The sequence below is a fragment of the Aythya marila genome (assembly GCF_965140915.1).
Source record: "Aythya marila genome assembly, chromosome: 3".
NCBI classification, from domain to species: domain Eukaryota; kingdom Metazoa; phylum Chordata; class Aves; order Anseriformes; family Anatidae; genus Aythya; species Aythya marila.
Window position 1 is genome coordinate 69363861 of NC_139044.1, and position 268424 is coordinate 69632284.

A 268424-nucleotide genomic window follows, 5' to 3' on the forward strand; every position below is an offset into this window, starting at 1 on the left:
TGATCAATCTCTGCTAAATACAATGCATTTTTTTTTTCTATTTGTATAAACATCTGTGTGAAGGGTTACCATCTCATTCTAGCATTCTCTACTCTTCCAGTTGCATAAAACCTCATTTGCATTTTCTTTTTCTCTCTAATGTGTGGCCTCAGTAAGAATGAGTTATGAACTTGTTCCTCCTCATCCACCTCAACTTGTAGCCTGTTATTCACATTACTTTTTCTGGAAAGGGCAAGATGCGACTCTGAAGCTACAATCTGCTGCCACGATGCTGCTGACCTCCAGGACACCAGCAGGTTGCTCTGCACTTGTTTCTGCAAACGCTGCCAATTGCATGACTGCAGAGTGGCTGCCACTGAGCCTGCACACAGCTGCTGATGCTCTGTTAATATGCAGCTGGTCAATTTTTGCTTTCTGGCTGTACAATATTTAGCCCCAGGTATTATTTGTGCTGTACAGCTCTTAGCCTAGATATTCGGGGCTGGAGCAGCCAAAAGGTTCATAAACCAGATGAACTGGTGTCGTTACTGCCATTGTACCAACCAAAAAAAGGTGGACAAGGTGAAAACAGTAACAAGGACTGAGCTTAGATATCCAGCTTTAGGCGCTTACAACCCCTTTTATTTTTTCAACTAAGTAATCAAAAATTCAAGGCCAGGAAGTATCAGTAGTCTGTGCAGTTTGACCTGCTGCATGTCAGACATTAAGTTCAGGGCAGTTACTGTTGTATTGAATTTTAGCACTCAGCTTCAACTGCTGCCTTGCTTGCTTGGCGGTTTTAAGCGTATTTACCGGTTGGGCTTCAGATCAGGCCTGAACACTCTTGAGAAAAAAGAAATGCTCCGCTCTGACAGCCTGTTTTAATCACCTCACTGTTAGCAAGTAGTGTCTAATTTCCATTTCCTCTGGCTTCAACTTCCAGCTAGCTGTCTTTTCCCACCAGGGTAGAAAGCCTGCACTACTAAGAAAATGCAAATACTGTTTTATTTTTTTATTTTTATTTTTATAGAGGACAAAAAAGACCCAATATCTTATATATATATAAAAAAAAAAAAAAAAGTGGTGTTGCCTCACCCTTATCATCATTTTCAGAAGCTTTCTACTCTCCTCCTCAGCCCTGGCTTTAAAAACAACCAAAATATGGTTAAAATGCTGGGTTACCCAAAGCAGTACCTGGCCAAACTGAATACAGTCCTACTAGCCATGGAGGACAAAAGCAAAGAGCCTGGTCCATAAACCTGGACGTTTTTAGTAGTGAAGCTATGAACCAACAGAACAATCCCCACCAAGGCACAGGGCTGATCAACATGGACTGCAATTTCTTTCCTTTGACTTCTTCAAGACCATCTAAAGGTGGCTGGTTGCTGGAAAAGAATTGATGGACTCATCTTGGTCACTACAAAGTATATCTGTACTGGCAGTATTATGCTGAATTCACATTTTTCAGTCATTCCAGACTTACTACACAAATTTACATGGTGGGTGATTGCACTGACACACTACCAGTCTTTGATATTCTAGAAAATGAGTTCATTTCTTTTTCAGAAGTGTGCTAGATTGTCATGTCCTAGGTTGTCTAGTTTAAGGAGCAGAATAAAAGAAACCTTAGTTGGAGCATCCAGAATACTTGAGGCAATTAAACTAACTGAACACTGAGAAATACTGCCCAACAGTTACCAGGGTAGGAAAATAAGTTGAATTTGGGAGTAGTTTTGGAAACTGCCCGTGAAACAAAGCAGAAATGCTCTTTCTTCCCCAAGGTAGCACAGCAAGGGCAGAGGCTTCAAGCGCAGCAAGTTCCCTTCAGTCCAGCCCACATTTTTGTGTATCCTTGACCTATGCTGACAGCCGTGACAAAAAGTCACAGTCAAGCCTGCTGAACCAAAACTTCTGGGGAGTTTCAAGCCTGATTGATAGTTTCCAAAAATGTAGTTGCCTCACAAAATGCTGTGCGGAGAGGAGCGGAGGCTCCTGCTACAGAGATCCTCTGTCAGTAAGTAGAGCCACCCCAGCAGTTCCCAAGCCCTAGGATCTGTTTCTGTGTTACAGCAGAGAAAAATTAAAGCAGAAGAACTACAGGAACAAGTGTCTAGTTCCATTCTCTCCCCCACGTGCAATTTCCTTCTCCACTTCCCTGTACCACTTCCAATCACTTCCTTGGGTGCTTGAAAGCTTTTTGTGTCGCACCTACCTTCAAGCACACACTGCAGCTGTTCCCCAGGACACTGTGTGGCTGGGTGTTACTTTGCACCTCTGATGTATGTTTAAAGGTGGATGTATGCAGATAAAGGTGGGCACCCAGGCAGCTGGTAAGCTTCAGGGGCTGGGAAGGGCAGCAGTCTGACCTCTCTCTGATTCTTAAACAGAGATTTTTTTTCTACAGGCACCAAAAATTCCTCAAATCAGAGGTACTGAGGGTGCTTCCCAAGGAGCAGGCATCAGGACTGATTTCCAGCTGTCTCCAGAACCAGGATTTCGGAAGCTGCACCCACTCTTGATGCTAGCAGTTCAATAATGCCAGCTAACCTGCCATCTTATCCCTCTTTGCTGTGTTCTTGAGATACCCTAGAAAACAAAATATTGGAGTTTGGATACTGTGAGCCTTACAGTTAGTCAGTATAGGTGTGTTTAAAGAGAGTGGCTTGCTGCACTTCATTTAAATCCTAAATCTAATGCACAGAAAAAAGCCTACCTGCCTCTTTTTACACGGGGAACAGGTGAGCAGGTAGATGGGGGGCACAACAGCTACAGTGAAGGGAACGGATGGAAATACACTGCTCAGCACAGGCCCTGAGCCCCTGCATAACCTGAGGTACATTTTATTCAGCTAACAGCCACAAGTGGTTACCAGAAGCAACCTTGTGAGTCACATGAGGGCACACTGGGCTGGTTCAAAACAAAAACAAAATCACCCATTTTCTGGCACACCACCACCACCACAAAGAGCCAGCTAGAAAAGTGAAGTGACAGGATACGAGAAGGCCTGGTGGGAGGACAGAGAAGGCTGGGAGCCTCCTCCAGCTGGTTTCCTCCGCCCGCAGAGAGGTGCCGGCAGGACATGAGGGCCCTCACAGAGTCCCGAGTCCTGCCATCAGCACCCTCCTCATCCAGCACCTCCAAAGCCTGCACCCAAGCTGCTCTATACGGGTTGGGCACGCTCTGTTGCCCTAAGCTTCGTTTTGCCCCCATTGAGTCAATGTGGGAAGGATTTGGGTCACCGTGAGTTTTTGTCGGAAGGGTTCCCTAAATTAGCTCCTCTGCTTGAGATGAAAGGAAGAAGGAGGTCTGTCTTTGTTCTCCCCCCATAACAACCCTGTCCCATCCCTGTCTCCATTCACCAGCTCGCAGCAAGGCCCTGGCAGCCAGGTCACAGGTCAGCATGGACGGCAAGCCTCTGTGCCCCTAAAAGGGCTGGAAAGCTCTTCATTGCAACTTCAGCAGCCTCCACAAAGCACCCAGCCTTTCCAAAAAATCAGGCTCACAGAGTTGTGCTGCCAGGAGCCCAGAGGCCAGGAGATGTTCTCCTGCATTTCATCCTCAGGACACCGCCTGCGTTGTCCAAGGTCCCTGGAGGACATCTAATGTACCCCTGAATTACTGTGCATTGCCTCATTCCTCCAGATTGCGTAGCAAGGCCTCTGCCACGTGAATTTTCAGATCCACTCATCTGCCTCCTCTATATCTTCAATTGTTTTTAATTTAAAGCATAATTAACACCAACATTCCAGCTGCTCGTTGCCATTTCCAGGCAATGCTCACGCCTGCCCCTCCACCTGCACTGCCTCCAAGCATCAGCTCTAGCAGCTGCCGATGCCCTTCTGGAGACCTAGGATGCCACACAGTCCAACCCCTGGCATGCACATACCTCAGCCAGCATTTTCTGACACTCTGCTGAATTTATTTTACATGATGTTTATCTCCCTGTGCAGGGATGCTCATTTTGGAGGTGTGCCACCCAACAGCAGGATCCCCTGAGCAAAGAATGCCCACGTGCATCAGGCAGCCCATTCAGAAGCTACCTGAAGACACAACACCACAGGGTCACTGCTACAAGCATCATGTAGTGCAGGAGAACAGCCTGAAGGGGCACGCGTTGCTTACACAAGGAATGCTCCCTAAAAAGAAGCAAAACTATGAAAAATGTGAAAATCTTATGATTTTTAGCTCAAGTAGAAGCAGGATCATAGGGGTTATATATAGGTAGGCTGTTGTTTTGCAATTATTTTTAACCACCCCTCCCCAGCCTGTGAGCTGGTCTTATGATTCCCAGGGGCCAAAGTCAGTTTTTGTCTGACGGATAACTTGCCAGTGCCCATCTCCTTAATGCACTTGGCTCTCCTCTTGCCAGACAGAAGGAGCTGGCGCCTGATGCACCAAGGTCTCTGCTGCTGTTCTTGTTGACAGCTGAAACAAGAAAAGCCCAGATTCCCCAAGGGAGAGATCTGCAAGGAGGAGAAGGGTTTGAGGAGCTTTTCCAGCTACCCTGATGACACAGCATCACTGTGCCAGAAGGGCACAACCACTGTTTTCGGACCCACAGTCCCTGGGGCACAGCAGACCCACGGCTCATGTCCCTGCAGAGTGAGCCTTTGGCTTTCACTTCCACAGTTTACCTGTATGCCAACACAACCAGCTTTCCCTCTGAGGGAAATGCAAAAATTGCAGGTGGCATGAAGCTAAAAGGGATGACTGCAGGGTTGGGAGAGAGCACACGGTTTGTGGGGTGGATTTCAGCAGTGCCAAGCAGAGCACAGTGTATTTACAGAGGCCACAGTGCACCTAAAGATCACTTGGCAGCACTGGAAGAAAAATATAAAAACTGTGCTGGAGCAGCTGCTGAATATGTATCGACAACAGGCAACTGTTGCTGAAAGAAGTTTGAGAGTGTATGCCCCGAAACGTTGTATAAGCAAACATTTGAGGGAATTTGCTATTCTGGCATCGCTGCGGAGGAGCCAGCTGGAGTAGCTTTCTAGCTGAAGGTATTACACCAGAAGGTGACAGCTTCTGGTGTGAGTAATAAATGCAAGAAGGATGCCAGCTATAAGGATGGGCTAAAAGAAGCAAATGTGTTTGCCTCTCTTTCAGCAGCCTCCTATTACAAAGAAGGCTGACTCAAAGGGACTAGTGAACAGTCCAAAGACTAGCACCAAATCCAAAGCCAAAGAAAAAAGGGGCCACTAGAAGCTGCTTCTTTCTGCAGCAGTTTTGCACAGGTTAGCTGTATGCAAGCCCAGGACTCCCACCCATCAGTCCTCATATGAACAGGGCATTCCCCAAAAGCCATGCTGCAGATACCAAAGTGCCTTTAGTAACAACTCAGCTGATGTCATCTTTTTCTCTCCACAGCACAACCCAGAGCTGGGCTTGAATATCAGTGTGTTAAAGTTAACGTACACAATATTTGGTTTACAGAGCTGGTAAAGAAAACAGAGTGTAAGAAAGCAGGTAGAGGGCTTGATTTTCAAAACTGACATTTAGCTTAGAGCTGGAGAGTGCCAAATGACAGTGGAAATTCTCCAGAAACATTTCCCTCTCTGGAAAATCTCTGGAAAAGAGAAATCATTTCTCCCCACACTTCACAAGCTGTTAAAATATTTCCTGTACTGTTTACATGCATCATCTTCTTTTTCAGCTCGGCTCTGCTGGGGATTTCCATTACTTTCAGCAGTCAGCACTTTTCGCTGCTTCTAAATGCACCATGCACTGTGATGGATGCGATGTTGGAGGAGAGCAGTGCTCAGACCAACTGCTCCATGACACAAATAGCTCAGTGATCATTCCCTCCAGGACGTGATTAAGTTGCTGACTGCACAATTGATTTTCCTGTGTCTTTCTTCCGTGCACTGTATTGCATTTAACTCAGAGATGGAGAAGGCATCTCTAAGTGGAAGACAGGAATCAGGAAGAGAGATGTGAGATGTAAGCAGTGTTGTCACCCATGGTACACTTGTAGCTTTGTCCATCTTTGATGGGAACAGCCATGTGGTGAAGTTATCGCTGGGATAGCTACAGATCTACCAACATCAGTGTAATTCTGCTTGTTTTTGTAGTTCCCCCTCTTCCCACAAAAATCCGTGGTCGTAACTACACTTGATACTTACCCAAACCTAAATAAATGTTCCCTCCATCACTTCCTTTGGGCTCTGTGAGGCACACTCTGAGTTCATCTAGCTCATCACCAAGCCTGAAGGCTGCATGCGCTTCCACAGCCTTCCCCAAATCAATGTCTTTCTAATTAACTGGTATTTGTGGTGTCCCCAGTCATACTGACAGCATCTGCAAAAAGCATGCAAGTTTCATCCCCAGCAGAGGCTGCTGTTTATCTGCATTTCCATCTTTTGACGCGAGAAGTTTTTAGATTCCTCCTCTGCTGAGCAAAGCAGCACAGATTTCAGGGAGCCTGCGTACACAGCTAGTTTCTGTCAAATAGAGCTCAGCCTTAGTTGTGCCATCAGACTGCACTGGAAGAAATGCATTTGTGCTGGATGAGTGCAGTCTGGAAGCAGTTTAGGGACAGACTTGAACACAATCCCTAACATGAGATGCTGCCTCCAGCTCCACCTTCCTGAGACTGACAAGGTACATGTGGCAGAGTTATTAATTCAGTCCTCTCACTGCTTCCATCTTCAAGGTAACATTTGCAAAGCAGTACATCTTTAGAGATGTTTATGATGAGTGGAGATAAAAACTAAAAGCTCGCAGTGTCCACACATTAAGACAGTCAATGCAGAAAAAATAAACTGATCTGAAATTTATATATTGTTAGCAATTTACAGACAAACTGTAATTAGCTCAGATTGACCTATTTAGATGGACAGAAATACAGATAGAAAAAATACAACCAAAAAACCAACCACATATCCATGGATCTAGAAAAAATACAACCAAAACACCAACCACATATCCATAGATCCTCTAGGAAATTAACTAAGTACATCTGTTCTGTGAGGAAAAAATGTGAAAAACAAAATGGCAAAACAGGGTTCTCATCCTGCTAAGACAAAAGCAAAATTAAAGGCAAGCAAACCTTATTATAACAAGGTTTGCTTACAGACTATGATGCTCTAAGAAGTTTCTTAGGGCTCTTTATTTGTCTGTTTGCTTCTCACCCGCAAAGGCTCAGACCTCCTATTTCTAGAAGGCAGCTGAAGTAGCAGATATTGGCTATGGAGTCTTGAGAAAGTCCTAATTGCACCATGAAACACACATTAGAAATATCTTTTCTTGGTCTTTTACTTCCCTTGCCCTCCTCAAAAAGAGCTTGTAGTACCAGATTTATTGTAATTGAAGGATACTGAAGGCAAACAATAGGGGAATAACTCCTTAAAAAACTTTTTTTTTTTCCTCTAATTGAGTGACATGATTTTTCCCTTTGACATTTAGGCAATTATATGTATTTCTTCCACATTCTGTAGGGCATTTTACAACACACCCTCTGCATGAAAAGAAAAAGGTTTTATGTTCAACACACTCTAAGTCATCAGAAGCAGTAATTTATTAGATGGATGGCTTTCAAATATATTGCTAGCTGATGTCCACGTGAGTTTTTCCAGGGACTCTGATCAAAGTTGCTGTTGCTAATTATATAGGCTACAAATGAATATATCAAAATCCACAAATAAGCATAAAGTTTCCTTCGATAACTCTCCCTACTGCCAGATTTTGCTGAAAGAAGGAGGAAGGGAAGGGAACAGGAAAGAGACAGCCAGCCAGGCACCCCAACAACATGTGTATGAGCTTCAGAGGGTTTCCAGAAGAGGAACTCAATTTTACAGTCCTCATAACAGAGCTTTTCATTATAGACAAAACTGAATCATTGCAATTCATCCTCACACTTGCAAAAATGAAACACCAGCTAGCACATAGGAGTAAGTCTGGCCTTACAGAATCACTGAATCATTAAGGCTAGAAAGACCTCCAAGATCATTTGATACAACTATCTCCCCACCACCAATGTTACTCACTAAACCACACCCCTAAGCACCAGGTCCAAACTTTCCTTGAACACCCCCAGGGACAGCAACTCCACCACCTCCCTGAGCAACCCGTCCCAGTGCCTGACTGCTCTTTCTGAGAAATGTCTCCTCATTTCCAACCTGAAAATTTCCAGCCTTATTTCTAAGGACAGGACTACATGAATATATAAGCCTCAGGCGATACACAGACCCTTTATGCTGCACTTGGGCTCACCTGCATCTCCACAACCTGCAGATAAGAGCACACAGACAGGCACCACAGCAGTAGCCACGGTTTAAGTACAACTTCACAGGGTTTCCCCAAGCATACAGGGAAGCCACAGGAGATGACACAACTTAACTCTGAGAAGACACACCCACACATTGACTTGCTTTTGCTGTCTCCATTCACTCTTCTCACACCCAGCCAAATGAGTAACCCATCTCCACCTGGGCTTGCCTGTTGCTGCTGGTACTAGTGCAGTCCCTGTGCTGAAGGGAAAAAAAAAAAAAGAACAAAAACCTGTTTTCCCCACCTAACTCTCAGCTTGCTCCCAGCTGTGCTTTGGCACAGGCCAATGGTTGTGTGCTCCAGGAAAGGGAAATGGTGGTGGAGGTGTGATGGGAAAATATGAACAGAGTGATAATGCTGTGTTTTTAAGACATTTCACTAATGCCTAACAAGAGCTCTTCAGAGCCCTGCCTCTGAGCAGAAGGAAGGAGCAAGTTCCCACCTCACTCCCTTGGAAGTGACTGCATGCATTATGCCCCCACGCTCATTGCAAAGCCTTTAGATATCAGGACAATGCCACGGTCGTGTCCCACTTAGTGAGGAACAGGTGTGATACATGTCCTTTCTAGGTCCAAACCAGCAGCCTAGATGAAGAGCAGCATCACCTGCAGCTTTCCTGAGTACCCCTGTGTGGAATAATTGGAGGTCATCCATTTTTTTTTTTTTTTTAAAAAGGTTTAGTTTGTGTTTAGCAACACATATTATAACCGTTTCTCAGCCTTTTCCCATTTACCTGGGCTCCTGCAGTTTATGAACCTTCCCAGTCTGGACAAATGCAATCAGATAGCTGCCTGGGTTTTATTTTATTTCTATCTAGACACATCTGTCACCATAAGTCACCTCCACATGAATGGAATAAGAACAGAAATCTATTTTCATTCTGTTAGAGCATTTAACATACTATCATTTTTGTTTCTTCCCTTCATCGTAAATCATTTTGCCTTCTGCTTGTGAGTTTCACCTCATATGGAGGGAAGTCCACGTATGCTGAACAATAAGAAAAAGCACAAATTGCAGAGGGTGGTGTCATTAGGAAAATTATTTCTAAGAAACTGAAGGAGAGCGTGCTTTCTTCCGCATTTAGGAGTGTAAAAGATTCATAACACTTCACAGCATTTTTGGCAGGCCATGTCTATACCATTATTAAACTCCTCAGTTTTCTGGAACAGAATAAAGCACTGAGTACCAGTGAACAAAACAGTATTGATGCAATAGCATACAAGTGGATGCATTTCGAGAGGCATTGCTTTTGATCTGCTTTTGCTACAAAGGATGATGGGGAATTGTTATCCCAAAAGCACTTTGCACAGGAAACCAGGATGTGGCCATAACAGATATTAATCCCCAAGGAGAAAGTTAAGGAGGAACGTGAGTAAGGTAAATTGCAAGGGCTGAGCAGTGTTCATTTGCAGCATCTGATAGCTGAAGTAGGTGGCTGGAGACTGCAGCCCAGCTTACGTCCATCCCTGTGCAAAGCCCTAATTTCTACTCAGGTTATGGCTTGTGGGCCTTAAAGAGGTTTCTGAAAAAGAAAACAGGTGTTCTCAGGCTTCCAGAGTTATTTAGCAAACACATACCCATGCCACGGCTGTGACTTAGATTTGTAACACACATATTTTATATTCATTAAGTGTTCAAATAAGTGTTCTTGTGAACTTAAAATTCAGCTAACTCTTCAGCTTGCTGAAAATGCTTTATTCTAAATGACTTTATCAGCTGAAGTAATCTGTTCTGTTAAACAAGAGCCCATCAGCTTTTGCCACCTTGTTGAGGCAGTCAGTCTGCAGTGCTCTCCTTTTTAGAAGTATATGGATAGGTTTCCAGTCGATACTGAACAATCCTGCAACTTTTGCTTTGGTATTGCCTCTCTGTAATCTCTAATGACCCTCATATTATCATCATCATGCTCTCAGGAAGCTTAAATGTCAGGACTAATTAATTAAGATGGTTTGTCTTCTTTTATTAATCCCATAAGTACTGAGAACCCATTCCCCTTTAATCAGAAGCAGCTGTGACCAGCATTGCACAAGAGACAGAAAAACATTTTATTCAGAGGTACTTCCTATGACCACATTTCTGAAACAATAATTAAAGTAACTGTTGCTGTTATTCCAGTAACAACATTAAAACGTGTCACGATGATTTCACTTCCCAAAACTCCATCAAAATGATTCACCAATCTATCTGTACCAAGCCCAATCTAATCTACATCAAGCCCAATGCTGCTTATGAAATTGCTGCCTTCCACATATGAAGATATGAGACTTTACCTTTGCAATAGGCTCTACCTAGGTGCTAGAAATTTACTGAAGAGCTGAGCCCTTGCCAATGCGTCAGCATTCCCACTCTTCAATATATTTACTGAAGTGCCTATTTTGTAATATTTTTGCTTTATAATGCATCTATCAAATGAACTAGCCCATTTTCCACAAGGAGATTATAACTGATTTGTGCTTATTTCTTAAATGGAAATACTATAGGAAAGAAAATAAGGTATTTAGTACTTTCATACCAGTTCATCACTTTATTTTTAAAGATTAAATATATATATAAACTCTACCATAAAACAAATGAAGAACAGGGTTATCTGAACTACTTAGATATTGTTGAAACACTTTTGATCACTAATCATTTTGATCAGTTCTAAGCGTACTATTTCCTGCAAGCACCAGCCATGGACAAGAACCTGGGGGCTGTTTCCCAAGCTGCAGCAATGAAATGTGGGCAGCACGTAGCACCCTTCATTACTGCTCACCAGGCGCTTTGGGCTCTCCAGCTGGAGCACGCTTCCACCTGCCCGTCTACTTTCTGAATCCGCCCTAAAATGCCCAAGGTATCTTTTCCAATCTTTAGACAACTCCTTCAATGCAGATGTATTTGCTGGGGTAGGAGTATGCATGCTCTTACGTGTAGGAGTCACAGCTGAGGAGCTGCTGAGTTAACTCCTCATGAAGTTCATGCCACACAATTTCAGCACAAGACACACAGCACTTGACTGGTGAGAGCAGGACGGGCTCTGAAATGGTTCCTTAAGATGGCTATTGATACAGCTGATGAACACTTCTTGCCCCTGAGGAACACCACATTTAATGTACGTTTTACTACAAGCACCAAAATCCAAGAATTCTCAAAAAAATATAAAAATACATTGTGATGAAGTACTTTTTTTTTTTTTTCTTTTTTTTTTTCTCCTTTCTTTCCCCACAGGCATTCTGCTTAGTAAAATGAACTATTCGCCCATATAATTCACATCTGCTGCACAGTGAAAGTTCTGACCAACCCGACATGATGTTATGATTTAAAAGTACACGTTGTTTTATGTTTGATTTACCAGCCACACCTCAGAATGAGCCTGCAATGGGTTTACAGCCTGTCCTCTGCCCATGCACACAAACACACCTTTAAATCTGAATTATTACAGGATGCATTTACTTACCTTCTGCAGCAGCAATGGAAAGGGGTGCCTCATTAAATACAGAAAAGCAGGCTATAGCCTACTTTAACCTCTCTGTTGCCTCGGAAACGTCTCCATTTGAAACAACAGGAAGAAAGGTAAATAGACTTCGCAAGTTGTGTACATCAAGCAAGCATTCGCTATTCATTTTACCCCTTCACCGGGAATTTTAAAATATCCAGCCATATATTTTTACGTATATAATGTACTGCTTCCTGTAGTCTAACACCGCTATTTGCCATTATTTGCAGCGTTATTGCTGTAGTGTCACTAGCATATGTGATGCTTTGTAGGCACAGAGATGGCCTGGTTCCTACCCCCAGCTCCTGGTGCTGAGGCCGGGACACGCAGCCTGTGTGCAGAGCCCTGCTCCTGCAGAGCCTCTCTGATCCTTAAAACAAATTCTGCTCTGGAGATGCAATCTCTCCTGGCATTGAATTTGTAACAATACGTAAGAAATGAGTGTGCTGCAGAGGGAAGAAGAGGAAAAGAAGTGATTATTTTTTATATCAGCCAGTCTGGGTTTCCTGCTTATTCGCTTATTAAGCTATATGAGGTCTATTCCAGTAGCTTAATTTCCTCCTTAAAGGAGTTTGAAAACTGGCAGAATTTAGAGAAAATTATACCGGGACAAGGACACGGCTCCGTGCATCTTCTCCCTAGTAAGTAAAATAGTTTCTGTTTTCTCTCTTGCCCTCCCTGTAGCTAAGAGGCAACCTCTTTCTGACCTCTTTCTGAGCCACGCTCTTTCTGACCTTCAACTGATGCTGCACTTGCTTCTTGTGTGTGTAGATCTACTGGTTTTAATCCAGAAAGATGGGATTTGGTTTTTGCTTGTTTGTTCTTTTCATATTTTTACCATGGTCAAATGACCTTGTTATGTGATTTTATTTACGTATTTATGTATTTATTTTTTTATTTATTATTCCTAATCATTAAAAATCACGCATCAACTTCTTCCAACTGGTGTGTGCTATTCATTTGGATTATTTTATCTGGAATGGGAGTAAAACATCCCTTCTTATGCAGAGCTTGAAGCTGGTGCATGGAGCAAAGAAGCATGCCCCTAACCAAGCCATGAATCTCACACCATTTTGTTACTGACACAGCTTTTTAATTGACTACTTGCAAGTAAAACCTGAAAATATATGCAGAATTGTTTTATTTATGAAGTCTGTCTGTGTTGTAATCCAAAGGAACGTAAGTGTTTTAGGCATGCGATACTCACAAGCAGTCAGGTTCCTGTAACAGCACCTGTTGATGGTTTTATCTCCCTCATTCCACCATTTCCACCCACGTTGAATTTGAGCCTGCTTCGGGCAGGAGGCTGGATCAGATGATGTGCAGGGGTCCCAGCCTAACTAACCCGCTCACTCCATTATTCATCCCACAGACTTGTTTTATAATTGCTATTGTTTATATTAAAAGAAATGGGATATCACAAAACTCAAAACAGACCTCCAGCATCTGCTGGAGTTATGAGGACAAGTATTTCTCCTTTACTATGCACTTTATTGTATAGAGAATACTTCATATTTCTTTCTGCTGTATTCAGTTTTCTTGTCTATTGTATGTTTGGTCATGGTATAATTTGTTTCATTGCTAGTATTTAACAGTTAGCCACTAAAAACATGGTACGCTTGACTTACTATACTATAAAGATATTTTACATCTATTTACACAAAGTAGTAACCATGTCTCGCCTCAGTGGGTCATTTTTAATAATGTAGAACTGAGCAAGCGACAATACACATTGATGTACTGTTGAACACTGGATTTAAACTCACAGAAACAAGAACATTGACAATGCAGGTCAAATTTCCAGTTGTGTAAGCATGCATTTTGATGCTGCAGGAGTTTTTGGAACAAATGGCTTACATAACTCAGATGCAGGATGATTCAAGGATGCCTTGCCAGGATAAACTTTAGAATTAAAACGAAGTGACAGAAAACAGAGCAGAAACAGACGCTTAACACCTTGGACTGCTTGCAGATATACACTGAACTTCTATTATTGTATCTAGTGGATTTTTGTGCAACATGCTAAATGAAATACTATCTGTATTCTGCTTAGTTAAAATATACTACTTGTTAAACAACAAATTGCAAAGCACAGAATGACAGCTACCATTTATGCATCCCCACTTATTACAGGCAGGGCTGCTACAAGTGCCTCCGACAAAGCCTTCCCAATGCCACCCACTACGACACTGTGCTTCCCTTTACTTGCAGCAGGCTCATTTGGACAGTTGGAGCTGAATTTCCTGCACCAACCGTCATCTATACCTCATGTACTGTTGTGTGCAAAGATTAATCCAGAACAAATCAATCATCCTGCAGATAAGACTAAGGAAAAGCGTGTATTTTTGCCCATCTTAAAAAAGCAAATCCAGGAAGTCCCTTCCTGGAGAGGCACTAGAACCGACACAGCTTTGTAAAAGAGAGGCATGTTTGGCACAGATGGGCTGATGTGACTTCATTAGACTTTTTTAAACAGACTTTCTTCTGTGAAAAAAAAAAAAGTGGTTGCCCAACTGAGACTTCAGTATTACAATACACTTACCTAAAGAAGAAAAAGTTAAGGTTGGAAACATTACATTTAACATTAAATCTAAGTATTTGGCCAAAAGAAGAAAAAAAAAAAAGAAAAAAAGAAAAAAAGAAGTCATTATTACAACTCTGGAGTCAAGCAGTCAGGTTAGGAAATGCCAGAATTTGAGGCAAATACCTACCAATATAAGCAGAATAGTATGTCTATTGTTTCACAGGAGACTCACAACGATGAGTTAAAAACAACACAGCTTTAGAAACATAATTTTAAAATCTCCCACAGTATTTTTCAGCGCTAAAATACAAGCTTCTAAGAATCTTATGGAAAAAAAACTTTGGATATTCTGCACCAAGTTAGTCTCTAGAAATTTCAGGCTAGTCAGCCACTGTATACTAAATTAATAACAGCAAGAGCCAAAGTAAAAACAAAGCAAATACTCATGTCCAGAAAACAAAAATAAAACCCATATGAGATTGTTTTTATTTTTATTTAGAAGTAAAATAAAAGCATGGCACTTCTGTCTAGAAGCCACTGACATGCTGTGGTAAATTCAATTGTGGGAAGATGTTTTTAGCTTCCAGACTCCTTCCCATTTAAGCTTCTTCCTCTTGCTCTGGAGCTTAGTACAAGCTCTTGCACTTCCGAAGACATATCTGTTTAAGGCAGCCGCTGGACTTCAAGCTTATCAGCTGATGGTGCTTCAAAGACATCATCTTCAACGCTTTCTTCTATTGGCTTCATCTTTGCCGAAGTTCTCAGGTAGGGAGATGTCCGGCCTGGGCCTGCCATAGTTCCAAAGAAATTTTTGATTAATTTCACAATTTACACCTTCTATTTATACCCATTTGTGACAAAGAGTACAGAATCTGATGATCCAATACTAATTCCCTCCTAAGGGGATTTTATTTCTGAAAGTTTCTTTATTATTCAGCTACAGGCATCAGGAAATCCTGACATGCACCAGTAATACCTTCAGAGTTCAAATTCTACAGCCAGTTCAGTCACAGATCTCTCCCCAACTTCAGTGCAAATCCTGAGACTGCATGAGAAGCACACTACTGTGGCCTTGACATCTGTTTTCTCATTTGTTAGACTCACCCACGAATTATTCTCCAAAAGGACACTATGACTGGTTACCTTATGAACAGACAGCATGTACATCTGCATACTTGCCTTCACTGGGAAACAACTCTTACATTTACTGGGAAAACCTGAGGTGTGTATGTTATCATAGTCCCAACTGCCTTAAAAACATGATAATGTAAAACTTAAAGAATATACAATATCCCCATAAACAATCATAAAGAGAACAAGACAGATTAGGATATGAAGGCCATACAACGTTTGACTGACAGAGATGTCATTGCTCTAAGACAATCTGCTAGGAAAGCAGCAACTCATAAAGCCTGCCAGAGCAGAGCATGCACAAAAGCCATTGCTGGCAAGACATTAAATGGAGCTTTTGTGCAAGTTGCCACTGCAAACTACATCTGTTTTAGTTAACCTTTCAGCTTGAGCGTTTCACCATAGAACTCCTTTAACATTAGTCTAACAGGTTTATTTCCCATCGTTCAAAGAAATGATATCTGGAGCTGCACAGTTCTTTCTCTGTGAAGAGTTAACCACAAAGGTACAAGGTTGTAAACAGTTAGCATATGATGACCAAAAAGAGCAGGGAAATCTCTGAAACACCACTTCAGAAGAGAAGAGCAAGAGGTAGTGGTTCTGTCTGACAGGTCATCTGTATACAACCTGAAAGTTTTCTTGAAAAAAAAATACTGGTAGCCATCACATACTGCTTCAGGACTATTCTTACTACTTCTTTAAATAAAGTTTGTCAGACACACAGTAAGTGCTCTGCTAAGGAAGCCTTCTTATGAAGAAGGACTCCTTTCTGAGGAGATTGGATATTAGGAGGAAATTTTTTGCTAGAGGCTGGTGAGGTACTGGAACAGGTTGCCCAGAGAAGCTGTGGATTCCCCATCCCTGGAAGTGTTCAAGACCAGGCTGGATGGGGCCCTGGCAAACCTGATCTAGTGGGTGGCACCCCTGCCTATGGCAGGGGGGTTGGAACTAGATAATCTTTAAGGTCCCTTCCAACCCAGGCCATTCCATGATTCTATGATTCTGCTGCGTATTTTACACACAGAGAACAAAACACTTGCTACACGCAAGACCAGCAGGTGTTACATCACTGCACTTTTAAGTCACATTCACACAAACATGGTTTGGAATTAGCTGTTTAGAACTTTTTGTGTTAAAGATGTATTAGTATTTTATTCTAGCATTCAAAAAAAAATTAACTTGTGATAAAGGGACACTCACATGCATTTTTAAACACTGGAAATGTTAAGCACTTCTTTCCACACATGAGCTTTTACAACCTCTGTGAGTGATGACTGCTTTTAATCATCAAAATCCAAGGTTTAGATATAAAACAGACTTTGTTGGAAGACATTAACAAATTACACTCAAAGGTGAAAGGATATCTGAAAATGTTGGATTACAGTTTCATTTTTTTACATTTTTTTTGATTTCTATATTAGAATACTTTGGGTTTAGAATGTTTTTCTTTTGTTTAAATGTGCTTACTCTTCTGTCCAGAAATCTGAAATAAGAATCCATAACTCTGCTGAACAGGATCCAATATTAGGTCTAATACTGTTAAGTTGTTCGGTTCAAAGCCATGCCCTTATTTCCTCCAAATACAAAAAACTTTTCTATTCATGCCTCCACCCAGCATTGGACAGATGTTTGAGACTCAACCAGGTCTTGAACGCAGGCCTTCCATACACTGCTCTTATATTTTCTTTATGTCCTAAACTAAGATGCCTATTAAAATGGTATTTCCTCTGAAACCCAATCTTTCTGTTACCCACAAGCTGGGTGTAACAGCCAGCACACACAGTGAGATAATGCTGATAAAAGCATTACCAAAACAAAGCCTTTCTACATTCCTGCTTAGCTCAGAAGTTCACAAATTCAGATTCATAGCAAATCTCAGTGATCTAAACCAAGTACCATGGAAAAGACCCGTATCATTAGTAAGTATAACTATCAAGCAATAGAATTATTGAATAGAAATTAATATTGAAATGTTTCTTAAAGGACTTAAAGTTCTGATTGCATTGAACTATTTCTGCTTATCTCATATTTTGGGAAAAGAGATACAAAAATTTCATCTACTAATAAACTACACCTGAATGGATAATGTACATAAAGCACACGTACCACAACACACAAATTCCACTTTATACCTTTTTTGAGGATGCTTGCTGAGTTAATGTGATGTTATCAACACAAAGCATCATGCTGCAAACGACCCACTCCGTAAGCATTACAGAACTCTTGTTGGTTATTTCCTTAACATAAAAGCAAACAGTTAGTTGGGTTTCTTAGTTAATTCATTTCAAAACACAGTTTTGTTAGCAATTGTAGTTTGGGGCCTACTAATTCAAAATTTTCACACTTCCACAGCAAAACACTTTGAAAAAAGCCTTTTATCAGTTTCTTTAGAAAATGAGTTAAAGCTGATAAGGTATAGAACAGCTAAATGCATAATGTAAAAGTTTTATTAAAAAATAATAAATGCTTATTATTTCAAGAACATGGAAATTAGGAAAATAAGGTTTGTTTTTATTGTGGCAGACAAATACCATATCTGTATTGGGAAGGTTTTTGTCCACACAACTGATCACCTAACAATGACAAGACAGAAGTCCTCCAGAATTCCTGCACAGGTAAGTTTCTCATTTCTTCTTCTTCTAAAAAAAAATATATATATATAGGTGTTGGTTCCATATGCTCTTCACTATATCTTCTGTTTGATTTTGTTTGTTCATAATAAACTAACGCGTGACTAAGAGGATCCAGGGGAACACAGCTCTGGGACAGTATGCCTCAGCACATTCCTCATACTGCAACTTAAAAGCAGTGGGAAGGTAAATGGCAGCTTTTTTTTTCTTTTTTTTTTTTTCTGTGATCCAAGAAAAAGTGTGTACATGGCCACAATCTGAATTCAATGCAAATCTTTAGACAGAGCTCACCTTGGTAGAAAAACCGTCACTGGCAATGGCATTACATAGGACAAACAAGTTGGCAAGATATTTTGGCAAAAAGACAGACTGAAGTGTTATAGTTTAGTTAGACAAATCACCTTTTATCAACTACAGAGGTCAGAAATTTCATATTAATCAAAATGCAAAGAAATAAATGATAGCATTTCTTGAGGTGTCTTACACACTGCTCTAGGGGCAACCTCCCCACCTCTACAAAAGAGAAATACTGGACTCCAGGGGCTGCCACCACACCTAGCAATGGTAATGCTACCAATGGCATGGTGGTACTACCAACTACACCAACCGTTGTCAGAACATAAAAGACATTTAAACCTCCCTCTCCTCTCTCCTGGGGAAAGTACACACCATACACCAGAAAACACGGTACATAAACCAGGAAACGTACAGCAGAGAACAGTGTTTTTAACAAGTATATACTGAGAATAGATGCATCTTAGGGATTAATGTAATTACAGCTGAAAATGTCAAGCATTTAGATTACTTTCTCCCAAAGCTGAAATACTGGTGTTAGTGTTCTGATGCTAGGCCTTGGAGAGAATTTTAATTTTAGCTAATTGCACAAACACAGTTTTACAATTTCTTTCAGGCTTCTGAGTGTGCCAATTTGTACAAGTGCCCTCTATGCAGAGGAGTGGCTTCAGTGCATGGAGCTTTGCCTTGGAACAGGTGAAAAGCCAGTTGAGAGCTTATGGGTAAAGATCGGAGAACAGACCAACATGGGAGACTTCACAGCAAGTATTTGCTACAGGCTGCCTGATCAAGAAGAGCAAGTAGTTGGAAGCCTTCTTTAGACAGCTGGATGAAGCCTCATGATGGCAGGCCTGGGTGCTCATGGGGAGCTCTAACCACCCCCGTAGCTGGTGGTAACAGGGCTGGGTTCAAGCAGTCCAGGAGGTTTCTGGAGGCTGTAGAGGACAATTTCTTCACACGAGCAGTCGATGAGCCGGCTAGGGGAGGTGTTCTGCTGGACCTGTCACTGACGAACAAGGAAGAACTCATCAGGGAGGTGAAGGCTGATGGTAACCTTGGCTGTAGTATCCAAGGGCTGGTGGAGTTTAAGAAACTGAGAGAAGAGTGCAAGACAAATAGAAGAGTTACAACCCTGGGCTTGAGGACCGTGGACTGTGGCTTGCTCAGGGATCTACTTGGCAGGAACCCCAGGGTCATGGCCCACAAGGGCAGAGAGACCCAAGGACAGCTGGTTGATCTTCAAGGACACCTTCCTCTAAACAGAAGGACAGTCCATTCCAATGTGCAGAAAGTCAAGCAAGCGTGGCAGAAGGCTGGCATAGATGAACAGAGAAGTCCTGAAGAAGCTCAAACACATACACATAGTGAAAGCAGGGATGAGCTGCTTGGGAGGAATACAGAAACATGGCCCACGCATGCAGGGATGGAAATGGGAAAGCCAAAGCTCGGCTGGACTTGGATCTGGTAAAGGGCAACAAGAAGGGCTATTACAAATACACAGCCAACAAAAGGAAGACCAGGGAAACTGTGAGGCTACGGCTCAGTGGGGCACAGGACCTAGGCAGAAAGCAGATGGAAATGTCTGAGGTACTGCATACCTTTTTTGCCTCAGTTTTTACTGGTAAGGTTTGTCCCCAGGCCTCCCAGATCAGTAACTCTAGCGGCAGAGACTGGGAGAGTGATCCTTTACTTACAGGAAAGGTGGACTGAGTTAGGGACCACTAAGGCCTACAGGGCATACACAAGACTGTGGAACCACCGGGGCTGCATCCAAGGGTGCTGAGGGCCGGCTGAAGCAGTTGCAAGACCCTTCTCTGTTGTCTTTGCAAGGTGATGGCAGTCAGGGGAGAGGCAAATGCCATGCTTGTTTACAAGAAGGGCAAGGAGGAGGATCTGGGGAACTACTGTTCCATCAGCCTCACCTTAGTCCCCAGAAAGATTACAGAGCCTATCTTCCTGGAAGCTGTGTGCAAGCACATAAAGGACAGCAGGATTACTGGGAATAGCCAGCATGGATTTACCATGGTCAGACTGTGCCTAATCAGCCTGACCATGTTCTGTGGAGAGATGACTGGCCCCTGTGAACAAAGGGAGTGGAGTAAATATTGTTTACCTGGATTGTAGCAAGGCCCTGAACAGCCTGCCATTAAATCCTTCCAGCCAAACTGGTGAGAAATGGACAGGATACATGGACTACAGTGAGTTGGAAACTGGCTGGATTGCTGAGTTCACAGGATGGTGAACAGCAGTACAAAATACAGCTGGCAGCTGGTTACTAGCAGGGTCCCCTGAGGCCTATAATGTTCAGTATATCTTTATTAATGACCTGGAAGATAGGACAAAGTGCACTCTTGCCAAATTCATAGACAACACTCAAGTAATGAAGGAAACTGCTGACAGGCCACAGGGTGGGGCTGCCAGTCAGAATGGGCCTTCGGAGGCTGGAGAAAAGAACTGATAGAAATGACATGAAGTTCCACAGAGTCAAATTCCTGCACCTGGGACACTATAAGCCTATACAGCAGTAAAGGCCAGGCAGTGACTGGTTGGAAAACAACTTTTCAGAAACAGACCTGGGAGCCCTGGTGGACACCAAATTGAGTATGACTCAGCAGTGTGCCCTGGCAGTGAAGAAGGCCATCCATATATTGGACCATATTAGCAAAAGCATAGACAGAAGATCGAAGGAAGTGGTTATTCTCATCTACTTGGTAATTGTGAGGCAAGATCTGGTTTGGGCTCCCCAGTACAAGAAAGACATGGACATATTGGAGTGAGTGCAGTGGAGAACAACCAAGGTGGTCAGGAGCTGGAGCATATGGCATACATGGAGAGGCTGTGAGAACTGGTTGTGTTCAGCCTTATGAACAGAAGACTCACAGAAGATCTTACTGTTGTTTTCAGCTACCTAACAGAAGGCTACAAAGAAGACAGAGCCAGACTCTTCTCAGAGGCATGCATTAAAGAACAAGGGACAACACTCATGAGTTGCAGTAAGGGAGAATTTTTTCACTGTGAGAGCGATAAGGCACTGGAGGGGGTTGCACAGAGAAGGTGTGGAAACTTAAACCTTGGCAATACTCAAAGCTTGACTGGATATGGCCCTCAGCAACCTGCTGTAGCTGATCTTGCTTTGAGCATGGGGTTGGACTAGATGATCTCCAGAGGTCCCTTGCAACCCTCAACTGTACTGTGATTATAAATGTTCTTTCAGGAAACAGAGGATAAATTAATAAAGTAGCACTGGAAATTTCACCAGCCTTTAACAACTATGTCCCAGCTGTCACCCTAGAATTCTAGAAGGGTGAAATATTATCAGGGCTTTTGCTTCCATCTCTCAGGAGATAGAACATTAAGGAGTGAAAACAGACAGGCCCTCCCAGCCTGAAGGAGTCCATGGATGAGAACTGTGAGGAACACAATGGAACACAGTAAATAGTAGAGTGCAAATACTTTAAATCACTTCTTCACCTTAGCAGTGTGTTTAACCACAATAAATAACTGGCTGTGATTTTTTTTCATCATAGATTTAAATTCTAACTACCAAAGAATAATATTTCCCAAATCAAAATAAATAATTCTATGTGACCCTTTTAAATTGCTAAATTGTTAAATTGTTTAAATTTTAAATTGTTAAACAGCTTATGCCAAAGGAGACAATTGAGCATCTTCTGGTTTTTGTGCTGTTGTTCAAAAGTGGGTTTCAGAGTTCAGACTACTGTTGAAACACAGATTCAGGGAAATTGGAAGTAAACAACAGAAAGCCTAGAAAGTATTGTTTAAAAGGCTTCTATAAAGGAATAAATTCCAAGAGCAAAAGGTCAGATATGGCTTCACTAACTTGATCTGTTCTGTACTACTCCCATCATAAAAGCACAAGGAAGGAAATTCTGACAGGATATTTGGAGATTTTCCAGGGGGCATCAAAAAATTAGTTACACACCATATCTTTCCACTCCCTCCCAACGCAAACTACCTTCGGAGGAAATGCAGAGCTCCCAGTTGATGAGAGGAGGAAACGTTTTGCTTTGTTTTTTTAAGTTCTACAAGCTCTAGTCACAGACCAAAGGAGATACTACTGTGACAAGCACTGTGGATTCACGCTGTTTTGCCCCTTTGCTATAAACATTCCATATTATGTCTACATATTCAGATTATATCACAAATTATTACTATATATGCTACTTTTTCTAGTGCCTACTTGAAGTAGTTTCAGTTAGCATAGAAATCCTTAAAGCAAATCTATAAGATTCTGTACACTTAGTTAATTTACAGCAGCAACCCAAAAGCTACACTTTGCTCCTACTGAGGACTATACGAGTTCTACAATCATCTTTAGTTATCAACTAAATTGTGTCCAAAATTGGTATGAACTATTTTGAGCACTCACGTAGAGAGGATGCAGAGGAAGTCCCACGAAGAAACATCTGCAAGCCATCCTCACTGTCGCTGGTACTGGCCATACTGTTTCTCATCTGCATCACAGATAGCTGTGAGCAAAGACTAGGCTGACGATCAATCTTTTTGGAGGCCTAAAATATATATATATTATTTTAAAAGAGGTATCAAGTGAATTTGAAACAAAAATTGAGACTTTTTTTCTCTGTAGTTGACACTCTGGTCTCAGCTGTGACTATTTATGAATCAAGAAAGAGCAGAAGATTCTGTGTAGTGTAAATTGATTTAAATGCAAATATAAGATGCCAGTAATATATTGGAATTAGAAAATCAACAAGCATGAATTATTAAATTTTTCTTCTGTGCTGTACTGGAATTTGCAGGTATTTTCCTACAGGCAGATTTATTTTTATTATATGGTAATCCATTACTCAAGTATGATGCTTGGTAATCACATACAGGCTTCATGACAGCGTGGTCCTCCTTGCTAAGAACTGGTTCCTGATTATACTGAGGACAAATTAAATGCATCATATGTACAATATTCTCCGTCCAATGATTTTAGGGTCTTCTATTTGCTTGCAGGACTTTTTCTGAGATGTCTTTGTACTATCATATTTACTTGAAACAATGCATTTTATCTTATTAAATATTACTGAAAATCAGAAAGATATTGCAGGTTTATGTGAAAGGTGGTAATCAATGGCATATGCATAACGAATAACTCCATTTTACTGAACTTTAACAGTCAGGAATTACCACTCTGTTTCATGTAGAGAGGAACAACTATTTTCCCAAGAGTAGTGAAAATCTCCTTATATAGAAGTCATAAAGTTCCTTACAATTAAAATGGTATTTTTCCTGTTTTCCAACATACAACAAATAGACACTCTTCTTAGCTACTATCATCTTGATAATGAATAATCTACACTGGATTTGTTTTGTCTGCTCTCCTGTATGTCCCCTGTGTACAGAAAGTCTACTACAAAGTTTTCTGTTGAGATTGTTACCAGATTAAAAGTACTAAGGACACCAGGAATATGTACATTTGACAGTGAAGCTTGTGAGAAGTGACATATGCATAGGGTTCTGACAATAAGGAAATTAAGGTGGTTTTACTTAACAGAGCGTTTCTGTCACGCATTATATAGGAAGGGCTTGTGAAGAATTTCATTTGAGGAAGAATAAAAAGGTACTACAAATTTTCCAAATGCTCACTCTTGCTGTTTATAACATATATTTTCCAAAACTGTTGAGATGCGAAAGTTACAATGATTTTGATTTCAAATGACTACTTTCACTAAAAATAAGGACTTGGTACAAACACAAGCGAAAATGAAAATGTAATTAAGAAATATACATAAAACTGTGAAGCCAAATATATATGTATATGACGTTAACATTTTAAATGACTTTTGAGTAAAATATATACTCAGTGCATATAACTCAAAAGTGTTACTAGCTGTAGTTAAATGGGCCTTTTCTGTTCATACTGACACATCTGTATATTATAAAGCTATACCTTTATAGTTTACTAGTAGCTCTACTATATTTACCAAATACCTCTATTTAGCATACAGCAGTAAATACAGACAGGGTAAATACAGAACTAGAAACTACTTTCAGCCTTGATCTCATCTAGCTCAACAGGCTCAACAGGTTGGGTATCCATTGGATTTTCCAAGCTCTGCATACCAAAATAAACATTTCAAACAGCAAGGACTGCCATTTGATGACAGCAATACCCATGGCTGCAACCCAGCAGGATTAAAAGGGAGGAGGCAGAAGCTGTTCTCACAAGGAAACCTGAAAGGAATATGCTGATGACAAATCCTTGCACTACTGTTTTCATAAAATGTGCAGATGTTGTGTTAGTCAAAGCATGAAGGAAATCAAATGAATAGGAAGGACACAGAGAATGGGATAAAAATGACCTAAGCTAAGACAGTATGAGGGAAAAAAAAAGGATAAAGAGGAAAAGATAAAATAAGAGACAGAGAAAGAGAAGGGATTTCTTCTGGCAATGAATATATTCAGATATTCAAACTGCATCTGTTTCAGACTTTTTGGAGGATAGCATGAACTCCTTATGAGGTGAAGTTGCAGCGTCCCAGCAAATCAATTTTCTAACATATTTAATTCAGCAATTGTCTTCTGCCAGATTTTGGTAGCTGGACTCTGTTAAAGTCTATCCACCTTCCTGTTGTTGTTTTTAACATTTTGAAGGTATGATAAGGACTTTTTACTTAAAAAAAACAAACCAACAATTTAGACCTTACAACAGTGAGTATTCCATGTGGTATTACCAGAGAATACTGACACTAGTGCTGAAGTTCTACTGTGCAGCACAAGTCAGCAGCATAAGTGTGTTGCAGATGAGTTTGTATGCTATGCACAATAAAAATACCTCAATGTGCCTAGAGTCACCCACATGTAAGAAAATAAAAGAAGGGAATGAAAGAAAGAAGGAAGACAAGAAGAGAGAAAATTAAAATAAAATAAAATAAAATAAAATAAAATAAAATAAAATAAAATAAAATAAAATAAAATAAAATAAAATAAAACAAAACAAAACAGAACAGAACAGAACAGAACAGGAAGAAAGCAGAAAAGAGGAAAAAGTCAAGAAAAAAAATAAAAGAAGAGGAAAAAAAGAGGGAAAAAATAAAGGAATGTAGAAAACAACTGTCCCCCAGGAGATGCCTGCTGAATGCAATTCTTAGCACATAAAGAAGGCATGCTGCTAGGTGTTCCCTCCAGATGCCATAGTTCAGAAATGACTTACTGTCTATAGTTTTTTTGTTTTGTTTTGTTTTTAATACAGTACATCTCTGTACTCTGTAATTCTTACCCTTTTTTTTTTTTTAAAAAGAAGAAAAGTATTAACCACATATGTTGTAAGATGTACTTCATAGATGGCATATTCCTGCTATATCACTTTTAGTTTATTGCACCAGTAAGACTCACAACCTCAGATGATCAATAAAAACAGTGATCTGAAATAGTTTTGATGATCTAATTGCAAGACAGGGTAATCCTCAGTGTCACTGACCACTGTAATCCCCTATGTCATTGACCAGAGGGCAGAATAAGCAGTGTTTTACTGCCATAAAATTGTTTCTCCGACAATTCTTTTTTTCCTCTCCTTATAACCAGTAGAAAATTGGGAAAACTTACAATGTCTAATTAACCATAAATACCTTACAAGTGAAGCATACTATGTAATTTGTATGGTAGCAGTGGCAGTCATTCTTTTTGGATCTTTTTCCAGTAAATTCACGACTTTGAAGAATTAACTATTTAACCTCTATGTATTTATGGGCAATCTGACAAAAAGGATTTTTGCTCTCGGTTAGTGTGAGTTAAGTCAACAAAGACAGAATATGAAAATACTGTATTATAAATATCCTAAGCTTTTCATAAATGATGGTGAAAGTTCTTCAAATAAATTACATGAGAACCCTAGCCACTATATAAAGAATAGAAAAATCACTACTAGCAGCTGAGTGGCATACCTTCCAAATCTTGAAAAGCCCTGTAACTAAGGAAGGAGACAAAATGAAAGTAAAACAAGATAATCAATATATCCATGGCTATGTCCAGACCACTTACCATGACACCTAAAGCATACTCCCTCTACACGCAAAGAACATAATTACAGCTGAAAATGTCACACAGAATGAATTATTTTCAGACTTCTTAGCAAAGGTATTTATATGGATTTCATGCCTTCTTCCACTGATTATACTGTATCAATTCAACACTGCCTTTTTTTCTCATATTGGCAACACTCAAGCACATGTTGAAATTACTCATTTTGGCAATCAGTGTTACCCAGCAGTCTGTCACAACAAGTGAACTCTTCTAAAATACCCTGAAGCTTCTTTGTACAAAGGTACACATTCATTAGTTAGAAATGATATCCTAGAAGAAGCACCTTTTTAGCTACTGCTCACCACGTCTGCCAGTTGGCAGTAGCCAATCAGCTGAGAATCTGTTATTCATCTTTCTTGCACATTGCTGTGCTAACATCAACCTCAGTATTGATGCTGACAAAAATGTTGCACTGACTCATATTTTGGCACTAAAAGGCAATATGAGTATGAATTCAACAGCTGATAGCAGCAGATAGAAAAAAGGTGCTTTAAGATGATTTAAACTTGAAGTAACAATACATTTGTGTAAGGCAGGAAAATTCCTAAATGAAACTTCAGTTGCTTACCTTGTCATTTAAGGTTGGGTCATTCAATGAATACAGTTTATTTGTAATATCTTTGCCAATAAGATACTTAAAGATCTCATAAAGAAATGGTTCAGATTCCAGAAAATAAGTCAGCCTTTCTCTGGACCAGCACAGGAACTTGCAATTATCATCTGCGACAATGGTGACCTGAGAAAACACATACTCAGAATTAGCCCTTCTCTTTTGCCTGCAAGTAAGTGTTACCATTTTATTTGTGCCTCTATTTAAAATAATTCTTAAATCCATTACACTTTTTGTTGTCCCTTAGAACATGATATTTACAAATTTAAAACAGCTCACATGTTTATTATCATCATATTTTTAACATATAAGCACGACCAGTTTGATTTGCTGAAAGTCTGGTGGGAAATAATATGAAGGGGAAATCTCTGCTACGTTCTAAAACTTTAAGTATTTATGTTACAGGAGATTTACATGCAAAGTCAGTCCTGTGTTGATGACACTTCTCACATCCCAACAGGCCTACACATTTCTTGGTTTTAGTTCACATCACTGTGACCAAGCAGGAAGAATTGGTGTAATCCAAAAGTTTCAATGAAAGAGTTTTAAAAAGGAGATTAAAAAAAAAAAAAAAAAAAAAGTAAAAAAAAAAGAAGTTTAATCTCTCTTTCTTCCTTGTCAGACCTTTTGATCTTACAAGCACTACCTTCTAGCACGTGATCCAGGGACCTCTTTGCTTAGTTATTGACAATTTTGCTGTTGATAGCTGCAGTCTAGTTTACACCCTCTCTAGGCAGGCTGTAGCATTTATAAACAACTCATCAGATTTGTACAGTTGTGCCAGTGGAGGGCAGTGCCACACAGAAATAAGCCCTGTGATACTGCAGCATGTTTTACAAGATGAAGTCAGTCATCTAGGAAGAAAAGAGGTGCACTGTACTATCACAGACTAACTTTGCCTCCTTAAAACAAATAAAAAATATATAAAGCCTAAGAGAAAATAGAAAGTCTAAGGAAAACTGTCAGATATACTCAGGTTTTAACTTAACTGTCTGATAACAGTAAACAGGCAGAGAAATACAAGCTTGGGAGGAACTTGTCAGCATTGCCAGCAGATGGAGTCCCTAAGACGAAATTCACATCCTACTTCGATGGCACTCCCGAAAACATTTATATTGCAGCACGCCGAAATGGCAAACAGCTAGCAAATCTCACGAGTGAAGGATGTGTACTGCACTAGACTGCAATAATTTTTCAGGCAGGCACAGCTTTGAGTTTTTTCCCTTTGGCAGAACTGATTCATATCTAGCCATTTATGAGAGAAATAGATTGTACCAAGTGGTCTGCAGCCCTGCAGGATGCCTTGCTGCCGTGAAATGAATACATCTCGACAAGTATCTCCCTCTGGCATTAAGCCTAATATTTGACTGGAACATGTTACATCAGTCACTGACTTTACATTCCGCATTACTCTTCTCCCTCCCTTTCTGCCATGGTATCAGCGGGGATGTATCCTGTCCAGCCACAGTCCAGTAATTACTACATAGACACTGTTAAAGAATATAAAGTAAGAGGCAGCAAAACAGTGATTTCAATAGTATGTGAAAAAAAACACCTTCTCTAGTAATAGTATTTTTTACTACAAGCTATAAGATATTCATTAATGTACTAGCATAATTAAACCACTAAAGATATATATCCTTACTGCTCCCATATGAATATTTTAATTCTAAGCAGTATGATCACCTTCAGTTAATGCTGCTTTAACAATTTTCAAGATGATAGAAGCATTTAACACCTTTAGATAAATACCAATTTCAAACTATTAGTTCCTGCATTTTACAAATCTTTCATTTTAGTAACACCAAACTTTACTGTAATTAATTTTCTTTTTCTGGTTTTTGAACTAGTGAAGGGACTGCTTGCATCATCTTTTTCTCCAGTAAAGCTCTCTCTTAAATAATTTCTCCTGAATGATATTTTAATACAAAATAAACTTGCGAACAGTAAAAAGGGAGAACAGAATATCAAAGGACAAACTATTCAGTAAACACCATCATAATACTGTTTTGCAGCATTTCATTCAAAAAAGTTTTTCTTGATATGGGCCATCACTAAACACCAGTACTAGAAAGGCAGCATATGACTTAAACCAAAGTGTACCTGGAATTTCTCACCCCGGTTCATCTGAGTTGATCGAAATTCAGGTGAATCTATAAAGGCACAGGGGTAAATATTATGCAGAAAATGCCCTCGATAAGAGACCTTCATTCTGGAAATAAAAATGTACAAAATATCACTTTAAAATCACAGAGGTCAATTTATTTGATATCATTTGAATATGATTATTGACAATGGTAATGCGGAAAGTAACAGGCTAAAATATATATTTATTCTGGAGTTTCAGCCAAAGAACCAACCTGTTTTCTGCCTGAATCTCCTCTGATTCCAATTCTGGTTGCCTGATGCGGTATGTAGCCTCAAAACACTGATTTTCAAAAGGGAAAAGGTCTGAAGGGTAATGACTCCACAGTCACACCAGAATCAGGCTTCCTTTAGATAACTAGCTTCACAGTGATGAGCAGCTTTGACTTCAGAGTCAAAGAAAACCATGAAACCTGATGTCACTGTTGCCATCTACAAAGACTGTTTAAAATATTGGCCAGAACTTAGCAAGACCTTCAAGATTACAGCCTGGCCACGGGGATTTTTACCTTCTCATCTGGGTTTGTGAGCCAGGTCTGGGCAGTGCACTTGACCCAATTTCAATAGGCCTCTTGGTTTACAGTCAGCTGGAGGGTTAGTCTTCCCCTCCCTCATGAACAATATTCTTTAACGTTAAACCCAGAGAATGCACTGAGGATAAGATTAAGGATAACGAAAATATCCAAAACCGGAACAAACTTCTTGCTTGTTCTGGAAGACACTTTCTGTGGTATTGTATGAATATAATTTCCATTAAAATCAATATGGCTGTACACACACATTGATGCACAATGTATTTTCAGTAGGACACATCACTGTCATTTGAAAATAGTGTCAGAAAATAGCCTATGGCTAGAGGCTATGTGGCTATAGACCATAGCATGCAAGAAACAGTAACATTTACAAAACTAGCAAGCAACCAAACAACTTTTTAATGAATTCAACCACCACACAATACATAAGACCATTCCCAAGCTTTATAGCACCTACTTCCCCTTCAGCAGGATGCTCAGCCTATCATCAACTGATGTTTTATCCTCTGCAGCATAAGCTTGACCTGTCTTTAAAGTCTGAATGTTGCAAAATTGCCCAGTTAATCTCTGGAACAGCTCTGGAGGCACATGGAGTGGTTCGAACATTCTCTTGTAGAGGCTACTGAGCTCCTTCTCTATCTTGATCTAGAATGCAAACACAAATAAACATAAATACAGAGACAGACTGGTTAAAAAAGACTGCATGCATGCTTTAGCTGTTAAATCTGAGTAATATCTTTGTCTTTCATATGTTTAAACAAGAAAAGAAGAAGCCAATGTGTGACATCTATCCACAATGATGCCTTTGGCAGGGTGGCCAAAGCCTTAGCTAGAGCCAGCCAGGCTGGCAATGTGGTGCTTTAGAATGCTGTTCTCCGCAAGTGGCATGGTAAATCAGACACAAGGAGTCTTTTGAGACTTCTTTACATCTAACAGGGAATAGAACTTGGATGAGAATTACACAGAAAAAAAAATGAGGTTGCCTGCATTTTTCACACCATATCCACAACACATTCTGGCCATCTCTCAGACTCTCCTGGGAGCCTCTCATCCCTTAGCTTCTTGGCTGACTTGCAGTAGAAAAGCAGGACTATGAGTCCTGAAAAACAAACCCATCATATTGAAACCACGTGTGATGAGGGAGGAAAAAAGCAATGCCAGCTGAACATCCCACATCTAGGAGCCCACCCAAACTCAGGCAGCAGCAATGAGGGAAAGGAAGCTGGCTGAAATCCCAAGCCTGGAGATCTTTCCTGAATGAAGGCAGCAGGGAATGAGACAGAGTCCTTGCCTCCCCTAAAGCAGAGGCAGCTTGAACAAACAAATTAGAAGAATGAGCAACAGATCATGAAAAAATAATGTATACATAGAAAAGAAAAATGGAAAAGCAACAAAGAAAAAAGGTAGAAAAAGAAGAAAATGTCACCACTTCAACAAATGAGAATATTCCAAGTTTATGCATTTTTCTATTTATTTATTTTTTTAATATTAGAAAAAGGGAAAGATAGAATAAAGCAGCACAGGAGTCCAGGAGTCACTTTTCAGCTGATGGTAGCCAACAGTGCCAACTGAGAAGCTTCTGAGCACCCTGTGGTTGGAGGTGGAAGGGGTCCAAAATGATCGTGGGAGGCCCTGGTTTGACTGAGGCCCATGAGAGCTTCCAACTGTCAAGTATATACTATTTCCTCCCCAGAAGACTATTTTAGGGTTAAAATAATAGTCTTTAACCCCTACAAAACCTACGTATTTCATACCAAAAATCCTCCCTGCGCTGCTCTTCAAAGAATGACGTATGAGTGCTGAATAGTGAATCAAGCATAACAGAGGTTTTTGGAAAATTCATTAAGGTTTATATGTTTTTTATTTAAATCTAGAACAAACTGAGCTGAAACAGAAACCTTCCAGACTTATGGAACCATATTTGAAGCTTATCACCCACAAGCTCAATCACTGGATGCCATCCATCCCACAGATGGGCCACTGAACTCCATGGGAATCACTTTGGAACTGACAATCAAGAAGAGATGGTGGGTTAATCCCTGAGAAACAGGATACAGCTACTTATTAAATTTCTTCACAGGAAGAGATAAGGCTGCTTATGTGACCTTGACATTATAATTTCATAACCTTTCAGGATGGTCTTTGCAGCCTTTATTTTTCTATAAAAGCTCAACAAGAGCATCCCAAACCTGCAGTCTTCACTTTTCACCCAAACATCCTCAAAATATGGAAAGTGGAAGCAAGTTTATAAACTGCAGAGATTTCTATGTGGCCTTGAAAAACAGACACCAATACCTATTTCCAAGGACTTAATACAAAAAATTCTTCTGAGAGCTCCTGAGAACTTTCTTTTGCTTATACATAGCTGAACTTACTGTTAACTTTGTGTACATTTGCCACCCACAACAATGTTAAAATATTCTATTTTTGTTTAACTTTTTTGATCTGTCTATACATATACCTCCATCAACTGTGACTTACTGTCTCCTCAAAACATTTAAATGGATCATTCTATTACATTGCTTTGGCAGGATTTTGTTACATGTCTCCCTTCTCCTATAATATCATCTCTGCCACAGGACTGAGAAGAGGAGGGCTGGAATGCAAATGTTCAGACAAGATGATCAATAAAGTCACAGAATAACTGAGCTTGGAAGGGACCTCTGGAGGTCATCGTGTCCAAGCCTCTGCTCAAGCAGGGCCACGAAGAGTAACATTGCCCAGTATCTTGTGCAGACAGATTCCGAACATTGCCAAGGATGAAGACCCCACCACCTTTCTGGGCAACCTGTGCTAGTGCTCCATCATCTGCACAATAAAAAGTGTTTCCTTATGTTCAGGTTTCAGTATGTGCCTGTTGCCTTTTGTTCCATCACTGGGCACCACTGAAAAGAGCCTGGCATTGTCATCTTTGCATGTCTGCAACCTCCCTTTAGGTATTTATACACATTGACACGATCCCACTTGACCTTCCTCTTCTCTAGGCTGAACAGTCCCAGCTCTCTCAGCCTCATAGGAGAGATGTTCTGGTCCCTTCATGATCGTGGCCCTTTGTTGGGCTCCCTCCACTATGTCTATGTCTCTTGTGTTGGGGATTGCCCTGAATTGTTTGATTTCAAAATATGTTCCATATACATGTGAAGTTGGGCAACTTGTTTGGTCCATAGCTTTTCCAGGAACTCACTCATTTTTAGGACCCATACCAATTTAACTTGTACCTCTTTCTATCCATGAGCACTGCAAGTCGAAGAGAGAGAAATTCCTTTCCCTGATAAACATACAGGTAGCTCCCAAGACTCCTGAATTCAAAACAATAAGGACATGAGGAGATAACTTGGCCCTAGAGTGCTAATTCACTCCCTTAACTAGCACATAATTCAGATTTCATGATCTCCCTTGTGTGTTTAATACTTAGGAAAGAAAACAGCCGCAACTACTTTCCTAAAGACCGATCAGGTTGGACACTGTAGATACACTTTGGATAGCCCTCCTTGTAACAGACTATTCACCCTCTGCAAGCACAGTTGACTCTTTCTCCAGTCATGCCTGTGGGTCATATTCCAAATGAGCCATATGGGTAGGTGTAATGTTTTGTTCAGCAATGGTTGAAATATTTTGGGATCCTGCCAAAGCTCCGAGTCAGAGCTCTGTAGAGACACTGATTAGACTCTTTCAGCTTCCACTCAGACTGGAAAAGCCAAATCTGTAAAGCTCCAAGGAGTCAAAACTGCAGAAATAATCTTTTGGTCAGAAAAGAAATTCACTGTTACTTAGCATGCCATGTTTAATAAAATAAATATTTAACTGAAAATATCAATTATTCATTTTGTAATATGGCTAACTTGTAATTATCTTCCATTCTTTTATTTCCTTAAAAATGTGATTTGTGAGGATGACTAAATAAAATTGATTTTGTGATGGGCAGTATAATAGATGCAGACAGAAAATCTAATTCAAAATCTGTTTCTAACTTTTTTTTTTTTTTTTTTTTTTTTTGGCATCCTCTAGCTTTTTATAGAAAAACACTAAAAAAACAGCCTGAAAGTTCGTAGTAAACAGAATCTGTATGAGAGCTAAAAAGACATATGTGACTACCAGGCATCATTTCTTCCAGTAATCTTGCTGTTCATAGCCTGTAAAAAGGCAATTTATACATTGCTTGGGATACTACCCTGCTTCCATGTACTTTCCACTATTTAAATTCACACAATTTACTAAGAATTTAGAGCCTAGTTTTCAGAGATGCTGAGGACCCAGACCACTCTTACAGTGGCAGGAATAAAAATATTTCGAAAACCAGACTCTGGACTCCAGTTCTCCTTTGTGGTACAATTTAGATTAGCATGAAGTGAATTTTTTTCCTCATACTGCTAGAAAGCCGCAATGAAATGCATCTCACCTAACTGTGAGTATATAAAGGTAGGTTAGTAGTTAGCAATGGTTGTGCATGCTTGTTCTCTAGTCACTGGAGACAGATGGCAATATCACACCTTCAACAGGTACTAGGTAGGTGGCTTGAATGACACCGGACAAACTAGTTTAAACCAGATGTATAACCCTGGGACTGGTACTGTTTAATATCCTTATCAACAACATAGACAGTGGGCTTGAGTGTACCCTCAGCAAGTTTGCATATGACACCAAGCTGAGTGGTGTGGTTGATGTGACAGAAGGAAGGGATGCCATCCAGACAGACCTGGACAAACTGAAGCAGTGGGCCCATGTGAACCTAATAAGGCTCAACAAGTCCAAGTGCAAGGTGCTGTACTTGGATTGGGGCAATCCCAGACATGAGCACTGAATGGGAGAAGAACTCATTGAGAGTCTTGGAGAGAAAGACTTGGGGGTTCTGGCGGACAAAAAGCTTGCCATGAGCCAGCAGTGCATGCTTGCAGCCCAGAAGGCCAACTGCATCCTGGGCTGCATCAACAGAGGAGTGGCCAGCAAGCTGAGAGACATGATTGTCCCCTTCTGCTCAGCCCTTCTGAGGCCCCACTTGGAGTCCTGTGTCCAGGTCTGGGGCCCCCAGCACAAGAAGGATGTGAGTCTGTTAGAGCAGGTCCGGGGGAGGAAAGCAAAGATGATCAGAGGGCCAGAGCACCTCTCCTATGGAAGAAGGGCTGAGAGAGCTGGAGATGTTCAGCGTGGAGAAGACTCTGGGGTGACCTTACTGCAGTTTTTCAGTACTTGAAGGAGGCTTATAAAAAAGATGGAGAGCAATTTTTTGTTCGGTCAACGGCAAGACAAAGGGGAATAATTTTAAACTAAAAGAGGTGAGATTTAGATTAGAGGTTAGGAGGAAATTCTTCACTCCGAGGGTGGTGAGGCCTCTCTGAGTCCACATCCACAACCTCTCTGGCACAGGTTGCCCAGAGAGGTTGTGGATGCCCCATCCCTGGAGGTGTTCAAGGCCAGGTTGGATGAGGCCCTGAGCAACCTGGTCTAGTGTGTGGCATCCCTGCCTATGGCAGGAGGGTTGGAATTAGACGATCTTTGAGGTCCCTTCCAACCTGAGCCATTCTATGACTCTGTCAAAGCGAGACAAGATGACTCCAGTTCTTCATTCCTCTTTCATAAGGTAAACTTACTGTCTCAGAAGTAGAAGCCACAACACATTATTTGTACTCTTTGAAAGTGCTCTTAATTGTTAGACTCAAGTGTAATCTGCTTCCTCTCAGAGGCCTTTCATTTCTGGAAGTGCTTATGTCCTGAACTATGTAATATTTCAGTGTCAGTATGTGACAGAGACTACATAAGAACGCAGCTGATGCCTGTGTAGAGCACTTCCCAGTTACGAGTAGTTGATATTCCTCCTACATTTTAACATTTTTGTTGCCTGAACATTTCTGTCTTTAGAAAGCAGTTTAATATTGAATAAGATTGAGGGAAAGAGAGATTTAGTAAAGGCATCAGTGGTGGTGGTTTCAAGATTTTAATTTGTTCTCTGTCCAGGATTATAGAGAATGTCAAGATGTAGTCATTCATTCTTAAAGTCAACAGAACTGACATTTGTTTTAAGAATGCTCTTCCTGTAGTAATTCCAGTCCCAGCAGAAAGAGCAGCTAGAAAGTTTTCATAGGGAAGACCGTTTCTTCAAGCTCCCCACTTATGTTCCCTGGATCTGGTTGAGATCTGGAGTATGCAACTGTATAGGCATCTATCTTAACTAAGTGTTGCAAGCTTCACCACTACAAGAAGTATTTTGAAAGATGAGTGTACACATCTACAAAGATCAGGGTTAAATGATTTCCTACGACATACATATATAGACATGCCAGAAGGGTTTTACGTGTCCAAACAAGAAAGAGCAAACTTAAAATTCCACCATGTCACTTTCTTTGGTCATGGAATTGGTGGAAAACCACATTTGGATCATGGTGGAATGTGTAGAGTTTGCATACACATGCAGGAAACCATTTTAAATACAGCTGATTTCAACTACTTACTATCTGTCACTTGTTAACACAACTTTAAAAACTCTCACTGTCCAAGACAGAATTTAATCTTTAGCCTCTTTTCAAATGGTGTGGTTGCCTAAGTCTGCAAGTACCTGTGGACTGTCAAAGTTTGTTCTGCAGCTGTTTTTAGCCATACTGGTAAAGATTTCAGCCTTTCTACCATCTCTCATTTTTTGTCATTTTCTTTAATTCTTCTACTGACAACTTGTTCTACTTATTGAAATCCTTAACTTGCACAGCATTTTTTGAAGATGTACACAAAAGTCTATCTGTCTGTTTCTCCCAATGTTCTCTGACAAGAATTATGGTTTATTCTGTATAAGAACAGATGTGGTCTTGCACCACATTTGTACGGTATACAGTCTGAGTTCTGAGCACCTTCATTCTGTTTTAGTTCCACAGCTACTGGGAAAGGTGTACAGAAATGGAGAGGAAAGTTACAGCCACGACCTACAGTCCTTTCTCTTTTAGTGTTACTTTGTGTGGTGCACTGGACAGCATGGTGATGGCTGAGTAGCAGAAATACAGTGCAGTTTCGTCATCTATCTTGATGATGACATATAAACGTAATGAAAATTGTTCTAAATACGAACAAAAGAGGACCTCACTCTTTAACTGGGAAGATTATTCTCCGAGATAGAAAAATTTAAATGACTATGCACACTCGTTTATGGGTGGGAGGGTGGGGAAAACGAGAAAAAGACTGAAACACATACAGAACCCAAGCCGGTCTCTGCAAAGAAATCCCATAACCCTTTCCTTACTACCAAAACTACAGACAAAACCAGTAACTTCTAAAGTCAAATCACTTTTCAGGAATATGGATTTCAGGAAAATATTTATGTACTGAATCTGACTGAGCTAAGAGCATACTCATGGTCTGCATCCTTACTGAAGTAGCTGGCTTAGTTCAAAATAACCCCTGTGGAATTTATTGATAGGTTTGTACAGCAAGCATGGTAGGAACGTCCTTTTTCTTGCATCTTACCAGAGTGCTCATGCAATTTCGCTGTTATACATACCGGTCTTCTCTTATACACTAGGTATATGAAATGTAAAAGGTTGACAACCAAAAATACAGAATTCCAGATCATTATGTCCAAGGCACAACGGTACAGGGTAGCCCAAATGATGAACAATGCACATCCTGCAAAAATAAAAAAAGGAAGTTAACTTTCACTGACCAATAAACACATTCTTATAAAGCCATCAAGATTTTGTCCACTGCGTGCAATTACACTCAGAAGCAATATATTCTACAAGCTTTATTACACCTAGGCTCTGTGGATCAATGCATGCAAAGGTAGCAGGAGCTAATCACTGCAATGCTACCAACAGGCACTAGGAACAGACTGACAGCCGACTGCAGTCCTGTTGCACAGGACTACAATACCGGAGCAACACGAATTCAGGTCAGGACTAGGGAAAGCAGGAAGGCGCTGCCCATGATGGTCTGTTACTAAAATGCTGTAGAAATGATAGCTCACAAAACTTGATTACTTGTATTGCATTAATTAGACAAACAGCAGCATAGAAACAAATACTCGTTGTCCATATCAGTGACAATCATATCTACCTAGTGAGCAGTAGTTGTACAAAAACCTCCTGAAGTTATACATGGATATTTTTGACAATTTAAAGGAAGCATGTCATGAGTGCATTTTGACAAAGTTACAGCAGGAACCAGAATTCTCTTCAAAGAGAAAATTTCAAATGCTTACTCTTTTTTAGTTACTTTACTTTGAATTGTGACAACTGCTTTACAAGATAAATTATGCTGTATGATTAGGGATATTATTTTTAGCCTACAAAGACAGTACTTATCAAATGATAGGTTATGCATCAGTGAGTCCCTCTCAGATAAATGTAAACCAACTGGCCAAATTCAGCCATGTCCAATAAAGGTGCCTGTAGATGTCACAGATACATTTTCCCTTTCCTCTTTTCTCCCTGAAGACAATGCTGAATATGAGCTCAATATTCTGTCTTTGTCTGACAGGTGAGGCAGCACGTACATATGGATCAGAAAAATCAACATGTGATCACTCTTGATCTGCTGCTAATTTAGCCTAAGATGAATAGGAGGACACTGGACCTGGAGGTACTGAAGAGGAGTAACACTGTGTGGTTATCAATGCAAAAGACACAGATCCATCAGAACCAGACCTCCTGCTGCCCACAGAGTACATTTGCTTCCAGCTTCCACCTCAGTTTGACGAATTCTGATTCCCTATTTGCTCAAAATGCAAGATGACCTACAGTCCAAATTGGCATGCTCAGATTGTGCAGAAGTCCCATTGATTTTAAATGAGAGCTACACAGACAAAAGGTTTTACAATACTGAGACCCTTGGTCATTACTGCAGTCTGTTTTGATAAACTATCCTATAATTGCTATAAAAAGGGCAAAATGAACGGGTAAACTCAACCATCAAAGTTTTATCATAAAATAGATTCCTGCTATTATACAAAGCATTCTCATGTAGAAAATACTCAAGCATGCTCACCTACCTATGGTGAGCAGGCCCCGCAGGAAAATCATATGAAAATTCAGAGTAGTTGGAATAACAAGTCCAACCGCAAAGCAAATATTTGCCACATGGAAAACAAGATGATGAATCTCTTTCCAGTTTTCACATGCAGTCTCATTGAAAGGCACAAGGGTGGCATTTTTTAGGTCTGGAATAAAACCTAGTGGAGTAACAGTGAGTGGGCTAATCGCTGTAGTGTTCATCTTGAAGACCCCTGCAAGGAGACAGAGAGAAGAAAAAGAAGACCACGCGTTAAACCAAAATGTATTAGACACAGGCATGGATTTATTTTTTTTTCTCTCTCTTTCTATAACTTATTTTTCATTATCATTCAGGCAAAAATCTTCAAATGCTTCAAGAGGGCAAGCTAGACCTAGTTCAGTAATACTTTACTGTCTCTTTTTCGCCTAAATGTTAGGCTTGAAGCATTCTATACTTCAAAATTTGGACTGTATGCAAACAGCAAACAACAACGTTTGAATGCTAGTTACTATAACTTTGGTTGCTCAGTAAAACATCCAGAGTATTCCTCCTAGTTCTACACAAATAACAACCATATTTTGGTTTCCCACTTATTGAATGAGCCCGTGGTCTTAGGCTAAGTAAGTAAGTAAGTAAGAGAACTTAACAACCTACGTAAGAACTGAAAGTAAAAAAAAAAAAAAAAAAAGAAAGGCTTTTGTAGCGTAAGCCTCCGTTAGGACACACAAAGCTGTTCTTCTAAATAAGGAGTGGAAGGTCCTCAAGGAGGAACAATGCTGTCTGGTTGATTAAAAAAGCCAACCACACAAGCGAAAAGGAAGCAAACAAAAAACCACCACCACCCAGCAAATCTCTTTTGAGAACGGTAAATAAATATTACTCTTTCTCCTCCCAGTTGATCAGATGCTACCAAATCAGAAGCGGAGACAGCCAGAGTGCTAAGTTTTGATGAAGTTGCTAGTTTTTCAGGGAAAGCACTTGGTCTACCTAGCATAAGCAAGCTTGCAAAACCTCTGGTTGTTTGTGGAAATCCTGGAGAAAATGAGAGTTAAAAAACTCTGATTCCCAATCTGAAAATACATAGGCTTTGTTTTAATAGCAATGATTATTACAGCGTATTTTCTTTTTGCACCAATTAAAAGACGATTTCTGTGGGCAAACATCTTCCCCGAAGAAAGCAAAAAACACCCTATTAAACTGCAAAGAGAATGGGGGAGGATTCAGGACACTACCTTTAGTATCTTAGAAGCCAGTCCCCGTAAGGAACTCGGTGTTACAAGTAGTCCAGGGGGTCTTCTGAACATGGACCAGTTTCCAGCTGGAATAATACTACCACCTCTAGATAGGCTGCTTCCAGCAAAGTACGTGTGATCCCCTGCTGCTGCAGCAGGAGAGCTGATACGGAGCCGTGCTTGACTCTCACTAAGGAAACACATGCCTGTATCACTGAGCAGATAGACTCTATAATGCCTAACATGGTGGGATTTGTGTTCAAATAAATTCTGTAGAGACGGTGCCTGTCCCCACCTTGTGTGCTTGCTAACTGCCACGTAACTCAGCTGCTGAGCAGACTTGCAGGACACGGTCAATGCACCCCACGCTTCCTGCCGACGGGAACACACTCAGCATCTTTCTGACACTTGCGAGTGCTTGTGTTGCCTCAGCTCCATCCGCTCTTTTTATTATTTCCCCCCAATCAACTTGTGTACAGGGCTCATGCAAGCTGGACAATTCCTGAAATTAACCAGAAATTAACCATGAAATTAACTGCTTGAAATCCCTTTTGAAAGCAGTGGGAAGAAAGAAATCAGGGAGATTTCTGATCAGGCTGAAAGAACTCAGCCCTCTTGCAGCTCCTCTCAGAAGCCCAGAGCCTGTCACAGATAAGGCACATGACAGAGTACACAGAGACATTTTGCAGGATCAAACACTAGCAAGGACATAGTGTACAGTCCCTGGAGTGAAATGGTTTTCAAAGAAAAATAATATCTAATTTTTAACCAAAAAAACCATAATTTTATTATTTCTGAAGAGCTTGTTTTCCTCCTTTGATTCCTACGTTAGTCATTCAAAAAGGTGTAAACAAATTTAACACCAAATTGCTACCCATACCCTGGATGCCCAAGCAAATTCACAGTGCAGTTATTAAACACACACCATCCACACCTGCTCCTACCCCTCTTCAGCTCCTGCACATGAAGTTTAGCAACAGGTCATGAGAGCAGCTCTGCCGTCGGACCCCAACCGTTCACACTGCCAGTGCAAGAGTGCGCCAGGAGGAATTTCAGCTGCATCTGATTACGAATCCACAAAGCTTTCCAGATGCTCGCTTTTTTCCCAGCCAAATTTTGTAGTGAGTCCATGAGAACAGAGGCTACCTTACTCTTCTAACACCTGGCCATAAAGCGTCACACATTTGAAGACTGGAAACCCAACCAGACCTGCCAACTGTATGGCACGTGGCAATCGCTCTTCTCCCAGTCAACCCGAAACTCCCCGTAAACCACAGGTGCTGATCCCGCTGGCCAAGAATTGGCATAAGGAAAGGTGTTTCTCCAACACATGTTGACCTATCACTTAGCAGCTTTGACAATATAGCATCCATAGTCGCAACAACAGGATGGTCGGTACTCTCCAAAATCTGTGCCACCTGCTTAGTTGCCCAAATTATAACCTAGGAAGCTAAATCTACACACATCCAATTTTTATAAGCTTTAATACCTTCAAGTCTTCATATAATTACATTTGATGTTAACTTACTACTTAGAGACATCGCAGCACCCCTGCCACACTGGGGAATGTCGGAAAGCTGCAGAACTTCGCGGTGGAATTTTAAAGCCGGCAGAAATAGACTTATCCTATCTGCAGGACAACACGAGGACAGACTGTGACACTGGCTCTTCCGGAGGAATTTCAATTAGTGAGCTTGTTTGAGAATCAACAAAAATCCAGCACACACAGCTACAAGCTCTACCCTAAAATGCTATCCACAGATAACACCAGGAAATCAAATATCCAACTCTGGAGCTTTTGGATCCAATTCTTTAGCCTTAACTTTTACTGTTGTCAACTAATATTGAAGTATTAGCAAAAAATCTGCTGTTCAACAGGTGAACTGCAGAATACCAAAATTTAATATTGGAAATACAGAATCACACCTTTAAAACTTTTATGTAGGGTTACTTCTGCTAAGAATACAGTGTAGGATTTTAAAGGGGCATATATTTTAACATGTCAGTTCAAAATACAAATAGTACAGTCAAATCATTTGGAAAAATAGTGGAAATAGCATCAAGTGAAATGTAAGCTTTATGGACCATATGACAAATAATTAAAGGAATACCTTAAATATCCTGTAAATTTTCCTCCATGTGGATTTAGATTTACTAAAGTAAGAGTTTGAAAATTCAGCTGACTCAAGCAATCTGGTTGTCCGGAAAAAAAAAAAAAAAAGAATATTGAAAACATGCAGTGACTGCGTAGTATTAAATTAGTATTAAATCCACAGAAGTTAGTACAGTTAGCAAGAAAGCCTATTAACAACTTCTTGTGTGCATGTTAAGGTGTGTAAGACATTGTGCTTTTAGGTCTAAAAATCCAAATTCTCAGAACATAAAGGAACACCTGAGGTGGGTTTACTCTAGGATTTTCCTTTGCTCAGGACATCTTCACATGAGACCAAACTTTTGAAAGCCATTCCCAGAAGTATTTAGTCCCCGGACGGTCACACACACAGATGCCTTCAAAATAAGGGTGGTTTGTGGATACGTGCACAACGTTCACAAATCGTAGACGTAACAGAAAAGATTTAAGCACTGTGTTGCACTATGAGAACAGGCTTGCCAAGCTGATATGGGACAGCGCAGAGCATCCAACTCATATTGTCACTCACTTTCTTGAGAGTATTTGTATCCCACAACTTTACTGATCAGCATTATTAAAGTCAGCTTCTTAGAGCTTTGTGCAAGTATGTTTGTCCACGTTTACAGTCATTGCAAGCTCATTTACGTAGATGGGCTTTATGAGTCTAAAGAAATAGCCAAGCTCAACATTTTTTTTATCATACCTGCAGCTCTTGAACTACTTTTCTATGGTCTCCTAGCACAAAAACTGCATAGAGAGTCTCGACAATCAATAATGATTTCTGTGCCTTTGTGAGCTGAAGACAACTAAAAGTGCTAGCACAATTAAGTTAATTACAGGGTAAGTTACCAGTTTCCTTTTTATAATTAAGTGGATGGGAAAGTGATATAAGAAAAGGTGGATTTCAGTACGCTCTTTGGGGAGAGTTCATTTCTATTAAACGTGTCGGCGATAACACAAATTTGTCACCCTCATGTTACCCAAAATTTAGCAGTGTTTTTGTCCTGCTTAGTTAACAAAAATACCCATCCAGTGACAACCACTCTTGCGTAGGCTCCAGGTGGTAACACCGGGGACGCGGGATGGAGCTGGGAACGTGTTGGCTGCGTTTGCTCGCGCCCTGCTTGGGTTGCGCCGCGCACAAAGAGCCCGCCGAGGGCTGCGACCGCAGCTGTCGCCCTGCAGCCCTGCTTCTTATAACCCTTGCCTACGAAGCCGGGTTTTAACCCACCATTAAAAATTGGAATAGTAAAAAAAAATAAATCACGCAAGCCGTCCCTTTCACCCCAAAAAGGGACATCTCCAAGGCGGTGTCCCCAGCGAATGCGCCACCACACCAGCACAGCTTGGAAGACGAAAAATATATATATAATATAAATATATTTGTTTTGTTTTTTATTTATAAGCACTACAAGAGGGCTTTTTGGTGTCAATTTCAGTACTACCAAGCCACCGAGCGACCCGACCCGAGGGGGACACGCGGTGCCCGGGGCAGGCGGGCGCGGAGCCGCTCCCCAACCCGACCCCGGACCCGGTGCCGGTGCCGGTGCCGGTGCCGGTGCCCAGTGCCCGCTGCCCGGCCCCTTACCTGTCCCCGTGCCCCCTGCCGGGCGCCCTCGGCAAAGTCTCGCGGCCGGTTCGGGACGGGCCAGACGGGGCGGCCAGAGGGGGGTCTCTCCCCGCAGCCCCCGGCGGCAGGCGCCGTCCCGGCCGATCCGATCCGATCCGATCCGATCCGATCCGGTCCCGTCCCGGCCCCCGGCCCCCGGCCCCGCGGCGGCCCCGTCCCGGCGCTGTGACTAAAATAGGCAGCGGCCGCCGCCGGGCTGCGGGCGGCGCCAGGCGCGGGGCCGGCAGCGAGCGGCCGCAGCGCGCAGGCGCCTCCCGGCGGGCCCGGGGGGCTGCGGGGTCCCCCCGCCGAGGGGCTCCCGGCTGCGGGCACGGGGGGCGCTGGGGGACGGGCTGAAGGGACGGGGCGGCAGCGAGCGGCAGGGAGGGAGGCGGTGGGGCCGGCCGGCGGCGGGGCGGATAAAATTAGCAGCGCCCCGTTCCCCCCGAAACGCGCGGCCGGCGGCGATTCCCCTACATGGCGAGCCCGGGGCCAGCTTGGCACCTGCCGCGGCCGCCTGGTCGCCGGCGGCTGTGGCAGGCAGCGGGACGGGGCACGGCACGCTCCGTCTGTCGGCGGGTGGACGGCGAGACTGTCCCACCGCACCGCCGCTACGGCAGGGCAGGGTCTTCGTTTGCAGGGTGTTGGCCATGGGCATCCCAAGCCCGTCTCCATGGGGACCCGACAAAGTGACCAAAATGAGGGGCTGCAGTGCCTTCCGATGCCTCCCAAAACAGCCCCGAGCAGCCCGTCAGAGAGCTGCTCTACAAACCTACATAAGCATTTTCTGTCACGTTACTGGGTGATACGCATCGGAGATGCATTTTGCTGTGCTGGTTGTGCCTTTTATAGCATCTTCAGGCTTCTCGCACTTCCCAACAGGGTTTGGGGGGGGCACGGTGATGAGCGGTGGCTGTTCGGGGATATCCATAACGTGGATCTCTATATGGGTATCTACATAGTTACATACGGATCTCTATATGACTGTCAGTATGGTTATAGAGATAGCATAGATAACATTCTTTGAGCAGAATGAGCTCTTCCAAGTTTATTCTCAAGCCAAGGTCTCACATGCCGTAGGAGAATGTGGTTTAAATCTCTTCAATGTTCAACTGTTAAACCAGTGTGAAGGCATAAAGAGTTGTTTTAACCTCCTGTCTATGTCAATAAAGCACATCTTCATCAAAGTCTGCAAATATAAATTAACCTGACAGAGGCCAGACATAAAAACTATGTGCTCCCCACGTATGAGGGGTTGCCTTCACACAGCCAGATCGATTTTTAGGTGTGTGTTGGATTGATGCATTGAATTAGTAGAGATGGGTCTAAGCGCTGGCATTACAGCTGCTCAGTGATGCAAACTTTCCCTCTGTTGTTTTTCTCTCTTTTGCTGTTAGCTTGATAGCTTATGTACTTTCTCCAGTTGTTTAGTTATCTTCCCCAGTAATGGCCCACAGCAGACAATGTCAAATGGGGGTTGCAAGTTACCCTGTTTTGTGCCTTATCTCCATTGCTCTGCTTTGTGATCTGCAACAGTGTAAGTGAACCTTGGGGTTTGGCTGTTTCTTACACATTGTAAGGAGACCAAGATGTGCTTATACACAGGGCAATGCAGCTCAGCAGAGGTCCTGCGTGAGGCCAGGAGCAGAGGTGGGAGCCGAAATTCCCACTTCTGTGCCTAGGCTCAGTGCAGCGAGGTTTTTTACTACACAGGCTGTTGAGTAGCTTCTTCGAAGATCGCAAGAGCTCTGCCTCTTCTGAATGAGTGCCTCTGATTCCACAGCCTTTTTTAGGCAAAGTTTTTTCACTAAAGAGAACAAATGCTTTGTATACCTAGCTGCTGTAGCTCTGGATCCCAGATGTGCCAAGCTGACACAGCTATTTTGAGACAATGGCAAGATCTATGAAACGTTTCCATTTATAGTTTCAGGAAACGTCCCCAGCATCTGCAAACCCAGAGATCTCTGCTCTAAACTAATTTTTTAAGTCACAGAATCACAGAAGGGCTGAGGTGGGCAGGGACTTCTGGAGGTCATCTGCTCCAACCCCCCCCCTGCTCAAGCAGGGACACCCAGAGCTGCTCGCCCAGGCCCACGTGGTGGCTGGTGAGGATCTCCAAGGGGGAAACCCCACAGCCTCTGTGGGCAACCCGTGCCTGTGCTCCATCACCGCACAGCACATAAGTGCTGCCTGGTGTTTAGATGGAAAAAATTCCCCCTACAGAGCATGCAGGGGGGCTCACTCAGGAAATAATTAATCCTGTATGTGTATGTTTGACAACTGTCTGAAGGGGGGTGAAATACGCTGGCCGTGTGTGGTGGCTGGAGGAAGCCTGGATGTGTAGTTCAGAACTACCACATTTCAGTGAGACAAATCCCATTACAGATGCTGAAATTACATGCCATGTGACTGAAATATTGCACACATTTTCACAGAAAAATTATTGATTTGGGTTTTCTCTGAAAGCATCCTTGAGAATTACATTTTATTACAGGGAAGTTTATATTGAAGGGATTTTGAATGATAAATACTCTCTCAACTCTTCAATATTCTGGAGGGCTTCTTATATAATATATAGGAGGAGCAAACACATTCTGGCACATCTTTACCCCATCCCCTCTGACAGTCACTTTCTGATGCATCGCAGCATAGTCTGGCCGTGGTTCCCATGGCACGCCTGCAGCGAGGGTGTCTCCTCTTTCCACAACAAGGGCTTTCTTTCTGTGAGCCGTGGGCTTTCGAGTGTCTGACTGACAGTACAGTAATCGATAGCTGCAAACCTGTCAGCCAGGATCTAAGTGTCTTCTAAAACCATCTGTCAAAGTATCCAAGTTTTAGCAGATGCACAGGTTGTCGTCGACATTTATCCAAAGGGTACACGGTCATGAGGTACAAAGGCAGAGTGAAACTGTTTGCTCTCGAGGTTATCCAAACTATGCACTGTAAACAATTTATTTAGTCACGTTTAGCAGTTATCCCTGTTCCTCAATTATGTGTGATGTGGACAGTTTAATTTGTATTTAAGTTGCTCAGGGAACAATTTCAGTGAATGTAGACAAGCCTATGGTCTGCTCAGAAGTGCATTTTCTCAGCCTGATGACTGCAGAGCCTGCTATGCTACACTTTGGCTGCCTGAATCACACGATGACCAAAAAAATAAAAGGAGACCTGCTATAAAAACTTATCATGTATCACAGTGCACCTGTCACTGCTCAGGGCAGCGGGGAAGGGCAGGGGGTCCATCCCAAAGGGATCTCCCTGGTTCTGGAAATAGAGGGATACTGGGAATACTGGGACTACTAGGTCCGAGCACATCGTGTGTCCAGGAGGCAAGCTGCTACTGCTATTTACCACAAGGCATCCGTGAAGCACTGCAGCAGTTCCCGAGCTGGGCACCCAGTCCTGAGGGACGTGACAATGCAGAGGTGTCTGTGCAAATCCTCAGGTACAGCCGTCTTTGCCACAGATCACAGCGGAGGTGTGTGGGAATGTGTTATCCTGTCTGGCTGCCCGAATAAACCAAAGGAATTGCAAACGTTGGTGGGGCATAACTGCAAGCATACTTTTTGGTGTTGGTACAATTGCAATTAATGTTTTGTTGCAATATTAGTCCTTTTTAGCTGTGCCAGTGGCTGGTTTTGAGAAATGAAGGCTAGGTTTGAATTTCCAGGACTTCGTAGCTATGCATCATTAAAAACTAGTTTTCTAGGATCTTTTTAATTATCATTATTGGTAAGTATTTACAATTTTATTTCAAGACAAAAAAAAATTAGATGAGAAGTGCTTAACATGTCCAGAAGGATTGACAGAAATCAAAAAAAGTAAAAAGAAAAAGGAAAGAAAAATATTTAAAAAGTTTACAAGTACTCAAGGAAGAAGGAAAAAGAGGAAGTGAGGGGAGACAGAAGATGAGTCTACTGCTTTATTTAAACAAATGACAGAGAAAGTATGTAGGATTTGAGAATGAAAATACTCCACGCTCTGAGGGGGAAGAAAAAGTAAATAGATTAGCTCAGAAGAACTGAGAATGGGCATGAGATAGCTTTTTTAAGGTTACATTTATCTTTACAAAAAGATATGATGAGATGAGAGCAAGAGTGGGGACAAAATGCATAATCACTGATACTTGGGAAGAAAGTAAGCTAAAATAAATACTAGGAACGAAAGATCAAAAGCACAAAGCAAACCTGGAATGCACAGGTTTGGTCCAACTGCACAGAAACACGTTGCTGTAGCTCAAATATCAGGCAGGAGCATTTGATGCACTTGTTCAGACTAGCAGTCCTAAACAGGAGTCTTCAAAATGCATCCTGTTTTGAGCATAAACCTCAAAAGATAATAAACACCCAATTTCTTGACTGAGTTAGCTGCTTCCTCTGCTATTTCAGTCAGCATTGAGCAGCTGCTGAGGAGGGTCTGGTCTGCATTTACTGAACTCCTCGGCTGCAGGTCCAGATGCTGGACCTCAGTTCTGCATCTTGTAAATGACTACCAAAAAGTGTGCCATGGTATGTCACACTGCAGCTTCTTCTTGCTACTGTTTGAATGATCTTCAAGAGTAAAGGCAAACACAGAATTATAAAAGAAAACACTCTAATTTCAATGAATAAATAAGACCAGTCTTCTGATTAATGTTTATTATATTTTTTGTTCTGTAAGGAAAAAAAGCAACAAACAGAACCCTATTACATAGGGTTAAAAACAGGGATACATACTGCAGTAAACAAACATAATATATATATATATATGGTTATTGCTTTTGCATGTAATATTAGCTTAAATACGCAGACCACCGTATAAAGCAGTTTCAGAACTAAAATTGCAATGTCTATGGTAAAAGTAGTAATAATTTATAACAAAAAAAAATATAAAAAATGTTTTATATTCCATATCTCATTTTAAAATATCCATATATATTGTGTGTTTTTTTTTCCTACTAATAATTATTCATTAATTCTTTAACACATGAACATATATATTTAAAGGATACTGCATGTTTTGAAAAGCCATAACCAAACAAAAAAAAAATGTAGACCTAGTAAAATTCAGAGGATGGAACAGTATGACTGGTGTTTAAGAAGTCCCCATTCACTTCACTTGGGAGAGCTGCTTAAAAAGTCATCTGAGAGAGCCCTACCTTTCTATCAAGGAAAACAGGACACTTTTGCTTCATATTCAAAATAAGTATTCAAAATATTTTTTATTTCTAAGCTAAATCTTGTACTAAAATAGAGCATCTGCTACTGCTGCATTCACTAAAAATTGTAGAGATTTTAACATGAAGGTAACAAACCAAGCATGGCACAGATTTCCAGCACAACAGCTATGTCGCACTAACTGCTGATAGCCATACTCATGTACCCTAGCAGACATGGACTAGACCACCTCACTTTTTTTAGGGGATGTTATTTCATGTTTACCGCGGTGTACAAGAATGCACACAAGCAGATACAGGGATTACCTGATGGGTTTTCATCCCATCTCACAGTGTACCTGCCAGCACCCCACCACGCAACCATGTCCTATAGCTGGGCCCCGCCATCCCAAACCCGCAGCTTGGTATCTAGATATTCCCGTGTGCATCCTGTGGTTCACTAAAACCCTCAGGTGGGAAATGCTCAGCATGTGTGATGTCCATCTCAGCCCTGCAAGCCCAGGCACCAGGCAGATCTCCATCCACTTGGGGTCACAAAGCCCAAAACCCTTCCCAAAGGCAGGTGCCCGCACACATCCCTTCACAGAGTGGCCTACACAAACGCCCCCATATAAAACATGGTTGCTGGAGAAGATGGTGGGGCTGCCCACTCCTATACAGCCAAGTCAGAGCACTGAGCCATGAAATGGGACTGCTGGCCTTCTCAGCCTAAAGGGCCTTCACACCTTACTCCTGGATTTAGACAAGTTCAAACCCACCTCAAAGGGAGAGTGCAGGGAGAAGGTATGACAGGAAAGAAAAAGGCTCAACGAGAGACATTCAGCCACATCCCAAGAAGCAGGGCCTCGATACACGTAGCAGTTGTTTAAGTGGACAGACATCTTCAAAATGAGACTCCCCCCTCTGGACATCTTCAAAATGAGAGCCTCCCCTGTCCTGCCCCTTTCCCAGCTTTTATTGCTGACTGTGACACCACAAGGTATGTCATATCCCTTTGGTCCCTTTAGGTCAGCTGCCCTGGTGATGTCCCTTCCCCACCTCTTGCCCACCCCAGCCTGCTGGCTCTGGGGGTTTGGAGACAGCCCTGATGCTGTGCCAGCACTGCTCAGCAATAGACACAACACTGGTGTGATAACAGCGCTGTTCTAGCTCAAGTGCAGAGCACAGCACTATATGGGTTGCTGCAGGGCAAGGTAACTCCATCCCAGCCAGACCCAGGACAAATAGTTATTTACCACCATTATTTTATTGCAGTTGTTCATTCCTTTGACACCAGTGAATTCTTAGTCTTTTCTGCAAAGACAAAGAAGTAACAGTGCTATCCCCACAACACACCAACAGCGTGGTGGAAGAGACAACTGAATAAAATTGTTTGGGAATCCACAGCAGGACAACTGCTGTAAAATCCCGCTCTGACAGGCTTTTGGGAACATCCCACCTTCTCCCCAGTCCATGACAATGTTTAACAATGTTTGTGGCTTGCAGAATGACGACTTGGGTCAAACCCCTCTGCTGGTAGAACCACCTGCAAAGCTGCTCAGCAGAAGGGCTCTGCCAGCCCTGGCTTTGGAGGTGGCTCCAAATCTTGCACACCATCCCTGTGCCAGCGTTCCCTGCAGTTCCAGCTGCTCACAGAGCCTCCAGCAGTGGCCGGGTGCCTCACATGATGTGCTCCTGACGCTGCTCCTACACACTGGTGCTTACAGAGCTCCACCTACACCGCTTGATTCACCACGAGGAGGTGGCATTATTTCCAGGCTAAGTTCAATTAACTCCCTTGACTCACACAGAGCACGCGGTGCAGACTGCAAATGTTAGAGCAGTACAGTGAGAGAGCAAACAGTCCTTCAGCACGTCTGTATGTATGAATTTCTGGCATTAATAATCTGGATTATTACAAACTATTTGCTCACTCTACTCTTAATACACGATGTGCTCAAACCCGTAATCCAGATTATTAATACCAGAGCATCCAAGCACTACTCAGCTGTCTTTCTCTTTTTTAACCAATTCTGACAACTTCAACAGAAGGCACGCTGCAGCTCGTACTGCCTCTGCCTTCTGCCCCAGGAGATTAAGTGGAAACTGCAGAGCCACAAAAATCTACCAGACAGAAAAATTAATGTGATTTGGACAAAGAGTGAAAAAAATGAAATGGCTGCTTTCCCTTGGAAAACCCAAACCTATTATATTTTTATGCATATTAATGTAAGCACAATAAGTATTTTCAAGAGAGATTAATAAATCAGCTTTATAAAGTATTTACTTTGTTGTATTGTAAAAAAAATCTGTGATGCCGTAACACTTTGGGGCAGAAGAATATGCACTCAAATATTAAGAGGAATGGAGAGGAAGAAAAAAAATTAATCTGTTAATGTGAATTCAGCAAATATATATTTATTTCCATTTCTTCTGTTTAAATAGTTTTATCTAAATAGCTTATGGATTCATTTAATTTTTAACAGATGGTTTGCAAGACCTGTTTATGTGAGCAGTACAACACTGTATTTTATTTTTTTTCATGTATATTGAGCCCAAATATGTATTATATTTATCATTTAAGATATTTAAACACCATAAACACCATAGAGTGCTTTTTTTTTTTTTTTTTTCTTTCTAGAAATTATCATCAACATATTATTTAATTACTGCAAGCATCTGCCTTTTTTTGAGGTGTGGTAAAACTATACATCATCCAAGCATGTATCCAGTTTTCCCAGCATTATCCTAGCAGATGTCATATAGATGTGTATAGTTTGACACAATTATTTCCATTCCATGACTGAGTTCCCTTTGAACCCTCTGCCACATCTGCTGGTTTGTTGCAGGGCAATTAATTCTCGAAAATGTAGGACTGGGATGGACCTCCTCAGCCACCATGTCCAGCCTCCATTAGTACAGGCAACCACATCAAATAATCTTTTTCATTAAGCATTTACAATTTGCCTTGCATAGCACTATTAGTTAAAACAGTACATAAGGATACATCCTCTCTGGTATTTTGGAGTTCTGAGTGGACTTATATGTTCGAGCAAAAACATTTCTGAGGTTCTGTTACCTGTATTTACGCTACTGCTTGTTCATCAAGTAGTACCTAACAAAAGAACTGCTGGGTCAGTCCTATGCTTATTTAAGGCATTTATCAGACATGCATTGCTCTGCCAAAGGAGTGCAGGCAACCAGCCACTGGGGCGCCCCCAGGTAGGGAGGACTCACTTTGAAGATCTCACAATATATTGCTGTATCCAATAAATTGATTTGCCATGATCCAAATTTTATAAAAGCCTCTCATGGATAACTTTTTTTGGCTTCTTGGACTGTCCTGGGCCATGTATTTTTTTGGCTTGTGCAGTAATATGAAATTTGAACCCTTCTGCAGGCTGAAAGGGCAATTCAAGCACAACGTTCACAATCCTAAAAACTCTGGAGGATGAACTGCTGCAGACAAATGAGCAAACAGCCATGTGCAGCAGATTCTGACATTCTTACCTATAAAAACATTCACATCTGGACATAACCCCATAGAAGATTATGGAACTGTTAAAAACATAAAATGTTTTTGGGAGATCTACTGATCAGAAAAGGATTCACGATAGTGTCTTCAATTCGCAAGGCAGCACTGATGCAATTATCCTTTCACTTAAACCGATTACTAGGGAGCCTGATCACCTCTCTGACAGCTACTCCTGAGTAATAACATGGACATAACTGGGATGATGTTTGAGTCGAAACTTCATCTTGCTCCAGATGTTTACAAACCTACAAGTGGGTTCATATGACATCATAAAAGATTGTATTATTTCACAGACATCATTTGAGTACTTCTTTACTGAGGTAAATTAGATAGATCTCCCAAAATACTGTTTTATGAATCACATACCAGCGTGTATTCTCTATAGTACATTTTAGGAACACTGTCAAAATAAAAAACAGGGATGGAGAGGGCTTGGTGTCTCACTTCCCGTCCTTTGTGTGCACATATTTTATTGTAGATATGTGCCCTGAATTCTACAGCTGAAATGTTCTGCCAGTCGTGACTCAAACAGATGCTGAAAAACTGGAGATGATTTTAAAAAAGTGACTCAAAGCCCAAAAAGCAGAGTATCAAAAGCTAAACAAGATTACTTAAGAGTATGTTCAGATATTGACTCAGTCATGTCCTAGTAGATATTTCTGACAGTAACTGATTCAACCAGAGAAAAGCATCACAAAGAGCAAACTGTGGCTGGAAAGAATGCTGAAACTAAGGCACACACTAGTCATGAGGAAGGCAAAAATTACCTAAGGATGTAATGAAGCACCCATCACTGCAGAACAGGTCCCTCTCTATGCAGTAAGCTATAGCTTAAATGGAATACATACACTTGATACAGAACTTGGGCGGGCACGATTCCTTGGTCTTATTTTGAAGGTGACAGTGATCATAGCAGTTTATTAAATACTGGCCCTATTTAAGTTAAGGCAAGCTTTCCAATGGACATATACAGGACAAGTCCATATATTCAAGAATACTGAGAAGAGCATTAGTTAGTGCTTTATACTCTGCCTTAGTCCTGAATACCAATTTTTATGTTTCTAGACTATAACCTTTATATGCTTGTAGGCTGATAACACATAAAATGGCAAGTATAAACTTCATCTTGGTCCAACGCATTTTATAGCAAAAGAACGTTATAAATTCTTGCCATTTTATCAGGAGAGGTTGGGGGGGGTGTCTATTTTTGAATCATCTGTTAAAAAGGACCGTAAAAGCTCCTCAGCGTGTGGAATGGTCACCAGCAAGAGCTCGGCTGGTTGAAGCAGAGGCTGGATGTGCAGCACAGAGCACGGGTGGCCGCATCCATGGGAAGGGATGTGCTCTTCATCCACTGTAGGCGGTGAGCTCCGCCGACAGGTAGGCCACGATACTAATCGCAGTGCTGAAGTGATGTGAGAATACCGCTCCTGAGTAACACCAAAGGGTCACACAGCCTGCTGTCCTGTCTCTTCTCTGCCACCTAAGGAAAAGTGTCAGACTGGGGTGCACAGCTCTGACCCCTAACACCGTCTCCCAAATTCTGGTACTTTGTGCCTTAGGTATTTCCTGAGCCAGTCTTCAATAACTGTCAATGAATTCTTCTTTCACATTTTACCAATTCTCTCTTGACCAAGACAAAGTCAGGGACTTCACACAATTGGTAACAACCATGGAATACATAATGTGGAAGGGCTATTAGCAGGATTTAGGGATTACCACGTTACATGCTGTACTAACGTCTGGCAGATTACTAACATCTCTGAGAAAGGGATATAAAGATGAAAGCAAAGCTTAGGAAACACTGTTCTACATCGAAGGCCATTCAAACAGGGCTGTTTCAGATCACTTCTAATAGTGTTGTTAAATGTCCACTGCCTGATTACCTTTCAAGAATGAGGTTTTAGCATTGTTTTACGCCCTCCAGCACCAGCACTCAAGATTTGAACTCATATATGCACCTGCACACACACAAGCACGCGGCAGCTGTCCTACCAAACAGTCCAGCAATTTTGGATTTTAAATATTAAAAATGTGATCTATCTCAAGATCTATCAAGCAGCAATATGGTCTCATAAAATAGTAATGCTTCTTATTTTCTGATTACTGGCATGCATCTGGAAGGTGAGTTAGAAAAGACATTCAAACACTTCTCCCCAAAGGCACAGTGACCTCAAGGTTCAAAACCAGCTTTCTCCCACTAAAGCTTGAGCTGGTGCTCCCTTATGTTATTAAAACACCACAGATTTTCAGAAAGAATACATTTTAAATGAAGAATTTCATAGGCACAGAGAAGTGACTCTGGAAGCTTAACAAGAATGCTTCAGCTAAAGATGGTATTTGTAGCTGCAGCTGTTTCTTAATTAATTTTTACCTGACAAACCTGGCTAAAAAAGGATATTGTAAAACAAACTCCAATGGTTTGGCAGTTGATTGATTAACAATATTTATTGTACATGTTACGAATGGCACTTACACCTTGGAAGTCCAGGTTCTGTAGCATTACATTCTGTTAGAAACACTGCACAATCATTTCCCTAGCATGTATTTGCAGCAATTATAACTGCAATACTTCTCCAGTGCCAGCAATTACACTGACGTTTGTTTTCACACAATGTCCTTTTAGGACAGCCTGAGAGAAAGCAATCACTCGTGGGACAGGACTTGTTGTTGTCTCTTGTTTATTTGCTTTAGGAACCTTGCTGTGCATTTCAAAATTACTTCTTCAAAAAGAAGAACAATACAATTAGTCTCTTCCTGTAATATTCTTCATGTTAATTGAGACAAGGTTCACATGGCATAAGTTGAATGTTACAAGCAGGTTGCTGTGCTTTGAAGACAGCTTACTTGTTTGCATTAAGGTAGAACTGTGTATTTCATTAATGGCAAATATTTTTGAGAAAGTATAATCACAGATACTGTGTTGTTTTGTCTTTGTTTTTAACACAGCACAGAGGCCGCCACAATTACAATAAAACTTCAGCCTATTGTAATTTGTTTTCCTCCCAAAGTAACAAGGTCAACAGAAGAACCAACAGAAACTAAACATATTGCACAAGTAGTCAGAATGCACAAGCCAACCAGCTGGCTCTACAGGGGGAATCCAAGCTACTTCAGCTAAAGTAAATGGCACTTCTCAGTCAGTTTTGGCGTCGCTACGTCTCATTCTGCTTCATCCTCCCGCTCCACCACGTCCCCTCTTTGTGCTTGGGGTACTTTGGGAATGATTAGGGGAGCAGGTTCCTCCCCGCTATTGCTTCCTGGAGGAGTTGCAGTTTGGGACCACTGGCCGCAGCCGCCTGGGGGACCTCCTCTGCAGGCGGCGTGGGGGTGGCACCGGGGGCGTCTCGGAGAGCGAAACGTGGTAGAAGTTTGGCAAGCGAATGTCGTACCTAAACCCCTTTCCCACATGCACCCTGTCGTTCAGAGCATACAGTTTTTCGGCAATGTCGCTCCCGATTAAAATTGAGAAGAGGCGTGAGATGAAACGGTGCTTAGCAAACAGCAAGTACAGCTTCTTTCTCCTCCAGGCCACATACCGACAATCTGTCTCTGCTGTAAGCGTTACCTACAGAACAGAAAATTAAAATTAGCTAATTCTGATGTTTCGTTGCATCTCCTGCAGCTAAAGCCAGTTTAATCCAGCTAGCGAGCTGTGTGAGGTTGCAAATGGCAAGCCAAAGGGATGACTGGGAGGGGATGCCCCCAGTGAGGCCTCGCTGGCTGTGGTGTGGAGGATGATCAAGCCTCACTGTACTGCGGGCACAAGGCTCCCTGCCGGCATGCTCTGAATTTCACCTCCCGTGGGTGTGGGTAAAGCATCTCCTGCGGACGTGCGTGGTTTCTTAGGTATTTTAGCTATCTTTGCACAGCAAACAAGAGTCTACCTCTCGGATTAGCTTGTAGGAAAAGCTCGTTTGTCGTAACAACGAGATGCAAACAGAAAGAGGATGCAAACAGCATGACCAGTCCAATGGGTAGAGGACATCCCTCCCCAAAACAGCGGAGTGCCAGATATTTGATTTCAAAAACAGCACCCACAAGCAAAGAAAGTTATTTCCAGATTTTTTTTTTCTAGTACTCAAAAAAAACCCTCCACTTTTACCTGGAAAATTCCCTCTTCTGTGGGCCTCAGTGAATCCCATTCAGGAGAATCCAGAAATTGAAGAGGAAAAATATAATGCAGAAACTCCCCATCAACTGTCACTCTGATCCTACCGAGATAAGACGTGTTAATTTGTTAGTACTGTGTGTACAGCAGCAACGACTGCAACAAGAATGTGTCAATACTACTAGGGGAGGAGTTTAAATAGGAGTTTGATAGCATGAAGAAACAACCGCTGGCCAACACTAATTATATTTTTTGAACCAAGCTGGATCAGACTAGTGGGGTGAGAATACAAGGCAATCGTGCAGCTGAAATTCAAACCTTTTCAGGTCACGTTATCCTCTCTGGGGCAGGTTGGTGCAGCAACATGCAAGCTTGGTCATGAAAAGGCTAGCGTGTGCTTGCGAGGTGAGAGATCAATGCGCAGAGCACCGGTTGCCTCCTCCGCTTGAAAGCCACAGGATATACTCCCAGGTACAGCAAACATGCGTTTTGGAGGGAACAAAGGCAGGGAGTGTGGTGTAGTTCCCCATGCCATGTGTTATGCAGAGCTCGGTGTCGAAGAGGAATTAAATTGCCACATAACAACTGTCTCTGGAGCCAGGAGCCAGGATGGACATGTGGCATCTCTGTGTGGCCTTCTGCAGATGCCAAAGAAAAATTTTCTTTGAACTTTTTCTAAGACCATATTAAAGTTTGAGGGCCACAAGCAGGAAATGTTTGTTTGAATCTCAAAGCAAGCTGTAGGTGTCCCCTTTTTACATCTGCTCTACACCAAGATCAGCATTTCTTGCAAAAGCACAAGCAGCAGCCCTACACTGCATGCAGGAGCCTAACAGGAATTCCCCGCATGGTGACTGAGCAGCTGGGCATGTAGAAGGCTGAACACCTCCCCTTCACTATGACCATGACCAAAAGCAACAAAAGCAACATGGTGCCTTCTAGGCAGCTCCCAAGAATGCTCCAAACTCGGGTTCCAGCAAAGCTAACTACTTAGGATCCATGTTGTTCACTGCCAGTCGTACTAAATCAGCTGAGCTTCAAGCTGCTTGCAGATTCCTTCTGTTTATGCAAGCAGGCTGCCAAAATGCACCTACAAAGTGTCCCATCAAGCCCAGACCACAGCCATCAGTTCTGGGTATCTCATATAGTGCTGGGTATCTCATATGGTGCTGGGTATCCCGTCTACCCTCGTGGTGGCCCTGAACCACTCTGCATGCAGTATGTCAGCGACTATTTCCCCTCAGGAAGGCATCAGCAAGGTCGCTAGGAGGGTCCCTGGTAAGCAGGGATAGAAGCAGGTGGATTTACTGCCTCAGGGTCTAATGAAGGGTCGCAGCACACAGTAACTGTAGAGTTATGCATGTCTGGATGGGGCCCAACTAGGTCCCACTGCCCTGGCAGGGTGCTATCAGACCTCCTCTCCCTTGCTCTCTCCCTTCTCCCAGCCCCCGGAAAGAAGCCAAGAACAATCTAATAACAAAGTCAATACACTCTATTAAACTGTGTTTACCTCAGTATATTCAGTTTCATAACTACATTTTAGTCCTGCTTCAGATGATATTAGCAGAAAAAAAACAAACAAAGGAAGATGCTTTGTTCATCGGCAAGGTGATAGATGGCAAAATGTAGCCTGAATACTACATTTGGTTCCTTTACCTGCCTAACATGTTAAGTGCTATGATACTGTGCTCTGACTAAGGATGACTTTAGATGCTTTTCTTTAAGCTATTACAGATTTTATGCTTAGTGTTTCTATGTTAGTGCTGCCCTAGACGAGTGTATTTAGCCCATTAATATTTATATTACTTGCATTAATATTTAATCTACTGTACTGGAAAATGAACAAACAATACACAAATGAAGCATTTTTGCTTTCATTTTCAAGAAGGGGTGGGGAAGACATTTGCAGTAAGTAGGTCCAAACAAACTGATACCAACCTGCCTGATACAAGCAAGGAGAGTTTATCAATAGGTGTTTTGCCTTGCATAGCGTAACAGTGCTCCTTCTCCAGGGTAACCACTTCTGCATCACAGCACAAGACAATCTTCCTATAAACAGTTAAGGAAATTCCTAGAGGCTGGAAGAGAGCACTGTAGAGTTCCTGGAATTCTTTGTCAAAGGAAACACTCCGAACTTGATAGGTAACATAAATGAACTGTACGAAGCATATAGCAAACAGTATAAAATTCCAGGAGAATATATCAGCAGCACAGACATCCAGCCAAGCCCAAACAGAAGAGCAGAGAAAGCCCAATCCAAGCAAACTGAAGACATAGAGAAGCCCAAAGAATCCACTTCCACCCATGAAGCCAACAACAAAGAGAATACTAGCTAGGTGGTAGATAGATCCCTCTGCCTCTTGCTTCCAGGTGGTGCATGTAGGGTGTGCATATATCAAGCTCTCCCAAAAACTTGCATTTTCTCCCATGGCTGGACTAATTTTTCGATTCAGCTGAATCTCTGAAATTGTTATTTATGTGATACAGCCAGAGGGGTCCTTTGCTTTTCCATTCTTGCGAACTCTGCTCAATGATCACATAGTGCCAGGGTCTCTTTTGGTAGTAAAGTTGCACTTAGGATCTCCAGCAACTAGGAAGCTAATGTTCTCAGAAGGCAATGTTGTTTCTCATCAGTTCATGCGTTGTCTTGACTTTGGACGTGTCATCTGTAGTTTTGTCTGATCTGGACAAGTGAAGAAAAGATGAATTACTTATAAAATGATTTCCATCAATTAAACTTGATCAAAGCTTTTATTGTCTAAAACCGCAGACTGCATTACAATCATTCAATTTCCCCTGTAACCCTACGATTCCAGGATCAAACCTTAATAATCACTCTAGTAGTGAAGATCATATTTTTGTACACACGAAGCCTGCAGAAGCTGTCAAATTGCCACTGAATCCATGTAACCCTGTACATAACATCCAGGGCATCCCGGGACAAGTCTGTCTGCAGCCTAACTGCTGAGAAAGTGGTTGCATTTTCTGGTCCTGAACCTGCTGCCTGCAAGCCCCATCTAATGCCCTACCTCCTTTGGGAAAAAGAGACAATGAACTTTTGTCCCTTGCTCACTTCCTTCATGTCATTCTGGATCTCTGTCAAACCATTCCCTTCCCCTCTTTGCCTTTCTGTTATTGTTCATGAGCTCAGCAAAGCTGTCCCTGGAGATGGCAAGCTACATCCCCAAACATCCCAGTAAGAGAAACCCAAGCATCATGGGGGATGCTCTTTTCTACTCCAAGGATGGACAGCAAAAAGCTGTCATGTATAAGGAAGACTATGAAATTTAAAGGCAGCTTTACACAGATTGTGCTATTGGAATGTGAAGCAAGTCATCCAGCAAAATACTTCTCACAAGGCATTTATAGAGCTGTTTTACAACAGTCCAAAGTTCTACTTTATGTAATTTCATGCTAAGGGCTACAATTTTATTGTTCAACACTGTAAAATGTTTAAAATGCTACTTTTTACCATATTACAATGTATTCTTAAGAGTTTAATAAAACCTAAGATACACAACTGAAAAACATGAAAAAAAGAAAAAACACAAAAGCAAAACAAATAAATAAAATCAAGCCCAGCTTTCTTTGTCTCTCTTTTAAAGCAAAAATAAATATTTCACTGTAAAATTAGAAGCAGTAGAAAGTGCAAAGCCAGCACCTAAACCTTTCAGTAATGTAACCAGAGCTGAAACCCACCAAGGTCTTCACTGTCTGTTTCTTTTCCTGGAAGAACCGCAGGGAAGCTAGCATAATCTTGCTATCTAAATTATTGGATTTTCTAGAATATCAAAGGCAGCTACTTTTTTTTTTTCCAAGAGCCACTGACATCAACATGTAAAAGAAGTACTACTGCTGCAGTGAAGCATCCAGTATTGTTCAGCAAGGCTTTCAGTGCTTTTCTTCTTTTCTTTTACAGTGAACAGATCTAAGAAATTCATAGAGCAAAGCCGTATCAGGAGTCGGACTCGATGATCCTTGTGGGTCCCTTCCAACCTGGTTATTCTACGATATTACATTTCCTAGCTGCTACAGCTTTACTTCTTCTAAGTTTATTCAAAATTCAACACTAACTCCATAATTCACAAACATTAATGCTGGGAAAAGACACAAAATCCCAAACAACCAGGAAGCAGTTTAGAAGAGAAAGTTAGGAGGAGACCTCTCCTGCTTTGGGAGTAGGACAGGGTGTCCCTGATCCATCAAAATGTCACAGCTAGAGAGAAAGGGACCTTTCCAAGCCCAAGGTGCTCTATATCCTACTTTGGTGGAAGAAGCAGATTCCCAGGAATGAGGTACTTTGTAGCTATAAGCTTTGGTGCTTGTCTCTTTACCCAAACACCCTTCTCCGCCAACACAATCGATACAGGATTCCCCCTGGGTGCAGGATTTAGCCCTTGGAGGATGGGAGTTCAGAACCAACTGGCCTCAAAGCAGGTACCTAGGCGTGGTAAGAGTGCTGGGAATTTTAGGTAGCACTTCTGTGACCAGGGGGTAAGATTTCTGAATGAAAAGTAAGTGCAGAACACGCAGTGGCAGGCCTCCAATTCTGAATCCACTCGGCCTTTCCATTGCACAAGTTTTTGTTCTTTTGAAATACCATCACTGGTAACAGTGATTTCAGGTTACTGTTAATACTTCTCTATTGCCAACATTTTGCTTCAACCAGTTGTCATCAAGATCCTACTTTCTACACAAAATTCAGTGTTTTGAATGGGATCGTGACTGAGATATTGCATGGGAGCTGTGTGCATGACACAAAGATAAACACCGTGGGTATGTACTGCAGTCTACCTTCCATTTCCAACATCTTTTTTCATGAAAAGTTGCATGACATTGCAATAATTTCACAAAATTTATGTCCAATTTCCAATCCACTCACAGCATTCGCAGCCTGCCGGCACTACAGCTCAGAGCACTGCTGTAAAACATCTGCTCGTGACAAGATGGGTCAAAAAGAAATCCAGGAGAACAGTGTACCACTGGGACACAGACAGGGGGTCGCTATACACAAAACCAAAGCCCCCCCCAAAACGTCCTGTATTTATAACTGTTTATTTTATTAGTAGTTTATAAGCTGTCCCAGCTATGTGGCAACCACTTTCAGAATAACACAAACATGGTAGCTGCAGGCTGCTGGAGACAGAGAAGCCTGGATAAGATCTCCCAGCCCAGAAAGAAGCCATACCCCGTGAGCACAGGTGGGATTGCTGAAAGGTTTCTGGGTGTTTTACCCCACCACAAGTCTTTCCTTCTCAAATGTGGAGAAAAATCAGCCCTGACTGGAGACGGGCGCAACATTCAGCAGCAAGGACTTGCAACAACCAACAGCTTCAAGGACTAAGCTGTCCTCAGACAGAGATAAAATTAAGGGGTTTGCTACAGCTTCAAGGCAGTAAATGGAGCGTCTCAAGTATATTCTCTAAGATAAGTGCTAGCCAGCAACTGAAAACTTTGTATGAACAGAATATTAAAATAGACAAAGCAGAATGAATTTATGTTGGAATTTGCAGGCACATTGTATGATCTCCTGAAATGGGCATTTCCCCCATTCACTGCAGCATTCCCACAGAGAAACACCAGTTATGTAAACTGCAATTTACTTGAGAACCACATACTTCACCCTGTATTTGCCATCAACGACTCAAAGTCAATTCTGAGAAGCTCTGAGTGTTAGTTACTGTGTGTTGAGTCACAACCATTTCTGAAACAAAAACCAAGCAGACCCAAACCACCTGAGGCCACAAGCAAGTCTTCTCTTTGGTCTCTTTAATTAAGTCGAAAGTGAAGCTGTTCGGAGCTGGAACACCCTGCTCCTTTGCTGCCTTACCCTCCGTACTCAGGCAGGAAGCCCTCAGGATGCACGCTGTATGAGCTGGCCAGAGGTGGAGCCGCACGTGCTGACCCTGCAACCAGCCCGGCTGATCCACATTGCTGGCTACAGCCTCGCCACCAAAAGGGAAGATGTTCCAGCATACACGCTTCTATGTTTACATACATAAAAGGGAGATATGCTGCGTTTAGCAGGCTTTGTCTCACCTATTTTAGCCATCTAGAGCACAGACTGGCTCAGCAGTCACAGCACCTGCCCCAGCCATACAGACAGGAGCTGGGGTCACTCCGAGCTGGGGCAGGAGCATCCATGGCCCCGGCTTCAAGAGGGCCGAGCCCTGAGCATGCCAGCCGGGCTGAAACATCTCATCCCGTCTGGCCATCTTTTATGCGTATGAAGAGAAGCTGCTCTTTAATTTTAGCAAGTGCTTCCTCCAACATAGCGCAGTAGCTCTGTTCAGCAGCTCTATTAACATATCGCTTTCTTCCAGTTCCATTAGGCTTCTGGAAACCACTCTCTGCTCCGCTACTGCCACGCATTTCTCTTGATGGTTGTTTAAGTAGCACGCTTCCCCTGGCTATTTTCCTTCAGCAGTTGCTCACCTAGGGTTAGATGCCCAAAGGGACTGAGATGACCAAACTTTGCATCGCACCGCAGTGTCTAACTTGTACAGTGCACTGAGGAGCCAGGCACCTAAAGACAGGCATGGCTGTGCACCCACAGGCAAGTATGGGCAGACAAACACACTGCTTTCAGTGATAAACAGCCCCTGAAGCATGCATATAGCAATTAGGACAGCAACTAACACCGCAAGCTCACATCTCAGCTTACCTTACGCTTTGTGGGTGTCTCTATCCTAGAGAAAGCAGCAACTATAATACTGGAAAACACTGTTTTCCCAAGAAAATGCAGCCTCCGCAATGCAGAGAAGGCTACAGTAACTTCATCACAACTGATAACATCTATTTGGGAGGTAGAAAGGGGAGGAAGAAGGATGAGGAAGAAAAGGACTACCTGATCTGAAAGACAAAGGTACCAAGATAACCAGTCACTATAAAACTAGATATATTCAGATGACAAAAATATGCAAGTACAGGTAGCAAACTTCATCATTGAAATGACTTTGAAAATTCCCTTTTCTTATGAAAAGAATTTATGAAATTAAAGAAATCAGGATTCTGACTGACACCTAAAATAAATCTGGATGTGCTGTTAGTAAAAAAAGGAACTGATTTACTCTAATTCCATTTTTTATTCTACTGAAAGTCAGACCAGATGATTGCAATGATGTGGAAATGATGATTGCAAAGCTGTGTAGCTGGTCTTGCTAGTGAAATCTTGAAGCCTACCTTATATACCAACTACGTAACTACCTTAGACAATCGAAAGCACTGAGCACAGGTAGGTCTCTGAAATTATTCCTCATGTAGACCTTCTAGCAGAAACTTTCATCCATGAGGAGCCAGAATCCCTCCCTGTAGCTATGTTTCTTCAAGAACGGGACCTTTTACCACTAAATGCTTTAACATGATACATGCACCTGGCATCCAAGCCCCAAGATCCTCCTTTCCAGGTGAGCACCCTCATCACGGCACAAAATGCGCCTGCAGCATGGTTCTCCCTGTCTCAGTCCCTTTTCTGCACACCACCACAGCTCCAGCAGGACAGGCAGGGAGTGCACCACCCGTGTGAGCTGCTCTACATCCCTCAGGGCTCCCCATGGGAGCAGGGATGATGGATTTTGCACTCCCTTGAGCTGAGGAAGGCATCCTATGTCTCATCCCTGCCTGGCCTGCCGGAGCCAAACAAGCAGCTGGGGCACTTCCAAGCATTTCAGTGCCTTCTGAGAAACAAGCACCAGCCACGTGGGGCTTTTTTGGGCCCAAACCCTGCTCTAGCCTGGCAGAATTTAGGTTCCCACAGGCATAGCTGTCAACCAAAAGTGACCATCATCCGGCTTCCACCTCGCTATGGCACCCAGGGGCTCAGGTGGATGCTTGAGGCCGGCGGCTGCGGGCCCCCGGCACCTTGGCCTGGTCGCTGTGGGGCTGAGCAAGAAGGAGCTCTCCCTCAGCAGCCCTTCGGTGGGGCTCGGGGTTCATTCAGCTGCTTCGGCTGGGCTGGCAAGGCCTGCTTCTGCTTACAGTTGGCTCAAATAAATCCTCACTAGTCCTTTATAGAAGTGGAAAAAAGCTGGGGGGGGGGGGGCGAGGAGGGAGGGCAGCGAGAGAGAAAGAAAACCCACAGCAACACAGAGTAGTTTAAAGTTCATTAGGAGCACTGCACACAGTGAAGCCACTATTATTTAGTCTTTAAATATTTAAAGGCCAGCCTACTATACACAGATTACAGTACTTGAACGATCGCTCATTTATCACTGTAAAATACACAATGCAATCCTCTGTGGCTGCTGAGCCAGTACCGAGGATGCTATCTATTTTTTGCTCCAGACGGTATCTGACGTGGAAGAAATGACACATTTTCTTCCAATCTGAATCAGAACTGATGAAAAGTAAGCACATGTGGTATTCATGACAAATAATTTCCCCTCCTTTCTCTCTCTCTCTCTTTTTTTTTTTTTTTCCTAAGTTCTTCAACTCCTAGGAAACATGAATATGGAAGGGCAGTTGGAAAAATTTTACATTTTAACTATAGATTGCTGGCACTTGCATAGGTTTGTGCAAGACTTGTCTGCTGTTGAGCAGCACTGGACAAGCAATAATTCAGTGGTTCTCTTTTATTGCGTTTTATAATGAATACACCCAAGTGAAGCACAAGTTTAAGATTTTCTACGGTTCAACTTTTAAATTAATAATAGAGGAAGCAACCACAACGCGTATTTCACAAGTGCTTTAAAACTGTGCTAATGAACTGCAGTTGAACCCTGCAGACCTCAGCATGACTGAGTTTGTGCAGCAGTGCCCTTGGCCGGGAATGCATTCCCCTGTAACCAGCCACGTGGCATGGACCTCGTTTCCCAAAAAAGAAATAAACACAGGGGCTCGCTCCGTCACACTACACCTGGGCGTAAAACCGGGTTACGGAGTAGTGCCATCAACCACGCATTGAAACGGATACACAGCCTGCTAAGTCATGAAACTGTACATAAAACAGAGTGAAATGGTCCAAGGTAGCAGAGCTGCTGACATTATTTATCCCTACTGGAGGGCTCAGGGTCACGAGTGACCAGTCCAGTTTGTGCTTTACTGGGGCAAGCATCACGTGGCTTTACAAGCAAAGCAGCGCCGCAAAACAGCAGCGTGCCCAGAGCTCTGGCTTAGCACCACTTTCATCGTTCTTCCACCTAGGTGAGTCCGAATGCTCTCAGTCTCACAGAGCAACCTCACCACAAGCTGAGGCTGTGCCCCCCACACAAGAGCAGGCTGTGTTCAAGCAGCAGAGGTGTCCCCAATTACATGCACTACGTGATCACCCAGCAGCACTGATCTGAGTTCACTTTTGCAAGGCTGTGTAACGCGCTCCTAGGGTAAAATAAAATCTCATCTCTGAAGAGCCTGCACACTTCATGCAATGATTAAATGCAGTTTCATCTAATAAGAGTTTTCCTGAATCCTTAGGAAACTTTGCTCTCAACTTTAATCATAAAACACTTTCCTGCAACAAAATCTGCCTTCAAAATTAACCGGTATCATACTTCATTCTGTTTTAACACCTATTCTCCTTATTACAGCATACTTGCTATTTTGCAAGCTAGACATTTTCTTAAAAACACGCACTTGGAATTTATCGAGTTTGTTAACTGACTCTGTGCAGAACTTTGTGCAAAGCCCGAACAGCAACAGTTCTGCAGACACGGAGACCATTTCTTACCTCGCTGTGGTCAGTGCAGACATTTTTACTCATGCATACACAATCATTTTGCTATTAATCAACAGAGCAGCACGCAGCCTGATTTCTGGAAGCCAGATTTCATCAATGACATCTTTGTAACACTACCAGGTGGTCCATGATTGAATACTACACAAGATCAGCTACATCAAATGTTTGCCCATAAAATGATTGACAGCCTAAACGCACGCAAAGCTTTACGGAGCAGCTGAAGAAACTGTGGTAAAACATGATGGTTTGGGAAAAATATGTTTGGAAAAAAATATTATAGGTTGGGGGGAAAAAAAGTGTTTTGTAGGTTTTGTAGCTGTTTCTTTGCGAAGAAACTACTGCAAATACAAAACAGACCTTAATTTCAGGGCTCATCTCTTCTTGCCATTTGGTGACGGGGAGCGAGCAGCAGCAAGTAGCTGCAGGCAAGGAGGCAAAGCAAAAGCTGAAGAAGTCTCCGGCCCCCGAGCTGGTTTAGTGGAAGTCCGGACAGTTCCCGAGCTGGCCGCTGCCCGAGCCGGCTGCAGCCGCACCCCGAGGAAACCAGAAACCACGCTTTGTAAGGAATACCCCCCAAACCCGGTATACGACGAGGAGCCTTATTTCGGGCAGACCCCTCGGGAGACGACGAGCTCTGCACACCGCCCTCCCAAAGCGGGGACGGGGACGGGGACCGGGGACGCGACCCCCGGCGGCAGCGCCGCGGCTGCCGCCCGCCCCGACGGCTCGCCCGAGGGCAGCGCCCGCTGCGCCCGGTGCCCGGTGCCGGTGCCCGGTGCCCGGCCCCTTACCTGTCCCCGTGCCCCCTGCCGGGCGCCCTCGGCAAAGTCTCGCGGCCGGTTCGGGACGGGCCAGACGGGGCGGCCAGAGGGGGGTCTCTCCCCGCAGCCCCCGGCGGCAGGCGCCGTCCCGGCCGATCCGATCCGATCCGATCCGATCCGATCCGATCCGATCCGATCCGGTCCCGTCCCGGCCCCCGGCCCCCGGCCCCGCGGCGGCCCCGTCCCGGCGCTGTGACTAAAATAGGCAGCGGCCGCCGCCGGGCTGCGGGCGGCGCCAGGCGCGGGGCCGGCAGCGAGCGGCCGCAGCGCGCAGGCGCCTCCCGGCGGGCCCGGGGGGCTGCGGGGTCCCCCCGCCGAGGGGCTCCCGGCTGCGGCTCCGGGGTTCCCCCGCGGGGGGCTCCGAGGGGCTGCGAGGGGCTCCGGGAGCCGCTGGTGGCGGTGTCCCCACGGGGAGGGGAGGGGAGGGCAGGCTGTGCATCTGTTTGTCCACAATCTGCAGTTATTTCACTTAAAAAGAAGCCCATGTCTGCAGTTATTTCACTTAAAAAGAAGCCCATGTCTCACCGAGAACACGGTTACGCGTGTCGGTGCGGTGTCAGGACGTAACCCCCCCCGGTGCTCCGGCCATAAATTCGTTCTGGCCATCGCCTTGTGGCTCGGGGAGATAGAGCTTGTTGATTGAATGAGACCGACTTACCCAGTCGGTAATGCACGTAACATCACAGCCCGTCCATCGCATGTGCCGCTCCCGGTGTTGCAGAAGCTGTCCGTCAATAGCTGCAGCTGGAGCAGTGCGTGTGTTTTAATAAGAAGCCTGGAGGACCCGGTGCGCTTGCTGGTGGCCAGCTCTGAGGTCCCCGGTAGCTCGGAGCAGTGCTCCGACATGAACCTCTCCAGGACTAAAGGGATGGAGCAACCTGTTGTGCTCCAGACAGAAGGCTTAGGGTCCTCCTTAACACCTTGGCGAGACTGCTTTCCCAGGAAAGCTTTGTATTTACAGTTTATGGATCTGTGTTTTCCATGGAAGAAGATGCATCAGCTTTTGGGACAATTAATTCTCCTGAAACTTGAGAAAACAAACAGCCAGAACAGTTTAACCCAATGCTATCCCAAGTTTCATATATTCAAAACTTCATTATCTGGTTGCAGCACTTATTTTTATATTCTCTATTACTCTCTATTACTTCAGAGAGAAAAATCTTTTTATAAATCTGATCAAGTACATATGAAGGTTCTTGTAGTTAATTAAACATGTAAAGGTTTTTTTTTTTGCAGTGACACTCCAAATAATTACCTTTCAGACGTGCTCTGCATAGGGTGTTTTACAACTTGTCTAATTTTAGCTCTATCTTTTGAGAGATGTCTTTACTGGCAAAACTAAGGCAATGCTGATTCACATTTTCTTCTCTTTTTGCTTTTTGTACTTAGGCAGAGCTGACAGTGCCCAACCACTTCTTACTCAGATTCATCCCCAATTTCCTTAGGCATAAATTAGCCCACAATGTTTACTCTGCGTTGGGACAGAGAAATATAAATAAAAGAAAAGAAGAATTGCTAAAGTTTTGTATTTGATCTATTTATCTGTCAAGATTACATGATTCTAATAAATCAATATTAGATCATTTAAAACAGGTTCCCCCTGATCTTCATCATAAAAGATGGAAGAAAGTGAGTACATTTTGATGGCATGTCTCTGAGATACTTTTTGAGTTGTACTAAGTTACAAGCCACAGTCAAGTCATCGTAATTCTCCACAACATACAGGTCACCGAGGAACAGTTCTGGTAGCATATTTTTTATTTTAATTCAATAAAATCTACATCAAATATTCTCTAGCATCGTGAGACTGAGACTACAAATGACCTTCTAAATCTGCATTATGAATGTATTTAGTGCTGCACTTTACAGAAGTATATATTTGAAGCATGGCATAAAAAGGTGAAATAGTCAAAACTAAGACCCCGATCCACTGAGAGAAGCAGCCTGGCTTTGAAATCCTTTTTAATAAGCCTTAGAAAAGCCTTAGTGTAGGGAATGACTTAGGTAAAGATTCTTAAGTTGAAGGCAATTTTGTTAGCCTTAATTTTTAGCTTGCCACATGGCAACTACACAGACTGTAGTCTCATTTCTAAAAATGGTTGGCATTCCTCTTTCAAAATCAGGCCTGGATGAGAGATTGAAGTGAGACAACACTAAAATGACTAAACCACTGCATGTTGAGGGGAGGCAAGTGCTGGCTTGCATGTTTTGAATCAGCCACTTGAGCGATCAGACCACTCCAATATATTTAAAATGATCCGTGGTATCTATATAAAACAACTATTTGTAAAAGGTCAAATGACATAACAGATGCAAACCCAGATTTTAATGACAAAGACATAATGACAAGATATAAAGGTCAGACTTAAAGGTGAGCTCATGAAAGAGCCAGCGGCGAGGCTCAGAAATCCGGCACCAGACCTGAAGAGCTGCAGGAGGCTTCGTGGCCCTGGGCCTGGGAAGGGGACAGTGCTCTGCCACGGTGCCTGGCCACACAACCAGCAATGGCCAGCTGAGAGCGAGCAGCACAAGTGCAGGGTTTGCTCCGGCCGAGCAGGGCAGGAAGCTGCATGCACGCCTTGGCCAGCATCTCTGGGCTTGACCCAACGCTCAGCTGCAAAACTGGGCAGCATGAGCTTCTGGCTGGGTGTAAATAACCCTCTTATGCACACTGCTAGATTTATGGGGCCACCTTATATGCACCTATCTCGGGGCATGATCCATCTCACAAGAAGTCTGACAACTCCATAAAACCTGCAGATTGCTTTGCTGCCTGCCTCTCAACAGCCCGCTCTCCGAACACTGCTCGCAGCTACCACTGCCATCCTGGAGTCCCAGGAGTGCCTCAGGACTGCGGGCAGCTGACCTTCCCTGGGTGTGCAGGTGATAGCCCCCAGACAGAGGAAGAAGAAAGCTCCTGTATTGTCACATTGTCTAGGAAACAGCCCCTTCCATTTCCTCAGCAACCGCTTGAGGAGGGACTTGCAGCATCAGATGGTTGCCTTCTCCCTCGTCTCTGAAGTGAAGTGATGGCATTTCTTACCATCATGCTGTACTCTAGAAGTTATCAATAATTATGCTTAAAGGGGAGATTTTTTATACTTTCTTAGACTTTTAAAATGCTTAATAAATCTCTACTGCATTTTTTTTTCTTTACCTGCATTGTCCTTGGTCAATAAAAATAACTTATGGAGCAGGGGGATATGGTAGCAGGTGACATGATAAATTATCTCTTTAGGAAGTGATGTACTTTTTCTCTATGGATGTGATATTGTACTTGCCAGGTAGTCACAAGAGGGCAATATGTAGGAGCTCTTAGTCATTTTGGAATGAGAATTAAAATCTTTATGTACTTTGAAAAGGTTTTAGCAGACTTTTTTATAGCCGAATTCTTCTACAGACCCCCTGTGCTCTTTTTTTTTTTTTTTTTTTTTTTTTTTTTTTTTTTGTGGGTACAGCTGAAGCAAGAAGAAACAGCATTTCATTTGGGTGGTAAACTAGTTTTTAATACCGCCTTTTACAAGCAAGACATCAGACAAGTCATGTCATAATATAATATAATCCTGTAGTTCGTATCATATGCATCCTGCAAGGACTGAGCAAAATTCAAATTGGAAACATTTTTCAAAATGTCATTCAATTAACAGCATTGCCCATCAGGTACAGATAATATAGTTTTAATTTAAGCAAAGGGCTTTTTCAGCCAAATAACATGCTAAATAGAACATTGAAGTTTTTATCTTTTCTCTTTTAAAGACTTACAGATAATAGAATTAGAATCAAGTGTCCCCAGCTGCAGTTAAGGTGGTGAGCCTCTTCTGCATCCAGGTTTTCATAAACAAGAGTGTGAGGAATATAATTGCCTGACTTAGTGACTTCACACCCTTGAGACAGATGACCATGGAGAAGAAAGGGGACTTCTCCTGGAAACTGGTTCTTCTCAAGCTGAGCTCTTTTCAGACACCAGCACCTAGAAGAGGTGGAAGAAGTGTTTAACACAGGATTTAGCTGTACTAACATGCAAATCCCAGTTTGTGGCTGCTGTGAGTGTTTAAATTCACTCAGTGAGTTCTTTCTTGGCTTTAGGTTTGTAGAGGGATCCCCTCTATGGACTGGGGCAGAGACAAGGAAAGGGTCAGAGCCTGACTTACCCATCCTCAGAGATCTGAGCACTGCGAATATATCACCTGTTGTAAATGTAGAAACCAGACGTTTCTACAAGAAACAAGATGTCTTTCGACCAAGAAGAGGAGTGCCAAAACCATGCAGGTTGAAAGCCCAGCGCTTAGGGCACTCACATGGGAGAGGAAAGAGCCACATTTTTGATCTTGTTCTCAAGACTGTTTCCATACTGCAGCTAAATACAGTTTAATGCCAAGCACAGAAACAATTCTGAGAGTTAGCACTGAAGCTGGACCACGTGCTATAACCACTCCACCAGGGAGTTTCTGCCTTGCTCAGATACACCCCGTGGATGCTGAGCATCTCCAGGTATTCAGAAGCTGGGAAGTACAGCAAGGCAAATGCTTGCATTGCAAAAAGAGATTTTGATTTCAGTTGTTCCTGACCTCCAGCTTCTTGGATGGGTGCTTTCACCACGAGGCTGGTACGAGAGGAGGGATGTGGCTGACCTGTGGCTCTGTCACACGGGGTGCCTCATGGGGCTGGTGGCTGTGTCACTGCAGAGCTGTAGGGCGCTCCATCCCTGCAGTAAGGTGTCTGCTTAAGTGAGAATATAAAGTTAAAAAGAAGGAGTGTAAATCCAAAGACTCCTCAAAACATTATGTAACCATGATAGACATCAACTGTGAAAAAATTTAAAGGGTGTATTATAGTCAGGCAAAGAAAGCAGATGCTTTCCATCACAAATGTTTAAAGACTTCAGGCAAGGAGATAGTTTCTGTTATTGGTATCTGATCCTCTCTCTTGCTGAAGTTCTGAGTTGTCATCAGCCTCCTACTAGATGTTGTCAGAAAAAGGAAGGAAACCCACAATTTCCAGCCTAAGTTTTCATGTCAAATATCTCAGTAGTTATATAATGCTTTTAATAGTTCTTAGATTTGCACTCCTAACTTTTAGCCCTATGTATTCTCACTGTTCATTTTGCTTTTTCACCTCCTTCCAGCTCTCTTAATCTCCTCCCAGAAGCCTGCTCTCTCAGTCCCCACCAATCAAGCTATTTTCACAAGCATTTTTATTAAGAACAGATAAAGATCTTTTAAATAGATTATTATTGCTGCTCAGGGAGATCCAGATGACCGGTGTACCCACCAGTGCAAGAATTCTGCCCTGCTGGGGAAGTCCATATTGTTGTTACAACAAGTTTGGACTGACTCAAAGCTACACCAATTCCAGCTGACACACACTCGCTATCATTTAATGCATTTCACCTACTGTAGCTCTCATTCTCAGTGTTCAGAAGATGTATCTACATCTTATTACATTAATTGCAGTTGGAAACTATGGATAATGTATGTCATCAAGCACTAGCAGTGTACAGAACCAAGGCAAGCCTTAGTGGACAGACTTACCATAAAGCATTAAGTAGCTTAAAAAATACTGCTCAAATATTTTATTAAAAAAGTCTCTTTTTCAAAACAAACTTCAAAGGGGTAAAAATCACAAAGCACATGAAAATCCTGCAATATATATATATATATATATATATATACACATATATACTAATAAATAAAAATCATCGCAAATACCTGTCCTTACCTATTGTACTTTTTTAGTTCTCGACTTATCTAACAAGTTTGTTATCAGCAATACTATAGTGTGGGGCTGATTTTCACCATCCATATCATATTTCTGGTTTGAGTTGGGGTTAGCAATGCAAAAAGGACTTCAGTCCTGTAAATGCAGGTTCCCAGTATCACCAACTATATACACCACAATTGCTCTTCTTGCGTTTTGCTTTAGGCACAAAGCTTTGCAAAGAGCTGCAGATAGCAAGGATGTTGTTATATTTAATTCAAAGGTATAAAAATAGGAAATGGATTCCTTTGAGTGTTCACTTTATTATGTTGCTAATGAATTATAAAACGTATATCATCAAAATAAATATTCTTGAAATTGCTTCCTAATGAATCACTTAGACAATGTGCCTATTCAGTTGTGTCAATGATTAATTATATTCTTGCCTCCTTCCTGGAATACAAATGCTTTTATTAAAGCAATCCAAAGACAGTAAGACAACAGACTCATTCTTATGGTCATTCATTCATTTGTGGATTGATGGAGTATTCCTTTCAACATTTTTAGAGTGTATCTGAACAGCTGCAAGTGGCAATGACATAAATGAAAGTTCATGTCACCTTAAGCAGAATGAGATAGAAGACGTTCTATTCATCCAGTTTTAGCTTATCAGTGCACAGTCATTAAATACTAATATTATCTGAAGCACTGTGATAAATGCAGAGCGAACTGTGCCAGCTACAGGCGTCATCAGATGGGAGCCTTTTTACAACATTCTGATGCATGGAGGTGAATTATTCCAGAATATTAAACATTTCATTAGTTTTCTGCTTTGAGATATGGCTTTAAAAGTGGCTAGCCTCACAGCAAAAAAGAAAAAAGAAAAAAAAAAAAAACACACACAACAAAACATTACCACTAAACGCAATACTTACAAATTGGTATTTATGAAGTTCAGCAACTGTCACTATTAAATAGCCTCAGAAATCTTTGTTTAGGTGTCATCGTTTCTGCAGGTCTGAAAAGCCACTGCTCATTTGCATAATGGCATTCACATCGTTGTTGAAAGCTTAGGATTGATTTAATGAAAGTGGCAATGAGCAGAGAAAAATGTTTTTGCACTGAATTTAAATAAGCAAATCCCGAGTTTAGGTATTCCTTCCTGGTTTCCTAGCACAAGACACACAGAAAATGTTGACTGCCACCTGTCCTTGGCACCAAGGGGCTTCACTTTAGTGAAGACAGTTAATGGTGTCTGCTCATGTACCCAACTATTCAGGTGTCAGTAAGCAGATTACTTGAATCTACTAACTCAACGTGCATTTACATGGAAAGAAAGAAGCACTGGAAAATTGGTTTAGTATGATTTGTCTTGCATAATGGGAAGCAGCCTGTTTGCAATGATGGGGAATGAGGAGGAGTAAAAGTAAGTAGGGAACTACCACACCTGGCTGTCACATGCAATGCCTTCAGAATGTGTGGTTTAGCTGAAATCAATGAAAGTTAAAAGAAAGGCCAAAATGTGATTCATCAACTGTGAAGATCATCCAGACATAAAGGATTCATCCTTTATATATTCTCTGTATTAAAAATATTTGATTCAAGGGAAAGTTTAGTAAAAAGAGATATTTGGAGATACCTTGCACATAGGCTGTAGGAAAACAGTCAGTAACCTACAGAAGAGGACAGAAAGAGTTTTTAAAGTTTGAATATTTTGTAAACATTCTGAATGACAAAGAAAAGGTAAGGAGTGCCCAAAGCAAAGCTGACTGAATTTGATAGTGCTCTTTTACTTCAAAGTGAAACGTGATATGTGCAAAAACAAACACTTTAAAAAACAGAACAGCAAAGAGAATGTTTTACTGTGAGGCAGGGCAGGGGTGGGCAGCTGCAGGTGGTGCCCTGATCTGGTGCCAGCTCCCTGCGAGGAGCAGATCTTGTGTGAGCTGCTCACACACTTCCTGCAGAATTCAGTTCCCCCTGTGCTTGCTAAGAAGCCTCTGGCTGGCCAGGCTCGCAAGCCTGAGGGAGTAGCTCTGACCTGCTTACTGAAACATGAATTTGCTTGAGCCTTGCTTATTCATTCAGGTGCAGATGGAAAATGATCTAAGCAAAGAAGAGCAAGTGCACTGGCTGTGTGGTGCGGCAGCAGGACAGCTCAGCTGTCTTGTCCTCCAAAGTTTCCGAGCTGGGCTTCCTGAGCACCAGGGAGCTTCTGGCTTCTAGACCCTCTGCACAGGTCGTTCCCTCCTCCCCACCTCCAGATGTTTGCCCAGGCTCAGGACCAGACCAACTGAGTGCAACAGCCATCAAGGTGGTAATTACTGGGTTAATGAGCTCCGTGGTGACTACGAAACCATATTTCTATGCCATTGAAGTCAGCAGGAGGGTGCAAATGCAACAGAATATGAAAGACTTGCAAGCATTGCTACTTCGGGGCTTGCAGGGCTCTTTTCCCCAAACAGGATACACGATGCTGTTCTCACTGAACTGAGGCAGCTTTTCTACATGTTACTGTATATTACCAAACAAGCATTGGGGGAAAGAAAATGAATAAAATGGGGGTGGCATTCAGAATACATATACTTATATAGGGCACACATGTACAAGCATAGAAAAGTAAATGAGCAACAATCAAAATTCATTTTGGAGACTTCACAAATGGCTTATTCTGGGAAGTGTCATCCACTACAACATATTCTTTTATCTTGTCCCTTAATGAGAATATTGTCTTTCAATTGAGTTAACTTTCCTTCTTGCTTAATGACTCTGGAAAGGTATCTCAATTACTCCTTTCATAATCTGTTTTCAGGCAAATAAGTCTTCACTTATTTATAGCATCTGAGAATATATTTTTTCTTTAGTCTTTTCTGGCATTATCCTTACAATTTGCAGTGTATGTTTTGGCTAAACACACTCAGCCAAAAGAATAACACAGAGAAATCTAATTGCAGACAGGCTAAAATACCACACTAGTTTACTCTCAGAAATTAAGCCATCCAGAAGTATTTAAGAAAATGATAACTGAGCTGTGCTCTAGAAGACCAGACATTTTGGAAGGTCATTCTACTTGTTATGGTAAATCACCTGCCATAACGCCAATAGGCTATTACACATATGTACCACTGCACACAGAAAGAATAGACGCTACTAGAAATTTAATGCTTTTGCATTAATTATATACACAGAAAATTATGTCAAGAGTGTCTGAACACGGATAACATAATCAGGTACCACAGTGATGGACTGCATGTAGAAATCAAAGTGTAGTAAATAAATAGTATCTTGTGGGTTTTTTGTTTTGTTTTGTTTTGTTTAAGAAAGATACCTTTCTAAATAAATACGTGTGGACAGATGTGTAACAGAATATCCTGAGTTGGAAGGGAAACACAAAAAACATTGAATCCACACAGGACCATGCAAAAACCAGACCATGCGTCTGAGAGCATTTTCCAAACGCTTCTTGAACTCCATCAGGCTCGGTGCCGTGACCACTGCCCTGGGGAGCCTGTCCCAGTGCCCAACCACCCTCTGGGTGCAGACCCTTTCCCTAATCCCCAGCCTGACCCTTCCCTGTCCCTGCTCCATGCCATTCCCTTGAGGACATAGCTTTAGTTAGTGTGAAGCTAACTCAGTACCATCTGCATTAGCTTGGTCCTAAAGGCATGCAGATGTAATAGAAATCATAACTGGATATTTTAGAGAAGCAATGTGGAAAATATAGGGTTAATATTTTACCTTTTGTTATTATTTGCACTGGATACAAGATATTACATAGAAAAAAAAAAAGTGAAAACATCATTTAACATACTGCCTTTTACCACATAGGCTGTGGAGTAAAGAAACCAACAATAAATAAATAATAATAATAATAAAGCAACACAAAGCAACAGAAGAGTGTTATGTCTGCAGAGCACCAAAATATTTCCCAATCTGCCAATCAGCTTTTATGCTTATCATTAAGAAATGCGGTAGAGAGTCTGCAATATATTAAATATCACAAGATCCAGCTTGAATAGTGTGAGAATCTCATCCTACTGCAAATAGCTGGGAAAAGAAGGGAAGGGAAGGAGAACAAACATATATGAGAAACATACCAAACATAAACATTAGCCTGGGCTTAGGAGTACTACCGGTTTAATGAGGCTTATAGATAGGATATTTTGTCATTTAAATTAAGATTTTTGAGGTCTCCGTTTATATTATAATGTACCTGTCAGCATTTAAAATGAAGATCAATAAATTGTCGAAAAGCTTCACTGATAACTTAGTCTTAATCTTTATTCTCATTTGCAGTCAAAGCAAGTGAAATGCTGATCTTTACAAGTCCAGCTATTTCTCCAGTGCTTTTTGTAAAAAAAAAATCCAATATGAATATTCATCACTTCTATAGCTTAGGAGGGCCCTGTCTGCCACTTGAAGGAAAAGAGAAAGAGAAAGAGAAACAAAGAAAAAGAAAAAAGGAAAAAGAAAAAAAGGAGAAGAAAAAGGAAAAGAGAAAGAGAAAGAAAGAAAAAGAAAGAAGAAAAAGAAAAAGAAAAAGAAAAAGAAAAAGAAAAAGAAAAAGAAAAAGAAAAAGAAAAAGAAAAAGAAAAAGAAAAAGAAAAAGAAAAAGAAAAAGAAAAAGAAAAAAGATGCTGTCAGTTTATTTTCTGGACCAAAGTAAATTAATTGTGTGAGCTCTGGAAAACTTCAGAAAATGCTGAGGTCTGTCTGTGGTGCTGTAGCTTGGTGGTCATCAGGACAGCAGTTCTTCTGACCATCTTGCTAGGCTGCAGTCCTGTGCCTGATGAATGACTGATTCGCCTCCTAACATTTCAGTGTTATGCTTCTTTTTGTCAGATCAGGTTCAAATGAAGGAGTATTCAGAAAAATAAGGGGATCATCTACTAAGCTTCATTAGTTTTCTTCCTGATCTTTTATATTGAGGCAATCATTTAAGTCCTGATTTATGAGTTTCAATATCCCTTCCTCTATCAGTGGAAAACAAGCCAGGAGAGCTCTGAATGTAGTTGCCCAACATTCATCTGAAAACTGCTGCCTTCTTGGCCTCAGCAGTTTTCTCCAGAAATGAGCTCTGGTTTATATGTCGAATGAGAAATATTCATTTTGTTGGTGTTGGATTCCCTGCACTGTCATTTCCCTGAGAAGGTTTTCCTGGCTGGAGTAACGGCAATCCTGTTTGCTAGGGAATAATTGTTATAGCTTTTATAGATGAATATCCCCTTCTCAGTCATTCAGGTCCTTGAAAATGCCAACAGCAATCGAATAGGATAAAACTCCTATGCTGCCTACTCAAATTTCCAGAAGGCTTTCAGCAAGGTCCTTCACCAAAGCTTTTAAGGAAGCAAAGTATCCATGTGGCAAGAGGGAAGGTTCTTGCATGGATAATAATTTATGAAAAGAAAGGAACGAGAGGCCGTGAGCAAGTGGTCTTCATGGTGAAGAGAGATTGTAAGAGGAGTTCTGCAAGAAAATCTGTCCTAGGACTCTTGCTATTCAACACAGTCATATATGACAAAAAGAGGGGTGAGGAGTGAGGCTTGCTGATGATATGAATTTAGTCATTCATTTAGGATAGTAAAGATAATGGTGCAAAGCTGCAGAACAAGCTTGAATGAGCAATAAAACGACAGATGAAATTTGATGTAGACAAATATGAAGGTTGGAGAAAAACAATTCTAATTTCATATATAAAAAGATGGGCTGCAAAAAGGCCAAAAAACCATCAGAAAAGGCCAACAAAGATGATCAAAAGCATGAAACTGCTTCTGCATGAGGAAAAAGAGCAGGGATGAAACAATCTGCAAAAGAAACAGCTGAGCAGAGGGGCTTCACAGACATTTAGGAAATCATGAGAGGCATATTGGAAGAGTGCAGCACTGCAGTCCCTTCACCACTTGACTGTGGTACAATGCAATGCTACTAAAGCATTGGGTTCTTTAGTAAACATGGGACTCCTTTGGCCAAAAAGCCTACATTAAACATGAGACTGGTTAGAGTTAGGGGCTATGAAAATACATGTATCCCAAGGGACTGTCAAAGTGTCCCAATCATTTTCATCACTCCTACCCAGCTCACCTCATGGCACTATCTATCCTTTAAAAATGGTCAAGTAGAACACAGTTATTCATTAAACAAACAAATAAACAAAACAAAACAAAAACAAACAAACAAAAAAACCACCACCATTTCAAACTGCATAAGAAAATAGATAACGCTATGATTTGGAGCAAAGCCAAAGCTTTCACTTAGTACTAAAAGCAACCTAAGGCTAACCCAGAGCTGGTTACACTAAGTGCTACCACTGTGTTTTAGCTGACGTGTGTTGCCCCAGTACCCTTCCTTTGTGAAGATTGGCTCTGGTCTGATCAACCCATGGCTGTTCATGATGGGTGAGGGATTTTAGAAACCATCCCCGGGATACAGACAACGTCACTGATTTGTTTTCCTTCCTCTCTGAGTTTTCTTGTGGAAGGGTACAATAGAATTCTTTGTCTTCAGCAGTTAATTTGCATCTGTTGCCATTTCTCATCAGTTGTTTCTTATCCCACATTCCTGAGAATATCATACGCTGTCCCTGGCATAATGGCTTTCAGTGAGTGTGTCTGATGTCACGAGGGGGATTATTAGCTTCTAAGTTATTACAAGCAAGAGCAGATGAAGTCTTCAAGCAAAAGATCTTATTTCCTTGAAAAATGAAATTAAATCAGAGAAGGAATTAAAAAGTAAGGAATATGAGGTACAGACAGAATTGTTTGTGATTAGCTTGTTGTTGGGTAGTTTTTTTGTCAGTATAGACCAGATGCTTTTTACACTATTTGTTAAACAGACCCACCATTCCTCTGTGCAATAATCTTTTAGAAAAGAGCCAAAAAGCCTTCTTGTAGGTCACTACTGTATGAAGCGGCACCAGAATAACCATACAGGGCAGCAACCTCAAATAGCAAACTGATGACACCTCTGACTTCTCAGCACCTTCTCAGGCTGGGGTCAACCCTGTGGGTTCACAGAATCACAGACTGGTTTGGGTTGGAAGAGGCCTTAAAGATCCAGTTCCACCCCCTGTCATGGGCAGGGACACCTCCCCCCAGCCCAGGCTGCCCAAAGCCCCATCCCGCCTGGCCTTGAGCACCTCCAGGGATGGGGCACCCACAGCTTCTCTGGGCAGCCTGTGCCAGGGCCTCACCACCCTCTAAGTGAAAAATTTCTTCCTAATATCTAATCTAAATCTCCCATCTCTTAGCTTAAAAAGCATTCCCCTCGTCCTATCCCTACACTCCCTGACAGAGTCCCTCCCCAGCTTTCTTGTAGGCCCCCTTTAGGTACTGGAAGGCCACTGTAAGGCCTCCCTGGAGCCATCTCTTCTCCAGGCTGAAAAACCCCAATTCAAGTTCTTCACGCTCTGCCCAGGCATCAAAGCTGTCTGGAAACCCACGGGTGGGCAACCACCTGCCCCCTGCTGACAGATCAGCAGCCACCCACTGGCTTGGCTGACACAGGGCAGTGGGGGAGACAGCAGGTTATTTTCCTTAAGGTCTTCTAAAAATGTGCCTTTATTGTTTTCTGTGTGACATAGAGCTATAAAATGCACACATTTCCTAGCTGAATTACATCTAACAGGGCTCCCTGGTAGACTTCAGGTAGCCTCCATTCTCTAGTTTGTTTATCCATAACTCTATATGTTTGTTTGTGTTGTGTTTTTTTTTCCTCTTCTTCACACAATTTATGAAATAAATTGCACTTAAAACACTCCAGAGAAGTGCAAATCATTGTAGCTTGCTTGAATTTCATGAAGTTAGGAGAATTTATATCAGGGCAGGATTTTATCTTTTCCTCTTCAGCTGTCAGGGACTCATCCAGCTCTCTTTGCTGCAATGCCCCAGGGGTACAAAACTATGTGTTGAAGCAGTATCATGTAGTTTATTAGACAGCTAAGAATTATCTGTTTATTATAACCCACAAAATTCAGTTCAGAATTTATTAGGTTTAAAGATTTTGATTTAAAAAAATGTATTTTCTTATATTGTGGTATTTTGATTGATTGTGATGTGATAGGAAAGTCATTGCGTGTCTTCCAGAGAACACATTCTTGTATGATGTGAATGAAAAACTCGGAGGGAGGTAATGTAAATGCTGTCTGAAAGTAACTGCTCTGGTGTGGAAAAAATATGCTTCATGTAATCAGCACTGCAGCCTTTAAGGCATCATTTTTGGGGGATGCAAAATACAAGATCACTCTTCCCTTTCAATATAATGGATTCCTGTCAGGAATTATGAATGACAATTTTTCTTTTTCTATTTTAGGTTTTAGCACACTTCTAAAGAAATGGAATTTTGTGCTTTTGACAGAATGCAATAGCTAATACTTTACTATTCATGAAAATAACACTGACTAAGTTTGGACAAATTTGCAAAAGACATTATCAACAGAGCTGTTAATGTTAGCATTTTTTCTGCTGCTGGCAATCTACAAGCCTTTTTCCATTTCCTTCTGAGTTTGTGTCCATGAGATTCATTGTAACACCACGGTAAACGATCAAGAATATACTAAAAATGGGATGGTGAAGCCTTCCTTGGCCAAAAGGCTCCACACAATCCTCCAGTTTCTTGAAAACTCCTTCTTGAAGATCAGAGCTTTACCTGCTGCCTCTGCCTCTGACCACAGGGGAAAGGGAAATCAAAACATGCAGAAGGGAGAGAGGAAGAAGGCGTGTTGCTCTTGCGATAGAGACCCATTGCACAAAATATCTGGAGAGGGGTCAAAGCCAGTTTTCATCCACCAGGCAGAAGCATTTGAAGAGGAGAGTCACAATGGGGCAGAAACTTGCAGACAAATATGAATTTAGGAAAACTGAAATTAAACCGCTGGAAATTCAGCAGAGGACACATGGGTAAGTCTCATGATCCAGCAAAACTGTCACTGCAGCAAAAATAATAAGCAAGAGGTCACTGATTATGAATGGAGGCTAAGAAATATTTCCCCAAGTGCTACTCTGAGATACTGGCAAGAATTTTGTGTGTGACACTGATAAATGATACTGTGCTCTAGCTCCTGTTGAAGGTTTTATTTTTTTTTTAGCTGCATTGTTACAGGAAAAATCAGAGGAACAGAAGCAGACCTGCTCTTTGAGGAAGCTTTATAAAAGTGAAGGTGGAAACGTACCAAAAACCTCTCACACTCTCACACATGCTTTAGAAAAAGCTTGGAAGTGTTCTGGTAATGCAGGATTGTTCAGTGCATGAAGGACTGTGGAGGGCAACAATAGGAGCAAATAGAACCACACAGTGATGTGTTCATGACAAATTCAGTGAATTGTTGGAAAAGAATCTCACAAAATGTTGGCAAAGACAAATAATTTCATTTTTCAAATTGCTTCTCTTTTGGGATAGAAATCATTTTATTTTATTTTATTTTTTTCCTGGATGAATGAGGCATTTTCTTCAACTTAAAATGAATTTTAGGGCATGTATTTCAGTGAGAGAAAAGAAAAAAAAAAAAAGACACCGAACTCATTACTTCTATTTTTTTTCCAGAAAAGTTAAAGCCACATTTTGCACAACTCTAGCAGGGATGGGAGATGGAAATTAAAAGGCACAGACCAATACTGCACTGGCATCAGTGTTCGTATATATAGTGCAGTCAGTTAAGTTAGAAGAAAGAAGAAAAGTAAAGGGAGGAAATCACATTAGTTAGATGTCAACTGTCAAATGAGCTTACAATTAAGTGCAAGTAGAGCACAAGATGTGTAGGTGTTTAAAGGCATTTCCAGTAACAAGAGCTGGCTTCAGAAGCTTAGCTGTCTTGTTCAGAAAACAAAGAGCTCAGGAAACTTCTTGACAGACCCTGCATAAATGCAAGTGGTGAGATAAGAGTAATGTGCAGGGATTTACATAGCCCTGTGCATGAAAACATCTCTGAGCATTTCACCTGTTCCTGCTTTTCACAACACTGATTTTCTTAATCTTCCCAAGTGCCTGCAAAGCTTCCACGGGCAATGAAGGAACACAAGGACTGAGCATAGAGGTGCAGGTCCTTTGGCTGACAAGTCTGATTGGTGAAGGGACATAACATTCAATGCAAAACTGGGGCTTACTCCTTACAATCTTAAACGTTAAGTGGCTTCAGTTGTGTTCTGTGATGGCCCTTTTATCCAGGAGAGATTACAAGGGCTAAAAATGGGTTTTCAAAATCAAGCAAAACATTTCCCTCCTTTTCATAACCTCCTCACTTTTCTCACACCGTCTCTCCAACCTCACAATGCCTCATGGAGACTTGAGAAAGCTCCTGTGTTTTTTCTTTTTCAACAGTAAATCAAAATAATCAAACAGCTCAGGGAATTCCCTGTGGTTACTTCCATGGATCCACGCAATGTGCCCTGCCTCCTGGGCTTTTCCTACAAAATCTGCAGATTTTTTCCCTAAGTTTCAGCTGTTACAAATTATTGTATATTTTTATTAGCATGTAACGTGTCTATTATTATTATTATTATTTTAATCCTGCACTCAACCCCAATAACATTTCTGTGGCAGTGAGGGCTGCAGATTATGCACACATTACATACTCTTTATCAAATTTCTGCCTCTTTAGCTTCTTTTAATGTCTTTTTGTTTCTACAGAAAGCCCAGTGAGGATGAGCAACAGGGAGCCAGCCTCCAGGTTTCCAACTCTGGGCCCTCCCTGTGCAGGGCCGGGGGAGCCGCTCTTTTGGGAAAGCCCATGGGACAAGTCACCATCTCGCCATCCTCCTCCCCAGGGCGCAGACCCTGCTCCTTCATCCCCAGTGACATTTGTATGAAAATTTCCCTGATATTTTTGGGTCCAATCTGGATGTTCATTGCCTGAAAGGGAAGACTGGTGCTGGTTGTTGTGTTTTGTGTGAGGACTGCAGATAGTTTTTGGTTTCCAGTACTGAAAACCTGTGGTGGAGGGATAGCAGTGTGCTTTTGTTCTGCAGGGTTTTATTTCATTTAGACCTGTGTGGATTTGATTACTTGAAATGAGAACAGGGAAACATAAAACCAGACAAACATATTCTCTATGACAACACAAAGGATGGAATAATGAAGACTGCGTGGCGTTTATAGAAGACCAAACTGTCTCCGGGGTCTGCGCATCCGAAACAATTACAGTGACAAGGATCTGCTGTGGAGGCGAAACCACTGCTGGAGCTGAAGCCCAGCGAGCTGCACGCTTGCCAGCCGGAGGAGCGAGTCATGCAAAGTGCTTTTGTTGGCAGCCCCAAGGAGTGAGAGGAAGGAGGTGATGCACAAGAGGAGGCTGCAGTCTGTAGGGGCAGCTTGCCCTGGTGCAATGAGGGAGGAGGGTGCAGCACGCCCCAGTGAGAGGAGCTGGTGAGAAAGGGACGCTGCTCAGAGTGGTGCTGCCAAGTGCTTGCTAACCAGAGACAGGCATTGCTCACAGAAACACCTGGGGAGAAGGTCTGCCAGAGCCAGGGCAGCTCAGAAAGTGCTCCTGCAAAAGATGACTGCTGGAATTAGCAGCAGATGGTGATGGTGAGATGAAAGCAGGGATGAAAACCAGAGGGCTGAAGGGGGACCATAAGGCTGGTACCAAACGTTCCCGATGGGTGAGAGCCAGTCATTCATGGAAAACGAGCACGCTGCCTGGAGTCCCCGTTGTGTCCCAGAAATGAGATATAAGTGAAGCACAGCTCTTTGGAGGACCACGTATGTGGGCGCCATATGTCACCCAATGGGAACAGCCAGTCTTTGGAAACTGGCTCGAGGGATCTCTGAATTTCTAACGAGTGATCAGGAACAGAGTAGAGAGAAAATTAAGCAAAGCCCCAAGGAAAGGTCTCTGGATGTGTGTGAGATCCTACAGCATGTTTGTTTTTGCCAAAAGCTTTATAGTAACTCCTGCGTGCTGAAGCTTGATATAATTCAAGGAGTAGACAAGGCAAGACAGCAAGGAGGGTGGAGAATGAAAAATGAGCAGGCATAGAGTAATTAGGAATGATGAGAGCACCTTGTGGAGTTCAGAGGAGGTAAGGAAAACAAGGTATTCCTGCAATGTATGCAGTGCAGAGAGAAGGGGATGGGAGAATGAGGAGGAGGACGAGGCTGCTGTCGAATACAGGCTCAGAGTCAACAGGAGGATTTATGAACCTGAAGCTGTGAGGCAGGCACTAGGTATTTAAGCCTGAACCTGTGATTCTGAAAGCCCTGGCAATTTACTGCTTCTCCCCCATGATGACTTCTGGGCAGGCCATGAAGCTCCAGAGCTCTCCATTGCATGCAAGCCCTGGCCTGAGCTAGGCTGTGTAACTAAAGAGATGGACTGAACACCTGGCTGTGTTTATTCAGTGGCAGAGTCAGGCTCTACTCACCTTGTCTCCTGCTGCCCTTACTGTGCGGGTGACAGAGCACAGCCATGGGTTGCCCAGAGAGGCTGTGGGGTCTTCCCCTTTGGAGATCCTCAAAAGCCCCCTGGACTTGGTTGAAGTGGCATTTCCAACAAAATTCATGCTAGAGAGAAGGATGACATGAGCTCCCAAAAGGCTTGCACAGCCTTCTAGGGCTTGAACATGTGAGTGATTAGCTACTCTAGACATCTGTTGCCATTCGGAATAGTGGAGAAAACCCACAAATGAGATGAGTACATTTGGAAAAAAAAACAGCTTTGAGTGCAGGAGATGTTTATACTTAAAGGGAGAAAAAGGTTGCCCCTGCAATTTGGCAGCACTCAGGCCTTCTGCTGAGGAAGAGCAGGTGGTCCAAGAGACCTCATGCTCCAAACACATTTCCTGAGTTTCTGAAGAAGCTGAGACCACCGTCAAGCATTGGCACTGCTCTGGCACAGGCACAGAGCATGAAACACGCTGCCGGCAGCAGCAGCTCTCCTGCCAGCCCTGGCAGAGGGGCCGTGGTGCTGGCAGCGTTCCTCCCAGGAGTCCTTCTCCCAGGGCTCTGCGTCTGGGGGTCGGTGCGAGCCTCACACAGCGTTTTGCCCACCCAGGGCTTTGCTCACATGGTGCCACCACACTCTTGTGGGGCTGGGCACCTCTGGCCCTGCAAGACCCTCCTCAGTTTTACAGCATCAGCCAAGCAAAAATGATTACCACCCGACTTCTGCCTCAGGGCTGGCGTCAGCTGGAAGAATATCACATTTGGGGACACATGAGAGGAAGATTTTTTTATTTTTCCGCCAAGATGATTTATCACCAGCTGTTTGAATCTGACCAGATGTCTGCAGCGCTGAAAGCTGTCTTGAGGAAGAGGGATTTATTTATTTAAAGGGGTACAGAACGTTTCATGACAGGCCACATCAGGTAAAGATGGGCTCAAGGCAGGAGCTACAAACCACAACCTTCGTCCGCCTGGCTGGATGAGCAGAGCTATGTGTGTAGCAGATCCCCCTCCTTAACTGTCCTCAAGAAGCCTCTGGCCTGAGTGACCCTCGACTTTGCATTGGTTATTCACCTGGAAATGAGAGATCCCTGGAGTTTGCCTTAGCCCATGTTGGCATTTTGTATTTATATCATGGGATAAACAAGAGACACAGTTTTGGGTGCTGGTGCTGGAGCCTAGGACATGGCTGTGATCCCTGCAGCTGTACTCTTGTCTGTCCCTTGTCAACCAGGGAGGAGGCTCTGTACCACTCAGCTCCCTCCTCATCTGCAGCTGGGGACATGGCCCTCGCCAGGGGCCACTGCTGTGCTTGTGAAGGAAGGGAGGGGAAAGCTGTGTTTTGCAAGAGCTCTGCCCTGCTGGACTGTTTGGTAAATGTGCTCTGAAAGTGTCTGCTGAATCACATCACCCAGACACTAAGGCAGAGCAAATACCTCACACCTCAGCCACATGAGGTACAGTTACCTCAGCTGAGTCTACTGAGCCCGGGCAGAGGCTTCACTAAAAGCCTTCAAAGGATTTGAAAGTCAAGTGGAGATGCCTTGGGCTAACCAGCCCTTGGGTGCTGACTCCATGTTGAATGTGAGCCTGTGTGCTCCACTGCCTTTCTGCACCCATGCTGGGCACAACCTGTGGAAGATGGCAGCACACAGGACAGTAGGGGCTCCAGTGGTGATGTGCCTCCCTTCAGACAGCTGAGGCCTCTGCTCACTGCCACGCAGGAAAGCTGGGCTGCCCTGAGGGAATCAGGGTCCCTGAGGGGAGACCACACCGCCTGGCATAGGTGAGCAGCTGCCAGGTAGGGCAGGCACAGAGCTGAGCTGCTTGTGCCTGGCCATTTGCAGCACTTAGAGCTGTAAGGTTTTTGAGATGAGGAAAAAACAGCTTCTCCGGAGCCAGTGAGCTCTTCTGGGGCCTCCCTCCCACAGGAAGGGTGAGATGTCCTGACCAAAACTTGACCTCAGTGCTAATGCAGGCTGCCCCATGACAGCCCAGCCCCTGCATCCAGGCCACAGAGCAGGGTTAAGAGGCTGAGCAGTGAAATGATTCAGGCTAGCACATCCACCCCTCAAGTCACTTGTACTCAGCTCCCAGAATAACAGCCCAATAGAGGACGTTCACGGTTCAGCGACCACAGCTAAGCACCAGTGCGATGGCTGGTGTGGGAGCTTGGGACGAGCTACAGCCAACACGTCCCAAGGCCAGCCTCTGACTGCTGGGAGAACAGCTTTTCCTTCAGCTCCAGAAGTATGAACTCCATAAGGCCGAAAACAAAGATATGCAGTTCTTGTCCCGGTCCCCACTGAGACGTGGCAATTTTAGATTTGGCTGGTGATTGTTCCCTGTGTTTCTGACAGGTCTTGCCGCAGTAACTCTTGCCCCGCGCCAGGGGTATGGCCGCTCTGAGGGGCTGAACAGGGTACAACACCCCTCCGCAGTTAATATTAAGGCTATTCCCTTGAAAAGAACCTGATTAGACAAGTACAGCAGAAATCAGTACAGTTTGTTGTTAAACCCTAGTGCACAGAAAGCATCTTTTCCAGAGTGCCTCTCCAGGTGATGCGTCCCATCACAGTCATTCTTCCTCTGACCCAACTTTGCTGGCCCCACTTGGCAGGACTGGCCACCTGATTCTCACCAAAGGGAATCAGCATCAAAAACAACAAATGCTGTTCAAAACCTCTAATGAAATGGTCTCAACAGGGTTTCCAATTCATTAGCTGGAAGCAATTTTGCAGCTCTGATACCCCTCCCCCTCAATCTACTTCCTCTGGCAAGCGCGAAGGCTTTGGACTGCTCCACCAGGCAGGAAGAATGGGCAGCTGGCCCACGGCAGCAAACTGTTTAATGACTGGGTTGTTGTTGCAAGTGACTGTCATCTGTGAGAGGAGGATGTTTTCCAGTTTGTCCTTGGCAGCCAATGCTCTGCAAGCTAGTGCTGGAGGGTAATGACATTGCAAATGCAGGGAATTGCAAGAACGCTTATTTTGCTTTTAAGCGTTTTGAGCGATGGATGGTATTGCGAAGATCAGATGTGGATCAGCACTTACTGGAAGTTCAAGGCCTGAGCATCTCTGATGAGGAAAAGTCATCCCTTTACTTTCAAAGTATAGCTGGAGGTTTTTTTATAGTCAACAATAGAGGCTTCCCAAATACTGCAATTTGCAGGCAGTGATCATGAAGTTTTATTACACTTTTTTGCAGTAATGCAAAGTTTTACTAATACCCATGCCTATGTAGTGAAATGCAAGACGAAAGGTAAACAATACATGAGGTGAAGCTTGGGTCCCTACGAGCGATTTTAGGTCTCCACTCTTATGTCGGTTGTAAAGAACTACATTAACTGGTGTGTAACTAATGAATAAATTCATCTGTTATTTACTGTGCTCACAGTTGTTCAATGGCTGCTAGACAGCAAAGCAAACATCAATTTTTTAGCTATTGCTCTTATCTTCTGATGCTTTTAAGGTCCCACAGAAGAAGAGAATATATTTGATAGCATCACTAAAATGCAATATATCTTAATGTTCATCTGTTCTTCTACCGAGGAAATGTTAGAGGTTAAGTACTCCTTTTCACAGGGAAAGAAAAGCAGTGTGAAAATGATGGTGTTAAGAACTAAATAGAATTACCGCCTACGAGTCCAGGTGCCCTGATGAATTAAGGTATTTTGTACAGCTCAACCTATTGCTGGTGTGTAGCTTCGTGGTATGTGATCTTACATTTCTACTATAACCTTGTTTCCTAAAATCAGGAAATTCCCCTCCCTTTCTGGGGGAACACTGCAAACCAGGATGTTTATTTAGAACCCATAAAGTTAATGTCTGTCTAATCTCCTGAAGCATCAAAAGGATCAAAACAATATGGACACTAGAAGATTAAGACCTTTCTATTGCTTTTCATCTGATTACTTCCTCTATATTTTGACAGCAATGCTAAGATGAGAATTATAGATAATATTTTGGGCCTAATAGTGTACCGCTTATAGACAAATGTCTACTTTATTCTTCCATTTAGCACTATGAGATGCCTACCTAACATGCACGCTATTTAAAATAGCTTGCAACACCATCCCACACGCGTTTGAAGCAGTTCAAGAAGAACATCTCCTTCCTTCTTGTACATAGATGCCTGATACGCATTGAAAGTAGTAATGCACAAATGGTTATCTTCTGAACAGTCTGCACCAGGCTAGAAACATCACATTTGCAGACATTGATCCATTGACTCTAGCTCTCATGTTGCATTTGCTGTGGAAGCTCAAAATCTTTAGTGGAAATCACCATGAAATGATTGACCCTTGCTCTTCAGACCTTCAGCACTAAACTTACCTTGCTGTGGGTAAGGATGCAGGCACCATGTTTGTTCCTTGACTCTGTTACTCCTGCTGTCAATGTAGAGGGCTGTCTGCAGAGCAGAGATTCTTACTGATACGTTACCACTTAGCTTTGGTTTTAAATGTTAAATTTTCAGTTAGTCTTCCTATGAAAAACAAAGAGAAATGGCCAAATCACAGTTCGTCTCCTAGTCCAGAATTTCAGTTTATTTCTGCAGATGCCAGTAGCTACTCTAGCTTCCACTCAGGGACTCCATCACTGAGATCTCTCTGCCATGAATAAACTGAAGACATGAGATTATTCAGAAACTGAGTGGAATTATTCAGGAATAACGTTATCTGAGAACACACCTTGGCTATCTTCACAGACACAAGTACTGGAAGACCTCCTCTTCCTTCAAGGGTAAAAAAAAATAATAAATCAGAGGAATGCTTTTTCTTTTCCTGGCAAGCAATAATAGTAAGGCAGAAATAATTAAAAGAACACATGGAGAAATGAAAAAAGTTGCCAAACCTGGTTGTTCAAACAGCATGGACTATCCAAACCCTGAGAGGTCTGCACAAAGAGGCAATTTCACAAAAGCTGTCTACTAAAGACTTTAAAAGTAGGAGAGCTTGGCAGAAAATTGGGTGGTTGTTAATTAGCCAGGCTTCCAAGTGCCTCCCTTGGCCCTTCCCCCTAAATTCTACTCAGCTTGGAAAAGCCCTTTCACAGGAGAGGCTGTCAGGAAGAGTCTATAAGCAGATCTTTAGGCAACTCTGAGGGGCTACCTCAGGCTAAAAATAAATAAACGACCTGACATAACCTTTCAAACAGAGATGTTTGAAAGCTGTTGCTTGCCGTATCGAATCCAAAGTACTGCTGCTCATATTTCTGCCTTCCCACAGACAGACGGCAAAGCAGAGCCAAGTCAAGAAATCCTGGTGAAACAGGAGAAGCTCTGGGTGCCAGGAACAGCTGTCTCCAAAATCTATCTTGAGCGTCCCTTATTCTTGTATATCCATCAGTCAGCTGCCCTTCTTCTGCCCTTAAATGTTGGCAGTTATATGGCTGGGGAGGGTGCAGCACCTATCTAAATTCAGGATTTTTTATTTTTTTTCCAGACACCAAAATTTAAATCAACTCAAATATGAAGGAATTCAATTGTCTTTTTCTGTGAAGAATATGAAGACTAAACTTTTTAAAAACTTCCAACCCTTTTCACATATATTAACACTGATGCAAATGTATTCTCGTGGGGGCAAAGATGACTACAATATCTTTACATTAGCTGTGAAGAATATCAGAAGGGAACGGCATACAAAAAGTTCATTTATTTCCACTTAAAATCAGATTTTGGTTTATGTAATATAAGCCTCTTACAGGACTTTAAAGATTTTTCTAGTTTTGATCTTGGAGCAAAATGTTGGTATCTGTTTTTCTAAGAAACGAGACTTTGAAAATGTATTTAGTTGTGATGAGGTTACCACGCACTGCACCCATCTAGTGAATTTTGCTTCATGCACTGGAAATTAAAGGCACAGAATACGGAGCCCCTCCATGAAATAGCATTTCCACTGCATAGAGAAGCTACCCTTGAAAGCAGATTAACTGAGATTTCGTTATCGTTTTATACACCAGAAATGGTTTGGTTCCAGGTCTATTTAATCCAGATCTTAAAGGCTTAAATCCCACTGTATTACAAGCGTATTACTTGCTCAGAGTTAATTATGGATTGCATTTGGGGCCATAATCCTTTCTGTACTGAAAGAAGCAATGCAGCCAATAGGACACCCCTGCAACATCACTTTCTGGCACCTGAATCCTGTACTTGGCATACCTGATTAAGATCAATTAAAATATTGAAATTAAGACCTTATTAGGGAAACAAAGTGCCTCACTAATAGAGATACCAGCATTCTACAGCGGGTACTCTTGAACATTTATTTTTTGAGTGGTGTCTCCAGCAAGCTAAATCCACTTTCAATACTATTGATTGCTACTCAAAGAGCAATGATTTTTCCACCACCCCCATTACTGGTCATCTGGCGTGATACGGAGCCATTCAGGGAACTAAGCTTCAGCAGAAAGCTTTGGCAGGAAAATGAATGATTTTTATCCTGTGCCAGAAGTTTCGTGTTTGAGCAGCTGAGTAAAACAAAGACCCGAAGAGACGATTGAGGTAGCTGTGCCCAAGGCATTGCAATTCAAGGCACCAATACAATTCACCTCAATGTCCAAGGAATGTGCTTTTCTACACACCCTGTCCTGAAAAGTTCTTGTCTTGGAGAGAAAGTTCTGTCCTCTTAACGGTACTGTAACATTCAATAAGAGGCCAGATGCTGCAGCCCTTGGGCGTTACCACCAGAGATGGCACTGCTCATGTCCTTTGTTCCTGCCACTACAGTGCAGCTGTTAGAAATTCCACAATGATCTTAGAAAATAGTTCCTGTGCCTATGGGAAAAGGGTGGGGAAGAGGGGCTGAGCTGAACCTGAAGCCTCTTTTCACAACCTGGATGGAAAAAAAAATCCCTGACTGTTTGTCTGATTGTTTAATACAGTGCTGTGATCACAATACATCAGTCCACAATATATCTGGCAAAACTGTAATACCCACAAACAGGCCCCAGATGACATACAGGGTTTTGCAGTATGGTATTTCATAGGAGAGCAGACTTCTTTTTTTTTTCCCCCTCCATAAAATCAGATTATGTATTATAAAGGCCTTGGAGGCATGATCCTTCCCGGACTGCAGGGGGAATCAGGAGAATTCTGAGAGCGTGAGAGAAACAGCGTGAACCTGGTGCGAATAAACGGCAGCCTACTCCACTTTTAAATACCACTCCCTCTTCTTCCTGGGCTGAGACATCATTTGCTTAGAGATAAAACTCTTCAGTCCAGAGTTAAAGTACCTGCCTTAGGGTCCAAGCACGAATATGACAACAAGCATGATCCTGGAAGAGTATATTAGTTTATCCAAAACTGGAAAGTGGCAGTATTTTCTGGAGGGGCAACAAGACTAGTAATTGGTAGAATTCCTTTTTGCTCCCCCAGATCAAAACCTAATTTGCTGCAGTGCATCAGAATTTAGACAGCTAGCAGGAAACATCTACTTACATCTACTTAATCGCTCTACAGCCCAAATCAAAGTCAGGAAATGGCAGCTCAAATACTGTGTGTGTCAAACCATTAAGGCGTCTGCCTACGTGCTTTTGTTGTTCTGCAGCCAGGACTAGATTATATACGTATCTTCAGATTTTGGCTCCTTAGAAAATATTCTGTCAGATGCATCTGGAATACTTAAATTTGAACAATCTGAACAAATGAGTGTCTGGTCTACTGTTAAGAAATAGTTAAAGAGCTAACAGCTGACAGGGAACATTGTTAAGTGTGTACGCATACCTGGACTGAGTTTAGAATGAGAATCTAAGAATTCTTCAAGTTTTTCTCTTCTATGAGGAAATAAATGACAGAAGAGAAAATCAGTGACAGTTTGAAGTCTTTTTAGAAAGAAAAAACAATTTAGCAACACTGTTATCACAGACTGTAACACAGTTACAAAGAGCATGAAATATAAGGTTTTTAATAATATTTGGGTAATTAATTACCCAGATTACCATCTCTTCAGTATTTCATGATTATCAAAGAACACTTTCAATTTCCATTCTTAAATAAGTTACTGTGTAAATAAAGTATGCTCAGAGTTCTTGTATGTGGACAGTACTTACATTTAATTACAGTTGACCTGGATATGCTTATTGGTGCAAAATACATTGAAATTGTTTACATGAAATCAGCTCAGCTAGCACTAACTCTGGAATCTAAATGCTCACAATAGCACTGACAGTAGCTCAGCTATTTATCTGAACATGCTACTTAAAACGTACTCCGAAACGCAGTAGAAAAGAAATTCAAAGAAACTCTAAAAAAAAAAAAAACAAAAAGGGAAGCACAGAAGATCAAAATTCCATAGCAGGTTGGATCAATAAAATATTAAACTGCAGTTCTTAAATGTAAGTACTACACCAAGTAGTAGTCTGGTTGGTCTTAAATGGTGTTAAAGCCCTTTTTTCTAAAGGAGACAGTAATAAACATTTTGCCTATTCAATCCAATCAAGATTTAGGCATCGTGCTATAAAAGCAAACATATCGGACACTTCTTCTATAACTTTAGCAGTGGGCTTTCCTGCTCCATGCCCAGCTTTGGTGTCAACGTGGATGAGAAGTGGATTGGTTTGTTTACGGCTTCGGCCCACAACGTATTGCAGAGTAGCAATAAACTTCAGCGAATGTAGAGGGACCACACGATCATCGTGGTCTGCTGTGAGGAGCAGCGTGGAGGGATACTGGATGCCATCTTCTTCTGGTAGTTTGACATTGTGAAGCGGAGAATACCTGAAAAAAGCACACAAAATATTCAGGTATTTTTTCCTCAAGACCCAACAAGTAGGTCCTCTCCTACTGAAATTGTCACAGCGCTCATAATACTACAGTTCTCAGTTGCAAAGGTCAGAATTACACCCCTGGCAAACGATATGTCATAGATCTCTGGCTCGCAAATGTAAAGCAAGTACATTTCTTTAAATTCAATGAGGCATATGCATACACCGTACAGAAATATCAAAACATCACAAATGGGCAACAGGGAAACTTGAGCAAAAGCTGTAAAGTTCATTGCAGGATCCATCCTACTGGGAAACAAGAAAATCAAGACTTTTCCCCAGCACACGTGTAGTCCAGGTCTGTATGTGAATAGCTTTTTTCCATGCAAATTTGGAGACAGTTTCTGATAGTAAGCCACAAGTGCTGTAGGCTTATTAAATTTGCTTCCTCTAATATTTACACCACTTTTGAACATGCATTAGGGAATACTATGCAGGAAACTGAAAGGAAACTGTAGGTTTTCCTGCTTTCTATGGAAGACTGATTCCTATTTTTTGATCAAGGAATAATCCGACTTACAAAAACTTGTTTTCATTGCAGGAGAATTTACTTTTTTTTTTAAAAAAAAAAAAAAAAACAAAAAAACTACTGCAGCATAACATTAAAAATATATCTGCATATATCAACACAAGATACTCTCAGATGTTAGAAATGAAATGTAATAGTAAGTCACAAAGTATTCCACCTAACCATTTCACACTTCATTTAGACAAATCTACAGCTAGAAATAGCGTTACATTTCTTAAATCAAGAGTAGGGTAGTAGTTTTCTTTTTTTCCCCTATTTCATCACAGGAAATACAAAGATAATTTTGCTTTACTTTTGAATCAATTTCACATGTGGATAAGTATTCGTACAGTAAACCCAAATTATTTTTAAGAACACATGACAACACTTGAACATCTAACCCAACAGATTCCTAGTTTTATTTTTTAAGTGGAAACGAAGAAATCAGAGAATTTGGAGATGATTTGTTTTGAAAAAAAAAAAAAAAAAAAAGCTAAATAATGGTCAGCACATAGCAGTCTATTTGCCTTAAATACTTTGACAGTTGAATGCGAAACAAAGCAGCTGAAGTTTTCCCATCAAGAAATAAGTATTTAATGTATTGTCATGGAAGATGTTTTTAAAATTATGCATTTAAATTTTGTGAGTTAAGTATAATGAATACAAGTAGGTACAGAATGACCTGCTTTCTACGTATGTGTTCCTCCTAATCACAGAATGAATTTAAAAACTTTGCTTCCACTTTACCTCTTCAGAGTATCTGAATTCACACATATTCAGGTGAATTTTATTCTTCAAAATAATGAAGAGTATCTGGATCATTTTAAATCTTGTTTTGAAAGCTACTAATAAGATGAATTATGAGACTTGTTAATTGCTTTGTGCACTATATTTACAAAAAAAGTGTTTGCCACTGAAGCCTTAAATGGAACAGCAGGAGGCCTTGAAACAAACTAATTACAATGGGCCCAACAGACTCTAGCATTTGGATATGCCTTTTTTTTTTTTTTTTTCTAAACTAAAAAACGTATCTAAACACTATTGCATTTCAGACAAGCCAAATTGTTTAGTATGTCTGAGGCACTCTCCAGTAATGTCAATCTTCATTACTAAAGGTATACAAATACAATAACAGGAGATGAGGTGCCAGAAAAATATTTTAAAATGATGGCACTCTCGGTCATTATTTGCCATATAAATACGTAAACCATTTCTGTTCGCACACAGTGTCTCTTTGATTTTTTTTTCTTCTAAATAATCTTTCCAGACCTTCTCAGCAAGAGGCTGAGAACTGAATTAATATCCTGTTGTGGTCTACTGCCATTCAATTCCTACAAATAAACCCTATCCACACAGTATAATATAATTCATAATGGTGATAGTCTATCCCCCATCATAAAAATACAATTTATGTAGTGGTTCACTTGAGTAAATTCTGTTGTTACAGCCTACAGTAGTCATTATTCAGAAAGAGTATCTTATAAATCATTAAAGCTGATAGTAGAATATGGTCTTTGAAACTATGGCCAGTTGAATCAACAGGATTTTGAAGACAGTTGTTCAAGCAAAGCTGACTTGTAAGGCAATTCTGAACTCCCTAAAACCAGTGTGGGAAAGGAGGAAATAATTCTGTGCAAGGATGAAATAATTCTTCAAATAGCTATTGATCACGACAACCTGAAACTGTTGATCAGAGTCTGCATTTTCAAAAGCACAGAAATATTTAAAAGACACTTACTTGCACAGCCATTCAAACTGCTCTTTGCAGTCAGAGCAACCATAGTCAGTAGTCCAAGCGTGGCCAATGGTGTACTTGTGGAACTTGAGCATATCCATCACTCCCACTTGGGCAATAACACAACCAAAGAGGTCGGGGCGCTGATTAGCACAGGCAGCTTTGACAGGAAAACAACTCTGTTAGTATTCTTATCTTAAAGAATTAGACTGAGCAGTGAAAGGTCCACTGCCAACAAGTTCACATCAGAACAACTTCTGCAGAGCTGTCTTTTATAAATGTGCAGTTTCTTTTCAAAAGAAAATATAAAACATAGAACTGTTAAGTCAAAACAAGAAAAGAAATATAGGTTCCCATACAGTATCTGAAGCCAAAGAACTTGAATACAATATAAAATCAATTACATAGAGAAGCCTGCCAGTGTCTATGCAATCAAATAGTCTTTTAAGCAAAACAGAAAGCAAATATACAAATGGGTAAATACCTCCCAAAGATGGCATTTTCAAAAGCTACTTCCCTCCTCCAAACATACTGTTCTTAGAAAATTGCCTTCCAAAGACAACACGTACTTTTTAAATAAGTGAGCTTTCAGATTACTGAAATTGAAGTTTAGTAAACCATTCACTTTCTAAACTTCTAATAATAGTGTCAATAAAGAAAAGGACATTAAAGAGAAAAAACTCCATTTACTGATGAAAGTTTTCCTCTGTAATTACTATGTAAATCCATGTGAAAAGAGTTCTAATAAAAGCAAACTATTAAAAAGCAGAGGAACAACCTCATTTTAATAAAGCAAATTAGTTTTTTTTTTTTTAAATTATTTCCATCTTCCTGCTACTGGAATGGTAATTTCTTTAAGAATAATGCTTGCCTCATATTATAAAAATAACCAGAGTACTTTTCCATCTAGCTTAGCATTCAATTTACAAGAGTGGCAACTGGCAGATGCTGTAGGAAAAGCTGTAAGAAATAAAGCAAATACTGAGAGATTTCCCTGTACATTACCAGCTTTTGCAATTAGTTGGTTAGGTTTACCCTCAGTTAAGAGATTATCTGCAAGCATCAAAACAAATATTCTCCATAAATACAACTTTTTCCTTTCTGAATGTTTATTTATCTAGTGTTGTGATAACCTGTAGGAATGAGTTCTTCAATCCAACTTCTGCTGCTTGATTTAAATCTATTGCCTGAGGATTTTACATATTCCCCTACTTATTTGTAGCATAAGAAATAATATCACTGAGATTTTCACCAAACTACAATGGATCTCAGAATACCTTTCTTAATTCAGAGCTAATCACCGTGCATCCACATCTAGGCACAGTCATTCCCAAATTCTTTATCTTCTCATTTTTGTCCATTGTGAAAATGGATCGACTCCCATTCTTTGCTTTCTGCTAAGCAGGCTATTGCCTGCTTGTATCATGACCTTCCTTCCAGCTCAACAAGAACCTTCTTGCATAGCCTTGTGCAAGGGACCTTGTCAAAAGCTTTTGAAAATCCAGTAACTAGAACACTGTTATAAGCACCACGTGCTCCCTGACTCCTTCAAGTAGCTTTAAGATTTGCAAGCTGCAACTTCAGCCTCAAAAATTCTTCCCTAGGCATGTCAACTATTATTTATTGCTTTTAATTAGCTTGCCTGTTACAGAAGTCAGATTTACCGATCTGCAGTTTGTAGACTGCCACTTTAAAAACTGGCATTACACTCATCCCCTTCTGTTCCTCAGATATTCAGACTTAGTAGTCTGCAATTTCACACTGGAGTTCACTTCAGATCTTGTGTGCGCACCATCTGGTCCTGGCAAGACGCTGCTTTTCAGTTGATTGATTTATTCCAAAACCTCTTCTGCTGATGCTTCAGCTTGAGTCAGCTCCTCAGAGTATTCCCCACAAAGACAGACTCTGGTGCAGGGAACTCCCCGTGCTCCCCAGGAGGGAACATCAACATAAATGGAGCATTTAGTTGTGCTGCTCTGCCATTATCTTTCTTTAGTGCTCCTTTTATAGATCATGACCCCGCAGATTCTCTGGCCAGCCTCTTGCTTTGATCTGCACAGAAAGTTTTTATTGCCAATCTTTTTGTTGTTAGCAATTTGCTCATCAATCTCCTGTGCTCCATCAGTCCCTGTCAGTTCACCTCTATCCAATTTTCTTCATTTCCATGTGATTTCTGCTTTATGGAAGATGTTATTCTACTTCTGGTCATCTCTGACATAACCACATGACTCTTCCTGGGTCCTTTCTGAGCCTTTTCCATAAGGCATATATGGTGTCTTAAATAATTGCTGCCTAAGAGGTCTTCATCCTTTTATCTCAATCTACTGATCAAATCCCTCCTTTTAATGTTATTTCCTTTCTTGAACAGAAATGCTGTTATAATAGGGAAAAAAAAAAGCTGAAACACCTATCATAAGAATGAATTTTAGTACCCTTCATTGCAGAGTCTCTTGAAGCACCATGTGTTGCTTGGGACTGGATCAAAACTCCTGCTCCTAGCTCTCTGAATTGTTACTTCAGTAAGAAAACACTTCCGGAGACTCATCGGTTCCCACTGCACCCCTTTAATTAGCCATAATTACATGCATTGATGAACTGTTACCTCGAACCAGAATTTATTCATGAGTTTTACCCCGCTACACATTGAGCTTTAAAATTTGGTACTAAAATAAGATTTCAGAACCTCAGAACTGTTTGTCCAAGCAAACACGAGAGGTCGAACACTGCATTTGCATGAAGGAGGTTTGCAGCTCACAGCTGTGCTGTTCTGCTAAGCTTTGGGATGCCACTCTGCAGGACAAGGAAGTTTTGTTTTGCAGCTGAATGAGGCTGCACTCCTCAGAGGCATCTCTTGTTAGTTAAGCCTAAAAAGGAAACAGTATTTTGGAAGAATGACAGTACTCTTCCTTGTCATTTTTTTCCTCAATAAATGAAAATTAAGAAAATCTAGCACTGTGTCCTTGCACCTAAAATATCTGTTATGTTCTCTAGTGTTGCAGGAACAGCTACTGCAAAATTTAGGTTTGCTTTGATGAAAAAACACTTCCGAGTATTTCCTAAATTCATCTAATTTTACCCAGTCAAGAAAAATCCCCATCTAGCTCTGTAATAGCAAGAAAACTCAGCTAGATTGTAATCTGCCTGCAATTGCAACTGAAGGTTTCTAACGCTAGACTTTTCACAGCAGAGAGGTTTAGAGTCACAGCACCTGTCTCACACTGGCATGCTGTGCACTCTGCAGATGTCACTTGCTTCCCCTAACCAAAACAAGGAGCCCAGCTGACTTGTTCAGGCAAAAACACAGATTTTTTGATGACTAAAGCTGGGTAGGATGAATCCCATCCTGAGTGAAACTAAAGTCCAAGTAAGCTTCCGAAAATACTGTTTTAAACAACATGTTGCATAGCATAACTGAATTTTCAGATATTTGTGCTCACAAATATCTGTTAGAGAGGATACTAGTTTACTCAAAAACAAACAAAAAATCAACAGAGCCAGTATTGAGCAGCAGCAGATAAATAGGAAGGAGTATAAAAAGCAGAGCATGCAAAGGGTGGTCCTAATAAATCTGCTCATTTCCTACAAACCAGATGTTTATGAACTTGAAATATGCTTTTTTTCCTTCTTATGAGTAGCTTATCTTTGTCATACTGTCACATGTATTTCATGTTGTTTAAAGAAATCCAAACAAACCTCAACATTATTCCTTTGCACTTCCTTCTCCTTTCAAGACTGAATAAAAACATTTCTTTTTCTTCTGCCACTTTTAGACACCGGGATATATTCAGAAATAAATTCTGTAGCTCTTCAAATACTAGTTAGACTATGAGATTTTTGTGAAAGCTTTTCTGAGAAGGCTATTAATTTCCTTGAATTTAAGAACACGGTAGTAAATTATATGTGAACAAGATGCCTTTGTAACAATGGTATTACGTTTACATAGTTTGTCAAAAGATCTTGTCTTTTTCAAGTAACCGTACTTGTATTTTGCATTTCATTTTGCATGGTTTTATTTGTGGTCCTGTTTTAAATCTACACAATTAAAGTGCAGTCAACGTTTTTCTGTACAGAGACCATAAATGCAGAACTGTCATGTTTTCATTTTCCCTCTAAGAATTGGAATGCATGACCACAGAAGACTGAATGAGAAATTGATGAAGGACTGCAGAACATGGGATTCTGGTTTATGCAACGTACAAAGTTTCCTGATCCTACGTAACAGATTTTCTGTTTGTTCTGTTATTGATTTATACTAATTAGCCTTAAGAAATAAATTAAAATAACTAAGCTTTTTTTTTTAAAGCATTCTTACTCTCTGATTTTACCATAGGGTTAGCTCTAGCACAGAAGTAATCATAAGCTTGGCTTTTTAACAGTCAGCATTTGTTAGAGACTGCAGAATCCTAATGTTCTTTGGGAATGTCAAATGAAGTGGAACTGAAGTGGAATTTAATGCTTGGTATATGTCATTGCGCTGACATTCTGGCAATCCTTGAAGAAGAGGATCTGATACGTTTTAGTCTGATTACTTTGATAAAGCCCAGGAAAGTACCAAACCCAGGAAATATACAAGCAGTCCTTACCAACTAATAGGCCTCCATTTGAGCCTCCATTAATAGTCAACTTCTTTGGAGATGTGTAGCCTTCTTTGATGAGGTATTTGGCAGCACACTGAAAGTCATCAAAGCAATTTTGTTTGTTGGCCAAGATACCACCTAGCACACAAATAAAACAAATCAGTTGAATCCAATTCCATAAAATCCATTTAATACCATCTATTCAGAAAACATGTGTGCAAAAATACCTGGGAACAGTTCCAGTTTCATGAACATTTTAATAATTGATACAGGTCAGAAAGACAGCAAAAACGAAAGATTCTATCAACACAGAGTATAAAATGGTTCTGTCGATAACTCTAATGCTTTCAGAAACTCTGAATAATACATACCTATACTGTGGAGTGAGTGCCAGGTAACGTTTCAAACCAGAAAAATTAAAGCTAAAAGCTTTGTGTTGCAAAATATAAACAAAATGACCACATACAATCCACCTGAGGTTTGATTTAATGGGACTTTAACAGCATTAAACACAGTGGCAGTTTCTTAAGGGAATAAAACTTCCAATTTGCTCCTATATAATATAAGGACTTCTAATTTCCTGGGCATAGAATATGTGGCTGGCAATTTACCTTTTTTTTCTATTATGCTTTCAAATCAGATGATATATGGCTGTGGTCAAATAAGGACTTCACTCTAAAGTAAGTGGAACGAGCTATCATCTGGAGGTGTCTCTATCTCCATAGTCCATCCAATGATCCCACACACTCGGCTTACCCTGGATGCTTCATTTCTCTGTTGCAAAAAGTCAGGTAAGAAAACTCTAGCCTTTAGTCATAGAGATCTCCTTGTAGGATTGGAACCAGCAATTTATTTTCTTAAAACAAACATCATTCTCACATTAACATGACTGTTGAAGAGAGACATGTTGGGACAATGAAAAATTCTTCAAAAGTGTGGCAACGCGAGAGAAATAAATCTTACTACTCTGCTTGAAGTTCTGATCTGGTGTAAGGTCAGAAGCCTGTCTATACAGTTAAACAGTCTTCTGTAATTGCTTTTAGAGTTAACAAAGAACAGATGCATATCTAATTTCGCAACTGCAATAAAAGACTTGGGTCAAAATTAAGCAGGAAATAGGTGGACTAAAAAAAGCATTATCATATTAAGATAAATTTTATTAAAACCTATTACAAATCAATTGGCAAATTAAAATTAATGAAGGATACTTCACCTTTAGCAATAATATCCTGCATCTGCAAGCTTATATAGCTTCTATTTATAAAACCATTACATCTTTAACTCAATTGTGAGGAAATGACCCAGACAAAAAGTTACCACAGATGAAAGGAAAAGTGACAGATGTAATGATCTGGGAATACCATTTTGTTTGATACAAAGTTATTATGGATTACTCCCAGTGCAAACTGTTGCATCATAAATATCACTGTTTTGGTCCATTTGCCTGACAACATCTCCAGCAACTTATCCATCAAATTCTTGGGATATTAATAAGGCATCATCGCTGAATAATGACTGCGTATGTTATGCAGCTGAGTGGGACTTCCTTCAGCTTCTTCCTCTAGTGAAGGGATGCAGAAAATTGTCAACAATCAGACAAGTTGACAAAGGCAATAAAAGGATTTAAAACTGTACTGCAAAAACATTGAGTAATACATCAAAGGTACTAAGAAAAAGGGAAAGAGATTGACAGAGTTCTGTAGCGAGTGACCTGGCTTCCCTGCAGCACTGAAGGCAGCTTAAAAAATGCCTGTCTACAAGAAGCTGGACCTCCTAAGAGTACAGAGTGTGTGATATGCCACTGCACTTGTGGAGCTGACTGAAGTTTGTATGAAAACAATCTCATTCTGTAAATAAAAAATGAAACCTGGCCTATTCATAAATTGTGCAAAACCAATCTGGTGATGTCTGTTTTCTAACATGCAAAGCTGGAATAGATGCATTTTGAACTCCAAAGTTCACACCTTCTGTAGGGTTCTGCAAATGGCTAGCTTCTTTCTGTGATACCAAGAAAGACAAAGTAGCCAGCTGGTGCTGCCTTGGGGATCTAGAACATGTCATGTGCATCTACACATAATATAAGAGGTAGGTGAAAGTGAGGCAGATCTCTTGCAAAACGGACAGACATTTTTGGAAGATATTTTAAGATAAATAGCTGGATTTCCAAATGCTATAAGTTTAGGAAATTAATCTTACTTTAAAAAAATTAAGATTTTTTTCAGAAAATATTGTTTTTGTACAAAAATATTGTAATGTAGGTTGCAAAAATTCACTGAAAATACACTGGAAATACTGTACAGATATATATATATATATATAAGAAAAAGTTTCTTTTATATATATATATATATAAGAAAAAAAAAATACTTTTTGATGGAATAATTACAAGCCAAAAGGAGATATGAGTATGGAAGAGGGAAAGAAAGAATGCTGTCATCTTCACAGCTAAGCCTGCAGTTTTGTTTCCAGGCTTGGACTGATTTACCTTTGTGCCAGGTCTCTCCATATTCACCACCGCCCCTGATGTTTGCCACTGCTAGAACACCTCCTAGGTGTCGCACAAAAATAAGTCTTGACACACTGAAAAAGCAAACAAAGGATTATTTTCAGGCTTCCAACTGCTTACGTTCCTAACACTTTTACAAAAATACTTTTAGGAAAGGATCTCTCCCAAGATCAATGATGAAATCATGAGCAAAGTCCTGCCCTGGCAGCAAATCTGAGTAGGCAGGCTTTCTTCAATGGTTTTATATGGAAATGAAACACTCGGCAGCCTCTCAAAAGGAACCCGCACCGTTCCTTTATTTCTGCACTCTGGAGGAGAGCAGCCAGTGGTTCTGCTTCGAAGACAACCCTCCAAGACATGTCACCATTTTTTGATCATCTTTGAAGCCTTCAGTGTGGGGACAAAAACTGTCCAGTACCACCGGACCCCTGTGGCTTTCTACCTGTTCCTCCACGGTGGGCCCTTTGCTTTTTCAGGGTTTAGCCCAAATGAAGAAAGCAAACAATTAAGAGTTATGATCAGCATGTGAACTTTGCTTAAGGGCTGGTATTTTCAGCTTCTGCTTAACACTTTTTCTTTCACCTTTTTAAAATTGTGTTTGCAAATAAAAGTTCTGCTTCTGCCCTTGTTTTGTACCAGGTTCTGCAGTCGAGTTCTGGTTAATCCCCTTCCCTCATTATTTTCTACTTGCATTGTTAAATACATAACGAATAGTAAAAACTGAAATTACAAGTTCTGCCTTCCCTAATATCTTTCAAACCTGTTTATTTTTTAAAACAAATATTTATTTTTTTAATTTTTTTTTAATGTTAAATTGCAAAAGTACCAAAGTTACTACTATATTTTTACAAGGGATTGAAGTAATTTAGATTATGTTCAACAATTAAGAAGAAAAATAGATCTCTGATCTGTTGAAGCAGTAGCTTAACATAGCAAAAGCTCCAGATGGCAAACCATGCATATGCCAAGGGGAACAGTAATATATTCAAACTTAATCCCAACAAATCATTTTTTTTTTTTTCTAGTAGGTTAAAATTTATTATCTTCTTGAAATTTTTGCTCATGCAAGAAACCATTCCTGCAAAAATTAATCCTATTCAACAAGAGCAAGGGTTGGGCCTTCTTATTTTTAAGTCCCCCTAATGCTCATCAGAAATGTCCGGAAAGACAGTAGTCTTACAGCATCTCACACATGGATGTAGTATCAAAATAAGTAAATATTTCAAAGCAATTATCTATGTACTGGCATTGGTCTTGACAGTATATACTAAGGATTAAGAAAAAAAGAAAAGCAAAAGGATGACTGGTAAGAGATTTTTGTATTTCCATAACCCAAAGGAAAAATTTTCATCCTGGGCAGGTTATCTGTGGCCATCAGATGGCTCAGGAGGCATGAATTCTCTCTGCTTCTGTAAAGACCAATTCTTAAATCCATCACTGTGAATCATATTTTTCCTTACATCACTGGGACATGCTGATCAGATGTAAGATTTATATTCTTTAAGCATATTGTGCATAGGTCAGAGAGAATTATTCTGTCAAACTCCAGCATGCCTGATTTTTACAAGTTGATACATTGCTAATGTGGACGTGGAGTAGCCTGACGACAGTAGCCTAATCCATGAGATGATGGCTTCTTAATTTTTGGTATGTTAAACCTTCCAGAATATTCTGCACTGTTTTTCCTTGTTTCTGTCCCAAACAAAATTAATAGAAATTTTGGTCCAACTTACTTATCTTCTAGTAACTGAAATAATAGTAATTGAAGGTAAGCTATGAATTTACTACCCAAATATATTGCCTGAGAATATCTGAAAAACAAAACATGCCAGAACAGAGTCCATCCTTTCCCGTCTTCTGAAAGAAACCGTGCCTATCTGAGGAATCAGCACATTTATCCAACAGAGTCTGAGCAACGCAAAACTAAATTCTTGAGTGCATCCCATCCACAGAGACTCCTCTAGCAGAGATGCTAACTTGAAGGTAGTTTGCAGAGGGGCCTCAGTGACTTGTGATCTCATAAGATACTTAATTTCAGAAGAGCTCCTAATGAAGCCAGTCAGTCTTATTATAGGAACGTAGTCCCCATTTCCCTGAGCAAATGCTCCTTCTATCACACAGATCCTCAGTGGGATGAGTTCCAGGGTTTGGGAACAATTGTTATATTGCCAAAGTAAGGCTTAGTACATCTGTGTTCAATCTCAGCAATACTACTGAGATTTAGGCACTTCTGATATTACTGCCATACCCCCCAACATACATATCTGCTAACATCATTGCAAATAACAATTAATACCCCCTTGGGGATAGTTAGTGGTAAAGTGAGTTGGGAGTCTTAACTTGACCAATACTTTGAGGTGGGTGTGCCTAGAGTTTATAATAAGCTTTCTCAAAGCAGCTTTTAAATTCAAGGAATCAGGTTTTATTAGTATATAATCTGGACTCATTAACTTTTAAGAAAGTGAAAATCCAAAACAATCAGCACAAAATAATTTTGAACCTAACCCTGCTATTGCCTCCTAGGTTATTCCAGGTAGGTTCTTGCTTCCAGATACAATTTCAAGTGAACTTGCTGCTTGAGTCGCAGCAAACTGCCCAGTAGCCCTGGATGTCCAGAAAATGCCTCGTTACATGGCTCCCTGTCCTTCCTAACAGCCTCTATAGCCTTCTTCTCATCAGCCCTGTTTGTCTTCTCCTGGAAGCAGGGTAAAGAAAAAGTGAAGGAAAGATTGACAAGGTCAGTGGAGGGAGGAGAGGGTAGTTCTTTCTCTGGAGAGTTCTTTCCTATGCCTATTACTCTTTTTTAAAAAGCCTAACAAAAAAAATACTTTTTGCAGTACAGAACAACATGAGGAGCTGTGCTTCAAGGAACAGGAATGCTTTCCCAGAATTAATGATGTGCTGTTGGGTATTGCAGCTGATTGCTGCAGATTTCTTCTTTGGAGGAATGCAGGCTGATGCATTGGTGGTAGGGAAAATATCCTGTGTCACTTGACTTTGTTGCTTTCTTGGCTTTTGTGAAGCTGGAGGGAGTGGTAACAGAGGAGTTATCTTGCACTCTGCACTGGTCTATGCTGTGTTGCTTGACCTTTTTGTGGGCTTACGGACTTGCCCTGCACTCTTTCCTTAAAAGCTTGCTCAAATCTGGCCCTGTAGCAGTGAAATAAAATTTCAGTCGGCTTCATGATCAGTTGTATTTCTGGATGTATTAGAAATTGCTACTGCACCTACAGAGGTACACAGAACAACACAGCAAAACATGTTGATTCCTGCAGTGTAATTAGCAGAACCTGTGGCATTATTGGTGGGCTTGCAACACCATTTCCACAGCAGCTCTGCGAAGCCACAGGTGCCGACTCCATCAGTTTTAAATTGCGCTTGCCGTGCAAGCTGTATAATTAATGACAGTGCTCTAGTGTGCACCGTATTAGAAATGCTACCAAATACAGCTCTTCAGTCCAGAGGAACATAAAAGATGCATGCTTGTATTCAAAAATAAAACACTGCGTAACTGACTTAATGACTTTAGCCTCATAGTTATTTCTGGATCCTCTAACTTGTTGATTTGTTTCTCTTACTTTCAGGGGAAAAAAAATGTGTGTGTGTGTGTTAGAGAATAAGTGAAAAGCAGTATCTGCTTCTGAATAGAGCAAAAATGAGTTTTCCAAGCTCAAGAGCTGGCTGATGTTAATGGGTGTGTTTTGTAAAAAGTTACAAGAAGCCTTAAGTTCAAATAAAAATCAGGAATATTTACCCAGAAACAGTGTTTTATTGTTGGTGGTGTCTGACAAGCAAGCTGTTATTCAGTTGCATTTCCATAACTATCTTGGCTCAGCATCAGATGAACTCTGTGGCAGGCCTTGGCCTTGACCATATTGTGGCTTTTTTCTAGCACTTGTGCCTGAGTTCATCTACAAAAAAAGACTGTGGGGCTGTGGTGGGAACAGCTCTTCAGACTGGGAACTACTCCTGAATAGTGCAGTATATAGAAACATGGACATAGTCACGTTACTTGAATCCCCCAAGTAAATGGGGAGCTAGAAAGAAGTCTGACCTTTCCAGCATAGGTTCTCTATTACAATTTCTTTTTCTGATCTTGTCTGCTTAGTTTTGGAACATGCTTCCTCATCAAGTATGCAATTCTGAGTTTATTAAAGGTAAAGATGCATTCCAAGGCTTTGGCTTATTTTTCTTTTAGAAAGAGAAATGTTGAGAAGGGATGTGTTGCTGTTACAGGGGAGAGAATGAGGAGGGAGGTGCAGCACACCTGTGTTTCCTTTACAGTGTTAGTGGAATAATGGATGTTGATCTGGAGGTGACTGATAGTTCACTGTGCGTTTACTTTTAAGGAACTGTTACAGGTTCATATTCTTATTTAATCAACCGTATAATAGGAGCATAGTTTCATGGGGCTCAGGAAGATCTAGATCACTGCTCCCTTCTCTCCCTTCCTCCTCTCTTCTGTCAGCTACAGCCTCCTGCTGCCTGCTCATGTTTGCTGGACTCCTGTAAGTCAATTCTTAACTTGCCATTTGGCGGAAAACCACCCATTCTTTTTGCTAGGAGTGTTTTCTGCCATCCTTGTGAGGGAAACGAGCAAAGGTTCCAGCAAGCATCAGGGCTAACGGGAGACAGAGCAAGGTAGTTTGAGATACTTCCTCCTGCTTTTCCCAGCAACCAGCTCATGTCTGCTCTGCAGTATGTGAAATTGTAACCCAGATCAATAAATACATTATATTTACTTTAGAAAAGAAAACATGGTAGGTTTTATCACAGTTTTCAGCATCTACAATAAACTGTAATAAATCAATGCTCCAGTCTAATCTAAAAAGGAATTGAAAACCTATTCTGGTTATATAATTGTGTCTCACAAGAACTACAGGAAATTAAAAATGTAGTTTTACAAGGCATATAAAAAACTTTCAAACAATCACAGACTACAGGATGTGAGGTCCATTCTTAGACAAGGTATTTGCTATAGAGGACCAGAATTTGTAAATGCTGTTCAGAAATACAGTCACAGTGACCTGGAAGAGCAAGCAGTACACAGGATTTCTTGAAATGTGCTGACTCTAAAGCAAGACTGGTAGCACACAAATTTAATAGGACAGTTTAATAATACATTACTTTTGTGTTAGTGAGATGCTCTTCTGCTGTCTGAAAAACTGCTCTCCATTCAGTCCTTTGCATTTCTGTTTGCCTCTTACCTTGGAACACTTGTTATGTATTAAAGCCCTAAGACAATCAGTGCCACTTTTACTAAATCTATTCAAATTCTCTAACTGAGGAAACACGAATTTTCTTTAAAGAGATGATCTATTCAATAAAGCTTATGGCTTTTGAGGGCTACAAATCCTGTTTTGCAAACAGCATTTTTGGTTTACAATGCATTGCTTTGCACATGCAGAGCCTGTATCATACAAGCCTCAAGAAAGAACCATCTTCTCTCTTTCCTGATTACAAAGGAACACAGTATGATTTTGCTTCTGACAACTTCATTGAAAGTATAATAGGAAAATACAACTATTTTCATGATTTACATTAAATACATTTTCTTTAATATTTAGTCGTGATTGTATAAATTGATAAAAAGGAAAAATCCTATGTTATTAGTTCAGCAGAAGCTCCATTCTTGTGACAATTAAACAAAAAACTTGTTTAATTCATTATGTCCATATGCTTTTCCGTTAGTGACAAAGCAGGAAGAGGTTAAGCTATAATCGAAAGAGTAGGGTGCCCACTGTAAACCTCTGAAAAGCATGGCACTTCTCTAGTCTGACACAAATTTCTTCTGTGACCCTGAGCAATTCCCTTGAATTCAGAACCAGCAAAGCAGATAAACGCTGCCTGTACAGTCCTTGTGGCCCCATCTTACTTCTCAAGGACCTGAAATCCTTAACTCTATCAGATCCGTAATCCATCCACAGACCTGTCTGACAGTCGTTAACATCAGATACTTTAGAAGAAGGCATAAATTATCCTGCTTACCTGTAGCTTGGTGTAATTGATATGTTGAAGCCTCCGTAACCGTACAAGAAGGCAGGATGAGAACCATCCAATTTAATTCCTTTCTTGTGAATAATAAACATTGGGATCTTAGTACCATCTTTACTAGGGTAGAAAACCTAAAACAAGAGAAGAAGAAATGTGAAATGCTGTTATTGTTCTAACTCTATGTAACTACTGTAAATGAGAAGTAGAGGTTATCCCTTCCATGCTGCACATTGGGTAAAACTTCCTCAGCAATCTGCACCAATTGCTACAGCCTTTTCCTTATACTCAGCCTGGTCAGGTCAAATAATGGCCATCACCAGCTTGGTTGTTTAATAGCTCTAAAAAACATCAAAATGAGACAATGCAAGGGGTACGGCTGTATCATTTTTACACGTCCTATACCCTGACTGAGCTGGCAAGGAGAATGAACAGAATTAAAATGAGATTTTTAACCTAAAATTTTAATTTCTAAATTTTTTTCATTTTTAAAAATTCAAAATTTCTGACACTAGAGAATAGCGTACAGAGAAGAAACAGCTCATGGTAGGGCAGTGACTCAGTGAGGCCCAACTAAACATTACACTGCTTTGGATAACAAAGAGCTAGAGAATTATTTTATTGCAGTCGATGCAGTGGTCCTTGCTTGTAAAAATATAAATTTAATCACAAGCAGAAGGCGATCCAGCAAACATGGATCAAGCACTGGCCAGTCTTTCCAAGCTGTCTCAACAACCACTTTACCTCATCACGGTGGTAGCACAACCCATGGCAGATACTTCTGTAATATTTGGTGTATTTTCAGGCATTTCCCAGCAGCTAGAACCAGGAGTGCTAGCTCTGCAGAGCCCCCAAAACCACACAGCGAGGCAACACAGCTATCTGCTGGTTTTCAGGAAACCAGCTCCCCAAATACCAAGCATCCACACACAGCATATGCTTTCACATATGCCTTTCTACTACTGTCACAGCACTGTAGTAAGATAAAAGCTCAATTCCACGTACAGAAATATCCACTGCAATTGCTTAGCATAATTCCCATGTCTTGTTGTTTTGATGCACGTATCTGCGTGCATGTTCTAATTTAGGATCCAGCACATCTCATTTTGACAGTCAACAAAATGTGGGTGTGAATGGAGCTCACTGCTCATCCTCAAGTTCTGGTTGACTTCTTCTCATTGCTTTCGTTTTGGTATCAGTATTTGCAGCTTCTAGTTTAAGAACTAGAAGTAACAGAGGATTACATTCTTTCTTCATTGCAAATTTACAACCTCTGTGCTTTTAAAGGAAATAGACCTATCGTATTTTATAAAGCATACATGATCAACGGGATCTATTTTCGTAACTAACAAACCCCAACAGTAATATGATAGTAATATGATCCTGTGCAACACGTTTATTCTGAGCACTGCCTGTAATGTGAAACACGGAAATCCACATGGCTTGGCCAAAAAAAAAAAAAGCACATTTGACTTTAATTTGATCGTGGCTAAGGAAATGTGAGAAATTTCAAATGAAACTATTTCTATGTCTGAAGGCTTCACCAAATCATGTAGGATTATTCTAAGTAAAATTCAGTATTTTAGTCCTCATTAGATGGAAACGTTTAGAACAAAAGGCTGAAGGCATTTTCACACAGATTTCCAGCTACTGCCACAAACATATCTTTCCTAAAGTGGTCACCAGAACTCACTACAGGAGAATTCAAGTATTTAGCTGGATGCTACAAACAAACTGAACACTATAACCAAATAAAACAGCTGACGGACAAGAGAACTGCTGAGGCAGAGATGAGGCATCCCGGAAAGACTCCTCTCTGAAATGCTATCCATCAGCTCCAGTCCTTGCTGGCAATTTACACAAAGTGAGCACCTGGCCCTCCTGTGTTTCCAGTAACGCTCACTGTTGCTGGCCAGTCATTGCCTGATGATTAAAGGATACCACTAATTTTCCTGTTTCTCTCTGACCAAGAGACTTTTTTTTTTCCTTTAAACAACTCTGAAAACTGACTTCAGTAGGGCTTTTATCATCAGCAGCTAAGGTTAAATAACATACCATTAAATGAAAACTCAACAAAAAAGATGCATGTCAAGGTGACATTTGCAATTGAAGAGTTTTCATTCCTATCTTTGCTAAAATAATGATTACCTCTCTCGCCAAGATGAACAAATGGGAGGGGGAAAAAATCAATTCAGTGAGACACCGAGATATACGAAGCTATTTAAGCTTCTCCGAATAGACTATTTTCAACAACTGATTCAATCTCACCTTTAAATTAGGTGTTATCTCTGAAGCAAGTCCAATGGTTTATTCATGTAGCCAATAAAGGGACGTGCTGCTATCTCAAAGATTAAGGTAAACTGGAAAGGGCAAGCCCTGAAGAATTTCCCATGATGACATTTCATGCCTAATTTTAGAAGATGACAGCTTTTACAAGAGTAAATGCTCATAAAAGGGTACTAGTGTTTTCTGCTTTATCACAGTTAGAAGTGATCCACTTGTGCTAGCCATGTTATATTACTCATTGCTCACATATTTTTAAATAAAGACTCTCATTTCACTACAGCTATTAGCACATATAGAAAGCAAAGTGATGTACCTATCTGTCACATGGCAGAGGGGTCTCTGTGCCAGAAAGAATCACTCTCAATTCAGCCACTGGAACCAGAAGCATTAATTTAGAGCCCTTGTTCTTATTAGTATGATCCAGAGAGAAAGCAACGCTGCTTGCACAGCTACATCACTACAGAGTAAGTGAGGATTAAACTACAAACAAAAATCCTTGTCATTCTTCTTTAGTACATACATACATACATACATACATATATATATATATAAAGATTTAAATAAACAAGCTTTAGCATTTGAAAACAATGTACGCACAATTTCCATCTAACAAAGACACTGGAAGTTTAGCTCTGCAGAGTAAGGTCTACAAGTAAATGCAGTTAACAGCTGTGTGATACGATTTGTAACTTTACTTGCTCGTTAAAGTAAGATAAAAAATGTTCTGAACCTTTACTCCTGTGAAGGTCTTTGCCCTCCTAACTATTGCTTGTTTTAAAATGCAGATTTTGTTATATGATCTTTACTTAGGAAATAGAAAAACCACCACCTAGCATCACAGTCACAGACCTAAATTCAGAAAGATGCTAAGATTATCAATTTCTGCTTCTGTATTGACAAGTGTCCTCTCCTTCACATAGCAGTTTTGCTTCTGAAAAGGTAGCAGGGTTTGAAAGAGACAGTTTGAAAACAAAGTTTTTCCTTTTATTTGTCTATTAAGATAATATAGCTAGCTATTGAGACTTACACACTGAATTAAAAATATTTTGGCAGCCATCCACTATGTGCTTATCCTGTGAGTAAATATGAAATCAGTAGCTTTTTACACTAAAGGAAGTGATATGATCATCACAACAAACAAAATGAATCTGTCCAAATACTCACACTGCATCACACAGCTAAAAGTACTTTAAGCTGCTGAAAATAAATACAAACTTCCACTTTTAAAAATAGAGTCAGCAATTTGCAAATATTCAGTTTCACTTCTCACTTTTAAAAATCTTTTCTCCATTTACAGAATAGAGAGATGGAAGGATGAATGTAATCACAGTTGTCCAAGGAAAAAAGGGCATGTACATCTGAAATCCCTTTGCTTTTATAAAACTGAAAATCATCCTAAGCAAAAAACATGCCCCTCAAACTTGTACAGATTTTAAATTAACCTTATAAAGGTAAGATTCAACACAGGTTTTGAAATATTGCTGTGAAATGCAAAATAATTAAAAAAAAATTATCCAAATAGGTCTAATGTGTATATTTTTAAACTGCAAACAATATCTGAATGTCTAGAAACATTTTAATTTTTTCTGACTCACTCATTAATAGCGAAGAGAATTAAAATCCAATTAAGAAGTGATTAGTTCGGCTATTCAGAAAGAATTATTCCTTGCATATACATGAATTTTACATATGAAAAGAAACTTTGACTTCTGGGATTTGCAAACACCCTTTAAATCACAGTAGGCCAATCATTCTTAGAAAGACACTAGTGATTCTAAAAACGTCTCTCCCAATCTCTCCTTCAAGATTAGTTGCCACATACCACAGATATCAATTCTTTCCACGTCTGTGTGTGCTTGATCCAAACCAGGTAAGATTTGTCACTGCACTGACATTCATTGTGCTAAAAGGCCAAAGAATTTTATAAAAACTAAGGCGGCATACAAATCATGAGTGAACAGTCCTTATTAAAAAAGCGTGCTCAGTAACTTAAATATGGGAATAACAAGATAAGACCTTCAAAATGACTTTTTTCCCATGTTTTCTACTACAGTTTTACTGAGATCATTCCTTTTCTTTTGAAACAAATACAGCACGTAGCAGTCTTGTGAAATTTAGCTGTTTTGTGCTGCTAGATAGGAACGTCTGCCCTTTCAGAGGGCTGCTGTGACTCCACTTGTGGCCACCACGAAGATGCACGCAGTGCTAGGGAATCCCAGGACTACACAGATGGTGGCATCAGGGTGTTTGAACCTGTATTTAGGTACACAGCACCCAAGGCTGAGTGATGCTGTGTAGCAACACCTCCCACTGGCAAACCCTAAGAGCTGCTACTCAGCCTTCAGGGAGGCAAGTCACAAAGACCCTGCATTCACATCAGCAGGTCTGAAAACATCAGCACTGGCAGGCAGGGTAAATCCTTTCCTCGCCTGAGATGTCAGGGCAGGAATCTCAGATTGTCACAGAACCAGTCTGCACCCCAGTCTGGACCCACACTTGAAGTCCAGTGGCCCAATGGACAGCTCTGGCAGCCAGCCAGCAGCAATCTGTACGAGAAGCTATTGCTAGCCACCATTTTGTGTTCTCACATAATCAGGATGAGCTAGAAGACAGGAGAATGAACAGGGAACTACTACCACTACACAGCAAATCCACAGCATCTGAGGCTTCCCTTCTTCAGAGGGGAATCCTCATCAATCTTCTTTAAGTCCCTTAAATTAGCTTTGAAGCAATTCTCTGTGCTGGTTGCAAAACTTGCTTAATACAGTACTGGACAGGGGCCAAAGTAACTCAGTACAGCCAGAATTAATGCAGGTAAAACCCAGGAAGAAGAGCACTCGCTGAAGACATTTGCAAAAGCACTATGAAAATAATCAAGAAACCTTTTAGGAGAAATTGTTTCACTACCCACCCGCTGGGACAAGAAGCAGCCCCATGCTGACAGAGGCGAAGTGCCAGGAGATGGTCTTTTAGAAGAAATGCCTTCTTGCTAAGTTCAGCTGCCTAGCTGCAAATGGCTGCAGGGAGGTAGCTCACAGGGTGGCGGTGGGGAAAGGCAAGAGAAAAATGCAGTCAAAAGTTCAGAAATCCTGCAGGGCAGGCATGGCAGAAAATATTTTTAAATCTCATTTTTCTTGATTAGTTCAGAGACAACATTCCTATTACATAAACACTTAGTGGTAAATTGGTTTCAAGGAATCCCCTCTACTCCACTTCTGCAACCTGACCGACTTGTTGGCTTCTCTTTCAATGTTAATCTTGCTCCTTTCACAGTGATCTCAGAGCTCCCTACAACAGAACAATTAGCATCTGCTACGTACAGCTATTCCTTTTCTTTCTCAATTTGCTGTAAAGAAAAATGAGCGTACAGTGTAGAGACATATCGGGTCAATACACTTTACCTTTTGAGTTAAATATATATGGCAGTCTCATTAAATAGAAAATCTTCCTACAGGCCTACGAAAATTATGGTATCTTTCCTTCATTACCTCTGTACTTAGGTATTCAAGAAATGTATTACTGTGTGAAGTAGTACAGCATGAAGTAAGTAAAAGGATGTCTCAATGGAAGTAACACATAAATGTGTAAGCAACAAGCTGCAGGCTAGTGCAGTTTCTTTTATTAAATCAAGATTTATTTCATTGAGAAATCTGCTCTGACAGTAGACAATTCACTGTAACACTGTATAGGCATTTGAAAGCAAACATCATTTGTCTGTACCATGCTGGAAATTCAGGTTGTAATGATAAATACTTTTATTCTTCAAGTGTAGAGGCAACTTACCCTAGGGTAAGCAAAGGAGATAACTTACGTTATGTAGGCTACTCCACAATAACTGTTCTGATTTATGGTTTTACACCTTGATAGAAACACACATCTAATTGGATGTGCTGAGAAAGAGGTACATGCACTCAAACAGTAACCAGCTAATTCAGCTTCTCCTATTTCTATTTTGTTCAGAACTTGCTTGGTTCTCTCAAACACAGCTCTGCTGTTGATCTCTTGAAGGCTTCAAAAAGATAACCCAAACCTTGTTGTTTCTTCTTCCTAATGCAAAGGCATCTGGAGTATTCAAAGTATTCAAATTTTACCCATAAACTTGTTTACAGATGCTCTAGCACAGAACAAATTCAATCTTGACACTGGTGATGTCAAGTACCCAGCTTGTGTCAAAGCCCCCCAGAGGACCCTCACTTAAACTGGCAAGAAGCTTGATTTATGACTTCCAATAGCTGGACAATTTCAGTGATCTGCTCTTTCTTCCTTAGAAAATAATACCCTGTTTAGAGATGTCACTGGCTACCCAAAAGCAGAGGCACTGTAAATCACCACACACCTACAGAAGCTCTGCATGTGGCTAGTGCAGTACTGAAAAAATAGGTGATACTCTTCATTTCTACTCTTTAGTTTGAACAGGGAACACCTACACTGAACAATGCATGCTACAGAATCCTCAAGAACTTACAGAAAAACAGGTCACTTAAAAGTACAGTGAAACACTTCTATGTGAGGTTTCTCAAAGTATAGCTAAAAATTTAGTATCTGAGATTTAAGCTTGAATTTAAAGTTCCCAGTTCATATTCCTACATGCTCAAATCAAACAAAAGGGCAGCAGAATGAAAAAACACCAACACTTGAAAATGGTCAAGGATAAATTAAAGTCCTAGAAAATACCTAGGACTTTAATTTATCCTTATAAATTAATTTATAAAATGTATAAATTATAATTAATGCCTGTTTAGAAGAAAATAATTCTAAGGATCAGATCCTGTTGATTTTAACAGTTGTGTGTTGGTGCCTGCATCCTCACTTGTGGAGATGGCAGGCTTCAGGCTCATCTATTGTTTTCAGATTTACAATACTCATTCTATGATGAAGAAAAAAATCACCCAGTGAGTAGCAGGAAGCAGAAAAGAATGATGAGAATGAGTTTGGGATATTGCTGTAACAACAGCAATAAAAAATAAAAAAAAAATACACTAAAATTAGTATAACACAACCATGCAAAAATTTGACTTCATGATGCAACTTCCAGACAGACATCATAACAAGACTTTATGGTACTTCATAACAGGAACACTAAGAAGTCTGTTGATAGATCCCTATAATAACATTGGCACAAGGAGCAGAAATATGAGGAGAAAAGAGGAACACTTTTTTTATTTAAAGCCATAAAACAACTTCCAGCAATCTTTTCTTTCTTGGGCAAAATGTGAACAAAATGGTAAAATTCAACAAACTTGTATCAGTCGTAAAGAATTCGACTATTAGTAATCACACAGAACAGACCAAATGTTTAACCACTGCTGTGGTTAGTTAGTTGACTAACTTCAGTGAGTGCTAATAGTTCAAAAACACCAACAAATGGAAGGAAAGTGTTATGGATATTCCTACTGGTAAAAGATTCTCTGATTTCAGGTACTGTACTATTACATATTTTGAATCTTTTCTGTATGTTGTCTATTTTCAGGCATTATCTGTGATCACTGTGCATTAGTACTTTCAAAAGTAATTGATAAACTGGCTGAGAAAAGCAAGCAGGTATCATTCATCTGTACAGTTTGAAAACTAGTTGTTATGAATAATGATGATGCTTCTTCCCTTGTCCCATAAATTCTGGGACATGTCTCAAGGACAGAGCAGAAATAATTAATCTACGGAAAGATGATACTCTATTGGTACCTCCGGGCAGTGTTGATAAAATCAAATCAACTGCTAAATGAAGAGGCAAACTAGATTACCCTTAATAAAATCGTGCACTGATGAATTCGCACCGGATCATATGCAGACAAATACCCAAAGAAAAAAAACTCGTAACTAGTGACTGAGCTGTTTCTGGTTGGAAAGCAAAGTGCTACCTTCCTTCCCTTTCTTTGGGAAAAGCATTCTTTCAGAATATACCAAGATACTGTCATCTAAAGATTTTTCATGTGTCTGATCTTACACTGAGGATGGGTAAGAGAGAAGTCTCCTGAACAATCCCACGCAATATGAGTGCTCCACATACAGAAGCTGACAACTGCCTCAGATACTTATCAAAGCACTTTAATTTTGTCCCATCTTTTCATTAGCAAATGATAATTTAAGGAAAAAGAAAACCAACCAGCAGACCTCTCCAGATTGAAGAAAAAAACACACAGTATTGATGAAGAAGCTTTTTTAGCTCTGCCTTGCCTACAAGCACAAATTTTTTCTGTGCTTAGTAAAAAAAATGAAGACTATATTGTTGAAAGAGTCTAGGAACACCGACATAATATTAAGAGGCTTGATTGTGCCATTTTGATCTCTGCCAAAGAAAACACTGACAGAAGATAAACCCTGAAGTGGTTCTCCAAAAACTTCTCACTTCTATTTAGTAAGAATTGTTTTCTCAGCACAAACTGAACTGCTCATAACTATTATATGGCCATCTTCCTTAAATTGCATCCCTTACTAAGGTAATCACATACACAGTGGAAGCAAGAGTCATTGCTTCAGTTTACAAATATGCTACTATTTACTTCCCTTTTTCCTTTCAATTGCCAAGTCTGCTTTGAGCAGTAGTCGCAAAGCTGTGTTTACTTTCCAGAGGACTCCCTGGTTATGAACAACTTAGTTACACTGTTTGAAGCACGTCTATTTAAGATCTCTCCAACATTTGAAATTGTTATATTCACCATTCAGCTCTATCCATCTATCTTCTACCATGGTGATGAATTAACAACAATCACCTTAATCCACCATGCAGCTTCGGGCCTATGTTAAGAGCACAAGTAGAACTCTATCAGGCTGTTGTTATACATATATATAAAGTTTATGGGTATTTTTCATTACTTTTACATATTGCTAATTATAATTTTTGACACCTCTATGCAGTTAATACATAGTTAGCATATTAATCTTCCAGACACAACTTATTGCTCTGCCTTGCTTTCAAGCTGTGGTTGGTAAGGGCCCTGCTATGACCTATGTTCATATAGCTCTTCAGCATGCTGCTAAACATGGTCCATGACTAAACCTCGAAAGTGCTACAATAAAACAAGTTGATAAAGAAGCAATAACCTCCTGGTTTGTTCTCTGTAGGCTGCTGTACTATGTTAAATGTCTTTGCATCAGTTGCGTCATGTCAAGCTTAATATATGACTGCATAAACTAGCTACTAACTTGTGTGTACTTAGAGGCCTGGAGCACTGAAACATAAACCTCCGAGCTCTGCCAGAGCCATTTCTGTTCTGAAAACACCCCAGTTCCTTGGTAGCCTGCAGGGACGTCATTCAGAAAGAGATTCATTCACTATGAGGTATCTAAACAGAATATGAAACTGCAGGGAAGCTTCACTGCTAACAGAAAGCACCATGACTGCACCAAAGAGGGGACAAGGGAGTGCTTTTTGGATGGAGAAACAAACGTAAGACAAAATTACATGAAAAAATAAAATGCAATCCAGTAAAGCCATAAACGCAATACATTATGCTTTGACAGGTGCGATCACCTATAGGGTGGGGAACAACTGACAAAAAGCAATTCAGAGAAGCGTCTTGGAAATATTAAAACATACTAAACCGAACCTGAACAAACAATGATTTTTGAGAGAAGAGAGAAAACCCTCTACTGGCACACACAGGCAGAAGTCTCACCTGCAATATGAGTATGACATATGAAGCAATCCCTTCTGCTGTATTCAGCATTTACAAAGCCTCAGCTATAGTACGGTGGTTCAATTTAAAACGTGGCATGTCACAAGCTGGCCATTTAAAGAGATTCTAGGGAAGGAAGAAGAGTGGTAAGAGTGATAGGAGGCCAGAAGACAATCCACTAGAAAAACTGAACAGACTGCAGTTTTTTCCTAGTCTAAAGAAAAAAATTGAAGGGACACATGGTGACAGTCTCTAAACATACAGAAGTTTGCTGTAACTAAGAAGAAAATTGCCTGTCTCCCATCTCTGTGAGGGACGCAAAGCAATGCATTCCAAGTGTAGTAAGGGAATTTAGGTGAGACCTACTGGTGGACACCTCACTTCCCTGTAACAGAAGCTTTTTTATAATAAATAGTGAGATGCTGGGACAGATTGTCTAGGGAAGCTTAAGTTTTTTATCCAAAAGTAGATAAAAGCCAGTCTATAATGGTACAGGCAGAAGTGACCTGCCACAGATTCCAGCACACTAGCCTTGGAAGCCACGATGGCTAGCTCCAGTACATGGGTATATGACCATGTCGCTACCACGTGCCACGACACATTCAGGCATCGCAGGTTCTTCTCTTTCCCAGTTTTAATGTCCAATAGTTATTACAGCAGCTCTGCCACAGGCTTTTCTCTTCACAGCTGCAATATCACTTGTCAGGCAGTAACAGACGGCTCTTGCAGGAAAAGCCAGTATCTTACCTCTTGAACTTCAATGGATTCAATGATTTCTTGAGGTAATTGTTACTAACACTTTATATAATTTGAAGAAGCAAACTAGAGAATAGAACTAGAACAGAAGTGGAGAAAACAAGGCAATTGAAAGAGAGTAAGTGTCTACCTTCTGCTTTTCACAGAGCCATGATATAATAGTATCTTCAGGAAAAGTTGGTGAGAATATAAGTTTAAAAATCCACCAACAGCATTGAAAATTAGTATTAGCTACATTACAGAGAGTCTTTTAAATAATTAAATGAAAATTGTAATGTTGTAAAACATCCCTATTCTTATTTTGCAGTTGCATAGACACCTATAAAAATGGAGTGCTCAATATTTTATTCACAAGTATCATGAGCTTCCCTTACAAGTAAACAACTGCAATTACCATCGTTCAGCAAATCTGCTCCAATTTCAAAATCATCCTGTGGCAGAAACAGATAAATATCTGTCCATACAACTTATTAAATATGAGTCCTCTTCTTTGGAAACCCAATGACTATTCAACAGACCTACGTGACACTACTAGTGCACTTAAAAAAAAATAAATAATAAAAAAATAGTATTTAACTTGCCAGCAGCCCTCTAAAGAGTCTAGCTGCCTCAGTGGCCTAGTAATGGAATTCAGTGTATTTCCCTGCTAGATCAATGGCCTGAATGCTCGCCCACATCAGTGAGGGCTGACAACTGCAATCATTTAATGACCTTCTGCCAGCTAAGTGAATAAAACCAGTAATTGTAGTCCCAGAGAGAACTGTCTTCAATGTAGCACTATCATCACCATTTAACACCCTACTGGGTAGGCTCAAGTAAGGCAAAGTACTGGGTGGGCAGGATGGATAAAAAAAATCCCACATTTGCAGAGGAGCGCTCTCGTTATGAACAATGTTGGCATGTCAACAATGTCCAACTTTTAGCCCCAAGAAAGGGATAGAGAAAGAAAACTGGCAGTTACCGCTACTTTCTTTCAGAGGCGGACTATACATGCAATCCCTAGTGTGGTAAAATTTTCCAGTTTTATGACTACTTGCATCCAAACAAGAACTGAAGAACAACAAACAAGCTTTGGGTGCAGTTTTTTTGTGGAAGTATCCCATGTGTTTGACCCTCCACCACATATGGAACATGACTCTTCAATCTGTACTATATACAACAAATACTACAGTAATCAAAAGATTTATTTTTTTTTTGTCATGATATAATACTGTTGGAGATATTGGGAGTTGTTTTTTGTTGTTGTTTTTAGTTGGTGTTAAAGGTCTCTGAACTGTTGTTTAAGACTAAAAACTTAACAGTTTTCTAACAAGATCTGAAAGGCCAGCTCAGGATCAGCAAAAAAGAGTAGCAGTGAACCACTGCCACTAGAATAGCAGACTGTACCCAAACATATCCCTAGCGCAACACCTCATCAGTGTGTAACCACGGACAAGTCTCATTCTGAACGCTTCTGCTCCTGTAAAATGAAGTTAATAATGCTCACTGCCTTTGAGAAATAACACTGATAGGCTTATACAAAGGGGAGAATAAAAGCTGAGAGAATATACCCACTGAGAATCATTAAAGAGAATTCTTTCTTATCTTGTAAGGAAGTTAATTAAAATAGTAATGTGTTCATGGTTAATTACTGGAGGTGAGATCAATCACAGCAGTGAATATGAAAGCTGGAAAAAAAGCGAAGGGAAAAATCTTCAGTGATTTGTTTACAAAGACGACAAGAAATGAGCATTTTCCCTGCAACAGCATTCTCATTTTAATCTCCTTGTATTGGCAACGAATCTACCTACCTGAGGGCTTAAACAGACATGTTCTTTTAAGGTGCTCAAATAAACAAATGTTTTCTATCTTTTTTTTCTTGATGGCAAAATGTATTTAGCCACTTACTGGGGAGATCTAAACTGTTTTTATTCACCAGTAATGATACAGTAATTTAAGACATGGGAGGCTGTAAAACAATTCCTGAAGTTCCCTTACACTTGTTTAAAGCTCCTGTATTTAAAAAGGGATTATGTACACCAGATTCAATGATTATGGCTGTGTTTTAATCCATGTTATTCCACCTTGTGTTTTAAGAAATTCTGAGAAAGAAATGGAGCACAGCATGCAGCTCAGGATCAAGCATGCCAGCTAACATCTCTACTCATTATAAAAGTTGGAAACAAAACCACTGCAAATTCAATCAGAAGTTCTACTTAATAAGGCACAGGAAGAACATTTTGAAAAGAATTTTAGTTAAGCTACTAAGCAATCACTTCTCTTGTATACTTAAAGCAAACTAACACTTTTATAACGCTTTGAGTATGAAGGTTCTACAGACTAACTTTTTAAAGAAGTTCTTCAATTCCCTGTGCATTCAGCAGAAAAAGAAACAATCTCATATTAAAAAGTTTGGAAATAGTGAATCACAAAGCATATAAGATGATCCAACTGAAGAAGGAGAATGGTATTTTAGTATTATCCCCCCCCCCCCATGGTCTGGTATAGTGATAAATCTTCCAAAGAGCAGTGAGCAGTTCTGTACTCCTCCATCCCAAACCACATTTCCATTGTTCTGTATTCTGCTGAACAAAAGCTCCCAACATCCTAAACTCTGCAGCAATCCTCTGTGGTATGTAAGAAGGGGACAGAGCGACCTTGGACATTTAGACTTTAAATCAGAATTTGAACTGGATTTACAAAGAAAGCAATGCAGTCTCCTATCTCTTCATCCTCTTACTTGGAATAGGGATCCCTTGTTCCTACTCCTCCTACACCTCCAGACACTTAGGGAATATCATGCTTCACCAGAACTACTGGTGTGAATTATCTGAAGTGCATTGGATGGGGCTGCTTAAATATGCTGGGTGTAAAGCGAACTGCTACTCCTCTACCTAGGTAGGACTTCAAAGCTGAAGAGCATGCAAGGTCCTTATGGGAAATCCTTCACTTGATGCTTTTCTAGACATAATATCCTTCATATTGATAATTTTCACCTTAAATGGAGTGCACTACAGCTGCAAATATAAATAATTTTTAATATGCAATCTCTGGGCTTTAAAGAAATACAGAGCCTAAAAGCTAGAAGACTGTTTTCAGGTAGTGTTTCTTCACTGACCTGGGATTAGGAAAGGTAATGGCAAATTAGAGTGGTGTTTGTAACAATCACATGCCAAGGGTGTAAGAAGCTAAATTCACACAGGCATCCTGCCAATACTGCCACAGTTGTCACTGTGATTTTGTTGATGTCCTCCAGAGTAAGACTGTTGCCTTGGTGCCAACACCACAGCTATTACCAAAACACCGGCAGAGCTCAGAGCTGAAGACTTCAGCCTTCTTCCCGGGAATCCTGATAGAAAGTGAAGCAGCTCAAAGCTCCTTTTCTCCCTGGAAGAGGGCAGGTGTCTGTTACACTGTGGCAAGCATTAAAACCGATATGCTTCTTCACATTCCCTCCTCCACCACAGTATTACTTCATTTCCTTCCCCACTGCAACACAAAACCACAAGGAAATAAAATCCAAACAAGCAACAACAAGCAACTTGTTTCTCCCAAGTATTAACTCCATTCTCCCACCCCATCCCATGAGGAAAAGGCAGGAGGCAAATTCCAAATAATGTTAAAAACAAGAATGTCCAGCTCCTCAAAAATCAATCAGTTCTCAGGAGGGGATGGAAAAGGATGCCAAAACAACTTTTTTTCCCTAAAGCAAAGGGAAGAATTGTCTCTGCATAGATTCAGTGTTAAAAAGTACATGCCCTTCTCTGCTAGGGGAATGCTTTTTCTTAACACAGGTGCCAGAGCTACTGAATTTCTTTCCAAACTCCACTGATCTCTTCATACCTATTAGACAAGTGACAGAAACAATATTAAGACCATCTCTTTATCAACACTGAAAAAAACAGTAATAATGTCAGCTCTTGTATTGATAAGCAGGTTGAGCTTACTACAGCTTTCATAGGACACTGCTTTCTTCTGCTGCAGTCTCTTCTCTTACTCGTTATTTCAATGAGCGCATTTAATGCTTAGGGAATGACACTAACGGCGAGGGCAAGATCCAGGAATAGCGTGGGCAGGTGCCGAGCACAAGTTTCTCCCACAGCTCTGCCAATCAACCTCAGGCCTGACTCATCTTCCCGGTGTTTTATTTTCCTGAAACAGAGATTAACAACTGTGCCAAACTGTACGGTGTAAAGTTCCTCCAGGAATTGGAATGACTGGAGGTTAATTTTCCCTACCAGTGACTCATAACTTGAGATCAGCGCTTCAACAGGTTGAAGATGGGAGTGAAAGGAGGAGCAACAGAACAAACTTTTTACGAAAATCACTTCACCTATAAAAATGATTTTTGCAAAAGAGGAAATGATTCATCCCAGCCACAAGAAAACAAATGTCCTTTTAAAGACTTGTCCTAACCACCAGCTGCTTTCAAACCAAACTAAGTAGTACTACAAATTTCACAGTTCTTCTGCAAGGCCTAACACAAAGTGCATCTGTCAATAGCAACAACTATTTTTGGTTCATCTCAGACTATTTTAAGGGCAGTACTGGAAGGTATTCAAAGAATGGCAAACGGAGCCAAACAACATTTCAATTGTTGCAGTTTCAACACTGACAATCACACGTATCAGCCTAAAAGTAGGTGAGTCCTGAGCCAGGACAGAGCACTGCTTATCCACGCCTCGGTGTCACAGTGAGGTGTTAATAGGGAGGCGCAGAGTGAGGTGTTAATAGGGAGGCGCAGAAGTGTTTAGTTTGTAAAAATAAAATTAAGGCCTTTTATTTAAAGCAGCAGTTATTTATGCAGTGAACTACTAATGCCAACTGCCATTTGTAAGCTCCTGCAGAAGTGTTTCTCCTCTCCCGTAAAACCCACTCATGGATTTCAGCTGCTTCCTGAAAACGTCTGTCACGGTGACGGATGAAAGCATTTTGGGATGCAAAGACAAATTTTGCAAAGCATCTGGTAGAAAAAAGTTATTAACACTACTCAATATGTCATTTAACAAACACAGTCAGGATACAACTTTGATGTGTGACAAGCATTTCTCACAGCCTGATCCGTAATGAAGGTCACACACGAGTCTTTCAAGGTAAGTTACACTAAGTACTTGCAGTGTGTCCCACAGAGCCAACAACCTGTGGGCACGCTCATACCCTGGCGTAAATGTCAGGTATGGTGGAACAGCTCTTGCTTCGGTGCAAGATGAGTTGGCTAATTTCTTCTTTGGGCTGCCAAAGAGTGATAACATAACCTCAGGTACTACAAAGCAGCTGCTCTGCCATAAATTACGTACTGTAGTAAACTTTACTGCTGGTCCATACTTTCACAGTCTGCAAGGAGTCTGTGAAATGCTTTAAAATTGATCCAAAAAAAATAAAAAAGCACTGTGGCATTTTCCAACTGCCAATAATTCACATTTCATACACACAGAATCACAGAATGATTTGGGTTGCAAGGGACCTTAAAGCCCACATAGTCCTAATCCTCTGCCATGGGCAGGGAGGGACACCTCCCACCAGCCCAGGTTGCCCAAAGCCCCATCCAGCCTGGCCTTGAGCACCTCCAGGGTTGGGGCATCCACAGCTTCTCTGGGCAGCCTGTGACAGGGCCTCACCACTCTCATAGTAAAGAATTTCCTCCCAACACCTGATCTAAGTCTGTCCTCGTTAAGTTTAAAACCATTCCCCCCTGTCCTGTCTCTATCTGCCTGTGTAAAAAGTCAGTCTCTACTTTACAATGATACCTCTACCACTACGACACCTTACCACTTCAGTTCAAGTCTTCTTAACTCAATCATGTTCAAAGACTGCTAAAGAACAACTTGTTAAAATTTCAGATATGCTACACAAACGAAACTAGGGAGATTGCTAAGCTTAATGGATATTTCTTCAGGTATATGAGAATAAAGGAAGAACCTTTGCAGGGGAACTGCCTTTCATTAAGGGCATGGATCTGAACAGGGCCAACATTTTCCTTTACTACTTTAACAATTCAGCTGGAAATTAAAATTCTGAAATACATACCACAGTGTTATTTATACTTCCGTAATTAACAATCTTTGCCTATCCTCATCATTTTTCTTTTATTCTTAATTTTGAATTTCTTTCACAACTCCCTGAACTGTTGCCTGAGTTTTCAAATGACTATACAAGGCTGAGAGGAATTTGTAAATTGCTTTGATTCAGCTACTACATCTCCTTCCCTCCTCCAACGCCCATTTAGCAGAAAAAACGTCAAACTACATGGGACCCCATAAATGGGGATGAGGACTGGGGTCTTGCTGAAGCATGGAAACCACGTGGTTCCAGCCCTGGCCTTGACAAACAGCTTCCTCCATGGCTCATCTGAGAGCTCCCCATGGATCCAAACGATGTGGAAAACTATTTTCCAACGTGTTGCCACCCTGAAATCATTTGTTGATAAAAGGCAAAACAGAAACAGTGGTGATCCAAGAGTGCTCTTTATGAACACAGATCCCAGCGTAACTGCACAGGTCACATTTACCTAGAGCTGACACTGAGAAGGAATAAGGAGAAAACTACTAACAATAATACTGACTTTATCTCCTCACAACTTAGCAGTGAACCTCTGCTAGTGATTCCCACAGTAAAAGTTTCCAAGGGCATAGCACAGAATGCTTCCTCCTTGAAACGAGGTGTATTACTACTCTGCTTTGCCCTAATTTAGCATGTAATTGATTTAAATGTAAAATGAGATTTTATTTTTCCAGATATTTATTTTATTAAATGTGAAAAAATGCATTATTTCTAGTTTATTGCAACCCTAAATCTCTCACTCTCTCTCTCTCTTTTTTTTTAATTATAAGGGTATTTGTGTTCCATTATTATCCTTGAGTTTGATGGCAGTATTATTATGGTACCAAGCTCTTCCCTAAAGAGAATGCTCTTTTCTTTCTCTTTTTCAGCTCACTATGCCCTGAAGTTATTTTGTGGAAGTCTCTGTCATGAATTTGAGTGAAACACACACTGTGAGTACATTTTCAGCAAACTGTCATCTGCAAAACGCTTATTTCTGTCTGCAGATGCATGGACAAACAGATGGGGTTGTTTACAACAGCCTTAGGCACGCACACTACTGTCATTCTGCTTTTACAGAATCTGTCCTGTATACATAGCAGGGGCAAAATTAGAAGTAAGAAATTAAGAAAAATACCAAATCTCCTTTCAAAGATTCCAAGCCACGGTGTCACACTGTTGCTTAACTATACTATTTCTATACATCTGTAAGATATACACTCTATAAGATATATATCTTATAGATGTATTGAGTATATTTTCTATCTATAAGATATCTATATATCTATCTTAACTCTACGATCTATACTAGGTAATTTCCCCTTTTTCTGTACTAGGTATATTTAAATTCTGCTTTCGGGCGTTGGTTCTTACACCTTCGTCCATAGAAATTAAAATCCTCTATTCCACTCTGACTCCGTTGCAAAATCTTACATATAAAGTAACTAAACCACTCTCCAAATTTTCTTCCATAAGTATGCTACACCTCATAATGTAATGACTGTAATGTAATGTAATGACTATTCTAATTCTTTAACAAATTTATATGAGCGCTCTCTAGAAGTATTATTACATAATCTTTTTAGCCACAATATTTGTTATGAGCTCAAAGCCCATGTCTACAAAGAGCTCTGCATTTTCCTCGGCCTGTTACATCTCATCCATAGCTTGCTGTTTTCATAGGAGTAATTTCACTTAACTTTATAAGCCTTAAACTTAGCTAAGTCTTAGAGAAACAGGCACCTCCAACAAAGTTTCTGTTACTCAACTGAGGTACCAGTCTGAGCCTTTAGAGACTATTTTGTGAACCTACCATAACACTTCAGTTCAACACAGGTGTGGTTTTAAGTAAGTCTCCCCACCTCTCTTCTCGTGCCTTGGCTCACACAGCAGAGAGGTTTCAGTGCATGCAGACTGGATTCCTTCTGGATGAAACTCAAATAGCAGATACACTGCGTGAGTGCATCAGAAGCGCTTCAATCAGTTCTCAAGACAGGTCTAAAGCTAGCCTTAAGTAAAACTCACAAAAATGGGCACTGAACCCTCAGCACAAGCTGCTTGACTCTACAGATCTGCTCCTGTTATGCCATGCTGCTTATTATTATAGACGTAGCTTATGGCCTTCCAGGGATTGTAAAGAGACCTCTGGATAACCAACTGACACAATGCATATGATTTCAGATTGTGAAGTGCAATAAATCCCTCTGGTGTCCAGATATCTTACCTTCACTTGGCTATATATACACACTGAGTGACAGATTGTCATAATGGGACCATTTAGTAAAAGTTTACATCATTCTAAATCAGAAACCTGTTGTCCTTGTCATTGCTACCTGCCAATCTTTGTTGATGCCAAATACTTCATCAGCAAAGATTTTATTCTCTAGATTTCTGGGAAATTTACTGAATGGCATTAGACCTTGCTAGGGAAGACCTCACTCATCTCTCCCTGTGGAGAAATGGTTTGTCGACCATCCACATAAATCATTTTGACACTATCTGTGCAAACTTTTAAATCCAGAGGCCTTTTTTTTTTTTTTTTTTAATCAAGGCAGAAAGTCTTCTAAGAAATTTAATCCTTTGATAGCTTTATAAAGCACCCATACAACCTTCCCCTTCCAAAAGGCAGCAGGCACGTTTGCCATGAAACAATTCCACAAAGGACAACTATATTTGCCTTTTAATTCTTTATTCCTGGAGTCCCAGTGAATCATTACAATGTTAGGAAATAATTAAAACAGAATTATGCAGTTCTACCCTACTACTTACTAAGTGCTGCAGCAACATCCCATGGTCCCAGTCCCCTTTGGTAGCAGGCAGCATACAGATAGAATAAAAAGATCCCTGTCCAAAATCATTTAAACTTCTAATATCAAAAGATGTTAGATCTGTACAGTAATTGCTTCATGGTGTATTACATTAAGAAAATTACTTACATGTAAGTATACGTGTATTTTAAATTACTCTCATCTTTTGCTCCTTGTTCTAGTTGTACCAGCACTGCAAGCAAAGGGTCTAATCCTGCTTTTACAGAAATCAAAGTGAAGTGTTCCAAGTGTAACTGCACCAATATGTTAAACATAATATACTATGCCACTTCTTGGAAAGGTGGACAGAGTAGGAAATTCTTATATAACACGAATGAAAGTGATTTTTCTGTTCACATCACTAGATATATTCCTGCTCTTGTCCCAAATCACCATGGTTAAGATATTTCATACTTCTATGGCAGACTTCACATATTTGATGCTAGCTCTGAATGAATCAGTGCATTTCCTTCTTTCCTCCCAATGTCTTCTTCATGTCTTTTTCCCACAGCAGGAAACTGTAGCAAAAGCCATCACTATTTTTATATAAGAATGGTGGGAGGAGAGAGGGTTTTATCTATTATTGCTACTTCCCACTGTGGGCTCTGGCATACTGTGGAAATGCTGGGAAGAAGAATGGCTATTCAGCTTTCTTCTATTTCTTCACTGTCTCTTAAACCTTGCCCTATTACACACTTACTGGAGGCATGGCAAGTTGCCCTGCTGGAAGAAATAAAAAACATATGGAAAAGAAAGAGCCTGATGTTAAAACAAATATCAAAGAATACCATAACACAAGAAAAGATTATAGAACACAGTGCCTTGTACCAATAGACAACTAAGAATTAAGCCTGCTTGGTTGCTTGTGGTATCATCTTCCAATCTCTAACAAAACTTAATGCAATGCCTTCAGTGTGCTATGCTTCCCACACAGACCTGCAATCCAGCAGCTAATAAGGGCACTCTCACCCTCAGCCAAGAACAATTTTGTTAAACTCTCATGTAAGTGATTAAAAGAAGACAGAAAGAGTCACATTTATTACCTGAATTGTCTGGTAAACTGAAGGATCAAATCCTTTCACAGTCACCTCGCGGAAAACTCTTGGCTCCAGTTCCTCTTTGGTCAGATCACAGTGATAAATAATACCTATAACAGAGCGCAGCTTTGTCAGCTTAGTGTATGGGCATCATTAAAAGGATGCTGGTTTAGGCACTGAGATGGAGTAATGAAAGCAAAGATAACTCAGCAGGGTGAAAAACAATAGCTCCTGATACGTTCTTTCAGTTGATATACATTAACATATACATATATGCACTTCATCTAAGAGGGCTGCAAAGGCTTTCCATAAAGACAGAATGAATAATTCTGGCTGCCCATACGAAGTCTGTGTTCAAAGAGGGTTAAACCGAAAAACAAGTTTTAATGAAGTTACATAACCTTTCTTGAAAATGATAAAATTGGAAGAAAGAATTATAAAGTCCACTTTAAATCATCTCCTCCATAGCCAACAGCCTAAGAATAAATACACCAAGAATTTTATTCAAATCTACATTTTTTTCTCTCTATAATACAGTGTTTTTAAATTACAATTGAAACAGAACCCTAGATAATGGAAAGAGCTGGGCATCCCCTTGAAATTGTGGCAGAGTAGCAGGTTACCTATGTGACTGAACAGAATTTGGGTCTACAACAATTTATGCTACATCCTGATCCTGAAGGCTTGAAGGCAACTTCGTTTGCTTGAGCTGCACCTATGATTTCCAAATGATTGTGCACATGAGAAAATTTCTCTCTCTGAGCAGTACAAAACTGCTAGGCTTCAAGGTATTTTTTCAGATTGCAACAGAGGCAGAATCACAGACACTGTAGCAGTCTAGACACTACACAGATGTGTAACTGGCCAAGAATAATTTTGTGTTTAGAGCAAGCCACCTATTCTGTCAATTAATCCTGGTACCACTTGAACATGTGCCATACAGGGTAAGACCTTTAGGAAAGGGGCTCAGGCTACTGTTGTGTTTGCACCCTAGTTCACATACTACAAAATCCTATGATTCATGCATACAGTGCAGACACATACAATATACCCGCAATGTTAATTGTTCTGGTTTTCTGCTTTAAAACCAGATGGTCTCTGCAGAATTTTAAATGTGCATTAAGGAAAAGAACACTAAAAGTTGAAGGCAACAGGCCTTCTCTATAGAAATTCTCACTGTAATAAAATTAACCAAGGTGGACAAGACTTGATTGAAATAATGCTATATTGCGTATCTTTTAGATAATTACTTCTGTTTTCCTGAAAGTATTACAGAGGTTATGGCTATAAAAATTATATTGAAAAATGAAATAGCGAGGACACATCTAATACAAGTTAATTGCCTCATTAAATCATTTTTATGGACTGTGGAAAATCAAAGATACAGATTGGCAAAGAAACACAGACAAAAAGCAATACTTCTAATAACTGATACAGCCTTTTTCCATAATGGTCAATTAATAGGGGAATAAAAAGGAGGACTGCTCTGAACTGCTAGGAATACTTTTCCTTCATTTTCCTTCACAAAGTGACTAGCAAACTTAACTAATGCGGGGTGACAGATACAAATAGGCATTAAAGCAGCATTTCCCTTATGTATAAGGATCCAGCAAGTGATGTGAAAATGGAAAATACACCAGCTGGTCACAGGCAGGGCAGTTTTACTGCTGCCCGGAGTAGGCAGAATGGCTAACAATGGGAATTGTTAGGGACAATGGGAATTGCCAGGGAATAGCAAAGAGATTTTGACACCATAAAAATCATAAGGTTTTGAAAGTCCTTTATTCATTATTTCAAATATTTCACTATTATTATAAGCATTAAGCATCAGTATGTTAGATTTGTTTCTCATTAGAAAAAAACATTAACTTTACGCAAGTGTAAATAATACTGCATTCTAGCAGAAACGTAGGAAGATTTAGGTTAACCAAGGACCAGTCCTATACCTTTCATCTGATTGTTCTACTGATAAAGGTTTTAGGCAATTAAAAAAATATATATCTATATCTCTCCGCACGCTTACCTAAAAATTACCTCCCTGGTCTGCTTTCCTCACCCTTTCATTATTCCCATACATTTTACCTCCATTTTTTCCCTTCCTTTTTCTTCAAGATTCTAGGTCCCTCTGCCACATAAAGCAAAGCTACTCCATGGTGAATTTTCTGTACATGGTAAGCACTTGGGGAAAAGGAGAAAAAAAAATTGCCAAACTGATCAGTGAGAGCAGCCATTGCTGGCTGGCTGGCAAGCCAGGAGCTAAACTGGATCTTGGGGCTCTTCCCCTCCACGTGTTTAGCAGCTGCAGAGACTAGTAAGATGAATGGCACAGACTTGTAAGACCAGCAACTTCTGTCCCACAGAGTGGGATGTGAATAAGTGAACTATCTAAACCATCAAGTTGGGATGAAGTTAGGTGTAAAAGCAAGAGTAAGAGTGTCCTCGAGCTCCTCTCCAACTGATTGCAATGATCTGAATGCTGTTCAAAAGTATTTATTTTTCTTTTTAAGGAACGGGAAACATCTTATTTCTGGTTGTGCAAACAATGAGATAATAGGAAAGTCACCACACTTCTTTTCTGCTATGTTTGGTACATAAATTAGATAATTTGACACAATCCTTTCTAGCAAAACCACCAAATCTATGAAAACTAGTGTACAGCCATTTTGTAATGCAGCTGTACTCTAACTACTGACACAGAGCAAAACTATACATCAGATGCTGTAAGAACATTTCTGATCATCTTATCATTCATGATTACTAATAACTCTGGATGAGGCTAAAGATTCTCCTCTCCCCATGTGAATCCTGTCCTTTATTAACTATTGACTGTTTGGAGGACAGAGAAAAAAGAAAAAAAATATTAAAACCCACCAAACAAAACAAAACCCAGAATCAAATACATTTTTCTTATCATATACTGACTTCATGATTGTAACTTGACAATTGCGTAGGAAGCCCTTTTGTTTTTCAGAATCCAGCAATATCAGTTTTAGCTGGAAAAATTGGACTTGAAAACTTTCCTAGTGTTAGCAGACTTTGGCTTTGTCTCCTCCACTCCAGAGAAATGAGTTTTCATAGCTTATAGCTCTGATGTATACCCACTCCAATGGGTGGGCACCCAGGTATTTCGGCAAAAAAAAGGTATTAATCCAATGCTTTGTCATTAATGCTGGTATTAATTTATGAGAACTAGAAAAGTTTCCCCATTCTTCCTCCACGTCAAGTTGAAGAGAAAAAGGAAAAAATAAAGCTGTTTTTCCTCTTGAAATCTTTTACAAAACAGATTCCATAAAAGATCAAGGCATCTTCTTTTTTCCAGAAAACACACTTCTGAGACAACAATCATAACTGTCCTAGTGTCTTAATTAAAAGTGACATGATACACGCTCTCTGATCTTACGTGAAGTATTTCCTACGTCAAATGAATCATCTGATGCATTACCTCCAAACCTGAAAACTGAAATTAATACTCAAAAGTCATTATAAGACACTCACCTTAGTCTTTTATCAAACCACAGAATTTGTACAACAACATTTAGGTTCTTTTAAAAATTACGAAGGCTGGATTTCAAAATAACTTATCAGTAGTATGGAATTATACAAGCAGCAGCAAGTGAGCATTGCTATGAAGCTTTACTATCTCGTTTACCTGACTGTTACTGTTAAGAATGTATATTAGGTTCAAAGTAAGAGATCATTCAGAAAGCCCAAGCAGATTCCAAAATAACACAGCACATGGGGTTTAGTTTTGTATTTCTTGTTAATGCAGTGACATCATTACATGACTGGGAATCCCAGCATTAAATCCCCATGTTTGCTCTGAAGATGGCCCTTTTAAAGTTCAAAGCATTACACTAGGGATACCGGCCTTTTTTCTTCAAATCATTTATATCTGACTGCAGCAACAGAAGGACTTCTCTGCTGGGAATAAACACCACTTGGTAACGTGGCTTTCCTGAACAGTACACAATCAATACTGCTCTTAGAAGATAAAGTATTTTTTCACTGTTATTGTTAAACACAGTACAAGGAACATTACAAGAAAACTTTATTTTAGTTATCTCTAATGTAAGTTTTAATTTCAATTCCAGCATTGTATGGTAACTACTGGATTCTGAATATGGATGGTGCAAGAGATCTAAAGTTGATTCCATCTTGCAACTGACACTACCACATTTCATGCTTTGCTCTGTACTCAGGTCAAACATTACAATCATGCCAAACCTACAGATTTCTATACTCAGTGAGCAGAATGATATCACTCTGGAAAAATGAAATGTAATGCTAGGGGAACAAACACCACTTCGATGAGGGAAACTCTCAATACAGGTCAATGCTAGCTTAATGAAGACGGCCTTCAGGATATATTCCTATTTGCAATGGACTTTAACTCTCCTCCTTCCCTCTCTGTAATTAGAATACATGTATTAACCTCAACAAAACAATACCTATCTAGCTATATTATATTACGCTATTTTGAAGACTTTAAGCTTTTAATTAGTTTTGCTTTGACCTCTTTACACCCTCATTTTTCTCTTTAAATGATAGAAATCATGTGAGAATCTCTGAAAACATGAGCTACGAAATAGTGAGAAATATGCCTGAAAATTGTTTTTAGAAAGCATCCTTTCCAGTCGGTTGCTCATTTCCATTACTAAGATGCAACCCAAATTGCCATCCTTAAAGCGAGTGGGAGCTTAAACGAGTAGAAGAACAAGTAGAAGAAACAAGGATATAGACAAAATTGGGAAGTTTGTAAGTTTCCTCAGATTCAACTAAAGCTGTTGTTCAATTTAACATATATTTTCTGGAAGAAGAAAGAGGAACCTTTGGTTTGGGACATGAAATAGCTTTAAAAAGGATTCACTGTCTGCACAATTAACTTGCTTTTTCAGGTGAGGAGTGCTTCTGTGGCAGCAGTCACACTAAGCATACACTGCAACACCATTTGTAGACTTCGATTTTACTGTATGAAGCAATGCAAATGCTAGAACTTCATCTCTAGCACAAGTCAGTCTTTTGTAGTTTCTGAATACAGATCTCAAACGTTAGCAGGCACATTGTTATATAGATCATGGACTTCTCCACTGGTACATGCTATGGTTGCCCATTGGGTGAGAGAAAGCAATTTTATCTGCATCTTAGATGTACCTAATACATACTAAATAACAGAAAGCAGATCCCCAGGAAAAGGAACAATACACAAGGGAAAAAAACATCTTACCTGGAGATAAAAAGGAAGTAAACTGATAGAATATTTCACTATCCTTCTTTTGACCACTATATCCCACAATACTGCCAACCTCTAGTGGGAAAGTCTTGAGATGTGCACCAGTAGCTAGATCATGAAGTTGCAGCACATTCTTCACATCATGCAGATAGCACAAAACCAGGAAGTTGGACCTCACGCAGGCAACCCATTCTGCACAGAAAATAAAAAGTCAAAAACAGTCGAAAAGAAAAACAAAGACATAATAAATACAGATAAATTACACAAAAGAAAACAAATCAGGTTAAGAGCTGACTCAAATTCTTTAGCATACCTAAAAAAAAAAAAAAAAAGCACTAACCCTTCTGACATTGACCAAATTTAACTCTTAAAGCCTTTAAAGTCACCTGCCTTCTGAACCCAAAAAAATGAATCCAAACGTAAAAGCTGACATCCTTTGGACATGCACTAACCATGTAGATTTACATTTATGCAGACACAGATAAAAAGAATTGTTTAACCCAGAGTTTTCTGCATTTTGAGTTTATACATCAGTATTGTTCTTAAATATCACATATTTTAATGAAAAAAAGACCAAACAAAATGGCCATCAAAAATTGTTTTAATTTTCATGTATTTCCATAGGTATTGCTGGCAGAATTCAAATCAGTATGATTTAGACTTACGCTAAATTAATAGCGGAAGAGAGACATGTTATCCTGTATTGCACAGTAAGTATAGAGCCTAGAGGTTACTATTCATCCTGGTTTTACTGTCAGTATTCAGAAGACTATTCTTGTAATCAAGCTTTACTCAGTATATGAAAAAGGCTGTTCTGAGCCCTGTGAAGTTCTCAAACATGCCATTTTCAAAAAGCAAACAAAATAATGACCCTCCCCCAAAAAAACAAACAAACAAACAACTAAATCAGAACAGCAAACCACCACCTGCTTATTCAAGAAATTCATGTTTTTAAACAGCGTTTTTGAGACTATATAGTTGGAGGGACAGGATAGAGTATAGTGACCTCAGCCTGGCATACAGTCCCAGGACCAAATGACACTGCAGAACTTCCTTTCCTTTATGCCTCTCCTGACAGCCCCAAGCCCCTGCAGAGCTGTGGACCTCAGGTGTGCAGCTGTGCAGGAATGAGAGCTGCTGCTGCACCTAACTTTTCACGTGCTGATTTTTCCCCCAAAAGAATTACAGGGAAAAAAAAAAAAAACACAACCATAGAAATGCGAACTTTTTCATGGAATGCCTTTTTTTTTTTTTTTTTTTTTTTTTTAATTCTACTTTGGAAAATCTACTTTGGAAAATCAAATACAAATAAGGCTAAAAGTCATGAACAAAAAAGGATGGAAGGAGGGACTTTTTGTTTGTTTGTAGTCATTGCCTTCTTCCAACCACATATATGCTACTTTTGCCCTGACAAGTGTGACCAGAGACCCAAATCATAGACAGGGTAGCAGCATTAGACAACTTCTTATCTACTGGAAGCAAAACCAAAAAAGATGGACTCAAACAAGCAAGAAAAATGATGCAGGACTGACTGGACCACACTGCAGTGTCAAAGTATCACTGCAAGGTGGGGACTTCAAAATACCAACACAGGAAGAAAAGACAAAATAAAATGGAAGCAAGAAAAAATTGACTCATTTTCTGTCTTACACTATATTATTCACATTTAACAGTTCTTTCAATTTTTCTCAAAGCCTTATAGAACACAGTGATTTGAGTTCACAGAGTTGTACTGACCACAGCCTTATTAAAAGCATCTTGGAGCATTCAGGTTTCAGAACAAAGTTCAAAGACATATCCTGTGCCCTTTCCTTCAAGGATAACAAGCTCTTTCTGAATTGTAGGTCGAAACTCATTACTCTGCAAAGCACAGCATCTTCAACAGTCTCTGCTTTTATATACAGTTCAGGTCTGTCACGATCCCCAAGAGTTCGAAGACCTTCAAATCCTAATAGGTCCAGGGAGTCTGCTTTCCTCTCAGCTCGTTCCTAAAGAACCAGCAAAATTTAACTATTCTGACTTTCTAGCCATAAGAATTTGTGAAAAACAATACTCCCAAAAGACTACCAATGAAATTACTTTTTTTTTTTTTCCTAGGCTTTCAACTCCCTCACGAGCTTGTAGCCTAAATCTGTAATTTTTTGAGCCAAAGCCCCAGAGTACAACACTAATTGAAATTTCAGCCACGAAGCCATGACCTGAAATAATACGATACAGCACAATGTAAGATAGTCTATAAATTTAATTGCTGTGTAATTTTTGCTCTGGAGTGACTTAAACCTCTTAAATGAGACTGGAGACGAGAATAAACTTCATAACTTTGTTATATCCAATTACAGATTTTGAAATATAGAACCATTCCTGGCTGAACACACAAGGAGAATATGCAGTCATTTCAAATATTTATTACGTTGTCGTTGCACAAATCTGCCAACAGTCACATGTATAACTGGTTTATTAATAAAAAGCTGAATTAAAAAAATAACATTCCTACAGTAACATCGTGCAGTAAGAATCTGCTCTTGTGAAATTTTTAGTACTAACAGGAACGTCTGTGACTAAAATGTCCAGTTTTACACTGGAAATCTCCTGATAAAGTTTCACAAAAAGGATTGAGATACTGTCAGATCTGCCTCAAATGTATATAATATGTAGCTCTGATTCAGCAAAAAAAACCTTCGGGCAGTCTTTATTTTAGAATTAAATTGTGATGAACCTTAATTCCTCACTATTACTTAACAAAGCATTGCAGTTTAGTGGATGTTTTCATTAAGCTGAAGTACATGAGGTATTACTTTTTTCTTAAAAACGATTCACATGCTCAGGGGTAAGGCTGCTGGCTTACACGAAGATTTCTGCTATGGAACTTGCCTAGGAAGCAGCAATATTACCTTCATCACTGCCCCTTTCATTTACAAATTAGATGCTTTCAGCACGGTGAAAATAGCAGATGAGAAGACAATGGGAAATGTTTTTCAAATTGTCTATGAGATTTCGGAACACAGCTTCTTTGGCATGCCCGTGTTAGAACTGGTTTGGTGCCTTGCTAACTACCTCCAAAACTTACAGTAAGGAATGCTGAAATGTGTAAATCAAAACATAAAACAACTGAGGCAAACATAAGAGCAGAAGAAAATAAGACACCTTAAGAACCAACATTTATATACATAGCAAGCAAAAACAATGCTAAATTATTAACAAGAGCTATTTCTGACTGCAAGCCGAGTCTGTTACTCCCGTGATCAGCACTGAGAACTGAAAACACCCTTGAGTTTGTTTTGCTAGTTAGCCTTCCCAGTTCTGCTCATGCTCTGAGAAAAGCATCCTGCATGCCTCTGCACTTTCTTGAAGCTTTTAAGATTGTGCGCATGCAGCTTCACATGTCTAGAAGTTAAGGCTGACATCATTGCTGTAGGCTCCCTTTACAGACAATGGGCAGAAATAAGCACCTTTAGGATGCAATTCACCCAACTATATTGCCTACCCTGTTCCTGGACACTGTGAATTGCTTACTGAATTTCTCTGTGGACTCACAAGATTTTTTTTTTTTTAATTTCATTTAATTTTTATTTTTACCATCAGAGGCCTCTTCAACACATAGGGTCAGTTTATTTTCAGTTAATACCAATGGACAGAGTAGTTCTCACATGTTTTTTCAAGCTCAGGTACACTTAAATTCATTAGTTGTTCTCCAGCATACTTACAATCCACATCAGGCAAGGGATTTACTTTACTGAGTAACAAACAAGTGGATGGTTGCCTTTTCCAACCTGACCCTTTTGGCTTCAGCATCAGAGACGGATGGACACATTTAGAAACACTGATCAGTGCTAAAAGCAGGTGTAAAGGATTATTGTTGTACTACCCTAAAAGACGATGATGTCCACGTTGATGACTACTTTATGTTCCACAAAATTCTTCAATTGCTAAATCTGGGCTAGAGAAGTTGTCAATGCTCTGAGCTCAACCATCTATCTTTAATAGAAGTGGTCTAGGTTCAACTTCTCAGAAATCCATACACTGATACCTTCCAAAAGCTTGTTTACTTTGGCAGCTTTCACAGCAACACTGTGAGAGCCAAAATAGTGCCATGTGTATTAAAAACATATGAAATAGTTTTAGGAAAAAATATGTTGAATCCTTACAGAAATGTTGAGCCCTTTGTGCCACTAACCTTAATTACTTACACCAGTAATATATACCTTATACCTTTCATTTCTGCAGCAGTAGCTCCAGCATGCTAAGTGTCCCTGTGTACAACTGTGTTTTGACAGATGCAAGTTGAAATGTTGATGATGGAGGATATGCCAGGCTAGAACTATGTAGTCATAAGAAGAAACAGTTGAGTTAGTTTCTGTACAATATGCTTATCCATCCACTTAATAAATAAGAACACATTTGAATGGACTGCCAAAGCTTTAGCTGGAAAATAGACCTGCAAGGCCATTTTTGGTTTCTTTGATCATCACAGACAGCAACCATAAGTTTCAGCGCCCTGCAGATCAACAGGTATGCATGTTGATCTCCCATAAAGTGACCCATAACTGCCACTGAAGCTTATCTACGGGCAGACTTGAAAGTAAATCATTAGCAATTTGCAGAATAAAGCATGAATCATTCTGAAACCTGTGAGTAAAAGCTCATGAGCCCTCACAGAATATGCCTTTTCTCTAAGACACCATCCTCTGCCCACCATGTTTAAGTTAAGGACAAGGCTCCAACCAACTTTAACACAACAAGGATTTTATAATCCACCTTCTCTCAGTATGAGACAAACAAGAAGGAGCAGGAAGACACAGCTCTTCTGAAGGTCTTTCGAAAGCTTCTTCAAGTAACTGGCAGACTTCAGTCATCTGTGACTGATTGAGGTTTTTCCATGCTAAACTGAATTAATCAGAGCCACAAAGAGGAGCAGAATAAAACTCTCAGTGGGACACACATCTGGACTTCATCCTCTCCCCATGTCCCATAGTGACTGAGGGACTGTATCTAGCCTGGCCAGATCTTAGAGGGTAGTTTTAGTTGCTAGGAAACATGGGAGCTAACCCATTTTTTAATTAAAAAAATAAAACACACACAAAAAACACATTTCACAGTAGAATCTTATCAACCTGGTCCTTTGCACTGCAGCAGATTTCTTCCTCTCTGCCATACCTCTGTGCTAGCTGTCCCCACAGTGTACTTCCTCAAGGCCCTAAGACGGAAGTTCATATACGTGCTCCTCAGAATACCCATGCAAACCTTCATTTGCTTTAGTTTGAACACAAAAATCCCCAGTGTGGAATATGGGTATTTTAGGAGACTACACAGGGTAATGGAATGCACAAGTCTCCCAACAGAGATAAACACAAGGGACTGATCACACCTATACACATCTTTGTCATTCAGGATTAGTTAGCAATTTTGTGACTACTTGGTTCAGACTTTCTCTCCTGATTTTGCTACAGCACCAAACGACAGTTATCTCTAAATACATTTGATGATTCTGGGTGCTTACCATCTTCCAGTAAAACCTATATGCAGAAGAATCAAATATAATCTGAAAGACTGCCTGTTGTACACAATGCCGTGCTTTGGATTGCTTTGGATTTGTGATGACAATAGGGGTGATAACAGGGGGATGTTCCAGCTGGTGCAGAGCAGTGCTCGCACAGAGATGAGGCCTCTCCTGCTCCTGGTGCTGCCCGGCCAGTGAGGAGGCTGGTGGTGCCCCAGGAGCTGGGAGGGGACACGGCCAGGACAGCTGGCCCAGGCTGCCCAAAGAGATGTCCCACACCATGTGGTGCTGTGCTCAGCGACAGCAGCTGGGGGAAAGGAGGAGGCAGGGGGGATGTTGGGGTGATGGTGTTTGTCTTCCCAAGGAGCCGTGCTGCAGGGTGAGCCCTGTCCTCCTGGAGATGGCTGAGCCCCTGCCTGCTGGTGGGAAGCAGCAAATGGATTCCTTGTTCTGCTGCATTTGTGTGTGGCTTTTGCTTTGCCTAGTGAGCTGTCTTGGTTTCAGCCCATGAGGTCTGGCACTCTTACCTCTCCAGTTATTTCCCCCATCCCACCCTGGGGTAGTGAGTGAGCGGCTGTGTGGGGCCGAGCAGCCTGCTGGAGTTAAACCACAATAGAAGAAAGCATCTTGCATGGACCATGTTTTAGGTATGCAGATATCTGCAAGGTACAGGAGTACTGCTAGCTCTGCCCATGCTTGTTAAATGGCTGAGATTCCAGGAAATGAATGAGGTCACTTACCTGATCTATGACACATTCCAGAATACTTAGTATTTCTTAGCACTTCCTACTCAGGAGATCTACTGTATTTTTTAATTGTCACAGCTACATATATATATGGATATAATTGGATAAAGCTGTGCGTTGCTACTACTTTCAAGATGCCCTGCTCCACAGGTACTGGGAACTTTTGAGGAACTGGGAACTTTCTCAAAAAAAAACAAAAAACAAAAAACAAACAACTTTCTAAAGAACACAGGTTTGTCCAATACCTGAGGACCTGGGTCCAAGTGCCCATAATGATCATGATGCAGTCACAGCTTGATAGCTGCCTTTTAACTAATCGAGCACACCCAGTTGCAGCTCTGTGGTCATTTAAATCACTAACTCAACATTAGACATGAACCTCACCTATGGGTCAGTTTTAGACTCCTTGAAAATTAAAACACTTTATAAACAAACTCCAAAGGTGGGGGGAAAATGAGCCAAGACGTCCTCAGGCTCTTCTTTAAATTTCATTTTAAAATAGATATCATTTATTTCTTCCCCTCAACTCTCAGAGTAGAGATCTAAATTTACCTCAACTCTGTGTGAAGTCCCTGCTGAGAGTTGTAAAATGATCAGCCTCATTGTAGGAAAATGCTTCCCCCTCCCTGTATTTCCCAAATTACCTCATTTCTAAACAGTCCTAAAAACAAAACTGTCAAAGTCAATATAAAAATATATATATATTTAGAAGAGTATGTTGATGAAACCAAACAACATTCACATGGTTTCGCAAGCAAGTATATTTATTTATTGGTTAAATCACATTAGCTATAGCATGTTCCCTAAGAATGCATTTTAACACTTTGTGGAATTTATTTTCACCATTAATGGAAACTAGAAGAATTTTATCACTCGTAGTTTCTAATTTATTAATCATAAATAGAATTTATTTCTGTATGTGCATGGTGCTGCTTTTCTGAAACTGAATCCGTTAACACACAGAAACGAAGATCATGCTAGAATAGGAGGCTTTGAGCAGAGTAACTATATATTCCAGTAAAAGTACGAAGATACATTTGTGACCTAGAGGATCACTGACTACAACGTTTAGAATGAAATTCTAATACAGCTAAGGACATTTGGGTAAACAATCGTCCCCACATATGGAAAACTGGACAAGAAGCATTTACCCTTTGAATCGCTGCTGTCCTAGCTTTTGCAGAAGGATCTTCATTACAGTCATCTCTGGATCACACAAAATCAAATTCCCTTGACTGCAAGGCTTTCAAGACAATGAATTATTAACTGCCTTCTGCTATAATTATGTCTTTCCAAACCAAATCTTGGAAAGATTAAAACAAAATGACAGAGACTGGTTTGCTTGTTGACTTTGAGTGTGAACACACATTTTTTGTTGGTGGTGGTTTTTGTGTGTTCTAATTTATTCAGGCGATAACCTCCTGAAAATGATAAAACTCCCTTACCTTGGAGCAGAGAATACAACATTGATTTGCAACTGTGAGCCACAAAAAAGTAAGCAAACAGATCAAATTTACTGTAGCACTAACTCTGAGATTTACTTATAATGCATCTTCCTATAAAGATGTTTTCATTTGCTCATTTAACACAACTCCTTTATGTGCCACCCCAAAACGCTGAAGAGAAACACGTGCATATGATTGCCTACTCTGGCTCCAAATTCAAATACAGTAGAAGCCTGATGATAACATAATGGACTCCTGAAAGTCACTGGGATGTTTTCATGTGACAGATTATATTTGCCTTCAAGTATGTAAGAACTGAATGACCCTTGTGTTTATAGTCTGAAGGCCAGTGCCCTCAGAAAATCCATTTATCTGAACTTTTGATTCTCTAACTGCAGCACTTGTTATGTTTATACAAGTCAAGACTGCCACGTATAATCCATTACAGGAGCGTTGCATACATTCTGTACATATACATACATATGTGCACAAACACGAACTTTGTCGTTAGAATGAAAACAAAATGGAGTTTGAGCTAAATATCACATTGTAGTTAAGAACAGATATGTTTCTAGGAAGGAACATATAGCTAGTGCCTATATAACCACTGCTCAGTGCTCCTAGGCTGCCCTAGACCACATCTCAGGTAAATCCATAGCCAGTAAACATTTCATGCCAATCACATTTCTTTCCCATTTTATTTGGAAGTGCCATCCCCAAGTCAATTTTTCAACTTTGTCCCTTTTTATAAATCGCTGTATAAACCTAAAAATGGCTTTATGGACTGTCAGCAAATTTGCATGCAATCAGAAACTAGACTTGAAAGTAATTTTTCGCTTTTACTTATTCTTTATGATCTGCCTACGGCTTCAAAGGTACTTCATTTAAAATCCAGATTGTTCCTGATTCAGAGTTCACAATCTTAAGAAGATTTGTTTTTCATTAAGTTCTGTTTGCTACTTTTGTGTTTAGCAAAAAGTTGGCTGCACTCAAAACCCCAGCTGTTTGCAACATCACTACAGTTCTGGATGTAGAATAGAATAACAGAATATCCAGAGTTGGAAGGGACCCACGAGGATCATTGAGTCCAAACCCCTGGCTCTACACAGGACCACCCAAAAACCAGACCAAGTGTAAGAGACTGTTGTTCAAACACTTCTTGAACTCCATCAGGCTCGGTGCCGTGCCCACTGCCCTGGGGAGCCTGTCCCAGTGCCCAACCACCTCTGGGTGCAGACCTTTTCCCTAACCCCCAGCCTAACCCTCCCCTGTCCCAGCTCCATGCCGTCCCCTCGGGTCCTGTCACTGTCCCCAGAGAGCAGAGCTCAGCGCCTGCCCCTCCGCTCCCCTCGTGAGGGAGCTGCAGGCCGCCATGAGGCCTCCCCTCAGCCTGCTCTGCTTGGGGCTAAGCACACCAAGGCACCTCAGCCACTCCTCATATGTCTTGCTCTTTAGACCCTTCACCATCTTTGTTACCCTCCTCTGGATGCACTCCAATAGTTTTTATATCCTCCTTATATTGTGGCGCCCCAAACTGCACTCAGTACTCGAGGTGAGGCTGCCCCAGAGCAGAGTAGAGTAGGACATGCTCTATAGGTGCCTCATTTTCCCTCACAAATCTCTTATATGAGACAGATGGCACAGGGGCTAGCCAGACAGCTTTTGATTATCTAAGAACCTACCAAACATTGTGTTATAATAGCTTTAGTCTCCATTTATATCATACTGGAGATGCAGCCTGCCTAGTCTGTGGCAGAAATCAGAGGACACATTGCAGAAAATGAGATTATTTTTAGAGGTCCTGGAAAGATCTTGAGAGGAATTTGAAATAGTAGCCAAATAGATTTGTCTTAGTGAGAAAAGACAGAAGTTACTGCATATACACTTATCAATCATATACACAGAGAATTCTGCTCATTCTAAAAAACAGCTCTTCACTGGAGAAGTAACAGACAATGAATGAGTGGAGCTGTATAAAGAAGGATTAATAAAAAATAAACGCTGAGTCTTTTTGCATAGCTGTAATTATGCTACTCAGATAAATCATAGTTATATCTTGCACTGTCTGGAGAATAGACTACATAAATGTACACAAAGCATTTGTTAAAAAAATAGCTCAAGGGAGATTTTTCTGTATTATCTGAAACTAATTCAAGTACTAAGTTTTAATATAATTTTCCCCCAAATGATGAGATTAAGAAAAACCCTAATGCTGAAACTTCTTTCAGAACATTTATCATAATACATCCTTTATTTTATCAAAATCTTTTATGTTTTGAATGTTTTGAACTCGTTTTTACAGTCAGAAAATTCTTTTTTCAAGTGGTGCCTACTCCTCTTATCCTAGGAACAACAGATAAACCTGTTTCTGACCAGTTCTGTTCAACGTGCTACACTTCTACGCTTGCTGTTTTCCTTCTTTCTGATTACAAAGCACCCCTTGCTGTAATTCTTGGCTGTCTAGTAAACATTTACTACATTGACACAAAGCAGGAAAATACTTTCCCCTCATTTCCTACAAACACAAGGACAGATGAAGTGACTTCACTATGGCCACACAGGATGTTAGAGAGCAAGAAACAGAATTTGGATCTCTCATGTCTCAGGCAAGCCTTAATTGCAAGCAAACATGTCAAATCCTAAACAGAATTTAAACACAATAAAAAAAGTAACAAGGTCTGTACAAGATCATTCAAGAGACTAATGACTGAATTAGTTTGAAGAGTCTTACTTGACATAAACTCTTACCTAGAACATCTCTTTCATGTTCAGGGATGAGAACTTTCCATGTGGATTCCTCTGGGTCACTGAAGTCAATGTTGATTAACCGGTAATTTGGAGAATGACGATTTGTCTTGAAGGTGAAAACTGTTCCTTCATTGGTGACATACTCATACTCAGCCTCGAAGTTATCTATCAGCTTCACCCAATGAAGAATTCCTGCAAGATCAAACACATGGAGCAAATTCTTCACCTACTGAAACAAATATTTTTATTTTATTTTTTAACACCTGAGAGCAAAGTCTTCCCAACAATTGCTGTAGGCTCTTCCTCCAGCAAGAGCACTGACCAGAAGGGGCACAGCTATGAGAAGGGCTGAATATGTACTAAAGCTTATGAAGAATTGGCCAGTTTAATAGGTTGCAGAGGAAAAATGCCAGATCATGGACATGTTAACACATTGGTTTTGAGGAATTTCTAGTTAAACTCATGCATAGTACTGACAGAACCATGGCCGACTTTTCATCAGCTTTCTTATGGGGCTGCTGGAAAGCTCAGATATTCACTGTGCAGACACTTCTACCACACTGTCTGCCCTGGAGCCAACAATGCTGAGTGCATGAGGGTCTTGGCAACAGAGCTCACCAGCCCCCACTTACATGGATTTCTTGGAATTGAGAGTTACGGCTGAGCCAAAGAACTCTGCAATACGCTTTCAAGCTCGATTCTACTAAATAGCTTTTTTTTTTTTTTTTTAAATAGTACTTAACCATAAAAGAAGTTCTTTGTTTTCTTTCTGAAAAGTTATTTTTTCTTGAAGCACAAAGTTTTCCATCTTCCCTGAAAGCACCGAATTTTCCACAGAATAGAAATGACGATAATTGAATTGAGTATAATAAATTTAAGAATAAAGCCTTTCCCTGTCAATTCAGAGATGATGTTTCTGGAATGTTATTCTACAAATGCTTGTCACCACCACCAAGAAGGACAACACACAGTTAGCTAAACTGTTAACTAGGTTTGTCGAGAATGATATTGCATTTCCCCCTATCAACCTTCTAGAGTATCATACCCATTAATATACATGCATACTGCTTAAATATGAATTGCTTCAGCTTATTTGTGCTCTCTTTCGCAGTCTTAGTATTGACAAAACCAAGAGTTAGGAGTGAAAGACTACACTATTTATTCACATTTTACTGTTTTGAAATAGGTTTAGAGGGTCGCAGAAAGAAAAAGAAGCAAGGCTATATCAGGTATTTAATATGCCTGCTATAGCTACAACGCAAGCCATCAGCCAAATGTATTATCATAAGAACTGTGCATTAGCTATGCAAAAAACAAACAAACAACAAAAAAAAACAAACAAAAAAACAAGCCAGTCCTTACTGATGAGAGAAACTGAAGCCTTACCATCTGAAAACAGTTGCCCACTCCCTGCCTCACCCCTAAAGCTAAAGGTTGGGTCCTTGCTTTTTAAGTCGAAACAAACAAACTGTGCATAAACCTGTTGTTGAAAGTCCACAATATAATGTTTGCTTCCATAAAACAACATGATTACTTTATAATATTAAAAAATGAGCAAAAAAATAGAATTAGACCATAGCTGAGCTATAACTGCTCTAAGGAATAATTGAGGAAGGAGTGGGATGGCATTTTAAACCCATTAAATGCAATAAGGTCTAGTACATTCATGAAGTTCAGATCTCTTAATTGCTGTTTCAGTTTAAGGAAAATTTCCCTGCCTCTTCATGTAAACTAAGGCATTAGCCAATTAAATTCTCCTTTTTAATACTACTGCAATACAAACTTTCCAGATAATCCTGTCAACGTAGTATTCTGTCTGAGTGGACCAATTTCATGTGAAATTTTGTTTTTGCACTGAGGTCCAAAGCTTCATTCTTCTCAAGAGATTTCATGCTGAAGAAAAATCCTGCTAAAGAAAGTCCCTCAAGTTCCATAGAAAATATGTGCTTTGATGCCCATGAAACAGAAAATCCAGACTATATCCAAGTCTGATGTACACCTGCAAAACTGTTCAAAGATCTCAAATCAATGCACAAGTGTTTTGGTAAATAAAAAGTTAATTGCAGAGTAACACTATAAAAATATTATTATATTTTAGTATCCGACAGAATGAAACCATTCTACTAAGGAAGAATAAACCTTCATAAAAAGGAATCCCAAGACCGTTGAAAAAAATCATTTTTTTTATGGTAAATACACAGAGTAGCTGCAGTCCGCACAGTCACAACAAAAATTATATCCCATAGAGAAAAAGGACAACACTGTTACATTAGTGATTTACATCGCTGCCTTGCAACTCATTCATCCACTCCCAAGTGAACAGTCAGCACACGGCGAGAGGGTTGATATTCTACAGGGAGACACTAAAATGTTATTACAAAAATCAAGAGCATTCATCTTGTTAAAGTGGATGTTATATAGTCCTTGGAAGACAAATGCTGCAGATGAATTACCTCTAAACCATTGTCTCACTGAAGTGGTTAATTACATCAGTATCTGCTCTGAGTTAAGAGCCAGTAACAGGGCAACTACAAGAAGCTGAAAGGGAAAGTTACATCCATTTCTTTGGCTACTGTACAGATTAGTACTTCTTGTACTTTCTCGGTGAGAGGAAGAAACCCTTTGCATTGAGATGTGTCAGCCATAGAAGTGTATCCTTATGGCTGGCTGCAGCTGATCCAGATGTGGCGTACAACTGAAATGCACATCCTAGGATTGCCTGGGATTGCTCCGTCTTGCTCTCCTTTGAGCGAGGACTAACAGCTTGCTGACCAGCACGGGGAGTTTACTGGGCTGAAAAATGACTTGGGGTGGGGGAACATTTATTAGGTGGCTGAGCTCCTCCTGGCTGCTGATACCCAGATCTCACCAATGCCAGCACGAGGGAGGGGGCAGCTGTAGTCGCATGGTCTGCAGCACGGCACCACACCATTGGGAGCAGCCCGACCATGCAGCTGAGTTCATCTAGCATCTCTTCAGTACCTGAGAGGAGCTGTCCTTCACCCCACTGCTGTTCACTCATCTGCCCTAGTAGGGAGCTGCTTCAAATCATTAAGTGACCAAAACCACCTGTGCTACAAAATAAAGTTTTCTCTTTTGTTGCCTGCACCAGCTCACTGCTAGAGCAGAGGAGCACGAGCATTTACAAGGCAGCCAGTATGCATGAGGCAGCAACAAAGAGGCAGAGGATCACAAACATTTTTCATTACCAATGAGTGATAAGATAAGCTTGACTGCAGAATGCTGCCCCTGCCCATTTCGCCCTCCTCCTCCATCAGCATGTCTCCACTTTCACGCTTGGTTCGGCATTTGCCTGAGTGAATAGTAAAGCTCATTAAATTAGTTAACCTAGAAGAAAATTAATTTCTCTGTTCTACAGGAGACAGTTGTTTGTTTGTTTTTTTTGTTTTGTTTTTTTTTCCCCTGACAGATTAGCAAATGCAATCACCCGCTCATAGGGTGAGACAGAAGATGCTGATTGACTTGAATGGAGGGGACAGCAGCAGGTAATGCCCGTGCATGTGAAGACAGATGGGACATCTCTCTTTCAGGGCAGCAACTGCTTAGGCTGGCTCTGTCTCAAACCTCTCTCTGTACTGTCTCTCCAGTACCCAAAGCACCCAGGCGATCAGACAAAATACATTGTTATTGAAGACAGGATGCTACACCAGGAGGTGAGTCTGTTTGAATGAACATAAAGTGTGAAGCATTCCTTGTCAAAGATTTTTTTTTTTTGTTATTGTCAGGAATGATTCTGTGTGAATAAGTCTACAGGTCTGCCTAGACAGGGAGACATGCATTCCTGATTTAAACTCAGTGCAAGCAAATTAAGTGTAACTCTTTTTTTTTTTTTTAATGTATTTTGTTGTAGTGGGTTTACGTGGCAAGGTTTTGGTAGCAGGGGGCTATAGGGGTGGTTTCTGTGAGAAAGATCTAGAAGCTGCCCCATGTTTGGGAAGGGCCCCATTGTTTTCCAGATCCGAGCCAATAAGCGATGTTGTTTTGCGCCTCTGTGAGAGCATATTTAAGACAGGGAAAAAAACGCTGTGCCAGACAGCAGCCGGGAGAGTCAAGGGAGTGAGAAACAGCCTTGCACCAAGGTCAGTGTAGAAGGAGGGGGAGAGGTGCTCCAGGCGCCGGAGCAGAAGTCCCCTGCGGCCTGTGGTGAGGACCATGGTGAAGCAGGATGTCCCCCTGCAGCCCATGGAGTACCACGGTGGAGCAGGGTTCCACGCTGCAGCCCGTGGAGGAGACCACGGTGGAGCAGGTGGCCCTGCACCGACGGAGGCTGCCGCCTGTGGAAGACCCCTGCCGGAGCAGATTCCGGGCCAGACCTGTAGCCCGTGGAGAGGAGCCCACGCAGGAGCAGGTGACCTGGCAGGAGCTGCTGCCCGTAGGGGAGCCAGGTTGGAGCAGTTTTCTCCTGAGGGATGGACCCCGTGGTACGGACCCATATCTGGAGCAGTTCTGGAAGAGCTGCTGCCTGTGGGAAGCTCACGCCGGATCAGTTCATCAAGGACTGCATCCCGTGGGTGGGACCCCACAGCACAGGGGACGAGAGTGACCGAGAAGGAGCGGCAGAGAAGAAGTGCTGTAGACTGACCATAACCCCCATTCCCCCGTGCCGCTCGGGGGGAGGAGGTGGAAGAGGGTGGATGGGGGGAAGGTGCTTTTGTTTTTTTTTTTCCTTTGTTTTCTCACTTCTCTCGCTTGGCAATAAATCTTACTATCTCCTTATGCCGAGTCTGTTTTGCCCGTTACAATAATTATTGCGTGATTTTCTCGTCCTTATCTCAATCCTTGAGCCCTTTTCACATATTTTCTCCCCATTCCTCTTTGAGGAGGGGGAGTGAGAGAGCAGCTGTGGTGGAGCTCGGCTGCCCACTCGAGCGGAACCACGACATTTGTTTACACATGTGACTGATTACATGTGACTATGGAAAGCATCTGCATGCAGCTTTTACCTGGCTTGAATTCAAGATGATTCTGCAGCAACTGGTCAAACACTCAAAGGTGTGGCCAAATTTGTACTGCAGACCTTAGGCAGCACTCATTTCCTTACAGCATATTCACTATCCACAGGTAATAACAGAGCACACTGTTACAGGAGCTGAACAAGCAGGGCTGATAGCTGTTATCCAAAGCACCATCAGAAGGGGATGTTCCAGTGATCAGAGGTAACCAGAAAAGCAGTTTCGCATGCCGTGCAGATATAGGAAAGCGAGCTTGGCCATGGAGGACCCACATTATAACTATTGCTGGAAGAAGAACAAAGATGACTACACCAGAAGAGATGGGAAACAAAGCCTCCCCAGTCACTTGTTGCAGCACAAAGTCACATGTATTGATTTCCAAGGGACCTGAGAAAGTCAATGAAGATATCAATGAACACGCAGCAGTAGACAAAGAAGTGTATGCCTTACTGAGGGGCATAAAGCTGAAGATACAGGGACATGAACTACATAGTTTCTCTAAGACAAGGCAACCTGGTCTAGAGGCAGCTGAAATATCCTTGTTTCAGATTCAAACCCAGAACAAAGAGCCTTTAAGCAAGAGAAAGAGAAGCACATATATAAATTATGAGTTTAAAAAGCCCTCCAAAAGCAACTTTTATCAAAACCTGTAATTAAAAAACAAGTTCTTGATAAAGATTTGCTCTTTTAATTAGCAACCTTCTGAGAACATGCCTTTGAGAAGAGCCATTGAAAAGTGGCATTTGTAGTCCAGGCTCCCTTATCCTTAACACCAAATCCATTGAAGACTCAAGATCTTAATCTACATGAGCATGCAGTGGAGACAGATTTATTATGTATGGAAAAAGCATAAGGCTGAAGCCCTTCCTAGTTCTTTGTATACTGCTGCTATAACCTAATCCTCTTCTCTGCCAGTCCTTCCAGTAAAACACATTGCTGAAGAGCTATAGATGCTTTTGCATACATATTTTACCAGACTGCTATCCATGATGAGTAACTGCATCACAATAGGAACTGAGGGGGGACACAGGATTTATAACCTTTAGTTGATGGTCAGTAAAAGATGTGCCACGTTGCAGAAAGTCATAATCCTACAGAGCTGAGCCCTCTTCAGCAATATTTAGAACGATAACAACCTAGAGTGTACAGGCAGGATTTTTAAACAAAATTTTCAGATCAATGAAAACAAAAGGGAAACAATATCAGTAAGCAGCACGGATTCAATCCTCAGCAAGCCTCTGAACACAGCAAAACGTTCAGTGGTCTGCTAAGGGCTCTCTGTATGATGAAGCAGTTTTGTGGCCGACTGATGAAAACTACAGTGGAAGGAAAAACTAATTTGAACAAACTGTGATTATAACAGCAAGAATGATCACAGAGAGCCTGCTGTCAACCCTCTTTGAAAAAGACAGAGAGCTTGAGAGTCACTGTTCATCAGTTAGCAAATGTTCTCAATAATTCCTTCTGTATTTCATGGTTCATGGAAAGGCCAAACAATCCATTTGCAGCAAATAACCTCCTGACTGTGCTGGCTGCAGACAAGGTTTACTGATCAGCTAATGGTAGTTTTTCATCTGACATTACAAAAATCCCTCTCATTCAGCCCTTTTCACGTACGCTAGCAGTCAAAGTTATCAGGTAAAGATATAAATGCTAATTTCCATTAAATTATAATCCATCCCACATTATGTCAATTACATTTTTTGTAAGATGGATAGTTTTTCTGGAAACAGGGGAGTGCTGAGAATGAATGATTAGGGAACCAGGTGAACCACGAGCTTTGGTTTGGAATGAAGGGATAGGCATTTTATCTGAAAGAGTTATGCCAAATTTCGTTACGACATATGCACTATGTAGGCAAACTTCTACTCAAGGAAAGATCATGATTTTTCAACTCTTAGATTTTATTCTTAGTTGAAATAATCAAACAACTTTTGAAAGGAGTTGGTGAAAGGTGAAATGCATTCCAAACAACTGGTAAATGCTATCAAAATTATTTCAGTTTAGAAATTAGACCTGTAGCTAAGTTGGAGGCTCTGTTTTAAAGGCTGAAGATAACCGTTTGTTGTTGTTGTTGTAAAACCCAAGCCACCATACCGATGTCAATCTCCTGCTTCCTGCTTCTTATGTCAGCAGCTGGGATCAACTATGCATCTTCACTGGATTTGTACTTTCCAACTGCTGGAGACTTCTGTTCAGAAACACTCTGAAATGATAAGTTAGCTCCCTAGCTCTATTGTGGTTCTGAGACATCAGGCTTTGCTCTACCAGTAACTTTCTTACAGAAAGAAAACAATTAAAATAACCACAACCCATCAACTATAAAACCTAAGAGGATGGCAGATTATGCTTGTGTGTACCCAGAGTACTGTGTTGTTTTGGGCCCCTTGCTACAAGAAGGACATGGAGGTGCTCGAGTGGGTGCAGAGAAGGGCGATGAAGCTGGTGAGGGGTCTGGAGAACAAGTCTTATGAGGAGTGGCTGAGGGAGCTGGGCTTGTTCAGCCTGGAGAAAAGGAGGCTTAGGGGCGACCTTATCGCTCTCTACAGGTACCTTAAGGGAGGCTGTAGCGAGGTGGGGGTTGGTTTGTTCTCCCACGTGCCTGGTGACAGGACAAGGGGGAATGGGCTAAAGTTGCACCAGGGGTGTTTTAGGTTAGATGTTAGGAAGAACTTCTTTACTGAGAGGGTTGTGAGGCATTGGAATGGGCTGCCCAGGGAAGTGGTGGAGTCACCATCCCTGGAGGTCTTTAAAAGACGTTTAGATATTGAACTTAGTGATATGGCTTAGTGGAGGACTTGTTAGTGGTAGGTCAGTTGTTGGACTCAATCTTGAGGTCTCTTCCAACCTAAACAATTCTGTAATTCTGTGATTCTGTAACTAGCTATTCCTATTTACCAAGTACAAAGAATAAAATGTATCTAATGGAGAATATCTAATGATTAACTAATTCAGTAATGTACCACACAGGTTTTTAAGAAAAACACCGTATTGTTTCTGATGTTTTCAATGTAAAAAACACCCTTGTTATCTCAATTTCTGAACTTGTTACTGTCGGTGCCAAAGAAAGGTGAATTTCTTTTAAAAATAATACAACAAGTTTCATCCCTATTATAAAATTTCAAGCCATTTGTCACCAGAGAAGACATCTGTGAAGACAAAAACCACACGATGCTTAGGATGATAGTTTATATAGCCACTATCCTTTTCCGGTGTTCAACATATGAACAAAAACCAAACCAAACCAACAAAAAAATGGTGCTAGTGAATATGTTGCATGGAAAAGTAATCACGTTGAATAGCAGATGAAGTTTATCTTTTAATTTTCACTATAGCCACTCATACCAGCCAACAGCTTAACTGCACAAAGCCAGCATGGTTTAGGATACAGTCACCATATAAGAAGTATCTGAGTTTTCATGCAGAAGCACATTTTCATTGCAGAATACCAGCAAATCAGATCCATCAGGTTTTTAAGACAGTTTTCAGACCCTGAAAATACACATATTTAGAGGCATCTAAATTTCAAGTACCCTCTGTGAGAGGAGATTTTGAAAACCAGCCATTTACTCCAGTATTTGTCACAGTATTAATATACATAAATTATGTTCAACCTATGATAGATAATCTCATGGTGCATACTACGGTTCAAACTGGAAATGACTGCGTCATGGTGGTATGACCACAACACATCCTGGAAAATGAATGACAGCATGCAGCCCTTCACTCGGACATCAAAATGTAATTGCATTTTGAATCATGCTTGTTTTTAAGCTCTCACTCAGAGCTAGGCAGCTACAGAAAGGACCTTAGGATCGGTGGTGTTTTTATTTTTTTTTTCCCCCTCTTTCTTCTTCACTGCCACAAGCCTTTAATTGTGTCATTCCAGTCTCCAAAGGTAAGAGAGAGTCCAAGAAACTTGGACTCTCGGACTATTAACATCTCAATCTCTTGGGACTAGACTTCACTTAGGAACATGTGAGGGAGAGGAGGTGTTAAGGGTTCCTGAAAGCAATGCAACTTTGTTGTGTTTGTACTGAGAGGGCTCTCAGTACCACTCATGCGGTGGATGATGGCTACCCACTCATCAAAATATAATGCATTATTCCTCTGAGTCAAAAAGTTCAGACATGTCGAGATATATCAAATACTAGCCCAGATGAAAGAAATCAAGCACTTTTATGAGCAGAGATTTCTCCATCAGTTTCAAGGCTTCTACTTTACTTCCATTTGGATGATTACTCAAAGGACAGGAGAGAATATATATGCTTTGTTTTGAGAGTTATAGCTTACATCCTCGTGCAGCAAAACAGAACAACAGAAAAACAGGAACCAAAGGTGACCTCTTTCATACCTTGCCTTCTCTAATGCACGAATTATACATAGTCTAAAAAATAACCTTACTGTGAGTGCTACTTATAAACGTTGTGCCCAGTCAGGCTGAAGCCTCACAGCCCCATGTTGTTTGAGTAAAGCTAAGAAAGCAATCTGCCTCTGGACTAAACTTTAGCCTCACCCCTTCCTCCTCTTTTCTTCTTGACCAAACCACACAGCGAGCCTTGCTGAGAGCCAATCGGCACATGATTAATGTCTCAGTCCTACCTCACCAGAAGGGTAAGTCTGGTATTCAGAAACCTGTTTTGCGGATGAGAACTCCAACTATTGGACAGGTTGATGGGCCTGGACCTCTTTCATTCCCAAGCAGGACACCTCTTTGGTAAGATGCTTGCCTCCAACTCTGTCTGATGTTACCTGGGAAAATATTGATGACTAAAGCACTGAACTATTAACTCGAGCTCAATCATTGCAGTAAGTGAATTTATCAACGACAGTTCTGAATCTGCTATATTTGTCGCCTTAGTAAGTGACCCAGCTTTTCAACTTTGCCAAACTGTCTCAGTGAAAGCCCTTGGCAGGGCTCTGAAAAAGGCAGAAGCTGACTCTAATAAGGGGCTGTATACATAACCCTTTGGACATAAACCAGTGAGCAAGTCTGGGACCAGGACTGGATCCAGCCACACTTAGGCTGCCCTCTGAGAAGGGGTTTGGAAAGCAGGAGGACCCTTTCTGAACCTTGTGACTCAACAGGAGGGCCTCCCTCAGCCACATACCCTTAACACGACATGAGGCATCCACATATTTTCCAAGACTCAATTGTTTCTTTTCCCTCTGTTTGCTAGATAACTAGGATGTAGTGGCCTAGTTTCAATATTGATTTTAGAATATATGTTTTTTCTTAAGTTACTTGAATCACAGAAAAGTCTTTCAAAAAAGAGTATGTTCCCCACCACCATGTTGAGCTTTCTGGCTGATGACTACTGTCTCCTTCCTCACTGTTCTTTCTCTTGTTCATTATCATTATAAAAGTTTTGATCCACATTTTCAGGCTACACAGCAATCACATACTGACTCATCCTTTTGATGTTACTGTATAGCACTGTTCATTCTTATTTATTTATTTTAAAGATGATCTTATAAACTGCAAGGCTGAACTAAAACACAAAAGGTCACAAATGCATTTTCAACAGGAAGTTGGGAAACATCACCTTTGTTTTTCTACCTGCCCTCAAAGCACATAAACACTTTCTTCAGTGTGCCTAGGAAAAATAGAACACCCTTCCAAAATAATTCTTATAGCTGATAACCCTGCTTTTAAAATTCCTTCTTGCAACCTGTCCCTACCAGCCGAGTACAGAGCAATTCCATCTGACGACTAAGCAACTAGCAAACTCAACTTCAGCTTTTGCTCAATTTTTCTTGCCTCTTCCAAGCCAGTAGTTTTCAAGTATTTCAGACTAGCTTCTCTTCCCGTTCCCATGTCCTCCTCCTACCTCCCCCTGTTCCCACCAGACAAACTACCAGGCTCCAAGCAGCCCGAAGTCTCCAGTTCCCATTACCCAAGCACAAGACCTCTCGTCACCGTGTCCTTCCTTTCTCACTCTGTTCTCTTCCTTTAGCTCCCCCCAGGAAAAGGAAGATCCATCCAGAGCTCTTGAGGCAGTGACTCGTAAATCAGCTCTGTGGTGCTCTAACCAGAGGATCCCATTTCTTTACTAGGCTTCCTAACTGCCACAATACAAAATAAAGAAAAAGGTCAGTATTAAGAACTTGAAAAGACCAATTGGCCACGTCACATTGGTTTAAGTTTTTAACCAAGGATGATTAAAGAGCTTTCATTTGCTTCTCTTTGCACGCCTACAGATGTGCTAAATCCCCTTCTACCTTCACCAAGCCACACGTTCAAAAGAATAAATAATCAAGGCTGACAACTTAATCAAAAAACATTTTCTAGAAGGGAAAAAAGTTATTACCTGACACAGAAACAATAAGAGACATGTCAGGAGAAAAAAATTGTTACTTTCTTTTTTTGTAAGGTGTACAACAAGGTTTGCTAATATATAAGTGCTTGATTGCTATGTATTCAGCTGTTTGGCTAAAATGATGTAGGCATACTGAGAACAGCAATTAAGCAAGGTGACGAATGAGAAAAGTTTTTTTGTTTGACTGGTTCAATATGCAGACTCCAGAATGTTGCCAGCATTGCAGAAGACAAGTTTGATAAAACAGCTATTAAAAATTGTGCCTTACAGTGCTCAGCTACTGGGCAACTGTTGTTTTTAAAATAAATATTCACCATTAAATCATTTTAAAAAGTGTTATAGAAGTCTGTGCTTGAGAAACCTATGTTCAGTTTGGCAAGACAAGTAAAGAAATGGGGAGTCTTGAATGAGGGATAACCTCTGGGACATGAGCCCACAGTGCTACCCTTCCTGATAAAAGGTGCAGCTGCTATACCTCTGCTACTGAAATCTCGTAAAACAAAATCAAACCTCATTAGTCTGTTCAGTGGCTGACAAATGGGAGTGAAAAACCAGCAAGAATTCTGACACTTTAGTTTTCCCTGATCTTTCTAAACCCAATCCCATAAGCACCCAAAGAGGCATACCTCCTTCAAGTTGAGTACAACAATAAAGTTTCTCCACAAGCTTAAATAACAGCCCAGCTGTCTTCTTCCACTGGTGTCTAAGACTTCTCATAGTATTGTGAATTAAGAGCACAAGTGTCTAGTCTTGAAGAACGAAGCATTTGCAGAACACATTAGAATTAAATAATATAAAGCTTTTTTTTTTTTTTTTTTTTTAAGGCGCATTTGATTAAATTGGTTGCAAATATCAAACTGCGGTTAACAAGCCTGGCCATTCCTAACATGAAGAGTTCTGTGGTAAAAACGAAGCCATGAACAGGGTTAACTTGGTGGGATTTGTGAGGTACATGTGGTAAAGGCGGGGGAGGGAAAACAATATTCCCCCAAATCTCTTGTCTCTGCAGCCTAAATCACAACTCTCATTAAAAAGTAGCACTGCATTTGTCAGAAGTTACTTACACAGTGATTTTCTATTCTAAAAAGGAGCATTCGTGGCACAAATAGATCACAGTGGCCCAGTTAAAACCCTAGCAAACAAACTGAATATTTGAAGAGCAAGATGACTCAGTCTGTATACAGTATGAGGGATTGTGAAGGAGGGAAGGGAAGCGTGAAGAACATTTTACTGAACCTGAGATGCAGAAAAGATGCTTCCTTTAGTGTTAGTAAAAGGAAACAGAAGCACTGTTTTACAGGTTATCTTGGATAACCTGTCAATGGAAAGCACATTGACAAGGATTATTATAGAAGATTGCACTGCAAATTCAATTAACCCATGGCTGTTGACAAAGTGTCATGAGTACTCCCATGCAGAAAAGGGCTAGATGACACTTAAATTTTCAAATGCAGAAATAAGCAAATGAAATCTATTGTGTTTCTTAAATGTTTAGAAGTAGCCCATTCTTGTTTGTTAGATGTGATCTCTACTCAGAGTCAAGAGCATTTCCTAACCAACACAAAGCAAGTTGACTTCCATGGGTCCACATCCACTGAAATAAAGAATCAGTGAATACGCAAGACAACTACACTCACAGCAGCAAAACTAATACAATGTCATGCTTGCACAGTCTTTAATGATATCATTATCTCCTCGCTTGTAAATTAAATGGAGTACCTACAAAGAGAAGCCACAACTCATACTGTGCTGGAAGTTAATGAAAGGCATTAACTCAAGATTACTACAGCAATAATGAAGTGTAAAATATTGGGCAAACCATGTTTCATAAAAGGATGACTTGTGAGACAGTTAAGCCAGAGGTTCCCTCTACATCAGTGTGGTTTAGTTGGACTTGCTGACATCTAGGATGCTGCACTGAAACATACAGCAGATGATTTCCACAAGTAACATATTTTCCCCATAGTATTTAAAATAGCAATTTTCAGATTTTGACTCGATGAAAATGCATATAGCATTTAAGTTAAGAGGCTAAGTTGAAGACAAAGTATGGCTTGAATACAGAATCTCTTCTCAAAAAGCATCTGCAGTCACAGCAAAGACCATAGTATGCGTTCACCATACTATGCCCATACTGCAAGGACTACATTTTTGTTGAGCTACATGGTTGTAAGCTTTTTGGAAATCCAATGTAACTGTACAAGTTCACATTACCTACATTCAAAAGTCTGTTGTTCCCTTCAAAGAACATCAACTGGTTTATAAGATGTTTAGATGTAGAGCTTGGTGATATGGTTTAGTGGAGGACTGGTTAGTGTTAGGTCAGAGGTTGGACTGGGTGATCTTGGAGGTCTCTTCCAACCTAGATGATTCTGTGATAAGATTTTCCTTCACAGAACCCACGTAGACTTATTCCTATTCAGGTGCCTCCTAATTCTATTCCTATACTTCCTACTGGTTTATCTTGTACAGACATCAGACTTCCTAGAAGTCCTTTACAGATTTTGCATTCCTTTCCTACCTTTCACTTGCTACCCTGCACACTACCTCAACAGTTGGGCTATTTTACCTCGAGTTCTTCTAGAACTCATGGGTGAGTTCCTGTAGATTTATCTATCTGTTCTGGTAAACGGATTGCTCTTTTGTCAATTTCTTTTCCAAAACCTCTTCTGTAACCCACCAGCAAACTCAGACCATGCTCACTTGAATTTTAGATAGATCTTCTGATAAGTTCCCCCCAAAAAAAGTAATTCCAGCATTGCATTAGCCCCATTTCCATCAGTAGTGCCCCCGCACAGTGATCAAAGAAACACTTCAGACATACATTGTTTAATTCTTATCTACAAGCAATTCATGAACTAGCTTTGGATGTTGTAAAGACTAGCTTGTTTTACCATATGTCAAGTGAATCTCGCTTGGTATTCCCAAGAAGGTAGCTATCCTGCTACATAAACATTAGTCCTGCCAAGCCATGATGGATAATTTACCTGAGATTAAAAAAACGAGACTGTTCTACAGAAAAAGTATGATGCAAAAGAATTCATTGCTCAGTAGTTTGAGCAAGATCCCCTCTCTAGACTTAAAAGATACATGTATTTTATATATATATATATATATATTTTTTTTTACAGGAAGGATATAACATGCATCCGTGTTAATGGTATTTGAGAACTATTTAAGACTAGCAAAGAGACAGGACAAAGTTCACAAATCAAAAGTCCTGTTCTGAAATTTGGTAACTAACTGCAAGTGTATTTGGTTCTTACATAATATGACTGTTTATCGCCACCACGCTGTATTTTGGAATGCATTTAACAGAGAATTCTTCTGGCCTGAAGAAACAGCATAAACACAAACAATGCTATGCCCACTGAAAGAAAAACAGATGGATTCCATTTTACAGGATTACACTGCTAACAAACAAAGTCAGCTCCTTCAAGGTACAAATGATAGGTAAGAGAAATTTTGTTCCTAGCAAAATACTTATCTGGCAAGAACACCTGTACAGAGTTCTATTTTAAAACCAGGACTGCACACTGAAAAGGTATATTCTAACTTCTAAACCAAAACTAACACAGAAGTTAGTAAGATGCTTAAACTACACAGTCACACCAGCCATTTTGAACCTCTATTAACCATTAAAAACTTATTTCATAATAAGGAAGAGGGGTAGTAAAGAACACATCCATTCAATACAGGACAAAACGTGGAATTATACTTTACGTTCCATATTTGTAATTCTTCTTCATGAGCAAGATTACCTAAGATGATGCCCACTCTTGTAAGTGAAAGCATCGCATTCTATAGGAAAAAGATGGAAATTATTCTAACTAAAGACAGCTAAAGATGAGTGAGCTATGTCAGGCAACTTGAGACAACAAAGCACTTAAACTGTGTCACTGCCCACCAGATTCCCTTAGGAAAAGAGGTGAGTGGAGTAAAGAAAAGCTTAAAGGAGCTGAAAAATAGTAAAACAAAATCACTGTCAGGAATAAGAGACAAAAGAACAGCTAGAATACTGTTCTTCTGCTTTGGAAAGTAAGCCATTGTTCCTACTACTAATAGATTGTTAACAAAAAAGGGGTGACCTTTTTATTCAATTGTTCCATTCCTGCTGATTCTCGCGGGACGATCGTGATCTTCCATTTCAGTCTCTAATATGGAAAAGCTGATGATTCACTTATTTGTATTGTCTAGATACCCAATGAAAAACAGGATGAGCATGTAATTGACCATAAAAGAGTTTGTAATTTAAGGAAGCAAAAAAGGTTTTAGAGCTTTACTTTTCAATTGGATATGCTTATCGTGTGGTATTCATCTTCTCAAAACAAATTAATTCAATTTGCAGTTAAAAATGAAATCCTTTTCTTGTTATAAAAACACGCTATATGTAAACAAAGGTAAAAAGGGAAGGACTACACATTCCTTCCATCTACTGGGGAAAGAAATACCTGAACTCCTGTAAGCCTGCTATGGGTTATATTGTGTTGCACAGTTAAGTAATTCCCACAGTAGCTGACTCATTCTTGAATTCACAATCATCTTGAGTTCTCTCAGGCAGATTTCTGGAAAGTGTTTCTCATTTCCACATATGAAACAAACTGTTTCATCATTTTGCATTTCTATTTCTTTTTCTCTTCCCAAGATATATTTTTTTACCCACTTCTTCAATCTCTCCTGCAAATGTAAGCCACATAATTCAACTGGATACTGTATTGTTGAAAGGACAATGATTTATTATTTTTTCTTTTTGTCTTTCAGACTAAAAATAAAACTTTACTCTGAGCTTTCTTAATAGATAGCTCATGCGTTTTTTCTTAATAGCACATTTCTAACATGATAAGTCAGAAACACAAATACCAAGAATGAAACACCTTAACTATCCAACAGTAATTTTAGGATCCCTTCATAAATAGTGTATTTACTGCTGCAACATAGCTTTCTAAACTTTAAACTTATATTTTAAAGTTCTGAACTATGTGAAAGTAGTTGATACCAGACTTGAAATATTCGAAGAGTGTAACTCCTGTATCTGTGCACTGAGTTAAGACTAGGACAGCTAAAACCAACAGAGACAGATTACTAGTGGAAGACACTATCTAAACATGACAGAGATGACCAAGTTTCATACACGTGTATGAAGTCTGCCACCTACCAACCTCCAAGTAGTGCTGTCATACTGCATGATCCCCCCCCTCTTTTCTGAAGGCCTTTTTAAAATCAGAAAAAGAAATAGCAATTGCTTTAAACTTTAAGTTGCACAGTGCAATATCACAGGGATCCAAGCCACAAACCTGTTCATGGCAACACAAATGTCTTTCACTAAATAGAAGAGCATCATACTAAACACCACAACGTTGACAGCCCTTCTCTTACAGCATAGCAACATGTGACATGCCTACAAAATATCTGGGATGAATAAATGGCCTTAGTTTATTAACATGATCCCTCTGTAGTTAAGAGAAGCCCTACATTTGTTTTGCCCTGTCTAGACACGAGTAGTAAGATCTGCCTCCGTTTATCTTTCCGCCTTGCTGCTACAGCCATTACGCTGCTGTGGAGAGACATGATCAGCACAATCAGCACATGAGCTTCTATAATGGAAGTGTACCTTTAGTCATTAGGTATACTCACAGAATCACAGAATCATCTAGGTTGGAAGAGACCTCCAAGATCACCTAGTCCAACCTCTGACCTAAAACTAACAAGTCATGTACTTCCTATTTTGACCTGCTGCTCAAAACAATATTTAAATTCTGATGCATCTGAAAGGAATTAAACAGGATGAAGGACACTCCTATAACTTATGAGAATTCTGGCCCTATAAGACATTAAAGTACATGCCCAAACACTGTAGGGAACAGGGATGTCAAGAGCCTCTAACAGAACAAGGAAGGAGAAGAAAAAAAGATAACCGAAGCAATGAATTCCTACAGAACCATTTATACTACCAGAAACCTAGTCACAATCATTCAGTTTTGAGGTACAATCCATGTATTAGATCCTTTCTTTTAAATTATCAGCAGTTCTTTCCTCATTACAAAACCAGAGTACTATCTCTGGCATATATGACAGAAGCTTTCTTTAGTCAATTAGCCTTCCACAATCCAATACCTAGTTTAATTGATTTCACCTTAGCATGGTGTTTAAAAAAAAAAAAAAGTGTTATCTTAGCTTCCAGTTGCAAAGTCAGACTATTGGTACATGTCTTTCCACAGCAAGCTTCTACAGGATGTAAAGGTATTTTGATTGAAGTAACCAAAGCCCCTCCTATTTCTAATTTGATGCTACTTCATCTCTTCTGTAAGGTCTCTAAATTGGAGTTACACTGTCAAAGCACTTTGTCCTTACAACATGTAGGAGGCACTTATATCATGTGTTATCTGGTACATCTGGGACTGTCCTGATTTTGGCTGGGATAGAGTTAATACCTGTAATATCCTGACATTTTCTTTCATTTTTCAATATCCCTCGTTCCCTCTTTGCCTGTCTGTACAATTTCTGAAATAACTAATGCTCATTTAAATAGTCCTGCAACTAGTTCTCTGAGATCTTTGTGAACAGCTGCATCTTAATTGCCTCATTTTCTCTCTCACTTCTGCTGTGTACTTTTTTCAAATACCACAGGAGGAATTTTTGCCTTTTACTTTCTGAGAGTGGTCTTTAGTTTTGTGGTCTGGCCCATTTCTTTCCCTCCCTTTAATTTTATGAGCATGGAAGATAACAGCCTCACTGCCATGGGTACCCTTTGCATTCAGCACAGAAGCCTAGGTTCATCCAGAGGCTACCTGTAATTATCCTGATGACTTGGATTTCACAGGGACTCTTTCTCCCTAATAGCTACAGGGAAAAGGCAGGAATGCAGGAGCCTCAGCAAATGGCCTACACAGGTCAACTTAGTCCACCATTCCCTCCTTGAAGACTTCTAGGGTCTAGAAGTGACTCTCCCATTACCTCTTATGCAGAACTCAGCAGTAACTGCATTTTTGCAGTACAGCATAATGTAACAAAGTTCATTACCCATCCTAGCCAAATGGGATCTCACTGCAGTGAATAATGCAACTAGCTGTAGGATTAGCTTAATGAACACTTGAAATCAGAAGAGACTTAGAACAACTTAGGCCCGTTATTACATACACAACCTACATCTCAGTTATTAGCCAGTTCAAGAAAAAGGACACACAAATTTAAAACCAACCACTACCTCATATCTGTTCACCATATATGTCCTTAAAATAACATACCACATTGTCTAACCTTCCTTCACAACGGTATTCTGGTACATTTTACCAGTTATAACAGTTAAACTTTATTTTGACTCTGAGAATACAGTTATAAAACACTATGAATTGATTTCTGACTTAGTTGTCATCTCTAGGAACAGTCAGAAAACAACTTAAGGAGTTCCCTAGAAACACAGCTGCTTCTTACTGCTTCTTCCAGTTCTGAAACTGTACCATCTCAGGCCACAATGATAGTAGTGATGAGGTAGCCCTGATGAAGATGACAATAATTCAAGTAAACAAATAGACTGGAAGGGGTGTCATTCTGTATCTACTTTCTACTTGAGGACTTGTATTAAAATACCAAGTGGCATCCTCCAGGTAAGTATGCAAGTTCTGTAGAAAACAAATCTATACAAGAAGTGCATCAAGCCCATGCAGTATTTTAGTCATGAGATCAATCATCCCCTCAAGGACAGGAGCCACTGCAATTTTCCAACATCTTTTCATTCCTTTCCTCTCATTATTTCGCGATAGTGAAAGAAATTTTTAATCTAAGTCACATATTCTGAAACTTGGTGTACAGACTTGCAGGAAGTCATTTGCTGACATTTTAACTCAATTTGTATTAAGATTCAGCATAAGCAAGATGCCATCTTACTATTCATCAGAGAATTCACAGAGAAGAGCACTGTTATTAATGTCACAACTGAAGGACAAACTTCATTGATTTTTGTGTCTCAGGTAATCCATAGGGGATAAAACCTGAACTTAAAGTGTCTCAAGTCAACTAAGGCAAAAAAAATATCTTCTGAAGCTTTCTCCATACTTCAGGCACCCGTAATGGTACTCATCTGAGTGAATCTTCATGGTATAACAAGATCTAGTTCATGTTGCAGCCTCTCATGTAACAGGCTCTTGCTTCTCCCTGGATACTTGACCTTCCATGCAGTATCGTGAAGGCTGCAGCCTATTTGGACCTATAAGCATTACATGTAGATTGAACGTAGGAGCAAATGGTTCACAATGTAAAGTGGGATTAAGTACCTCTTATTTCCATAAAAAAAAAAACAACAAAAAAAAAACAAGTTAAGGAATAGAAAACATCCATCCATACAAATCCATTAGAAAAACTAAGGATACAGCAGCTATTATATCTCACTCTGTGCTACTATACTGTTATCCACCTGACTAAGCAGGGCAAAAAGTATCCTTGCAACTGGCTGGCCAACCTAATAAGGAGAGCTTTAAACTAAAAATGACAGGGGAAAGTAGAGAAGTTGTGGTTGGGTAGGCAAGCCAAGGGCCTGGGTGACAGGAAAGGAAGGGACACAGCAGTCAACACAGCAGAACTGAAGTGGAATCACTCCAAGTGTAAGCACATGAAGGAGAAAGTGCCTGCTGAACAGCCTCATTGGGAGGTTCTCAAACCTGCACGGGGAATCAGCTTGGTTGGGTGCCTCTCTGAAATGCCTTCTCATTAACACACACAACATGGGGAACGAACATGAGGAATCAGAAGTCTCTGTGCCGTTACAGGGCTATGAAGCTCACTGGGATCATGGAGTCGTGGTGGGTTTGGGATGTATCAGGAGCCTGTCAAAAGCAATGGGTCAAGATGAGCAGACAAACCAACATGGGGGCGACAGTAGTGGGTATCTACTGCAGACCTTCCTGATCAGGAAGAATAAGAAGAGGTGGTCTTCAGATAACTGGGAGAAGCCTTATCTTTACTTTTTCTTATGGGGAACTTTAACCTGTTCTCGCTGACCCTATTAGAACAGGCAGAATCAGGATCAGCCTAAACAATTCTGTATGCGACAAATTAGCGCTTGGACAAGTATAACAGACATGCGTATAGAGAAAGAAGAAGATGGAGATCATCTCTTAAGGAAACAGAGGTTTCTGTAAGTCAGCTTTCTTGTAGAAGTGATCTATTACAGTCATTACCATCATTTACCATCCCTGTTTTGTGACAATTGCTCCTTAAAGGCATGTAACTTTCCTTCAGGCAGACTGCAACTGTATTGCTTCCTTTCCTCGCTTCTGTCATCCGATGCTGCCATCTCCTCAGCTCTAGAATAGCTCAGCTGGAAACATGCCACCTAGATAAAAGTCTATGCTCAATGCCAGGTAATTCACAACTCCAGCTGCAGAAGAAATCAACACAAAACAGGCTGCTGTGTCAAATCAACCAGGTATACACATGAGTATGCGAGAGAGCTGGGGCATGGGCTTGAGGCACTGCTCCATGACTTCTGTGCTGTTTAACTGTTAGCATGACCCCTTGTCACATTTTTGGTCTGTGCCAATTAGCAGACAATATGTAGTCACAGTATGGGGGACAGTGTTTGCCAAAAACATTCTCTGTAGACAACTTGGACACAGTCACAATGCCTGGGAGTGAAGGGAGCTCTGGCACATGGGGAAGGCTGGCCTGTGCCTCTTGGCTTCAGTGTAATGGCACAAGTTAGTTTAGTGTAGGAGCATAAGCATAACTCAAGTTACACACCCACCCCATCCCATCCCAAAGATAGAGCAGTGGGAAGCCTCAACACATGCTTCAATCAGCCAGAAGACCTGAAGGGCTCAGGACTTCCAACATGAGGGTAGTACTGAGAAGAACACAAAACCTATGGATGCATCACTGCTTCCCCTATTGGTTGTAAATTCTGCTCAAGGTCTCTGTTTCAGCAAAAAGGGCAGTAGAGGGTATGTTGACAGGGACCATCATGAAGGGGTGCCAAAATATCTCAGACTTGTCTTCTCCTTTTCAGGAAATACAATAAAAAAAGGTACTGATTATACACTGATAGATGGGAACTGCCTTTTAGCTGCCTTCAGTTCATTCTTGAACCTGTGAGGACAGTAATAATTAATTATACTGCTTCATTGTAAAATTTTATCTAGATAATCAGTTAATTGCATTTAGAAGTGTTATTAGGATAATTAGAGCCCAGCTGCCTTGGAAACTGGATTTTTGTCAGTTTTGGAGACTGCTACTGATTAAGAGGTGCACTATGAAAATGCAGCATGATTTTTTTGAAGAGGCCAAATATATTTTATGTTCTCTCACTTCTCCCTAAGGTGAGGTTTTTCAGCCTTTATTTTCATCCCCTATAAAACAAAAGTGAAAAGACTTTGTCACTGGAGAAAGTTAAATTATAAATACAAGCTTTCAGAAGACTATAGTCTGGAAAAGTAGATCATTTGAATATACCTTTGGAAGACACTAATTACTGCTTTTTTCACTGTGTTAATGAATGACACTACTGGATAAAGTATGAAATAAAGAATACTAATAAGTTCTATCACTATACATACTACACAACTAATAACCATCCAGGCTCAAGAGAAGGAAAAAAAAATCTAATTTCATTCAGGGAATGGTGTTGATGACGTGTTATTGCTAAGAGAAATTTCTTTGTGCAGCCTCCACCGAATAGAGCAACTTGGTTCTTTTGGGGGTAAGACTGGATTGTTTTCAAGAAATTACCTTTTTCAATTTATCATACTTCTACTGACTTATTCAAGGCTACAGCAGATCCTGATGCTGTGAAATCTCTGGAGTATTTGTTCAGTACCACTGAAGCAAGTTTTAATCTTGATGACTGAGGTGTAAGACAACCCAAGTTAAAACAACAAAAACAATACTACTCCTGTTACCCTTAGACATTAACTGTCTAGAAATCAAGATAGCCACTGGTAGAGTAACAGATGAATGCTAAAATGTGACATTAAATATGACAACTGAAAAGCTGTGAAACATGCCCCACCATATAAACATAAGCAGGAAAGAAGTTAACCATTTGTGGTTTCAATAACATCAGCAAAGGAGACTAACAGGTGTTACTACTATCACCAGAAAAACATTCAGTAATTAAAAGATCTGATGCATATTAGATAATAAACTACCAATTTTTCAATAAGAACACACCAAACCTAGGTCTGATGCAACTTTTAGGTTGTACGTTATCTTGTCCTCACATCCTTCCTACTGAAAAAGACATTACACAGAATATTCTAATACAGACTGCCACAGGTATAAAAGAAGAGAAGGCTGTAAAAGGAACATGCATGCACACACACTCTTTTAATACAACCTGCCATTTTCAACCCTCTCTCTAAGAATCTACCCTACAGATATGGGAGCTTTCTCTTCTCCCTCTAGATTTTGGCTATTTTAATTCTTAACAAGAAAGACACTTTCTTAGCTCCCATCATCCAAGACATTCTTTCTAACTTTCCAGAAGCAGAAAGTGTTAATAACAGTATTTATGCTGGGGTTTCAGAACTCATCATCTTTCCTTTCGAATCACCAAAAATGTTCCTACAAATAAACAATTGCATTATTTAGAAAACAAAACTATCACATTTTTCTTGAAACAAAGTATGGATTTTATCTCCCAGTAAAAAGATAAGTTTCCATGTCTTGGGAATAAACTACTGGTCTTGAACCACAATTAATCTAATTTCACAGACACCTTGGCAATTTTCCAACAACCTGACATTTTTGACATTCAGTACTGAGGTCGCAACACTGAACTTCGTGACTTCTTCACAACCATTTGTGAGCAAGTGGGCCAAACAAGTGACCTTTTTCATTGCAACCATCATCTCAGAGAAACAGTAACAGAACTACAATTAACTCCACGAGGCCCTCAGTACATCAGAAGGAAAAGAAATTCAATCTTCAGTGGTCATATTTCTTGACTCTGAAAACACCTTTTTAAAGAAAACTCTTTAAACAACTAAGAAATTTGATTACCTCCTGTCAAAAGAAAAGATTGCACTGCTAGCAATCAAAAGCAAGAAAGGTGTGCCTAAGTTAGTTAACTTGACATTTGAAAATAGGTTTTTCAGGTAATAAATCACAGATCAGAATCAGCTCTGTATATTTTTGTGCAATTCTAAGTGACAGAAAATTCTTTAACTCATCACTTTACACACGAGCATTTCAAATTATGCAGTGGTACGTTGACCTTGGGAAAAAGCATTTTAAAAAGAAATTTGTGATTATATAATTGAAATGGTATTTATAACCAATATTGGCTACAGAGTAGCTTTAAAAACAACCTGTTGAAATCTGTCGTTCTATAACTAGGGTTTTGTTACAGGCTTCATAGGAATTCGAATCTCATCCATTACCTTCTGATTAGCAGCTGCTTTTATTTCCTTACCAAAAAAACCCCCACAACTAACTTGTTACCTTCTAAAAAGACTTCACTGCCTCTGATGTTCAACACCATCTGAATAAGTCTAAAGAAGTATAATACTTGAAAAACTTAAAGCATAAAGAAAAAAGAGAATGACAGCATCCTTGGACAACCTGGATTAAAAGAGCAAGGAAGGAAGAGAAATGTCTGAGAAACTGTATTTTTTTCCTCAATTTCAAGTACCACCTAGGGCACTGGAAATACACTAACTGTCCTGGTTTTCTTTCCACATCGCACAGATTAAACTGTCAATGAGAAAGGAAAATCATAAGTAGTATCTTAGATGTAACCAAAAGTATGAATTCTTCTCATTATAAATAAATTCTATTCTTAAAAATAGAAGGATAATGTAATATTTTTTAAAGTACAGATATTTTTAAAGTAAGACGTGATTCCCCTAGTTTTGTCTTCAAGGTTATCCGGTGTATCTATAAATGAGAGGGTGAATAGAGGAGGAGAGCTACACTTTTTATGCATTCTATCTCTAGCTGGAAAATGTCATCTTGAATGACAATACAATTTATCATTTACAAAACCCCCTCGCTATACTAAACAGTTTTACCTACTCAGTTATGATGTTCCATGGAAATGTAACATGTAATGATGTTCCATGGGAAGCATCTGCGATAAGTTACATTAGGTCTGCTACATTTTCTACATTCAAGTGGACATTAAACAACTACTTAAGTTGCCTGAGACAAATTTAGAAGTAATTAAGAAATATTTTAAAAGGGCAGAGTTACATGCCTACAAATAAAAAAAACAATCTCCCTGGAAAAGAATTTAAAAGTATATTATCTTCACTAACACTTAACTCACCAAAATTCAAACCATTGTATTAAGTCTTATTGATCAACTATTGATCTAATTGAGAGACAACCATGCAACCCTGCAGTATAATAAAGGCACTGACAGGGAGAAAAAAAATACACCCCCTACTGCAGAGCTGCTATCAGTTCTAATCACTCTCATACGCCTTGAATATTCTGTTTATGGCTAAGAGAACAAGTTTCTTAAGATCCAATATTTAACAAGGAGGTACTGCATTATTTATTGTCCCTGAAGTTTTTGAAAATAGAAGCAGCAAAGAATCAAAAAGAACTAAGTTGTTTTCTTCTGTGTAAAGCATATATTAAGGAAGAGATTTCAACAATGCAATAATCTGACAGTACAAAAAACACCAATCGTCAGAAAAATGCCAACCATCAACCACAGCACCTTACTTTTTACCCATAGTACTGAAGCTAATACAACAAATCTACACAAGCCAAATGGAACTCAACTATCCAAGCAAGTAAACGACAGTTCATAAATGTGTGTTTGAATCCTTAGTAGATGTTTCTACTGTAAGAATAACAGTGCTACAAAGCAAAGTTTTTAGTAATAAAACATTATAGTATTTTGTTCATGTCCTGGTACTATGCAAACAAAAAAAAAAGCATAGAAATCTTTTTTTTGTGGGGTTTATGTTTTTGTTTTGTTTTCATAGGGCTGAGCAGTTCTTTAAGAGAAACAAGCATTTTTGAACCATGAAAAAAATTGAACAAAATACTACTGGTGTAGAAAAATCTAAAAAAAAGTCTAAGACTGCCTATATTATTTCAATTTTCCCTTGTGACCTTTTAACATACTACAAAACTAAGAATGGATTTATCCATCTACCGTTACATAACAAAGAAAAGCAAGTTCTAAAACTTATCTTCTCATACTCTTAGAAAAAAGAGATTAAGCAATACCTATTTCAATATATATGTTCAAACATAAATATTTAAAACTGTCTTAAAATACAGAAAAAGCTGCAAAGCAAGAAAATACGTACCTGATATACCCTGAGATTCTTTCTGTAGGTCGCAGTACCACAGTCTGTTCACTGGATCACACCCTTCCCGAATGGACAGCAGGACATATCGACCATCATCTGATACCTAGAAATTACAGAAAATCAAAGCCAATTCATCCTCTGGAAAAAAAGATCTAATTTGAAAAATTAGTCCCTAAAACCCTACCAAAAAATGAGTTGATGCTACATTTAGTTGAATTAAGAGATGTATATGGAATATGAGAACTCACCAAGAACCCTCATTCACCACTTGTATCAACAAATAACATCAGTATAATCTGCCGACATTTCAGGAGATCAAAACCAAACAGCTTTATCTGTTTATTCTCAGATTTAATTAAAAAAAAAATATTAAAAGTATTTGAACAAAAGGAGTCTGTGTGTGAAACAAACATCCTTGCTACACCAACTTATTTTTACTAGAAAAAGCTGCACACTTCCCTACGTAATACTGTTATTCATAGTGCCATGCACAACACAGTGATTTAACCAGGTGGTAGAGGATAGCTTTGGATTTTTTGGTTTGCCTCATTACAATGAGTTTCCAATGTACCTGCTAGAAGTCCCTTGCTGCTTTGGAGGTGCAAGGAGGTCAGCAGCTTTGTCTCCCAGTGACTGTCTGAATGACAGTCACTTTACTCACAGCAATGTGATTCACAACAATTTCACAATTCAATTTCACCCTCAATTTTTCAAGTGACAATTAATTAGGTATGGTTTATGTCACAAAGCAGTACACAATGTCCTAGAAGTCATCCAAGATGCTAGTTTTAAGCATATATGCACTTCCCGTGGCAAGTTAAACAACGCTTACAGAATTTTCATTTTTGTCATTTTCATTAAGTTTACATGCTGCTGTTAAGTTAATATCATAAACTACAAACACATCATGAATTTTCAGATGAAGCTTCTGGTTTTTGTCTTTTGAGAAACACATACACTTGATAAAATTTCCAGAATGGAATCTGCTGCTACATAAACTCATCAACAAAGCCTTCTTCCTACTCAAGCTTTGCAAACATACCCTGCTTCCTTGCAAAGCTTTTGAAAGTGCAAGTTCATGAATGGAAGGCAGGAAGTAACAGGAAGTCATCAATTTAACGTTTCCCTCTCCTTGCGGAGCTGTTCTGGGCATGTTCCAAAATTACCAGGTTTAGATGTGTTATTAACAGCTGATGTAGGATGCTGGTTCCTGTCCATGTTCTTACATAACAGCGTGCAATGGAAAAATCAAATCTTTAGTCACAAAGTATGAGTCCAAATTCTGGAAGCTTTCCATTTGGCCCTAAGCATCTTCAAAAATTTTTTTACTCATAGATTGCAATAACCTCTTAGACTTCCTTGGGTTAATATTCCTAACTTTAGCTGTGCACTTTATTTTTTTATTTTTTATTTTATTTTATGTGCTCTTCAAACACATCCATGGTTTTGAAGGACACAGAGGAACTTAAAATACAGCATCAAATCTCAGAATAAGGAAGCTGACTAAAAAACAAAACAAAACAACAAAACCCAACAAATGAGTGTTTCCAAGTTATCTTTTTGACAAGCATTCTTATCAACAATGAATTACACCACTAAAGATGTCCATACATCTGAAAGTTTACGAGATGAACAGAACTGAACACCTAGGATTCCTCCTGGGACAAGAAAAACAGCTATGACAGGTTCAAGAGGCAGTCTGAAAAATTCAGACGATTTGCCTCCTCCTTCCAAGATGGATTATATCCAGAAATGAAAACCAAGATCAGGTGACCTCTTTTGAGAGAAGCATCTTTAGTGTTTTTACACAAAAATTAAACAGTTTTAATTAAACTAGTCACTGCTTAATATGCTGCTTAAACAACTGTTCATGCTTGCAAAAGCACCATTTTTCTTTATTTTCCTCACTAAGTCATAAAACATGCTAAGAAATAGCAAGTGTCATACACAAATATAAATTTCAGTTTAGCTCAACAGTATGATGAACAAAAGTCTTTCAGTCACAGCCAGAACCCACACAAATCTGTTCTTTGATGCTGTGAGTTAACAGTTAACAGAAGACTGCTCACTTTACCCAGGAAAGAAAACTTATTTGCAAGTTTCAGATGTTGTTGTAGTGAGGGCAATTCAGAACCTCTGACGACGGCAAATTTGAGCACATCTAATGAGTTTTTCCTTCCACATTCCCAGCTGGACAAGTGAAGAGTTGATAGCAGTTTATGTTTAATTTGAAGCAGGAATTCCCAAAGCATATTGCTGGTGGGATGCCAATTAGGTCTGTCCCTATCACTGAGGCTGTTCTTACATCAGTGAGCTCTGTAATCCAAAGGAATGTGACAGAAACAGGACAAGGCACTGTTGACTGCAGCATGCTCAAGTGTTCAGTATTACAGCACAAATTTAGACACTGGCATTCCAAAGTTACAGCTTGATGAGCAAATCTGGGCAGCAGTACCAGCTTATGCAGTCTCCACCTCTAGCTCCTCTTTCTGCTATTGTTGCTTGTATCCATACAAGTTCATTCCCCTAGTCATACCATTGCAGGCATTTACCATTTGGGTAGCAAACCAGACTGGGGAACTGATCCAGCTGTAAAATTATCATGTACAAAACCAGTCCTCACTGCCCCTTGCAAGGAAAGAAAAACCGAGGGGGAAGGAAAAAAGGAAAATCCAGAAGAAAAAAAAGGAAAAAAAGAATAAAAGGGAAAGCCCCTCTGCCCAAGTAGTATCTCAGTCAGTTCACTGTGCAGCTGCTCAAATGGCTGAGCTAACAGCACACCGAGCAACTGGAAACATGAGTAATAGGGGCAGAGATTGCTTTGAAGGCAGCTCAGATGGTAGTACTGATGAATGTGTAATCACGGCCTGAATGCCCCTGACTTCTTTATACCATAAACAGACAAGAGTCTTGCTTTCAAAGTGACAGAAGGAAACAGGATTTCCCAACTATCGTTTGGTTATCCTTGCACAAATACATCTTCGTGAGGTCAACTGCAATCCTTGCTCCTGGCCCACAAACTTACGAACTGAAATCCCATACCAGCATTTCACTCAAACCTTAGCATGCACTCATGGCTCAGCATAAGGGCAACAGCTGTAATGTCAGAACTGACAGCCTGAAGCAGAAGTAAGTTCTTCTGTTTTCCCACATCCAAGCTGAAAGAGAAACATATCTCAAGAATTTCTATGAGGAGAGATTCACAACATTCAGTTCATATTTCTGTAATATACTTTTCACTGTAAAACCCCATATTTCAGTAATATACTTTCTACCATTTCAGGCAACACCTGATAAAAGGTAAGGAGGTTATAAAGCAAGTAAACATCTTAAGGTGACACTGGCAAAGTAGGCCAGAAGTAGTTCTTGTAGCCTTCCAACTGGAGCTGAGCTAGTGAGCCTGCTCAATGCTTAGAAGAAAGTGCTCAGCTTAACAATGACTTTACTGGCATAACACAGCAAGAAGCCCTAACTCAGCACTGCTAAAGGAAGGATTATTTCAAAGAGCAGCTGCTGGTGTATAGCTTGCAGTTTTGCTGTTGCTGTTCAGTCAAATGACAGTATGGAATGGATTAGATCTGCTATTTCTGGCATATTTTTCTAACTACCTTTACTTCTTTGTGTCTATACGGTGTATCACTACGATAGAGTTGCTCACAAGTAATGCTCTATTTAAACTCTCAGCGACCACACCTTCTAAATCAAACCTCCTCTACATTTTATTTTATAGGGGGATGTTTTTTATCTTTACTAGCAATGTTGTTTCAGTGTTACCTGTTCTCTCCATTTCCATTTATAGTAAGCACTGCTTAGAAAAATATTGAGAGGAAGCAGTTTACCTGTGGCCTGGATAAGTTAACAGATGTAAGTTTCTTTATTTAAAGCCTAAGTAGTGCATACATGTAAAAAGTTTTCCAACTACTTACATTTTTCTTTCTTTTACAAAACGTAGTTAATACAAGTCATGTAAGGAACTCAAAGAGTCGTATCTTCTGCATTTAAAATAGCAGTAACAGTCTATGAGGATCCACAGCAAAAGCGAAGTTAACTATTCAGGCTGGATATCAGGAAACAGTTCTGCACCCAGAGGGTGGTCAGGCACTGGGACAGGATCCCCATGGCAGTGGTCACAGCACCGAGCCTGCTGGAGGAGTTCAAGAAGTGTTTGGACAATGCTCGGGCACATGGTCAGATATTTTTTTTTTGGGGGGTGGTCATTTGGGGACCCAGGAGCTGGACTCGATGATCTTTGTTGGTCCCTTCCAACTTGGATATTCTGTGATTCTATTTTGTCCAACAGCAACACATTTCAGACCAGCAAGTCATACATAATTAAACAAACAAACAAGAACAAGCAGAAGGCTGTAAGGTTTTCAGACTTCCTGGCTTTATGCATTGCTGCTCAACTAAAAAGTCAATAGGAGAGACATTAAAGTGCTTTGCTTCCAAGTAAAGTGGCTTGACAGCAACCCCAGTGAATATTAATGCTAGTTCTTTGAGTACTATCTGGGTAGTCACCACTGCAAGATTTAGGATAGGAAAGAGCCTTCTATTTTTAGTTCACAAATACAATCCCTCCAAATGCATATTATTATATCAAGGCCATTTTAAGCTAATCAATTAGTTTTTACCACTTTTGCCCTTTTTATTATCAAGGTGGAAAATTGGGATGGGGTAAAGAATAAAATAAATCAATCACAGGTTGAGATAGAGACAGATAATCTCAGAGAAGGAAGGGAAAATAATAATAATAAATAATAATAAAAGAATATAGAAGACAAGTAATGCACGATGGAATTGCTCACCACCTGCTGATCGATGCCCAGCCCATCCCTGATCAGTGACTGACACCCCCAGCTGCTATCGCTGCGCACGGTGCCACACGGTGTGGGACATCCCTTTGGGCAGCCTGGGCCAGCCGTCCTGGCCGTGTCCCCTCCCAGCTCCTAGGGCACCCCCAGCCTCCTCGCTGGCCGGGCAGCACCAGGAGCAGGAGAGGCCTCAGCTCTGTGCGAGCACTGCTCTGCACCAGCTGGAACATCCCCACGTTATCAGCATTATTCTCATCCTAAATCCAAAACACAGCACTGCAGCAGCTACTACAACTGCTTGTTTTGTTTTCTATTTGTATCACACTGGTTTAATCAACTACATTTCAGAAGAAATGATAGCGGGTGATCACAGCAATGGTTGATTTCAGGATCAGGTCTAACACAATCCCACTTTTTACATCCAGGAGGAGGCTGGATATACTCTAGGCAGCACATAGCCTTATTATATGTAAACATATCAGTGTGCTCTCCCACCATCCATTCCCTAGCCTAGAAAAACTGCTTTGGGCATTAACTCAATTTCCCTATTCCTTCAATTTCCTACACGAGACAGCCTTGTTCCAAAGGGCACATGGGTATTTACAGGCATTCTCCTTAAATCTAGCACAGAGTAAGATTAGTAGCCTTCTGAGGTAACAGACTAACACTGAAACTGTTTTTTTCTGAGGTCATTAACTTGCTTTTGAGTGCAATGAAAGCGCCATAGCATCAGGAACTTGGCTCTGTAAGAGATTACCGTCCCTGTTTGCAGCCAGAAAGTTTGCCTGGCTGTTTCACTTGAGCAAACTGACAATGTTTTGAGCCTTCCCTGTTTATTTCTGTTCATTCTTCCCCTGTGGATGCTGCACTTTCACTTTCTTGCAGTGAAAACGTGCCCTCGCCAGCACACACCTGGCAGAGGTTGTTCCTCTGCACTCTGAATTTCATTTGCAAGTTCACCTCCCTGGCTGGGAACCACTGATGTAAACTGACAGCTCTGAACCTCAAAAAAATATATATATATTTTCGTCAGGTTATGGATTGCACACAGTGTGTGTCAGACAACAAACCGTACTTGTTTACTTCTGGCAGAATTAGGACAGGAGGGTTCCCCAGCCCTCTCCTTTCCCTCCTGTTTACATTCCTGCCTCTACAGCAGTGACTTTTAACACCACCAACTGTGAAATGCTCTTATATAATTTACTGTTTAACTTTGAGAATAACAGTCTGGCTGTGAAAGACAGCTATGATACATGAGTCTGGAGAAGAAACAAGAACACGCCGCGGAGATAGAAGCCTGGGAAGCTCCTCTACTTTCAGAGAGTACCGATGACATTGCAAAGGTTTTAAAAATCATACCAGACTGCCATCTACTGGGATGTTACTCGAGCTCTCTCTCTGCTTCTTCCCAACTCCTCTACCATCCTAGAATCTGTACCAGAAAAGTTAAGTGTTTTCTCAACTAACGAAAAGATTTGATAGCATCTTCTTCAAAACTGACCTAGATACCGAGTATGACTAGCAATACAGAGGTTTTTCTCGAAAGCAATCCATTCAAGTGAGGAGATGGAAATGCATCTGTCTTTCTATCTCAACACCGGTTTCAGCACCAGACTAAGCATGCTTAGTGCTGGAGTTGAATGAGTAACAAGTTAAAAAGCTGAAGGTATTTTCTTACCTGTTGCCTTGTAAATACAATAAGCTGACAAAGTTTTACTCAACCCTCTTCTGTCCTAATCAGTCACCTAGCTTCTTCTCTCCACTGAAGCTAAAACCGCTCCAACTCCCTACAATGTACCCAAGATTACTTATTTTTTTCAAGTATGATGGCAACATTAGAGCTTTTGCAGTCTCTGAAAGATCTCCTTGTCAGGTACTTTTCGCTGGCAAGTAAGGTATTATTCTCCATCTACCCTATGGTTTCAACACCTGCAATTTCTGCTCAAAACTTAAGTACAAAACTTCAAGTTCCATCCCTGATATAAAGAAAGGTTGAGTGAGTTGATACTTAAACCACCCATGCCATAATCCAACCATCTTCCCTGGAGCTTGTATACAACAGAAGAGAATCCAACTGTCTCTGCCTATTTGGCCAGCAAGGCCCTCTAATAAACAAATGTTTTTATTTTAATCTGACAGGAATGCAAGTAAGCAGACTTTCATAAAATGCTGAGCTGTGCAAAGCTGTATTCTAAAATCTCTGGCAGCATATTAGTACCAGGTAAGAATATTTATATGTAGGGTAGTGCCAATAAGCTGTATCATTTGATTTTTACTAAGGCTACTTTAATTTTTCCCTATTATTTTGTGGTCTTCCACTTTCTCAAGGACACGCTTTAAAAAAACTGACCAGAAAACTTGTTTGGATGGTCTGAAAAGGAGATTTTTGACCTATACCACAAAGATGAAACCACATTTTGCAGTCACACTGGTATCCTCTAATTGCAGAATATTTGTTTCCTCCTGACCATTAAAAACCATCTTTCATTAATATCACGAAAACAGAGCCACATTTAACAGCTAGAGCTCACAGCACAACCCTAGAAAATCAGCTGTTTTATACAGTAACGTCACTCAGATAACCTCATGGTTATTTACTGAGGCAGATCTCTGCTTTGCCACACCTTAAAATAGCATTTCTTCTTAAATATCAGTATCTCCAGAAGATTACGCCTCCTACGAATTAGGAGAAGTTTTAAGCAGCCACATTCATTTATTAAACAAGAATGCACAATAGCGATGTGTGTTCTCTATTCACTACTTTTCCCTTTATCCCAATATTCAGGGGGACGTTTCAATCCCAGTGATTTCAGAACCAGCACCTGCAATAGATTCTATTACTCTCGTGTTCTATAGCAAGAACTACTACTACCAGTACACTCTTCCTATCCCTTATATTAAATGCTCAGAAGTGTGTGGGGTATATTTTCATTTATCACAAATATTACCCAAGCATTTGGCATCAGAGAAAAAGACACTTTTTATGTTGAAGTTTGCCCCAAGGTTTTTGCTCACAACAGAAGAGCCAGAAGATGCAGGATGGCTACTTCTCTATACCCTGGCCTGGAAAACTTTTTGCTACCCCCTGTAAGAACTGTGCTACAAGTTCTCTTCCAGACCCAGTACACCTACAAAGCAGGATATGCTAATGAATCAAGACTGCAATACCACTCCCCCAAGGAAAAGGAATTTGCATCACAACAACATGTGTAGTTTCGCTCACAGACACTGCAAAACAATAATAATCACTTGATGTATCACTTGTGTGAATCAGTGGATACATCACTACAAGACATCTGTCACCAACAGAAAGAAACCCATTTATTTATGGAACTAGGGAAAAATAAGGATAATGATTTCTAAATTCCATGCTATTGCTAGTTTAACTCAACAGAACTAACTTTTGAATGGTAAAAAAAGTTTCAAAGCCCTATTTGCAAGTTTATACTGATTTTCAGGTCAGATGGCAAAGGTATGCTTCATGAACAGATAACATTATATAAAAAGGTTCTGTTTATCTGTAGGTTCCATGACTAAATTTGATTTGTATAGACAAAGTTCAGTGTGGTCACTTGGTGAAAAACCTGTCACACGCACGTTCACTGTCTCGTTTTGAATCTCAGAGCTCAAATTCTTTGAGAGACGCTTTGCTTGCTGGCAGCCCACTGAAAAGAATCCCCAACATTTTCATGTGTTGATATATTGAATGGTGAGGATAAATTGATGATCAAATCTTTAAAAGGAGGTACTCTTAGGGAAAAGCAGTTCCTGGAACTGAATATCCCAGTCAGGGTAAGTGCCTTCCATATTCAATTAAAAGCGTTAGACCAAACAAGACCTTTCGTAGAAGCAAAACCTACAGATTTAGCATGGTAGCCAGAAAAGTACAAAGAATTGCAACAGGATGTTATCCACTGGTAAAATGTAAGTTCCCCAATTAATAGAACAATCTCTATGTTCCAACAGCACTTCAACGGTGTTTAAGTGAGCATGTAATTCTAATACGAACAATAAAACACACCAATGACAAAACTTATGGTCTTTTGAAGCATTCACGTAAGGAATAAAAGAGCGTGGTTACCTACAACTATGGTTAACTGGGACTTCGAACAATGTATACTTCGCACAACAAAATAAAACTTAAGAAGTCATTTCCAGCAGTCACTCTTTCCATCTCTGCTAACACTGTCCACACCATATTTGTGTTGATAAAGTTTGTTGAAGGGGAAAAATAAAACTCTCCAACTGTGCACACGGTATTAACAGAAATTTTAACCTATATGCCTCTATTCTTCAAATAAGTAGAACACACATTTGCTTTCAGGAAAGACACCATGAAAACAAAAGCAAAATAAATATGCGGCAGGGAATATCCAGACATGATGCTTATTGGACTGCACTTTCTATGCAAGAAATGAAGGCTGGGGCTTGACACTGACACTGAGCAAACAGAACAGTGACAGATTGTCCATCAAATGATCCTTGTGTATCCTGGAATTTACATCAGACTGAATATCCTCAAAGAATTAAAAAAAGAGTACATGACGGTGTCGTTAAAGACTTGAGGACTGGTTTAAAGCAGACCAGTCTTACTTTCAGCAATTCTTAGTCAGTAATTCTTAGTTCAATGCTCAGCTCTGCAACACTAATAAAAAGATTTCTTTAACAAACTGTTTTCCACTCTACAGCTGCTACCAGCTGTTAAAACCTGAAAAGCCAGACTTGATGATAAGCTTCACAGTGTTTACCATACCTCAGCTCCACCCATCCATTTTGGTTCATCGGGAAATTCAGCACATAGGATATCTTCTGACTGGTTAGTTCCCAATACATGATAATGCAGCTTTTGGTGCAGATTAGTGGAGGTCTCAGTGCCTAGTGAAATGTAGATATTTAAACTAATTAGTTGTCAAAGAAATCCAACAAGACCCACGTAAAACCCTCAGGACCTTCAATAACCCTCTGTTTTTTTAAAAAAAAAGAGAACCATTCAGGAAAAAGAACTAGGAGCAATTCAAGTCTACAAACCACTCTCCTGCAAACAAGCAACATTATACACAATAAAATAAGACATCAAACCACATGGCAGACCTGTTCAGTTACCCTTTTCGTTTACTTCAGATACTTTCTTCAAATGTCAGGATTCATCATTTCAAGCTTCACTTTCTAGAAATACTAAACATGCAAAGAAAAACAACAGCCTCTGCCACACCATTCAACGATGTGTTTGCTCCCATCTCATCTTGGACAATCAAGGGGAGAACTACTACTAATCCTAGAAACTTTCTTACTTCCTTCTGCTGAAAATAAAAAGCATTCTGAAGAGCTGCAGGAAGTGCTATTTGTCTCTTCCTTTTAATATTGTTCTTGCAGCATTTTCCAATGCAACGCTTCAGCTTCTGAACTACAAACATGCCTAAAAGTAAAGAAAACACATGGTGTGTACCTAACTTGCAAGTTTGGCAAAGTTATAGGCTGCAAATATAAATATAGACGAAATTTAGGTGGTCTCTGTAGGGTTTAATAAAGAGCACAGCTCCAGAAGAAACTTCTCAGTAGTACTGCCTTACAGTAACAGCTGCTAAATTCCTTTCTTGTGCTACTCCTAGAGTTCTGCTAGCTTAAACTGGGCAGTGAAACGCAGACGAATTAGCCTGACTGAGTAATAAACACCTTATGCCCCAGTTTGCTCTTCACCATTAACTTCCCAAGTCAGTTCACCTATGGCCATAAAAATATGTAAGGGACAGCAAACTAAGTAAATTAAATAAACTGTCACGAGACATCATATTCCAGCCAACAACACCCTGTATGAAAGCAAAGAAAAAACACTGCAGAGAAAAAGAAGAGGACCAGTAAACTTTCAGAAGACAGACAGGGCCAGGCAGACAAGAGTGTCCTTATGAAAGGAAGGGACACTAATTAAAAATAGGTTTTGGTCATACAGGACAATCTGATATCTAATTGTATAAAGTAGTATATCTAATTATTTGTTGCACCAGTTTACTAAAAAGGTCATTTTGTTTCCTCATAGAGTATAATCAGTGCAGTCATACTTACCATCACTTTTCCCATCTTGTTTTGGATAGCAGTTATAGAACATTCCTTTTCCATCATGGGTCCATGCCATGCAACTGAATTTAACTCTCTCCAGCGTATCTGGAAGCTCCTCAGGACCTTCCACCTTCATGAACTTGATAGTAACCCAGTCAGAACCACTGGAACTCAGGCCATATGCGAAGTATTCGCCGTCTTCACTGAACGCATAACCTAGGAAATTGGAACCAAATAAGATGTGGTAAGAACCAGTAAAACAAATCAGTATTTTCAATACAGTGTTTATTTTGCCACACAGCTTTTTACTACTTGCTACACGATAGTCAAATCCCAACAAAAGGGAAGTGAAACTGTGAAAGCAGGTAAAAGAACTGTGTTTACTCAACAACAAGAGGAGATTTACTTTCTAAAAGACAGTAGAAGCAGCTACATTATTATTTGGGATGTGCAGCACTTTTCCTGTCTCTGTGGGCTTCTCATATAATTCATAGACCCATATTTAAGCATGCACACTCATGAAATCGGTTCAGTAACATCACTTATGTCCAACATCTAATAGACAATTTGAGTAATATCTCTTCTGCTTCCCTAAGGCTGGGGTAAGGGATGGAGACTGAAAACGCACATAGGTATAGACCATAACATGAGATTCTAAGACAATAAGAGCACCAAACAAGTCAACATGAATTGAAATGCAAACAGTAAAACCTGATATAAGGCAGCTACCATTTCAATATTGGAATCACTTAAAACTAAACCCTGCAAAAACCACGAAAACTGAAGTAACTGGAAAAATTCCCCACCAGTGAGCTAATGGGTTCATTGCTGGTATTCTCAGCTAAGATCTAAGATATACGTAGTTCCATCTGAACTGTGAAGAATAAATTATTCTGAAAAAAATCAGAAAAGTTTCCATCATAGTTAACAAGGATTGAATTCACTTTTGCGAATCAACTCAAGTGAAGAGACCGAATTATTGCAGGCCTATCAACATCTGAAAGTTACAACTAGAAAAAGTTTCTTGCATAGTTTTTATTAATTGATCTTGTACAGACTTCAAAGACTTTGTAGAAGCAAGGCTCTTGAACTTAGAAAAACCAATGGCAAGTGGGAAAATGGACAGATAACAGGAGTTAATACCCTACTGAACACAGGTTATTTTGTTCCCAAAGAAGTTAACGCTGTGCTCCTTCAAAGCATCTTGCATCAACCTGCTGGCTTTAAAATGTTAAGAGAATTAGTTGATATGAATGCATCAACTTTTCTTTCTTAGCTATGGACAGCATCAAGATCAGTTTATATTTCACTGAAATACATTCCAGAGTTGTGAGCAAAAAAAACCACCTGTTCATTTTTGCAGTATTTTGTGAATAAAATGTAGATTTAGAAGTGTTCTTCTGAAAGGCTATACAAATCCACATATGGCTACTGTGCCTACTTTCATGCAAACACACCACTGTAGCCATACTTCTACACATGAAGAGCCGCAAACCATTTCCAACTTGTGCTGGAAAGACAAAACCTGGTTTTGTTCAGCAGGAACTGCTGTTTCACCAACCTCGTAAAGCCACAGTGCCATCATCAGAAAGCTTATTTGGATCAAGAAAAACTTTGGCATCAGCATCCAAGGAGTCTTGTACATATAGAACTCGCTGATTCTGTAGTCCAGTATTGTAAAAGTGAAAATACCTAAAAGAACAGAAGAGGGTAAAATCAGTATGAAGAACTCAGATTTTCAATTAGGCTAGCAAGACAAATTTGTGTGAGATTGTCAAGAAATAAAAGGCAGATAAAAATATATAGAATAACAAGCTTTGTAGTAGAGCAAGAACCACGTCTTTCCTTTGGCCATCAGGGAGTCAGTCATCCTTAGTAGGTGCCTTGCTCTCTCCTTGGCACAGAGGAAGCCCAGACACCAATTTCCGTGAAGATCAGAGGAATCTCAGCTCAACAAGATATAGAGATTATACAAAGGAGACTGTAGGATGCACCTATAATATCTTTGAGCAATAAAAACTGCATTTACCACAGTGCATTTCAAACAAAGCAAAACATTCTACAAATTCCAAGTAACTGTCTGCTAAAAAGCTCTGGCAGCCTTAGCGTTTCTATTACAAGTGTTGGCAAAGGTTCCCATCTCCTATGATCTATGCTTTGTCATTCACGTAGCTGCTTTCAAGCTGCACTGGGCGGTAGACAAATGTTCAAATGAAACAGAACTGAAATTGTTTCATCTGTATTTCCCAAGATCCATAACAGGGCGTGCATTTTGAAACAGTTGTAGGAATGGAGTTACATAATTCTCTTCAGTGAGAGATACTGTTCACAGTAGAAGACACTAGAGAAGAAAAATTAATAACTGTATTTTATGTAATTCATAGCTACTAGTTTCCTTCAAGAACTCTAAACAAACCTGCAACTTAGACCAAGTAGCAGCTTTACCCAGGGGAGCAGGGAAAGCTATGGGGTAATGTTCAAGCCTGAATATAAGTTTACCCATTCCCTAAGGATGTCTAGTACTTGGACACAGGAAGCTCGTAAACCCCAAAGGGGGAACTACACTTGCAAAGGCCTGGCTAACAATCTGCACATTGAAAATGTTCAAATACTAAACGTACATTCAGTGAGCAAGAAAACAGAAATATTCAAAGCAACAAAAATATGTCATCTTCCATTTGACCATGCATTTTCTAGCCAATTTTATCTCTGCTATGCTAAGCAATAAGCTGAGAAGCAAAGGTCAAACAATACGACTGAGACAGGAGACCAGTCCTCCTTTTTGCAGATCCTACAGAACATCTCTTCAGACACTGTCCTTTAGTGACTATTCTTCAGCAGAAAATTGGTACATATTCAATTTAAGATTTTAGCAGCCATTTTGAAAAAAGGAATTCCTAGTGCTTTTCACTGGCTGTGACTAAATAAAAGTCTGACCAGCTGCTCAAAGTAGGACCAACATATTTTAGAAAATATTTAGAACAATGTACACCTGACAGACTTGTGCTTTTTCTAGGATTAAGTGCCTCTCCCTGACAGGCCCGGAAAGGAATTCCTCAGAGTTTTACTTTTACTTGTTCTTCTACAATGTAGTTTTGATAAACTCACTATTTCTCTTATAAAAAGATGACAAAACCACAGGACAATAATATAACTGGGAATTAGAGACAATCAAGCATTTTATGCTCTGCATCATGCAACATATTAATACTGGCTTGACACATACTTTTTCTAGGACCCAGCAATAAAGGAATAAAGGCAAGCATGATTTCCAATTTATCTTGTAGTTGCTTTTGACTTGCTCCATATTCTTCATCATCTACAAAGACATTCCTCACTTACCTCTTTCCTTTCTTGAAGTGGCAACTGTACTTAGGATAATCATAGAGTTCAGTCATTCGTTCTTTGAATAGTCCTCTGACGGGACATTGCTCAAGAAAGGGTACTGTAAGCTTGTTCTGAGCCTCCACAAATGCCTGTAAGAAAAGAATCCCCCCAGAATACATGAGTTCAAGCACAAATTTACACTTCCCACAAGAAACACTGTTTTTGATGCAATGCATCGCCAACATCTTTCCCCCATATAGGGTGTGTAGAGTCACACCTGAACAGCCTCACATACTTGGCTGTATTATTAAACGCTGCAATGTTCTAACTAGATTGATTTTATATCTTGAATAACCTCTCCATCACACATTAGGGTAAGCAGTGGTCAGGACAAAGACAAGCTAGATTCCTGCCACTCCCCTTTAAAAAAAAAACAAAACAAAACAATCAAAACCAAACAAAACCACCAAAGCTCATTTTCTTTTCTTTCTTTATTTATTTATTAAAAAACCAACTCTCCCTGTATTTATCTAAATGGTATGGATAAAGCTAAGTTACAGAAAACACCTAGGAAAATTCATTTCTTACTTCATCACAAATATACAATACTCCAATACTGTAGAGCAGATCAATTAGAAAATTGGTAACGAATCCTTTTGCCCGTATGTATGACTATCATTCCTGGAACCATGAAGAGCTGGAAAATTATATAAAACGTCATGTGCACCATCTGGTCGCCCTATTAACAAAACACTTAGCATTAGTCCCAGCCCGTATTTCTTGGAAGGGCCGAAGTACTGTCCTTCATGAATACAGATGAGGCATTTTTTCCCACCCCATCTTAGTTACAAAAGACAAGAATATGTAACGTCCAAGGAAGTAACTTCAAGGGGTCTGGTTTCCTTAAAACACTACCTCAAAGATGCAAACATGTAACTACAGTGGCTAAAACCACTACCACTACAGCTGCTTGTTAGAGGCTACCACTCCCATGAGGAAGATGGAAAAACTGGTGCTATGCTGGCGTTTCACCATCCCTTCTTACAGCACAGTACATTAACATAAAGTTAATACCTAAGCATCTCAAGGTGACAGGGCGTGAACCACAGCTGTTAAGAAGCAGACACACAGGCTTTTCTGTTAAGATGGAGTGGAAAGGACAGCACACGAGCTCTAAATCACAGCCGGGCTTTGTGATGCTGGCATTTTGCAGCACCACACAGAAGCCATCCTCTGTCATTGCAATGTAGCAAGGACTCCAGGCTGAAATCCCAGACCCCATCTCTTGCCTACAAGGGTTTCTTCCCCTGTTCCTTTGAGTGAGGTCATTGTTTTTACCTGTCCTGATTCTGTCATGCAGCAAGCAGATCAGTGCACGGTAATGCCTGAGCTGCATTTCACAGCAGGGTATGATCTACAGGAGCAGGTGGGCTACAAACCATGTTCTACAATCTGCATTTCATGACTCTTCAGAAACGCCACCTGCTCCACAGAGCACCCGACACACATGTACCAACTGTGGTCAATGTTTACCCATTTATCAGTTCTTCAGGTAAAAAAGCGAAAAGAATAGAACATAAAATTCTTTCAGTGGTATTTTACAGACATTTCACACTGTGAAAAGTGACTCCATGAAGCAAGGAGAATGACAGACTCCCTCTCTCATTCACCTTGCTGCCACAGCATTACATGGCCAAGAGCTGCACTGCATGCCAAGTTGTTTTCGGAGACTTGTCAGGCTACAAGGTAAGGGAGAAAGTGCATTAATTATGGCCACTCTCCACTTGAGAGGTATTTGTTCATGTCCAACAAAGCATACAGAAAGTGATAAGCTTTAAATACAAGTGCAGAATTAGTAATGCTCCAAGAACACTTGGCAAGGTGCTGAAATGCACTGGTTTAAGAACATGAGGGCTGCTTACATGCAAGTCACCGCTCAAGTATGACAAAAAAATGACTACCACAGCACTGAAAAGGGAAAGATACAGATGGCTAACAGCGATGACATCTGGACCTTTACTCAAGTTAGACTCCATGCATCAGTGAGGGCAAAGTCAGGAAATTATCTCCTGAGACAGAAGAAGAAAAGAGGTAAATACATTGCTAAGGAAAAGACGATTTTTTACGTCTGATTTCCCTTTGAGGATGGTACTGGCATAGGCAGCTTTAGCATCCAGCACAGCAGCACAGCACATCCCAGTGGTAAGTGAAAACATTGCTCTGCTCAGAACAGGCTGCAGCCTCCACCTTGTACCACTCTGTTCCCCACCTCCACCAAATGAGAAAAGAACTTTATCAAATCTACCCAAGAATTACATATATCTGAATCTGTTTTTCTCTAAATGGAAGCACATGGATTTCAACAAGCACAGACACAAAAAACCAGACAACACATACCACACTACCTACTCTTAAGTGCTGTGACATTCTCAGAGCAAACCTGTCTTATTAAAAAGATGTATAAAACTATCCACTGTACTAGACAGACAAAAGAACTTTACAGTTGTATTTAGTGGACAGAAATTGGCATGGATCGTTGTTTCCTAGATCAATAACGCGACCAAAACAGCAGAATTGCCGCAAGGGTATAATGGGACCACATTGTGACTCACTTTTACCTACGGCCACCCTTTCACCACATTTGCTTTCATCACTGGTATTCAAGGAGAGAAACTTTTCCTTGAAGTGTTCATTGCACAAGAACATGCTTGCAAATCAACTGTTGCACTCAACTGAATTACTAGTAATCTTGCTTTTACAGCAGTTTCACACATTCTTCCCAACTTCCACTGATAATGCACAAAAGAGTTCCAGTCTAAAAAAGGGAATATCATTGCTATCTAAAAAATGAGGTAGGAATTACGGGTTTTTGAAAGAGATCTTGTGCAATTTGGTATATGTTCTCAGATATTTGATCACGTGGTTGCACTCATATTTAAAAGTCACTATATATTTGAAGTATCAACTCAGTATCAAACATGCTGAGTTAAACAGATGCCACCCATGGTATAGGACTAACAACAGCTGTCCATACACTTTCCTGAACCTCCACAGAAAAGACTTTACCTGTTGAAATCCATGTCTGACAAACTATCATCAGCCTTGACCCAGCACCGAATTTACTAGTAGAAGAACAGAATAAGGGTCAATGTAAGGTGTATGCTTACACACGCCCCAGAAAATAACATAACTTTGAAAGGACAATTTCTAAAGCGTGGCAGTAGGAGCAGAGACATTCTATTTAAGGCTGAAGCATTCGATTATCACTTGAGCTGGTAAATTGTTATTTTTAAAAACTTCATATTTAATTTTTACCTGAACAACAAGTGACTTTTTTTTAACCATGCTTTGTTACAAAGCATCAGCTTTCCGCATGCTATTCTCTCAGCAAGATGATGATTTCTGCCTAAGAAGAAAATTGCCAAAGGTGCTCACAGTATACTTTCCAAGGAGAATTCTTAGGATATAAATTGTATTTAAAACATTACCAGTCTTTGTCATTAACCTGTAAATATTTACAGTTTAATAGTTACCTCCATATGTATCTTCTCAGTGCAGTTCTGAATACAAGAGGGCACATACATTGTATCAAACATTACAAAACTAGGACAAGAGGGAATGGCCTCAAGTTGCCCCAGGGGAGAGGTTCAGGTTGGAAATCAGGAGACATTTCTTCTCAGCATTGAAACAGATTATCCAGGGAGGTGGCGGAGTCACTGTTCCTTGTAGGTGTTTAAGGAAAGGTTGGAGGTGGTGCTTAGGGATCTGGTTTAGTGGGTGACACTGGTGGTAGGAGGACGGTTGGACCAGATGATCTTGGAGACCTTTTCCAACCTTAATGATTCTATGAAAATAAAACTAAGCAGATTTCTGGTGGCTTGCTCCTTAGCATTTACTTTTAGTATTACTTTAGGATTTACTAAAGCAAAATTCAAAGTGCAATTGCACAACTACTAAAAAAAAAACAACAGTAAATAAAAGCCTGTTCACTTATAATTACAAATCCATTTATTTTTAGTTTTGAGAGTTTCAATTCTAGTCTCAGCCCAAACACCCATCTGTTCATAATACCACAGGTCAACTGTCTGCTACACAATCCCTTTTTTTTTTTTCATCCCTTGTCCACACCTCATGTGTGAAACAAGCTACACCTTCCTGTCTACACAGCTGTTTTAGGAAGGTATGATATTGTAGATGACTAACTCAGAGAAGCAAAAGACTTTCCTAGACCAAAATAGAGCTTATATCCCACAAAGTGTAAAACAAGCCAAGAAGTCCAACCAAGCCAAACCCAAGACACTAACAAAGTGTGGTTTTGCAGTTGTGGCCTGTGTCATCACCATAAGTGTTTTACCAGAGCAGCAGAACACTGCAGTTGAGCCAGGGAAGTTTCCTCAGTTTGTCTTAAAGGTCAATGAACAGTACAGCAGGAACCCACTGTCCGTCCTCTTTTCTCCAAAGTAAGATAGGAATTTCCTCCTCTGAGCGGTGCTTCTGTTTCTATTTACTTATCTGCAGAAGGGATTTTTAGTTGCTTATAACTGCGCATAACTACATCCACCACGTGCACACAAGAAAAATAGTACTACAGCAAGCACACAGATCATGGACATGGAAGTGTGCATTTCTTGAACAACAGCTTCTCAAGAGACTGAGGATGTGACTTGATTATTGGCTTAATCACCTCCAGAACTGCTCACCTGACAAGAAATAGTCCTGGTTACCCACCTGCTGATTTCAAAAAATTCTTTTATAGAATAATTTCTTCTAAGTGATGTTTCACTGACACCTGTCAACACAGAAAAAAGCGAGCCTACCCTTTTATTTTCTATGACCACACCAATGCCTGACGTGACTATTTCTACAATGTCTAGAATTCAAAAGTAGAATTATAAACATATTTGTCCAACTATTCAACAGCACACACTAAACACTATTTTTGTGTGAGGAAATACTCCTAGCCACTTAACTGAAGTTCACCCTTTGCTTTTAGCATAAACCAGAATTCACCCTGTTGTACATACACAAATCAAGCGTATTGTAAACAGGAACTGAGTAGGAGCTTTTTCACTGCAGATAAACATGAATGCCTCAGGAATTCTTCTAGTTCTGTATTTAATATGTAGCAAATTAAAAGGTAGCCTATTGGAGGGGAGTGTACACCAGACATTTGACTTTTTCTTCAAACAGATGGAAGTGTGGGATACTAAGGAGCACATAAAGGAAGAGGGGGACTTGGAAGAGGAGTAGGGAAGGACACAGGTCTCCAGATCAGTGACTTGAAGGCTTGGAAAGTCTACAGAGTACGCTCCAAATTCTCTCTGAAGCCTGCTTCTATACCAGTGTCTGGTTATTATTTGATCTGGTGGGTACAGAACAGCTACGCTTCATGAGTCCTGTAGAATAATTTCAAGGACATGGAGATAAAACTATTGAGAAGGGCTAGCAATGAAGAGTGGTTGTCAGCAACTTCTGCTGCACAGCATGAGAAAGCGAGCGATAAAGTAGATGAAAGGCTTAGCACTTCAAGACTTTTTTCTGACCTCTTCTGTGAAAGAAGTAGGAAAGCGAAATTCCCTGTTGCTCACTAACTCCTGGAACATAGGAAAAAGATGACCTACTCAAACACAAACAGGAACTCCCTCCCATTTGCATCACTCTCTTTTTTTTTTTTAAATAAAGATGTTGCAATTCCCCATTCTTTATTTTGTCTGCTATAAGCTACAACCTCTGGAGGAGATTCAGGCTCCTTTAACTTTTCTTCCCCAATCTGTTCACAATATGTGGGAAAAACATTGAACATTGGGACTCAAGAAGTCATGTATTGTCATTTTCTCAATCCTACCTCTCTTCCACAGGATTCTGAGACCAACTGAATGGGTATTTATATGGTTGCTATAAGAGAAAGACAGAACCATAACCCCCGACAAACACATCCCTCGGAATTTGACATAAAACTATTCTATGTGTACCATTTCTTAAGGATAACAAAATCAAAAGATCAAATACTACCAATCTAATTTCCCTTGTTAATGTCCACTGCTGAGTTTTTCACTAAAATACAAAACCTTTTTAATTCAGGTGAATATTTATAAATACTGACAGCCTCCTGTTTCCTACTTCTAAATCTGTGTACATTTCATTTTACTCTTAACTGTTAAAGTAAATTACATTTAGCCATCCTCTAGCTCATCAAAATACTATCATGTAAGCATACATATGAGAGAACCTAGGAGGAATCTCACGAATGGAAAGATACCTTACAGGATTTTTCTAAATGAAGAACCTGCCCTCTATCTTCTTTCTCACACAGTCAAGCACACCAGACAGAACGCAGATCTGCAGCTCTGGAACTACAGCTGTCACAAAGTTATCAGCTATTCTAAGGGGGAATCACACACTTGTCACTGTACCAAGAAAAGTTTTCTTTCTACCCATTCTTACCTGTTTATGGCAATTTTAGATGTCCTTAGGACAGAGGTAAAGTGCTCTAAAATCAGAACACTTCTCTTCAATATGCCAATATAACCTTGAACATTTGAATTGCCTAAGAAAAACTGGTGCAAGTCAAATAGGGCCTTTGTTTTCCAAACCACGTGACCCACCTAGGTTACACCAAGCGTCTCAGTCTTTCCCCCACCATAACACAAAGGTGCAAAATAACAGCACTACACTGTTGGCACCTTTAAGTATCAGGTGCACCACATTACACCTACATTCACAATAGGAAGTTTTAAAAAACTACAGAATACCCACGTACTTAGCCTGTAAGAAAGATGTAAGTTGAAATAGACATTCCTCAAAAAAGAAAGGTTACCTTTGTCTGCTCGCTATCAGGATCTTCAAGCCAACAGTATGGGTCGCTGATTTTATGCCCATGGTAATCCAACACCTGCATTTATAAGAAACAATGCTTAATAAAAAGAGATATGCGTACAAGCAAACTATATTAATCAGGGAATAAGCTGCATCAAAATTAAGTGTATTTGTAAATTCACACAAGTACATAGGGCTAAGAAGCGAAAGATGAGGAAAGCAGCACCTTGCTGTCAGGTGAGTTACTAATTTTATCATTTTTGGTGGAAGAAATGAGGTAGCAGACTTATCATCAGAAAAAAAACACAGGGCACCAGAGAGATGTAGAACACAAACATTAATTCCTTCCACAAGCTAGATGAGAAGAATGACTTAAAAACCAACCAACCAAACACAACCCCTCTTCCAAATCCAGATGCTCAAGTGCAGTCACAAAACCTGATTATGGGATACACCCAAAATGTAATTTCTGGTTATGCCTCTGGTTTTTTTGGTAATTAACTGCCTCCTCCTGCTAATGTTCCTCACAAACACCCAAGCAAAGCACACACAGCAATACGGAAGTAAAACCACATGTTTTACCATGCAGGTTAGGTCTTTTACCTGCATGCCTTCTGCAGCATACAAAAAATAAACCCAAACAAGATACCTGCTGTTGGGGGTTGCACAGTTCTGCCTTTCACTTAAGCGCTAAAAGAAACACTGAAGCTTTTTCCACTGCTGGCTCATCCCGGCACACGTTTTGGTTCAAAAGCGAGCTTAGTTCTGTAAATGGTGCCTGGACCGCTGCCTGAGGCACGGCACTTTGTGGAAGGAGACGACTGGCAGGGTTTTAACCCAGACAGCAGGGCAACCCCCGTGTGCACCCAGCCATGGCCGCGACACGCGGGGAGAGGTTTATTTCACCCCGCAGCCCCGCTCCCCTCCGGGGCAGGCCCGGCTTGCCAGGGACACCCTGGGCTCGGCCCTGCCGGCCCGACACGAGCAGCAGGAGGCTGAAAAGCAGCCGGGAGCCCCCCGGCCCTTCCCTTGCCCCCGGCCCAGCGGCCGCGCCCCACGCCCGGGGCGGCTCCCCGCGGCCCAGCGAGGCGCCGGGAGGCCGCGTACTCACGGCGGTCTCGTCGCGGTACACCTCGGGGTACTGAAAAGCCTGCATGGCGGCGGGGAGAGGAGGAGGAGGAGGACGAGGACGAGGAGGAGAAGAAGGAGCCGAGGCGCGGAGGCGGCCGCAGCGCTGAGGCGAAGGCCGGGGAGGCAGCGGCCGGCAGCAGGCGTGCAGCGCGGCCCAGGCGGAGCGCGGCCGCCATAGGACCCGCCCCGCGCCGCCGCCATGGGGCCGGGGCCCGCCCCGCAGGGGGAGGCCGGCGGCGGCCACGGGAGCCCGGCGCCCTCTGCTGGGAGCCGCCGCCCCTGGCGCAGCCTCTGCCCCTCTGAGGGGGCTCTTTCCCCTTTGGCACCTCACCGTTCACCCTTGCTTAGGTTAAAAAATGAAATAAAATTGCGTTTTCATGCTTGGGTTTTGGGTCTGCTTTCCTTCCGCCTTGATGCTGTTTGGGGGGAGAGGCTTGGGCTCTGCTCTCTCTCACACTGCCTGGAAGCTGCCGGAGATGTGGTTTCACTCCAAAAACAATGTCCTAGCTGGCCACAGAGGCCCTGTGAGACCCATGGCTCCCGCACACCACCCTGGCCAACTGGTGTCTGTCCCAGTCCCTGTGGTGTCCCAGCTCTGGTCCCGCACAGAGGCTGGCCAGGGTGGAAGTTCACCCAGTGAAAGTTTTGGATCAATGACTTTGGAGCTCCTCAGCCAGGTGGTTATTTTACAATAGGGCTTCTCATATTGTACAGCTTATAAACCCCTTTCCTTTGAAGTAAGCGACCCACTGGACTCTCATGTCATAAAAATAGTGGAAACATGCAGCAGATGGGCTGTTGGTTCTTTGACCAGCAGCATGGCTAAGCTGCTTTCCTTCCAAACTGATGTTGATTCGAAGTTTCCTCTCATAGCCCTCACAAAATCACTCTGCTGCTGTGGGGAGGGTTTAACTGAACTTCCCCAAGGTAAACTCATGTTTACGTGTGTCGCGTGATGTGAAGCTGGAGACAATTATGTTTACACACAGTGGTGTCTAAAGGCTAGAGCAGACCAAGGAGTGTTCACAGTCCCCAGTAAAGACACAGTTTGGAATGAAAATGATATAAAATATCCCAGATGTGGAATCAAACTGTCATACTTACCATCTCAGAAACGTGTCTTTATTGGTTTCCCTTAATGAAAGGAGTTACCATCTGTAATTGGGCATACTTTGGGGGAGGATTGTGTACGTACGATGAAACAAGGCAATGCAATAATGATCACTGTTACTAAGTGACATAACTATCTTCCTCAGCTTCATTTACATCCTAAACAACACCCATATGGCCTCTTGTCTCTCCTCTTTTGGTCATTTTTCCTTCTTACCTTGTTGCTCTATTAATCTTCTTGTGTAAGGCTGTAGCATAACTGCCAACTACACCTTTTCTTCCAGCACTTAAAACATTAACCAATGTGGTTAATGGCAATGCCTTGATGGTCCCAATGCTGCCAAAAGCTTGCTAGTTTTCTCAGTGACTTGCTCGGATAAATACTGAAAAGGAAAGGCTGAGCTACCCAGGCAGAACATATATGCACATTAATTGTTATCGTATAGAGAATTAGCTCAATACTTCTGTAAAGCTTGCCCGTGTACTACACAAATACACTGCCATGTGTGCTGTGTATCAGAATCACAGAACAGTTTAGGTTGGAAGGGACCTCCAGAGGCTATCTGCCCCTGCTCAAGCAGGGACACCGACAGCTGCTTGCCCAGATGTTTTTGAAGATCTCCAAAGAGGGAGACTTCACAACCTCTTTGGGCAACCCGTGCCTGTGCTTGGTCAGCCACACAGTAAAGAAGTGCTGGCGTTCAGATGGAATCTCTTGTGTTTCAGTTCATGCACTTTGCCTCTGGTCCTGGCACTCAGCTGGAGTGCCAGGAAACTGGAAAGAGCTTGTGTGAGAAACAAAGTTGTGGTTTTGCAGTAGAGAATTACTTTTCTGTATTCCAAGGTAGTTGTGTAGTCATAATAAGGAGAAATACTAAGTAGATAAGTGGACAGCAGAATGCCTCACTGTTCCGAAATAAGGTAGAAGCTTGAGAAAAACAGGATGAGCAGTGTGAGAACAGCAAAACAAAGATCACAAGTTCTCAAAACAAGAAAGGAGAAATTAAAGGGTTGAGGGAAAAAAAAAAAAATTGTACATATATGGTATAGAGGAGTGTTGAGTAGCTTGTGAACCTGTAATACTCAGCCAATGAGGAAACACGGGAGGTGATCAGGCGTTGGGTAATAGGGAATAAAAGGTTATGATTTGTTTACTAAAATGTGCTCCTGATTGATGGGACGCCCGCCATTGCAATCACGAATAAAATAGCTTCACAGAAGATCCTGTCTGAAGAAAATTATTTGAGATTTTTCTCACAGCTTGACTCTGTCCTTTTTGCACCCTCCCTTCAGGCATTTGTATACATTGATACACATTGATGAGATCTCCCTGAGCCTTTTCTTGTCTGGGCTGGACAGTCCCAGATCTCTCAGGCTTTCCCCATAGGAGAGGTATTCCTGTCCTTTGATCATGTTTGTGACCCTCTTCAACTCTCTTTGGTATGTCCAGGTCTCTTTCATACTGGAGGGCCCAGAACTGGGTACAGTGCTTCAGGTGCAGCCTCACCAATGCAGAGTAGAGCAGAAGGACCACCACTCCTGACCTGCTGGCAATACTTTGCCTAACGCAGCTGAGAATACCATTAGCCTTCTTATCAGCAAGGACACGCTGCTGACTCTTGTTCAGCTTGGTGTCCACCAGGAACTGCAGAGCTGCTTTCCAGCTAGGTGGTCCCCAGCATGTCCTGGTGCCTGGGGTTGTTCCTCCCCACATGCAGGACTTTGCACTTCTCCTTGCTGAACTCCATGAGGTTCCTGTCAGCCCATTTCTCCAGCCTGCCAAGGTTACTCTGAGTGGCTACGTGTCCCTCTGGTGAGTCAGCCATTCTCCACAGTTTTGTGTCACCCACAAATTTACTGAGGGTGCACTCTACCCCGTCATCCAGATCATTAATGAAGATGTTAAACAGGACTCGACCCAGTACTGACCCCTGGCGTACTCTGCTTGTTACTGGCCTCCAGCTAGACTGCACCATTGACCACTGCCCTCCAGGCCCAGCAGTTCAGCCGAGCGAGTTCTGAGTAGTCTCAAAACATTTGTTTAGCTGAAAATTTTGAGTTGTCTCAACTGCACATTCACTGCATACATAGCAAAGGCCTTGCATCTGATTCAGATTTTCTGATTTCAGTTTTCTTGCAGAAAATGTCTTCTTTTTCAGCCTTAAAATGTTGTCCAGAATGAATGTATTTCACATTTGTCCAGAATTTCTGGATGTTTAGCAGCTTGGTCAAACTTGCAGGTAGCTCTGACTGAGCAGCCATACATCCGAGCAGCCCAGACATTTCCACAAGGTATCTGTAGATCAGCATCACGCAGTAATAGTAGCCCAGCAGACATGTACTAAAGTTTTGGACAGATGTACCTTGGGCACATGAAGAAATCTGACCTGCCAGGAGAGGGCAGGCTGACTGCATGCCACTGTGCAGCTGACCCAGAGGAGTGCCCATATTTTTCAGACTTGAGCAACCCTCTCCAACCAGTGCACAGTAATTACTGCATGGGCTGGCGAGCATCCAGTAATCACAGTAATTATCCATTATAATACCTTCCAATTCATCCTGGATACAGAGAAGGCGGGAATGTACAAAGAAACCCAAGTACATGGTTGTCCGAGATAAGATCGTTGGGCCTGTATTTTACAAGCAGTAATTTTCTTTCAAAGGTGAGCACCAGGGACAGGCAGAGAGTGAATTTTTTCTTTAATGTAAATTTCTCTTTTGTTTCATGGGGCGTGGGGGGTGGGGGAAGAGATTGCATGTGAACAATAGCTAAAGGAGAAAATCTACACTGTCTGAACTTTTCTTATCAGAAAAGCAGTTATTACAGGTTACACAGTGTCTAAAACACTGCCCCAGACATGTTTTTCTTACCAGTGATCTTGTACTCCCTGTACAAATGAAAGGGAGTGCAGTGTGCACTCTGTTAACAGAGGTACTTATTACAAAAGATGTAGCAATCTTCTCCCTTTTTCCGTATGTTTGTTTAACACAAAGTTAAAAGGGATTAATGTTAGGATTGTATCATAACTCTGAAGCCTAGTTTAATTGTTTAGTGTTGCAGCAGCAGGTAAAAATTTTAGTAAAATTTTACCTTTTCTTGGGCCTAAAAAAAACCAGTAGAGTTCAGATATGATATTTGCTGAGTTTTGAGGATACGCTGCTGAGTAAGCAAAAATTCTCTTCCTGTTCTTTAAAAAAAAAAAAAAGTTTGAAAATCTCTCGGTATTCTTTATCATCTTATCACACTCCCATGTTAGCATGAATTTGATCATTTGAGAAACACATTCTCGTGTCTGCTGATATTAATTACACTTCTGCTGATCATCCAGTCATTAGTAAATTTCTTTCACCTTAGTCAGCATATCCACAATGACTCACTGCAAGTTGTGTATTGACTCAGTAGGAAGTGACCTCATTATCCTTGTCGGGGAAGATCTTAAAAAAAAAAAAAAAAAAGCATCAAATTTTCTTTTCACCTTTCCTTTTCATTCTTTTCCCCAACCTCACCCTACCACTATGACTTGACAATGACTTGAAATTTTTCTGCTATAGCAAAAAGGCAGGCTTGTACCTTTGCTCTCGTTTTCTTAGTCTTTAAGATGTCATTTACTTAATTGTAACGCACCAGTTCTGCTGTTCAGACATTTATCAACAGGTGTCAGCAGAACCTCAGTCTTTCATTAACAGGAACGTGCTGAGGTGTACAAATAATTCAAGTTTCAGAGGAATGTGATTCTAAAAGTGTCTGCCCTGCTGGTTTTCTATTTTGAAAGCACTGATTCAAAAGACTGATTTCCAGTGAATCTGATTTCTAAATACTATTCCCCTACAGTACATTTTACATGTGAAAATTCGGAAATTCAGTATCGTTTATGGATATCTGGAGGTTTTTTTTTTTTTTTTTTTTTGTTTTGTTTTGTTTTGTTTTGTTTTGTTTTGTTTTTGTTTTTGTTTTGTTTTGATGATTTATAAAGTACCTTACATAACACAGAATATGTTTTTACTATTTAAGTTACATGAACTACTATGTGATGTAGGACTGGTCAACATTTGAAAGCACTGTCAAGCAAAGCACTACTTCATTGACGTTTACTGCTCTGCACATTAAGGGACAGGATGGGTGCATTAAAGTCAGTGGCATGCTACAGAATCTTACTCTACTCACCCTGGTGTTCTGGGCTGGTATGCTTACACTCTGGTGCTATGAAGTCAGTTAAGTAATGTAGGGATATCCACACAGGGAGTTAGCATGGAATAGCAGTTACAGAATAGTTATTTCAAAGTACCTTGGGCAAATCTATCATGAGTATAGTGTGATAAACCACATCTAAACTGGCTCATGAGTATCAACATAAATATCATCTTAGAATAACTACCTTCAATTAAAATATATTTTCTTAAACTGCAGGAATCTTTTCAGCCAGGTAAGAGTTAAACTGTTTTAGGCTTACCTTTTCCTTCCACAGTGACCTTCCTTGTGAAGTGAAGAATGGACAAAATTCTAATCCTAAAAGAGGTCAATGACCAAAGATTTCTTAATTGGCCCTTTGTTTTTGTTCCCCAATTGTTATCTGATTACAATTGGCCATTAAAAGAAGGATTTACCAAACACCAGAGACAACATAGGAAAATCTGGGCTCTTGTATCCCTGAGTAGGTACTGAATATTCAACTTTTACTGAATTTGGTGTAACTGGGTCTTTTTATAATTATCAGGGAGTCCTCCAGAGTTTGAAAGGCTAGGTAACTATCTACTTATCCACCAGACTATGGTTTATTCCTGACACTTAGATTATATATACTTCCTTCAGCATTTCTGGAAGTGCATCCTAATCTTTTACAATTCAGCTGGGACTCCAAAGTTCATGTGTTTTGCTGTTCTTCTGAAGAAGGCTTTTTCAGAAAAGTTAGAAGGGTTTGAACTTTTGTTGCTACACACCATTTAAAAGGCAAGAAAGGGTGTGACATAAAGCTCCACACAGTCAACAGAAGTTTTTCTACCTACTTTTTTCACCCCACATATTTCACCAATCAACCCTTCCTCCCTCCCACCATACACGATTCTTCAAAATGAACTCTACCTTTATAAGCATAATTTTCTGCCTAATAAAATTATATTAATCCTTTTGTGTGGGAAGATTGCAAATCCATATTAATAAAAGGTGCTTATTTTTATGTGGGACTTTTTTGTTGTTTTTGTTCTTTCTTTTTTTTTTTTTTTGGTGTTTTATGCTGTGAAAAAGATATAAGCTAATTTTGTGTCTTAAAACCAACTCAGATAACTTCCATATTGTAAAGAATGACAGTATAAATAATTGTTACATGGCAGTATCTGGGAAAAAAAAAAAAAAGGGGGGGGAGGGGATATGAATTGGAAGGAGGCTTTTTATTTCTTCCAGTTCTGAAAATATGAGAAAGTATCATTTTCTTGCTCTGGATGAAACATTCTCCCCACTGAAGTCAAAGGAAGTTTTGTCATTAATTTCAAGAGGATAGGAATGTCACCCCTAATCTTGGCAGCAAGCAAAACAGAAGGCAGCTTCCTGTTAACAGCTTATGACTTGTTGACAGAATTTGAAATACACTAAACATAGAAAAACTGATATATTTTTCTTGGAAGGGAAAAGAGTTTTAGCTCCTTCTAAAAGACTCCACATTTAGAAATATCTTCTTCAGCAGTCATCATCTATCCATGCTTAATCCATTTTGAATACATGTGTTCAAATACCTTAGAAAAAGAGCTTTCCGTTGTGCCTCAGAAAACATTTGGTTTGGGTTATAATGCTATAGAAACTATAGATCCCTGAAGAAAAAATAAAACTTGGAGCACCAGAAACATGATTCCAAACAAGACTTGTTCATGCCTTTGAGAAGAACCTCTCAATACGTGGGAAAAAGAAGGAAATAAGACTGTCTGTAATTTAGTGACCACTGAATTGGAAATGGAAACGATATTGGACAATGTACTAGGTTATCACTCACTGTAGTGCTCTGGCCACCCCATATAACAATTGAGTTAAAATACTGTAACTACAATTCAATAATGGAGACAAAAATTAAAAGAAAGATGTAATTTTAGTTCCAGAAGTGCCTTCTAAGAAAGGCACTACATTTCAGTAGACACTAAATACTTATATTTGTTAAAGATCCAATTTTATTTTTATTCTTTTTACATTTAGAGGTGATTTTAGTATCACCTCTTTTAAGAGAGTCTGAATTAAACCTAGTTCTGTATCCAAAGAACACATTCCTAACATTTGTATAGCTGCATGTGAAATCTCTGTGTTTCTAGTATTGCAGTGTCTATGCGATTCAGGCACGGACCAGGGTTTCACCATGCACTGTGATTTTTTTTTTAATTTTATTTGATTTTTTTTTTTTACAGATTGCTCCTCCCAGACTGGAAGGACAATGTAGAAAAAGTAATGGTGTAAAAGCTGTGATGACTGCTGGCACATCTCTGGGTTGTCAGAGATGACAGTAGGGCTGGAATCTGCACAGAGGAAAATTATGTTGTGCTTGGTAATGGGGAAGATGGTGTGACAAAGCAAGGAGAGAGGAAATCTGTTTAGAATTGTGAGTAAAGAGGAAAGAGTGGGAAAGCACTCTGTCAAAACTAGGGAGGACCGTCTTGTGGGAATAGACATGTAAAAGGATGAAACATGGACAGATAATTTTAGCTGTGTGAAGGTATGAGGGAGGTCATAGCTTTGAAGTCTTACGTATCAAGATTTACACGGAGCCTTGATATGAGAAGCTGAGGCAGATAAAGATCTAGTCTAAGGGTGCAGACAAATTCAAGGACTAAGCAGCAGACGGAACAGTGATGTTAGCCACAGCGACTGCAGAAAGCAGCAGCAAAGAAAGCTTAGAAGAAAGATTAAGAGCTCTGGTGAGCCATACTAAGCTTGAGCCGATGGCTAGACATTCGGAGAGAAGCAGGCTGAGATCTGGGCTTGGACAGAAGGGAGCATAAGAGTGGATTTGAGTCATCAGCATGGGCGGTCGGTCTTGTGTTTACAGATGAGCTTACCCAGAGAGGAGGTGCCCTCAGCAGAGGGAGGACACATCATTCACCTATTTTAGTGTAAGATTTATAGATAATAAATGCTTTTAATACCTATGTGATTTTAAATCCTACCACCAAAACTTTTTAATACACAGATTCTAATCTAGTGCAGAGCTGGTACAGAAACCCTTTGTTGTTTACTGAGAAAATAGTCACTTTGGGAGATGAATTTTAAGTTTCTCAGGTTAAAACAATATTACTGAAAACAAATGCCTTGAATAGATTTTATTTCCTACTCATGGAGAAGTGTGCAGTGATTTCAAAGGAACAGGACTTCCAAAGACTCAATAGATATTCAAATAAGTATAACTTTTTTTTCTTTTCACTTGGAAATTTTCATGATTTTTCAAGCTTTCATATCTTTTTAATTTTTATGTTTATAGGGTTTGGAATTCAGACAGGAAGTGAGGGGAAGGAGAAACTGAGACCAGGTTTGTGAAAATAAATTCCTTCTCTGAACATTTTTATTAGATGTTCTTCTTGTGCCTTCACTTTAGGTGGAGGAGGCATCCTCTTCACTGACTGGAACAGGTTCCCAAGTACAGCCAGAAAACATGGAGCAAATCAGGGAAATTGCAGAAATATGTGTGACACATTTTGATGGAAGAAAATTGCACAAAAAAAATCCTCACAAACATCTAATTCATATAATTCATCAAATTCTGGCAGGAGTCCTATTCTTAATCCTGCACATGCCTGAGGCATCAAAAGACACAGGACAAGGTGAATGTATAACCTTTGGTTATAGGGCAGACCTACTATTCCAAAGCTCTGCTGAAATTACCCAGAAGGACCTTTTATGCATCTTGGGGGGAGAGGGGGAAATTAAAAAATTAGCTTATGTATGAAATAACAGTGACATGTCCTGCTTCCCATTGCACTTTCATAGGTAGTGGTACCCTGAAGTACCACTACAGTCATTGTAGAACAGTTGACTGCTGCAGCTCATTTGATTCCTTACAAAAATTATTTAATTGCCTATGGTTAAGTGTTTGAGATGAAATAAAAGTACTTGGGGAAGAAACTTAAAGGAGAGTAATGCAAGAACTAAGAACTGGGAGACCACATTTTCTACTGCAAGAAGGGTCTTGCTTGCCTAGTAGAATTTCTTTGATCTCTAATTATGTTAGATATTAGTGTTGTAGTAGGCTTTTTTCGATCCCATTAGATGTAACGTCATTGATGTTCGTGCTGTAAATAGCCTCTCTCTGAATTCACTAATTAAATCTTTTAGTATTATTCATTTCCTCCTACCAAAATGTACTTCAGTAATCAAAAAAAAAGATGTTGATGTGATGGCAATGTGACTATTTTGCTTAGATATCTACTTAAATAACTGAATTTTATTACAACCTCACAAAAAATCATCCTCATCATTTAATTAGGTATGTATGTGAAAAGCCAGGAGGTATTTGGAGCTCGGCTGTGTTTGTTAGCTTTATTTATGCCCTTACTCTTGCGGACGTCAGGGTATTTGCAAAGGTATAAAGGGTAATAATGGTTACCACACCAAGTAAAACTTGCAAAATATCTCCATTTGCCTCATGATAAGCGTGTTATCTGAATCTTGTAAGCACTAAAGAGATCGAAGAAAGAAATGTACCTTTCTCTTGTGTAATGCTACCTGGATTTTCTTTTTGTCTTGCAGGAGACTGACACATTGCTGTAAGCTGGCCCTCACTGCTCCAGAGTGATACCACCACCGTGCCCAGTATCATACAGACCCAGCCGCAGGCACATTTCTACACAGCTCATAGGATTTCTCTTTTACCAGAACTAACTGAAGGTTGCTCCCTTTGTAAAGGCTTTGCTCATGCTGGCAGGTGACAATCTGAAGTGGCAGGTTTGGCTAAAGGCACGTGGAGGCACCAGGTAATTAGTGGGAATAACAGACTTGCTCCAAGGCTCAGCCTTTGGAAAAAGCATAGTAAATTTAGTAACCGTGCCCCTACACCTACTTAAGAAACCGATCTGGCCTTCCAGCTCCAGGATAATAAATGTAACAGCCTCATTTCCTGGAGGGTGCTGAAAATAAACGAAGCCAGCCCCTTCATTCCAAGGGGTGGAAAAGTTGGCAATCCATCTTCTCCATGGGAAAACAAACATAAGCAGTGCCTTAGTCCCAAACACTGGACAGCCCCCCCACTTCTTGCAGAAGAGCATAGAGCTGAAACCACACTTGACTGAGTTAAAATAACCTTTTTCTCTTCCCTGGAGGCTGCCTGATGCGCAAGTGAGATGCTGGGCCAGCCACCAGGCAGTTTCCCACTGAGCCATCCACATCCCCCAGCCCACTGTGGTGAGGGATATTGAACCCCCCTTATTTACTCCTGCTAACTTCTCCTTTTTGGCAGGATTTGCTTGCCAGTTGGGAGAGGGACCCAGTGATGGCAGGGAGTGCTACACTTGTGTCTGATGCTTCCTAGGTCACCTGAAAAGGGAATTCTCTGTGTCTTCCCTGATGACATCCAACCACTCCAGGCCCCCTCATAATCCATCCCTGCACAGGCAGGATCAGCAGGATCAGGTTTGGAAGGCCAGTGATGAAGTGGTGAGGAGAACCTTCATCCCCCAGCACCCTGGGGCTCTGCCTTAGCACCCAGGAAGCCAGCCCACGGCTCTCCCAGCTGTGCTGGTTCAACTACTGGGCTAATGTCTATGGGCAGCTCTCCTGCGGTGTCTCGTGGCTGTGTCACTCCACCAGGCCCTCGCCTTTTGCTCATGTACATCTGAAGGACATCCCCACCATACATGAATAGAAACAATTGGCTGTGTTTTTCCACACTTGCATCAAATCTACTTTGGGTGAGAAAAGCCATTCTGTAATACTTGTGTTGGTTCCTGAGTCACTGTTTTTTTGCAAATCTCAAGATCCTTCACCAGAGACTCAGAGAGGAGCCCACCCATTCTAGGGCAACAGGCAATTCTGGAATGGCACTGTAGGAAGGCATTCAGCAGGTCTGAGGTCCAGCCTGCAGCTCCAGTACAAAGCAGGTGATGAGCTTCTAGCAGGAGTGAACCGTTTCCAGCCCTAAACCCTTCTGCCAAGATTCAGGTCAACTCTGCATCTTGCAATATTTTGCTGCTAATCTTGCAGAATCCCATACTCACAGAAGTGCATGCACTGACAGCCCATGTACCAGTACATACCACACCACCCAGTATGGTAAAAAATGCCCAGTTCGTGGTCTCAGGCTCCCTCCTCCCTTTTCCCTGCCCTTGCATACCTGCACACTCAGCGCTTCCCTCATACACAGCATGAAGATCTTCCTCTGGGTTTGCTTTGCTTGCTTATCATAGTCTCAAGAGTTAGTACTATGCAAAGTTAAAATCTGTTGAGCACAAGGGCATTTGACCCTGACCACAACCTGCTGTTCCTTTAACAAACAATTAAGACATTCCATGTGTGACTGAATTTGAAAGCAAACCCAAGAATTAATCTGCTTGTTTTAAATAGGGATATAAATAAGAACCAGCCCAGCCATTGCCCAAGAGATAAGCCAAAACTTCGAGGTTCAATAAAAGTTCAGTCACTTCCGTAGCTTCTTAGGCAGGTTTTGTTGGGTCTTTATTTAGGGAAAAGGTCTTTATTTAGGGTTCATTAGGGAACACAACGTCCCCCTGAAGCTTGAAGTATGTGCTCCCATTTCTATTTGAGTAACAGTTTCCTCTGGGTATGGATCATACTAAAGGAAAATAGTGTAGCCAAATCCATTCCTACCTAGCACAAATAGTATTTCTCTGAGACTTCTACTTTTAGTGTGCAGTAGCAGCAGACAACATAGTTATAAAGGTGTCTGCATAATTCTGTACTACATGTATCTATCCCATGGTTTGCGGGAAGAGAATGCAGTACAACAACCTCTGTATTTAAATCATGTTTGGCTTGCAAGATACAGCATGGCTTTTTAAAAAGATATTAACAAAAAGGCCATCAAGTTTTAAAACTAGTGGTACCTTGTTTGATCAAATTTGTTGCAATCACAAGGATCTTATACAAAATGGTATATTGGATTCTTGAATGACCTAAGTAAAATACATCTTCTAGATACTCATAAATTTCCATGTTACAGTTTTGGATCATATAATATACAAAAAAGTATAATAGTTTTGATTCTTTATATAAGTAAAAATGCTCTAATAAAAAAAAATGCATTTCTCAGCAGAACTACTGAAGTAGCTTTCTAGCGTGAAAAGTTTCTGCGTGGCAGAAAAATAGATGGAAGTAGAGTTTTTGTTCAACTTAATACTGTGAAGTTAACAAAATCAGTGATAAAGTTATGAGATCATGGAAAGTGACTATACCCACACATTTTTTGAGGTGATATGGAGTGCGGAGAGTTCATTTTTCAGGCTTTGTAGATTGAAGATTACATATTAACCACTAACCTAACTGATAACTCCATGGACAGAGTCCATTTTTCTGTGTAATATGGCCCCGCTTGTCCCGTGCATAATGTTTTATGAGTGCTCTAAAATTTATGCTCACGGTGGTTTCTAGCAAATTATTTTGCATGTAGGTTATAGTAAGTAAATAGGGCCTTTCCTAGAGGATTCAGCAAAATACCTGTGGAATTTCATGTAGATAAAATGAATCCTTACATGAAAAATGTATTGAATTGAATTTTTACTTTTGAAAACTAAAGTGAGCAAGTATTCCTAGTAGTTTTGAAAAGGAATTTGAAAGAGCATGGCTTTCTGCCCAAGAATTGCCCACTGCAGCCTACCATTGCAGGTAAAGCTTAAATACTACAAGGTATTTAAGTGCCTAAGAAGTGTCATGATCTCAGAGGGTCTAGATGCATGTGTATCTTTGAAGTCTTATGTGCCCTCTACATAAAATCAATAGCAGAAGCAAGGCCACAAGGGGATTTCATGATGCTTTGGGCACTTCTCATTTTTAAGAGGTATTTTTTCAGGGTAGTGGGGAAACTGTTAATTTCTCTGTAGATGCTAATTTATTATTTATTTATTTTCTAGTGAAAGGTATGCATGCTGTTGGAGAAATTCTTATAGTAGTAAGATTTTTTTGAAAAGGAAGAAGTTTTCATGCAATGTTTTAAAGGGAAGTTTTATGGCAGTATCAGGTATGTCCAAAGAAAATCAGAAGAACCATTTGTTCTGCAAAACACACAAAAAATATCAGCAAATAACGGTATAAATTTCTTTCAAGTTGAAAGCTTCCTGTTTTTAAAGCTTTTTTAAACTTTTTTTTTTTTTTTGAAGTCTTTCTCTACAAGTGAACTTAGGTCGTGTAGCCATTAAAATAGGCTATTACTCAAATACAACACTGCAGGATCAATACTGAGTCCTATTGCTCTGAAAATTCTTTTGGATAGTTTTCTTGCAACCTTCTGCAAACCAGCTATGCACATGCTATTCATTATCAAGAGCTTAATTTTAGTTTTTCATTTGAAACATTAATGAAACATGTTTCCAACTTCATCATTTTTTATGTCTCTTTGTTCACATACTACAAAAGTGTTCCAGGCACCATGAAGTGGAGATTTTTCTATTATTGGTGAAAAAGATTATTTATTTTTTTAAAGCAAAATGATTCAAAGGTAATTTTCCTTTAGAGCAATCTTAAAATGCATTTCTTTTCTGCAAGATATAAGAGACATGTTACCTTTTCACTCAACAAAGGCAACGGCCACCTTTTTGAAAGGCTTCAAAAAAGAAACCGTTTTGAATAATTTCAGAGAAATCACATCTTTTTGTTTTCCTGAGTACTTGCTTGAAAAGGCAGTTCTTGTTTGATTTTTGCCTGTTTTGAGGAGGTTCCTAAAGATCAGAAAGTTTAGAGGTCAAAGAGATGATCTGACCTTTAGCAAGTGAACCCCTAATTATTCCAAATGACCTCGGCACCGGGGATCTGGGATCTTCATTCTTTTCTGAAGCACCATGGTCCCACTGAGCTCTGTTGAGAGATCCCTCCCCTCAATCAGCTCCTTGCCTGCCCAGCAATTCTATACTTTACATTCTTTCTCTACAGATAGCTCAAAATCTGTCAGATGAAATCTAGACTTGATATTTGTTATCATGTTACGTGTTATTATGATGCGGCGCACATTATATGATTTTAAAATAGCATCAGAAATGCCATTTCTGAGAAGTGGGACTGTTTGAAGCCCTCAGACACTGGGGATGTCTTTTCAAAACCTTCTGGAGCTTGAGCCAAAGCCAGTTAGAAGTAAAAAAAATCTTCATCTCTACACCCTCATTTCTTTGGCTCTTGGACAAAATCATTCTGGTTCAAATTCTGAGAGATACCAATTATGATAAGAGGTGTACCGAGTCTAAAAACGAGTCAGACCTGAGGATTTTATTCAGTAAAAGTATTAACTGATCAAGAGGGATTTCTGGCCTGGAGCTCTGCCTGAGCTAAACACAATGCTGTTCTATTTCTGTATTGCTGCACCTCTCAATGAAATAACTTATCCTTTTTGTAATGAAACAGACAGTTTCTGTCTTTCACCCATTTTCACTACAGGTTCCTGTCTTCCAATTTCAGTTTGTATGGTTGCACTGTCTGCTGTGTGCTGGTGTCCCCACAGAACCCTTTGTTTCCTACCTTTGAAAACATTCAAAACAAACAAGACCCTTTCTCTTCCCATAGATGGCACATGTAATATTAATGGTTATCTACCTGCGATAAGCAAAGCAGTATCATTTTACACGACTTGAAAGGGCCATCCATATCGTCAGGCACAATTAACTTGTCTTACTCTCACAAAACAGGCTGGGGGAGGAAACTAAGAGCCGTGCTTCTTCAAATACCTTAGAAAACAGTTCCGGGACAAGGGGATGACCAAAAAATACAGAATACTTGCAAAGAACAAACACGGCATCCTTTTTTTAATTATTATTATTATTTTTTATTTTTTATTAGGACACAAGAAGTTTTGCTGCACTTTCTTGATGTGGTACCTTCTGCGATGCATGTGGGAGTATTCAGTGGAAATGATCACTTTTGTACAAGTTTGAATGATGCTCCTTGCAAGACTTACCTTGCTACTTATCCCACTTTTAAAGGAAGAAAACTCTGTGAATTTTTTTCTGGAAAACAGAATGCATTTCAGTGAAAGTTGCTTTGACGATCTATCCACATTACAGTAAAGTCTGTGCTGAAATTTTGCAGAACTTGCACTGTTTTTCTGTGTTGTTTTTGTTTTGCCAGCATACCTAGACCAGAATAGCAAAGAAAGAGTGAGTAGCATCTCTAATTCACTAAAGGAAGCTTCCACACCCTATATGCTAGCTCTTCTTCAGCTCTCAAAACTAGTACTTTTAAGAAGGACCCTGCTTTGAGCAGAAAACATCCAGGAAACATGTATAGAGAATGGTGTTTGAAACGCTTTGGCAGGTTAGTGTAGCCCTTCTGAGTCCCAGGTGATGTTTCGGGCAGTACTCGGTACTTGAGGATGCCGTCATTCAGACAAAATGATGTTGACCACTGGGGTTGTGGAGAATTGCATGGCACTTGTCACAATAACACTGCTATTAAATGTGTGACGTGACCAAATACCAAATCAAAGTATTACTCTAGCCACACATATCATTCCTGCAATTAAGTGAAATATATTTCACTTCCTGTCTTAAATAACCAGGTAGTGTTGCTGCTGACAAGGTGCTGAGTTTCAGCAGACGAATCACTGAATGTCAGTAATATATCATGGTACCCCTTAGAGTATTTATCTAAAATGTTTTAGGATACTTTGGAAGGAAACATCCTGGCTAATGTATATATATTTTTACTATTAATAACACAAGTGCCATTTTCTTTTTATGACTAATCTAAAAATAGAGGGACAGATATCCAGAAGAGAGTTAATCTTTTTATTTCTGCAAATTTTTAAACAGAGAAATGACTGAGAAATATTTACTTTTCCCTATTCTTGCAAAGAGAATAATATTAAGTCTGTAGGAGTATTTTCTTCAGTAGAAAAATAAAAATGTTTTGAAAAGGAAGAGAAAGGCTTCCTACATAATTTCTGTTTCTTTAAAAATTATTTCCTGATGAAGGAATCACTCTTATGTGTATTTTCCCCTCAAAAAGAGGAAAGTTGGAAGTGCTTCAGAGTTCCCTTTGGATTTCTTTCACAGGGATTAAAGATAAACCGCATGTTTTGGTGGAGAAATCAAAATCTCCTTTCCTCCCCAAATCCTGCGATGTCAAACTTTTCCCAGCTGTGTGCTGAATGAAGGCAGCCTGCCTGAGCAACGGGGAGGTTCATGGGGGTTAAAAATAAGAAATTGTGGAAAGCGAGCAGACGGATGAGTGGCTGCGGTGCAGTTCAGGATGTCTCAGGGTACTGCTGGGGACGGACCAGCTCTGCCAGGGCTGCCGCCGAGGGCTGCTGTAACATGAAGCTCCCCAAAGGTCAGCGGCCATGCTCTGCAGCCTGCTCTCTGCCTATCTGTGCCATCTCTTGAAATAACAGGGGCTTCCAGGGCTCCTTCAGCTTCTTCCCTGCCTGGCCCCTGCATCCCCTCCCTCCCCTGTTCCCCGGTCCCTCTCTGGCATACGTCCTTCAGCACCACTCTCTTTTCGTTCTTGAGCTTTTCCTGTTGTCATCACAAAGACCTCTATGTCCTTTATTGTGGCGTGTCCTCTCCTCGCCTGGCTCAAAGGCTATTGCTGGCTCCAGAGATAAAACCCTTCTTTAAGAAAAGGATGGAGATTTAATTTAGAAAAACAAAACAAACAAACAAACAAAGGGTTAAAAAAAGAGAAACACTGGTGTCCTGTCTGGGGGGCAAGTTACCTAGTCAGGTAGCACATTTGAACTTTAATTAACTACTTTCTCATTACCATACCCAAACTTTGTGAATTTCCTGAGCAATCTATTTATGACCTGTTCCCTTGAAACTTGGAAGCAGTTCATTTAAGAGAAGCTTCCATATTGCTCTGCCAAGAGCATTACCAAAATAGACCTGCAGCATTGTTATTTTTGAGGATTCGTGACCCTTCATTTGTTTGTTTGTTTTAGAGGGACTTTTTGTTTGAAGCCATTTTGTCTTGGTGACAATGAAAGTTGAAAGGGGTGTTTTAAGTAATAAAAAGTAACTGTTTATGTTTGCAGTGCACATTATTTCAGAAGGACCTGCACAGCTGATAGAACAAGAGCTCACACATTACTGCTCTAACATACTGCTTAAGGTACTAGAAAACATGCACCATATGGAGAGTCTCCACTAACCTGGAACTGACGTTTAGGGTAGAAAAGCAATTTGCTCCATGCTTTTAGCACATAAAGTTCTGTTCAAATTCCCTTCCAAAACCAGGGCACTGTACCCAGCCCTGTCTGCCCAGGGCTGAGTGTTGGGTTCCTTGTTTTGGCTGTGCATGCAGCAGGGGAAGGTGCTGTTTACACCCTCACACCTCCATCCAGAAGAGGTTGAGGTGTCCTGCTCACCTCTTCCCTTCTGTGCTTCTCTAAATCATTTTCCTGCAATGCAATGCAAACAGAGGGAAAAACCTGCAGCATCCAAAACATGCCTACACAAAGAATAGTTCACATGAAAGAAAGCAAGTAAAACAGGTAAAATTATTAATGTAACAGAAATGTGATGAGTGGTGCACAAAATTCTGCAGATTTTGTCATTAACTGTTCCTCAGTTCCTGCTGAAAATATTTAATTAGGTTGTTGAGGGAAATTTAGTTGCGATTATTTTAAATAAAGAAGACAGTAGAGACTATTCAAAAGGAAAGTATTTGTAGTAACGTAGCTGGAAAATGTTTGCAGGACTGACATAGATTGCTTTTAAAAACTGTCATGCACTTTACCACAATGCTGTTTACAGATCCAAAAAGACACGTTGGCTTGTACAGACAGATGAATCACAATAAACTCTCAAAAATCTATGCCAGAGCTATGTTACACTTCAGGAGTATCCTTATATCTAGTCTACAGAAGATACCAAACCTTATTCAAATATCTCCCTCAACTCTGAGCATCTGCAGCCTACTTCAGGACAGAGCATTTAGGGAAGAGTCTGAACATATTTTATGCCTTTGTGAAAAATATCACACCTATGCAAATTGCCTTCTCAAACAGCATGGTACCTATCAATCAGCAGCTCATTTGCACAGCTTGTTCTTTAATTTACTTTTGAAGTAAAGCACCCAAGACAAATCTAGCTCAAGACTTACAGTCTTTCCTGACTTGTGAAGAAAAGTTCCACTGCGGGACCTCTGAACTGACATTGCCGATATCTCTCTCAGAGAATGAGTATCCCTTGCCCTTATCAAATGCATAGTTTGCTTCTTAGCACTGAAGACATCTGACCATACCATAGATGGATACTCTTAGATAAACCCCCCAGTTGTAAATATGGAGGAGTTATATGCCATTTACAGGCTCATCTACTTGAAACTAATATTTAGATCCAGAAAATATATATATATATTCTTTAATATTAAGGATTATTTCCTAGTTCCAATCAGTAGGTGTGCTTATAAGGATATGCCTGCATTTCCAGACCCCGTGTTTAGTATTTTAAAATGATGGCCATGACTTTGTTGTCTCCACTGAGAGAACCGGTAGGGTTTTAGATCAATGAATGAAACCACTATCTCCCTGGAGAAAGTCCTAGTCTTTACATCTCTTCCATCTTTCTTTTACTACACTATTGTTGCCAGAATAACCCTTTTATTGGACAGATCAAATTATGAGCAAAGTTTCACAGATCTGAAATAAAGCCATGACAGAAATTGTGTGAGTAGGTAGTGGAAAGTAATCTGATGGATGGTCCTGTGGCCAAAGTGAATAGTTTTCTTGTCTTTAATTCAACCTGCGATATAGAAATATTGTTGAAGTCCTGTTCATCATAAATGACAATATAGCTGCTTTTCTGTCATCTGTAGCTAGTGAAGAATTTCCATCTCATCCTAGTACACGATGATGTGTCTTTGTTTATTTATGTCCTTTAGCTAGGCTACAGCAACGTGATGTTCACAGGCTTTCAGCACAGAAGAAACTGCAAAGGGTGCAGGACACTACTGTACATAGATTACCTGAAGGTATTGAAATATGTTTCTTTTCCAGCTTCTGCAAACCATTATGCACATAACTCAAGAGCTCCTCATGCTCCTCAGCAAAAACTTTCCTCTGCTGTAGTAAAGCTGTGTGTAATAAGGATAACAATCTTTGCAGAAGACAAATAGTCAGACTCAAGAATGAACTCCTGGGGAGTTTGAGGGTTACCATAAATTCCATCAACCTCATTTCCAAGGACCTAGCACATGGGGGCCCATTTCTTGGACCTGGCCTACTAATCACTTGCATTTAGAACAGGAATTAGGAAACATTTTCCAACCTTTGAGACAGCGGGTTCTGAATTGGACTTTCTACTGAATTGTGGGGGAAAGAATAAAAAAGTATTTTAAAGATAACTTTATGGATGGGATTATATGAAAAGATAAAACAAACCCAGAATACAGATTAATGTTTAAGACATCAGTATTTGGCTGCTTCATTTTTGGACCTCTTGATCATTACTGAAAGTAGATGTGATCTCTTTTGTTGATGAGTTATGTCACATTAATGTAAGGTTTCATATTTCTGCTGGCCACCTGCAGAGACCAAAGGTTTTTTCTGTCTTCCTTGATTTAAACTTGGCTCCTAGTTCACTTTGTTCTCAAAATCATTTCTTCTTGCTTCCCCCTGCAGCAATAAACACTGACCACAGTAAGACCAAGGATATCTTGCAGGATGTGCTGAGGCTCCAACTTAAGTACATAAAGTAATCACCAGATTTGAGATCAGGTACACTTTTCCCTCACACCATGTTGCTAAGGCCAATGGGTGGTTTGGAGACAGTGTGGACTTCTTTACAACAGGAAAAATAAAACATTTTCCATGATCATGTGAGCAAGACAAATAGCAAATATACAGAGGACAATGTCATCGATCTTGGTTTCACTTGCTCCCTTCTTGTGGCACTACACAGTTCCACAAGAATCTTCACAAATCTTTTTTCTGTGGCATGCCAGAAGTATATGGCTTGTGGTACATGGAGACATGTGGAATACATGTGCTCGGCATCCTTTTAGGCCTGTTCTCAGTATCCCATTCTGTGGGATAGTCTTAGATTCCTCCATAGTAATGTGTATATTGAAAAAAAAAAAAAAGGAAGGCAAAAAAGAAAAAAAAAAAAAGGCCAGAACTTTGTACTAAACCCCAAACATTTTCACTGCATGCCTCTCCTCTGGGGGAATGGATGAGAAAACAAACAGCATATGATAGACACTAACCGTGCAGCTTAATACATTCATAGCAATTACTTACCAACTTCTGATGATCAAGCTGTAAGACTGCAAAGCACATTTTGGAATTGCGTAAGACAAATTAATAGGGACAAATAGAGATTTCACTGTGTAACACCATAAATATTGTTAAAATGCTAAGCGTAAATTTCCTTTGATTGTATAGATAGGGGAACTCAAAGTTAAATAGCATTGCTACTATTCAGTGTGCATACCTAAGTTTTGTTATTTATTGAACATTTACACTATGAACAAACGTACTTAAAGACACTTGGTGTAAAGTGTTACTGTCTGCTAAAGATCTCTTCACGTAATGTTTGTAGAGCCCTGAGTGGTTTGCAAGGCAATTAAACACTGATGGAACAGAGATAAACACTTCCTACTGAGAAATGTCACATCAGTCTTTCTGCTTCATTTCATTGTGTCATTTAATGCACTGAAGGGCGTTCGAGTGACACGGCACCAACTTTAATATCATAGCAAAGGCCGTGGAACATGCTGAGCCATGTGCAGATGGGTAAACAGTACTGTAATCTCAGAAGCTTGCACTGAGAGCAGGCAGAAGCTGTCAGGTATTTACTTTTAGGGCAAACTAACATGCAACCAGAGTCTTGATAAATGGATTTTCTCTCATGCATTACTCTCCAAGCAGCAGCATGCAGGCATGTGCAAGTTAACACCCAGTAGCTCTCCCTTCCTTGAAAATTAAAACGTCTGGCAGCCAGCGTTGTCAGGATCCTTTTAGGATTAGGTTTCTTCTTGCTTTCTACAAATGGGAATGTTAGCAAACTCTGTCACTCTGCTCTACATAACACATCACTCGCATTACTGAGGGTCACAGACAAAGCACTGGACTTTGAGGAGCACCTAAAGAACTGCAGAGCAGTTCATGCTTACAGCTTTTCAAATGGCTGAAATTTCCACCTACTATCACTTCTCTTTTTGAAGAGCTCAAGACGCCTCTTTTTCTTAAGAGCCATGTTGTTACAATGAAGGTAAAAGCACGCCTGGTGAGCAGAGAAACCATATGTCCCAATTTTAATATGAGGCCTCACAAACTTGGTTTCAAAATACTTGAAAGCTTCCAGATTTTTATTTCATTGTTTGGATGCTCCACTATTGTTGCTAGTGCTTTGTTTGACAACAGCAAAATCTATGTTCAGAGTTGACTCAGAATTCATTAGTATATTGTGTGTGATGTTTCATTCATGTATAAATACTTGGACAAAGTATACAGTAGTATTAAGAAGTATTTTTGTGAGATAAACACTGAACAAAGACAAGAAGAAAACTGAATGCATTTGGGAACTATTAGACTTAGTCTTGCACTTCAAGTAAATGCTGGTGTCCTATGATTCATACTTTATGATAAATTAATGCAGCACCCTGAAATAGAAATAAATAAGTCTCCAGTTCTCAGAAATGTGCATACATTACTGTTGAATCAGAGCTTGGCAACGATACCACTGGCACACATGAAGAAGTGTCCTTTTGTCTTCTAAGGGGATATTTTTGGAACTGTGTTTTGAAAATAGTTTTTGAAAATAGTTTTTGAAAAAGTTTTGAGCTTGTATCTGCAGCAAACCAAAGAGTGCTAGCTAGCATATATAGGCATGAATGAATCTTGCTGCATTTCCTAACTGAAGCTGTGACACAATTTTTTCTCTGTTCCCATTGCCAGCTAGTGCCAGGCATCCTTCCCACTGCAACTGAACTGTGCTTCTGGCAGGAGCTGCATTAGGTGGGAGAGACTTGGGTCCCTCTACTGCATCCATGCCTTTGCTCACAGAGAACACCTTAAGTTGATCTAGCCTGTTTTTATGCATTCATAGCCCTTTATCATGTTACTTTTTAAATATAAAAATAGAAATTGTGTCCAGCTCTGGGCTCCCCAGCACAAGAGGGACATGGAGCTACTGGAGCGAGTCCAGGGGAGGGTTACTGAGGCGATTAGAGGACTGGAGCACCTGTCGTATGAGGACAAGCTGAGAGAGCTGGGCCTCTTTAACCTGGAAAAGAGAAGACTGAGGGAAGACATCATCAATGTGTAGAAATATCTGAGGGGAGAGTGTCGAGAGGATGGAGCCAGTCTCTTTTCAGTTCAGCTCAGTGAGAGGATGAGAGGCAATGGGCACAAACTGAAGCACAGGGGGTTCCAGCTGAATATGAGAGGACACTTCTTTACTGTGAGGGTGACAGAGCACTGGCACAGGTCACTCAGAGAGGTTGGGGAGTCTTCTTCTTTGGAGATATTCAAACCCTGCCTGGATGCCATCCTGCGCAATGTGCTCTGGGTGATCCTGCTTGGCAGGGTGGTTGGACTAGGTGATCTTCAGAGGTCCCTTCCAACCTCGCCCAGTCTGTGACTCTGTGAAATTAAACTGGAATTAGGAAAATGCTATTGAAAAGAACTGAAGACTTCAGCTTGCTTTCTGGTTTCAGGAAAGAAACAAAACATGAAGAGATAAAAAGAGAAATATGTATAGAAAACCAAAGGCAAGGTTTTGTATGTATGTCTTGTCACTCTACTGTATACAAGGGAAAGTCATTAAGGTTACGAGTCATGACAGTTCTTCTTGATGATAAAATTGCTTTGTCAACAAAAGGGCTGAGTATATAAATATATCATATATCATCTCTCTCTTTCTGTCTGTACATTATATGCTTGCTGCTTTAAGTATAATAACCCCCAAAATACACAGCTTATTCCAAGCTTTTTATGTAAAGCTAACTGAAAACAGATTTTACTTGGAAAAAGAAAACAAAACCCATGACAGTGTTTGCAACCAAAATGCCTCAGCGTTGGAGTCAGTTTTGTGAATGCAGAAGGAAGGCTCTCAGTGAGCTGCCACTACCTGGGGCTCCCTGCTGCAGGTCCCTCTGGCAGAGGGGAATATGCCATCTCCCCTGCTGCATGTCCTCCTCAAGAGAGTGCAACATCAGGTGCTTTCTTATTTACTCTCCTTCTGGACCTTTGGCTTGCCCTGTTGTAGCTCACCCTGACTCATCTCCAGCAGGAAGGGTGGAGGTTTATCTCTCCCAGAAGAATCAGTCTCCTGGTGGTTACAGGGCTCTTCTGGCATGTGGGAATTGTGGAGGCCAGCCCTCTGAGGCTGAGGAGACCAGCCAGGTTTCCTGCTTCCTGGATGAGGGGGCTACGGCATCATGCCCAGGGTGAGCATAGGTACTTTCTTCTTCATCCAGGTTTAAGGAAACACAGGGCACAACATTGCTAGCCTGAGTACAGAAAAGCATTTGAGGCTCTGAAGCCCACTTTCACAAGGCCGCCAAATCCAAGCAAGAGAAAAGTACTCCTGAAGCCTCTTTCTTCAGCACTTCCTTAGGTTGATTCAGAAGTCCTGTCATGCTGAGTGCTTGGTGCTGTGAATTCCTTCTTGTGTGCTCACCTCTCTCCATTCAGCCACCTAGGGGTGTAGGTCCCTCACCCAGCATCGTGAAGTCCCACTCCACAGCCAGGAGGAGCTCTGTGGTGCAGGTTATCACAAGACCAAAATTCCTTTGGGGACCTTGGTCACAACACTGGTCTTCTTAAGTAACAGGTGCTTAGCATTGGTGTGAGCCTGTTCACCTTGCTCTGTAGTGGACAACACATGCCTTCAAGTGCTGAAGGTCACTGGGATGTCACTGGGGGGGAATCGGGGTATGGATTAGTCCAGGTATGGATGAGTCCAGGTGTGGACATGTATGGCAACAGCACGCTAGAGAGACACTATCAGATCTTCAGTAACCAGGACACCTTCCAAAGTCTACAGGGGTCAAAGACAGAAACTGATGCCATTTCAAATGAAGGAAAAGCTCTGTTGGCCTCTTGGAAAAAAAATGAGCTTTTCTTCCAGCACAGGCCAGCTATTAGAAAGCAATATTAAGTTAATACACTGTTAAAACTAACACCAGATAGTAGACTGCTAAAATAGACTAAGGTAAGCTTGTTGGGAAATAAGATGAAATTCTTTTGAAATGGTTTGGAGTGGAGATGCTACACTCTTTCCAAACAGGAAGATAAGGACACATATTAAGGAAAATTATTGGAGAGCTTAGATCCAAATATTAAGTAATATAATCTCCTAAGAATTTTACCAAAAGCCTGGAATTTTTGTCTTGGGGAAAACCAGACCTGTGAAATAAAACCAAAGACATCTGTGATAAAATGCTTCAACAATCCGGTTCTTGGGCAGCATCTCACTCTGCAGCTTGTAAGCCCAGACTCGCTGTCCCACAGAGCACGCAATGTGAGTGAGCAACATACAGGATGAGCTGCCCTTTCATATCTTAAATCCCGGCCAGACTAACCTTCTAAATTGCCACTTTGGCGGTATCACAGCTTAAAATATATCTTTCACAGTTCCGTATGTGCATTAGCCTGAGAGTTACTCTTGAGGCTACGGAAGGCAGGAAGTTAGGTGCTGTTATTTTTTTCCATGTGTTTGTAAAGCTTTATAGACTAAACTAGCAGAGTCAACAATAGGCAAAATTAAAGCAGTTCTAAAAATGACCTAGACAAGAGGAAACAATTACAGGGCTGCTATTTGGAGGAAACAAGCACTGGGTGGTTCAGTTGCTAACACAATGAAGGAGACAGCCCACGATGGTGCTTCTAAACCCTTCCTGGTCTGGTATTCCCAAACTGTCCAGTGTTGTTTACTTGCCTGGAACGATGCCACAGATACATCCTGATAGGTTAGGTATGATGCTTGGTGATTTCTATGAGAAATAGGAAGTGGGCAGAGAGGGCAGCACTAAGTGACGTCTGCTCAATTGAGGAGCAGAGCAGCAAGTACTTTTGTGTCCCTCGGCTGTCTGAGGCAATGCCTTTGGTCAAAAAATAGCTCCAGGAGGTGTCATGGGCTGGAGGAAGCATCGCCAGATAGACCTTCTCAGGTCTACCTTGAAGATGTCAAAGTATTTGGTGCTGTCATACCCCCAAATCATTAACAGGATAGCAATTAATGAAAAAAAAGGAGATGCAACCTTAAGCCAACTGCACTGATCAGGACCTCAGAGGGCTTGTCCTGGGTTTTGTGCTGACACAGACCCACAAAGTACCCTTGGATGTCTCAGCTTCCCGCCTGTGCTAGCATTGCTTCCTTTCTCCTCGTCCTTTGAATGATACAGCTAAACTACAAAGGTTTTGCAGCAGGGACTGTGTCACACTGGGTGTCTGTGCTGAATGGCAACTGAATGGCAACGCCAGGTTTCAGGCTACCATAACAATAATGAAAAGCTCTGCTAAGTCCATCTGCCTCACTGCTAGCTCCTGAATTTGTCTATCGAATTATATACCTGTACAATAACTGTTGCTTTGTTTTCAGTGATAGACATTAGCCAGGCTCTCAGATGTCTGCTTAAAGGTTAGTGATAAAAAACAAACAAACAAACAAACAAAAACAAAACAAAACAAAACCAAGCTGCTCTTCCTTTGTTGAAGAAACAGCAATGTCAGAAATGGAAAACACAACAGATATATTATGCCAATACCCATTAACCAAGCAAAACAAAGAAAAGGGAGAGTTTCTCTGAAGTGTCATTTTTGTCTGCCTTCCCAAAAGTTTCTGGTAAGTGAACACACTTTATCAACTGTTATTCAAAACACTAAGCAAATAATAAAAAAGTCCTTTCAGACCTCTGCTCTGGAGAAGTTGTGGAAGGCATCCCGTGCAGATCCTCCTGTATATCAGGTTTTATCTTGTGAGGTGAGAGTGGTGGGTTGTTTTGGATCCAGAAAACAATGCAGACCACAAGTGTGTCATCAACAACTTACCACATTCTTTTTTTTTCTTTTTTTTTTTTTTTTTATTTTCTGTGAACATTTTAATTGCAGCTGCAAGAGACTGAAAAATCCTGCCTGATAAGCATGCTTTTCTGCTTTAAAAATACAATCGAAAGCAAGCCTACACAAAAGCTCATTAAATTAAATGCCAGGAATTATCTCTGAAGGTAAGTGAATATAGAAGGCAGGTGGAGATAACGAAAGTAGGATATTATCCCATTAACATTTGTTCTGTTCCTGCACCCACTTTGCTGTCAGTTCTCATTAGCATCCCACCAGAAAGCCTCAGACTATCTGGTAAGAGAGCACAAAAGGAGTAACCTGCCCCACCTGTGAGGCGAGGGAAGGTGGTGACGGCTTGATGTCAGTCAGGGTGGTGACATGCCGAGGAAAAGTGCAAGCTGCAGGTGAGGCTACAGAGCAGTGAGGTGCCTGATCCTCCCTTCCCAGCAGAGCCAAATGCTGTCAGTGATGCAAGAGCGGTGCTCTCTGCGCACCAAAAAAGCGTACGCTCTTTCAATGTTTCGTTACCTCACACCACCCGCTCAGCTGCTGATGGCACTCCTTCTGCTGAAAAGTGATCGAGTGCGATGCACGTGTCCCGCAGCACACACAACACCTCCAGGCCCTTCTTTCATAGCCAAGAACAAGGTGTACTCTTGAAAGGCAGGCTGGCGAGGAGGGTGGTGCAGAGCTGCGCTGTACCTGGGGCATCCACAGCGCAGGAGAGCCTCCCACCATGCCTGGGCAGGGGGAGCAGGATAGGGGTGACAAGGGTGAAGAACCTGGGTCCTGGTGGAGGGGGAAGGAGAGCCACTGAGAGCTAGGATCATTCAGCAGCGTCCCTTATGATGCCTCCCAGACAGACAATACTTGTACACAACAACAGGGTTTGCAGGAGATTCGCCACAGCTCCATTCCAATGCTCTCCTTAATTTTCCTTTCCCTCTTTTCTGCTTCCCTTCTTTTCCTTGCCACCAGAACTTCTGCTGTAATTCATGTTCCTTCCTTGCATTGCTGTGTAACTAATCTCCTAATTAAATCCCAGCCCCAAAACCAAACTCCAACTCAATAAATCACGACTCTCCCCGCTTTTATGTTTTTGTTTTCCTTACCCCATCTCTAGTTTGTTTACACACACTAAAAAAAGATCTGTTGAGGTGTGGAAAACCCATTATTCCATCTTCTTTCCCTTCTTTTCTTCCCCTCTCTTACCCCCAAACTTCCCCTAAGGCCGTGAGTTTTATAAACATAAATACAATTGCGTTTGGCTTTCAAGCACAATCAATCCCATAGAGCAAGGTGCCCTACAGAGGATAACGATAGGCCACGCTTCATTTGTTTTTAACTGTTTTCTTCCCTCCACTCCTGTTTTCATTGTCTCTCTGTTTTTGTTTGTCTCCTCTGCCCCATTTTTCATCCAGGACCTCTCTCTGCCTCACCCCACCCTTGCAGCCTCACCTCAGTGGAATGCAAACCAAATAACCATTCAAGGCTGATGAACTTTAAAACGCATGACATTCAAGTGGGTTGGAAATTAGACAAAACAATTTCACCCATCCCTTGTTTAGGGCCCTGACAAACAGCCTGCTGCGGCTCTCAGGTTAGTGTGCACGAGGATGTGCTGCTGCATGTCTCCCTTTCATAAGGGAAATGCAGGAATGTGGCTGTGTATCAAAAAGCCTGTTGGAACATGGGTTGTTAGAAGGACACCCTGGATCCCCCACAAGCATCTCACATAGGGCGCTTTTCAGCTCACCTCCTTTGATAGCGAGCTCATGGAAATAGCAGGCTGAGTCTTGTTGGTTGCTGAAGCAGAATAATTGTTTAGGGTAGTGAACAGACTAGTCAGCAAATCCGCTTGGCCCAAGCTGAAGATCTGTCCCAAACAACCAAACAGTGTTTTGTTTGCTTGAGCAAGAACACGAGATTGAAAGGAGTGCCCCATTTTCACTTTCGTGCTTTTTATAAACCATTTCTCAAGAATGTCTAAGAAAGGCACTGACTTCATTTTCTTCACAAATCACTTCCAGGATGGGTCAGAAAGATATTTTATTTACTTCGCAAATCATTTAAGCAGTGTGACTAAGAGCACAGCCTGGGTGCCCAGCCCTGCAGGGGGCCGTTCTCCTGTGCCACCAGAGCAGCAGAGCAGTAGGCAGCAGCAAATGGCCTTTGATGCAGGGCTGGGGGCCAGTGCCAGTGCCTTGATGCTGCTCACAAAAGCAACAAAAATCGGTACCCTATTTATTGTGTTCTCAGCCCACTCACTCACCCTTTTCACAGACAAAAACAAGCTTGCTATTATCACAATAACAAAGTAGGAATTGAATTTCTTTTCTGGAAAACCATGATTATCAATTCTTGTTTTGGCTCTTACAGGACTGAACTATTCTTTTTACAGGAAGGGACTGAGATTATTTCTTGAAAATGAGCTAACAAAGTGAAAATGAAGTATTTTAAAATACAAGAGAAAGAAAGTGCCTGAATCCAGATTCCATCTGATTTCTAGAGGCATAAATCTAATTTTCCATGCAATTAGTTTCAAATCATGATAAGTGACAGATGTTTCATTTATTTGGCTGAATTGTGACAACATAATTCTCTCCTCTCACCCCCTCTTTTTTTTTTTTTTTTTCTTTTTTTTTTCTTTTTTCTTTTCCTATAGCCTTCAAAGACTAATCCAAAAACTACTAAAGCCAATGGAAAGACTCCCACTGTCTTCATATGGGTTTTGGATCAGGACCTAATTAGCCTTGGGCAAACCAATAAACTCAAATACTTAAACTGTTGTATGTTGAGTCTCAAACCATACTTTGTTTTCATTCTAAGTTTACTAGGAAAGCTATGAATAGCTTACCTCTCTTAATTTAGGAAAAAAATAACTAAATTAGGTTGTATAAAAAGCACCCAACAAGTTAAAAACCTACTCTGGTAACATTATACCTATATCCTGTTAAGAAAGAATGGGAAAAGCGTCCATCTTTCCATAGACACCATGAGCATTTCAAGCATAGCAAAGAGCATACCCAGCAATCTTCCTCCAGCTGTCTTTGTATTCACTAATGATAGTCTGCTGTATGTCTACTTATACTGTAGCTGCTGGTGTATGTATTGTATGTATATATAAAGATCGTCTGCATACACAAAGATGCATATTAAATATAGCTATAAGCAACTATAATTTTTATTGACGTAAATAAACTACACTAGCTGAAGGATATTTTTGCAGATATAATTATATCTACATTAGAGTTCTTCTGGCATGACTACGTGCTTCAGGTGAATTTTTCACACTTCATAGCAAAGCTGGCAAGACTTTTAAGAGTTATTAAGTCGTAGGCTGGATAACATTTTAGTTGGCAAGGTGTAAGCATCTTAACTTGCTCTGCGCTGATGTGATACACTAGAATTTACCTAATGAGCACATTGGAGAAAGCACTTGATTCAGGTGCTTAAATCAGAGTCCTGAATCCAGAACAGATCCAGTGCCAATCACAATGTTTATAAAGACTAAACAATGCAGAAAGGGTACAAAAACAAGTGCAGACAGCTGCCTTTTCACTCTGTTTATAATGAGAGTAGGCTGTATCTACCTAGCCTACTCCCTTCCAGGAGTCAGGTAGCCACATTATTATTGCCACATACTCCTCCAGCAATATGGTTTATTAGTGTGGGCTTGCTGCCATGATAGCACAGCTACATGACTTTCAGAACGGACCTGGCTTATGTCTGGCTTGCTCAGAATGGAGCCGCGGAGGAATCTTGTTTTGTTGTTATACTGGGTGGGACTTATGGCCCCAAATTAGATATTTACCATGTAGGTGTCCTATGTCTGAGTTATTTGTCAAGGCTCTTTTTAGAAGCAGTGAAGAGAAACAGCCATCATCTGGGGGTTCAACTTATCTCATTTGGAGGTACGTATCTAAATTAGGCCAGAGGAGTTATGTGCGCAGGTGTATAAATTTAGCTGAAGTGATTTCCAACTACCTTTGCAAACGACTGCAGCTTGGGCTTGGTAACACACAGAAGATGCACTGGTTTAAGAAAAAGTGAGATGCTATAGCATGCTAATGAAATGAATGCCACATAGAGTCATGGCCAAGGTATGAAGCAGAGATGTGAGCCTATGAATAGGAAAGCCTAATAATTTCAAGGACACTACTGCAAAATCCTGCTTTGGAGACAGATGAAATCAGCTATGTTGTCTAGTAAAGTGATTGCTATATACCACTACTGTGCTTATTTATTGGGAGCTGCTGGAAGAATGACCAGAAAGGTAATGCAATGCCTCCCCAGATAAGACTATCTTGATAAAGAATGAATCATAGAATCATAAAATGGTTTGGGTTGGAAGGGACCTTTAAAGATCACCCAGTTCCAACCCTCTGCCATTGTCAGGGACACCTTCCACTAGATCAGGTTGCCCAAAGCCCCACCCAATGTGGCCTTCAACACTTCCAGGGATGGGGCATCCACAGCTTCTCTGGGCAACCTGTGCCAGTGCCTCACCACCCTCTGAATGAAGAATTTCTTCCTTATTTTTGATCTAAGTTTATCCTCTTTCAGTTTAAAACCATTACCCCTTGTCCTGTCACTACATACCTTTTTACTTTGTAAAATGTCTCTCTCCATCTTTCTTATAAACCTCCTTTAAGTATTGAAAGGCTGCTGTAAGGTCTCCCTGGAATCTTCTCTTCTCTGGACTAAACAACCCCAGCTCTCTCAGCCTTTTTTCATAGGAGAGGTGCTCCATGAGGGAGGTTAAGTGGGCTAAGTGGTCTCTGAAAGATACTTGGAAGATGGAGAGTAAGATGGACTTTGAATTTAGGGAAGGGACTTTTAGCATCCAATAAGTCTCATTATATCAGATAATTTGCATGAAAATGGCCAGCCCAGCCTTAGGTTAGAAAACCAGTGCAAGCTATCAGCAGCCATCCAGCATGAGACCTAAATATTTGAAATGAATAAGCTGATTGTTGTGCGCCAGACATTTCTTTTTGAGTTTGAAAGAAAAACATCAGAAAAACCTGTTCACACAGCATAGTTCCATATGTTCAATCCAGTAATTAGCCCAACTCTTCTGTGAAACACCCTGTAAGTAAACATATTTGATCTGCAGCAATTTTCATCAATGATTCAGAGAAGTTAGCCCAGTGCATTTTTAAGGAGTAAATCTGCTGAAAGAGGTATTTATTTTATTTTATTTTGAAGAAATACTTTTAAGAGATCTCAGCTGCACTGTAATGAACAAAGAGTTTGGTTTAGAAACTTCCACTAGCAGTCATATAGCTTCTGCTATGTATTTTATTTTCAGATAAATGTTCATGTCATAAAGACACATCCTATCTCCCTTTACATGGAAAGCAGAGCTTTTGCGTTTAATCCTTCATGCTTGCTGATGACCAGATAATTATAATATTCATGACATTTCAATGATTCTTTTCTCTGACAGTGTTATAGTCTGCTTAACAAATCTCTCTCATTACAAATGTACAGAGGTCAAAGAGGCATATCCACATACATTTGAATAAGCTGTATTTTTCTACACTCTCTCTAGTCTTCCTTGACTTCCTCATTTACCATCACCAGAGTACGTGCACACAGAAGTAACTGAATCCAAATTAACAGCCTTCTTCCATCTGTGACTTATTTCATTCATAGGCTGAAGGACAAAACTCTCTCAAGATCAGCCTTTCAGTGAAAACTACAGATTATTTTCCTTCTGAAGAGGGATAACATTATTTAAAACCCCAGGCTCTTCAGGCTGGAAATACATACCAAGAAGTACACGAAGTATGAGATACAACATCTAGTCCTTGACTGAAGCCACCTGTGAGAAAGGATTTTCTCTTCTGTACAGGAGATACTTTTCCCCTTCGTTGATTCTTCCTCTTAAGGCCACTTTATATATGTACCTAGACACACCTAACTTTTCATATCATAGTTTAAGTCTTGTAGTTGTTGAACAACTTTTGAAGAGAGTAGTGAGTAAATGTCAAAGGGATCACTAAAAAATAATCAAGTGGTACAATTTAGTGTCATTTACGATGCTGTAACTGTCCATACTGCTCTTCAGATTGTCATAACCTCCCAATTCTTAAGCTATACAGGCAATTTCTAGCTGTCAGACATGTGTTCACTGCGCTTTGAAAGAACAGGTAGCAACTTAGTCCTGGGGCTAAGCTAGCAAACCATTGACCCAACTAATAAAGAAGCTAGTGTTTACATTATATTTTATTTTTTTAACAAGAGTGGTTGGCAGCAAATTTCACCAATGACTCGCCAAAATCCTTCAGAAGAGTTCACATTTACACTGGTACTTGTTTCTTGCCAGGTATAGTATGTCCTAACAGATGAAATCAAAGTTTCTTTGAGTACATGAACTCTCTAAGGTGAGACACAGGTCAGGGGATGATTAAAGGCTGCATGTCTGTCCCCGGGATGCCAACATGTGGGTGTAACGTACCCATGTTGTTCTTGGGGCAGCTCAGAATCAATGTGCCCTGCCTTTCCCAGAGGATCTGGCTGCCTATGACATGGGTCTTTTCAGCAAGGAGCATGCACTGGCTCGCTTGCCTGAGTGTGGTTATTTGACAGTGCTGCAAGGCACTCCGGGATCAGCTCTGGAGACACACGTTGAGCCTGCTTGGCCTCTTGTGCTGCAACTGCCCTCACTGCAACGAGGGCATGTGGACACAGACTAGGCCAGGCAGCATGTACCAGCTTCCTCCTCTCTCCAAGCTTGGGTTTGCTGAAGGCTCTCACTGAAACCACTGGCTTTATCAAAACATTTTCGTGAGTTTGGGCACTGATGTGGACTTAGACCCTTGTTCAAAAGAACTAAAATCAGAGTAGGTCAACATAACGCATTATCAGCCAAGTATGCCAAGATTTTTCTGTCCAGAGTTCTGGAAACCATTTGGTTTTGATCAAAGGCCAGACTGGGCTCAGTTTGGCAAAGAGGTCTGGTAGATACACAGTAGATTTCCTGACCTCAGTGCACCCACATGAAAATGAAACAGGCATTGCTGTGCTTGGATTTTCTGTTTTCAGAATCTAATCTCAGTGGGCAATTTGTCATTGGAGAACAGGATAAGTGCTTGCCCAGAAAAAGTATTTCATGAGGTGAGTCAGTTGTCAGCCTCTGCTCTCTGCCCTAGTAGGCAAGTCCTTACTCAAATGCTTGTCAACAAAGCAATTACAGAATTATATCAGCTGGTCATCCAGGCAGAAGTTCTATAATGGTGTGAAGAAAGGAAGGATATGCCTAAGCATTTTACCGATACACTTATCCCTACCATGAGGATTTAAATTCCAGCTCTCCAACAGATACGTGCCCAAGTTCACTTCATACAATGTTTATGTTCAACAACTGTATTCATAAATTAAACTTACAGCACATTTCTTATTAGAATTTAAAACAATGAATTAAATAATTTCCCCCCCCCCCCCCCCCCCCGAAATTTATTGGTACTAGTTCTTTAGTACTTTCAAACATTATTTTTGAAATGTCTCTCTAAAAAGCAGAAATTAGTGCATATTTACTTGGCCTTAGATAGGTTGTCAGCCCCTGGTTTGCTGTTGCATAGCCTAGAAAAAAAAAAAAACAAAAACAACAAAAAAAAACCACAGCAAAACAAATCAAAAAAGAAAAATAATTCTTCTCCCTCAAATGAAAGAAGTTTTATTTGTTGTGAGCCCAGGGCCAAGATGCTATTGAGCTCATGCCCACCATTGACTACTTTAATCTGTGTTGTCCATGGTGTCCTTTTACAGGGTACCCGTCAGCACTCCAAAAACCACTGCCACTCCAACCCATTGCCTTCTGACACCCCCAGCCTCGCTAACGGCAAGGCATCCCAAGGGCAATCCTACATCTGTGGTAGGGGCAGAGCCCTCCTCACTCCCACTGCCATTCAGTGGGACCTGCACACTCCTGGACCATGGTTTGCAAAAAAACATGCCACCCTTCTGCACTAGTGCCAGGCTCCCTGTGTTTGTTGCGTGACTGACCACAGCCAGACAGAGATGCCAGGCAGCTCCTAGCAGGGCTTCCTTGTGTTGGTGCAGCCACACCATCACAGGCTGCTCAGACAGCCTCCTCCATCTGCCAGAAGAAGCTGATCCCATCAGCCGGGTGTTTTGAATGGGCAAAAGCACTGCCTACAGCCAAAGTGCACAAGCAGGTAGGCAACAACAACAACAAAAAACATGAACAGGTGTGGTCTTTTTTTTGGATGCAAAACACTCCCCATGAGGCATGGATTTTGGGACGTGTGGTGTCCTGACTCGCTGGTTGCCTTCCCTCCAGCTCACCCCCAGAGCAGCAGGCAGGGGGGTGAGACAACGTGGGGCCACACACAGGCTCTGGGCTGACTGTCTGGCTCCTGGGGGTCACACACTCAGCACAAACACACACCAGCAGCCTGGCCTGGCAACATCGCTCCCTGCCAGACAGCACAGGACCTTTGCACTCCCTCTTGTCAATCTTGAATAGGTTAGCATGATGCTGAAGTTTCTGGAGATGCCTGTGAAGCTGCCAGGGCTGAAGCAGGCACGAGGCTCACCTCTGAGAGGCGCACTCTGGACATGGTGGGGCTGGTCTCAGCTCCTCCTAGACACTCACAGGCCTAGCATGCTGGGGCACAGGCCTGGCATGCAGAGGGTGGGGAGGGTCTGAACCAACAGAGAAATACTCTTCAGAAGTGCTGTGACCTTTGCAGGCAGTTGGTTTGGGCCTATTTTTCGCTCTCTCACTGGCCTCACCTTTCTCCCTGCTTCTTCCACTTCTTAAAGTTGCAGCCAAAACACTGCTACTAATTGTCATCTGAACTGCCCACTCCCAGGGCTTCTTAGCTCTGCGCCACTCTGGCTGCTGAGTTGGCAAGAGAAGGAGAGACACTTCTGTGCTGGAGAGACACTTCTGTACTTTCCTGGTTTCTAACCAATGCTTCTTGGAAGACATCCTGTGAGATGCCTTGGGAAGTTGTTTTAGGGAGATCCTGGGCCCAGGGAACAATCTGGGAATCACATCATTTGTACCACTGATTCCTCAATTTGGAATGAATACCATTCAGAGAGTCTTGGGAATAGCTTAAGTGATTATTAATTTTATTCCACAATGTGTCTGAGATTCTCCCAGAGCTGCCGAAGACCATCTGCAAAGCAAATTTCTTTGCAGACACAGTTCTTTGATGGGCTAGGAACTCGAGCTGGTCCGGACAGCCAGTCAAACAACACAGGCCTTAGGGAGGGTATGGGGATGCTGTTTTTTGAAGAGGGTTTCCTTATTCAAAGCTGCATTGCCCAATACACTTTTTCCAGGTCTGTTGGCTAAGTTGTCTGATTTGAAGCTTGGCCTGAAAGGAAAGAGTGAGTGTTAGTGCTGGATGAAATGATGTTGACACACTTGGCATGTTGCAGCATGGCAAGATGGTTTTCCTTGCAAATGCCTGTCCTCTGCGGAGCCCTCTTGTGAGGGTCCTGGGAGTTGATTTTATTTTTTTTTTCCACTTCAGAGTATTTTTGTGAATCCTGGAGGGTGCAAGGCATAGCTCATACATGTCCTGTCCCATGGGGGCAGTCTGGAAAGCCAGTCCCTCACTCATAGCCCGTGACAATTTGGGAGAACGTGTGTGTTTTATTCCAGGCAGTACTAACAGCCTTTCCCTCCCAGTAGTAATAAGGCTTTGTCACATTACTGACCTGTGTCTCATCTCCTGGTAACGTGGGAAAGGACAAGTCCTAAGTCCTCTCACGCCAACGTGTGCGCAGTCCCAGCAAGGGTGAGCACCACCAGTTGGCAATGGCAAAAGAGAGCCCACACCTCATTCGTTGTATATGCCCTGTGTCCTTGCTCCAAAATCCCAGAGGGAAGAAAGGGGAGAAGCCTCCTCTGTGCATGTAAGCAACCAGACAGGCCAACTTTGTGTAGGTGGAGTCTGGCTGCTGTGTCCTCCGTGGGCTGCTGGGCAGAGGTGCAGACAGCCCTGGGGAAAGGGTGCAGAAGGTGGCTAGTCCAGAGCTCTGTTGTCTGGCCCACAATTTTCCCTATCCCTGTCTTTTGCTAGGACATACTGGTGGATAACGTGAGTCATGCAGTGCTTATGTGGTCTGCTGCATTTCTCCTGTGGACTGTAGGTGTTTTGATTTTGTGGTTTGAGGTTTGTTTGTGTGTTTTTTTCTTTTTTTTCTTTTTTTTTTTTTTTTTCTTTTTCCCCCTCTGTCAATAATTGAAATGAAAGGTCAGGAGGAACAAGCAGGGGAATAGAAGTGCTTACAAACTGAAGTTAGATCCTGTCTGGGCATCTTGTCTGACATCTATGTTTTGCACAGAATATCCTGGTAGCTTTTGCTGTTAGAGCTGATCAGAGCAGTACAAGCTCCAGCAGAAGAGCCTCTTCCGACCACTTGCTGGCCCATGATGTAGGTGCAGAGAGGAGACAACAATGCCATCAGCAAAATTTACAGCAGCTACAGGTTCTTGGAAATCTCCCAGCCTGTGACTGACACCTCAAATACCAAAACCAAGGCAGGGCTGAACTAACTTCCTTCACCAGACTGAGAGGCAGGTTCTGGAGAGGATAATGCGAATCAACACTCTCAATGTGAGTTTTAATAGACAACCTAATTCAAATCCCTATATTGAACTCAGCATGTCCAATGAATATTTGCTTTGTATCTCAGTTGTATACCTGAGGCTTAACTGCAAGGATATGAATCTGTTCTGGCTGAACTAGGTCTCAAGGCAGTGTTGGCTTTATCCTGCTTCATAAAGCAGGCCAGCGTTTGTTTTTGCTTGCTTCGCCATCAGCTTTTTAGCATCCTGATAACATACCTATCTTGTTTCTTGCCAACTTGGACGGAAACCAGTCATTTCCAGGTAGCACTAAGTAAATTTTTCACACTTGCAAATTAGCTTTTCAATTCCCCAGAATCTTGCTAGTGGTGGCAGCTGTTTACTTTTTAACAAGTCTTGTGGATGCATTTTGGGAAGTTGGGAATAGGCCAAGATGAATGTCAAAAAGATCCAAAAGAAGAGGACTGTAGTAGCTAGGGAGAAAAGTGGTCTAGTTTTCTTAGTGATCATCTGAATATTCCATCTGAATATGAGAGGCACTTTACTGTGAGGGTTACAGAGCACTGGCACAGGTTGCCCAGAGACATTGTGAAGTCTCCTTCTCTGGAGATACTCAAAACCTGCCTGGATGCCATCCTCTGCAATGTGCTCTAGGTGATCCTGCTTGGCAGGGGGATTGGACTAGATTATGTTCAGAGGTCCCTCCCAACCTCAGCCATTCTGTGTGATTTTGTGGGATCATAGAGAACAATAAATTAGTGTTAAAGAGGCTGTAGAGGTGAAATTGATTGGGTTTAGTAACTACATCTATGGGGAAAAAGATTTCTAGACCATGTCCCTCTGAAATAAGTAAGGACAATGACACTACAAATAAGTCATTCAACAAATTTTCTTCTCTTTCTTGCTTTTCTTCTCCAGTTCACTGGAAAAATAAAGTAAGAGATTTAAAGGAGAAGAGATGAAAGGAAGAAAATCCTAGTCTAAAATTCAATCTGGGATGAAAAAAGATGAGAAATTAGTACATCTTTCCTAAAGTCGCCATGAAGCATTATTACCATTTTTGTTCAGCTCTTATGGACAAAATGTTAAATATGATTTTGCAACAACAGGGTCACAAGAAAGGGCCAACGTAATTCTTGGCTGCTGGGCACAGACAGATGTCACTGAAATAGTTATTTTCTCTGCTAACCAAAAACACGTACTGCAATCAGATTAAACTACTTGAAAAATGATGAGGGGTCTTGAAAGGATTAATTTATGAGAGAGGATTTACAGATCAGAGGTGTTTTATGCATTTTTTAAAGGAGGACCATTTCTAATAACTGAGAACTTTAGGTCATACAGATATGTATGTCAAAAATGGGAAGAAATAAGCAGGAAAATTTTATCTAAGTTCTACAATTCCACATGGAATTGTCTCCCATAGGAGCTGGTGAAAAAGCATGTTTATTTTGATTAGATCTGATAAAACACCAGACCCTAGGACAACCCTGCATCTTCATAATATTGATCCTCATGATCAACCTGATTTACTTCTTTCATGAAATTTCTTCTCATAAAGAGCTCATTCTGTTTTCAAAATTAAGCAAGAGAACCAGCACTGCAAATCTGATACAGACGAGTTACAAATAGGTGAAAACAAAGGCAGGAGGTGCTATCAGGATCTTTCCTAAACTGCTGCTGTAGCAGCCTGACAGGTAGCGTTAACAATTCTGACAGCTCTGCAGGAATTATTGCACTTTGTTATGCAAGAACAGAAAAAGCTCTGATCACCTGGTTCCTTTTCACTCATCTGCTGCATAGAGGTTAGACTGCAGTGAACCACTAGATCTTATCAAAGCGTTGGGAGTAAAAAGAAATGAGTAGGTCTGTGAACAGCAGAGCTGATAGAGGCTGGTCTGCGAGGAATTGTGTCTTGTGGTTGGGTTCTCTGATGTCTGCTAAGGTGTGAGTTTTGCTTGAAGATTTCCATGCAAGACGAGCTTTCATTCACCATTTCTGTCTCCCACGTGAATCCTCTGGTGCTTCATGAGGGGTGTACTCATGCCACATTGATTTCTTGGATCTGGCACAAATTGGCTCTAATTTCTGTAGTCTCTCCTCTGTTTCCTTGACACCTATAGACACACACACATCCTTAGTGACTTGTCTATTTCTAACAAATGTTGTTTAGTTTGGTTGCATGTACGCCCCAGCCACTCCTTTCCACCTCATCCACCCACCTTCCTGGAGGCTTTTGTTTGACCAGAGTGAGGAGGAGCTGAGTTGTCCAGAAAAAAAGAGCTGTATAGGCTCTTTGAGTGGGTCACATCAACTATATGTGATCCAGTTCCCTGAACTATGTTCCTCCATTGGGCTTCATAAGTGCTGGTGCCAACACAAGGAAGGGGGCAGGCCCAGGGCATGAATGGGGAGCTGGGGCAGAAAGGGAGCTGGGCACCTTCAATGCCATACACTTCATCCTAGAGGCAGGCTTTAAAGCCCGGTGGCTGCAGCGAAATGGTGGGAACTGGGAGAATTTCAGGCTGCAATCCCACCTTAACAGGTATGACTCAGTGTGTGACTGTCTAAATCACTTGACCTCTTTTTGCCTTGGCCCACCAACATCACTGTCTGGGCAAGAGGTGGAAGTGAAAAAGAAACAGATGCTGACATAAGCCTATCTGAGTCAGTATGTCAGAAATAAGTAGCTGGTTGTGAACATTTGTAGATTAAGCTTTACTCTGTTTATGTTATGTTATGTATGATGCTCTGGTCAGAAATGATATGGCTGTCACAGTGAAACAATGAACAGTAAAATCTTGGCAAGTTAAGGAAACCCATGGTAAACCATCTATTTAGATGAGTATCATTCATATACGCAGCAGCTGTTTTAGTTCCCATGGCTTCTGGTAAACTGAAATGCTGTTTTATGGTAAATCTCATTGCTTTAAACATCTCATTTTCAGTGCTACTTCCTATGGGCTTCCTATCAGTCATCATTTTAACTGATTCTCTGTTATTGCCCTGGTAAGGTGAATTTAGCTGCTTTGTGTTTTGATGCATTATTTTAAAGCTCTTCCACTCTTTGTTTGCTGTTGTAGATGTGTCAAACATGCCCTGACTGATTTAGCTTTGTCTGCCTGTCTAGTCACTGAGGACTGGAAAATTTACATTCATGCAGAAACACCGAGTTAATAATGATGAAGTGCTGAAAAAGTTTTGGGTCACATCCAAGTCTGTGTTTTTGAAAATGAGACCCAAGGCAAGAACTACATACTCAGAAAAATATAAAATTCAGATTCACTTTTTAACCTTACAAGGGTTTTTGTCTTGATTTCAAAGGAAGTTCAGTTCAGCTACACACATGAAACTTCAACAATTTGAGGATGTAATCTTGTAATTCTTTGTCAGGCAAGCCTCTCATTGACCCAGTGATTTCAAAAGCACTGTTGCTTGTGTATGAATGGCAGGATATGGTGTAAATTTATGATCATGGAGAGCTCTGCTGTGTCTTACTTTCACATTTATTTTTTTAATTCACTTTATGGGAACATCATGGGATAAGATCATGGCCTCAATTCATTCAACTGGAGCTCTGCCACTCAATTCCGCGGAGCCAGGCTTCCACCCATTCTGCTTTTTAGTAGACAAGTAAATTGTGGTACCTCTGAAAATAGCATCTCTAGAGCGAGCATTGAAATAGCATCCAAATATTGCCAGGCGAAACGTGATTAATTTTAAGCAAAACATTGATTTTTTTTTAGTCAATGGTGAATCGAGGGTGCATGACTTAAGGCACTGTAGCAAGAATGTGGACTCTGAAGCAAAAATATTGGGACACAGTGACTGTAGCTTTGACAAAAAAACTGCTTATGTCTAATGTGCTAACTTGCTTATCCTCCCAACCTCCCTTTTTAATATGAACTGTCACGATAGAAGGTGAAGGATAAAATGGATTAATAGAATAGCTGTTCTCCACACCTAAATCATGTACAAAGTATGATCTATGGCACAGCTAGTGTCATAAAATAGAGATGTGATATCATTACCTTGACATTATCTCCCTTGCTACCCTTGAACTCCAGAGACTTAATGTCCTTCAAATAAATGGTATTTAAACAAACCACTTTTCAAATGATCTTGTAGAGCCTTTTTAATCATTACCAGGAATAAATGGTCATTGCTAAGAACTTGATTTTCCTGGCTGCACAAGTAATTGTCAGTGTGCTCAATCCCTTGTGATCAGAAGTTGTTTTAACAACTGTTTTGAGCACAACTGCATTATTTAATGAACTTGAAAAATGATTCTGGAGATTTACTAGCCTCCAATCACAGCTTCATCACTAGGAGCATTCTGCTGAGCTTAATATATGAGCTCCTATGGGTTAAGTGTACATCTTCTCCACCTTTCTTCGTGTCTCTGTCTTTCCCTCTCCATAGGTAATACCTGGATATATATTTTATTAGCCCTGAATTTCTTAATTTGTACATTAGGGCCAACAAGAGCATAACTTAATCTAGGATTGGGACTGAATTCAGCAATGGCTAATCCTCACGCTTCATATGCTGGAAATAAGATTCCACATTCTTTATCCAAATATGCAATTAGTCATAGTGGTTACTGTAAAAACAGAGTGAATCTGAGAAGATGCATCTGCTTACAGAGAGACAGAGAAAGAAAGAAAGAAAGAAAAAGAAAGAAAGAAAGAAAGAAAGAAAGAAAGAAAGAAAGAAAGAAAGAAAGAAAGAAAGAAAGAAAGAAAGAAAGAAAGAAAGAAAGAAAGAAGAAAAAAAAAAGCCCCAAGCAACTGGAAGTACTTTCTTTCTGGTGTAATTTCACTGGTGTAGCAACAGCAAAGTTCTCCAAGCATGAGTTTCTTTCTTTAAGCATACCCATGGAGTGCAGTGGTGGATGCATGTACGTGTTATATCAACCTTTTGACAAGTATAATGATAGTTCCCATCTATTCTCATTTTTATACTGTATGTTTTAGCCTATTTCAGCTTTATGCCATCATTCATCTGAATGGGTAGCTGTGGATCTTAAACGCTGGCATTTATGTGTGAGATGTAGTAAACTGGGAAGCTAGATGGATCATTGTAGACAAAAAGAAAAAAGCTGTTATCTAACAAAATCCAGTGCTCCATATGTTGTCTTGCAGGTGTCCCTTTATGTTTGCAAGCTGGGTATTAATGGCTCTACTTTGTGCATAAGCACTGTCAGATTTTCTTTACCTGTTTATATCGTCATGTCCACCACTCCACACAAGTATTTCCTGCCAGAGAATTGCTCTTCATGCCAGTTCGATGAGAGCTATTTCTCAGCAAAGCCATCCTTGCTATGTATGAACTTTCCCCCCATCCTGAAACATTTTTCAAAACGCTGAGCTGTTCTGTGAGACAAGATATGCATCTTCCTTGGTATGTAAGTGCAATGTCACAGATTTTTTTGAAGGTCGGTGGAACAGCTTCAGTTCAATGGAGCAAAGCAAGCTTTTCTCCTCATTGCAGATTACTTTACCTGAAGATAGTGATGTTTATTTTAGCTGCGCAGAGCCTCAGCCCAGGCTCTGCCCTGCTGTACTTCTGCTCTTCCAGCACTAGTTGGGGCTCACTGCAAAGAGAACAACCCTCCCTCCTCCTTACCGGCTGGCTGGAAGCAGCGCTTTCTTCGTGGAAAGCTGGACTCGGTTCCATTCCTCCACTCCCTAGCACGGTCCTTCATGCTTTTATAGCAACGATTTACAGATACTGCATCTCAAGTGACTGTGGAAGTACTGTATGCTTCTGGAAAGCCTCTCCTTTGAGGAGCTTAAAGGTTCTGTATACTTCCACCAAAAAGCAAATGTAGGAGCTAGCTAAACCATTACCATCCCCATTTTACAGGTAAGGAAAACTAAAAAGCAGATAAAGTACACAGCTTTCTCAAAGGCAGAAAATAAGTCTGTTTGGGGGTCCAGAACAGGATCTACATAGACCTTTTGCCAACCTTTTGTTCTGATACTGAATAATTTGCCATCTAAAAAGGTCCTAAAATCCATGCATGGTTTTAAGGATGTAAGTAATACCACTAACTTCACTAGAATTACTCACATTACATCGTCTAAAATGTTTAGCCCCAACTTGGTTTTATTAATGTATCAGTTGTTTCACATTCAGGGAGATGGCTTTGCCAGCCCTGAAGAGGAAACCTAAAATAGAATAAGCTGCAGTATCTACGGTTCTGGGCGAAGTTTCAGTTTTAATCCTAAATAGCCCTAAATCCATTCTTAGTAAGACATGAATCATCATGTTTATAGTCAGAGCTACAGAGATAAAACTCGGCACAGTCTGTAAAAACAATTTCGTATTAAAATATGAAACTACAGCTCCTCTTCAAGTCCTAAAACCTGATACTTGATACTAAAAAATATCACCCTCTTAGCAGAGGTGCCAACTCTGTTCAGACAGGAAAACCTGCCACAAGGCTGGTCTCCACTTTCCAGTCTCTGCAAGAAATGGCCTTTCATGGTCAAATCATTCAAGCTACACAACAGATTTTCTTTCATATTCGATTCTTTTCAGGTTTGTTTGTTCTGTCCCCTCCTTGCAGCCCACGTTCCTCTGGTACCACTGATAAACAACGTCTTTTATTGCTATAGGCAGCCAGTCCTGCCTAATACAATAGCAGACAAGACTTGGCGGGACTGCAAAGTGCAGGTGTTTGGGGTATTGTGGTCATCCAAACCAGATGCTGAGGAGATGTAGCACCTGTTTCCCTTCTTTTCGGCACTGGAGAATACAGCACTGTGCAGGCTACAGAAACAGCCTGAAATTAATAGCACTGCTGCAGTTTTCCCCTGACAGGGGAACAGAGATATACCATCTATAGCTTTTGTGAGCACTCCTGTGAGTGTTCATACACATCTGATGGATTTTTATTTTATTTTATTTTATTTTTATTTATTTATTTTTCAGAGTAACAGAAGGGAGTCAGAGATGGGTCTGTAACTTCATTTCTCTCCACAGGATTTTATTTATTGTTAACCATGCCCTGGCATTATGGAAAAAAGTTGATGGTTTTTTTTTAGCCCTGACAGCAATGAAGTTAAACCAAAGCCCCTCATATTAATGTGCATTTTATATCCATTTTTATAGGTTCTCCGAGTGTCTCTGTTGGACAGAGAAATGCGGCTACAGTACCGTGTTCGGGATAGTTGTCTCACTGCTACTGCCTCTGCAGGCAGTGGGAAGCCCGCTATTGATATGAAAAGAGTCAGGATCCCACCAATACTGAAAGGTAGTAGCAATCCTATGAGAAAGGCCCTCAAAAATAATAATAAGCACTCTTTTCTCCATCTGATAGCCCCCGTGGATCGCATGGCTGAGAGGTAGGAGCTGGGTCGGGAAGCCAGGCCTCAGCAGGGTGCAGTGAGCCCTCCCTGGCCTAGGCTCTTGTTCCCCTGCCCCTTCCTGCCTCGCCCTTCCCCAAAGCAGCCCCTTCAGAGAGGAAGAAAAGAGCAAACATTGATTTGCAGCCTCTGCTGGGTCCAGGGGGGTGACAAAACATACGGAAAAGACCATTTTTTTGCAGACTGGAGGACCGTGTCCAACACAGCAGGCATAGCCTCGTCTGTGCTGTGCCATGGCTTGTGGTCATTCTTTAAATGAAGAAACACAACAGGTTTTAAAACAATGGAGAAGGCAAAAATGCCAACTGCTTCACAGTATTTTATTTTCTTTTTCTTTTCTTTTCTTTTCTTTTCTTTTCTTTTCTTTTCTTTTCTTTTCTTTTCTTTTCTTTTCTTTTCTTTTCTTTTCTTTTCCTTTCCTTTCCTTTCCTTTTTTTTTTTTTTTTTTTTTTTTTTTAGTGTAGGGAAATTTGGATTTTTGGCAACATTTTCCAGTTTCTGGAAGTGCTGTCCACAGAATTACTTATGTTAAAAAAATGTAAGTTTTTTTTTTGCAAAAGAAAACTGCCAGAAAGGTAAAATATGAAAAACTTGAAAGAACTATGTTTTAGGCCACGTCACTTTTAAAAATGAACCTTCTCAAACCTACCACTAAAAAAGAAATCTTCCTTATGGAAAGACAAGAAAATGTCATTTCAGTTTTACCTGAAATATAATCACACTAAGATCCAACTAAGATATAATCACACTAAGATCCAACTTCCACAGGAAAAAAGAAGCTCCTGATACTGTGGTAATATCACGGCAAAATGAAAACTGTGATTTTGGCTCAGGATGGCTCACAGACTTCAGCAGGTAAAAGATGCAACCATTTTTATGCAGTCAAGATGACTGTGCAAGTACTGCCTTTTCTGTCTTTCCTCTCTCTGTCAGACAGTATGCATGCCCACACACAAACACAGAGTAAATATGCAAGCAAAGCTCGTGCTGGAAATGAGAACAGCTCCAGCTCCTCGGCAATTAAAGCAGCTTTCCGGATGTTTTAGTTTCACAGGGATTTGACTGAAAGTGTGCAAAGCACAGAGGCAGAAGCTCACGTGCATCATTACATATGTGCCCACCTCAGAGCAGGGCTGAAATTGCTCCTGGTTTCCTCAGTGCTTAGCCAGACCCACCGGTAAGGTACAAGTCAATCAGAACAGATTGGGAGCTTTCCCTTGATTCCTTACAATCTACTGCACAGAAAGACTTCTAAAGAGGGCTTGACATTGCTACCAGCTTCTGAAACTTTCTCTTATTTCTCCCTGGACAAGGTACACTTCTTTTTTTGCTGTAGCCATTTAAAGCTACCCGAGGAATTCTACCTCCCCCAGGAACTTTAATTTTACGGGTTCTGGCATATCTTTCATTTTAGCCCCAAACTGCTCTTGTACTACAGATAAACCACATCTGAACTAAGACTAGAGGTAGTAAAACTCTGCTACATCTCCCGCTGTCCACCCCCTGCCCCCCCCCAAAAAAAAAAAAAAAAAAAAAAGAGACGGTGTTAAGGAGCCAGAAAAGGTTTTGAATCAGGAAAAAGGGAATTTTGGCAACTAGTGTTGTATTTCTGTAAGGATTCAAAAACAGAATTAGAAGAAAAATGTTACAAAGAAGCCATTTAAGCTGGAATCACAAGAGAGAGGGAAATTACCCGAACTGGGAGACAGGCAGAAGAATGCCAAGTTGGAAGACAGATATGCTGGGTAGACTTCAAGGTCTACAAAAGATTGGTTGTCTCTTTTGGGGTTTACACTCTTATTGTCTAATTAGACTAATAGGGGTAGAATAGAACAGGGGGAGATTAAAATCCATGATAAACAAGGCATCTTTTATTTGATATTATTGGAACTGGTTTCACTTATCTTCAGAGATCTTTCTTTTTGTGCTCCTTAATTTGTCCTTGAAGTCCTGTATCTAATCATTAGTTGAGCAACCAATAATCCTCTCCCAGCCCCTCCACCCCTTTTTATGACCAACTTTAATCTTTCAACTCAGTGAAAAACATGTTTCCCCTATCATAACTAGTTTAACAAAAATTCTCTTTCAAGTTTAGATTGTGCAGATACAATGGCTTTCCTGCAGCTTCATGCTGGAGAAAGGAATTTACATTAGAAAAAAAAAAAAAAGAGATTTATGATAGCATTGTATTTCCATTTGAATATGGAGAGTTAATAACATGCATATGTTTTTTTTATTATTATTATTTTAAGGTTTAAGTTATGCCATAGGCAAAAGGAAACCTGGAAACTGTGGGACTGGCAGGGCTCAATGAATAACCTAATCTGGATTTCATTCACAAACAGCAGCTCACACACAGGGAAAGGGCTGGTGTGTTTCGCCAAATCGGAACTGGAGTAAGTGCCAGGATTTCCTGATTTGTTTACATTTCTCAAAAAACTTTTTTCCCCTGGATGAGGCTAGAATTAGACTTCCTTTTCCACTTTTGGCCCTTTCCAAACTATTCTTGCTTGACATATTCTCTCCTTTTCCCTGTATTCTCCTTTGTTCCAGTCTCAGCTGGCTCTTTTGTCTTGGAAAACAGAAAAGGCAATGAAAGATGTCAGTCTATGATAATCATGATAATGTGGCCAGGTTTGCATGACAGCAAAACAATGCCGCAGGCTTTTCCAACACACTTGGATCCACCGTTCCTTCTGCAATGATTCAGAGGGGAGAGAGTGTGATCTCTCTGAGGCTGCATGCTGGAACATCAGTGTCACAAGGCAAATGAGAGAAAAAAATCCCAACGAAACCCTGCCACTGAGTTAATCAGAAAGTGGAGGGGGCCTGTTGCACAACTAAATCACCTCTTCATCATCTGACTGGTCTTGCTGAGCCTCTGAAAATGTCATTTTCCCTACCAGTCATTTTTCACTTTCACTAACTTTACTGTACGTTACCCATTGTCTGCAACCTCAGTGCAATCACTGCAGAAACTTGTTTTGGAGACCTTCTGTGAGCCTTTGTTTATAGCCCTTTGATCATCCCACAGAAAGAAAAACACTGCAGCTTGGACCAAAGCCATTGTTTTCTTTACATGACAAGAAAGCCAGCCTGCAATCAGTGTTTGATGCGCATGTGTAAAAGCGCTGGTAAGGACTTCCTACAATTCTGGGAAGACCAGCAGAAATGCTTAGGGCTTGGGCACCTTGCAGTGTACCAGAGAGGATTTTAAATCCCTGATGCAGCTCCTCTGCCATGGCAGAACAGCAGCCTGTGGTGTTGTTTCCAGTAGCAGTGCTACAGCAGCACAAAGTTACTCTTCTTAGGATGTCACCTCAGTATTGCCCGCACTGTTGTGGCCAGAGAGCTCTGGGAATGGTTCACATTTCAACTGGATGAGGTGGTGGGGAGGGGCTGAAAGAGGTACAGAGATTCAGTGCCGAGGCAAAGCATTCAAAGCAAGGAGAGGCAGGGGTGCGAGACTGGCTTTCTGCATTTCAAACAAGTGTTGTCAGCCAGGATTTTAGCTGACATCACTCTGCTGAGATCAGTGTACCAATGCTGAATATGCGTCTGGGAGAACAGGATGGTAGGATGGAGGTGCAGAAGAGTTAGTCGAATAGGAAAAGGAAGCAAGGGGGAGAAAGATGGAGATAAAAAGGGAAGAGACATGATCGTGGGACTCAGGAAACATCAGTTGCAGTGTATGGCTGTGGGAAAATGATTAGAAGAAATTGCATCAGACTGGACACCAATTTTGCAATTCCTGCAGCACCTTTTCAAGATCCCACACGGAGATACCGAGCTGAATGTGTGTGGCTGGCTATTTGGAACAAGTCCAACCGACAGGCCAAACACGATCAGTCATCTGTGTTTGCTAGTGCTGTGTACTGATGTTTCCTGTGCAGTCATTGGAGTACATGTCTGCTTTGGTTGCTCTGAATTCTGTTTTTCATCTTCAAGTATTTGTTTCGTATTTAATTGCTCACACTGTGTATAAGCTCCCTTTTTTAGAACATCGTCTGATATGGGGATATATGGACCAGAAAACACTGTTCTACTGTTACTCACCAGATGGAGGGCTGAAAGAGAGAGAGATGGGGTAAAGCTACATGAAATAGAAATGGCTAACTTTGGAAAAGGGGAGTAAGCTACTATAAAGGGTATTAGAGAACAGTTTTACACATGAAATCACTAGCCAGCTTCTTTCACTTTAGGAAATCTCTGCAGAGAAGCAAGAGGTCAAAAGCTGTTTTGCTTACTTGACTGACTTAGCTGATCTCAGTAGGGCTACTCGTGTGAGTAAGGTGAGCAGGAAATGGATTAATGTCGGCAAGCAGCCTTCGCTAGAAACCCACACCTACCCTTTCTGCTTCATCAGTTGTCTGAGCCCGCAGTTTCACTATTAGGCTTTGGTGGTACATTTTTAGATTTCCAGTTACAGCTTGCATGACAACAGCCAGTAGTTGACATCTGACCAGTTACTGCCATTTAACTTTATGAGAACCATAAAGGAAGCATTCTTGCAGGAGAAATCATAGAGGAAGGCACGAGTGTATTTCTAGTGCTTTCAAATAATTATGATTCATGGCTTGTGACAGTTAGAGTTCTCACTGACAAGTGTCAGTAAGAAAGTTTTGCTTTAAGTAAACACTTCTGCTTTTTTTTGCATTACTGATAGCTAATACAGATGAAACCACAAACCTGAAGAATGCAGACTTCACCAAATGTTAGTCATGCATCATTTGGAATAACTCAGTACTTGATGGTAATTGGCATTTAATTTGGACGTTCCTTTTTCCTTTTCTTGCGACCCCAAATAAATTTTCTTTTTCATTTTTCATATTACTGCTTAAGTGGCAAGAATAACCTGATTATTTGAACATAAAATTAAGCCAAGATTTTCTAAATCAGTATCCCGTATGAGAGATCATGCAGTGACTCACAGGGGAGATCACACGAAGGAGCCTGAATAGGTGACTTAATGCACCCCCTTGGACCACCCAGACTTCTAGTGACAATTTAAATGACAAATTACATTTGAGTTACTTAGTTTCACCAAAAAAAAAAAAGTTTTTGTTTTTGTTTTTGTTTTTGTATGCCTCCACATCCTATCTCCAGGAAAAGAGAGGCTGAAAACTACAGATGCATCATGACGCAGCTCCTTTCCTCTGCCCAAGGCCACAAGCTGGTGATCTCTGCGCTGTTCTGCTGCAGCCCTGTCACTCCTGACCTGAGCTTCAGGGTACACTGAGAACATTGTGAGTCTTCCCAGCAGTGTCACACACTAGCACGACAGTGGATTACTTGCCTCAGGCAAGGCTCATCCTTTGGCAACAGGATGTCTCTGGAAGCTCATGAATTCCATCCGGCGGAGAAACGGTGGCAGCCAAACAAATGGTGTAGGTGGCTTCCAGTGATCTCCATCCTCTATGGGAATGAGCTGTTGCTGAACAACAGGATTAAGTTTATGGTCAGCAGGATGTGACTGCTAACTCAGGATGATATTTGCAATAACTATGGCTGCTGTGCGGCCTGTGGGTCCACAGGATGGCGGTACAGTAGGCGAGTGGAGGTGGACAGTGCTGGGCAGGGTCTGAGGGAAAGTGATGCTATATATTGGCTTGAAATTTTTGGTAGGCTTTAGCCAAGAACTCAGACTCTGAATCCAGAAAACTCCTTCAAATTGTAATGAAAATCATACTTGAAAGCACAAGTTACTTTCTACTATCCTCAGAATACAGTATAGGAAACATGTCTGACCCAGAAGAAATCTCAGAAATCTCTGTGTTCCCCACAGAGACAGGGAATTCCTGTTACAGCTACTAGAAACGGCATGATCTTTTTTCCTTTTTTTTTTTTTTTTTTCTTTAATGAAGAATTGTTTTTGAAATGCAACATTTTCAAAAGCATTTGAGACAACTCCTGAAGTGAGTCCAAGACATAGTTCTTCTGTTTCTCTTGATGGCATTCATATTTTCTAAATTCCTGCAGAATTTATGTAAAATGACAATCCTTTTCGCTGCAAGATTCCTCTCCCCAGCCCAGACCCTTAAGCTTTCCTCTGTCCTTTCATGATTACAGTGAAAGTTGTGATTACAACTGACAGAGGTGAGATATGTGAGAACCTTTGCAAAACTCCACTCCTTAAAACATTTTTTAAGGGAAAGACCATGATGGGGCCAACAAAATCCATGTAGCTCAGTAGCCTTTTTTTAACCTCAGCCAGCTGAAAGTGGCTAAGCAAAGAAGATAAAAAAAACAGGCAAACTCAGGAGACATTTCCTAGGGCAAACCATGTAACTGCCAGCAATCAGCAGTTCAGAGAATTTCTGAGCCAGAGGTTGCATCTGGGCTATTGTTTTTGATGTTCACCAATGGGCCTATTCTTTGTAAAATTCTGTATTCTTATTTTGAATCCATTTATATCTCTTGGCTTCCATGACATCCTGTGACAATGAATTAATTATGCTTTGGGTGAAAAAATTACCTTTTTTTTTTTTTTTTTTTTTTTTCCCAAACACTATGTCTCATAATTTCATTTAGCATTCCCTCTTGCACAGTAAGAAATAGTGAATAACTGGTGCCCATTCACCTTCCCTATATAATTCAGTGTAGCGGATCTGCTATATTAGTCACGTCTTTTACAAGCTGAATAATTGTATTTTGTTGTTCTTGTTGATTCTTTACCCCTCATCATCTTTATCAACCTTTTGTCTGTATCTTTTTCACCTCTACTGTATCCTTTGGAGATGAGGTGAGCAGAACTGCTGTGGACTGTGACAGCTATGAAAATAATCTTGGAGAATTTAATGAGCCATAATGTCAACTCACACATATTGTGAATTTCCTTAAATGCCATGCCTTCTATTTAAGCTCCATTTGTTATAACGGACAAGAGAAAAAATCAAAATAAAAAAATAATAATTATAAAAAAACAAAACACTGAAGTTTCTGCTTCTCTATTTCTAAAGCATACCACCCTCAGGATCATCTCTGGGTTTTGTTTTTATTTAGTTGTTTTTATTCGGGAGACTGATTCATGATTTTGGAGACCAGCAATAATTCACATATGTACTTCCCAGGACTTTCTTAGGTTTCTGGCTCATCTCTCTTTCTCACACTTCTGGCAACATGATATCCAAGTGAACTCAATCATAAACATATCCCATTTTTGGTGTTATGCTGCATTAATCTCTAAGGAAAGCTCTCACTATTTACAATTTCATAGCATGTTTATGTTTTTGATCTGAGCCGACACAACCCATTCAAAGATAAAGACATCAATTAATTAAGCAGTTGTTGAGACGAGAAATCTGACACCCATATGGTGTCAAATTAGGGTCTGAAAGCAGTTAACTGCTAAGAGAAGCACATGCATCTGTTCCAACAGATTAAAATAAAGTATCTATTAATTACTATGAGTTTCTTGATTGATTTTAAAATTATACTTCTGAACCAATTCATTTTGTGTTATTCATCTCTAATGTCATCACTTGCAAGTAAAGACTTACTTCAAAAATATCAAGTTCCAAGCAAATAGTAAGTACCCTCTAAAAAGCAAGGAAAGGAAATTCAGCTGTGAAGAGATGCCACAAAGCATGTGCAATGTGTTTTTCCACAAAACCAGATGTATGCAGGATAGAAATGTCGCCTGATATAACAATGAGTAATAAAGAGTATCTCACAATCATAGGATGCAGGAGACAATAATGAATTGTATATTACATGCTTGAAAAACACAATTAAAACTGTCAATTTCTTTCCAGTGGAAGTTCATTGGCAGAATTGTGATATAACAAAAATTCCACTTCAGGTCTTTCATGCTATTTTCCTGTTTTCATGTACTCACGAGTAAGAAAAAGTGCAGATGTTGGAAGCTTACACACTGTCTCTGTATCCAAGGAAATAATTGTTTTAAAATACACAGTTATCCGGTTATCAGTGGCTTATTTTTAACATCCTAAAGTCAAAACTGCATCTGCTTTGATTACATTGAATCGCAAGTCAGACGTAGTCAGGCCTCTTGATGCAGAAGGAAATATTCCTGCTAACTCAAATGGTGACAATCTTTCTTCTGAACCAGTGACTTAGTATTATTTTTGTGAAGATATATATTCTGTTTCTTTAAACATGTAACAGGAAACCAGGCAGGATGAGGATGGGGAAAGTCTACAACAGCACCTCTGCAGTGGGGAGAGAAAGCACGAGCACACGTGCTTTTTAAAGAAAATGCTCCTTATTATAATAAATAACCTTCTACAGGCTTTCAGAAAAAAAAAAATAATAATAAAATAAATAAAAAAAAAAGGTGACTGTTACATTACATGGGGAGTACAGCTGCTCCTGCACTGAGGTGACGGTAAGTAACCACTGAACATTAAAGCCCTCAGTGTTAATAATCTGACTGTTTTGTACAAGCCCATCACCAGCAAACAGATCCTGGCTACCCATATTCTTGAGTAGCTGCATCCCCAAACATTTAGAGGTTTATGAGTAAAAAGCAACACTTTGACTCCACCTGGCCACATGCTGGGGGTCAACAGCAATCCCTGAGCCCCAGTGCAGTGTGCTCCTGAGGTGGAATCCCACCTGCTAAAATCATCCTGTCCTGTGCAAACCTTGGTGGCAGGGGGCTCTGTGCAGGTCTACAGAGTGCTCCTGGCCCTAATCCTGCCCAAGGTGACTGTGCAGGTCTACAGAGTGCTCCTGGCCCTAATCCTGCCCAAGGTGACTGTGGCATGGTCAGGCAACGGCACCTTGACTATTGCCCCCAGGACAGAAAGCCCCTCACTGTCAATTCTGGGAGCACATTCGAATCTTGGAGGGGTAATGCAAGTGGGGCATTCACTTCTGGACATAAAGGTTTTCCTTTACTTACTAACAACTGAGTGTAAATAATACTCAACCAAGCAACCTGCTTTCTACCTGCTCTATCACCAGATAAAATGCATAGCAAAACTTAATTGGAGGTTATCAGCAAAATGACTACTTTAGAAACTTTATCTCCTACTCATTTGTTCTTGCAGTGATCTTCTGCACATGCTGTGTAAGAAAGCTAAGAAACAGCTGCCTGGGGTACCCTGTCCCTGCAACGAGACTGCAGCTTTCTGGTCATTTCCTTAGAGAAAACAGGAACTAAGCTGCTCAACACCAATGAACTTCTCTACTTGTAGCATAGGCAGATCAATAAATCTTCAAACCACTGATATCAAAGGTTAGCAACAAATCTGAGGAACTCTGCAGACATTGTGATCTCCTGCACACAGAGAATGATCGATGACACCTTTGTCCAATAGCCAGACTTGTAAGCTAAATCTACAGATTTAAGGAAATTAATATTTCAAGGGAATAGCTATCCTGCCACAAGCTTCCTATTGCCTTTACTCCAAAAGGGAAACTGAAACAGACAGCAAGATTATCAGGCACATAATTTTAAAAGCCTCTTTTTGTGAGGAAATATTTTGTTACACAGTTTTCTCGTTTGTTACTGAAAACTAAACCTTTTAGGTGTTTTTTTTTGTTTGTTTGTTTGTTTGCTTGCTTGCTTGCTTTATTTCCATTTCCTCTTTCTATTTTTTCTTCTCATTTTAATCTTTAAGGAAAGTAATCTCTTTTCTCATGTAGAGAAGTATCTGTGCAGTCACATAGATATTGTAGGTGTAACATTTGGGAATGCTACCCTCCTGTTTTGTCTTCATTATCTGCAGAAAACCCTTCAGTGAAGTACAGCGGCTTTATTTTACCCTAGCTAAAATATTTCTGTATGCTTCCTCCCACTGCCTGTTTTTACATAGTCCCGTTTCCTTCTAAACATGGTTAAATTTCAGGCACATGTGATACAATCCTTCATGTTTGGGGAATGTAGCTGATTAAAGCCATTAGACACTCTGAGACTTCTGGATTATTGAAGTTACAGAAATGCAAAACAATGATACCAGCTTTCTGTAGCATTTACAGAGAGCTTCAGTTACAATTGGTGAGCGATCTTCACCAAACTTCCGAATTACACTGGCCTGATAGATTTTGTCTTCATTATATATTTCCAGAGATGTGTCAACTGGGCTTAAGAATGAAAGAAAATGCACCAAAAAGTTGTTTTGGCTAAGGCATGTGCTAAATCAGGCTGCTCTTACCAAATTTGTTTTTTTTAAAAATTCACAGAATCACAGAATCACAGAATTTCTAGGTTGGAAGAGACCTCAAGATCATCGAGTCCAAAATTCCTTGCATAAAAAGATTTTGTCATTTTCAGTCATCAGTGTTTCTCTATCAACACTAGAAATTTACTGCTCTTCAGTTAAAAAAATAATTTAAAAATACTCTGAATGTAGCATTTCTTTTTATGTGATGCCCAAAATAATTATTTTTATGTTAATGTTTAGGGTGCATTTGGTCACTGACAGTTTCAAACACTGTTCCTGCCTCATGAAGTACCATAGCATCCCTATCATCAGCTAGAAGCTGGAGGAAGAATGCCAGGTCCCCTTATTAAAATTGTGCCACTGACATGAAGACAGTTTGGGGATGAGCTCTTTGCATCTGATGGTTCCCACTGCCCCAACCTAGCCATCTCCCTGCAACGCTCCTTGAAAACTCATCTGTTGGCAAAATATTTTCTTGAACATATCACAGGGGAGTAATGTTAAACTGATTGAGAAGTTGCAAATTTGGTGTCTGAACTCCAAATCCCAAGACTGAGTTATCTCTGCCTAGTCCCTTACCCGTCATCTAATTTGTCCACACCAGACTGAGTCATGCTGAAGAGCTGCAATGAATGCCAAAGTTGCCCCTCAGGAATGATTCTTTGTGTAGGATTTTGAAAGACATCCCTGAGGTTGCCTCCTGTGGGCTTCATCTCTTGCTTTGGTATCTGCAGCAGACCAGGCTCATGCTCTTGGCAGAGGCATTTATTTTTCTTTTCCTTTTTCTTTTTCTTTTTTCTTTTATTCTTTTTTCTTTTTTCTTTATTCTTTTTTCTTTTTTCTTTTTTCTTTTTTCTTTTTTCTTTTTTCTTTTTTCTTTTTTTTTCTTTTCCATTCTCTTCTCTTCTCTTCTCTTCTCTTCTCTTCTCTTCTCTTCTCTTCTCTTCTCTTCTCTTCTCTTCTCTTCTCTTCTCTTCTCTTCTCTTCTCTTCTCTTCTCTTCTCTTCTCTTCTCTTCTCTTCTCTTCTCTTCTCTTCTCTTCTCTTTATTATTTTATTTTATTTTATTTTATTTTATTTTATTTTATTTTATTTGGGGGAGGGGGTGCACCAAGCTGCCCAGCAGTGCCTGTGGGAGCACTGAAATCTGTAGGATAGTGAAAATGGTGTAGGATGCACTGAAATCTGTAGGATGGTGTAGGATGGTCTTGCTATTTTGGAAGCTCTCAGTTCTCTCCAAATTCCCTACCAGGATGATTCTGTGCCAAAATGACTTGGAACAGCTCATGGCTGGGAAAGCACCATGGGGATTCAAATGTTGGGAACATCATCTCATCCTTGGTTTTTATGTTCTGGTTTGCAGTTCTTAAAAGTTGCTGCACTGAATTTCACCCTAATGCTGCTTCTCTTTGAAGACTCGTGTAAATTGCTGTTTACTGTTTACTTGAGAGCTGATTTACTTTGACCAAACCAGGGAAGAAAGCAAAATGTTCACCACACATTGGCGAAACGTCACGAGATGCTGCCAGCTTTAGGGTATAAATTCACTATTTCTGTATGTAGGTGTCATGACACAGCAGTCCAGATTATAGAGTCATTTTGATAATAAATATTTGTTCTACTCAGATGCTTCCAGATGTATGATACATAATACAAATAGTAGTCATTCTGGTCCACATCGAGTAACATCAGATGTTCTGGAAAGAGATGTCAAGCTACAGACACCTGATTTTATGAACAGACAGAGAACCTTCTTACACAGTCTCCTAACACCTTCAGCTCTCTGTGAAGAGCACCGTGGGTTGTCCTCATGCAGACTTTGCACTTCTAAAATGTTCCACTTACTCCCTTATGCCTGGTTTTAATATAACTGTACTTTACAAGGGTCAGCATCTGTACTGTAGCAGAAATAAATTTTAAATCTGCTTGCTTGCAGCTTTAGGGGGATAGTACACGTGCATTATTTTATAAGCCCAAATATGTCCTAAGTGGTACATACTTTTGTCTTGACAGTATTAGAAATGCTGCTCGAGGAGTCTAGGCCAGATTGACCATGCGGTTTAAGATCCATACTTGTATACATATTGGCACCCTGCAAAATGTGTTGATAGTTTGCTGAAAAATAGGCAAGCTGTTTTTAATGACTGGAGATTTATTTACGAACATATGCACTAACTGAATAAAAATCACCAACACAAAGCATCAGAATTTCACAAAATCATAGTGCTTGATCATCTTTGTTGACTGATATTCATTTACTGGATGCTTAGTAGATAAGGGGATTCATTGAGATCTAGCCTAAAACCATTCTCTGTTGGAGTGCACTGAGATTTGAATCAAGTATGACAACTAGTAATTTTAACCTTCTTTTTATCACTTAACCTTCTATTTATCACTTCTTTTTATCACTTTTATCACTACAAGCTTCTATTCTATGATGAGCCTGGGATGGGCCCCCAGAGTTATGCAGAGGTTTTAGCAGCATGAATGGGGCTCTAGTCTACAGATTGTTGCCAGCCAGAAGTGGAGAGATTTTGGTATAAAAAATGTTGCATGCTGTGTGACAACTGGAATTTCTTTCTGCATCTATGCAATGAGCTGAAGTCATGAGTGACTTGAATTCTCTTGGATAATATGAAGTTTTGTCAGGTCTCTCTGAACCCAGCACAACTCTGTTTAAATCACCAGGAAGACTTAATGATAGGTTAATCAGGTCCTAAAATAGTAGGTTGCTCTGGATATACATGAGATCTTATAGGCACACACAAAGAGAATTAGTCATGTTTCCCATTTGTTTAAAACCATGAAGACTGAGGAAAAACCTCTAGCTTTTTTCACCACCTTAGATTGCTATAAGGTTATTATCTTGGTCTTAACAACACATGAAGAGGCATCCATTTATGTCTCTGAGGGGAGAATACCAAAAAGCCAAGAATATTTCAATACAATCTAGCTGTTTTTGACATTCAGAAATCTTAACACAGCAAAGCCTTGTTGAATTTGTAGATCCAGGCATTCAAAAAAAATCATCCATTCAGAAGTTATTTGGCTTTAACGTTACCTTTATGAGGTTCCAACCAAAAGCAGGCTCTGTAGAGCTTGACTCTGTACAAAGAAAGGGAAAGCCTCCAACAGAAAGAGCTACAAAAGGAACTATAACTCCTATTTTATAGTACTACCACAGGCCCACAGCCCACTGGAGGAGTTTAATTTACAGAGCACACATCTTTCCACTGAGTCCAGATGAAAGCCAGTGGCTGATAACCTTAGGGCTGTGGACCAATGGATTGCTCATCCACCTCTTTATGCAGCCTGCCAGAGCAACAGCAACAACTTAGGTTCAACACCCACAGCAAGTAATCCTAGCAAAGCAGCATCCATTCCAACTCTGATTTAGACAACAAAACAAAAGTAGGAATGACTTCAGACCCAAGACTGATTTTGTCTGAACTCCACTCTTTTGTGGATTTGGACATTTCTCCTTTGTTTGTATTCCAATTTCTGATATTCAAATAAGTTGGAAAAATTGTGTGTCAATATCTTATGTAGCAGGATGAGATGAGGATGTTTAAACTGACTTTCTTTTAATCATTTTCTATGTGGTTCTCTTAATTGGCTTGGTTTCTTTTTTCTGGCTTTGTTCTCCAACACTGATTCATTCATTTCCTGAAGTTTCACTTCACCTTGTCTGGTTTTTCCGTCTGCAGTATGTTGTTATACGCATTTGGTGATGAGAATTAGCTTAAAATAATCTGTACCATAATTACTGACTTCAGACTTGTTTGTGTCTATAGGGAGATGTCCACGACAAAACAAAATAACAACAAAGAGGGAAAACTACCATGTTCTTCCATATTTGGACAGCCCAGATGTTATTTACAGCATTGTTTATGAAGCTTTTTCTTTGCCTTGCTGGCTTTGATCCACACACGTTGTCAGTTTTGAGCACACACGTCCTGTCACATGGCGACTGTGTGCCCCTGACAAGTAAACATGCGGGAATGCAATTTATAAAGACAGGCTAGAGCAGCAATTAAGGAGAAAAAGAACTACAAACACGACAAAGGAAATTATGCAGGAAGATGAGCTAAATCTGGTCAGAATACAGGATATCAAGGCAACTGTGCTGCATGTCATTTATGCTTTAGTCACTAGTGAGTGTCAACATTAGTACGTGATGTTTTCCCTCGTGAAACTTTTATCATTAGTCTGCAAGAGAACTGCTCAGTGGGACTTGTTGCTGCAGAACCCCATGTGTGTGATCTCTAAGGGGTGATGTAGTTCATTATCACATTTGGCACTTACTCAGAGCGATGAAGTTTTTCAAGCACATTTGGCACAATGAACAAACAGAATATTGTAACATCTCTTTTTCTTATAAAGTTGAAGAGAGAGCAGCTTCCAGTAAGGCTCCATAGGATGTGCTGGATGAGGGAAGTATCTGGCATGCAGTACATTTTCTTGCTAAAGCAGAGTATTGCCATGAAAATAAAAAACAAAACAAAGCAAAACCACTACCACCACCAACAAAAACACCGTTCAACAAATGCTTCAGGCAATAAAATTCAGTCGTGAATATTTGGGTGACAGCAGTGAAAGGTTATGTACAGGACCCATAGGGCCTGGGAAGGGAACACAGGCTATTGACTATGTCCCCATTTACTAACAAACAAACTCCAGGCAGATGCTGGGATTTTGGAAATTCATTTTAAGATACTGCGGGCCTAGCAGCTGAATCTTGGGACTGTTGTATGAAGAGTCCTCTGCTCTGTGAAAATGTGCTTTATTATAAAGGTCGTGATATCGGCTGGGGGAACTGGTAGATTTTGTCCCTATGTCTGTCAGGACAATATTCCAGTAGGAATCTTTCTTCCAGCTTTACCTGTACAAGTCTATAGCTCAGAGCACTCTGGAGAAGGATCCTTGTCTGGAAATTCACTTAGCTCCTTAACTGCTCGTCTCCTTTCAGCCATCTGCCATCTGCTTCTCCTTTTAATCATCGCCCTAGCAGTTAATGTCCTCACAGGGCAGATCCTTGATTTTTCAGTCCTTCTTCGACTACGTTACATGTTATGGTACTTTACTACTAATATCACTTACTAAGGAAAAGGCTGGAACTGACTCACACGGGAACCAGGTGTGTAGCTCCAAACCTCCAGTTATTTGTGACCTGGGTCTTGGAACAAACACTTGCCTTGTGCTAAGATCTTTTATGTAAAAGCACTTGCACTCTCTGTAGTGGCTTCTTGGTCACTATACCTGCATAATCAGGAGAGTGAAACAGCACATGATCTATGTGGTCACTTTGAAATACCTGTCCAAATGCTTTTTTTTTGTTTGACATTTAGCTCATCCATTGGTGGTGCTTTCCACTAAGGATTCTTTGCTAATATTTAAGTATGCTAAGTCCAGTATTTAAATTTACCTATGAAAAAGTACCCATCTGTTTAAGCAAAGTGTTCAGATAATCTGAAAGTAAGGATGTTTCCTGAGTGCTGGATCCAGTCCTGCAGTTACCCTTTCCAAAAATATGTGGAGCAAGTGCAGTGGCCACAAGGAAAACTGGAGCATCTGCTGTACAAGGAGAGGCTGAGAGAGCTGGGGTGCTTCAGCCTGGAGAAGAGGAGGCTCAGGGGAATTTGATCAATATTTATAAATACCTGAAGGGAGGGTGTAAAGAAGACAGAGCCAAACTCTGTAGTATCCAATGACAGGAGAAGGGGCATGAATTCAAGTACAGGAAATCCCATATAAGAGTAAGGAAAAACATTTTTTGTGACAAAGCTGGTCAGACACTGGAACAGGTTGCCTAGAGAGGTTTTGGAGTCTCCATTCTTAAAGATATTCACAGTCCTGAGCAACGTGTTCTTGTAGATACTGCACTGAGCAAGAAGGTTGGACTAGACCATCCCTAGAGGTCCTTTCCAACCTTCCAACCTCAGCTGTTCTGTGATGCTGTAAAGGATACTGTAAATTGGATACATGTCCAGAGAACATGTCGAGATACACATCCAAACAAAAAGTATGAATTCCAAGCCTCATCAACTCAAAAAAAAAACAAACAACAACAACAACAACAAAAAACACAACAACATCATTTGCAGGACAAGCTAGAGACTAAATGGATACAACAGATGAAAATGATGAAGGAACTGCAGACACCTGGAGGCAGCAAGACATGAAAAGAAGAGCTTTGATTTATTTTCCCTAGCAAACACTGAAGGGAATTTGTGGTAGGTTAAGGAGAGTTCTTATTTGTATGTTAACATTCCTCCCCGTGTACAGGATTAAAGAGAATAACTAAACCAGCTATGTAAAGTACAGTTCAGTCATATTGGTCCAACAGGTAAAGTTGCACCTAGAAAGAAAGTGGCTAACCTAACATTGTAAAATAGGGCAAGAAATGTTGTTTTTTCTTTGCTCAACTTCAAGATTGTCAGATGCTTGAGGATGACACAAAAGCAACTAGTGCTAGTGCTAAGAAGAAAGGCTAAAATTAGCTATATTAAAGCAATGAAACAAAATTAAAAGCCACGGAGAGCTGCCAAGGAATGTGTGACCTGACACATTCTGACACATGGAGAGCTGCAGGTGGCACAGGCACCATGACATTACTCAGTCCATCCATCTTGTCAGTACTAAAGCTGACAGAGAGGGTTTTACTCTCTTCCCATCATTCTCTAGAAGCCTGTTAGTGGAGAGAATTACAGATTTGAAGAAGTGGTTTGAATATAGCTGACAGAAGCTATGTCTTTGGATCAGGTCTCTCCTGGAAATGACAGCAGCACTTTCAGGTCCAGATCCAGGGGGCTATGGCAAAGACAAAACAAAACCTCAAGCCATGGCAGTTTTACTGCCTCAGGTAGTCCATAACCAGGTCTTAGCCCTCAAATAGCTGAAAATAGGATAGAGATTCTTAGGGGCCAGTGAACTCTACAGACGACTGTGGTATACACATTTCATATTGCTCAAGAGCTATATATTAGGATGGAGATGTAATATATATCATTACTTAATTTCTTTAGTGTTCACTTCCCCCACCACTCTCCATCTGATATCATGTCATCTTTCCCACTTGAAAAAAGAAAACAGCTACTAAGGGCATGGTAACGAACTTTACTTTTTCCACTGTTCTTCAAAGAACTGATATATTTGTATGTTAATATTCTTATTCATATACAAAAAATGTGTACCATAAATAGTTTTCTAAGGGAAAATCAGCCAACTGGAAATGCTTCCTTCATTTTAAAGATAATGGCTCCATTTGTTTATTGCTTCTGCTGTTGATTTTTTCAAAGCAAAACAGCAAATCTGCTCCCAGTTAGAGGAGCGTGACCCTTCTGTGCTCAGGAGGCTCAGGCCAGAGTTCAGGACATATCCTAGAGTATCTCTCCATGGTGAACCGTGCTGCCTACTTCAGTGAAGCTGCTCACAATTAATTCTTCTGGATGTGGAGATCAAAGTAACACAGCATTTTGCTGGTAGCCTTAGGGCTACATTCAGACAGCCTAAGTTCCACCTAAGTTACTGTGCTTGCACTGCAAGGAGAGTTTATTGCAACTGGCTGGGAACCTGGGGGAAACCACAGGGGCTCTGGTGGAACATGCAAGGTTCCCTTGGACAATGATAGAGGCCAACTACTGCTGTGTGAGTAAGCCTGTTTTTGATTCAACTGGATAATCCAGGGAGAAATATTTTATTATTTTTTTTTCCAGTGAGTGATATTTACATAATCCACTTCGTTAAACCTATTTTTTTTTAGAAATGTCTTACTTTTTCCATATGCTTGTGAGCCAGAGTGGAGCAGATGTCCAGAGTGATCAGCATCAACAAGTTTTTTCATTTAATAATTACATTTGACAACTGTTAAAACATGAAGTGTAGCGAAATCATCACTACCAACTTATTTTGGTAAACTACTCAATTATTTTTTTTTTCAGTGGTTTGAGGGAAGCACTCCAAAAATCCATAAAAATTGATTGCAACAGGACACACACTAAAACCAGCATAATGTGTACACTCAATGCAGTATGGTTCTGCATAGGAAATTAATGCAGGAGAGCCACGGCACTAATGACATAATTATTGCCTTGGCAGTCATCATGATGACACCAAAGCATCAGACAAACTTAATCTTTCTCCCCAGATGGGCTAAACGCTCTTTCAGTTTCCTGTGCAGGGCATATTTTTTTTCATAGTTGGTTTATGTTTATGTTTTTACAGATTTACAACAGAGAATTGCCTTGTGGCCTAATCTGCTGTTCCCAAAGTGTCCTATATTGGACTGTAGCATCCTGAATCCTTTTTCCAAATGTGTTTTTGTTCTGAGTAGGCTATTCAGGAAGAATCAGCTCATATATCCCAGAAAGGAAGCTCTGGGATGCATTCACGGCTGTGGGCCTAGAAAAAGGAAGGATGCTGGAGAGGTCTTATCCCTCTGCTGTCACCAAGGAAGAGCACATGGCCTTGCAAATCTTCTGAACAGGAGTACGTCATTGAAATTATGTGGCTGGGTAGATCCTTTGACCAGACTCTAGAGATGCTGATGGATGAGGTATTCACTGAGGCTAGTGAGAGCATCCAGGACATGCAGCGAGAAGGTGTAATGGCATTTGTCACCAGTAAAGTGGAGAGGTTGGGTATTCAACCCATCAAGTAGCAGTGGGAGGAAGTGAGAGACTTCCTAGCAGTAACTCTTTAAAGGGAGCATATTGCTATTTATGTCCCTAAAACACCTGACAGTTAGCAAACCCAGCATGTTAATAAATCAGATCTGGCTCTTGCTAGACTTCTTCCTGAGTCCCTGCACCATCATGCCCTCCCTCTCCTAGCAACTGCATGTCATAGCCATCACACCTTTGCTGCTGTGAGCTATACACATCACCAAGACCCAAGTCTGCAGTAGGAAATGCTCAGGCTTTTCCAAAGAAATATTGCTTAACTGAAGCCAGTCATTACAGCTTCCTCCTCATTATACAGCATACAGGAATGAGATCAAGCAAACACAGTCAAAAGCATGACTGTTCAAATACAGGATCCAGGAGCATACTTAACTAATGTGCAGCCAGAAAACTATTGCCAAGGGTTTAATATGATTCAGCATGTTCTTAGTTTTCCTTGTAAAACACCCTCCTTAAACAATAAAGTGATTTAAACAGGGGTTTTGTTCCCCAGCATGTGGACACAAAGAGAAAGTGCCAGGTGACTGCAGCAAATTACTCATTCAGTTGATTTGGAGAAGGACATTCATTCTTTTCTTCACTGCTTATCTGATGCAATTCGCATTTTAAAGTTGATCTCTCAGAATACCAAAGCAAGTTGCTTCATGCACCTTCCAAATCATTTCTCCTGAGAAGGTGTTGATCAGAGATACCCGAATATCAAAAAGCTGAGTGGTTCAGTCAGGATAAGGTCCCTTCTCCAAAGATCAGAAGCTTATCCATACCTGAGCCACATAAGCCCTACTGCTTAGGCCTAGGAGCATTATAGCCTTAGGGTCAGAAAACAAATGAAAGTTAACATGGAACCGGTCAAAAGGGGACAGTAAATCAATTATTAATACATCCCTAATACAAAGCTTCAGGCTTTCCTGAAGTCTGGGTTTTCCCTCATTTCCTCTGGGGATTTTTTAACAGCTGGATGAGTGGGATAACTTGGCTTAAGGATGCTTTTCCTGTACCGACTCCTATGTTTGCAATCAAAAAGGATTCAAGATCACAAAGAGTGTTCCGGTCTGAAGAACAATGATCTCCCCCAGGTATCAAGAAATACGATACATTCAACAGGCCACATTCACCGGTATGCCTGGGATGCTCTGCATTGTCTTAGTGATACAAAACAGTCATTAACCTGGACATTCTGTGGAATAGTGTAAAGCAGCCAGAACAGATCTGATCCACAGTCCTCAACGTTATATATTGCACTGGAAGCCCCCAAAGAACTGTTCTTTTATATGGCTCTCTGGACCTTAGTGAAGCACTGCCTGACACCACAGCTTTTATCATTGTAATCACAGAAATCAGTACAAAACAGAGCATCTTTGAGCCAAGTTATTCAGCTGATCCAGCTGTTGTGAAATTCCCCAGAGGAAATGAGGGAAGACTTGGAATGTCAAAAAATAAAATAAAATGAAAAATCCATGCTTTACAAGAGAGGCTGCAGCAGCGCTAGGGACACTTTGCATTACCAGGATGGGACAAGGCTGCAGAAGCTGGCGCAGAATCAAAGTCAGAGATTGCTACTTCCTGACTGCTGGTTCAGGCAAAAGTCACCGAGGGGGTGAGCAGAGCAGTCAGGGGAGGCACAATGGCTTCTCTATCAGCACTGGAGATCTTTGCCACTAGCTGGGCTAGGTCAGAAGAGAGCCTTGCAAATGTGCTACCTATTCCCTGGAGAGTCTTGTGGTTCAGGCTCTAATCCACTGTACTACTGTCTGCCAAAGAAACTTCCCTAGATGATGTTAGGTATTGGAAGAGATTACATGCACACAGGCCCATTTTTAACCCTCTAAACCACACCATGCAGCTTAGTGCAGGAGCTCTTTAGCTCTGTCTGTACTAGCAAACAAACTTAGAAATGATCCCAAGCACTGGAAATTAAGCCTATGCTAAATGGCCTCTTCTATGGTGTTGGCTCATGCCAAACAGCCCCTGGGCACAGCTGGAACATCAACAGGGCCAGAGACAAGTGTTGATGGGCAGTCTGCATGCAGCTGTCCCATTCTGGATGTGGGCCTCGCTGTGCTGGTGGCCTCCCTGGCAGACAGCCATCGAGGTCATGCTCAGTTTGCTACTATGAACTGACCTGCTGGGACTCCATGAGCTGTACTGGGCACTGGGCACCTAAGAGAGCCCATAATTCTGGTTTTACAGATACTACACCTGTAGGAAGGAAACATTTTGCTTGTTAGCTTATTTAGTGTCATCTTTAGTGGAAGACTTCAACTTGGAATAATAGGTTTATATGAGGCATTCTCCTGTAGTAATGGAATAAAGTCACAAAAATTAAAATCAAATCACATCACTAAGACCAAACTTAACAGTAAGAAGTCTCCATAGCTGTTCCAGTCCCTTAGACAGCTTGGTAGGAAGACCAGGAAGCTGGCACCACTGACCTCAGGTAGGCTGCAAGCATCCTTTCTTGCTCTCACTGCTCAGGATGGCTCCTGAAGCCACCCCGGGCAACACCTACAGTGCTTCTTTCACACTGTGCTGGGGAATGACCTACTTCTTCTTCTCCCTTCCTGTTTACCTGCCTCATTCCCCGTGATTGGATGCTGAGACATTGCATGGTAATGTAGGGAATTAAGTCACTTCCTCTTTTCATCCCTTCAGTCTCTGAAGTCATTTCCTTCCCCCACCCACTCAGCGTTTCTCAACAGTTCTGCAGTATACGTACCACTTTCTTGGCTTTACGTTGTTCTCTCTTCTTATAACCAAATAATGACATTTTGGTAAAATATTACACATCAGATCATGAGAAACATGATTCCAGTAAGAATGTTGTATGTTTAAACAATATTCTTTCACAGAAACTTGCATATAAAGAGAAAACACAGCATAACAGTGGGCACCTGCATTACTGATGCATCCTTCCCATCTATACTTCTGGTTGGAAAGGGCACAAGGGTGAGTGGAGCTGGGTGTTAAAGTAACCTTAACTGGTTTACAGCTATAATGGAAAGCGTCTAAAAGCCCCATCTTGTCTAAAGTTGCCCATGAGAAACAGCATCAACATACCAAAATTTCTCCTTTCCTCCATGGGAGAGTCAATCAACCAATTCAAAAAATAAATAAATAAAATAAAATAAACATTTCTCACCTACTGCCAGGAACCTTGTCCTGCAGAAACCAGGGTGGATTCTCAATGGGAGCAAATTTCAGAGCTAGGGACCTTGGGGTTGAGCAGTCGTGGCACCAGAGCTCATCCCTAAGGACACATCAGAAAATATTTCTATTTGGTCAGTGCTGTCTGTAGAGACTACTGGTAAGCTGCCGTGATATATCCCATCAGGAGACCCCACTGCACTGAGGTATCCCAAAACTATGACTGGCTACAACCAAGGATAATATAACATGCAGCTCAGGTGTACTTGGATCACAGCGGGCTGTTTCAGGTACTACCTTCTTCCACAACTGTGTCATCCATTCATACTTTAATTTGGGAACATACTGAAAAATTTACACATAAAACCAAGAATTCACACAGTGTCTGTGGCTGCTGCTGCAGCTATAACAAAGCTCTTTGCCCAGGCACAGTAGTACAAGATACGCCTGAGAATACATCTTGCTGCCTGACTGACTTCACTTGGGAATTCAGGAATCCCATTTCAAACAAAAGTACATAGCTGGAACTAATTCAAACCACAAGAGAATAAAGGAAAGAAATCAAATCAAACTAATAAATCAAGATTACAGCTCTCTCAAAAAGATACATTCTAATTCAGCCACAGGTTATGAGACTTGATGCAGGAATTACTCCAGGCAATTCTATAGTCTGTGGTTGCTATTGTTCCTATGAAATGGTCTTGTTAGTCCCTTTTGCGCCTGTGAGCTCTGCGAATATATTTATGCGAATGATGGCAAAGTAACTTCTTTCCCCAAAGTAATGGCTGGTTACCGATTACATTCAGGCTGCCAGCAGTAAAATAGCTGAGGTATCTGCAGGTGGAGATAGGAACATCCCACACGATGAAGCAACTCCAGAAGCCACAGCTGGAGTCCGTAGCCAAAGAATCACACTCCACAAGGATCTTTGCATTTCCAATTAACCTGTCTCTTACGGAGGAGTAACTTAATGAAAAATGAGTGCTGCAAAATACAATCTTTAAATTACATGGAACAATATGACATATACTTTCTTATTAAAATATTTGGGTTATAATGTTAAAAAAGGGATATTGGGAGAGAGAGGTAAAATGTGATTTCCTCGTTTCTCTTTGTAATCCCTTAATTAATGTTATTATATTTATCCCTAGCACTTAATCCCTTCATTTTCCAGGGGAATAGGTTCAAAATTTTGGTAAAAAGTTGTGCCATTACCATATTTTAAAAACAACAAAAGACCTCTAAGAAGATTGAGGTGCTTTTTTTTTTTTTTTTTTTTTTTTTTTTTTTTTAATACAAATGACAAACAAATACTTAGTCCAAAGAAAAATCCATTCTTTTTGCAACCACTGTGACTTCATGGGAACATGTATTCTGTGTATGTTCACAGCTTTGCTGCCACCAAAGATAATAACAGTTTTTAATTATTCCAAGCAAAACAGTGGGGAGAAAACATTTTATGATTTTTGAAAAATCGTAACAGAATTCGACAGAAGTTGAAAACATAATATATTTTCTGTTCATACATGAATACTTCGCTGAGAAAACAAGTCATGCCCATGTCTCAATCCACAGTAACTGTCTGTAATTCAAAACAATGATTCAGCACTGGGGTATGAGAAGTTGTGAATATTTTAATGATTTTTTTTTTTTTCCACAGAACTTTTGGCACTCTGCCTCAGACACTTTTGGTACACAGCAAAAGTTTAAGCATGTTTTTCAAAAGAAAAAAAAAAAGTGAGGCTTTTTTTTTCAATTCATACTTGAATACTTGAAGAACTGTTTAAAGGACACCAACTAAAAGGCTTTCCATTGCAAACACAGTTCGTTTTCTCAGAGGAGGTTTTCCAGAGCTGTGTGTGCAAATGCATTGTAAGAGGGAAGCTCCAAATGCTCTTTTTTTCTCAGCTGAGTAGCCATCGCTCCTATACCTACCCTCTAATCCCCTGGGGTGGACTCATGTCTCTGCGCAAAGACCTTCCATATTTATTACTAAGGATTTTCCCCTCCAGTTTTGACTCCTGACTCAGGTCCGTATTATTTTGTGAAAGGCTAGCTTCCCCCAGGGTGACAGTATGGTTACAGCAGACAGGGTTATACGGGCTGGGTTATAGCACGCTTATAGACAGACAGACAGATGGCCTGTAATGATCTGACCCAGCTGTAGGATCCCATGACTCACACCTGCCTTCTGCCCTTGGGAAAGGCTGAGGGGAGTTTCCTCTCGTCACCTTCCTGGAAAACTGGTAGGAGTGAGTGCCGTGCCAGCCGCTCCTGCAGGGCTGCCAGGTACGAATCACCTGGCTTCCAGACAAGTGATGAAATGGTTTCAAGATGGAAACTCCGTCTCCCTTCCTGGAGGGCTTCACACAGGTGGCTTTTTGTTGTTGGGCCCCACTGAGGAGCTGGGGAACTCCAGGGAACAGCCTTGCTTGGCACTCTTTGGACTCTGCAGTCCTGATAACATTTCCCGGCCATCCAGCAACCTCAGCCAAACTCTCTCACCATGCTTTGCTTCCCAAAAGAGAGGAAGAAGGGAGAACATCAGCATTTGTCCTGGTGCCAGGTTCCTGCTCGCACATCTGAGAATAGTGTGGACCCTTCCAGCCTTGCAGTAGAGAGGGCAGCTACCCATCACCTGCACCCTAGGCTATACATCAAGTGATTTTCAAGTTTAATCAGTTGGCAACCTCTAAATCTCCCAATGGAAGCACAGATCCTTGGTTGGCCAACATAGTTGACTGAGCTTTTTCAACTAGTATCTTAGTTGTCAGATAATCAGAGATTTAAAAACCTGTGAGACGGAGTCACCCAACGCAAGCTCCCAGGAGGTAGTACAACCACATTTTCAAAAAAAATATTTAATTTTGTAATTTTATTCTAAAATCTTTTGCCTTTCAGAGTGATATGATAATATTCAAATATTTTCTGAGAAGTACACCAGGAAAATATGTTTATATTTTTCCGCATTTGTTTATTTTTTCTTTTGTGTTGCCATTTTCCAGAGAAAATACCCATTTCTGAGCCAGATCTGCAGGACATCAAAAGTAGGAGAAGGAATCAAGAGTTTCTGCACCAACTTTTGGGTTAACACAGAACAGAAAATGTTTCAAGAAGAGCTTAAGCTAGTGGGATACCTGGTAGGGTCTAAATGTATGCAAGGTATAAAATGAAAAGAAAATGTCCAAAGTTGTTAAGAAGGTGACAGCAATACTAAAAGAAGAAACACTGAGTTGAAAAGAAGCTGATTCTAACTAATAAAAAAGCTCAGCTGAGATGCAGTAACCTCTGAATTCCTTGTTCCTGACTATTAAAGGGCTGTGCAGGTTTACAAAGTACAGAGGTTTCAAGACAAAAATAGTTGTTTCTAAACAATCTTAGAAAATTCAATTATTAATTAATGTTAAATTATAAATATATGTGTCGATTCACTACTCTGACTCCAACTGTAGAACGCTGCAATATCATGTTTTCTCAGTGGAACTATTCCAAGTTGAAGTAACATAGCAATAGTATAGCATATAGATTTAAAATAAATAAATAAAATTTAAAAGGTATCATGAAATCTACCACTCTACAGCCTGATTTTTGGGCACAAAAGGAGAATAATAAGGACAAAGGTTATTTTACTTGTCTTATAAACAAGTTTTATTTCTGGAGAAAACATTTTATTTATTTTATTTTATTTTATTTTATTTTATTTTATTTTATTTTATTTTATTTTATTTTATTTTATGTCTCTCAAATAACTCAGTGACAATTTACATGTAAAAATAGAATATTGAAATTCAGTGCTTGGGAGAACAGTGGTACTAAGAATAATTGCAATCTTGCAACTCACTGCTTGGGAAAACAGTTTTTACAATTTCTTCTTATTAGAAACCTTCGGTTTATTTTAATCCTTCAAATCCTAGAGGAAAAAACTTGCTGTGTGAGTACTGTGTTTCCTTCCCTTAAGGGAAAGACAGCAAAGGACCAGGGAAGACAGCAAAAATATTACTATGCTTGATGAAAAATATAACTTAATAAATATTCACTATGAAAAATCTCCCTTCCCTTATCAGTTTCTTTTTCTTACATTTGTCTATTTATCCTTCTAAGAAGACAGATTACAGACAGACTATTTGATTAGAATTCTGTCTAAAAAGATTGTAATCTAGTATCCATAGAAAGAAAAATAATCTCAAAAAAACTTGTATTAATTTTCCTTTACATTACTAGATGATTTTCCTCTTCACTCTTCTTTTTAAATAGTTATGGGAAGTATTTTTTTTTTTTTTATATTATTATTATTTTTAAAGAATCAGAAGTTTTAATTAGAAGATGAAGGATTGTTTCCATCCAACTCATGTTCAGTGTGAGGAATCTGCATTTGTTTCCTGTGAGCAAGTATGGATTTTCCACTTATAGCTACTCAGACCCTGAACATAACAGAACTGTGTCAGCAGCTTTACAAGAGATCACATGTTTTTTACAAGATCTGGTGACGGAAAATCTGGAAAGCAATATTTCATGTCTCTAAGAAGTCTGTTTATTCTCAAAAATACTCAGTTATTTAGCCTCGTAGCAATTACCCATTCCTAATTTGAAGAGCATTCATCCAGTAGGTAAACCATTGAGCTGTGAAGAATTACTTGTTTCTTTTATGGAGATTAAGTGCATTACTAAGCAAAGAGTAAACTGCATTTTTTTTTTTTAATTATTTTTATTTTTAAACAAAAAGGAAGAAAGTGACAGAGGAATGAGGAATATAGATTATTTTTTTGCTGCTTGTTTGTTTTTGGATTGCCTTTTTTGGAGACTCCATTTCAGGTACTGCCAGTACTACCAGCAGAGCCCGCTATGAGACCACTCAAATTTGGAGAAGAAAGGTGGACATTCACAGCCAGGTTTCTAAAGTTTCACAGTTTCCATAAATCACTGGAACTAGAGTCCATAAAGTGCCACTATCCTTCAGGACAGGAGTCTATGTAACCACAGAAGAGGAGACACCAAGTTCTGCCCAGCCAACGTTACCCTGAGCAGATCAGCCATCATCTGAGAGATAGCACCAAGTCCAACCAAGCTTATCCTTCTTGACTCTTTGCAATGACATTTGCCCATATATATAGTTAATTAAACTTCCCAGCTGGTCTAAGAGACGAGGCATCAGATGGGTGTAATGTATTCAGCAGCAAAGGGACAAGGAGTATTTAGGTTGATTGTTAAGCAACAACGCTACGTGCTGTGGGCAAGAAGGACACAATGCCAGCTCTGGAAATTTCACAACACTTGTTTTTTTTCAAGACTTTGTAATTGAGGCTTGCGGGGTTAATAAACAACAACCACCACCAAAAGTAACAATTAGGACAGGACAGAAGAAAAGGACAAGAAGAACATTTTGGACTGCTTACGGTTGTTATTCTGTTAATACTCCAGTAAGAAAGTGAGAGGTCTTTTGTGTCGTTTTTAGTCCGACAGCACATCTGTAAATAAATCCCAGAGGGGACACGTTTTTGAACACCAAGATGAAAGTGGAGGGTAAGGCAGGCAGGGGAAAAGGTGGTTTTGGCTCAGCCCGTGCAGCTGTGTTTTGCATGTCCAAAACCAAAACCACACTTCATCTTTGTACACGAGGCCTCGCTTCACTCGGAGCGGCGGTGCGCAGGCCGCAGCCCTGCATGGCGTGGTGCAGCACTGTGCAAGCTGCCTGAGGGAGGGCAGAAGACCGGGTGGCAGAGGGCAGGGCAGGCACAACATCAGGCCAAGAGATGTCCCGAGTTAGCACAGAGACGGGCCATGGCAGTGAGTGGTTCATGCTGCTCCTGCTGAGAGGTACCCAGAGCACAGCTGGGGCTATGGAGGGTCTTTAGCCCAAACTGTGGCCCGCGGCTGTGGACCCCATCTCCTTTCTAAAGATTCACAATGCTACCTCAGGAGATTTGTCTCGAAGGTGGATGGACGTTTTAATTACCTCCATGCAGACTCCTGGAATGAGCTACTTGCTTTATTTTGAGACTGAAGGAAAACCAAGAGAAAGTATCCCATGGTCACTGCTAGCTGCAGCAGCTGCAGCAATAAATACATGCTGAGGCGAACCTACCCCAGCCAGGCTTACACACTCACGAATAGCAGACCAGGCTGTGGTTGCTTAATATCCCAAATGAGTGCCTAATTACTTCATGAGCTAATTTGGAGTGCACAGGCTCTGCCTATGCGGCTTGGTAAAAATAGGTCTAGTGCACTCAAAAACAGGTCAGACACAAAGCAGTGCAAAAGAAATGGTCTATAGAAGTGCGTGTGACACGTCTCAGGCTCTGCCGTGTGCCCCGGATAACCGCTGTCACAGTCACCAAGAGAACAACGTAGCTAAAATTGGACATGCAAACGCTCAGGGAATCAGGAAACTGGATATGAGTGTTCAAGAAGCCGAATGTAAAAACAAGAGCAGTGCAGAACTTAGATATTGCCTTGTGCTCCTGATGAATCCCCATCTAGATAATGCTGAAAATCCAGCCAGACAAGGCTTTTGCATAGGTGAAACATTTCTCACCACTATGCAGAAAGTGCAAACCACAGCAAGGCTGTAAAAATATACTTTCCTGTGTCCAAAAACTAGAGTCATGGCCACAGGAGGGATCCGTATGCTGAAGTTTATAGTGCTGAAGTCAGTTGCAGAAATTAAAACAAGTTCTTTGGGCCACTGGAAAGCCAAACGTTGTCTCCCCATAAAAGTAATCGCTTCTTCTTGTCGCAGTTACTGCTAGCTGCTGTGAAATAGGCAGCGTGGCACAACCTGAGAGAGGCCTCTCACAATGAGGCAGGAGGGAAACAGAGGATGAGGGATTATTATAGGGAAGGTAACTCGGTGTGCCTTGCTTAGCATACGCAGTTCACAGCTGTGGAATGATGGAGAGAAGAAGGGCAGCATTAGTTGTTTTTTTTTCTAAGGTGAATTGCTGTGTTGGACTTTAAGCTTGAAAATACCATGCATTAGAATAGTACTATTATAATACAACTTTAATATTCTGATATGATACATATAGTATGTCTTTAATATTTTACTGCAGTATACAAGTCCCTGCAAATTAGCTGTAAGACACTAACAAAATGCTTCTGTGGTTGCAAATTGAAATTTTTAGAATTTTTGCTTTGCAGGAAATGTGGCTTTTTAGTCCACCCAAGACCAAGAAAAAAATCCAACTCTGAAATATATCTTCCCCACAAATCCTTAGGGATTTCAGTTCAACAGAGAAGCTATGGGGAAGATTCCCCATTGTAAGATTTTGCAATTATTTGAAGTTGTCCAAAATAGCAGGTCATCTGAGAGCTGGGCTATTTATGTCCCGGATTTAGACACACTTCCACTGACTTAGCTGTCTTTTATCAGCCTTTGGATTATTGTTTTTTTACTTTCCCGGTAATATATTGTCTCGTGTTCCCTTTAAACAAAGACCCATCTGACACCATAAATGCACCTCAGGAGCTACCATTTACCAGTGGTTGTAAAATGTTGACATAGTCCAAGAGATAGCAAGGCAATACATCCGAAGGTAGGCACTTGCTTAATGTGACATTATGTACGAATGCATGCTGTAATTTTAGATTCTAATTCACTGCTTTTACTTCTATCTGATGAGCATAAGGATGAATGCTTTTGTTGTTTAAGACCACAACCTTTTATCAAAACCTCTACATCTTTCCAAAGCAATTTCCATTTCTGGTTAATGTTCGCTTCCCTTCTCAGCTCTTCAGATGTGAAGCCAGATAAATACCACTTGCCTATGGTCTGGAGATGATGCCGCAGCTCAGTTAATTGCTCTGGAGGGCAAAGTGCCTCCTGCAGCATGACCTGCTCCTTCCCCATTGACTCACTCCTTACACACATACTCGGCGCTTGCAGCTGCCTGCCACCCTGCACCAGGAATTAATCCAGCTCTCACTGATAGCAACCGTCAGCGGAAATGTTGGCTTGGGCCAAAATGAGCGGAAAGAAAGAGATAGGGTGTGACTTCACTCTGAAGGCAGAATTGTCCTTTCCGGCATAGCTTTTTGTTTCTTAAAATGCTTAAACCTGCCTTTGACAACAATCTATTCTTGCCAACAAATGCTCACATACAAGTGAGAGCCCTGATATTTACTGAGCAACAACAGAGATGCGACTGGAACCAGACACCTTTTTGGGGTGAAAAGGACTGGTGCAGGGTGGGGAGGAGCACAGGAAGGGAAAGCAAACAGCACGACTGCAGTGATCCCCACACAGCATCAGTGTAGGGAAGGGCTAAAGCTCCCCTCTTGTCCTCCCTTCTTTCTCCAAATGTAATGACACTTGGTTTTTGGAACCATCTTCTGGCAATAAGTCACCACTTTTACTCTGCTGAAGACAGCATTACCACTGTTCTCTGTATTTTTTTTTTTTTTTTTTTTTTTTCTTGTTTGTTTGTTTGTTTGTTTGTGTGTTTGCTTGCTTGCTTGTTTTTAAACTGCTGGTTGCTTGCTCATCAGCTGTGGGAGACTCTCCTGCATCAGCAAATGCCCTTAGCACCCTCTGTGGCGGCCCCGTGACTCCCCCCTTGCCAAGCAAGGCAAAGTCATGCCAAAGTGTGCATTGTGGGGAAGGAGGAGAGAATGGAAAAATCCCCAGAGCAGCTGAACAGGATGGCTGTAAACAGGAGACCCTTTTGTTTCCTCTTGCCCGCCGAAGGCAGCACTGGGAGAGCCGTGCTCCTTGCTGGAGTGTGGCCCTGCCTCGCCAGAACGGATACTCATTTGGCATTGCAAAACCCCACAGAGGTTATCCGGTCAAGGTGGCTGTGTCTGGAGCAGTCTAAACAAATTCTGTATTTCTGGGAATTATCACTCCGTTGGTCAGAGTACTGGTCGTGTGGCTACTGGCATACCAGCTCTACAAACAGAGAAAAAAGTGTCAGAACTATTTTAATAAAGGATTCCAATGGGAGTCAAAAGCATGTTGATGATTTCTTTCATGTGTTAATGCCATTAGCTACCTCAGGCATTAAGCGTGGGGAGTACCAGTAACTGACAGTGCACTGAGTGGGGAATGAATCATTTTATTTTTTTTAAATAACTTTGTTGTTCTCATGAAATTTGGCCTCAGCAACATTGTCAGGTTTCAATTAGTGTTGGTAACTCTGGTTCAGAAAAAAAAAAAAAAAAAAAAAAAAAAAAAAAAAAACTTGATCCATGATGTGTTACTAGAAATTTGACAAAGAGTGCCTTCCAGCCCCCTTTAAAGTGGTCTGCGTCATGAAGGACATTAAGGAAAAACAGGCCCATGGCAGAGGGACTGCTGTTGTGTCCTGCTTTTTTATGGAGGATGCAAGCAGAGAAAGTTTCCTTGCACTTCTCTTTCTCCAACCCGTCCAACTGATAGGAATCTCTTGAGTGAAAA

General features: G+C 40.7%; 3 protein-coding genes across 6 annotated transcripts; all 3 read right to left on the reverse strand.

Annotated features, from left to right (window-relative positions):
* Positions 1-13244: 13244 nt before the first annotated feature.
* On the reverse strand, positions 13245-43894 carry POPDC1 (popeye domain cAMP effector 1). Of its 4 annotated transcripts, none has more exons than XM_082757905.1 (9): positions 43566-43887; positions 40142-40348; positions 38613-38846; positions 37125-37249; positions 30102-30289; positions 29070-29178; positions 26925-27092; positions 22695-22836; positions 13245-15037 (listed from the first exon to the last, which is right to left on the reverse strand). In XM_082757905.1, the coding sequence occupies exons 3-9, from the start codon at positions 38833-38835 to the stop codon at positions 14913-14915; spliced, it is 1080 nt and encodes a 359-aa protein (XP_082614031.1). In that variant the 5' UTR covers positions 38836-38846; positions 40142-40348; positions 43566-43887; the 3' UTR covers positions 13245-14912. The 4 variants fall into 4 exon arrangements, with proteins under 4 accessions (XP_082614031.1, XP_082614032.1, XP_082614030.1 ...); XM_082757906.1 differs by lacking the exon at positions 40142-40348 and adding an exon at positions 41958-42039; XM_082757904.1 differs by lacking the exon at positions 40142-40348 and having other exon boundaries at positions 13246-15037; positions 43566-43886.
* Positions 43895-51332: 7438 nt separating this feature from the next.
* Positions 51333-67184, reverse strand: POPDC3 (popeye domain cAMP effector 3). The gene is made up of 4 exons (XM_082755872.1): positions 66831-67184; positions 58305-59049; positions 56361-56469; positions 51333-55823 (listed from the first exon to the last, which is right to left on the reverse strand). The coding sequence occupies exons 2-4, from the start codon at positions 58793-58795 to the stop codon at positions 55506-55508; spliced, it is 918 nt and encodes a 305-aa protein (XP_082611998.1). The 5' UTR covers positions 58796-59049; positions 66831-67184; the 3' UTR covers positions 51333-55505.
* A 25456-nt stretch (positions 67185-92640) lies between these two features.
* Positions 92641-193062, reverse strand: PREP (prolyl endopeptidase). The gene is made up of 15 exons (XM_082755873.1): positions 192868-193062; positions 191758-191832; positions 184956-185089; positions 183175-183305; positions 181620-181829; positions 180313-180434; positions 170746-170851; positions 145195-145386; positions 134753-134950; positions 129535-129638; positions 109006-109142; positions 102997-103091; positions 100518-100649; positions 95938-96094; positions 92641-93644 (listed from the first exon to the last, which is right to left on the reverse strand). The coding sequence occupies exons 1-15, from the start codon at positions 192910-192912 to the stop codon at positions 93350-93352; spliced, it is 2133 nt and encodes a 710-aa protein (XP_082611999.1). The 5' UTR covers positions 192913-193062; the 3' UTR covers positions 92641-93349.
* Positions 193063-268424: the final 75362 nt, after the last annotated feature.

What these genes read in the sequence shown, in the direction of transcription:
- POPDC3 (XM_082755872.1), bottom strand. Translation starts at nt 58,795, where the DNA reads ATGGGAGAAAATGCAAGTTTTTGGGAGAGCTTGATATATGCACACCCT. An exon ending in TCCTTGCTTGTATCAGGCAG is followed by an intron (nt 56,470 to 58,304) that starts GTTGGTATCAGT and finishes TTATCTCGGTAG; the next exon opens with GATCAGAGTGACAGTTGATG. An exon ending in CAGAAGAGGGAATTTTCCAG is followed by an intron (nt 55,824 to 56,360) that starts GTAAAAGTGGAG and finishes TCTGTTCTGTAG; the next exon opens with GTAACGCTTACAGCAGAGAC.
- PREP (XM_082755873.1), bottom strand. Translation starts at nt 192,912, where the DNA reads ATGCAGGCTTTTCAGTACCCCGAGGTGTACCGCGACGAGACCGCC. An exon ending in ACATGAAAGAGATGTTCTAG is followed by an intron (nt 134,951 to 145,194) that starts GTAAGAGTTTAT and finishes TTTTCTGTGCAG; the next exon opens with AATGGGTTGCCTGCGTGAGG. An exon ending in TGGAGAGACCTGGCACAAAG is followed by an intron (nt 100,650 to 102,996) that starts GTAAATCAGTCC and finishes TTTGTGTGCTAG; the next exon opens with GTGGTATCTTGGCCAACAAA.
- POPDC1 (XM_082757905.1), bottom strand. Translation starts at nt 38,835, where the DNA reads ATGAACACTACAGCGATTAGCCCACTCACTGTTACTCCACTAGGTTTT. An exon ending in AGCATCCTGCTGAAGGGGAA is followed by an intron (nt 29,179 to 30,101) that starts GTAGGTGCTATA and finishes TTTTATTTCCAG; the next exon opens with AATGAAGGTCTCTTATCGAG. An exon ending in ACCCAACCTTAAATGACAAG is followed by an intron (nt 22,837 to 26,924) that starts GTAAGCAACTGA and finishes TATATATTTTAG; the next exon opens with GCCTCCAAAAAGATTGATCG.